At 42.0% G+C, this 288,358-nt stretch overlaps 2 protein-coding genes across 8 annotated transcripts; one reads left to right on the top strand and one right to left on the bottom strand.

Moving 5' to 3' along the window:
• Positions 1 to 83,186: 83,186 nt before the first annotated feature.
• ADGRA3 (adhesion G protein-coupled receptor A3) lies at positions 83,187 to 197,900 on the bottom strand. Of its 3 annotated transcripts, none has more exons than XM_084625430.1 (19): positions 197,347 to 197,900; positions 179,963 to 180,034; positions 161,029 to 161,100; positions 157,878 to 157,949; positions 156,798 to 156,869; positions 153,095 to 153,255; positions 151,145 to 151,358; positions 148,879 to 149,043; positions 131,414 to 131,615; positions 125,903 to 126,052; positions 123,178 to 123,339; positions 122,690 to 122,893; positions 119,294 to 119,507; positions 118,865 to 119,073; positions 101,574 to 101,698; positions 100,422 to 100,545; positions 97,974 to 98,119; positions 84,958 to 85,053; positions 83,187 to 84,778 (listed from the first exon to the last, which is right to left on the bottom strand). In XM_084625430.1, exons 1-19 carry the CDS (start codon positions 197,553 to 197,555, stop codon positions 83,536 to 83,538), a joined length of 3,912 nt encoding a protein of 1,303 aa, XP_084481556.1. In that variant the 5' UTR covers positions 197,556 to 197,900; the 3' UTR covers positions 83,187 to 83,535. The 3 variants fall into 3 exon arrangements, with proteins under 3 accessions (XP_084481556.1, XP_084481557.1, XP_084481558.1); XM_084625431.1 differs by lacking the exon at positions 197,347 to 197,900 and adding an exon at positions 190,771 to 190,806; XM_084625432.1 differs by lacking the exons at positions 179,963 to 180,034; positions 197,347 to 197,900 and adding an exon at positions 179,286 to 179,461.
• LOC311519159 (cytosolic beta-glucosidase-like) lies at positions 186,231 to 287,967 on the top strand. Of its 5 annotated transcripts, XM_084625434.1 has the most exons (7): positions 196,812 to 196,828; positions 233,865 to 233,919; positions 238,592 to 238,791; positions 246,545 to 246,772; positions 252,692 to 253,497; positions 254,176 to 254,299; positions 287,671 to 287,967. In XM_084625434.1, the coding sequence occupies exons 3-7, from the start codon at positions 238,674 to 238,676 to the stop codon at positions 287,880 to 287,882; spliced, it is 1,488 nt and encodes a 495-aa protein (XP_084481560.1). In that variant the 5' UTR covers positions 196,812 to 196,828; positions 233,865 to 233,919; positions 238,592 to 238,673; the 3' UTR covers positions 287,883 to 287,967. The 5 variants fall into 5 exon arrangements, with proteins under 5 accessions (XP_084481561.1, XP_084481559.1, XP_084481562.1 ...); XM_084625435.1 differs by lacking the exons at positions 196,812 to 196,828; positions 233,865 to 233,919 and adding an exon at positions 186,231 to 186,255; XM_084625433.1 differs by lacking the exon at positions 233,865 to 233,919 and having other exon boundaries at positions 196,766 to 196,828.
• Positions 287,968 to 288,358: the final 391 nt, after the last annotated feature.

The raw sequence follows: 288,358 nt of genomic DNA, 5'->3' as shown, positions 1-288,358 counted from the left end.
ACATATAGATTAACATAATTTGTTGAGGAAGAGTCAACATGGTTTTTGTAAAGGGAAATCATGCCTCGCTAATCTACTAGAATTCTTTGAGGGGGTCAACAAGCATGTGGATAAGGGGAATCAAGTGGATATAGTGTACTTAGATTTTCAGAAAGCCTTTGACAAGTTCCCTCACCAAAGGCTCTTAAGCAAAGCAAGCTGTCATGGGATAAGGGGAAAAGTCCTCTCATGGATCCGTACCTGGATAAAAGATGGGAAACAAAGGCTAGGAATAAACAGTCCATTGTCAGAATGGAGAGAGGTAAATAGTGGTGTCCCCCAGGGGTCTGTACTGGGACCAGTCCTATTCAACATATTCATAAATGATCTGGGAAAAGGGGTAACAACCTTCCTGTATACAGTACTATAAAATCCCTCCTGGCCAGAGGCACAATATCCTTTTACCTGTAAAGGGTTAAGAAGCTCAGGTAACCTGGCTGGCACCTGATCAAAAGGACCAATAAGCAGACAAGATACTTTCAAATCTAGGGGGGAGAGAAAAGCCTTTTGTCTGTTTGTTCTGTGTGCTTGCCGGGGAGAGATCAAGAAAGCAAGCAATCCAACTCCATTAGAATTAGTAAGTACTAGCAAGCAAATGCGTTAGTTTCCTTTTGTTTTGGCTTGTGATTTTCTCTGTGCTGAGAGGAGGGTGTATTCCTGGTTTTCTTTTTGTAACTTTAAAGTTTTTGCCCAGAGGGAAATCCTCTGCGTTTTACATCTGATTGCCCTGTGAAATTAGCTTCCCTTCTAATTTTACAGAGGAGCTTCTTTTACCTTTTTTCTTTCTGATAAAGTTCTGTTTCTTTTAAGAGCCTGACTGATTTCTCTATTGTCCTAAGACCCAGGGGTTTTGGGCTGTGATCACTTCGTAACCAATTAGGATATTATTCTCAAGCCTCCCCAGGAAAGGGGGTGTAAGGGCTTGGGTGGGATATTTTGGGGGAATAGGAACTCCAAGTGGTCCTTTCCCTGATTCTTTCTTTGTTAAATCACTTGGTGGTGGCAGCGTACCCTCCAAGGGCAAAGAGTTTGTGCTTTGGGGAAGTTTTACCCTAAGCTGGTAGAAATAAGCTTAGGGGGTCTTTCATGCGGTTCCCCACATCTGTACACTAGAATTCAGAGTGGGGAGGGAACCCTGACATGGTGGCAGAGTGGTGGGATCATTTTGAACCAGAGATCATTTTGAACCAGAAGCACAAACCTTAGGAATTTTTTTTTTTCATTTTAGCTGCTTGGGGAAAGCAGGAGCTGAGAACAGCAATTTCCTCCCCTTTTCTCTCTCTTTGCCTGGAGGCAGAGGTGTTAGGTTTTTTTTAACAAAGGTGTTAGCTACAGCCAGGAAATCCACAAGCAGGTTTTTTTTTCTTTTTAGCTCTTGGGTGAGCTAGGTAAGCAGAAGCTAGGATGGCAAAATGCAGTATCCAACAGAAACTAGAATTAGCTAAATTTGAAGCTGAAGAGAAACAAAAAACATGACAGACAGCCTTAAAACACTTAGAGTTGGAAGCAGAGGAGAGGAAAGAGGCAAAACGCTTGAAGGCAGAGGAGGAGAAGCACCGCTTGGAGGTGAAATGCTTGGAGACAGAGTTAATGCTGAAGCACTTAGATCTGGAAAAGGCTAAGCTGAATCTACCAGCTAACCCTACCAATCCTCCTCCGGATGCCGGTCTCCACTCAAGGAAATTTCCCACCTACAAGGCAGGTGATGATACTGAGGCCTTCCTATAAAATTTCAAAAGGGCCTGCTTTGGGTACAGCATCTCTGCAGACCAGTACATGGTAGAGCTGAGGTCGCAGCTCAGTGTACCCTTAGCAGAAGTGGCGGCTGAAATGCCTAAGGAACGCATGAACAGCTACTAACTCTTTAAAAACAAGGCCAGAATTAAAATGGGGCTAACACCCGAGCATGCCCGTCGGCAGTTCAGAGCCCTAAGGTGGAAACCAGACATGTCGTTTACCCGACACACCTACCACACAGTGAAAAATGGAATATCCTGGATATCAGGAGCAAGTGTTAAATCCCTGGAGCAGTTGCCCTTCCTAATGCAAATGGAGCAGTTCCTAGAGGGTGTTTCTGAGGAAATAGAAAGATATATCCTAGATGGAAAGCCCAAAACTGTAATCGAGGCAGGAGAGCTTGGAGCCAAATGTGTGGAGGTGGTGGAAAAGGAAAAACTGGAAGCAGTTGGAGCAAATATCAGAAGGGGCAACCCAAAATGAAACCCTATCACTGGGGACAACCCAAGGCCCCAACTACATTCCAAGAAAAACCCCAACCACGTTATCCCACCACACCCGTCTCCAGCAACCAACCTTGCCCCAGTGACCAGTCACTTGGGTGATGTTTTAAATGTAATGAGCTGGGGCATGTGAAGGCCAACTGCCCCAAGAACCCCAACAGACTGCAGTTCATTACACCAGAGTCACACCAAAGGTCCTCAGGCCCAGATGCCTCTCGGGTACCCTCAGATCGAAGGGAAACTGAGTGTGGGCAGGAAGACGGTTGCAGCATGGAGGGACACTGGAGCACAAGTGTCAGCTATCCACCAATCCTTAGTGGACCCCAAATTCATCAATCCAGAGGCCCAAGTGACAATTCAACCCCCCATGTCAAAATCTTTAAACTTGGCTACAGCCAAGTTGCCTGTCCAGTACAAGGGCTGGTCAGGAATGTGGACTTTTGCAGTCTATGATGATTATCCCATTCCCATGCTGTTGGGGGAAGACTTGGCCAACCATGTGAAGCTAGCCAAGAGGGTGGGAATGGTCACCCGCAGCCAGGCTAAGCAAGCTGTCACACCTAACTCTGTTCCTGAGACTTCAACAAGGGCCCAGTCAGTGTTACCAGAGACCCAGACTGAGGGGGTGGAACTGGACCCCATGCCAACGTCTGCGACAGCACTAGTGGATCCAGTCACGGAGACCCAGCCAGAGCCAGTCCCAGAAACAGAACCGGCGGAGCAACCAGTACCAGAACGATTGCCAGCACTGAGTCCAGCACTTGCAACCCCATCTACTGCTCCAACACCAGAGGGCACCACCGAGCCTGCACTGGCAGCAGCAGCCAATAACCCTACACAAGAGGCTCAGCCAGAGCCTGAAATACCACATAGTCCATTAGTGGAGAGCAGTTCACAGTCAGCGGAAACAGCCCCATCACCTACATTGCTTCCAGAGGGACCAAGCCCAAGTCCACGATTCAATGAGGAACTGATGTCTCCAGCATCAAGGGAATAGTTCCAGGCTAAGCAGAAAGCAGGTGAAAGCCTCCAGTCTCTTAGGGGGTCATTCATGCGGATCCCCACATCTGTACCCTAGAGTTCAGAGTGGGGGAGGGAACGCTGACATGGTGGCAGCGTACCCTCCAAGGGCAAAGAGTTTGTGCTTTGGAGAAGTTTTACCCTAAGCTGGTAGAAATAAGCTTAGGGGGTCTTTCGTGCGGGTTCCCACATCTGTACCCTAGAGTTCAGAGTGGGGAGAGAAACCCGACAAAGGGTAAACAGTGAGGTGGCAAAATTTGTAGATGATACAAAACTACTCAAGGTAGTTAAGTCTCAAGCAGCCTGAGCTACAAAAGGGATCTCACAAAACTGGGTGACTGGGCAACAAAATGGCAGATGAAATTCAATGTTGATAAATGCAAAGTAATGCACATTGGAAAACATAATCCCAACTGTACATATAAAATGATGGGTCTAAATTAGCTGTTACCACTCAAGAAAAAGATCTTGGAGTCATTGTGGATAGTTCTCTGAAAACATCCACTCAATGTGCAGCGGCAGTCAAAAAGGCGAATAGAATGTTGGGAATCATTAAGAAAGGGATAGATAATAAAAGAGAAAATATCATATTGCCTCTATATAAATCCATGGTACGCCCACATCTTGAATACTGCATGCAGATGTGGTCGCCCTATCTCAAAAAAGATATACTGGAATTGGAAAAGGTTCAGAAAAGGGCAACAAAAATGATTCGGGGTATGGAACAGCTTCCGTATGAGGAGAGATTAATAAGTTTGGGACTTCTGTGCTTGGAAAAGAGACAACTTAGGGGGAGGGGATATGATAGAAGTCTATAAAATCATGACTGATGTGGAGGAAGGGAATAAGGAAATGTTATTTATTTCTTCTCATCACACAAGAAGTAGGGGTCACCAAATGAAATTAATAGGCAGCAGGTTTAAAACAAAAGGAATTATTTCTTCTCAGAACTCACAGTCAACCTGTGGAACTCTTTGCCAGAGGGTGTTGTGAAGGCTAACATGATAACAGGGTTCAAAAAAGAACTAGATAAATTCATGGAGGATAGGTCCATCAATGTCTATTAGCCCGGATGGGCAGGGATGGTGTCCCTAGCCATTGTTTGCCAGAAGGATGATTAATTAATGATTACCTGTTCTGTTCATTCCCTCTGGGGCACCTGGCATTGGCCACTGTTGGAAGACAATCTACTGGGTTAGATGGACCTTTGGTCTCTCCCAGTATGGCTACCATTCTTATGTTCTTATGTTACCATAGCTGTTAATTTCCATTCTTTCCCATTTTTAAAATTGTAATCCTAACTGTAATCCATAACTGGATTTTACTATTTGGGTAAAATAAAACATTTTCAATTTATAAATAAAATATGATAGTTTTTATTTTTCTTTAATTTATTGATACTGTCCCAATCTTAATTCCATGATGGGGATTTTTTTTTAATCTAGAAATTTAGTTCTAATATTGTAAACACTCTGACTTTATATTAGGGGTCTCATTTATTCATTACACTGCGTTGCACTCTTGCACACAATAAAAAGTGTAGGTGTCTGACACTCTAGTGCATCAGACACAAAATGAGATTATGCTTCTAGATGTAAAACAATTACTTAAAATGATTGAGTTTGTCAGTGAATTATGTTTATGATACAGGTCCAAGACCATTGGCAGATTGCAGTTTGCTTTCTGATGCTTTACCAGTGAACTCTGGAAATTAGGTGAATACGGAAAGTGAAGAAGGAATATCAGTAAAGAAGAAACAATGGCTCAGATCACATCTGACTGTCCAAAGTTCTTGCTTATTGTTCATGTGAATGTACTTTGAGATCTAATCTATCTACAAAAATACCAAAGCAGCCCTAACTCTCAGCCAATCTGGAAACATTTCAGAGAGGAGACTCAGGGAAATGTGTAGATCAGAGTTAGGAAAATATTCGATCATGTTAATTCCTTAATTCCAATGGTAAGAGAGGAAGACTAGCACTTTCCAAAGTATAAATATTTGATTTTATTTAATATGGTGCAAGTATAAGGTTAAAAGATTAGACTCAAGCAGTTTTTTTTATCTGTGACATATAAAACTACAACTAGAATTGAGACTTAGCCTTTTTAATATCTAGCCTTTAAAATACACTTTTCCCTGAGTAAGACCAAAATTATAGGACCCTTTAAAAGAGAATCCTTAGAATGTAAACATAAATGATAGCTGTTGATATTGATAAATTGAAATGCGTTACCTAGGGAGGTGGTGGAATCTCCTTCCTTTGAGGTTTTTAAGGTCAGGTTTGACAAAGCCCTGGCTGGGATGATTTCATTGGGGACTGGTCCTGCTTTGAGCAGGGGGTTGGATTAGATGACCTCCTGAGGTCCCTTCCAACCCTGATATTCTATTAGTCCTTTTGGCCTCAGCATCACACTGGGAGCTCATATTCAGCTGATTGTTCACCATGACCCCCTCAAATCTTTTTCAGAGTCTCTGCTTTCTAGGATAGAATCCCTTATCATGTAAACATGGCCTACCTTCTTTGTTCATTTATATTTAGCCATACTAAAACACCTTTTGTTTACTTGCAACCAGCTTATCAAGCTATCCACAATCCTTTCTATAAGTGATCTGTCGTCTTTATTATTTATCACTCCCTCAATTTTTGTGTCATCTGCAAACTTTATCAGTGATTATTTTATGTTTCTTTCCAGGTCATTTATAAAAATGCTAAATAGCAGAGGGCCAAGAACTGATCCCTGAGGGCCCCTACCTACAAGAAACACACCCATTCAATGATTCCACATTTACAATTACATTTTAAGACCTAGCAGTAAGCTGGCTTTCAATCCATATAATATGTGTCATGTTAATTTTATGACTTTCTAGTTTTTTAATCAAAATGTTATGTGGTACTAGGTCAAAGGCTTTACAGAAGTCTAAGAATATTACACCAACACTATTATCTTTATCAACCAAACTTGTAATCTAATTTAAAAAAAATCAAGTGAGTTTGACAGAATCTATTTTCCCTAAACCTATGTTGAATTGCATTAATTGTATTATCCTCCTTTAGTTCTTTATTAATTGAGTCCCATATCAGCTGCTTCATTATCTTGCCTGGGATCAATGTCAGACTGACAGGCCTATGATTATCCAGATCATCCTGTTTACCCCTTTTAAAATATTTGCATAATATTAGCTTTCTTCCAGTCTTCTGGAACTTCCCTGGTTACTGAAAATCAACATTAATGGTACATTGAGCTCCTCTGTCAGCTCTTTTAAAACTCTTAGATGCAAGTTATCTTGGCCTGCTGGTTTAAAAATGTCTATCTTCAGTAGCTGCTATTTAACAGCCTCCTGAGCTACCAGTGGAGTGGAACAAGTGTCATTTAACAAGACTACATCATCTTTTTTCCCAAATACAAAAATACTATTATTTCTACCATTTCTACCTACTAAAAATGGTTACTAACCTTCTGTAACTGTAGTGCTTCGAGATGTGTTGTGCATGTCCATTTCACTCTAGGTGTGTGCGCGCCCCAAGAACAGTCACCAGAAATTTTTCCCTCAGTGGTACCCATTGGGGTAGCCCAAGTGCCCTTTCGTGCTGTGTGCTGATAGCACCAGTATAGAGCTCCCCAAAAGAAACCACTGAGGGGAAAATTTCCAGTGACTGTGCTTGGGGCATGCACAGATCTAGAGTGGAATGCAAATATGCTATCACTTGAATAAGAATGGACTGATATTGTTAGGATTATTATTGTTCCCAATATTCTTTAAAAACTACTTCTTATTGTCCTTAATTCTGCTGGCTATAGATTCCTCCTTGGGTCCCTTTGCTTCCCCTATCAATTTTCTACATTTCCTAGCTTCTGATTTCATTTCTATTCATTACTATCAAGTTCCCCTTTCTTCCATTTGTTATATACATTTTTTTTTCATTTTTATAGTTGCCTTCATTTTCCCTCTAACCCAGGTTAGTTTCTTAAACAATATGGCCTTCTTCCCTGATTGTGGCTTTTTCAGCATCTAGTAAAGTGTTCTTAAATCATTCCCTTTTATAATTTGCATTTTTCTGATTAAATTCTTCCTCTCAGCTTTCTTAGTTGTGGTCCTCTGGCTCCTGAGCTGGATAAAATGTGGCCTGCCCTGACAAAAGCATATATCAAATGTCTGTAATGGTAATACTGCTCCAAATACCCACAATCCCTGCCCCTAACAGAAATCATTTTCTTGGGATTGTTCCATAGAGGCTTTGGAAGGTCAAATATAAATCTTGTAAGATCTTAAACTGTGTGACACATTTAGTTCCGGGATGCTGACATTTCATCTTACCGAGGAAATTCCTTTTTAAAAAAACTCCTATCCTTACTACACCAGCTCTCAGATTTTTAGCATGAATTGCACTTGCCTGTGCTCCATTTTTGCCAAAACAGGTCGCTTGGGAAATGCTGACAGCATAGATTCCTGAAGCACTTGGAAGCAACCCCACCTTCTGCCTCTAGCAGTCATCAAAATAATTAGGAGGAGGTGGCCAGGAATATTGCTTTCTGTCCATCAGTATGGAAAACAAACCTCTTTAAAAGGTTGAGGATGTAGCACAGGAAGCTTAAAGAACATCTTGAATTTGGAAGCTTGGAACAGAAACAGACTCAAGCAAATGTGGAGTTGCAATAACAACTTCATAGCTAGGATTGTAGCAAGAGTTCTGTTGCAAATTTTTTTTTTTTAACCATCCCTTTCAAGTGTAATTTAAAGTTCAGAGCCAGTTTGGTTAATGTCCTTCCTTACCATTTGGAGCGAGGATTTAAGCTGCTGCTGCTGCTCCTCCACCATTCTGGGATGTCAATAGCAGCTTACCTGAGAGAGCCCATATCTTGTGAGGTGTCTTTGGGTACGTCCACATCGCAACTGAAAAACTGCAATGGGCCTGTGTCATCTGACTCGGGCTCCCGGGGCTCAGGCTAAGTGTCTGTTTAATTGTGGTGTAGACTTTGGGCTCCAAATAAATCAGTTTCTAAACAGATTTAATTTAATTGGGCTAAATCTTGAATGCTCTGTGAGTTCATATGCATGTCAGTGGAGACATGCTCCTAACCAGAGAAGGAAGACCAGTGATTGTCTCCTAGTGAGTCTTCCCCTCCCTAAACACATATAGGTGGTTGGGATGAGGGGCACAAAGGGCTTATTATGAGCTTTCCCCAAATAGTATTGCTCCAAGAGATTAACTGGAAGCCTCACAACAAGGGTAGCCATGTTTTTAATATTTTTGGACTCTCTTCCCCTTCTCAGTGTTGATGAGCCTTTCCTTAAATATAGTGGCCCTCAAGTCCAAGTGAAGTGCTAACATATTGAACCAAAAGCTTTAATCTCTATTAGAGGATCCATAGTAGCCATGCTGCTGAGGAATGTGCTAGATCAGCTCAATCCTTGATGTACCCCTTCCTCCAACCAGTGCTATCTGCTTGTGGTGCTCTGCCAGCTGCTCGAGTCCTCTCTCTTCCATCAATCTCACATGTGTAACAAATGACTAGAGTAGCTTTTAAGACATACATATTGTGTTGGCCTCATAGAAAAATAATTTCTTTACTGGAGTTTCCTTGTCGCCTAGGCAATAGTGAGAGATACTATGATAGAAGGATACATTATGATGCACCTACATATAAGTAGGCTTCTGAAGAATACACAGCTCAATAATAAAACTTACAGCCCAGCTAAACCTGGTAATGGACTGTAATTCTGCTTGGTTGCATTTTCTCTCTTTGTTGTAACACATATATACAAAGGTTTGGAATTCTTTCCATGTGTATGTCTAGAAAGTCCAGCACAAGGTGTGCTGCACGTGACTAGTTGAGTTTGGGATTGGTTCAGATAAGCATGAAGAATCAGTATGATAATTCAAAGTCTAGTCAAATATTTGTGTGTGTACAATTGTGCTGTAAATTTTGCAAGAACAGGTTGTCGGGTCAGCAGCAGATGTGAAGACACACTTATCCAAACATCTGAAGAGAAAGATTGGTTTGATTTTGGTACAAAGTTTGGTACAGTTTTAGGGCATAGGGAATTAAAGGGAATTATGTTTTACCTAAACCAGTTTCCCTAGTTACAAGCACCAGATATTGCCATCCCTGGAAGTATCAACCCTTGCTAAAACATGTTCCTATTACAGCAGGACCTGCTATAGGACTGTCTAACTGGGCACATCATACATGTTCCCAATCTAGAGGCTACTGCCAGTGCACCCTGGAATCTAGACCTTCCCCAGCTATACAAAAATATTCTTAAAGACATGCCTGCAGAATTAATACATTGAATGAAGAATGCCCAAGTGCATGGCATATTTTTAGCTCTTTGGGGTGGAGAATGTCTTTATGTATTTGTACAGTACCTAGCACAATGGGACATGCAGTAAATATTGGCAGCACTATCTGCCATGGCAAAGATTAATGTTAACATTTTATCGTTCACGTTCAATAATGCATTTCAAATAAAATTGTTATGTATGAGCCACTTGTCCTGTGGCACACATCTCCCAAAGCTATAGCATAATTGGTATAGTTCGTCAGGTTCATTGCTTACATCAAACGAATTGGCACAGTTCCCTCACTTCTTTCTGTCAAATACAAAATGTGTTCAAGAACTATATGACTGAGTGTAATTATATTAAGGGCAAAATATGCACTAAAATTATTTGTGAAGTCTTGGTAGTTTTGAAGGTAGTACAGCATCAGCAAAACTCTACTCCTGTATAAGATTTTACTGATGAAAGCATTCATCAGTAATTTTTTGGCTTTGATCAATGTTTAATTTTTATGACCTATCCTTTGACTGTCCTTGGTCGACTACAAGGACTCCTGGACTTGAGGGATCCCTCATGATCCTGTAGAAGGATCTCCACATGCCAACATTAAATTCACACGCACTCACACATACACACACACACAATTTTTTATGGTAAAGACAAATTTTGCTCCAAAAAGTTGTTGCTGGGAAGAGGAATACATGGAAAGTGATTATATTAACTGGTGGTGCTTCTATAGGCGTCAGCACAGCCAGAATCGGGACAGAGAATCAGAAGGGATGTCAGGTTTCTGCTGACCCAAATTTAAGTATCAATAGTGATGGAAAACAGCAGTCAAAGCGCGCAGCTTATGAGCCTGGGGAGAAGAGATCGGTGCTGAAACAAAAGGGAAGAGGCCCTGGGAGCAGTGGCGTAGCTAGGTGGAGCGAACAGGGGCAGCGGACATAAAAAAAGTTGCCACCTGCTTGTAGTCACCGGGCGACGCGCTGAAGGCCCCCGCCGCTGAGGACCCGGCGCAAGTGAAGGCCCCCGCCGCTGAAGACCCGGAGCGCCGGCGGGTGAGTAAAAATGAAAAAAGGTGACTATAAATTAAAAAGGCACCCCTTGTGGTGAGAGCGGGAGGGGCCGCTCCCCCCCTCCCCCGGCTACGCTACTGCCTGCGAGATATACGGCTCTCAGATACTATGACGTTTGTGAGAGACACCTAAGCAGGTAGATAGAGAAGAGAAAGTGTCATTCTGTTAGACCGGGGTGGGTAAACTACGGCCCAGGGGCCACATCTGGCCCTACAGACATTTTAATCCGGTCCTCGAGCTCCAGCCAGGAAGCATGGGGCTCCCGGAAGCGGCAGCATGTTCTTCACTCTGGTTCCTATGCGTAGGGGCAGCCAGGGGGCTCCGCACACTGCTCCTGCCCCAAGTGCTACCCCTACACCTCCCATTGGCCTGGAATCGCGGCCAGTGGGAACTGCTGGGTGGCGCCTGTGGATGGGGCAGCATGCCTCTGCATAGGAGCTGGAGGGGGACCTGCCACTGCTTCTAGGAGCTGCTTGAAGTAAGCGCTGCCTGAAGCCTTTGCACCCTGACCCCATCCTGCACCCCAACCTCCTGTCCCAGCTCTGATCACCCTCCGACCCTCCAAACCCGTCAGTCCCAGCCCGGAGCACCCTCCTGTACCCCCAGCCCCGCATCCCCAGCCCCATCCCAGAGCCCACACCCTCAGCCAGAGTCCTCACCCAGGCCCCTGCACCCCAACCCCCTGCCCCAGTCTAGAGCTCCTCCTGCATCATGATCTCCTCATTTCTGGCCCCACCCCAGAGCCCACCCTCCCAGCCGGAGCCCTCACCCCCTCTCATGCCCCAACTCCCAATTTCGTGAGCATTCATGACCTGCCATATAATTTCCATACCCAGATGTGGCCCTCTGGCCAAAAAGTTTGCCCACCCCTGTGCTAGACTGATGTTGTAACACACAATGATGACATTTACAATGTCATGCCTATGTTTTTCAGTTTTGGCTTGCCATGTGCAATGCTTTTTTTCCCCTCTATGAAGAAGAATAAAACATAATAAAAGGAAGATATTTTTAAATGCTTGAAGGACCATTCCAATCTGAACTTGCATATTTATTTTAATATTATGGCTTTATTGTTTCCATGTTCCAGCAAGAGCTGCACTACTGGGAAAGAGCTATCTGAATGGTTCAGGAACACCAGCTGATAGCCTTTCCTTTCTCTTGTGTACACAGAAAGGGAGTAGCAAGTGCACTGGAATATGGGAAAAGGAGGTGAGCTGGTTATGTGTTAAGAAAGAAGGGGTGAGACTTTGCATCTAAAAAACCTGGCTCATCAAAAGTGAATCTTTAGCATGGAACAAGTTGCAATGCCATGCACTAGACAGAGTAAGGGAAGGGGATTGAAGTACAAAGGAAGCACACTGCCCGGGCAATCATTATCAGGAGCCCTGTTTGACAAAGCAGAAAACAAGAGAACAGCTCCAAATCACTGTAATGTGCTAAATTAAAACCCAGGGTTCTCTGAACATAGAACCTCTCTCCGCTTTTTTTGAAGGGTTAGTGGTGGGCATGTTCAATAGTCAGATCTGAATGATGCAGCTCAAGTTCATCTCTGCAGTGAATTAATAAACCCAGCATTTAAAGTGTGATTTTATTTTGAACACTGGTTCTGAAAAATGGCATCATACGAGTCCCATAGTCATTGTGTCTCAGTGAATTCCAGATCAGAGTAAACTCTTAGGTCCCAGGTTGAGTCAACCTAGGACCTAAGAGTCAAGTTGTGGCCTTTTCTTCTCACTCACCATCAGGAATAAAGATTCCTCAGGCCAAATTCTGTCCTTGGTGATACCTAGACCTTTAGTTGGCGTGCATAGGTGTGGGTGAAACTTAGTAAACAATCGTGTTGATAATGCACAAGAAAACTCCAGTTCTCTTTCTCTTGGCCCTGGTGTACACTATAAGTTTAGGTCGGATTTAGCAGCATTAGATTGGTTTAGCCCTGCACCCATCCACACTATGAAGCCATTTTTTCTGACTTTAAGGGCTCTTAAAACCAGTTTCTGTACTCCTCCCCGACGAGTGGATTAGCACTGAAATCGACCTTGCTGGGTCAAATTTGGGGTAGTGTGGATGCATTGTGACTGCTCTGGACAGCACTCTCAACTCAGATGCACTGGCTAGACAGGAAAAGCCCCACAAACTTTTGAATTTCATTTCCTGTTTGGCCAGTGTGGTGAGCTCATCAACAGAGGTGACCATGAAGAGCTCTTCAGCACAGGTGACCATGGAGTCCCAGAATCACAAAAGAACTCCAGCATGGACCGAACGGGAGGTACTGGATCTGATCGCTCTATGGGGAGACAAATCTGTGCTATTAGAACTCATTCCAAAAGACGAAATGCCAAAATATTTGAAAAAAATCTCCAAGGGCATGAAGGACAGAGGCTATCACAGGGACCCGCAGCACTGCTGAGTGAAACTTAAGGAGCTTAGGCAAGCCTATCAAAAAACCCAAGATGCAAATGCCCACTCGGGGTCAGATCCCCAGATATACTGCTTCTATGATGAGCTGCATGCAATTCTAGGGGGTGCCCTTACCACTGCCCCACCCCTGTACGTGGACTCCTGCAAGGGGGGAGTCTCACACAACAAGGATGAGGATTTTGGGGATGAGGAAGATGAGGAGGGGGAGATTGAAGACAGCGCACACCAGGCAAGCGGAGAAACTGTTCTCCCCGACAGCCAGGAACTGTTTATCACCCTGGAGCCAATACCCTCCCAAACCGGGCTCCCAGACCTTGAAGGCGGAGAAGGCAACTCTGGTAAGTGTATCTTTGTAAATATAATACACTGTTTAAAAGTAAGCGTGTTTAATTATTAATTTGCCCTGAAGACTTGGGATGCATCCGCGGCCAGTACAGCTACTGGAAAAGTCTGTTAATGTGATGGGGATGGAACGAAAATCCTCCAGGGACATCTCAGTGAAGCTCTCCTGAATGTACTCCTAAAGCCTTTGCAAAAAGTTTCTGGGTAGGGCAGCCTTATTGCGTCCTCCATGGTAAGACACTTTACTACGGCAGGCCAGCAGCACGTAGTCTGGAATCATTGCATAACAAGGCATGGCAGCGTATGGTCCCAGTGTTTGCTGCCATTCAAGCAACATCCGTTCTTTATCTCTCTGTGCTATCCTCAGGAGAGTGATATAATTCATGGTCACCTGGTTGAAATAGGGAAATTTTATTAAGGGGACATTCAGAGGTGGCCGTTTCTGCTGGGCTGTTTGCCTGTGGCTGAACAGAAATCATCCCCGCTGTTAGTCACACAGTGGGGGGAGGGGTGAAGCGATCATCCCAGAGAATTGGGTGTGTGGTGGTGGGGGAGGGGGGTTAGTTGGGTTTGTGCTGAATGTTAACCTGAAAACCGCAGACCCTCCTTTTAAATGGCCAACCCATTTTGAAGGGCCAACCCAAAGGGTGCTTGGGATGTGAAATGAGGGTGCTGCTGTTTAACCTTCCTAACATGTCAGAATGGTTTCAAAGAAGCCAAAAGACTGTGGCTTACCATGTCTGCCTGCAAGCCAAATTCTGTTGCCCGCTGGTCCTGAGTGTGAGATCTCTCACAGCGTACCGGCAGGCCCTCGATATAAGAGGCAAAATGCATCCTTGTAAAGAAAGCACACGTGCTATGTAATGTTAACAGCCTGGTTCACCATGAAAGAGTCTACCCATTGTTCTCTACAATGTCTCTTTTTAAAGACTAATCTCCCTTTTTTCCCTCCCGCAGCTTCAAATGTTTCAACACTCCCCCTATCATCTCTGTCCCAGAGGCTATCAAAGATTAGAAGCTGAAAAAAACGCACTCGCGATGAAATGTTCTCTGAGCTCATGCAGGCCTCCCATGCTGAAAGAGCATTGAGGGAGACAATGTCAAAGTCCAGGAAAGCACAAAATGAGCGAGAGGAGAGGAGGGATGAGCGAGAGGAGAGGTGGCATCAGCGTGATGAGAGGAGGCAGGATGCAATGCTGAGTCTCCTGGAGGATCAAACTGATATGCTCCGGCATATGGTTGAGGTGCAGGAAAGGCAGCAGGAGCACAGACTGCAGCTGAAGCCCCCGTGTAACCAACCGCCCTCCTCCCCAAGTTCCATAGCCTCCTCACCCAGACGCCCAAGAACGTGGTGGGGGGACCTCCGGGCACCCAACCATTCCACCCAAGAGGACTGCCCAAGCAACAGAAAGCTGGCATTCAATCAATTTTGAAGTGCAGTGTGGCCTTGTCCTTCCATCCTCCCCTCCTCCCCACCCCAACTGGTGCGTCCCTCCTTCCCCACCCCTCCCGGGCTACCTTGACAGTTATCCCCCCATTTGTGTGACGAATTAATAAAGAATGCATGAATTTGAAACAACAGTGATTTTATTGCCTCTGCAAGCGGTGACCAAAGGGGGGAGGGGAGGGTGGTTGGCTTACAGGGAAGTAGAGTGAACCAAGGGGGCAGGTTTTCATCAAGAAACAAACAAAACTTTCACATGGTAGCCTGGCCAGTCATGAAACTGGTTTTCAAAGCTTCTCTGATGCGCACCGCGCCCTCCTGTGCTCTCCTAAACACCCTGGTGTCTGGCTGCGTGTAATCAGCAGCCAGGCAATTTGCCTCAACCTCCCACCCCACCATAAACATCTCCCCCTTACTCTCACAGATATTGTGGAGCACACAGCAAGCAGTAATAACAATGCAAATATTAGTTTTGCTGAAGTCTAACAGTCAGTAAACTGAGCCAGCGCGCTTTTAAATGTCCAAATGCACATTCTACCACCATTCTGCACTTGCTCAGCCTATAGTTGAACAACTCCTGACTACTGTCCAGGGTGCCTGTGTATGGCTTCATGAGCCATGGCATTAAGGGGTAGGCCGGGTCCCCAAGGATAACTATAGGCATTTCATCATCCCCAATCGTCTGGAAAGCAAGTCCCTTGCTGCAGCCGTTCCCATAGACCAGAGTTCCTAAAGATGCGAGTGTCATGCACCTTTCCCGGCCATCCCATGTTGATGTTGGTGAAATGTCCCTTGTGATCCACCAGTGCGTGCAGCACCATTGAAAAGTACCCCTTACAGTTTATGTACTGGCTGCCTTGGTGGTCTGGTCCCAAGATAGGGATATGCGTTCCGTCTGTCGCCCCACCACAGTTAGGGAATCCCATTGCAGCAAAGCCATCCACTATGACCTGCACATTTCCCAGAGTCACTATCCTTGATAGCAGCAGCTCAGTGATCACATTGACTATTTGCATCACAGCAGCCCCCACAGTAGATTTGCCCACTCCAAATTGATTCCTGACTGACCGGTAGCTGTCTGGCATTGCACGCGTCCACAGGGCTATTGCTACTCGCTTGTGAACTGTGAGGGCGTCTCTCATCTTGGTATTCTGGCGCTTCAGGGCAGGGAAAGCAAATCACAAAGTTCCATGGAAGTGCCCTTATGCATACGAAAGTTTCGCAGCCATTGGGAATCGTCCCAGACTTGCAACACTATGTGGTCCCACCAGTCTGTGCTTGTTTCCCGGGCCCAGAATTGGCATTCCATGGCATGAGCTTGCCCCATTGCCACCAGGATGTCCAAATTGCTGGGGCTCATGCTTTGAGAGAAGTCTGTGTCCATGTCCTCATCACTCTCCTCACCGCGCTGCCATCACCTACTCGCCTGCTTTTGTAGTTTCTGGTTCTGCATATACTGCACGATAATGTGCGTGGTGTTTAGAGCAGTCACAACTGCTGCGGTGATCTGAGCAGGCTCCATGCTTGCCGTGGTATGGCGTCTGCAGGAGAGCAGAGTGGCAGCGGAAGCGGCGGGTGGATGACGACGCTGACAGCAATATGACGCCCGCACAGAAAAAGGCGCAAAATGATTGTTGGCTGTTGTTTTCATGGAAGGAGGGAGGGGTAGACTGGCAGCAGATGGTGCTGCTGGCTGGGAGAGCCGCCTGAGGCAGAATGGCCCCCTCGAGGATTGAACTCACAACCCTAGGTTTAGCAGGCCAATGCTCAAACCACTGAGATATCCCTTTGCCAATATTCCAGGCAGGACTGAATCTCCATTAGACAAAACTTAAAGAAGAGAATGACCTGAGTCACTCCCATTTATGTGCAGGCACCCCGGACAGACTTTACTGAGGTCTGCCAGGAGCACCCATGTCTGCCCAGGTATCCCGACCGACCTGACCAAGGCCGGCCAAGAGCACCCAGGAGATGACAAGGATGGCTACTAGTTGTACTGCACTATCTGCTGCCACAAAGAAATGAGCTGCTGCTGTGTAGCAATGCAGTCCCACGTCTGCCAGTAGCCAGGAGATGTACAGTGACTGTGAGCTGAGTGGGCTCCATGCTTGCCATGGTATGGCGTCTGCACGGGTAACCCGTGAAAAAAGGCGCAAAACGATTGTCTGCCATTGCTTTTATGGAAGGAAGGAGGTAGGGAGGGAATGGGGGCCTGATGACATATACCCAGAACCACCCATGACAATGTTTTTTGCCTCATCCAGGCATTGGGATCTCAACCCTTAATTCCAACGGGCAGCAGAGACTGCAGGAACTGTGGGATAGCTACTCACAGTGCAATGCTTCAGAAGTCGATGCTAGCCTCGGTACTGTGCACACACTTAGCTGACTTAATGGTCTTAAGTGGGGACACACACAATCGCCTGTATAAAATCGCTTTCTAAAAATTCGACTTCTATAAATTCGACCTAATTTCGTAGTGTAGACATACCCTTTAGTTGTGTTGGTTCTTCAGGGCTATTTGGATTCAAAAAAGCAGTAAAAATATATTGACTCTGAATGCGCAAAGGGACCAGATCTGTTGGGTAACAAGGTGCTATTTTACCAAGACACTTTCACAGTAAAGCTGAATAGTAGGGGGTAGTATTTCTGAATAGTAAAGCCATCCAGAAAAGAGGGACTTTGCACTACCTAACAGGAATCCAGTGGAAGCTTTTCAGAATGGATTCTTTCTAGGGAACTTTAAGGGTGCTCAGGTGACACAGAATGACAAGAACGGGGAAACAGCGCTTGCATATTTATTTTACATGTAATTTGTTAGAATATTTGCTTTCCATTATAAAAGTAGCTGCTATATAGTTGGGAAAAAGATACCAGCTAGTAATAGGCTAGGAATTACCATATGGATATGTTATTTGTGTGGGAACATAGGTAAGTTAATCAGCTTTTAGATGTAGTTAGTAGCTAGTAGAGGATACGTAAGCAAACATGCTCTGCCAATTTATGGGAATTTGGAATCCGCTCCAGTAAAAATATTAGAAAGGTGAAATGCAAGAAGGGAGAAAACAGATATTAGAGAAAAAAAACCACTGGAACCATGAAGTTTGTGTAATTTCATGTGTTTTCTTCTTCTTCTTTTAAATTTAAGGTGCGCTAAATACTACTATAACTGATTTTGCTGTTGCTTTTGCTATCCCTGCCTATCTAGGTACTTTATTATTGTTATTATTACAGTAGTGCTTAGAGGCTCCAGTCAGATATTGGGGGCCCATTGTGCTAAGCACTATGTACATACACACACACAATTATGATGATTCGTGTCCCAAAATCCTTATAATCTATCTATTTATGACCCAACAGCTGGATACAGACAGACAGATAGAGGGAGCACAAGGTAACTGTGAGATGATTATAATCAATGTAATAAGCAGTGGTCACATCTTACCAGCTGCCTTGCCATTGGCATGCAGTGACAGCTTCTTGTTATATTAATTGTAACCTTATTTGTAGGGCCCCGTCACTATGATATCTGAGCATCTCCAAACAGTAATAAATTTATATTCACGACAGCCCTGGGAAGCCATTATATCTCCATTTTACATATTAGGATCTGAGGCACAGGTTATGGTCAGTGGAACTGGGGAGCAGGAGGGAGGGCTAGTGCCCCATCCAGAGACATATTGTGGGGCTGATCTATGTTTCATTGTTCATGTGCATTGTTCTTAAGCAAGTTGTTTGGCTCACTCATGCCAGGGTGGGTTCTGCAAGTGCTGGGGGTGAAGCTGGAGGTGAGAGTGGGACCTGGAGGGGCAAAAGCAGCCACCACAGCACCAAGGATTGTGCCAGGGAGCAGCTAGGAGAAGAGGTGATCAGGCCAGGGCTGGGAACAGCTAACCCCAGCAAGAGAGACATGAACCACCAGGACACACATTCCCTGCCTGGAGCCAGCTACCCCCCTGCTGCTGAGTCTTAGTAGCTTCCTCTCATTCCCCATTCACACCACCCATGCTGCTCCCCTTCCTATTCCACACATCCAAACTATACCCTACTCCCCAGCCCTTGCTCCCCATACAAAGCATCCTGACTTCCCCCTACTTTGTACAGTGCTTAGTACTTTTAGGTTTGAGTGTGTGTCTCTGTGCCCCATTCAAAGCCAGCTTCCACGACCCTTGTTCCAAAGACTATTGATGTCAGTGGAAAGGCTTCGTTAACCTTAAGTGGGCCTTGGATGAGGCCCCGAATGTCTTGCCTAAGGATAAAAATGGGAAATCTGTGGTAGTCCCACAAATTGAAACCAGATCTCCCAGATCCCAGTCTAATGTCTTAAACTACAAGACTTCCTTCCACTCTGGACAATGTAAACCCATTTCCACCAGAAATATAATTGACTTTCTGCCCCGGGACATATCATTAACAACATTATGAAAAAATTCTCACTTAATTAAAACCTACTTGTCACTTGAGTCCTGATTAATAAAGGTCAAAACCTTTTTAAGTCCCCTCCATCACTGTTACATGTCCTCATGGTGAATGAATTATTGAATGGATGTAGCTTGGTACACATATTTAATGCTGTACAAGTGATATTTGACTTTAAATTTGGGGAATATTTTTGAACTAAGATGTGGACTCTACATCAGCAGTTGGAGAAGTACAAAGGAACTCTGCAAGCTGCATATACCTAAAAGTAAGAAAAGCCCAAAATGGAGACAAGTGACCTGAAAAATGTTTATTAAATGTTTGCATGTAATTACTGAGTTATGTAATTCACTAGATGTCATGTCACTGCACATACATTTTTAAAACTCACCAGCCAAAGTGGGTAGCAGGTACTTAAAATTTCTCCACATCCTAGATTTTAGGCCACTGCATCCCCTCTCTTAATTTGCTTGAGTATGAGTTAAGTATGATTTGTTTTATATGAGGTCTAAATTACAGCCTCCTCTTACTAATGGCCTACTGTAAAGCATTGTGCTAGTTTACAAATTGCTATGTGCAATGACTCAATTCAGTGACAGTTCTGCCTGGGCTCCCTAGTTACTCTTCTGCATATTTCCCTTATTCATTTGTATCTGTTACTATTAGAAGTAGCTGTTACTATTTTGCATATGAATTTTAAGATAAACCAGAAGTTTAGCTGCACATTAGCAGAGGAAATGATAGAGATGGGCTATAAATTAGGGGGCTGTACACTTCCTTGCTTCTTTAGGCCAATCTTATTGCACATACCAAGGGCTCTGTGTGTAATGTACAAGCATGTACTGCAGCATTTAGTGGTATAAATAAGGAAAGAAACAGTGGGGAGGTTACATAGTTACTTGTTCATTGTTTGTGTGCTGTCAAGCTGTCTGGAGTGACTCACGAGCATGAGTGCCAACCTCAGGGCACACTGTCAAGAAGCAGGCCACAATCCCCAAATTGGCTGTGAGATCTATACTTAGATTTCACCAACCAAGTATCAAATGTGAACTCCCCAAGCACTATAATAGCCTTATCATGGAGTCACAGACTGTCCCTTGGGCACTCTGGTCTATCTTGGCACCAAGGCAAGCCTGCCTTTGTAATAGATAGTCCCTTACACCAAAAATCACAAAAATATTCAGGTTACTTCCAGTCCCAAAGGACCAGTCACTTACCCCAGGTCAATTGTACCTTATCTGTTACTAAAGACAATGCTTGTAGCCAATCCTATAATAAACTAACTACAGATTTATTAGCTAAGGAAAAGAAACAAGAGTTACTGACAAGGTTAAAGCAGGTAAACATACATACACAAATGAGTTACGGTCTTAGGTTTCAAAAAGTAGTGGAAGCTGCTGTAATGTGCAAGTTGTATATGACCTTTAGGGCTAACCCCAAACTGCAGCTTAGGTAACTGTTGCTTATGCTTAGAAATATTGCCCTCTCCAAATTCCAAGCAGTATAGTGATACAGTTTCTTCTGGTCAGGGATTTTTATTCTCTTCCCCCAGAGTTCAAACTGTGATGGGATGAGGGTTAGCGCAACTTCCTGTTCATGGGTGTGGGGGGAGCAAACAAAGTCTTTTGTCCACTGACATTCCCCAATGGTTTGTCTGGTGTCTATAGGCCTTCTTTTATTGGGCACGAGATGACACCTCTTGTGATAAACTAGCATTTCACATTTGGTAATGCTTTGCTCCTGACTGTGGAGTTTACAGTCTTAGCAAACATTTTTATAGTTACAGAGCAAACACTTAAATATTACCCTGTACCATGGGATATAGATATTATACATAAGATTAATACATGCAGCCTCCTACAAGCATTTCTAAAGTCTAAACACATCCTTATAATTCTAATTTTAACAATACTAACACACAGGTGAGCCAGATTGGTTTCCAGCTATGCACCTGTCAGGGTTCATTGAGGCCTAGGGACCTTGGCATGAGCTGGCACCTAGTCTGCCAGCAACACAAGTGCCCACTAACTTGCTAGAGCCAGGTGCGGTGACTCCATGTTAAGGCAAGAAACATCCAGACTCTGGCAGTTACTGAGCGTACTCAGTAGCTATTTTGACGCTATGTAGACACAAACCACTTCACCATCTGAAGGCTGAGCCAGCTGGAGCTCAGTGAGGAGAAAGCAATAAATAGGAGAAGCTGGAGACAGCTGGGGGGACCTCAGCACCTGAATCATGCAGGGATCATGTGAGGTCTGTGTCTCAAATGCTGTGCCAATCCCTTATCCGATTGGGAGCCAAAGGAGGAGACTGGAAGTTACTGCTGATTGTGAGAGTTTAAGACTTGTTGTTGAAGAGATGCGGAGAAGGTGGGAGAAGGCTGTAGAACTGCCAACCCATTCTAGCTGTAAGAAGCTCAAGGGACATTTTTATACACACACACTGCACACGCACACACACTTTGAATTACACACATTTCAAGATAGGCTGAGGAATGACCCCATGAAAAAATAAGAGGGAAGTTTATGTATGTGCATGTATACAAGCTTTATATGTCCTAAATATTTTGTAATAGCAATAAGTGTGGAAGTTTGAGTGAAAAACATCAGAGAGCTATTCAAACAGAATAGTTGTTTGAAAAATAGTCACAACCCGTTCAAATATCACTTGTGGATGGGTTGTACTTATTAAATGTTTTTTAAGAAATTGTGCGTCACTCTTTTTCTCTCAGAAGTGTAACTCTGTATAATGTTACATCTGTGTCCTGAAAACAGTGAGCTCTGGCCCGTGCTTCAGCAGAGGAGTAGGCTGAAGTGAAGGAAAGGGGAAGTAATCACACAGAATGTTCTATTAGCCACTTTCCTCTTACCCTTGCATCCCTAATGCCAGGGGCTCTGTGTGCCTCTCCATTTCCCTCTCTCACCATACCAGAGTCCTCCATTCTCTCACCTGCTGTGGGGGGGCCTCTGACCCCCATTACCACCCCTGGAAGGGGGTCTTTGTGTGCCTCCAGTCCTCCCATTCTTTATTTCTCTTTCAAGAGGTCAACATTCTAAACTCAGTTGGGAGATGGGGAGAGATGAGATGGGGTGTGTTATGCTGGAATGTGCTAATTTCTACCATCTAGCAGTTCTTGGATCTACCAAAGCTTTGGCTGTGCTAATCAGAGGACAGGGATACCATATGTCTCCCATTTCTCCCTTTTGGTTTTTGCAATTTACACCAAAAATCAGTAGGGTTCTGCCCGCTGATATCTAGAGCATTCCCTGACATTTCAGCAAGTTATTGCTTTACACCCAAACAGCACAAATGCCATTGAACTGACTAACAGCCTCACAAGCCCAGCAAACTGTGTCTCAACTAGGGGCTACAACTTCTCATCTTTCCTTGTGTTCCCGCTTAATAGCGGAACGTATTTTTTACAAGTCAGTGGGTCACAGGACAAAATTGCATCCACTGATGCAGATTTTGAAATAGACAAATATAATAATTGGCTAGTTGAATGCTGAAGAACAAGCTACAGAATGTGGCATGCAAGTGATTAATGGGACCCAGCATTTAGCTATGTCTGTGATGGGCACTGTAGAAGTACTTTAGATATCGCTAGACAGTAAGTGTGACACTTATTTCATAAGGACATGAAAGCAGTGAGCCATAGTGTGGTGAAATGTGGAGGCCACAGCTTTGAAAATCCCTTAAGCAATGGGAAACCACTCTCCAAACTACCCACTTCCAGGGTGGATTTTAACTGGGCACCAATGGCACAGGTTCTACAAGCCTAAGGATGGGTATGAGGGCAATGCTTCCTCTATGTCCTCAGGGGACCCTGGCTGTGTGACACTCCCCTGGGGTGCCCAGAATGGTAAGACACCGTGTTATCCCTGTGCCTCAGTGAGAGAGAGCTTTGCTTGGAGCTTCACTTGTGAGAGTCAGTTCCCTTCCACACCAGGTTGTCTGCCATGCCAGCCATCTCCTCGAGACTCTGCCAGTCTTAATCTTTCCTTGCAAGAAACATTCAGTGAATCCCAGTTCCTGAGTTTCCCAGAGACTGCCTCCACAGAGTATTTTAAAACATATTACCAGCACACATACATAACTCTTTAAACACAACATATACATACCTCACACAATGACATGCACGACCAGCATAGCCACACTTTTTATATAATACTTTACAAGAGTCTGACACAAGTGTGTTGGGTGATCTCTTTGCCTGATGGCATAAAGAGGCTCTTAGGGTCACAGGCTGGCAGGCAGAGTCCCAAACTGCACCCCCTCCTTCACGCTGGAGTAAGGAGAGAGGAGATGCTGGACGCCCTATGAGGCATGGAGACGTAGTCTCTCTGCATGCAGTGCTATGCTCCAAGGACCCAGCAGCCCACTGGGTTACAGGGACCTCACTTCAGCTTCTCTTTCATCCACCAAAGTTGCGACAGTGTAATGTAAAGCCCCTCCCCCCGACCTCAGTGATGCCAGATGGAAAGTAAAATAAAAAACCCTCTCAGCAGTTTCCCCAATGTCACCAGAACCAACATGGCAATTCACCAAACGTAATAGCAAACAGAGAGCAAAATAACTACTCACCATCAGCAAGAGCAAGCAGAAGCTACTCCTCCCTCTCCCCGCCCCTTGGCAGGTGAGAGCCAGACAGCTGGCCCCTTACGGCCCCACTGTCCAATGGCAGCAGGGGTGAGCAGGCCAAGCTCTGTTACTTGGCTGTCATGTCAGAGAGCCCACCCCACAATTAGAGGGAGGGAATGAGACAAACAGCACCCTCCCCCTACACACACGCTGCAGGGAGGGTGAGCCGGGGTGTGTGTGTTTAGTACTGCCCCAGCCACTCTCCCTTGGCATCCCCTCTGTTGGTGTCGGCACTGCCTCTGACCCAGCAAAAATACCCTGTGCTAGTGAAGCGAGCAATTGCTTTTGCCTAAGAAACTAATATGAGTGTCAGCTTGAGGCAGGCCTGTTGCTATGGCGAGGCATTAAAGGGTGCCCCTAGATCAGTCCCACAGCCTCCCCCATACCTAGCTGACAATGCTGAGGATTTAAAATGGAATCCTGCTGGTTTCCAGGCAACAGGGGCTGCTATGGCTATGTTCACAGCAACAGGTAGCAGCCTCCCCTCAGCCTCCGCCCATGACAGCTACCTGCTCCCCCTGCCTCACTGTAAAGCAGAGAAGTGACACAAGAGGATCACCCCCTCAGTTATGGAAGGGGCCTCCTAGCAATGAGAGGGAGACAGACCCAGATGGGCTGGGTGAGGTGGGGGACTCCGGAGGAAGCTGAGGTTCCAGATGAGCTGAAGGACTCTGAGTATGCTAGGTGTGTGCTGATGGGCAGCTGGACATAGACAGGGGCAGCTGGAGATAGGTGTGGATGGAGGGAGTAGTCTAGAGGTGTGGGGTGGAAGAGGGAGGAGACAGACCAAAGGACACAACCATTTTTTTCCCTTTTATTGGTTCTATGGGAATCTAGGTTCTAAAACATTACAAAAATAGGCCATCTGGTATAGCTGGTTGAGATTTACTATCTTAAGAGATGAGATTCTGTCAGACGTGGATAGGAGGTTGCTAATGGGAACCCAGCATCCCTTTGTAAGAGGAGGCGGCAGCATCTGCTTTGCTTTTATGTTGTTCTACAACATTGATTTTGGCTGTTTTTATGTTCTGTGTTTCCGTAGCCATCTGATGGGAACTACATGAAGGCGCATTTGGGCATATTTTTGCTCCAGCAGAACATCCTGGCAAGTTCTCCGACTGCAGGAGTGCAGATGAACGCCAGCTGGGCACTTACATTTTTTGGCATAAAACCTTTTGTTTTGAAATGATTTAAAATTTTCTAACAATGCACGTATCACAACACTTTCCTGGGAGGACTTAAGTGCCACCCCAAAATTTTTCACAGCCTTACCTTATTGCAGGGGTGGCCAACCTGAGCCTGAGAAGGAGCCAGAATTTGCCAATGAACATTGCCAAAGAGCCACAGTAATATGTCAGCAGCCCCCCTTCCACTATCCCCCTCCAGCCCCCAGTGCCTCACGCCCACCAGCAGCCCCGCCAATCAGCACCTTCCCCTCCCTCCCCACACCTCCCGCCCACTGCAATCAGCTGTTTTGCAGTGCGCAGGAGGCTCTGGTGGGATGGGGGACGAGCGAGTGCATGGCATGCTCAAGAGAAGGGGAAGGGACAGTGGAGTGGTGGCAGGACCTGGGGCAGAGCAGGGGTTGAGCAGTGAGCACCCCACAGCACACTGGAAAGTTAGCATCTGTAGCTCCAGCCTCGGAGTCAGCGCCTATGCAAGGAGCCGCATATTAACCTCTGAAGAGCTGCATGCTGCTCCAGAGCCACAGGTTGGCCACCCCTGCCTTATTGGCTTGGTTGGGTGCAAGCCTGGTTCAAGATACCTACATTAGCTCACCATAACTTGCTGTTTTATATATATTAATATAGATATTAATTATTCTCTGTTGTGATTGCACATGCTTGCCATCAGAGAAAGAGAGCTTGAAGATATTTTCCACTGTGTGTATCTGAATTTACAGGAGAGGATATACATGTTTCCTGCAGGTTATTCCAACAGTCAGTGTATGAGTCTGCAATTCGGTGTCTTTTAACAGTAATCAAGGTCTGGCTGCTGAAATGTCACTATGCAGCATATTACTAAAAAGATTCAGCGTTCTATTTTCTTTTAACTTTCCTCGCACATCACAATCACATCAGAATGCCTGCAATCTGTGCATGTGCTGTCACAGTGTGGAGATCTGATACATATGGGACTATTGTTTAAAACGAAAAACATCCTCTGCTAACATATCCAGTGACTAACTCGTTGGGATGCTACTAAAGGAACACTTAAATTAAGCTTCCTACCACTTCAACAACACTGCCATAAATTACGTATCAATTCACAGTTGCTGCTGTGACTTTTCTACAGCATGTTGGATCAGAAGCAAACATCATGCACATATTATATTTGGCAGCTGTTTGTGCCACCTTCTGATTGTTCAAGACTTAAATAAGGAAAAGGGTAATTTGGGCTTAGTCAAACCTTACAGAGAAGATCGGCAGATGCCTTTTGTTGCTCTCTACCTGTTCATCCTTTAAATGATATTAACGATCAGTGCAACCAAATTTAGCGATAACATAGGCTAGGTACAGTATACTGCATGCAGCTTTAAGACAAGTGAAGAATAAAATGAAATCCATGCGGAAACAGACTGACAGTGCAAAGACTATTAACTGTCCACTTTGACAGCTGTGGTAATCAAATAGGTGTTATTATGGGACAGTTCTTGTCTTGGAGGTATCTACACTTAGGTAGTCTAAAACAAACAATGTAAGGAAGGGGAATCAGGGGCTCAAATGGTTGGATTTTCCTCTGTAAATAAGTGAAAATAACCCCATAAATTATGGATTAAAAGCAGAATGTTTCCTTTGTAACAACAGAGCTAAAATAAAGAATTCTCTTTATTTTTGCAGCCTGGAGGTATTCAACTAATGTTCCCATCATTTCTTTTGCCATCCACTTTGATCTTTGATCTTTTGCCCACGCTCTCCTTGACTTCTTTTTGTTTCATTACAGTGGAGGCCCTTTTGACTTGTATTTGCATATCTATTTTGAGGTTTCCATTTGCAGATTTAATGGCCTTCTTAACCTGTTTTAACAAATCCACTAATGTCGCTTTTTCCTTTTGAAAAGCACTGGGGCAACTTATTTCATGTCTAGTTCTTTTAAATGCATCTGATCAGTTTATTTAGGTCTTCTTTGTATATACCGTATTAAACACTGCTTTTGAATATGTCACAGTTGTTTTTTAAAAGGATTTTTCATTTGCACTGTAATCTCTTTTGTTTCCATCATTTACTTTGTTGTAGAAACTGACTGATGTGAAAATAATAAATTACACTTTGATAAGCCATCAGTTGTGCTTTTATGAGTAAATCAATTTTAATTAAAATGAATGTATGGGGGCCTTGTGCCTCTCTCATTTTCTAGTATAAGCCCAGCAATTTTGTCAATAGTGAAGATTAGCTCTTTGAATGCAGCCCTTGTGTTGAGGATTATGATTATTAAATATGAACTATATTGCAGGAGTGCCCAAAGCCCCAGGTCAGGATCTGGGCCCTGTTGTGCTGGGTGATGTCCAAACATATTGAAAGACAACGTTCCTGTCTCAAAGAGCTTGCAATCTAAAAAAAGGCAAGACAAACAAGAATGGACAGATGACACCTAAGCCAGCAGGAAAAGTCTTTATAGTTACTTAAAAAAAATCTATTGCAAGGATTTCCCATTAGATGTGGTGTTTATATCACTCCTAGTTGTACTTGTTGCTCTGTAGCTCCATTCATATTTCTTGCAGTTACATGTAGGGTATGTTTTTCTAACACTGACCATAGGAATTGCCATACTGGATCAAACTAGTGGCCCTAGTCCAGTATCTTCTGTGACCAGATGCTTCAGAGAAAGTTACAAAACACCCCTAAGTGGATAATTATGGAATAACCTGCCCTTACGTATAAGTTTTTTCTTACTCCCTTAAGCATGAAGGTCTATGTACGTTTTTTGTTTAACCAGATTAATGTATCTGGCTGTTTTCATTATCTATTTAAATGAATGTGGAGAAGAAATGAACGTGGAGAAGAAAGGTGAGAGTGCGAGAAGAATGGCGGACATGTTTTGATCGGCGCAGTCTTAACGACAGCTGAAGACCGATTGATCCAGGTGACTTAAATATCTAATTCTTTTTTGACTCTTACTAAGCCTTGATATCTATCAGCAAAGAGTGCCTCAGGTTAATTATGGATTACATTAAAAAAAGATTTTCTTTTATCAGCTTTAAATTGTATGTCTCCTTGCTATTACTGGAGCACACAATTTGCCTTCTCCATACCATACATTATTTTGTATTCCTTTATCATGTCCTCTTTATTTAAGCTTTGCCTGTACAAAATTTTTCCTGTTGGGTCAATTTATAAAAACTACTTTTATCATTTCCAAAATAATTCTGACACTTACACATTGTTGTTATTATTTGTAAGAGAGAAAAGTAGAATTATTATTAATTAAACAGGGACTAAGCCAAATACATATTTAGATCAAATACAGTACAGAGTAAGGGCTTATTCCTGCAATATACAATCCACAGACAGACTCCCGCATGGAACCCTCTTGATTTCAGTTACAGGACTGAGGCCAAAGTAAATTGCAAAAGCATTAATAAAGGTCTGATATAGTGATTTATTCAGATAAGTCCCTAAGTACCTGATCCTATTCACATTGTCCTGTCTCGGATTTTGCCATTGACTCAATGGGAGGAGGATTAAGACCTATTTGATCTCACTATACATAAACTATTTCTAGCAAAGTCCCCTTCCTTCTCTCCAATCTATCTGTTCCCTAACTTTAAATAGTCAATCATATCCCAACTAAGACATGCATGTTTCTGCTTATCTCTGTTTTTCAGTTTTGCATTGTCATTTGTTAAATAAATTATGACACACTATTTACCTCAACCCAGAGCTTTGAGTCTTGTCTCTGGTTTCTTCTCTATCTAAGAACTTCATAAATAAGTTATTGTTCCAAAAAAGATGAATGGATGAGTGACGCTATAGTAGTTTGTCACCACTAGTGCCTCCTGAGATGTCAGCTGCTTCCCTTTTATCTTTTTATACATGGAGGTTACTTCAGCCAGATGATAATCAAACTTCCCTGTGAAACGTCTAGCTCTGAAGCCTGCTGCTGTAGTTCTGTCTCCTCATGCCCCACTTCTCTGCCTGAAGCTTTCCAGTCTCATGTTTGAGTAGTTCTCTCTTCAAATAGAGCCTACTACCACTGGGATGGTTGGATGCTACAACTTTGTCTACACTGACTTTTTCCTTGATAACTTCATATCCTTGCTACCACTGGTGGCAGACAAGGTGCCAAAAGCTAACTAGGTGCAAGTGGCTGGCAGCGTTTTAACCTCCATGTTGCCCAGACCTGGTCTGAGCAGGATTAAATGACCTAGTAGTTAAACACTTGCTGCAGGTCTACTCCACTGGCTCATCTCCACTGATGGTAGCATGGTGGGAAATTTTAGCGGTGTGGGGGGAGGTGAGAGGGGGGAATTAGACATCTTTTTATGAGCCAGAGGGGTGGCTGTAGCTCTGCCCTTTTGATTAGTTCCTATAACCAAAGCTGCTTTTTCAAAGGTTTCCTGCTCCTCCAAGATGATTCCCTCTTGTTTGATTTATAGTTCTCCCTTCATATGTAGCTCATCTAATTCATGTCTGATTTTAAAACTACTTCTTTGGGATACTTACTCTCAGCTGCTCTGCTTCCTCCTTCTTCATCCTTGACTTGGACTTCTTATTTGACTGGAGATTTGCTTGAGCCATCTTGACAACATGCCCTTGGAACTCTGGAAGTCTCTCAGTGTCTTCCCAAAAGCCAGTAGAGCAGAAAGAAGGAATCTGAGAGGTCATTCAGTAGATACAGGCGGAGTAGGCAATGTCATAAAGAAAGAGTCAGATAAACCAATAGCTCCCACTCAGCCAGATATACAAATCAAACAACATACAGGCCAGATCATGGTCTCTGATCTTCAATACGTAACAGCTAAAAAGAGTCAATGCTAGTTGCTCAAAAATATTGCCTCTTCTATACCAATGAGCTTAAAATATGACCTTCTTCTGCCCTTCCTCATTTGATCTTCTGGGGAAGTCAAAAAGATACAAAAAGAAGAGCCAACAAGAGTGTGCACGACAAAGCATCTCACATGATCTTTGATTGTTGTGACCTTTCCCATCCCTTGTCTAATTTATATCCAGGCTATGTTTAACTTACCATCTACCACAAATGATTTCCAGGGTTTCAAACAGGAGTGGGCCCTTAAGTTGAGAGCTTCTTGAGGGACATGTTTTCTAATTGTCTATAAAGTACCTAGGTAATTTAGATATAAATAGTGTAATAAATAAATAAACCCTGCTCCCGTCTCCTTCCCTTCCTCTCCCTCCACAACAGTAGTTCTGTCTCCTTCCCTGTCTTGCTCTCTCTCTTCTTCTTAACCTGCCTAGCTAGTGAAACCTTCCCTTTTTGCTGTGTACTAGAAGAGAAGCTCCATCCCTTGCAGTGGGACCTGCCTTTTCTCTAGGCCCAACCTACCTCTTACCCTATTGCTGCTCTAAGCTGTATCACAGATTCTCTTGGCTTCTGCTGTCTACATGCATACACCCTTCCTCTGTGCTGGTTTTTGGCCTGAGAGAAGGGCTAGGAGGAGACTGGTACTTGCTCCTCCCAAACCTCCCTCCGTCCTTGCAGCAGTCAAATATTAGTGTTGTGCTGTAGCGTGTTGGTGGCTGTCAGGCAGCACGCCTTTGATTTATGGGCAATCGCAGATGCTGTTAGGCATGCTAGTCACCTTTCACAGGCTAAATGGAAGAAACAATTAAGCACTTATGAAGTAAAGTAGCAGAAACAACTGAAGCCACCACCCGAGGCACTGGACCACATAGGAAGGTCTGAGCAAGAACTAACTCAGGGAGAATAAGGGGTTTCCCTGAGACGGATTGCAAATGCAGGGGCTAGAGCATGGAGTTGTGTGTGTGTCAGAGGCAGAAAGCCAAGAGAAAATCAGAGAATCAGCTAGTAACATAATCCAGAGAAAGAGCTCCTTGAGACACAGGACTGGCTGGAATGCAGACTGGGCTGTCCTACTGTGTTCCGGGAAATAGGGTTTTGTGTACGTTCTATGTAAATAAACAGAATTGGACCAAAGAAATACCTTATTTCATCATCAATTTCTCCTCTTAATGGAAACCACCAGCAAAGCCTCAAATATTGGCTAACTGCTCAGACCAAGGGGCAACATTATGTTCTTTTCCCCTGGACAATGATTACCTGCTAAGGAAAGTGACTAGGCTGTGAAGTATAAAATACCTTATGATTAACCTAGATTAATCAACCTGCTGATGTAGCTGATTCAGACTGAGTTAACATCAGAAACTGGACAGTAGCTATACAAAATTTCTGTGGCAAAGGTCATGTAATTTTGGAAAGTGCTGAGCACCCTCACCTCCCACTGTTGTCATTGCGAACTGAGGCCATTCTGCCCCTGTCCGGAGGTGCTCAGCAGCTCACAGGATCAATCTGAGCTCTGAAAGCAGAGCACTCACCTGAAAACCTAGGTACCCTGGTTGTACTGGTGACATTGATCTCTCTCTGTTCAGTCATTTAATAAAAGTGACATATTTAGGCCATGTCTACACTTCAGAGTTAAATCTACTTAAGTTACAGCGATGCTCATAAACTGCTCTAATTGCATCACTTGTGCATGTGTGCACAACGCTCCTTGTGTCAGCGCAGCGTGTCCACAGTTGGTCTCTAGTATTGACAGAGAGAGCAGGGCTCCGTGGGTAGCTATCCCACTGTGCAAATCACCACCTTCTCCCACTAGGAGTTCTGGGAATGGATCGCCTTGCATCATGGGGTGGGATCACCACCCCCTGATGCATTTTTCTTTTCCCCATAATTCCAAGGCCTTCCAACTGCATTTTGCATCATTTTTCAACTGCCCCTATAAACTTTGCACCTGCCATCTCTGCCTGAAAGCATGTATCCTGCACTGCTCACCAGTCTCGTGATACGTGTTATGAATACAACACAGCTGATCCTGAAGTATTTCATGAGCTGCAAATCCAAACAGAAATCCATGCTGCTGTGTACCATGGAAAGAATCATAGAATATCAGGGTTGGAAGGGACCTCAGGAGGTCATCTAGTCCAACCCCCTGCTCAAAGCAAGACCAATCCCCAATTTCTGCCCCAGATCCCTAAATGACCCCCTAAAGGATTGAACTCACAACCCTGGGTTTAGCAGGCCAATGCTCAAACCACTGAGCTATCCCTCCCGCCAAACAATTCAAGATTGATGTTGTCATTCATAGAGCAGCTGTACACGATAAACCATTGCTATTGATCTCAGGAATCAAGCACTGAGTGGTGGGATCAGATTGTGATGTAGGTATGGGATGATGAGCAGCAGTTGCAAGAACTTTCATATTCACAAAGCCCTCTTCCTTGATCTATGTGTAGAGCTTACCTCCGCCATACGGCACAAGGACATCAAAAATGAGAGCTTCCCTAATGGTGGAAAAGAAAGTGCAATCATTGTGTGGAAGCTGGCAACTCCAGACTGCTACCAGTCAGTCACAAATCAGTCTGGATTTAGGAAATGGTGATTGTGGTGATACAATTGTGCAGGGCCATTAATTGCCTCATGCTACAAAGGAAGGTGACACTGGGTAATGTGCGGGAAATAGTGGATGGCTTTGCAGCAATGGGATTCCCTAACTGCGGCGGGGCTATAGATGGCATTATATCCCAATTTTGACCCCAGACTATCTTGTGATGGAGTACATCAACAGAAAGGTCTACTTTCTCTATTATATTAAGGATCATCAGGGTCATTTTACTGACATCAACACAGGGAAGGTGCATGACACATGCATCTTCAGGAACACTGGCCTACATAGAAAGCTGCATGCAGGGACTTTCTTTCCAGACCAGAAGATTGCAACAGGGAATATGGAATGCCCATAGCAATCCTGGGAGACCCAGCCTACCCTTTACTCCCGTGGCTCATGAAGCTCTATGCCGGAAACCTTGATAGCAGCAAGGAGCACTTCAACAACAGGCTCAGCAGGTGCAGAACAATCATAGAATGTGCATTTGTCAGATTAAATGGTCTCTGGTGCTGCCTTTTTGGCAGGTCAGACCTCAATGAGGAAAATATTTCCATGGGCATAGCAGTCTGCTGTGCTCTGCATAATATATGTGAAGCCAAGTGGGGAAAAGTTTCCTGGAGTGGAGTGTTGAGACGGATTGCCTGGCTGTTGATTTTGAGCAGCCAGACACCAGGGCTATTAGAGGGACTCAACAGGGGGCTATTCGAATCAGGGAGGCTTTGAAGCAGCATTTTGACAATAAGCCCCAGTAATGGGTCTTTCTGTAATGAATTCAGCCAGGTATTGTTTACTTGCCACCTTGAATGATTCCTGTAACAATTCCTGCCTGACGTTAATTGTAGTTTGTGAATGTGGTGATTGCCACTGTATTAGAATTTCTATTGCAACCATCCTGTGTTGCACAAATAAAGAATCACTATCTTTGTAAGACTCAATTTTTATTAAACAGCAATACACAAATTAACATTTCTTATAAGGGACAGGACAGTGAACAGCACTCTCTGAAGCGAGGCTCTCACAGCTGCATGTAAGTCCAGCTGTCCTTATAGAAAGTGTCCCTAGGGGTGGAATGCCAGGGGTACTGCAACAGGCTGGGAATGTGAGAGGAATGTGTGTGGGGAGTTTGGGGAGGGCAAGGAATGCAGTTCTGCATGGGGTTCAGGGGAAATCGAGCACTTATGGCTGCAGCGCAATTGAGGACCTCAGCATCTCTGTTTGGTCCTTCATGCACTTAACTATCTGCTTCTGGCCCTGTCTTCTCTCCTGGCTATCCATTTGTAGTTTCTCATTTATTGTGTCTCTTCATATTCTGTGTTCACTATCAAACTGATCTGACAATAGCAGCAATTCCAGAAACATGTCATCCTTACTTCTCCCTCCACCTTCGCCTTCTTATCTGACAGAAGCGCTCCACTGATGTGTAGGAGCTGACCCTCAAGATCACAACTGCAGAAGCAAAACAAACAATACACAGAGTCAATGATGTGTGTGTACTCACAGTCTTGAATCATAAAAGTTACATACACCTCTTTCTCACTTCTCCCATGGGCAAGCATGCAGCACAGCCACTGTACGAAACATGGTGAGTTCGGTCTGGGGGGACAGGGGTGCAAGACAGGACAAAGGGTCTGGGTGGTTTCAGAAGAGGATCAGTACATGTGCCTGGGGACACTATACATGGATCAGTACATGTGCCTGGGGAATACTGGCGCCATTTTCCATAGGCGGGGCGGTTGAAGCTGAAATCACACGACTGAGGGTAAATGAAGATGCCAGGGTGCATCTCCTGCATGAGTGCGGCTTCAAATCAGGTCTATGTGCTGCTTGCCTGTGTGCTGCTTTGGTTCCTCTGGAAGTAATTGCCGATTGGCATGGAAAAGTTTTCTATAACAGGGGAAGAAACAAAGCAGCTTTTTCAAGGACCCTTCGGCAGAGGATTACAGAGTATCTGCAGGAAAGTTTCCTGGAGATCTCTATGGAGGATGCCCAGGAGAGCTCGGTGTATTAACAAACGTTTCTGCAGGGCTCCCACTGCATAGCTGCACAGGGGAATGCAAAGCAGATGCAAAGAGTATCTAGTGTTGTTAAGCTCAATGCCTTCTCCCAGGGGCACCATGTAACAAAATAAAGGACACCTCTTCCTCATGTATTATCACAGATAAATGAGTACTTGCCGGAGCTCTCCTCTCCTGCTTCAGGTATGCCAGACCTGGGTTTCTGGGACTGGCTACACCCCTCCAGAATCAAAAATAGCTCACCATGCCACCAGATGAGCCAGTTGCCTGTCTCACATCCTCCTCATCCACCACTTTGTCCTCAGGGTTGACTCCTCTGGCCTCTGCCTCCAGTCCCCCCGAGATATCCAGGAGATCTTGGTGGTAAGTGGGGTCGCCACCGAGGATGGCGCGCAGCTCCTTGCAGAAGCAACATATTTTCAGCACCGCACCAGAGTGATGGTTGGCTTCCCTTGCATTCTGATATGCCTGCCTCAGCTCCTTTCTCTTAGCTCAGCACTGCTGCATATCCCTTTCATGCCCCTTCTCATCCATGCCATAAGCAATCTGCTCATAGGAGTCAAAATTCCTATGGTTGGATCAGAGCTGCAACTGAACAGCCTCCTCTTCCTACAGACCCAACGGATCCAGCAATCCAGTGAACTCCATGCAGCAGCCCATTTGCTGCAAAAACCGGCATGGTCAGCTGTGACGTGAGCTGTCTATGCCAAGGAAACAGGAAGTGGAATTTCAAAAATTCCTAGGGCTTTAAAGGAGGAGGGGTGCATAGCTGTGTACCTGGCTGCAGGGTAGTGGAGTAGAAACTGCTTACCGGAGCGGTCACAATGGGCATTGTGGGACACCTCCTGGAGGACACTTAGGCAGCACTTAGCAGTGTCTATGCTGACTCTGTGTTGCTTCTCTAACTTTGTCACAAAAAGCTGTATGCCAGTCGTCGAGATGGTTTTATTATGTCAGTGTAGCAGGAGAGTTAAACAGGCAGGAGGAGCATAGTTATGTGTACACTTCGTCTAGATTCATAGATTATAAAGTGAGAAGGAACCAGTGTTAATCTGGTCCAGTGATGGGTAATCTGATTGTGGGCAGCGAGACATTTTGCTGATGTTGACCATACACAGGCACGGCCCTGTGCAGCTCCCGGTGGCCGCAGTTCGCTGTTCCTGGCCAGTGGGAGCTGTGGGAAGCGGTGGGCCACAGGGTTGCCCACCACTGATCTGGTCTGACTTTCTATGTAACATAAGCCATAGACCTTTCCCGAAATAATTCCTGTTTGAACTAGAGCATGTCATAAATATAAAGGGAAGGGTAAACCCCTTTAAAATCCCTCCTGGCCAGAGGAAAAATCCTCTCACCTGTAAAGGGTTAAGAAGCTAAAGGTAACCTTGCTGGCACCTGACCAAAATGACCAATGAGGAGACAAGATACTTTAAAAAGCTGGGAGGAGGGAGAGAAACAAAGGGTCTGTGTCTGTCTGTTTGCTGTTTTTGCCGGGGACAGAACAGGAATGGAGTCTTAGAACTTTTAGTAAGTAATCTAGCTAGGTACGTGTTAGATTATGATTTCTTTAAATGGCTGAGAAAAGAACTGTGCTGAATAGAATGACTATCCCTGTCCGTGTGTCTTTTTTGCAACTTAAGGTTTTGCCTAGAGGGATTCTCTATGTTTTGAATCTAATTACCCTGTAAGGTATCTACCATCCTGATTTTACAGAGGTGATTCCTTTACTTCTATTAAAAGTCTTCTTGTAAGAAAACTGAATGCTTTTTCATTGTTCTAAGATCAAGGGTTTGGGTCTGTGGTCACCTATGCAAATTGGTGAGGATTTTTACCAAACCTTTCCCAGGAAGTGAGGTGCAAGGGTTGGGAGGATTTTGGGGGGAAAGATGTGTCCAAACCACGTTTCCCAGTAAACCCAGTTAAAGTTTGGTGGTGGCAGTGGAAATACAGGGGCAAAGGATAAAATTAATTTGTACCTTGGGGAAGTTTTAACCTAACCTGGTGAAAACCTAACCTTAGGAGGTTTTCATGCAGGTCCCCACATCTGTACCCTAGAGTTCAGAGTGGGGAAGAAACCTTGACAGAGTATCTGTTTTAGTAAAAGTTGCCAGTGACTGAGAATCCACCATGACCCTTGGTAAAAGGTTCCAGTAATTAATAACCCTGACTGTTAAAAATTGTCTTATTTCCAGTCTGAGTTTTTCTAGTTTCAATTTCCAGCCCTTTGATTTTATTATACCTTTGTCTGCTACAGTGAATAGCCTATTATTAAATATTTGTTCTCCATGTAGCTACTTACAGACTGTGATAAAGTCACCCCTTAACCTTTTCTTTGTTAATCTAAATAGATTGAGCTTCTTAAGTCTCTCTCTATAATGCATGTTTTCCAATCCCCTAATTATTCTTGTGGCTCTTCTCTGAACTCTCTCCAATTTATCAACATTCTTCTTAAATTGTGGAAACCAGAACTGGACACAGTATCCCAGCAATGATAGAGATGTAAAATAACCTCTCTACTTCTACCTGATAACCCCGGTTTATGTATCCAAGGATTGCCACACTGTGACATCATGTTAAGCTGATTGAAAAAACTTGTGGATCATGATGGATTGAGTCACTGCTCTCCAGGATAGAATACCACATCCTGTTAAGTATGGCCTAAATTTTTGTTCCTGGATTCATACATTTACATTTAGCCATATTAAAATGCATCTCTTCCAGCTATAATATATTATACTAGTTCTTCCACTATAAAGTGCAGATATAGGAACAACCTAACTCTTATGCTTCATTTAATAACTAACAAATGCTAATGTTATACTATTCAATCACTTTCCCATTCAAACTTACTTTCCTATCCACAATCCCAAATATAATTTAGAATCCAAAAAGACAATTTATATACAACTTTTAATCTGCTTCCAGTTGATAAATATCTTTTGACTCTCTCCAGAGACTTACAAAAACTGCTGGGTGCTCTCTGTCAAGAACCAACAGGGCTGCCCCCCTTTGGCAATTTAATTCCATATCAACATCATTTCTGCAGAAAGTGGAAGTGCATACTGAACATGCTATACTAATAATCCTATGACACTTGCAGGCCAGGTGCCAGTCATGTACGGTCCCCATGTCTCAACTGGATGCTATGGCTGTTGATTAATCACAGTTAACTCACATGATTAACTCAAAAAAATTAATCGTGCTTTAAAAAATTAACTGCAATTAATCGCAGTTTTAATCGCATTGTTAAACAATAGAATACTAACTGAAATTTATTAAGTATCTTTGGATGTTTTTCTACATTTTCAAATATATTGATTTCAATTACAACACAGAATATAAAGTGTACACTGCTCAAGTTATATTATTTTTATTACAAATATTTGCACTGTAAAAATGATAAACAAGAAAAATAGTATTTTTCAGTTCACCTCATACAAGTACTGTAATGCAATCTTTTTATCGTGAAAATGCAACCTGCAAATGCAGATTTTTTTTGTTACATAATGCATTCAAAAACAAAACAATGTAATACTTTAGAGCCTACAAGTCCACTCAGTTCTAGTTCTTGTTCAGCAAATCGCTAAGACTAACAAGTTTGTTTACATTTACAGGAGATAATGCTGCCCACTTCTTATTTACGTCACCAAAAAATGAGAACAGGTGTTCACATGGGACTTTCGTAGCCAGCATTGCAAGAGGGATAAAGTGTGGAGCATGCTTTCAGAAGCCTTAAAAGAGCAACACTCCGATGCAGAAACTACAGAAGCAGAACCATCAAAAAAGAAAATCAACCTTCTGCTGGTGGCCTCTGACTCAGCTTGTGAAAATGAACGTGGTCTGCACTGCTTTGGATTGTTATCAAGCAGCAGCTGCAATCAGCATGGACTTCTGTCCTCTGGAATGGTGGTTGAAGCATGAAGTGACATAGGAATCTTTAGCTCATCTGACATGCAACTATCTTGCAATGCCGGCTGCAACAGTGCCATGTGAACACCTGTTCTCACTTTCAGGTGACATTGTGAACAAGAAGCAGGCAGCATCATCACATACGGTGACAGTCAGCTGAGCAGGCTCCATGCTTGCCGTGGTATGGCGTCTACACAGGTAACTCAGGAAAAAAGGCGCAAAATAATTGTCTGCCATTGCTTTCACAGAGGGAGGGAACGGGGGCCTGACAACATGTACCCAGAACCACCCGTGACAATGTTTTTTGCCCCATCAGGCATTGGAATCTCAACCCAGAATTCCAATGGGCGGAGGAGACTGTGGGAACTGTGGGATAGCTACCCACAGTACAACACTCCAGAAGTCGACACTAGCCTCAGTACTGTGGAAGCACTCCGCCGAGTTAATGCACTTAATGCACTTAGAGCATTTTGGGTGGGGACACATACTATCCACTACATAAAAACAATTTCTAAAAAAAGACTTCTATAAATTCAACCTAATTTCGTAGTGTAGACATACCCTAAGAAACCATTCAAAGTGAAGTAGCCTGTTAACACTGTTGCAGTCATAAGATAAAAAAGAGGTTAGCGGGTTACAGATTATTAAGCCATAAAACCAGTTTCTTTATTAAGACCATGATTTTTATTGTCTAATAAAGTTATGAATTTAAGCTCCCAGACTTATCTTTTGAAGGTGTTGTGTAGGTTTCCTTTGAGGATGAGAACTGAGAGGTCAGATATGGAGTGATCATTTTGTGAAAATGTTCACCCATGGGCGATATGGTATTTTTGTCTTTGATCATTTTTCTGTACGAGAGCCCGGTGATTATCTGGTTTCACCAACATAGTTATGGGGCATTTAAAGCACTGGATGAGGTTCTGATAGGCATGTGTAGGACCCAGGGATCTTGAAAGGTGTGTTGTCATGGGTATTGATCATCATAGCAGTGGAGAAGTGTCTGGAGGTTTTGTATTTGTTGTTCTGGCAGGGTCTGGTTCCACTTTGAGTTGGTGGCTCCTGGTCTGTGGATTGCTTCTGATGATGAGCTTGATGAGATTGGAGGGTTGTTTGAAGGCCAGAAGAGGGGTTTGGGAAAGATTTATTTCAGGTATGTTCCCCATTGAGTGTAGGTTGTAATTGATTGATGAGATTCCATATGGGTTCCAGTGTGGGATGATAGGTAACAGCTAGAAGTATGCATTTGGAGTGGGGGTTAGTTTCCATATTGAAGCAGGTTCTCTTGGGGTATTTGAGTGGCCCGGCTTCTATAGAAGGAAAAAACCCCTCCCACAGCAGACCCCTAGTTGTCACGTAACATCCCTCACTTTTCAACAATGATTACTCCATATCTGAACTGGTCTTAATAAGCCAAAAATATAATGCCTTGATTACAACAATGGGTAACCCACTAACCCCACTTTTTTTGTCCTATGACTACACTTCACTTTGAATGGTCTCTTATAATATATCTTAACTCCTTATGCTTAACAATCTGTTCCACCTTGAATTTAGCTGTGACACTCTGAGTATCTTTCCCAGACCCGAAGAAGAACTCTGTGTAGCTCAAAAGCTTGTTTCTTTCACCCACAGAAGTTGGTTCTATAAAAGATATTCCCTCACCCATGTTGTGGCTGTATATGTTTGGAATTCAAACAACATAACAAAGTATTCTTTCCTACTGGGTAACAATTAATGGGGTACTGGAATTACAGAGGTGTCTAATACAAATTTAATACTCTTCTCAAGAAAACATTAATATTTATAGGTCATTGTTTTAGCTCTCAGTTTCCCACATTTAGGCTGCATTCAATTCAAGATGTTCAGTTTATACCAATTGTTACATGTAATTGTCTTGTATATTCTTAACACTTTGGTTAGTCAATTGCTGTAATCATCTCTGTTTCAGAAGCAATAATAATGGATTTAATTTTAAATATGCTGTATTGAATATTCAGTATTTACCTCTGCAGCTTGGTAAAATAAAGTACTGTATTGGATATATTTGATTTGAGAATCTGAAAAACTGAGACTTACCTTGAATTTGACACTTAATGTTGTGATTTTCAATAAGGTAAAAATAAAAAAAAGTATAACTTGTGATGATAAAAAGATACTTGAGGGACAAAAATATATTTTTTAAAACTATATAAATAAACCGTATCTTTAGAAGTAAATATATTCATCCACCAAATATCCCACACTAACATAAGTCTTCATTTCTTTTATAGTCTTATACCAACTGAAAACGGCTTTGAGGCTTCTTTCCTCATAAGCCTAATGGAAATATACCATCACATGATGCTTTTATGAAAGGATATTAGCATAGGACCTCAATATTATGCCATGTGTTTAAGTGCCTACTTGAAGACTGTAGGTATCTATCTTCAGGCAACATTGATTTGAAATCTCTGCCTCTCTGCTTCTCTAGCTGTAAAAATGGAATAATCTCAAGGGGTGTTTTGACCATTTAGCCAAATATTTTTTCAACACACTGCAAATATTAGGTATTTTCGGAGTATAGCCTATGTATCATACTGAACTATCTAAGTAGACTATAAAAGTAGAACTAGTGTTGTTTTATATATTTGACTCAGTCATGCTCACCACAACAGCATCAGCCATTAACACAATTAGCTGGAACTCCCTAGTGATTTATATAGCAAGAACTTTTATGCTAGATGCCAAGACATTGTTTATATCACAGTTGTAATAATCAAACTTCGTTTTGTAATTACACACATCAAAATCATTTACAATATTTAGGTGAGGTTATTCAAAGATGCTTTAACTCTATTGCCACTGAAGTCGGAGGTAAAATTCCCAATAGCTTCAGTGAGAGCAAAGTTAGGCCACAGCTGAGCGCTTTTAAAATCCCCACCCTCTATATACAAGTATTAAGTTAATGGCATGCTGGGCAGCATTGTATTTTCATCAAATAATAAGAGTTTTAACCCAATTAACTCTGGAAACATTAATGTGATCTTAAACTCTCACTCACATTAGTAGTCCCAACAATGAAAAGGGAATTGTTTGTGTGAGTAAGGACTACGTGTGCATAAGGGTTCGTAGGATGAGGCCTCCGTGACAGCAATGTATGACATTTCACATCCTTTCTGATAGCTGCTCAGCAAAACCTGCAATTTGAATCTGTTTTTTCCCCAATTGAAATCATGATGGATTGGGAGCTGCTTTGTAATAATTTATGACTACTGTAGATTGGCCTAGTTAGTGGGATGTTTGCTGCATTAATATATTGGGTTAACTCAATAGCAGTCTTTGGAAAAGCAGGCAGGAAGGAAAAGAATGGCTCCAGATAAGCCACAAACAAACAATTAAGGATTGTTAAGAGACAATGGCAGCATTATTAGCTGTGATGATTTTGCCTCCTCTCCAGCCAACATACCAAAAAGGGACCACGAAGAGAGAAGAGCAAAATAATGCTGGGAGGACTAAGACAGATCCTTTCCCCAGAGAAGGGCAGTAGTTGTTCAGCGGAACCAGACACAGGCACCCAACTGGAGTGGCTGAAGAAGCTGGGCCTGTCTAGATCACCATCAGGGAATGGTAAGATAGAGGTGTGTAGATTGTTTGTTGTTTTAAAGTAATTTTTCTCTAAAGGCTTTGTTCCTGCTGTTAAATAATCAACACTTTTGTGTTTTAAGCGGGCTGTTTTGTCACAGAATCCCACTGGTCACAGATTCCCCAAAAGAACACAGGTGCCTGGATTCAGTCCGACCTGCAAGTTAAGAACAGCTGATACACAGGATACAGTAGCCCAGGGCTGGGTCCAAGGGTGTGAGAATAGCAGAATTCTACTCCAGGATCAGTAAAGGCACAGGGCTCTCAGAGAGAACAGAATGGGGGGAAAGGTACAGCTAGCCCAGTAGCCAATGACAGAAATTAAATATCTTATTTATTTTTCTATTTACACAGAGGTATTATCAGGGGTCAGTACAGAGGAAGGTCATTGCATAACTAATCATTAGAGATTTATTGTCTGTATTTGAACACACATGGTCTGACTGTGTGTACAAAATCTTTGTTCTGATCCCTGAAATCCCTAAATATAAAAGCATGAAACATTTCTATACAGATATAAAATTGAATGACTCTGGTATTAAGTTATCCAAACTTATAAGCTCATGTTTTACAATTCCTCACCTCCATTACAGCCAGTTTAGTTGGGTCCATAGAGTTGTATCCATGTAATAATCACCACATTGCAGGCATATTATTTTCATTCAAAAGTATTACACAGTCAACTCAATGTCGTCTCTGTCCAAGCCAAGGGCCCAATCCTCTGAGGTGTCCAGTGCCTCCTGGGAGTTATTGAGCACCACCAACTCAGAGTCTCTCTTCACTCCTACTCAGAAGTCTTCATGTTTCATTTTGTTTGACTCCATTCAAGCAGCCATTCTATATTCTGGACTCTCTCATGAGACTGATTGTATTCTATACACACTCTACTTTCAGTGATGGATGGACCATTCTCTACTATGGTGCCTTCAGTAAGCTGCTAGTCAGGGACACTGCTCCCTATGAAAAAAGAAAAGGAGGACTTGTGGCACCTTAGAGGCTAACAAATTTATCTGAGCATAAGCTTGAAGTGAGCTGTAGCTCATGAAAGCTTATACTCAAACAAATTTGTTACTCTAAGGTGCCACAAGTCCTCCTTTTCTTTTTGCAGACACAGCCTAACATGGCTGCTACTGTGAAACCTGCTCCCTATGATTGTCTGGTCTTTGGGGCTGGCAATAGCCCTATGTAAATAACTCCAACAGTATTCTGGAGTATTCTCCCAAAGTGGTGCCATAGGGTTATTCTAAGATGCAATGTTTTAGACCATTGCTATAGAATACTGCAATACTTTTTACATGGGGAATTAGCATTTTCTAGAATAGAGTCATCCACAATAGCTGCAACCACCAGAGTAGAGACTGGTCACATTGTTAAAATTCCCAGGAGGTCAGGAGTCTGCCAGTTGTTCTTTTGTTTGGCAGTAGCCTGAGCGAGGAGTTTTCTCTTTCCGCAACCCTTTTTCATGGCAAGTGGCGCTTTATGCAAATAGCCCCATGTATTTTCATGGAATCGCTGACATGAGTTAATACCACTCATTGTGATCATGGGTTGCAGAATCTGGTGCTAAAAAAGACTTCTGATTTGGTCTAGATAAAATGAGGTAAAACAGCAGCCACCAGAGTCAATAGATATTGAATCCTGCTGTATGAAAGGCTCGTTATCTTTTGGAACTGTAACTGGGTGGCCCTCACCTCTCACAAGTGCCCCCTTCACATCTGCATGTGACTGCATTTTTCTCTCTGCCTTTTCATGAGTCTTCAGCAACGTAGTCCTCCGGCCAAGTCGCACACAGTCTGTATGTGAAACAACAAATAGATAAACCCCTTTCGGGGTACAAGTCCAAAAGGGGACCTATCCCCTCAGTTGGTCAGCGTCTTCCTGCAGCCCTCCCCAGTCTCAGTCTTAAATGTTCCTGCAGCCCCTTTTGGGCTAGCCTTCAAATAGTCCGTCAATCTTCAAACAGTCCCAGCCATTGTGGTCAGGGTCCGTGCACCCAGAGCTCCCTCCCCAGAGACTCTTCACCCCCTGGGCCTTTCTGGGCCCAGTTCTCCAGCTGGGCCACTAAACAGTTCAGTTCCTATTGTGGGGGTGTATCACAGTTTAATATTCAGGCTACTTCCCACATGGCTAAGGGAGAGTCGGGGGTGGGGGGGAGAATCTGGGCCCACCCACTACTCCAGGTCCCAGTCCAGAGACCCTATGGATAACAGTCATCTGCCATCCCTTTAACTAAACTGCATCAATGCAACAATTCCCTGGACCACTTCCCCATGGCCCTAGCACATTCTTCACCCCTACCTCAGGGCCTTGTCCTGGTTGATTTCCAGCAGCCAGCCAGGAGCACCTTCTTGTCCCCCAGTCCCTGCCAGAAACTTCTTTGTCCGAGGTCCTGGAAGTCCTTCTTCCAGGCAGGAGCACCATATTCACTCCTCTGACTCCAGGCAGCAACTGCTCTCTGATCTGCACTGTAGCTCCTTTCACATGGGCCTGGTGGACCTGGATTGTCTGCTCCCTGCAGCCCTTCTCTGATCGGCTGTATCCCACACAGCCTCTCTAGGCCACTTGGAGGACTCATTTCTGGTGTTCTTTTCTGGAGTGGGGTGTGATAGGACCCTGAGTCCTCCAGCAGTGGGCCTCAAAGGGCCTGGTACACCCTGTCACAGGAACCCTAGTACAGGTCATATGAATGGGGTCAGGAAATAAAGTTTCTGTTTCTTGTTAGTATTCTTATGATTCATACCCTTAATAGATAGAGAGCGCTTCTGTGGTAGAATCCTGGACATTAACTTCTACTCTTTCTATCATACAATTATAGAAATGTAAGACAGCTCTGAAAGGCTATTGACTGACATATGCTAAAGATGACTACTTCACACAAAGAATTTCACTGCGTAGGAGTCTTGTGAAAAACTAATGAACAGAACAAGTACTCATTACCAACCTTTTTTAATATTTTCTGCATTTTCCCTGAAATTATCAAACAGATGGAGACTGCAGATTTATCTACTACTTAGTGGTTCATGACAGGTCTTTGAGATCAACTAAGTTGACTTCAGGAGAGGTGCGCAATAGAAAGCGATTTAGAAAGACACCAGATGGACAGGCTTCTAAATGATAAGAAACACATTCTAATACCGAGGTGCTCAGAGTCAAGGACATGAGGAAGTGACATCAGAAGACTTCCAAAAGAATTGCCTCCATTTTCACATCAGTGGGCATTGGGAGAGAGTGTGGGAGATGCCCACCTTAGATACTTCTCTGGCCCCTGTTACTGTAGTATCTGAGTGCCTCACAAGTTTTAATGTATTTATCCTCACAACACTCCGCAAGTAAAGAAGTTACAAATGGGGGGCTGAGGCACAGATTAAATGGCTCTCCCTTGTAAGTCTGAGATAGGGCAGGGAACTGAAACCTGGTCTCTCAAGTTCCAGGCTAGTGCCCTCACCACTTGACCATCCTTCTCTAGCCCTTCAGCTATATTAGAGCTAGGCAAAACTGTTGGGGTTTGGTTTCTTGGGGTTTGAGCAGACATTTTTCTAGTTTTCATTAGCATGTCCCATCCCCAGGGGTTTTATTGAAAGCAGAACTCACTGGAAAGTTCAATTTCACTTGATCTTGCATCAATACCTTGAAAAAACAAATTGGCCAGACCCTGAGCTGGATTGAATAGCATATTGTCAATGACTTCCATAAGGATGCAGAAACTGTTGAAATCAGTGGAGATGTGCCATTTTATACCAACCAAAGCTTAAACCCAACCTGTTTTGCAGGATTTCAACAAAAATAGTCATTTGTTCCAAATCCATGCCAGGCTTACTTGAAAAGGGTTGCAAACCTTTTCAACAAGCCTGGACTGAGTATTAACTGTGCAATGAAATAAAACCTCAAGAGTTTCTCATGGGTTTGAATTTCATTCTGAACATTTTGCACAGCTCTAATGTATCTCCCTTGATAATACATGTGGTTATTCTGGAATATGCTTTTAGTGTGGTCCGTAATGATTAGGCAACAAATACCATAAGTCTGTACTTGCTGAAAAGCAGTATATTACCCTTATAAATAAATAAATAAAGGTAAAAGCACTTCTCTGTGGACTTTTAAAGTGATTCAGAAGACTTACTGAAACTGACATCAACCACTATGTCCCTGTGGGACAATTCAAAGTCCTCTTGCATCTCCCTAGATTTTGTCTTGAGTGTTTTTCCAGTTTGTCCATTGAGAAAACTGACAACACTGTGCAATGCCAAGAGAATGCTGTCAAGCACATGTCTTGCTAAACACCAGCACAGAGCTCTTATTAGCTCTTAAACCCCTTAGGTTTGAATGATTACTTCAGAATCCCAGTGCTCACAGCAGGCGGCAGGAGAAGTAGATTGAATTCAAGCAGCAAGTGCCAACATATATGGACAATGCCATCTTTAGTGTTAAAACAAAATAAAACCAATTAGTCCATGTAGCCTAGACACATTTAGGCCAGATGAGTAGAGCTGAACGTGTACGTACTAACTAACTGTACGTTAGTTCATAGAGAAGACAAAGAAACCACAGACCACAGAAGAATGTTTTTTCTTCCATCCCTTTCCGTTAGCCACAATGGATCAGACAACTTATCTACAGAGGACAGAATCTTGCCTACACATTTCAGAGGAAGGTAAAGATCTTGGATGAGGTGGCCCGGCCCGCACCACTACCTGCAGCCTCCATTGGCCTGGAACGGTGAACCACGGCCAGTGGCAGCTGTGATCGGCCGAACCTGCAGTTGCTGCAGGTAAACAAATGGTCCCGGCCCACCAGCGGCTTTCGCTGGTGGGCTGCATGCCAAAGGTTGCCGATCCCTGATCTACTAGATTATAAATCTCCTTTGACTAAATTCTTTGGGGAACATCTTTTTTTAATCTATGTTTGTACAGCACCTAGCACATGTCCCCTGGTTCATGAGTGGGGCTTCTTGGTGCTATCAAAATTCAAATAAATAACTCTAATGTTAAGTGAACACACTGAAATGAAGCCATCTTAAGAGTGCGGCAAATCACGCATTTGAGGTTATAGGGTGAAGTGGCCACTCCTCTCGTTCTGCGCTCTTACAGAGCCAGTGTGAGTCATCCAGACAGGTCTCAACATTGCAAGTAAGGTTAGGCAACTTCATCCAAGACCATCCTGGGTGAGTGCCAAGATCATATTAAACATTATGATCCAGAATCACTATCTGTCCATGACCCAACCTTTAGCATCAAGACTCCTGCATGGTCTTCCACCTTTCCAATGACAATAGGTGTTGGAAAAAATAACAGAAATCCTGATCCCAGAATTGGTTCTCTACCGGACACCCAAATTCCCAAGTGGCAGTGATGCCCCATATCTTTAATCATCAAGTTGACAAGCAACTAGCGAAAAGCAACTATGCTGCCTAAGTCCACGGAAAGGGAGTTCGTAACTACAAAATTGGTGATAATGTGAGGTCCACTTTAACCAGTTTCATAAGGACCTACTGAAACAAATAAAGTGGAGGTCTCATTCATTTCAGTTGTCTGATCAATCGACATAACATTTACATTGGAATAAAAAAATGTCCAACTAAATGGCCAGGAGGCATAAACTCGTATTCCTAGGACTTAATATTGCCACAGACCTTGTAACAAACCCTATCACTGCCTGCTTTCTATTAAAATGGGAAAACTGCAGCAGTGGTTTTAATGAGAGTATCCATCATAAAATTTCTTTAAAAAATTCTTATGACGGCAATAAATCCTAGACTTGCCATTAAAAAGGAAAATAAATTTAAAATCCAAAACATGAATAACTAATAAATCTGAGGCAAACTATTGAGAATATTGAGTTAATATTGAGTGCCTTAATTCATCACTGTCTCCTGGTGTTGTGGTGGTTCAACTCGTTCAGCATCTCTCAGAGATGGAGGTTGGGGAATCACAGAAGCGGAGAATATTTTTCTCCTTCTTGTCCTTGTGCATAGTTTGGAGGTAAGCAAAATACAGCCCTATCAAAGAAAACTAATTAAGTTCCCACCCCTTATTATTGGTACTACTCTCACTCCTGCCTAACCAAAGGATTTACATTTTGTGAACTGTATGTGGAGCAAGACAGAGGCCTAGAAAGATTTTAATGTAACAAAGAATCTAATTTCAGATGGATTTTATTCCTTCTCTCACCAAGGCAGGGATTTGGGGATTTACAGTGGTTTGTTCAACAGACCCTGGTAGAGATTATAAGTAAGGATGCTATATAGAGCATTCATCTGGTGCAGACCAGTTGACTGGCAGGAGAACCAATTAACTAACACTGGAGAGAGTAGAGCTCAGCACTTCGCTGGACCTTCCACAAAGGTTACTCACATGTTATGCAAAGAATCAAAAATGTTATTTATGCAACAGTGCCACAAAGGACAAAAGAAACAAACTGTACTCGGAATTATTTGCACATTGGTCATAAAGCTCACAGCTGAATTGCTTGCAATGCATCACACATGAAAGAATTTTGCATTGCAGAAAGGGAAGTGTGTACTTTGCAATATTGCCTTGGAAGCTAACTTTTCATAGTGGACATTTGCTAAAAAAATTAAAATTGATCAAGAGAAAAGAAAGCAAATAAAAGAATGATGGCTAAAATAAAAATAAGAATGTAGGGTGGGACTTTCAAATGTGCCTACGTGAGTTAGGAACACAAGTTCCTTAGAAATCAATAGGACTCATGCTCCTAATTCACTTGGGCACTTATGAAAATCTCACCAGAAGAATTCCACTTTTCTTTACCAACTGCGGAGAAGTCTATCCACAAATGTAAATGCATTACAAAAACCATTTGATTTTACTTAGAACAAATGCTAAAAGAAAAGCAAAAACCCAACATGTTCAGGATGATGTCAAAAGCAAAAATGTGCCTAGTTATCTGGAATCAATTCAGCTTTCCATTGTTATATACAAAGAACAGAAATTTGAAACCCATTTCGGCTAATCACCATTGATGAAAAACAGTATTTGTTTTTAACGATGATATAGTAGCATCTGTGTGGCGGACACAGCTATGTATTTGTTTTTTGCATATCAGCTGAAGTGTCAGAACTGTGTATGCAGTGAACATTTGAGTTCATTTGTTCACATGCATTAGGCAAGTCTTACTTTGTCTTACATTTTCACTGCAGTGATATCACTCATGAAAGATATGTACATTGCAAAAATTGGCTGTTATGGTGCCATATTTACAGGTGGCTTTACTCAAAAATAGTTCCATCAAACTCAGTGGAATCACTAGACAGAATAAAACACCAGAATCTGGTCCATTGTACAGGAAGTATATGGAAGTGTAACCGTGCCTCAGTGGGTCACAACTGAGAATGCCAAATTCAGGACAAACTGCTGAGAAATAGGGCAGGTACACCCCAAAATTGGTGGTTAATCACCCCATAAGATATACCCAAACCAGCAACAAAAGCAAACTTCTGTTTTACCACACTGGCTAACAAGAAGTCAGAAAAGCAGTTTCCTTAGGTATTCCAGTCCTTGTATCACCATCAAAACACTGGACTTACAGATGAATGGCTCCTTAAAACCAGTTTAATCAAACAAAGGATTCTTCTGATCCAAAAGGATCAGCCACACACACAAATCAATATATCACTCATTGTAACTGCTGTTTAACCACCAAAACTCTTAATATCAAAATTCAAATTTTGAATAGCATGGGGATCTGATCCAAAGCTTAATTGACCTGGTTCTGTGGATCCTGCTGACTACGCCACTGTGACCAGGATCCCAGGAAGCCACGCTGAGGCTACTCATTTAAGGTAAACTGCAAAGAGTGAGGCAGGCAATCCTCAAAGCTGGTGGATACTTCAATACTTAGATTTACCAAGCCAACACAAAACAGCTTCTATAATACCTTACTGGTTACCCAGAAACCAACAACACAGTTCCCTTAAAGCAACCCCACCTTAGGCCTCTACCCAGACACCCAAGTCAAATATGATGAGGATTACTGAAAATCTTAATCATCATATAAGAAAGTTCTATAAATCCCAAAGGATTGGACACATTACTTAAGTTAATGAATATTTCATATCTTACCCAAATACACACTTACAGCCTATCCTCATTAACTAAACTAAAATATATTAAAAAAGAAGAGAGAGCGTATTGGTTAAAAGATCAATATACATACAGACATGAGTACAGTTCTGAGATCAGATTCATAGTGAATCATGGTGAGCTTTGTAGTTGCAAAGAGGTCTGTCAGAATTAGTCCATAGGTTATAGTCCAACATCCATATTCAGGGTGATCTAGATGGGACTGGAGATCTCAGTCTTATGACTTAAGCTTCCCCTACATGAAGCATCAAGCAGATCTGAGACAAAAGGATCAGGTCCCAAGAGTCTTTTATACAGTTTTCTAGCAGCCTCTTGACCATACGGTCCTTGGTGAACAATAGGCTTTTGATGTAACCTTCTGTTTCCCAAACATCACCAGTAATTAACTACATGGATTAACATAAGGCAGTGGTTCCCAAACTTTAACAGCCTGTGAACCCCTTTCACTAAATTGTGAAATCTTGTGAACCCCCTCCTAAAAATGAATATTTCCAGGGATTTAAGTTTACATTTCCTCCGCACTCTGCACGGCTCCTGCTGCTGGACCTCGTTGACCGCCCCAGTCTATGAGCTCCACTGAGCTCAGGCTGCAGGTCCCAGTGACCGCTGGGGCTCGGGCTGCCAGTCCCAACTGCCTGGCCCCCTCTTTCTGGGGTTCAGGCTGCCAGCCCCGCCGAAAGCGCTGGGGTTCGGGCTGCCAGCTCCCCCGCTGATGGGGGCAGGGCTCGGGCTGCCAGCCCCAACTGCCTGGCCCTGCTCTCCCTGGGGCTCGGGCTGTCTGCCCTACAACCGGGTCCCACCTGCTGCCTCCAATGCCCGGGGTCCTCTGGCCACTGTTAGTGAAATTTTTCTGGCAAACCCCCTGTAACATTTTGCGAACCCCAGTTTGGGAACCACTGACATAAGGTAATTTATCCATTAAACAGTTTATCACAAACTTTAGAGAGACATATAGACAATGACATTATGGCACCCGAGATTCATCTAAGTGTTTATATTACAGGAACTGTCTGTTTACATGGCTAACATCTAACAAGATATAAGTAAACACATACAATTAGTATCATCTCTAATTTTCTAACAATACAGGTTTGCATTTCAAAGTTCTAGCCTATCTAGCATGGAATGGCCCTAATTACCATTCACATATTTTTCTAACAGGTCTCTAAAGTTTGACTCTGGGTCATTTAGCCTGCAAGCCACTTAACCCTTTCTATTGACACCTTACTTGACACACTTTGTATAAGATTCATTGCCATTATATAACAATGCTACCATTGTTATATAATGGCAATGAATCTTATACAAAGTGTGCATGGTCATATTTTAATCAGATAATGTCACAAGAAGTTACAGAATCAGGAAGTCAGTAGAACCCAACTTGCTGTTGCTGCTCAGTGGGACCAGCACATTTAATTTCTGTACAGTCCACAAAAAAAAAATCATATTTATTTTAACATGGGTGACCAGAGGAAGAAGTTTGTCAAGGAATGCACTGTGGCAGCTTTGTTGTTCAGGCATTTTATTTTCCAGCATTTGGATCTTTTGCAAGAGTAGCTGGAAAGTTAGAATAAATATTTAAGTGACATATTTCCTTTTCAATATGCTGGATTCTGTGGTTGCACTGAGATAAGCATACACCTGTCCCTCACTTTGAAAACATGCTTTCAGAATGATTCATTAATATTACATTATTAATAAGGAGAGGTTACTTACCTTGTACAGTAACTGGAGTTATTTGAGCTGTTTGTCTCTGCGGATGTGCAACTGCAGGTGTGTGTGTGTGTGTGTGCACGTGCACGCCATGAGCCTTTGATCACAGGTTTTCAGTCATAGAGCCCATTCGGCTCATGTGTGCACTCCAGACTTCCTAGTGCTTCCACACTGAGGAGATATAGAGCTACACAGGCAAACCGTACTCAGTTCCTTCTCCATTGCAAACTTCTGCGAGATGAGACTCTGAAGCAGAGGGGAAGGAGGGCAGGTAGTTGAGCACCCATAGGGACATGCATCTTAAAGAACCCCAATTCCTGTATCAGGTAATTAACCTTTTCTTCGAGTGATGCCTCTATGGGTGCTCCACTTCAGGTGATTCCGGAGCAGCACTCCTTGAAGGAGACGGGAGTTTTGGAGCCAGATCTAAGGCTGATGAAAGAATTGTGGTGCCAACAGCAGCATCTGACATGGAAACCAGAGTATAGTGTTTGAAAAAAAGTAGGAATTGAAGTCCAAGCTGAAGCGCTGCAAAATTCTGTGGTTGGTACATTTTTAAAACAGAACCAAGGAAATACACTGAGCTCTTATAGAAATCCACTTTGAGTGTCTTTGGGTGGAAATTGTGGGACCCTTGGATGTGTCTGCAAACAAAACAGTCTGGGAAATTTCTAAGGGGGTTGGTTCTGTCCAGATAGAAGGATAGCATCTTTTTAACATCCAAAGTGTGGAGTGCAGCTTCCTCCCTGGTCTGGTGTGCTTTTGAGAAAAAGACTGGAAGGTGGATGATCTGGTTGATGTGGGAATTGGAGAATACTTTAGGTAGAAACCTGGAATGTGGCTGCAAAGATACTTTTTCCTAAAAGGAAAATGTAAAATAGGAGGGAGGGGAGAGATCTGTCATTAACACCTCTAGCTCTCTGATTCTTTGGGCAGAGATGATGTCCTCTAAAAAGACAACTTTCATAGACAAGTGTAGCAAAGAATACTTGCTAATGGCTCAACAGGAAGCTTCATTAAAAAATTGAGGATCAAGCTCAAATCCCACACAGAGATGGGCTCTCATCTGTGATAAAAGGTTAATCAACCCCTTACTGAATCTGGAAGTTGTGGAGTGGGCAAACACTCAGAATCCCTTCATCCAAGGGACTGATAACCGAGCCCTCCTCTCTCAAGCAGAATTTTTTGCACTTTCTGTTGATGATGGTGGCAAAAAGTTTCACTTCTGGAAAACCCCAAGCTAGTAAAATATGTTTGAGAACCAGACTGTCCAGTTCTCATAAAATCTTGGGAGAAGTTCCTGCTCAAATTGTCAGCTGTGGTGTTTTGAGCGCTTGGAAGGTAGGAAGCGGAGATGAGTATGTGTCTGTTCCGTAACATTATTGCTTCTGCACAAAGAGAAGGGCATCTTGCCTCCCTTGGCGATTTATATAAAACATGCAGGCTATGTTGTCTGTCATGACTGATGGATTGACCTCTGATTAAGGAAAGGAAGGGGATACAGGCATTCCCGACTGCTCTTAGTTCCAGGAGGTTAATGTGGAGAAGAAACACCTGAAAGGACGATTTGCTTTGAAGGGTGTCTGTCCCGAGGTGTGCTTCCCATCCCATGAAGGATGCATCTGAAGTTACTGCGATGGTAGGGAAAGGCTGAGTAAAGGCAAGCCTGCACAAACTTTGGATGGGCCCTTCCACCAACTGAGGGAACCCCAGCACCCGATGAGGACAGTTTGTTGAGACTGTTCGGACTGTAGACTATTCTGAGCCATCCATAAAAGCAATGAAGATGCAACCCAGTGTTGTGCCACAAAATTGCAAGATGTCATATGACCTAGCAGTTGGAAACAATTTCTTGCTGTCATTTGGGGACTTATTTGAATCTTGGAAATGAGGTTTGCCAGTGCCATAAACCTGTCTGCTGGAAGGTAAGCTCTGGACATTACTGCATCTAGAAAACCCCCTGTAAAGTCTATCTGCTAAATTGGAGTCAAAGTGGATTTTCAGAGTTGAGTTAGAGTCCTAACCTGTGGGACAGGGACATAGCTGTCTTTACTGCAGAGAGACCCTCTTACAGTGTGTACGGTAACACCCATTGTTTCACGTTCTCCCCACTGTATTTTCCACTGAATGCTTCTGATGAAGTGAGCTGTAGCTCTCGCAAGCTTATGCTCATATAAATTTGTTAGTCTCTAAGGTTCCACAAGTACTCCTTTTCTTTTTGCGGATACAGACTAACACGGCTGCTACTCTGAAACCTCTTATGAAGAGCTCTTGAGGAGTTAGTTGTTGAGGTAAGGGAAGACGATTACTCTCAATTGCCATAGGAGAGTAACCAGCACCACCAGGAGTTAAGAAAATACCCTGGGTACAGAGGATAGAGCAAAGGGGAGCACTTGATAAGAGACATGATCCTGGCTGACTGAGAAATAAAGGAACCTATTGGGAGAGGGGTGTGTTGTGACATGTAGGTATGCTCAAAACATGATGATAGCAATGGAAATAGAATGGGCTGCAGTGTGGACTGCATCTAGGGAGGCCTGCAATGAGGTCCTTGCTAGGAACTGACTCATCACTATGATTGCCTGAAATTGTGAAGTTCAAGAGGGAGATGTTTGATAAAATAATTAAATTGTATGTAATTGGTGTGATGATTCTTTGCCACCAGGACTCGATAATTTGCAATCCTAAATTGCAGCATCACGAAGGAGTAGCTATTATGACTAAAGAGTTTTTGGCCCCATCTTAAAGGGGTAGCTTTTGAATGGTGTTGTCTGCCACACTTACTGATGGCCTACACAGACAAAGAATTAGGTGCAGGGTTATAAATAAAAACTATTTTTTTTTGCTGGCGACTCCTTCACATGCATTACAGAGGCCAGAATCTGCTAAATTTAGTTGGTGTTCGTCATGCTTTGAGCAGGGGGTTGGACTAAATAACCTCCTGAGGTCTCTTCCAACCCTAATCTTCTATGATTCTATGAAATGGTCTTGGTGGGTTCATGAGAGCCTCGTACATTGGTAAGGTCACTCGACTGGATGTTGTGGGGAGAATGTTTAAAAGTTTATTCTGAGACTCTTCAACCTCCTCCCAGGGGATATGGAGTGAGTGTGCAATTAGTTTCATAAGCTCATGAAACTTTAAAATCAGTATAAGAAAGTAGGGGAGACATCACAGCCTAATTTGGAGAGGATGAGGAGAGATTAGTGGTGTCACCTCCTTACCAGCATTAGCCTCTTGCTCCTCAAAAGATTTCTCTTAGACTTAAGGTTATTAAGGAGGGAAAGATGGGGCAGAAGACTGTTTTCCACGATGTCCCCAAGTGAACACCTGGTAGTGCTAGAAAATTGTTGGTCGTAGGCAGCCCATGACTCCCAGTACGACCACTGAGGGGGACCATAAGAGGAAGTGGAGGGGGCATCCCAATACCATTCATACTAGGTCAGGTGAGAGGGAACTTGATATTGCTTCACCTTCAGAGCCTCTTTCTTGGTGTAGGTATCAGAAGACGTGTCTCTATGATAAGCTATCCCTGCACAGAAATCTGAGAGTCTGAAGGGGTGTCTTCAGCATAGTCTGAGGGAGGAGCAGACAGTTGAGGTGATGACAGTTGTCCGCCTCATCCTGAATGTACCAGAGAACTAGGGGCTGCCAGGAAAGGATAAGGTCTCTGTGACTGAGTGGATCCTGGTACCAAGAGTCTTTTGGTTCCAATTAATAAAGATGACTCTGGCTTGTCTGAGGCAAACTAGTCTCTAGAGAATCTAAATTCCTGGAGTACAGGGTGAATTTGTGCTGAAACTCTATGAGACTGTACAATGTTTGGCAGATGTACCAGGGATGCTGCTTGCTTTGGTAGTACCAGTCTAATAGTCTGTGACACCAGCTTAGGTACCAATGGTAGCTGTGACTAAAGCTCTGTAGATGGTGCCAACTTCTTAGTGGCAGAGTCTCTAGAATCTCTGCTAATGCAATCATGCTTTGATGGTACTGAGAACAACACTGGTATTGATGCATGCTTAATATCATGGGTCTTCAAAGAACCTGAAGACTTTGAGCATGAACTCCTGGTATTGGGAAGCATGGAGTCTCAGCAGTGTCCTTTCTGCTGTTTCCGAAACAGTTGGTTTCTGAGGTGACAGACTTTTTGGAATCAGGCTCTCTCTGAGGAGATCTGGTATGCCTCCCTTCTCTTAGAAGCCCTGTTGGTACCTTCTGTGTTTTTATACCACAAAGATCTTGTGGACGAGCAGGGTACGGAGGTCGACAGGGCATTATGTTCACTCAGAGGCCAATGTACCAGGGGGTGGATTATCTTGTGATTTTCATCTCCAAAGCTGCCAAACTATTTACAATTTACAGTGAGCTGGCGTACAAACTATACACAGGGACCAGTTTGTACATTAACATCTACCATGATTTCAGAATTATGCTTACCAAGGACTAAAGCGTCAGAAAATGTTGCTGAGTGTACATCAGAGCTTGCCACCACCCATCTCCCTGATTAGTTTGTCGCATACTATGGTCAACTTCAGACTTACTCCACAATGTGTGGCAATGCAAACTGATTCTTGAAAGTGTTCTCCGGAAATACCACAAAATATTCACAGACCATGAGTATGAGCAAACACACCTTGTTTTTCAATATCATGCAATGAGATCATCAGGGTGGGAGCATAAGGGATAAGACTGAGAAGCCTGATGGCTTTGGGAGCACAGTAAAAACACTGGAACAGCACTTTAGTTTAAAGATTAACTATGACTGGCATCAAGAGTACCCGACTATTGAGTCCATTCAGTCACTTTTCATATGCTTCTCGAGAATGCCGATAGTAGGTCTGAGTTACCCTAACTCATTTACCTTTCTGTTCAGTGATCAGGACACAGAATACAAACTCAGGACCAAACACTCCTCACCTTAATCAAGAAATGTGACTTTAATGAATCTAGCCATTAGAGAGTAAGACAAGCAAGATTAGGCCTTCTGTGTCAGTATATTTTCACATAATCTTTTGTCATTTACTTAGTTAGCATTCTATAACTCAGCTCTTCAACCATTCCCCAAATTCCTCATTCACTCTTGTAATGCTCCTAATTTAATAGCTTATAATGAGCTAATACAAATCTCCCTTTTAGAAGGGTTGACCAGGGAATACAAACATATTTCAGAGGGTCTATTCAGATTTCTAAGACACCTGCAATCTTTCCAATATCTTCTGCTTTCTGATTCAGAGAGATGTTTAGCTTTCTCCAGTTGCAGGCTTATGAGTTGTACAGCTGGGAACACTAGTCAGATGGAAAAATGGGAGGGGCAAAATTCCAGAGTGATTAAAAATGTGAAGACTGGCTTACATTGTATTCTTGTTGACTCATGTATTTTCATGTGTTTGGCTGAAGCATCATAAAGAAGGAGGCTCAAAACTTAGATGCATTAAAAACGAGAGTATCTATTATTCAGCTGTTACCTCAGTGCAGCTTTGCAAGAGACCCAGTGTGAAATCCTGGCCCCACTGAAGTCAATGAGAGTTTTATCATTGGCTATTAGGCTTGAGCTGGAGGCTGGTGGGAAAAAAAAATCAAAGTAACTGTCACGGTTCCTCCCCCACTCTGAACTCTAGGGTACAGATGTGGGGACCTGCATGAAAAACCTCCTAAGCTTATCTTTACCAGCTTAGGTCAAAACTTCCCCAAGGTACAAAATATTACCCCCGTTATCCTTGGACTGGCCGCTACCACCACCAAACTAATACTGGTTACTGGGGAAGAGCTGTTTGGACGCGTCCTTCCCCCCAAAATACTTCCCAAAACCTTGCACCCCACTTCCTGGACAAGGTTTGGTAAAAAGCCTCACCAATTTGCTTAGGTGACTACAGATCCAGACCCTTGGATCTTAAGAACACTGAACAATCCTCCCAACACTTGCACCCCCCCTTTCCTGGGAAATGTTGGATAAAAAGCCTCACCAATTTGCATAGGTGACCACAGACCCAAACCCTTGGATCTGAGAACAATGAAAAAGCATTCAGTGTTTTACAAGAAGACTTTTAATAAAAAATAGAAGTAAATAGAAATAAAGAAATCCCCCCTGTAAAATCAGGATGGTAGATATCTTACAGGGTAATTAGATTCAAAACCATAGAGAACCCCTCTAGGCAAAACCTTAAGTTACAAAAAAGATACACAGACAGAAATAGTTATTCTATTCAGCACAATTCTTTTCTCAGCCAATTAAAGAAATCATAATCTAACACATACCTAGCTAGATTACTTACTAAAAGTTCTAAGACTCCATTCCTGTTCTGTCCCTGGCCAAGACAACTACAGACAGACCCAGACCCTTTGTTTCTCTCCCTCTTCCCAGCTTTTGAAAGTATCTTGTCTCCTCATTGGTCATTTTGGTCAGGTGCCAGCGAGGTTACCTTTAGCTTCTTAACCCTTTACAGGTGAGAGGAGCTTTCCCCTGGCCAGGAGGGATTTCAAAGGGGTTTACCCTTCCCTTTATATTTATGACAGTAACTAAACAAAGTAAAAACAAACTTGGGAACAAGAGTATCCAATTATTTTATTGGAACAGGATTTATTTTTATCTGTTGTTTCCTCCTTATACTCTACACAGGCTGCAATAATTAGAAAAACAGTTGTTTCTTACTACAGTGTCCTTAACACAAAATGGAAAAGAACACATTTATAAACAGCCAGCAATGCGGTATCATCTCTCTCAAAATTGGCCTTTTGTTTTATTGTCTCCCAGCACCGTGTGACATAGCTTTACTGCAAATTGCAGCAGGGAAGATTGAAGTTAGACAGTAGGAAAAACTTCCTGTCAGGGTAGTTAAGCAATGGAACAAATTATCTAAGAAGGTTGTGAAATTGCTATCATTGGAGATTTTTAAGAACAGGTTAGGCAAACAGCTGTCAGGGTTGGTGTAGATAATATTTAGTCCTGCCTCAGTGCAGAAGACTGGTCTAGATGGCCTATTAAGGTCCTTTTTTCAGTCCTACATTGCTTTGATTCTAAGTCTGCTGATCCACCAGTACAAAGATCACACATAGAAGCTCAGGAGAGGTGGACAGATGACCACACTGGCATGGAGGGAACCATAGGTTCTGGAGCACCCACAGGGGAAAGTGATGGGTGCTGAGCACCCACTGGCAGTTCCCCTAATGTCTCCCCTCCACCCACCACTGGGAGGGAGAGGGAAGAAGCGAGGACAAAGCATTCTCAGGGGAGGGGTCGGAACTGGGCAGGACAAGGGTGGGGCCTCGGGGCAAGGGCTGAAGTGGGGACAGGGTCTGGGCCAGAGCTGGGGGTCGAGCACCCCCCAGCACATTGAAAAGTCGACACCTGTGGAGGGAACTCTCTAATATTGAGGGACAACTGGAATATATTGACCCACTCTTATAATTTGTCTTAGTAGTTATTTTGTTACAAAAAAAGCACTGAATTTAATGGAGAGTTCTGTTTAAAAACTAGTGACATAATATGGCTCATGAAGAATGGAAAGCCTGATTCTATTATCCTCAGCATTCTCCAGTAACTTACTTTATGCTTCCAAGGTAGTATGTAGAACCTTGTTTCCCCTGACTACTCTTAAGTTTCTCAAACCACTTTCCCTTTTTGGAGATCACAGATATTCTGCATAGGTCCATTTTTTTGTGCGCTTAGTTGGTATGGCAGCCAAACCCAATAGATGCCTGTGCACAGAATTGCTACATTTCTCTGCACACATGCCATTGGTGCATATGGCCCTAAAGGAAAAACAGAAGACCTGAGGTCGCATGGATCCTGGATTATGCTATGGCTCAAATCCACAAAAGTATTTAGGCTCCACCACAAAAATCAGTGTACTCTAGGAGCCTACATACCTTTGTTGATGTGGACCCATTTCTATATATATGCCATTATTATAAAAGCCGTATCAGTGATTTGGTTTTCATTCTTCTTGTTCACATTTCCTCAGATAATAAATTACACAGGCAGAATTGCTTTCTGATTCTTTTCCCCACCTTTACTGACTGAAGTCTCAAGAACTCTACACAAGCATCTCTCTTTAGTTCCTCTATGTTTGGAGCTGACAGGTGTTTTAACTGAGAAGCCTCTCTTGAACACCAACATCTAAAAAGACTTTTAGAACGTGTGTTGTGGCTTGCCATAGCAGTGCATGATGTATAACTATTTAACCTGAAAATTTTAATTGTGTATGGTATTGGAAAGAAACAGAGGGAGCTAGGAGGCAGGATTATTTTTATATTTCTTTCTTTTGGGTTTTATGTACAGTCTTTCACTACAATGTTATTATGTGTGGGTAAAAGTAACTTACAATACAAAATTATTAGGGCTGTCAAGTGATTTAAAAAATTAATCACAATTAATTGCACTTTAAACAATAACAAAATACCATTTATTTAAATATTTTTGGATGTTTTTCTACATTTTAAATATTGATTTCAATTACAACACAATACAAAGTGTACAGTGCTCACTTTATATTATTATTTATATTATTTTATTACAAATATTTGCACTGTAAAAAACAGAAATATTTTTCAATTCACGTCAAACAAATACTGTGGTGCAATCTCTTTATTGTGTGAAAGTGCAACTTACAAATGTAGATTTGTAAGCAAAAGATTCATATGTTCCATCATGCTTCAACCACCATTCCAGAGGACATGCAGCCATGCCAATGACGTGTTCTGCTCAATAATGATCCAAAACAGTGCGGACTAATATTCATTTTCATCAGCTGAGTCAGATGCCACCAGCAGAACGTTGATTTTCTTTTTCAGTGGTTCAGGTTCTGTAGTCTTCGCACCGGAGTGTTGCTCTTTTAGGACTTCTGAAAGCACGCGCCACACCTCGTCCCTCTCAGATTTTGGAAGGCACTTCAGATTCTTAAACCTGGGGTCGAGTGCTGTAGCTATCTTTAGAAATCTCACATTGGTACCTTCTTTGCATTTTGTCAAATCTGCAGTGAAAGTGTTCTTAAAACGAACAACATGTGCTGGGTCATCATCCAAGACTGCTATAACATGAAACATATGGCAGAATGCAGGTAAAACAGAGCAGGAGACATACAGTTCTCCCCCAAGAAGTTCAGTCACAAATTTAATTAATGCATATTTTTAACAAGCAACATCAGCATGGGAGCATGTCCTCTGGAATGGTGGCTGAAGCATGAAGGGGCATACAAATGTTTAGCATATCTGGCACGTAAATACCTTGCAATGCCAGCTACAAAAGTACCATGCAACTGCCTGTTCTCCCTTTCAGGTGACACTGTAAATAAGAAGAGGGCAGCATTATCTCCTGTAACTGTAAACAAACTTGTTGTCTTAGCTATTGATTGAATAAAAAGTAGGACTGAATGGACTTGTAGGCTCTTAAGTTTTACATTGTTTTTGTTTTTGAATGTAGTTATGCAATGAAAAAAATCTACATTTGTAAGTTGCACTTTCACAATGGAGAGATTGCACTACAGTACTAGTACTTTGGGGGTAGGACTGTGAACTATTCTGTTTGTACAGTGCCTAGCACAGTGGGGCCCTTGGTTTGGCCTTAGGCACTACCATAATAATCTGGACCCGCTGATTTAAAAATATCTCATTTACTGTTTAACATCCTCCAGAGATACTAGTAGGATGGAAAGAGATGTAGTCATATTATACGATAACATCTGCTTTTTCCCCAAATACAAAACAGAAATATTTACTGAACATTCTGCCTTTTCTGAATTATCATTGATAACTCTACCATTTCCATCTAGTAATGGACCAATATCATTGTCTGGATTTCTTTTGTGCCTAATATATTTTAAAAAATGCCTTGGTGTCCTTAACGCCACTGGCCATAGATTCCGCTTTGTATTCCTTTGCTTTCCCTATCAATTTTCTACAGGTCCTAACTTCTGATTTACATTTATTACTATCAACATCTCATTTTTTCCCTGTTATGTATTATTTTTATTTTTCATAGCTGCCTTTACTTCCCTCTAAACCAGTCATTTTTAAAATCATTTCCCCCCGCAATTATGGAATTGTGGCTTTTGGGGCATCTAATAATGCGTGCTGAAACAACGCACAAGCTATTCACATTTTTCTGATTAAATTCTTCCTCCCAACTGATTTGGCCCATAATTGGTTTCAGCATTCTGAAATTGGCCCTATTAAAACACCAAGTATATGTTACTGGTCTGGACTTTATTCTGCTTGCACATTATAAATGTGATCAAGTCATGATCGCTTGTACCTAAACTACCATTAATTTTTAGTTCTTGAGAAGGATGGACAACATGATCTAACAGTAAGATGAAATTGAAAAAATCCTATCTGTCAGTGAAGTTACCCTACCATTCCCTTGACACTGGAGTAGGCAGGCAAGGCTCAAGTTGACAGTTGTGAGAAAAAAATGAAAAATAGTGGAAATACATGGGACTTTTAGGGAGGCCTCTTAGACAACCCTTCAAATTTCTGATAAACTGATTATGATATCGCTCACCACTGTTTAGTAGGATTCCATTATCCTCACTCTAGGGAACAGCTGCTTCTATATCCATGCAATCTCTTGGCCTTTCAGAACAGTGTAAAATTGAGATACATTCATTTTGGTAATGTCTAACTACGAAAGTTATTTGACTTGTTCTGTCTTGATGAAGTGAAACATGCTGCACTAGGTGTTTGTTTCTTTCTTTGGCTTAATGAGTGCAGCTGAAGGAACAGATTCATATGTTAGAAAAGCCTGAAAAGCAGCATCTTGGGAAGCAAACAACTTGGATTTATGCTCTTAAGACAGGAAAGATACTTGACATATGTATTGACAACCTGAGCTACCAACTTGCTGAGTTAACAGCTGCTCTCTGTAAACTTTATGGGAAAAACAAAACAGAGGCCTCTCCAAGTTGAAGATAAGCCTGTATGACGACAGAGAGAAAAAAAAACCCATCAGCATTAGGATCATGTTAATTATGGTGTTCTAAGACTAGATTTTTGGGAACATTGATATGCCTTTGGATAGCTTCAGTTATTAATTGCTCTGATATTTCCAATGTGCATCTTTCTTCTTATTTCTCAGTGACAGCACTGAGGCTGCACTCTTCAGCTTCCAGATAAGAACTTCAAAACCAGGCCACTAAGGACTGAATTATCCCCAGCAAACTTTAACAATTAAAAACCAAGCATTGTCAAAATTTCTTTACAAGTCCGGATGTTCGGAGGGTACCAGAGGTCAAAGCAGCTGTATCTTTGTCATGTTAGCATCTTTCCTATCACTGAAGGACATTAGAATTTCTCCCTCTCCAGAATACAGCTAGGTTGTCCACGGCAGGATCTCACCAGGTTTCCCTTATATTTTTGATTGGGTTCAAAATCCTGCTGCCTGTTTGATGGAAACATAGTTCTTTACATCCATCCAATGATCATATAATTTACTGCTGGTGTTTCTTGTGCTTTCCTTATAGGAGAATTCTTTATGCAACAATATTACACCACAGGTAGATATTTTGTAATAAATACTAATCTAATGATCAAGAACTTCACATAGAGCTTTATTGGCAACCACAAAAAAGGCCACTGAAGCAGCATGAGTTCAATAGCTGTGATGGAGGGGACATTACAAAGGCAATAAAAGGCCGACGTGGGGGATGGAAAATAGCCTCTCCATCAAAGTTGTGGAAGCTTAGGCAGCTAATTCTGTGCAATTCCCCCACACCTCTTCAGCATGGTATGTTTCATTCATTAAAGTTCATGGCAATACAAGGAAGTGGTACACAATGCTGAAAGTCACTTGATGAAAACGATTTGCATAAAAGATCAGAAAATCTTAAGAACGACAAAATACTTTTCAAAATACACCAAGTTCACTTTATTCTTTTTCTAGTTAAATTAGAGGGCTGTTGATGAGTGACTGAAAACTACTGAACCACACAGTGTCAGAAATTCATTAGAAAACATATTCCAGCCACAGAGTTACCTGGTTTGCCCTGGTTTAGACTGCCAGATTTCTTTATCCAATCTGAAAGTAAGCATTTCCCTTCAAATTTCAAGCAGAGGATAGCTCAATTTAATGGATCTTTAGGTTAAAAAGAGCCAATTAGTCAAAGGTTGGACATATTTCGTCCCACATGCAATGTGTATCCAGCATTGTTCCCTGGTTAGCCAAAAGTCTATTTTCTGAAGGTTTTGAGTGTCTCAAACCATTCGGTTTAAAGAGAGCTCTACTGTATTATACATAGAGTCAGAACAAACACTTATATGGAGATTTTCAGAGGCAGTTCAGTATATAAAGATACAGATAGGTGCCTTGTGGGATGTTCAGAAGGTTAGGTATTATTTTTATCTTTAGATGCCTAAATACCTTTGAAAAATCTGTCTCTTAGTGACAAGATTTAGTAGTGTCTACAATGCCAAAATGTATAATATTCATATGTAAAGACTTATAAACTGATCAGTATTTTAAAATAAGTGTTAGCTAAAAATGATCATTTGATCTATATAAATGATTTAAATCCACAGAAAATGATAAGGTAGCTGTTTACTGTTTTCTATTTATTTATGTTTACCATTTTCTATTTATTTCACATTATGTTGAACCTTAGTGATCACTCAAGGCAAGAATAGATAACAAGCTTTTGGAAATAATGTAGGAAACTGAAAAGAGTCCTGCTGTGGACTCTTGAGTCTTAGGACCAGATTCCCAATTACACTAAGGCCCCTTTGTGCTGCTCTGGTAGTGTAAGGAGATCAGGTGTAAGGTACATTTACATCCACTTTCAGGCCCCCTTGTACCACCAAAGCAAAGTAAAGAAGCCTTAGTGTGAATGAGAATCAGGCCCTTACTGCAGAGGCAACAATGATTCAAGAAGTCTTTTTCAGTTCTAAGTGTTCATGTATATTACTTACACAAAAAGAAAAGGAGTACTTGTGGCACCTTAGAGACTAACCAATTTATTTGAGCATATGCTTTCATGAGTTACAGTGAGCTGTAGGTCACGAAAGCGTATGCTCAAATAAATTGGTTAGTCTCTAAGGCTGTAGCTCACGAAAGCTTATGCTCAAATAAATTGGTTAGTCTCTAAGGTGCCACAAGTCCCCCTGTTCTTTTTGCGGATACAGACTAACATGGCTGCTACTCTGAAACCTGTCATTACTTACACACACAGTCAAATTTTGAAACCTTTATTTGCATTTAGTAACCTACTATGCATAAAGTCCCATTGTCTTATAGTGTGAATAAGGCTATCAAAATCTGGCCCAAACTTATGGGTTTAAGTCTTGATTTTCTTTGCTGAATTTGTGAGTGATTTTGTCCATTTTCCGCTGACATCAAATATAGTGACTATAACACTCTCCCTTTCCCCAGTCAGACCTGGTCTCTTTGAAACTAGATAGATTTTTGCTTCCATATTGGGCAGAGATGATCTTTTAACTATTCAATTGTGTGAGCAGTACTTTCAATGCTGTTCTAGCCCATCAGTTACACATAAAATATGATTCTACTCTAAAACTTAGAAAAGTAGCACCTTCTAACCTGCGTGAATTAAAGCATATATATCATAATGGCTTGATCCTATTAATCATTATACATGCTCACAACATGCACTTGTGGTTTGAATTTCAGAGGAAACTGAGCATTCACCTTTCCTGTTTCAGTCAATAGAAACTGTGTATGTGCCTAGCATTTCTAAATGTTGTCATTAGTGACTAAAATAACAGTAGCTATTGTGTGCTGTATGCCAGACTTGGACACTGTGCTTGCCCAATACTCCTAAATGTTGCCAGGGCCCCCAAGTCCCTACACACAGAGGCCTCTGCCCCATCAACCATGTGGTCATCAAGGAGGAGCAAAGGCGGAGCAAAGGCAAGTCTCTGGATACTGCACCCCTCAGAGCCTTGGACTCTGATCTGAATGATGAACTGCTCATTTGTGACTGTTAGAAGGAAAGACACTGGAAAGGATGCCAGAGATAGCTATACAGACCCAGAATGATTGGGGAGGATGGTAGAAGGGGGATGTAGTTATGTAATACACACACAAATAATAATATTACAGAGACAAGTTGTAAAGCAATGGAGATTAGGCTAGAGCACTAAAGGTGCATCTGGTCTTGGGGGAGAAGAAAAAGAAAATTAACTAAGGGTTTTGAGCAATACGATGATTCTTATAAACAAAGATTAGGTAATGCTCTCGGGGGAAACAGGACAGGGTAAGCATGGACAAGGAAAAAAATGTGTATGCATACTCATGCATGATATATTGAGAAATGGGCAGAACACAGATAGGTAACTATTATCTATGTTTAGTGTATCCTTGGTCTTCCCTCCCTTATTTTGACTTTTGGATTGGAAACTTGGAGATAGGTCCTTTTTCCTTTTATGTAAAGAGCCTGGCACATTTTGAGATGCTGAAAAATAAAGAATGATTTGTGGACTAAGGACTTTTTACAGTAGGAACAAACTGGAGTGACATTTTGCAGTTCTCTGTCTGCTTCCTTCATATTACAGAGCTGATACAAATAGCTACCACATTAGCACTCACCTGGCAGGATGTATTGAAGTCATGGAACACATTTGTTCACTGACACATCCACCTGTAGCCATTTAAAACAATCAAATAAAACAACAAGTCTAGGAACATCTACCACAAAATGTTTTCTTTAGTTAAGCTAAGTTATATCAAGCTGGCCTAGAGGCCTTTGTACACAAGGTTTTAGGAAGACTTTTAGACTGTTCATTTTCACAGCTGTCTTTTTCCTGTATCTGCCTAATCAGTACAATATAACACTTCAAAGATATTCATCTACTATCTGCAAATTTCTCAGCAATGTGTCCTTACTTTAATGTCTTCATGGCTTGAGGCAAGTTCACCTTACAATTCACCTTGTAAAGATGTTTACAACTTTATTAGGAAGGGTTAGTCTTCAGCTGTGTTATTACTCTGAATAAACACTGCACTCAAGTGAGCAATTCTCTGTCTTGTTCTTGCAGTTGTTGGGCCACCGCCTCCTGTGTGCCTCTTTGGGAAGGACTTGGTGCTCCAGCCTCTCTGCCTCAGTTTCTCCAGTGGGGTTCCAGCCTGCTCTGATAGCTTATGACTCAACCCTCTGGCCAAGGCATAACAGAAGTTCAACCCCTGACCTTCTGTGGAAGAAGAATCCAAAGTTGCAACCCGAAGGCAAACACAAAATAAAGGTGTTTTTATTTCTGGGATTACTTCTCAGCTCCTCTGAGGTTATTTCAGTTTTTCATTCAAAAGGCAGACATTTTTCATGGGAATGTGTGCATGCACGCATGAGGGGGAATTTTCCAGATAATAGGATATTCAAATGATCTCCACATTTTAATTTGTTTACTTCTCTCCACATTCACCTCTGTTTTCTGCAACCTCCACGTTCAAACATAAAGCAAAGGCATATCTACGGCTCAGCAAATGAAAAAAACAATATCATAAAAGAACAACCTACAATGTTATTTGGGCACAAATCATGTGATGCCTGTAAAAAATGACAGACTGCTTTTTTATTTAGCGGACTCGTTCCTGCATTGGGACTCACACACATGGACCCCTGCAAATGTGAGGAACCCTATCAGCTTCAACTGGATTCTATAGGCGCACGGGGGTCAGCACTCGTGGATCCCAATATGGGATATGGGCCGAGTGGATTGCCCACTCTGCCCACTGATGCCCGTGTGAAAAGATGCTTCAAGGCAGAAGTGGCTTCAGGAAGTGACAGGGTCCTAAAACGAGAGCTGCTTACAAAATAAGTAAATAAATAAAAATTGAAAACTTCAGTAAAAACAGTAACTTCTACATCTAGACACTGTTTTTTTCTCCTGGTCTGTACCTCTGATTGTTAATTGTGGCTGCTTTCTCATTATCCCATTTTAGCAAGCAAAGTTAATCAACTCTTGAATAAAGTTTGACCAAACATTATCTACGGTTCCATCCTAATGGGATTCTGTCTCTCTCCATATGTCCCAAACAGCAGCTGAATAATTTTCTGTTTATTTTTATGTGCTGACTTGATCCTGCCGACTCTCAATATTCTGGTAGAATTTCACACACAACTTTTTCGTTTCTTCAGATAAAATAAATGTCTTTTTCAAAGCCTCATATTCCACTTTATAAAAGCCTTCCAGCTGCAAAAATGTTTTTGGTTTTATTCCCACACAGCATAAACTAGTGCATTCCTCAATTTCAGTATGATTTCTCACATGGACTTGGTGCCAGCCCGACTTTGTCAAATCATCAGAGCAATCTGGCCAACGTTTAGATAATCATCAACATCACCATCTTCCTTTTGTCTTTTTGTAAGTGTATGAAGCCAGCTGAAGGAGCCCGAGGGATTTAGAGTACTTTTATGACACCAGGCTGTGATTCCATGCTGTGTTTTTTTTAAATCCCAAATAAAAAATGGGCTATTGTCTTTAGCGTGGTAGCATGCATTAGCTCACTTTCAGTGATTTCTTTTCCTTCCATCACACATAGTCGTGGAAGCCCAGATGCCTGGGTCATTCAAAACATGACAAAAGCTCTAAAAATACATTAGAAACAATCTGAGACACCGGGTCTTTCTCTAATTTTTTATTTTATATTTCCTTACTAGTAAGCAAGAACATGGATAGTGTTCTCCATGACTCCAGATAGTAGTTTAGTAATAAATGTACCACTACAATACAGGTGGGATGAGACTCTCTCAGAAATGTTTTAGGGCCAGATTTTATGAATAATAATAAATATTTTTTCTGGGGTCTTATTTATTCATAGAAAATACAAATGAAGAACCTACTACATCTTTGCCAATACACCTCTTCCACAGGATGGGGGAGAGAGGAGTTATAGATGAAACACTAGTTATCTTTATATTTCTGTCATACATAGATGTTGACATGACTGCCTTCTGGTTAAAAATATCTCGATCCTGAAAGGTGCTGGGTACCTGCCACTTCCACTAAAGTGCCAAAGAAATAACTAATTGATAAATGTTAGCAATTATAAAGCAATTTTCATCCATACATCTCAAAACAAAGAGCAAAGGCAGAGATCATATAACAAGACTATGGCAGAGCTAGGAAGAGGAGCTAGGAAGTTTTGTCTCCTAGTTTGATCTCTGTCCTACCTACTTCCTCCCATGTGGCAAGTGAGCTTCTCAGGATCAGTCCTGAGATAGGACTAACTGGAAAACTGAAATTTTCTCTGTTCAGCTGATTTTTAATGATCCATGTGCAAATGGATTAGCGTCTAGATACCATGGTAACTGGCATTATACATATGGATGTACATTTTAAAGTATCTTAAAGCACAAGCAATTTTGCTTCTTAGTGTGTCTGCTATTATTTTAATGTGGCCACACACTGTATGGAGATACCAAGAACTACTCACCATTCATTTACAGCACTTGGTACCTCTGAGTTCATGAGAGCATTTTATAAAGGCAAAGAAAGAATTCCTTGTGGAGACCATGCAAATACATCAATTATAGCATGTGTGTTAAGTTAGTCCTCAGAAAGGACTAAAATAGCTGTCACATGACAAGAATTCACAGGCATATTAAGCAAAGCTATTGAGTTACTTGTCTAAAAAAAATAAACATTGAATCTGTTTTTTAAGTATTATTGTTTATATTAAGGTAGCACACAGAGGCCTCAAACAAAGTCAGGGCTCCATCTTACTAGGCACTGTATAAACACACAGTCCCTGCTCCAAAGAACTTACAATCTAAATAGGCAAGACGGCATGAGAGAAAGGAATATTAGCATGCCCATTTTATACATGGGGAACTGAACAAGAGAGATTAAGTGATTTGTCCAAAGCCACATAGGAGACGCAGTTACCTTTGCTTACCTTTGTTAATGTTACTTGTTTTAGCAATGAAATGTTAGCACTCTGTCAATCATCCTCAAGGTATCACCTCTCTTTGTATACAAAAAGCTCATATCAATATGTAACAAGGGTGTGGTTTTTTTATTACATGGTATTCTATAAATCATGCACTTGAAGTCCAACCTCCGGAGTATGGCTAGTCATTATGACTTTCTAGACATATTACTTCAGAATCACAGATTAAAAGCCAAATAAACATTAAATCAGGCTATGTGTCCAGTACTATCTCAAGAGGATTTTTTGAGGGAGAGCTATTCCTGCAGCCTTCAGTACAATGGGACTATGCATTTCACTTTAAATATATTTTGAAGACCTTTACGTATATTGGGTATGGTATTCTGAAGCAGTTCATTCAAAACGTCTTTGTTTTTGACCAACAGATATGTTAAAGTAAATATACTATAAAGTAGAAATATATTAGAGTATAAACAAAAACACTTATTTATCTGGGAATGAAGATAAAAATAATATAGATCAGCCAGATTTGTTTCCTAAACTAAACATGGTTTTATTGGGTAGTGTGTTTTATAGTAACAAACAAAGAATATATATTGGACCTAGTTTGCAACTCTGGATTTGTTTTAGCAAAAGAGATGTACATATAAAAAATAAAAGAACAAGTTAGTGCTTAATAAGATCTAAGATCTATTAATATGTATCTCAATACTAATCTATATATAACATTTTACAAATAAAGGGTCACCTTACTCAGTTTGAGTAGTACTTTATTCCACAAGTAGTTCCACTGAAATTTATGGGGCTATTTATGGAGTAAGGAATACCCAAAGTGAATACAGGTGCCCCAAAATAAAGATAATGCAGATCCAGGGCCAAGTTGGTAACACCAATGAAAATAGAAGCGTCCTTAAAATACCGCTAAAGAAGAGTAAACACAAATGTGTATCGTTTTTCATTTGGTTTGTGTGTGTATAATCTGAGAAGAACACGTAGTCAGAGCAAAGGATTAGGTAGGCCTGGAGGGTCTTTAGGTTCTAGTCCTAAGTGAAGCACTGAATCACTATGACACATTGTGCAATTGTCTTGGCACATAATTCCTTGGGTTCAGTAATACATGGAACTTCAAAAATTTCCATTACACATCCAGAAGTTCATCCACTGCAAAGCTTAGGCCTGGAAACTGGGTCAGAAATACTTCAAGGTTTCTGATACATCCTGGTTTGGGGCCATATGGAAAATACTGTCAAAGGTGCCTCTTGAGGCAATTCCTCTTATGGTTGGAACTACAAAGCACTGAGTAGGTCTGCTGGAAAAACAACAACTTTGTTTTGGGAAAACACTGAGATTATGACATTTGTTTTTATTCCAATGCAGAATGAAAATGAAACATTTTAACTTTTTTGTTTTACAAAAAGACATGAGAGCAAGACTTACACCACAACAGCCAGGAGGTTAGCACTTACTTGGCATAGTGGAGACCCAGGTTCAAGTTCTGCTCTACCTGATTCGGAGCACAGAGTAGAACCTGGGTCTCTCATGTCCCAGGTGTGTGTCCTAGTCAATGGACCATAGAATCAGTCTCTCTTGCTGGCACAGTTAATATTCAATTATTTATACAGAGTGAAACAGCACCAGCAAAAGAAACAGTGCAAGACTGACTCTATAGCCCAGTGGTTAAAGGTACATAATGTAAGAATGGCCATACTGGGTCAGACCAAAGGTTCATCTAGCCCAGTATCCTGTCTTCTGACAGTGGCCATGCCAGGTCCTCCAGAGGGAATGAACAGAACAGGTAATCATCAAGTGATCCATGCCTTGTTGCCCATTCCCAGCTTCTGGCAAAAAGAGGCTAGGGATACCATCCCTGCCCATCCTGTCTAGTAGCCATTGATGGACCTATCCTCCATGAATATACCTAGTTCTTTTTAGAACCCTGTTATAGTCAAGTACATGCCTGGGACTGTGGAAGTCTCAGGTTCAAGTCCCTACTGCAAATCAGGCAGAGAGAGGACCTGAATCTAGGTCTTCCACATCCTACATGGAAGATGTAAAATATTCTATGCACCTGGGAGGATGTATTTTGGGCTACAATCTATGTACATGTAACCACATAGTATTTATTGCTGCCACCCAGGGTTGTAGGATCATTTGATAGAAGCTAATATGTACTGCAGCACAGTTTCGTGAGAAGATAAATACCGCTTTTCAAGTTTTAACTCAGAACATCCTTCCTTGTGTGGCTGCCTGAAACTGAAATCTTATTTGAATTCATTTAGTAATAATCCCATGGCCTTGTAAAATGGTACTAACACTTCCCTATGTCTACTGGAAATACCTCGCCTGATGCACCCCAGGACCATGTTAGCCTTTTTTCACGGCCACATCACACTGACATAGACATCCTGTGATCAACCGATACACCCAGGTTTTTCTCCTGCTCTGTCACTTCCAACTGATACGTCCCAAGCTTATAGTAAAAATTCTTGTTAGTCCCTAAATGCATGACCTTGCACTTTGCACTATTAAATGTCATTCAGTTTCTATTATTCCAGTTTACAAGGTCATCCAGATCTTCTTGTATGATATTGCAGTTCTCCTCCATATTGGTAATACCTCCCAACTTTGTGTCATCTGCACATTTTATTAGCACACTCCCACTTTTTGTGCCAAGGTCAGTAATAAAAATGTTAAATAAGATTGGTCCCAGGACTGATCCCTGAGGAACTCCACTAGTAACTGTAGTAGAAAGAGAGCCTGAGACATAAGCCCTTGTATAAGAGGCCTGGTCTGAGGTAGGACCTGCTCACAGAACCTGGCAAGAACAGGGCTGATATTGCAGAAATACACATTCCTAAGAAGTGCTAGTTACAGAGTGCTCATGCAAACACATCCCGATATCAAGTGGTACCAGAACATCCAGATATCAAGGATGGTACAAAAATATTCCCCAAGGATAACAGGAACACACTGATCCCTCCTGAAAGATAAAGTCAGGATGACAGTACGTAATAGAGATGTTTTGATCGAACCAACACGTACAAGGAGATGGGTGATAACTAGCCACGTGAGGGGGTCAGTAATGACAGTAACTATGTCAGGGGGCAGTACTAACTTGTTTGTATTGGGGTATAAAGATGTATCTCAGAGGGAGTCTGTCAGGCCTAGGGAGGAACTGAAAGTCCTGCCAGTCACTGAGTTGATCCATTGTTATAGGCATACATGTATTAGTGGTCTGATAGAATCTGTGGGATACTAGTACTGTGCTTCATTGACAAGAAATCTGGCTGGGTGTCTTCGTCCCTTAATGGATCTTCGGTCATTGGGTAGCGTGCTTGAGGTCTGCCATGCCAGCTATCTGCGCTGGGCTGTGGCAGCACACAGAAGTAACACACACACGCAGCCAAACATCTATCAAAATCTAACCACAGTAACCTCCCTCCAGCCTGACAGATCATCTTTCAGTATGACCTGTTACAGTCTCCACTTTAATCAGTTCCTTTTCCACCTTTCATTACTCATATTATTCCTCATCTTCTCCAGTTTAACTAGTAATTTCTCATGCGGAACTGTATCAAATGCCTTAATGACATCCAGGTAGATTAGATCTACTGCATTTCTTTTGTCTAAAAAATATCAGTTATCTTCTCAGAGAAAGATGTTAGTAACTTAGTTAGTACCTCTTGAATACAACAATTGAAATATTTATAGAAAAATGTATAAATTACTTTCTATCATTTAGGCAGCTTACTTTTTGCAGTTCACCAAGCTCAGAACAGATCATTTAATTTTAGGAAACATCCTAACAGCCTTTTCTTATCTTAATCACCTGTTAATCACTCTGTTTATAAACAAAATTCTAATTTATTTGAGCATGAGCTTTCGACAGCTCACTTCATCAGATGAAGTGAGCTATAGCTCACGAAAGCTCATGCTCAAATAAATTGGTTAGTCTCTAAGGTGCCACAAGTACTCCTTTTCTTTTTGCGAATACAGACTAACACGGCTGTTACTCTGAAACAAAATTCTGACTCCCTGTCTCAGGGGCACAAGCTGGGAGCAATCTCCTGTCTCTGCTGCAAAACTCCTTATATTGCACACTAAGGCTGCCAAAATCCACCCAGGATTATAGTTATAGATACCATTGTATAGTGTTAGTATATATGTGCACATGTGGGTTAATAAAAATTGTGAAAGGGATTTATATATGTAAAACCTAATGAACATCTAAAAATTGCTGTCACCTACCTGTGACAGACTGGCCATCTGAAGCAGGAAGCATCCCTTAGTATAATTTCAAACTATAGGGCAATGTGGCTTGAGGTGCTCTTTAACTTGTTATAAGGGATTTGTATTCAGATTGTTGTGTCAAGAAATTGTTCAATAAAAGGTACCTTGTTTTGAAACACTGCTTGTGTCAATCATTTATCAGACGGCTGTATCTGTCCCCTATAAGTATTTCCTTAGCCACCCTGGACACCCACACTTAATGAGAACAGGTTGGTTATAACAAGTAAACAGGTTAGATATTCTGGGGGTACCCACATTATGTTTTTGGGGTAACATGAGGATGAAGGCACAGTCTTGCACGTGGATTCTCATATGTATAACTACCATATGACCTAGAAAGCTGAGTCAGACTCTCACCTATCTAAATAATGACTGTAGGACAGTCCTGTCAAACTGAATATCTGACCTCAAGCCTGCCACAATGGAGTAGTGACTGATAAACATATGAACTGAACTCTAAGTAGCTGCCCTACAAATTACAAAAACAAGGAGTCCCTCTAAGTCAAGCTACAGATGTTTCCTGAGCAGTTGTAGAATGCACCCTTATCTGAGACAGAAGGGGTAGTTTGATGCATAAGATACCCTAATACAGTCTGAAACCCACTTTTAGAATCTTTTTGAAGCCTGTCCCTAAGATTTACCACCAAAAGCCACAAAACCCCCAGAACAATAACATAACCGCAAAACCAAACCAAACCCCTAAACCAACAAAACCTGGGGTGATTTATGAAATGGCTTCATACTAGAAAGGTAAAAGGACATAGCTCTAAGAACAAGTGAATGAAGCTTAGCCTCCCTTGGAGAGTCATGAGGCTTGGGAAAAAATATAAAATTGATTTATGTCAAAATCCAAAACCACTTTCATTAAAAATTTTACGTGTGGTCCAAGAGTAACTGTCTTTGTGGACTAGTGCATGAGGGCTGTGCTATCAAGGTCTGAATATCACTCGCTCTACAATCCAAGGAAATGCTTTTTTAACAGAGAGGTGATTGAATAAGTATAACTTCATAGATTTAAAAGGAGGATTCACCAAAGAGAGAACTACCACATTCAAGTCCCAGGTAGGAAAGGGCTCCTTAGCCAATGGAAATGCATGAGTCAGTTTTCAGAAATCTAGATACAATGGGATGGGTGAGGGCATGGTCTTCAACTGACAATATGCAGATACTGTCTAGAACTGATTGAAAGTCCTGAGTGTTCAAAGGCAATAAATAGTCCAAGATAATTGGAACAGAAGATTCCAATGCCTTGAAGGTGCCTTTGAATGGGTCACAAAAAAATTGCTTCCGCTTGACTTTATATGTCAGTCTTGTACAAGCTGTTGTAATTTGAATGAAAACCTCTTGTCAACATAACTAACTAGCCACCTCATCAGTAGATGTAAATACATCAGGCCTGGATGCAATACTAGGCCTTGGTTCTGAGAAATGTCTGGAAGTAGAAGAGATGGTCAGGCTGATGTGTGCATGAGGCTGGAATGCAAAAATTGACATGTCCAGGCTGGTACCATCATCATCATCTGGGCCTCGTTCTGACATCTAAGAACTCGGGGAATTAGTGGAATGGGCAGGAGGGAAGCATATAGCAGATCCTTTCCCCACCAGATGAGAAAAACATCCGTAAGACAGTGTGGCCTCACTTCTCCTCTGAAGCAAACCATGGGACACAGTGTTCACATTGGCAGCGAACAGGTCCATGGTAGGGACCTCTTATTTTAGAAATATCTTATCTAGTCTGAGTTCTTCATGAGTGAAGCCCTTCCTGATAAGCTGATCTGCCAAGATATTCTAGGAACCCAGTAAGTGAAAGACTAGGAAGTTGATTTGATAAACGAAGCACCTGTCCTATAGATATATTGCTTCCTGACATAAAGGGAAAGATCTCTCTCCCTCGTCTGTGTATACAGTGCATTGTTGTAGTATTGGGAGGAAATGCCCAGGAGAGGGAGTAGAAACAACCTGGAGGTGTGACATGCAGCAGACTCTGCCTAGGACCACAGGCCCTGAATGTGAAGATTGTCTAAATGGACACCCTAGCTTGGTTTGGATTCATCAGCCACAAAACTTTTTAAATCATAGAATCACAGAATATTAGGGTTGGAAGAGACCTTAGGAGGTCATCTAGTCCAATCCCCTGCTCAAAGCAGGACCAACACCCACTAAACCATCCCAGCCAAGGCTCTGCGAAGCTGGGCCTTAAAAACCTCTAAGGATGGAGATTCCACCACCTCCCTACGTAAGCCATTCCAGAGCTTCAACACTCTCCTAGTGAATAGGGTGGCAAGTGAAACAATACCTTGGCAGATGTTTCAAGGGTGTGTACATCAAACCAGGGAAGTCAGTACTTTGAAAGGAACTTCTACAGGTAGGTCCATGCTGTGTAAACTGATCTCAACCATTCCTGAATAGGACAAAAACATGTAAGTACAGCCTGTCATGTTACCCAGCAAGCTGAGGCAGATTTTCCACAGAGGTTCTTCATTCTGAAAGATATCAAATGTGATGATTCACCATACAAAGCCTTCCTTGAGGAAGATACGCTCTTGTTGACCGAGAGTCCAACATCACTCCTATAAGCTCTATCAGTAAAGTAGAGGTGAGAGTGTATTTGTTGCAACTGATTCTGAGGCTTAGCCAGGAAAACTGCAGGAGAATTATGTGAACGTCTTTGAAGACCTGCTGTGATAAGTGACCTTGAATCAACCAATCGTGAATTTAAAGTTAAGTATATATGTGTAGTCCTTGTATCCTCAGGTTAGCTGTTACCACAAATAAGCATTTAGTAAATACTTGTGACGCCATGGACGCACCAAATGGTAGGACTGAGTTGGTAATGAAGGCATTGACAATAAAACATAGGTGCTTCCTGTAACCTGGATGGATTGACGCATGGTAGTAAGCATCCTGCAAGTAGAGAGCTATGAAACAATTCATGGTATCTAACAGACTTTTGCATAAACAACTAATTTCAGTTTCAATGCTCTTTATCTCATTTTGATTCTTTTCCTTTTGTAATGACAGGTTTCAGAGTAACAGCCGTGTTAGTCTGCTTTTGCAAAAAGAAAAGGAGTACTTGTGCCACAAGTACTCCTTTTCTTTTTCCTTTTGTGTGTTCCAATCAATACATTTCTAATACATTTAATACATCTAATACATTTCTTTGGCATTAATTTTATAGTGTTTGCCATGCTACTACATAGGTTAAGGTCTCTCTATACCAGCCCCAGACCTTGCTTAACACTGCTGAATATTGGACAATGACTAAGTTATGTTAATACCGTGAACCAATACATTCCATCTAAATCCATACAACAGTGGTACTGACAAAGACAATCTAGTGCACGATGATGATCCAGATTTCTCAGCAGAAAAAAGCTTCCTATCAAGATGCGGTCTGTGAGGCAGACAGTATCAAGGTCACTGGTAGTGATGTAATCACCAGTGGCCAAGGAGTAACCATGCGGTACTGTACTGGGGAATGTGACTCTGCAGCCTCTGAAGACTCTTCATGCTGGTCAGGTTTCAGAGGAACAGGCTTGGACAAGTCAGAAGAGTAGACTTCTTGTCCGGTACTGAGGACGGTGACCAATTCTGAGCCCCATCTGAAGGTCTCTGCTGCTTCCAACCTTGCACAATAAGCGTCAATTACTAACCCAAAGAGATCTGAAGTGAAGGCTTGGAACATTTCTCAGATGCATGTCTTGGTGTCAGAAGACCACAGAGCTCCCAGAGTAGCATCTCCTGTAGCTAGAGTACTGAAAGGAGATAGGCTTTGAGGCGGCAGCAGTAGATTGTTTTGGAGGAGTCAGAGATGCTTTTTCATTGATCTTGCCATTAAAAAAAAAACATTTTTCCAACAGATGTCACAAAGTTTTTACATGTACTTAGAAAAGAATACACACATTGAATATTTGACTGGGATGAGATTCCCCTAGACAAGAGATATTTAGTATGCCCCCTATTTACATGCATAGCTGTCTCACAGGCATGGCAGGTTTTAAAGTCTATCAGACTTGCACCTCAGAACCAAGCGAACCTTTTTTTGTTACTAAGTCTATATTCCTATTTCTATTTTTTCCCCAGTGGGCTTAAAAAGAAACTTAACTAAGAAATATTAGGAAAACTAACTCGAAAAACCCAAACCTCATCTAAGCATCTATGGGGATGCAGAAGTACATTGTGTAACTCCATCTCGCTGCCACAGACAGTAAGAAGGAACTGCTTGGCAACTGGGGCTGCTCTGCATTTTATACCCTTGTGGGAGGGAAGGAGTGCAAGGTCATTCAGGGTGCATGTGCGGGTCCAACAGATACAGAGGGGAGGAAGTTGGGTGTGTACACAAAGGAATTACTCCTGGGGAAATTCTGTGCCCCCATGGGGGTGCAGAATTCATACCTTCTGCAGACTTCTTGGCTCCCTCACAGAAAAATGGGGGAGCAAAGAAATCTGTGGGGAACACATGTCCCTTCCCCAGCAGCTCCGGCATGTCTGCTGGGAGCAGCGGGCAGCAGAGAGCAGATCACTGAGGGGGGCAGAAAGGACATTGGGCATAGGTGGAGAGATGTTAAGGGGGTGGGGCTGAATGCCTGCCTGTGTGCGAACAAGTGAGAAAGACTCACTTTGTCCCTCTCCCAGCATTGCTGTTGCTGCATCCCAGGCTTGGAGGCATAGGGGTGTGCGAAGCAGGCTCCCTCCCTGAGGCAGAGCAGAAATGTAACAACTGAGGCAGGCTGCTAATGCTCTCATTGTTACTTAATTGTTCCCATTCTTAGTCAATTAAGGTTCCTTTACCTTGCCAGAGAGGTGTAAAGGAGCCTTCTTGTAAATGACAGTAATGGAATCCTCAGCTAAGAAGGTCTATGTGCTTTCTCACTTTTTTTCCTGTGCCAGAGAGGCATAATGGGGTTAGATTATAGCTCAGGATCTATTTTACTTACCCATTAAAAAAATGCAGGACAATGATTAGCAAAACTGTATGACTTTCATGTGTGAAAGTCTGAGCCATTTAAAACATTCTACTTTACAGAACACCAAAATAAAAGTACTGTAATTTAAATGAAAATCCAGGATTATAACTGGAATGCAGGGTATTGGTTACCAAGTATTTGTAACTTAACTTTCACGTGTTTAGGAAATGCTGAACAGTTATTGTGATATTTTTTTCAGTATGGTAGTTTAAATAAATTACCAAAATAAGTGAAACTGGTAGGATTATATTGCATTATTTTGACAAATAAAACATGCAGAATTTTGGATTTTTTGGTGCAGAATTCCCCCAGGAGTAGGGAATGTTGTATGCAAAGGAATGTAGGGGGTGCAAAAAGCAGGAGAAAGCTGGAGTTTACACTCTTGCTGCCTTGCTCTGGTGAAACAAAGCAGCTGTAAATCCCGCTGAATTGACCATTATGCTTTGGATGGTGTGTGCTGCTCAGGAGTCGGGTGGCCATTACAGTATACCAGTGAATCTGGCTATAAAAAGTTAAAATAAAAATAAAACAAGGTTTATATTTCTAATAATTCAAAAATATTAAATATCACATAGTAACATTTTCTTTCCATTTCTTATTTAGTGTTCATGTATCCATTTTGCAATTTAAAAAACCCCCAAAACCTACAGGAATTCTCAGACAAAAACTACATTAAGAATGAGTTACGGCTGAAGTACACATCATAAAATACATTACAAAGATGTTATAATTATGGCCAAGTCAATTGTTATAACCCACACAATTCAGAGTTTAAATTACTTAAAAGAAATCTTAACACACTGAAGTTTGAGAATGCACAGTTAGGGAGCCCACATAATTTTAATGCTGCCTTGTAGTGATAGTGTAGTGGGGTAAAAAACAAAACAGACCAACCTAATCTGGGACCACAATCACTAAAATCATGGTTCAGAATTATAATAATGGGTTATCATCTGGGGTCACTACAGTGCAAAGTTAATATTGTTTGGAGGCACTAGCCATGCACTTCTATATGTAACAGGTTTAGAGTTCTTTTAAGATTAACTCCAACTCTGAATTTCCTGGGTTGAAAATTCTTACTTTTGGGATAATTTTAATATTTCCAAAATATATTTTACACTAAATTACTAACATATATTCTCAACTATAATTCCATCTTAATATTGATATTGTCTCAGGATATTAATGGAGATGCATATAGGATATTAATGGAGAAACATGTATAATACCTTAGACATTTCAGACCAATTAATTTGTCACTCCTCCAGATACAACTTTGAAATGTTAAAAATAAATAAATAAATAAATAAATACATACATACATCAAGGGATTCTGACAAGTTATGAATTGCAGTTCACCACTCAGGGAGCATATTTACATTGCAACTTGAAAGTAGTTATGACGCTATATGACTGAGGGCTTGTCTACACTACCAAGTTTTGTTGACAAAACTTCTGTCGACACCCAAAAGTCGACAAAACAAAAGTTGCCAAAGGGTGCTCACACTTGCTCCCTCTGTCAACAGATCATGTCCATATTGGGGACACCATTATCGACAGGGTGAGCAATGTACCGTGGGTATGTATCCCACAGTGCAATGTTGTGGGAAGGAAGAGCTGATCGCTGTGCATCTTGGGATTCTCTCTGAGTTCTCCCACAGCCCCTTCAGCTGCCGAGATCAGCATCATGAGGAGCTTTGGGAGCTCTCGGTGTTGAGGAATGGCAAAACAGCACAGCAGTCTGTCCCCCTCCCCGTGCAGCAGCCGTCTGCCTGCTGCTGTGTTCCTAGTGCCGGGCAGAACAGGAGCATTCCAATGATTTGCTCTTTGTTCCCCGAACGGAGCAGCACAGCTACTTCATGGAGCTTTGAAAGGGAAGGAGCGCATGCCTGCAGGGCAGCAGAGATCAAACCACTGAGCAGAGCAATCAGGGCAGGCATTGTGGGATACTGGCGGAAACCAGTTCTGTCGACAAAACAATCAGCAGTGTCTACACTGTACTGTTTACAACAGTAAAGTGAGGGGAAAAGACAGGGGTGGAAGTTTCTTTTCGCCAAAACTGGGCGTTTTTCGCGACAAAAGTCCCATTGTAGTGTATACGTTCATGCTGTTTTGTCACCAAAAGACAGTTTTTGGCGACAAAACTTGCCAGTGTAGACAAGCCCCAACTGTACCAAGCCCTTTGTTTTTCCCTGCTGGAGGCCCCACGGTCCTACTACACCCTGCCCCCGGAAAGGAGCTGTGAAGGTGGGTCCTCCAGGCCTGCCGAGAAAGGCTGCACTGAAGCAACCAAGCAGGCTTAGATAAAAGTAGATGCAAGGCCTTAGCAGGTCAGTTCCTGGATTGGACCAGAGGAGCAAGGAAGGGTGCTCCTCTCTGGCCAAAGGAGCTCAAGGGACAACCAAAGTTTAGTTGGGAGAGCAAGAACACAAGATCTTTAACCTTAAGGTAAGGGATTAAGATAAAGGGGGCAGGTGGGAAGAGGCCCAGTAACAAATGAATTCAAGTGAGTGGCTGCTATTTACAGGGTCCTGGGGTTGGAACACATAGTAGCAAGCGAGCCCGGGCTCCCACACTGGTCAAAGGTGAAGTAGTGTAAATCCCGAGAGGGGACAGGCTTGTTTGGAAGCCTGAGTGAAGGGTTGAATTTAAATGGTCCACAGCAGGACCAAAGACCCTAGTGAGGGCAGAGAGACTTCATTTATTGGCTTCTTTACTACCTCAGAAGGGGTTCTTTTGGACTTTGTGACTTGGCCGGAGTGCTGAAGACCCGCCAAGTGAGGCTGACAACAGTCAGGTGGCACCAGAAGCAGGAAGAGGCCTGCAGTACCACATGCAGCAGCAGAAGGTGCTCAAGAGGTGAGTGCTTTCCCCAATTATATGCTAGTACTGTACAACATCCAAAAAAATCTGCTAACGTATGAATACAAAAAGCTTTAGATACTGGATCAACAACCAACAAGTAATAAATCACAAATGACACTTTGCATATACAGCTACAAACTCTTCAAAGCAGCAAAAGAATAAGCTTCACAGACTGAAACATTATACTGTCTTCCAGTCCCCACAAACTACCAAAATATAGAATGATTGTTGAGATATAATCAATATAAACAGAGTGAAATACAGGAAACTAAATATATACCTATTAACACTATCTGGCCTCTCTTTCATATTCCACTTTGCACCATATTCTGAAAAATATGCAGTTTAACTTTTTAAAATTAACTGTGCATCATTGTGGTGATTCAAATATTTTTGAAATTGCTGCCCAGATGAGTATAATTGAATTAAAAATGTCATTTTCATCCAGCTGTCATTTCTCCCCACTTTGTTCTTAGTTCCTGTCAATTTGATGACACTATAAAGGCCATTTCATGGTTTACTAACTTTCATGTAAGTTAGTAATGTCAAATAAAGAAGAAGCAACTATTTTTTTACACAGCTGCTTCTTAATATTAAATTAAAATGCTCTGAAAGGAAACTAGTGACTGGAGATTTCAGTGACATCAACTAAACTGCAGGGGACTACCAGTCAACATTTGAGGGACAGGTGAACTCAAAGGCCCTGATTCTGCTCTCCCACTGGTATAAAAATCAAAATTGGAGCATCTAAGTGGTAACTGTTTACTGAGATATTGCTATCACTTTTTCACAAGATGACAATAGAATGTGTTTTCAACAGGAGATGCTGAGCTCTTTTGAAATCTAGCCGTGGGTGATGAGCACTCCTGGTTCAGATTATAGAAATGATAACATCTAGAATTACTACAATTTACAAATGAACATAATAGCTCGAGGAGATGGAAGGCCAATGAATTAGGGACTGTGCTATGTACAGATATCAGCTGGCCAATATCAGCTAGAAACATTAAGGAAACATATAATTATACATTTACTACATAATTCACTTTTACTACATGAAAACATGACAAATTTATATATCACTTACAAAAGTGAGCTTAGAATTTCAACAGAATTGTCTTTAAATCACAAATCTTTTATTTTTAAAAATTTCGTTTCTCTGTTTCATTCAAACTTCAGGATTAATGCAACCAGCTGCATTACATGTGAAATATCGGCACTTTTAGAAACTGGTTTTTTTTGTTTTGGTTTTTTTTAAGCAACTAAAAGCTGTGGTAAAATTCCCAGACATTAAAATTAAGTAGTAAATCCAAAAAGACACACTATATCTAGTAATCTTGACAAAACAAACTTGCACATTACATAATGCTTGCTGGGAAAATACTCTTTAATACACATTTTAATACACACTTGAAATGTGCTGTGGACACATCTGGGGGGCTATCTGTAAGAATTTCTTAAAAAGTTCTGGTCTGCATCTCAACACTGGACCTGATGCTTAAAAAAAAAAAATATTCACAAAAGAGAAAAAGTTTCTTTGTAAAAAACACCAAAGATACTCCCAAAATGTATAAAACACTTTGCACGGCAGATTCTCTTTTCTCCTCCTTGCATGAAGTACCAATTGTTTGTAAACAGTTTTTAAAAGCGTTAATAGCTTTAGGGAATGTGTGAATCACAGTTCACATGAATTTTTCTCATGAAGTAGTACAATATTGCTACACAGTAGTTTCATGTTTCCATAACCCAGTCCTAATATTGCCAGTGCTATCTGCAGTGAGCAAGGGTCCATCCTGTCCACTGCCTTTAAGTTGTCCATTCTGAATGGCTAAATTTAAGCCATATGATTTTTGCTGGCTTTCAAGTTCAACTACTATTGGTTTCCTCAGAACATCCTTTTTGTTGTTTGTAGCAATGGGTTTTTCACTATTTTTATTGCTTTTCGGAAGTGTACTGCAAGCATCACTGCTATCTTGTTGGGACTGGTTATATTGGCGTTCTCTGTATGCTAAATAGGCTCTTCGACTCCTTGAATGTCCTTCACTGTTGCTTTGTCGATTTTTAGATAAGCCATTTTGTACACTTCCTTCCACACTGGTGGGGACATCGTATGCATACTCCCTCAACACTGTAAGCCTACTTGTGCGATGTCCCTTACTTCTGTTTTTATGATGCCGGCTTTGGTGTCCATTTGTTCGAAACTGAATCTCTAATGGAGCCACATGCATTTTGATGTCATTGTCTACTGAATGCTCAGTCAGACTGTTATCAAGCTGAGGACCTGTGTTCAGTGGTAAAGAATTAGGATGGCATTGAGCTGCTGCAGCCTGTATGTTGGTTAGTTTACAACCTTGAGAAGAATTTTTTAGGCTTGATGCACTCTTATTAGTGCACGAAGATTCCGCACTGCTGTTGGTACACTTAGGAGTCTCTCCATTAGTCCCACTGGAATTGGAGGGCTGAACATTAACTTGCACTGAGTATGTGCTCCTTCCAGGACAGCAGGCTGTTATCCAAGCATGCCTGACATCTTCCCTATTAACACAATGATGCATCATAAGAAAGGCACTAAGGCTTAAACATGTGATCCCAAAAAAGCAACTAACAATCAAGTCCATGGGATAATACAGAGAAACTGCCAAGGCCCCGAAAATCCACAAAGCAACATACAAAAACAAAGCGAGGCTTGCTCCCAGAAGCTGAGCTTGAAAACTGTGCTCATTCTCCAAAGCTGATGTGGAAACCAGTGAGACTGACACTGAATCCTGATGATTCAGGTCCCCATGTTCACTGGTTGCTAAACGCTGCTGTTCCTCAGCTGGCTCTTTAAGTTCAAATTTGCGTTCAGGGTGTCGTTTCAATTGTATAAAGATGCTGAGAAAATACATGCAGTTTATGAAAACTATGAAGCTAGCTGGTCCATAAAAGGCTCCTAAGCTAGGTTCCCATGTCATCCAGCAACTGGAAAAAAACACAAAAAAAGATAGCACATCAAGACAGATGACCTCTCAGAACTCACAATATTTCAGTATCATTTTGAACTGTTGAAATAAGTCTTGGCTATGTGGCATATCTTCCAAAAAATGACAACCAAAAATCATAACAATTTATTACAAAGCTGTCAAATATCCAATACTCACTATGGTGCATTAGGCCTGCTGCCGTAGTTCCTGATGTTAGCTGCTGCCGTTATCCCACAAACTATGATAGGGATTCCTCCGCCAATAAGGTAGAATCTAAAAATAGGACAGTTATTAATGGTTCTTCCAGCAGTTTAAAGAGACTTTATTTAGCCACCATGAGCTAAAAAGAAAAGAAAAGGCTAATCATAGAATCATAGATTTTAAGGTCAGAAGGGACCATTATGACTGTCTAGTCTGACCTCCTGCACAATGCAAGCCACAGAATCTCACCCACCCACTCCTGTAACAAACCTCTAACCTATGTCTGAGCTATTTAAGTCCTCAAATTGTGGTTTAAAGACTTCAAGATCTACAGAATCTTCCAGCAAGTGACCCATGCCCCACACTGCAGAGAAAGGCAAAAAACCCACAGGGCCTCTGCCAATCTGCCTTGGAGGAAAATTCCTTCCCGACCCCAAATATGGCGATCAGCTAAACCCTGAGCATGTGGGCAAGACTCACCAGCCAGACACCCAGGAAAGAATTCTCTGTAGTAACTCAGATCCCACCCCATCTGACATCCCATCACAGGCCATTGGGCTTATCTACCGCTAATAGTCAAAGATCAATTAATTGCCAAAATTAGGCTATCCCATCATACCATCCCCTCCATAAACTTATCAAGCTTAGTCTTGAAGCTAGATATGTCTTTTATCCCACTGCTCCACTTGGAAGGCTGTTCCAGAACATCACTCCTCTTATGGTTAGAAACCTTCATCTAATTTCAAGTCTAAACTTCCTGATGGCCAGTTTATATCCGTTTGTTCTTGTGTCCACATAGGTACCGAGCTTAAATAATTCTTCTCCCTCCGTGGTATTTATCCATCTGATATTTATAGAGAGCAATCATATCTCCTCTCAGCCTTCTTTTGGTTAGGCTAAACAAGCCAAGCTCCTTGAGTCTCCTTTCATAAGACAGGTTTTCCATTCCTCGGATCATCCTAGTAGCCCTTCTCTGTACCTGTTCCAGTTTGAATTCATGTTTCTTAAACATGGGAGACCAGAACTACACACAATATTCCAGATGAGGTCTCACCAGTGCCTTGTATAATGGTACTGAACACCTCCTTATCTCTACTGGAAATACCTCGCCTGATACATCCCAAGACTGTGTTAGATTTTTTCACAGCCCTATCACATTGGTGGCTCCTAGTCATCCTGTGATCAACCAATACTCCGAGGTCCTTTGCCTCCTCTGTTACTTCCAAGTGATGCGTCCCCAATTTATAACAAAAATTCTTGTTATTTATCCCTAAATACATGACCTTGCACTTTTCACTATTAAATTTCATCCTATTGCTATTACTCCATTTTACAAGGTTATCCAGATCTTCCTGTATGATATCCCAGTCCTTCTCTGTATTGGCAATACCTCCCAGCTTTGTGTCATCCGCAAACTTTACTAGCATATTCCCGCTTTTTGTGCCAAGGTCAGTAATAAAAAGATTAAATAAGATTGGTCCCAAAACTGATTCCTGAGGAACTCCACTAGTAACCTCCTTCCAGCCTGACAGTTCACCTTTCAGTGTGACCCGTTGTAATCTCCCCTTTAACCAGTTCCTTATTCACCTTTCAATTTTCATATTGATCCCCATCTTTTCCAATTTAGCTAATAATTTCCCATGTGGAACTGTATCAAATGCCTTACTGAAATAGAGGTAAATTAGATTCATTGCATTTCCTTTGTCTAAAAAATCTGTTACTTTCTCAAAGAAGGAGACCAGGTTGGTTTGACATGATCTACCTTTTGTTAACCCATGTTGTATTTTGTCCCAATTACCATTGACCTCAATGTCCTTAACTACTTTCTCCTTCAAGATTTTTTCCAAGACCTTGCATACTACAGATGTCAAACTAACAGGCCTGTAGTTACTCGGATCACTTCTCCCCTCCCCCCTAACTTAAAAATAGGCACTATGTTAGCAATCCTCCAGGCATATGGTACAACCCCTGAGGTTACAGATTCATTAAAAATTTTTGCTAATGGGTTTGCAATTTCATGTGCCAGTTCCTTTAATATTCTTGGATGAAGATTATCTGGGCTCCCCCGAATTAGTCCCATTAAACTGTTCAAGTTTGGCTTCTACCTCGGATGTGGTAATATCTACCTCCACATCCTCATTCCCATTTGTCGTCCTACCATTATCCTTAAACTCCTCATTAGCCTCATTAAAGACTGAGGCAAAGTATTTCTTTAGATATTGACCATGCCTAGACTATCCTTAACCTCCACTCCATCCTCAGTGTATAGCGGTCCCACTTCTTCTTTCTTGTTTTCTTCTTATTTATATGGCTATAGAACCTTTTACTATTGGTTTTAATTCCCTTCGCAAGGTCCAACTCTACATGGCTTTTGGCCTTTCTCACTTTATCCCTACACGTTCTGACCTCAATAAGGTAGCTTTCCTTGCTAATCCCTCCCATCTTCCACTCCTTGTAGGCTTTCTGCTTTTTCTTAATCACCTCTCTAATATCCAGGTATCATCTACCTGAAAATCAGATACATTCCCAGGATTTTGGAAACTTTAGACGGTGCTTTACTGAGAAAAGTAAGGTCAGTCACAGGTAGCTAGCTGGCAGATTGGGGCTTTGGTGAAATCATTACCCTCAATCTCAAGGTTTCCCTCATGATATAACCTGCCTTCACCTGCTAACAATTGATGGCTTCTCCCTCAGACTGGGAAGAGAAAGGGTAAGTCATTTCAGTGAGTCAGGCCCAGGAGGAGTTGTCACAGAAGCCAGCAGCAGAGTGCAGAGAGACAAGGCAGTAAGCTATCAACCTGGTGAAGGTTGTTAATCTTTCATCCTTTTGCTTAGGTACTGTGTTAAGTTTGTTACTGGCAGATCACCCATATCGGACAAGGAAAGAGATATTATTGTATATGAATTCTCAAGCATTTGCAGTTTTGGAGAAGTCCTGTTCTTCAGAAAAGGAGGAAGATCTCAGACACAGCAGCAGCTTGTTTCACAAAACAAAATTTTGGTGAAAGTGTTCAGGGAGCTCTGGGGACAGCACGCATGTATGTGTGTGCAGGGGGGACTTGAAGGAGCTGGGAAGGAGTTGGAGGGGCTCAAAGAAACAGGATGGAACAGAGGATGGGGGGGAACTAGGGCAGCTGACAAGAGAACAGGCATAGACAAGGGGCTCATAGCCTATATTAACACTAACTCGTAAGCAACAAAGGGCAACTCTGTTGCTAAGTGTAATCCACTGGCTCCCTGTTTGAATTTGGCCCAAAGCAAAGTCCTGTTTCTACATTACTTGACCGTAAATGGGTTGGTGTTCCTTGTTATTTCAGTGACTGCCTCACCACCTGTAGCCCTCTAAGGCAGATGCATGACAAAAGGGGTCTTACTGACTGACTTGCTGGGGACAGAGCGTCCATAACAGTGGGTCATCGACTAGCTTGCCAGAGGACATCAGAACGAACCCAACACTGAGTATATTCAGCTCAAAAAGTGAGCTGAGTATATTCACCTCTTCCAACACACCCTAAAACACCACCATAGTAAGAGTCTCACAGGGACACAGAGTAAAAGGAAGGAGGAGTCATCAGAGGATAATAAAAAAAAAGATAGAAAGGAGAGGAGGAGGTGATAAAAGGGAAAAAGCGTGAAAATTCCTGAGCCAGGAGACCAATTAGATCAAATGAGGATATTCTGAGTGCTAAGTAAGTTGATAAACACAGCTTTTAGATATTATGGTACTAGAGGCTTCACAAACATTAGCTAATTGCTCCTCACAACGTTCCTGGTAGTTCGGTATTATTCCCAATTTATAGACAGGGAAACTGAAAAGACATTATGGCTAAAATTATCAAAATTAGCTCCTTAAGTTTGTTTTTCAGGATGTAAATTAGCAGAGTGATTTTCAAAGGTGCTGAATGCCTCCTCTGACTGAAGTCAACAGAAGTTTAGGGTGCTCAGCATTTCTAAAAATCAGGCCACTTATTTCGTTGCCTAAGTATGGATTTAAGTACCTAACTTCAGATATCCAAACACTAGTCTTTAAGTGATGAGGACTCTTGGTGGTATGGACAGAGAGGTTAAGTCACCTCATGTCATACTAAGCCAGCAGCAGCAGAGGAAGGATTATATTTGGGACTGACTCCCAATCCCATGCCACACTAGTTGCACCTTAAATATGTTTTAAAAAAAAATCAGAAAAGGCAGCATAGTTCCTAACCTGAAGAGCCTGCAATCTAAAACAGAAAGATGGAGTGATATGGAAAAGGAACAAACAAGAAGTAAGGTGGCCAGATGGTTATTGGTACATATAGTATCACATAAATGTAGGGCTGAAAGGAAACTCAAGAGGTCATCTAGTCCAGCCCCCCTGATCTGAGGCAGGACCAAGTAAATCTAGACCATCCCTGACAGGTGTTTGTCTTACCTGTTCTTAAAAACCTCCAATGATGGGGATTCCACAACCTCCTTTGGAAGCTTATTCCAGTGCTCAGCTATCCTTATAGTTAGAAAGTTTTCCCTAACAGCTAACCTAGAGCTCTCTTGCTGAAGATCAAACCGATTTACTTCTTGTCCTACCTTTGTGGACATGGAGAACAACTGACCACCGTCCTCTTTATAACAGCTTTTAACATGACCCACCACCCCCTCTTTTCTCAATATGTAACATGCCCCATCAGCTCTCGTGTTAATATACCTCAGAATATTAGCTTTTCTTCACAACTTCACCAATTGCTGACTCACATTCAAGTTGTGATCCACTACAACCCTGAGATCCTTTTCAGCAGTACTAATGCCTAGCCAGTTATTCTACATTTTGTATATGTGCATTTGATTTTTCCTTGTGCTATTCTGTTGCACTCATCTTTAGCAATTTGTTCATGTTTCCACTTTTTATAGCTTTGATTTTCAGGTAATTAAAGAATTCCTGATGGAGCCATATTGGCCTCTTACTATTCTTCCTATCTTTCCCTCACATCAGGATAGTTTGCTGTTGTATCTTTAATAATGTCTCTGAGAAACTACCACCTCTCCTTTTTCTCTTATATTTTCTTCTCATGGGATTTGACCTACCAGTTCTCTGAATCCATTTAAGTTGGCTTTTTTTGAATACCATTGTCATTTTGCTACTCTCACTCATTTCCTTCCTTTCCTAAGAATCATGAAGTCTATCATGATCAATCTATCTATTCATGATCACTTTTTGAGAGTCACTACCAATTCCTCCGTTAGTCTTGATAATGCAGTTTTAACCATGAGACCTTCTTTGCTTTCCATTGTGATAACCATAAAATATAAGCTCCACTTTCTGTTGGAGGAATAAATTTATTTTTAAACTCTTTTGCCATTCCTGTACTGAAGACTGACAATCTCCATAACAACTGTAATTGCACTTTTTCCGAAAAAAATTAGTAATATAATAATCTGTATGAAATTATTTGGTATTAGGGTGCATAACAGATAGAAATAAATGAAAGGTAAAGTAGTTTTTGAGATCCTGCAACAGATGAAGAGAGGGATGGAAACAAGCACAAACAGGAGGAAAAAATGGAAGACAGATACAGACAAGATGAAACAACAAATTCCTCCAAGCCTATGCTAGGGCTGTATCATACAGTCCAAGAGAACCTACCTTTCTATCAGCCTCCACAGAAGCTTTCAAATCGCACCCCAAGGAGTAAATTGAATGAATCCTGAAGGTATGTCTAAACTGGAGCTAGGTGAGAATTCCAGTTCAGGTAGACAGACATACCCACACTAGCTCTAATCAAACTAGCATGCACATATAGCAGTGGTTGCATGAGCAGTACGATGGACTGGCCATACAGCATATAATTCTATGTGAAACCCTAGGTACAACCTTGGACAGCTAGTCCCTCCTATCACTTGTGCCATCAATGTTACACTTTCCATTTTTAACTATAACAGGACCGCTTGGAAATAGTGACCATAATATAATAACATTCCTGTGGTGGGAAGAACACCTCAACAGCCCAACACCGTGGAATTTAATTTCAGAAAGGGGAACTATGCAAAAATGAGGAGGTTAGTTAAACAGAAATTAAAAGGTACAGTGACTAGAGTGAAATCCCTGCAAGCTACATGAACACTTTTCGAAGACACCATAATAGAGGCTCAACATAAATGTATACCCCAAATTAAAAAACACAGTAAAAGAAGTAAAAAAGAGCCACCGTGACTTAACAACCATGTAAAAGAAGCAGTAGAGATAAAAAAGTATCTTTTAAAAAGTGGAAGTCAAATCCTAGTGAGGTAAATAGAAAGGAGCATAAACACTGCCAAATTAAATGTAATAAGAAAAGGCAAAAAGGAGTTTGAAGAACAACTAGCCAAAAACTCAAAAGGTAATAACAACATGTTTTTTAGTACATCAGAAGCAGGAAGTCTGCTAAACAACCAGTGGGGCCCCTGGACGATCGAGATACAAAAGGAGCACTTAAAGACGAGAAATTAAATGAATTCTTTGCTTCAGTCTTCGCAGCTAAGGATGTTAGGGAGATTCCCAAACTTAAGCCATCTTTTGTAGGTGACAAATCTAAGGAATTGTCACAGATTGAAGTGTCACAAGAGGTGGTTTTGGAATTAATTGAGAAACTTAACAGTAACAAGTCACCGGGACCAGATGGCATTCACCCAAGAGTTCTGAAAGAACTCAAATGTGAAATTGTGGAACTATTAACTATGGTTTGTAACCTGTCCTTTAAATCAGCTACTGTACCCAATGACTGGAAGATAGCTAGTGTAACACCAATATTTAAGAAGGGCTCTAGAGGTGATCCTGGCAATTACAGACTGGTAAGTCTAACGTCAGTACCGGGTAAATTAGTTGAAACAATCGTAAAGAATAAAATTGTCAGACACATAGAAGAACATAAATTGTTGTGCAAAAGTCAACATGGTTTCTGTAAAGGGAGATCACGTCTTACTAATCTATTAGAGTTCTTTGAGGGGGTCAAACAGACATGTGGACAAGGGGGATCCAGAGGGAAGTTGGGATAAGAGGGAAGATCCTTTCATGGACTGAGAACTGGTTAAAAGACACAGAACAAAGGGTAGGAATAAATGGTAAATTTTCAGAATGGAGAGGGGTAACTAGTGGTTTTCCCCAAGGGTCAGTTCAAGGATCAATCCTATTCAACTTATTCATAAATGATCTGGAGAAAGGGGTAAACAGTGAGGTGGCAAAGTTTGCAGATGATACTAAACTGCTCAAGATAGTTAAGATCAAAGCAGACTGTGAAGAACTTCAAAAAGATCTCATAAAATTAAGTGATTGGGCAACAAAATGGCAAATGAAATTTAATGTAGATGAATGTAAAGTGATGCACACTGGAAAAAATAACCCCTACTATACATACAATATGATGGGGGCTAATTTAGCTACAACTAATCAGGAGAAAGATCTTGGAGTCATCGTGGATAGTTCTCTGAAGACGTCCACGCAATGTGTAGAGGCAGTCAAAAAAGCAAACGGGATGTTAGGAATCATTAAAAAAGGGACAGAAAATAAGATGGAGAATATCTTATTGCCCTTATGTAAATCCATGGTATGCCCACATCTCGAATACTGCACACAGATGTGGTCCCCTCATCTCAAAAAAGATATACTGGCATTGGAAAAGGTTCAGAAAAGGGCAACTAAAATGATTAGGGGTTTGGAACAGGTCCATATGAGGAGAGATTAAAGAGGCTAGGACTTTTCAGCTTGGAAAAGAGGAGACTAAGGGAGAATATGATAGAGGTATATAAAATCATGAGTGGTGTGGAGAAAGTGTATAAGGAAAAGTTATTTACTTGTTCCCATAATATAAGAATTAGGGGCCACCAAATTAAATTAATGGGCAGCAGGTTTAAAACAAATAAAAGGAAGTTCTTCTTCACTCAGTGCACAGTCAACCTGTGGAACTCCTTGCCTGAGGAGGTTGTGAAGGCTAAAACTACAACAGGGTTTAAAAGAGAACTAGATAAATTCATGGAGGGAAGTCCATTAATGGCTATTAGCCAGGACGGGTAAGGAATGCTGTCCCTAGATTCTGTTTGTCAGAGGGTGGAGATGGATGGCAGGAGAGAGATCACTTGATCATTATCTGTTAGGTTCACTCGCTCTGGGGCACCTGGCATTGGCCACTGTCGGTAGACAGGATACTGGGCTGGATGGAACTTTGGTCTGACTCAGTTTGGCCATTCTTATGTTAACAAGCTGGTTCAATCAGAGCTAGTACAGGTATGTCTATCTGAGCTGGAAATTACACTTTTCAGCTCCTGCATAGACATACGCTGACTCTCTACAGACTGCTTCAGAACCAATGGCTGCGAAAAACTATCATTGTACTCTGCTGATGGGAACACACATTTGGAAAGTCTTCCCAAGGAACCTATATCCAACCTGCCTGCACCCACCAACCAATAGACTGTCTCCCAAAGTTCAGTATATTCACTCATCAAGATGTTCTGGACATCCTAAAGAAATCGTGACCCAAGCCCTGTGAATCCAACTCTTGCTTTTCCTGGCTTCTGAAAGAGTCATGAACTGGTATCACTCCTAATCCAAGTAGCTAACAACTCATTCAGGGAAGGAATCTTCCTTCCTCCTTCAAACACGCAACAGTCTGACCAACACTGGAAAAAATCTACCCACCCTGGATACATTGACTCTAACCAACTAGCACCCTGTGTCAAATGACCTGTTCCTGAATAGTCTCAGAGAAGCTAGCCCAAGGCCAACCACAAGCTCATCTAACTGAAGTGAATATCCTAGATCTGATGCTATCTGGATTCAGGCCAGCGCATGGGATGGAAACAACTTTAGTGGCACTGATGGATGATCTCCTGCCAGTCCATTGTTTAGACTTGATCCTGAATTCTTCACTAACACTATGCTCTCACCCTAGCAGCACCCAAGATTAATGCTTTCTACCATCTCTGGTTGGCAAGGAGACTGTCTCATCCTCATGGATGGTGACCTGGACTCAGTTATGCATACCTTTGTCACCTCTTGGCTAGATCACAGTAACGCAGTAAACATGGGAATGAGCCTTCAGGCCTTAGGAAACACCAACTGATACAGAACTCTGAAGCACATCTCCCCAGCAACATAGGCTACCACGACTATATCAAACCTGCCCTCCACTTTCTACACTGGCTTTCCACAGAACGTCAAATCAAGTTCAGGATCTCAGTCCTTGTCTTCAAAGTGTTCAATGGTCTGGGCCAGGATATCTGGGCCAGGATATCTAAAACATCACCTAAAGCTCCAGAATGGAGACCATGGTTGACAATTTTGCTCCTCAGGTACAATCTAACTCTCCACAATTAGGGTAAAAGTTCGCCTGTGTGGGACACAAAACTTTCTCAGGGGCCAACCCGAGACCGTGGAATGAAATCCCCCAGGAATTAAGGACCACCACAAACCTTCACTTTCTGGTCTACATTCAACATGCATTTCTTTAGTCTTGCCTTCTCAAATACAGAATCATAGAAGATTAGGGTTGGAAGAGACCTCAGGAGGTCATCTAGTACACCCCCTGCTCAAAGCAGGACCAACCCCAACTAAATCATCCCAGCCAGGGCTTTGTCAAGCCAGGCCTTAAAAACCTCTAAGGATGGAGATTCCACCACCTCCCTAGGTAACCCATTCCTGTGCTTCACCACTCTCCTAGTGAAATAGTTTTTCCTAATATCCAACCTAGACCTCACCCACTGCAACTTGTGACCCTTGTTCCTTGTTCTGTCATCTGCCACCAGTGAGAACAGCCTAGCTTCATCCTCTTTGGAACCCCTCTTCATGTAGTTGATAGCTGCTATCAAATCCACCCTCAGTCTTCCCTTCTGCAGACTAAATAAGCCCAGTTCCCTCAGCCTCTCCTCATAAATCATGTGTCCTAATCATTTTCATTACCCTCTGCTGGACTCTCTCCAATTGGTCCACATCCTTTCTGTATGGGGGGCCCAAAACTGGATGCAATACTCCAGATGTCGCCTCACCAGTGCCAAATAGAGGGGGATAATCACTTCCCTCAATCTGCTGGCAATGCTCATACTAATGCAGCCCAATATGCTGTTAATCTTCTTGGCAACAAGGGCACACTGCTGACTCATATCCAGCTTCTCGTCCACTGTAATCCCCAGGTCCTTTTCTGCAGAACTGCTGCTTAGCCAGTTAGTCCCCAGCCTGTGGCAGTACATGGGATTTTTCCATCCTATGTGCAGGACTCTGCACTTGTCCCTGTTGAACCTCATCAGATTTATTTTGGCCTAATCCTCCAATTTGTCTAGGTCACTCTGGACCCTATCCCTACCCTCCAGCATATTTACCTCTCCCCCCATCTTAGTGTCATTCACAAACTTGCTGAGGGTGCAATCCATCCCATCATCCAGATCATTAATGAAGAAGATGTTGAACTAAACCTGCCCCAGGACTGACCCCTGGGGCACTTTGCTTGATACCCGCTGCCACCTAGACACTGAGCCATTGATCACTACCTGTTGAACCGGACAATCTAGCCAGCTTTCTAACCATCTTATGGTCCATTCATCTAATCCATACTACTTTAACTTGCTGGCAAGAATACTGTGGGAGACCGTATCAAAAGGTTTGCTAAAGTCAAGGTATATCACATCCACCACTTTCCCCATATCCACAGAGCCAATTATCTCATCATAGAAGGCAATCAGGTTGGTCAGGCATGACTTGCCCTTGGTGAATCCATGTTGACAGTTCCTGATCACCTTCGTCTCCTCCAAGTGCTTCAAAATGGATTCCTTGAGGACCTGCTCCATGATTTTTTCAGGGACTGAGGTGACCCTGGATTCTCCTCCTTCCCTTTTTTAAAGATGGGCACTATTATTTGCCTTTTTCCAATCGTCCGGGACATCCCCCGATCGCCACGAGTTTTCAAAGATAATGGCCAATGGCTCTGCAATCACATCAGCCAACTCCCTCAGCACAGTCGGATGCATTGCATCCGGCCCCATAGACTTGTGCATATCCAGCTTTTCTAAATAGTCCTTAACTTGTTCTTTCACCACTGAGGGCTGCTCACCTCCTCCCCATACTGTGCTGCTCAGTGCCTCATTCTGGGAGCTGACCTTGTCTGTGAAGACCGAGGCAAAAAAAGCATTGAGTACTTCAGCTTTTTCCACATCATCTGTCACTAGGTTGCCTCCCCCATTCAGTAAGGGTCCCACACTTTCCCTGACCACCTTCTTGTTGCTAATATACCTGTAGAAACCCTTCTTGTTACCCTTCACATCCCTTGCTAGCTGCAACTCCAATTGTGCTTTGGCCTTCCTGATTACACCCCTGCATGCTCAAGCAATATTTTTATAGTCCTCCCTAGTCATCTGTCCAAGTTTCCACTTCTTGTAAGCTTCTTTTTTGTGTTTAAGCTCACCGAAGAATTCTCTGTTAAGCCAAGCTGGGCACCTGCCATATTTACTATTCTTTCTGCACATCAAGATGGCTTGTTTCTGCTCCCTCAATAAGGCTTCTTTAAAATACAGCCAGCTCTTCTGGACTCCTTTCCCCCTCATATCAGCCTCCCAGGGAATCCTGCCCATCAATTCCCCGAGGGAGTCAAAGTCTGATTTTTTGAAGTCCAAGGGCCATATTCTGCTGTTCTCCTTTCTTCCTTTTGTCAGGATCCTGACCAGAACAATCTCATGGTCACTGCTGCCCAGGTTGCCACCCACTTCTACTCCCCCCACCAATTCCTCCCTGTTTGTGAGCAGAAGTGTGTGTGTATTTAAAAAGCTTCCAAAAAGAGATACTCTGCTGTATACACTTCTTTCCTTGGTGAGAGGATGAGTGAAGAAACATGACAGATGTTAGTCATGTTGCTTAATGATGTACTGGAAGGTGCTCACATACTATAATGATGAGCATAGTATAAGAACCTATTTAGAATAGTTTTATTTATTTATTTATTTAAAGAAAATTTGCTTAAAAGTTACTCAAGGAAAGCAAAACGAACACTTGCTAACTCTTGCATTAGTTATTTAGTAATTACCGCCTACTTTCTCTGATTAAATGGATAAACTAGGTATTTCTGCCCTCAACTGTTAAACATAATATAATTCGATTTTATCCAATGTTCTCAATAAGAAAAGCACTTTCATATTAGCTGCTGATTTATCAAATTTCTGAAACAAGTGTTCCATTTCCATTAAATGGAAACAAAGCCAATCAACTTCTGCCACCTTGTGGAGAATTCTGGGTTAGCAAGGTTTAATTAATATTGATATGACTTTAGCACAGCTCTGGAATAAAACCTTTTAATGCTGGATTAAAATAATAATTCTCAAGAAAAGACGACACTACAATTTACTTGAAGAAAAAATAATTATATTTCAGTAATTTTAGAAGACATGAAGAAAATCTTAACTGAAATGCATTCCTGTAATTTTCTTATTTACCAAGTACTAGTAGCATGTCTAACACATTTTTCCTCTCTAATCACAGAGAATTTGCTGAACAGTTTCGTCTTGAATTGAAGCAATTTTTTTTTGACGTTCCAGTGTTTAAAACACAGGACTAGGAGTCAGGAGATGTATGGTGAGATTTTCAAATTAAATGGGAACAGTGTGAGACCAAAGCTGAGCACGTTTGATAATTCCACCCCAAAATCCCAATCCAAAAATTCTGCTACTGCTATCACGTAGGATCTTGGGTAAATAATTTCATGACTTTGTGCCTCAGTTTCTTAATCTGTGAAACAGGAATACCACCCTCCTCTAATAAGAATGATCCTCTTTCTCAACTTCATGATTGTTTTGGGGCCTATATTAATAATTTGGAAACAGCTTTGAAAGCCTTGCAACAAAGGTATTGTATTGTAAGAGTGCCAAATATTATAGCACTGTGTTACTGGATTTTCCCATGATAGTATTTCCCACTTCATTCAAAGCACCCAAAATTATGTTTAGTTCAGAAATTCTAACTGAAAGACATACGATAAAGCAGACATTAAACAAAACGGTGCTCTCACCTGAGCATTGGTCTAGGTGGAGGAGGTGGCTCATCAGGATCTTGACACCTCTTCGCTTTTTTAGTAACTTGTTTGTAGATGTTACGAGATGTCACTCCCAGCCACAGTAGTGTGGCAAGAGTAGAATAATGCAGAATTATCCCAACCTTGAAAATAAAGGTTAAAAACACAAGCTTTACTAGTTCAGACAAAAGAATCTTTTTATAATTATTTATACAACACCTCATGCACCTGAATTTTTTTAAAAGTTCAGCTCTTCTACAGAATATTTTTGTTTTATTTTGGCTTAGTTTTAAATGACAAACCACCTAAAATGATGGTTTCTTACATGAATGGATTAGGCATTTAAAAATAAACTGAAAAACAGGTACAACATTCACAAATGTAATAACATTTGTTATAAACCAAATGTATTTATAACTTATGTAACACATACATTTTAAAAAATGTCAATATAATGTTACGGCTAGGCATTTAAATACAAAAAAGTGATGGAACAGCAAAAGTAAGGTTCTTATGGTAACTATCTTGTACACGCTGCATGTGGTGGGCCAGAAAGTGGTTGGCTAACAAAATAACCCACTGACTTTAATGTAAGGCAACCAGGAGCCACAGTACATATATTTGGATACAAATGTAACAGTCTTAGTCATTCAAATTAATAGATTCATGGAATTAGTATGAATTATTATTAGGAAAACAGTAGCTTAATTCAGACTTTTTGTGATTACATATGTAACGTTAAAGGTGCATTGACTGTTTACTTTTCTAAAATTAAATTTTCTTGGGTGGTGTTTAAGAAAAAGAAAAAACTGCCTGTGCCCACTGAAACTTTGAATTTCACACTTTTATTGAAATGAATGGAGTGAAGGGGAGCAGAGTTCACACATCACTTTAGTGACAGCAACAAAAAAGGTAGAAACGACACGTATTGTTTCCTGGAAGACGAGTGCGAGTGCGTGCATGCACCTATACTGCACCGTTTTTTTGTGTACATGTAGTTCCCCTAGCACAGTTATAAATAGCAGTGCAGACAGTGAGGCATGGCTTAGCTGTGTAAAGACACACATAGGATGTGGGTGTGAACCTGAGTATATACCCTACATGGCTCTCTACTTGTCTGGGATGTGCCTCCCCCTCCTCCAGTGCTCTTTTAAAAAAAAAAAAAAAAAAAAGAGTACTGTCACACTGCCTCCCTACTGCTGGAGCCTTTCCCTATCACAGGAAAAGACTCTGGAAGTAGGGAGGCAGTGGGAAAAGGCTTCAGCAGTTCCCTGCTGCTAGAGGCCTTCCCCTTCTAGAGAGAGAGAGAAATTCTAGCAGCAGCGCAAAGCTCCGGCAGTGGGACAGCAGCAGGAAAAGGCTGAGGATTTTTGTTATTGAACCTACGCTGCCCTTTTGAATGGTCAGCCTTATATACAGGAAATTAAAAGGAAAATGAATGTGTCGTGAAAAGTAAGTATTTTCTTTAGCCACTCCAGGAGTCACCCTAATATTCAGAGTGAGTTTTAAACTAGATGTAAGAAACAGAAATGATAAAAATTCAAGAAACATTTCACTGACATTGATACAAGATGGCACCTGCTATTACAGCTGAAACCCTGAAACTGGCTTAGACATGACTTTCTGAGCTCAAACATCAGTCTCAGCAGAGCTACAAACACTCAAACCCTATATAAAACAAACACTCTGAAATTACAGAAAATCACAGAACAGATGAAACTGGTGGCTTTTATTTATAAAAACCACTGGTCTTTGAAGTGGAAACAAATCCTAAAAAGGGAAGGAATGAGAAGTCACTTTCTCATTCTAAGTAGAATAATAGAACTGTAGGGCTGGAAGGAACCTGAAGAGATCATGTAGTAGGAAAAAGTAAATAGTCTACTACTTTTTTCCCCCATATGGCATACAAAACCATGCACAGTTCTTGAAACAACTGATTTTAGAATTGATAGCCTTTAGAAATAAAACCACTACATAAAGGAACTTGAGATACTACCTCCAAAACTCTAAAAAAACAAACATGTGTTCTCTTTCCCAACACCCAGTCCTATTAATCTTCCAGTTTTCAGACTGGCCCTAATTCTTTCCCTCATGAGTGGATGAAGATATATGAAACCTCTATCTGAAGCCAAGATTTACTGCTGTTTTGCAAATCATATAGAGGAGTGATGAAGCTGGTAACTTCTTTCCTCAAATAGAATCAGGTATGATTGTTAAAAAATCCATGCTCTGTTTACATACCAAATTTAAATAATTTCCATATAGTGTTGCTAAGCAAATTTTGGATTTGCCTTATCTTTCTCTGAAGAAATTAGGGTAAAATAATTGAGAGAATATTTGCTAAAATATGACCATAATTAAATATTTTAAAAATAGCCATGGGTCACGTATGTATATTTGATTACGATTTCTTACATTTCTAATCTTACTTCTGTGTTTACTTACGGCTTGGCAGATGCTGGTGCTTTTGGTCTGAGTTATACCTCCAATAAACATCACACATGTCAGGAAAATATGGAAGCTCACGTTAACTAACATATGCCAGCTTTTAACGCTGATCCTGATCACACTGTTAAATAAAAATATGTTAGTCTATATAACATATAATTACATGCTTCTCTTTCAGAAACACAGTTTTGGCTCCTAAGTACCTAATCCTTTTTGAACATGAGACTTAGGCATTGCTGTGCTCAGCGCTGCAATGCTTAAATACCTTTAAAAACTGGTCCTTAATTCTAAAGAGGGGTTTCTTACTTCATGTACAAGGAGGAAAGAAATGTAGCCATACATAGTATTAAGGCTTAGCTGTCAAATCCAATTCCATTTAATCATGGATATTTGCACCAACAATTTGTTTGCAGAAGCAAAATATTCTGATACAATTCTGTGATACAAAATGTGCCAGTCAAAAAGGAGTTCTGACTGAAGATTTTGGCTTTAGTATATAAAACACTATTTGTGATAGGGCATGTATGAGACTTTTCTGTAGGATTTCTAAACCTAAAGGATAATACGTGACAACATTCTGAAGTGTGTACGAGTCTGAAGCTGGCCTTTTAAAACTTAGATTTTGACAGGGCTCTGTACCATATATGCCTAAGCTAGTAATTCATTTATGTACATTTATGCTTCACAGAATTCAATTGTTTTTTATACTGATTATTTTTAAGCATTTTTTCAATTTTCTTCGATTTTCACGTTCACATTGGGGAAATTATGGTGGTTGTCAGACTATTATTCAGTGATAAGAGACGTTGAGATTGAATTAGTTAAAGCTTTATAACCATTAAAACAAATTATCAACAGTACATGTCAAAATATACAAAGTAAATATTTAAAGACAGCCTTAAATCAAATTCTGAACTTCTCAAGCAGTATTTTTCTTACTTTGCCTATATGTAAATTTGATCATCATTAATGGAAATATTTTTTGTTCATTTGCATGTGTACGATAAAACTGACATTTACTGGGGAAAAAAACCTGAATCCTTCCAAGCCTCTTTATATTAATGTTTCCTTGATTTCATCCAATAAATCTAAGTGTAAGTGTAACTTGGGATCTGCATTAGATAAATCTCCATTCTTTTTATTTCTTACCTATGGTGGTATATATAGCTGACTATGATCATCAAGAGGCACATTAGCAGAACTATAGAAGTAGCATAAATAACTGGATGCAAGAGAGCAGATGGTTGGGTATACAATTCACCTCCTGCCAAATCCTGACAGAAAAAAAAAAAAGAAGTGGCATTAGTCAGCTTTTTTCTCCCACTTTGATGATAGGCAAAATAAGGAACTGGGACTTTCATTTAAAAATCCAAAAAAACACACAGGGAATATATTTCAAGTCATACAGTAAACACATAGTCAAGTTTGCAAGTCACGGCAGTTCAGTGTGAATGAAATCATAAAAGCTTTAACACAACATTTTAACTTCATGTATTCAAGTTTAATTAAGTAAGCAATTTACAATGGAGCTATTAGGAATTTACCTACTTTATTGTTAAAATACATTCAACCAGGGCCGCCTCTAGGATTTTTGCCGCCCCAAGCAAAAATTTTTTTGGCTGCCCCAGCTTTTTTTTCCTGGCTCGCCCCACTCTGCGCCAACTCCACCCCTTTCCCAAATCCCCAGCCCTGCCTCCTCCCCTGGGCATGCCACATTTCCCCCCGGCATTGCTTCCTGCAGCTTCCCCCCTGCAACTCCCCGCCCTAGCTCACCTCCGCTCCGCCTGCTCCCCTGAACATGCTGTTGCTCCACTTCTCCCCCTCCCTCTCAGGCAAGGGAGAGGCAGCGCGTTCAGGGGAGCAGGCGGAGCAGAGGTGAGTGGGGGGGAGCGCAGGAAATAATGGGGGGGGGGGATAGAGGAACTGCTCCCCGCCCCAGCTCGCCTCCGCTCCACCACCGCCGCCTCCCCCGAGCGCTGCTGCTTGGCTTCTCCTCCCTCCCAGGCTTGCCGCGCAAAACGCGGCAAGCCTGGGACGGAGGGGGGAGAAGCAGAGCGGTGGCAGCGCGCTCAGGGGAACCGGTGGAGGCAGAGTGGAGGCGAGCTGGGGTGGCGGGGGCACATTTCTAGGGGTGGCATGCCCAGAGCCGGAATGCCGCCCCTAGAAATGTGCCGCCCCAAGCACCTGCTTGTTTTGCTGGTGCCTATAGCTGGCCCTTTATTCAACACACATAGTACTTATATCCGTTTGGTTAGCACAAGCAGTAAAAAAGTCATTTGAATTACAATTACATTTCTGTAACTGATATTAATACTATACATATATTTTTTGTAAAATGGCTATGATTACTAAAAACAACTCTTCAGGGTACAGATATGGAGACCTGAAATTGAAGTATGATAATATTCCAAAAACCCACTAAATTGTTGTATATATGTCCTTTTTTTAGTACTGATCGTGACAAAACGGCTAGATGAGTTTGTGTATGTATAATAATAAAAGTTACATTAAAAGGATGTTGAGATTGCACAGATAAGCATTCAAAACTTTTCAGGAACTGTTAGAATTAAAGTTGCTTATTGTGAGAAATAATGTATATGAGAATACAGATCTAGTATAAACTTAAAGGTAAACTACACTAAAGGGTAGTTGTGCACTTTTACCCAGTTAAGGCTCAATGGTCAGTTCCCCAATTCTCTTGTTGCTGTCAACAGCTGTCCAGACATATCTAAATTTATAATAAAGAAATGCTGAGGAATGCATGATGAAATGGTCGTTTCCGTTAGACAATTTTTTAATGGACCTTTTTGAGGCCTTCTTTGGGATGCTGTTACCATGTGTCACTGAACTGTTTACCTAGAGGACTGAACTAGGGCAACTCCCTCAAAGCTGGCTTCATGTTTTTCATTTTTGATATTTCGGGATTCACACAGCGTATGGTTGCAATATGGCTATTTTAAGGAAACTGCTGTCTTATGTGTGACATTCCCAAACTCACATTTGACCAAAACTTGCCACTTCGATGTGAAGGGACCATGTTTTAGGGCTTCAAGCGTATTTCACACCTGAGGCCCAGAGACCTCGTGGAAGGTACTGTATGGGGCAGCAAGCTAGAACCACAATGATATACAGCAGGGGTCTACAACCTTTCAGAAGTGGTGTGAAGAGTCTTCATTTATTCACTCTAATATAAGGTTTTGCATGCCAGTTATACAGTTTAACATTTTTAGAAGGTCTCTTTCTATAAGTCTATAATATATAACAAAACTATTGTTGTATGTAAAGTAAATAAGGTTTTAAAAAGCTTCATTTAAAATTAAATTAAAATCCAGCGCTCCCCGGACCAGTGGCCAGGACCCGGGCAGTGAGAGTGCCACTGAAAATCAGCTCACGTGCTGCCTTTGGCACGCATGCCATAGGTTTCCTACCCGATATACAGCAAGGTAAATGCAAAAGGACTTGTAGTCTTTCAGACCAGTAAGACACCTGATCAGAGACTGACATTCTTAGCTCCCTGGAAGTCAAAACCATGGCTATACCAGCCTGACCAATCTCCCAGTACCCAAAGACCCTGGAAACATGAAGTACCATGACAGCTACGTCATTGCCTGATCCCCTTGACTGCATTTACAACTCCTATGTCATATGACAGGTTTCAGAGTAGCAGCTGTGTTAGTCTATATCCACAAAAAGAACAGGAGTACTTGTGGCACCTTAGAGACTAACAAATTTATTTGAGCAAAGCTTTCATGGGCTACAACCCACTTCATCAGATGCACAGAATGGAACATATAGTACGAAAGATATACATACATACACAGAACACGAAAAAGGTGGAAGTTGCCAAACCAACTCTAAGAGGCTAATTAATTAAGATGAGCTATTATCAGCAGGAGAAAAAAAAACTTTTGTAGTGATAATCAAGATGGCCCATTTCAGACAGTCGACAAGAACGTGTGAGGATACTTAACATGGGGAAATGGATTTAATTTGTGTAATGACCCAGCCACTCCCAGTCTCTGTTCAAGCCCAAGTTAATGGTATCTAGTTTGCAAATTAACTCCAGTTCAGCAGTTTCTCGTTGGAGTCTGATTTTGATGCTTTTCTGTTGCAAAATTGCTACCTTTAAGTCTGTTACTGAGTGACCAGAGAAGTTGAAGTGTTCTCCGACTGGTTTTTGAATGTTATGATTCCTGATGTCAAATTTGTGTCCATTTATTCTTGTGTGTAGAGACTGTCCAGTTTGGCCAATGTACATGGCAGAGGGGCACTGCTGGCAAATGATGGCATGTATCACATTGGTAGATGTGTAGATGAATGAGCTCCTGATGGCATGGCTGATGTGATTAGGTGTCATAATGGTGTCACTTGAATAGATATGTGGACAGAGTTGGCATCGGACTTTGTTGCAATGATAGGTTCCTGGGTTAGTGTTTTTGGTGTGTGGTTGCTGGTGAGTATTTGCTTCAGGCTGGGGGGCTGTCTGTATGTGAGGACTGGTCTGTCTCCCAAGATCTGTGAGAGTACGGATCGTCCTTCAGGATAGGTTGTAGATCTCTGATGATACACTGGAGAGGTTTTAGTTGGGGTTTTAGGTGATGGCTAATGGTGTTCTGTTACTTTCTTTGTTGGGCCTGTCCTGTAGTAGGTGACTTCTGGGTACTCTTCTGGCTCTGTCAATCTGTTTTTTCATTTCAGCAGGTGCGTACTGTAGTTTTAAGAATGCTTGACAGAGATCTTGATGTCATATGAGTTTCACAGCCATGAGAGCTGAAGGGTTCTAACTCCTTTTTGTCTTTTTTTCCCTCTTTTTATTCTGTCGCTTTGTATTTATTAGTTGGGAGATGGCCCAGCCTTTTTATTATTTTAGGGTGCGAATGTGTGGCTGAGCGCACACATGTATTATTGCATGCAAAGATCTCATGAGGAAGCACCAGAAAGAACAGTCCCCAAATTTAAATAGCCCTAAAACGCTGTGTTGTAAAATCTTTGAATATAGCATTGCATGAAAATGGCCAGAGAAGGCAAGCTGTTCGCTATAATTTAAGTGAGCGCTGCTAAACATCCACTTTTCAGAGTATTTTGTTAAAAGTCTGTATTTGTGGGTTTTGTTTTTGTTTTTTTTGGGGTGGGGAAAATAGATTAGCCATTATAAATGAGAGAAAGCTACTTACCTTATGTAACTGGAGGTTCGAGATGTGTGGTCCCCTATCTGTATGCCAGTGTTGGTATGCATGTATGCCATGTGCCCAGAGCTGGAGAGTTCTGAGAGCAGTATCTGTTGGTCCGCACATGGGCCCTGGCTCACCTCATGCCACTGACTGAGGAGATAAAAGGCTGGGTGGACCAACCTCCTCTCCAGTTCCTTCTTTATCACAAATCAGAGAAGATCAAAAGCAGAGGGGAAGGAGAGTGGGTAGGGGAATACAGATAAGGACTCCACATCTCAAAGAGCCTCCAGTTACTATAAGGTAAGTAACTTTCTCTTCTTCTTTGAGTGCTGGTTCCTATGTCTACTATACTGTGGGTGACTGACAAGCAGTACTCAAAAAGGAGGAGGGTGAGAGATTGTAGATGGCAGAGCTGAATGAAGGACTGACATTCCAAAATATGCATTAGCCAAGGAGTGCTGTACCAAGGCATAGTGTCTCGCAAATGTGTGGATGGAAATCTCAAGCAGAGGCACCTGTGACTCTGGCAGACCAGGCGTCAGCTCATGTCAAGCCTTTTAGGCCTCAACTGAGCACTGACAAACTCATAGCTGGAAAACAGTCTATCTCAGCTCTGTGTTAGCACTGTTAAAATAGGTGTTAGATTTATAAGAATATGTTTAAACTTTATGAAATGCTTTAAGTTGCCGTGTGCATTAGTCTCACTTATGATAGCTGCACCCATGTTATAAGGTAGTATTTCAGTGTTTGCTCTGTAACTAAAAGTATTTGCTCTGAAACTGTAAATCAGGGGTTCTCAAACTGGGCATCGGGACCCCTCATGGGGTCACGAGGTGATTACATGGGGGGTCGCGAGCTGTCAGTCCCCACCCCAAACCCCGCTCTGCCTCCAGCATTCATAATAGTGTTAAATATATTAAAAAGTGTTTTTAATTTATAAGGGACGGTCGCCTCAGAGGCCTTCTATGTGAAAGGGATCACCAGTAAAAAAGTTTCAGAGCCACTGCTATAAACCATTTGTCAGGAGACAAGCACTACCAAATATGAAATACCAGTTTTACCACAGGAGGTGTTATCTCTTGCCCAACAAAGAAGACGCACAGAGAGACAAACCATTGTGGAATATCAGAGAACAAAAGACAGACTTTCTTGAGTACTTCCTGCCAAACCCATGAGGAGATGTGCATATTGACTCACCCATCAGCTTGAACTCAGGTGGAAGGGAATAAAAGGATGTCCCATGTTTGTCTTTCTTCCACAGGACAGAAGCGACTTTGTCTGTACAAAGTGCAAGCTAGTATCCATACTGGAAGAGAAGACCAAAGGTCTGGAGCAGCAGATATCGACCCTGCGTTGCATACGAGAATCTGAGGATTTTCTAGACAAAAGTCAGGATATGCTTCTACGGACACAAAGCTCTAAAGATTTAGAGCAGGTTGCACAGTGGATCCAAGAGGCCAGTGAAGAAGCTTGGCAACATGTGACCTCCAGAAGAAGAAGGGGGAATGTCCAGGTACCAGCAATGCAGACACAGGTAAGTAACCGTTTTAATGTTCTCTCCACAGGTACCATTGCGGAGAGTGGACCAGATGATACGTCTGGGGGGAGAAAGTGGAAGGAGACTCCGCTGGTTGGAAGGCAGGAGATGCGCTGTCCTGAGCTTGGGGGTTCCACGACCACCGCTCCCAAGAGAAGGAGGTGGATGGTGGTGGTCGGGGACTCTCTCCTCAGGGGGGCTGAGTCATCTATCTGCCGCCCTGACCGGGAAAACAGAGAAGTCGCTGCTTGCCAGGGGCTAAGATTCGCGATGTGACGGAGAGACTGCCGAGACTCATCAAGCCCTCGGATCGCTACCCCTTCCTGCTTCTCCACGTGGGCACCAACGATACTGCCAAGAATGACCTTGAGCGGATCACTGCGGACTACATGGCTCTGGGAAGAAGGATAAAGGAGTTTCAGGCGCAAGTGGTGTTCTCGTCCATCCTCCCCGTGGAAGGAAAAGGCCTGGGTAGGGACCGTTGAATCGTGGAAGTCAACGAATGGCTAGGCAGGTGGTGTCGGAGAGAAGGCTTTGGATTCTTTGACCATGGGATGGTGTTCCATGAAGGAGGAGTGCTAGGCAGAGACGGGCTCCACCTAACGAAGAGAGGGAAGAGCATCTTTGCGAGCAGGCTGGCTAACCTAGTGAGGAGGGCTTTAAACTAGGTTCACCGGGGGAAGGAGACCAAAGCCCTGAGGTAAGTACGCAAGCACAGGCAGGAACGTCTGTGAGGGTAGGGCTCCTGCCTCATACTGAGAATGAGGGGTGATCAGCAGGTTATCTCAAGTGCCTATATACAAATGCACAAAGCCTTGGAAACAAGCAGGGAGAACTGGAGGTCCTGGTGATGTCAAGGAATTATGACGTGATTGGAATAACAGAGACTTGGTGGGATAACTCACATGACTGGAGTACTGTCATGGATGGTTATAAACTGTTCAGGAAGGACAGGCAGGGCAGAAAAGATGGGGGAGTAGCACTGTATGTAAGGGAGCAGTATGACTGCTCAGAGCTTCGGTATGAAACTGCAGAAAAACCTGAGTGTCTCTGGATTAAGTTTAGAAGTGTGAGCAACAAGAGTGATGTAGTGGTGGGAGTCTGCTATAGACCACTGGACCAGGGGAATGAGGTGGATGAGGCTTTCTTCTGGCAACTCGCAGAAGCTACTAGATCGCACGCTCTGGTTCTCATGGGCGACTTTAATCATCCTGATATCTGCTGGGAGAGCACTACAGCGGTGCACAGACAATCCAGGAAGTTTTTGGAAAGCGTAGGGGACAATTTCCTGGTGCAAGTGCTGGAGGAGCCAACTAGGGGGGAGCTTTTCTTGACCTGCTGCTCACAAACCGGGAAGAATTAGTAGGGGAAGCAAAAGTGGATGGGAATCTGGGAGGCAGTGACCATGAGTTGGTCGAGTTCAGGATCCTGACACAGGGAAGAAAGGTAAGCAGCAGAATTCAGACCCTGGACTTCAGGAAAGCAGACTTCGACTCCCTCAGGGAACTGATGGGTTGGATACCCTGGGGGAATAACATGAGGGGGAAAGGAGTCCAGGAGAGCTGGCTGTATTTCAAGGAATCCCTATTGAGCTTACAGGGACAAACCACCCCGATGTGTCGAAAGAATAGTAAATATGGCAGGCGACCAGCTTGGCTTAACAGCGAAATCCTTGCTGATCTTAAACATAAAAAAGAAGCTTACTAGAAGTGGAATATTGGGCAAATGACCAGGGAAGAGTATAAAAATATTGCTTGGGCATGTAGGAATGAAATCAGGAGGACCAAATCACACCTGGAGCTGTAGCTAGCGAGAGATGTTAAGAGTAACAAGAAGGGTTTCTTCAGGTATGTTGGCAACAAGAAGAAAGCCAAGGAAAGTGTGGGCCCCTTACTGAATGAGGGAGGCAACCTAGTGACAGAGGATGTGGAAAAAGCTAACGTACTCAATGCTTTCTTTGCCTCTGTCTTCACGAACAAGGTCAGCTCCCAGACTGCTGCGCTGGGCAACACAGCATGGGGAGTAGGTGGCCAGCCCTCTGTGGAGAAAGAGGTGGTTAGGGAGTATTTAGAAAAGCTGGACGTGCATAAGTCCATGGGGCCGGATGCGTTGCATCTGAGAGTGCTAAAGGAATTGGCGGCTGTGATTGCAGAGCCATTGGCCATTATCTTTGAAAACTCGTGGCGAACGGGGGAAGTCCCGGATGACTGGAAAAAGACTAATGTAGTGCCAATCTTTAAAAAAGGGAAGAAGGAGGATCCTGGGAACTACAGGCCAGTCAGCCTCACCTCAGTCCTCAGAAAAATCATGGAGCAGGTCCTCAAGGAATCTATCCTGAAGCACTTACATGAAAGGAAAGTGATCAGGAACAGTCAGCATGGATTCACCAAGGGAAGGTCATGCCTGACTAATCTAATCACCTTCTATGATGAGATTACTGGTTCTGTGGATGAAGGGAAAGCAGTGGATGTATTGTTTCTTGACTTTAGCAAAGCTTTTGCACGGTCTCCCACAGTATTCTTGTCAGCAAGTTAAAGAAGTATGGGCTGGATGAATGCACTATAAGGTGGGTAGAAAGTTGGCTAGATCGTCGGGCTCAACGGGTAGTGATCAATGGCTCCATGTCTAGTTGGCAGCTGGTATCAAGTGGAGTGCCCCAAGGGTCGGTCCTGGGGCCAATTTTGTTCAATATCTTCATAAATGATCTGGAGGATGGTGTGGATTGCACTCTCAGCAAATTTGCAGATGATACTAAACTAGGAGGAGTGGTAGATATGGTGGCAGGTAGGGATAGGATACAGAGGGACCTAGACAAATTGGAGGATTGGGCCAAAAGAAATCTGATGAAGTTCAACAAGGAGAAGTGCAGGGTCCTGCACTTAGGACGGAAGAATCCAATGCACCGCTACAGACTAGGGACTGAATGGCTCGGCAGCAGTTCTGCGGAAAAGGACCTAGGGGAGACAGTGGACGAGAAGCTGGATATGAGTCAACAGTGTGCCCTTGTTGCCAAGAAGACCAGTGGCATTTTGGGATGTATAAGTAGGGGCATAGCCACCAGATCGAGGGACGTGATCATTCCCCTCTATTCGACATTGGTGAGGCCTCATCTGGAGTACTGTGTCCAGTTTTGGGCCCCACACTATAAGAAGGATGTGGATAAATTGGAGAGAGTCCAGCGAAGGGCAACAAGAATGATTAGGGGTCTGGAACACATGACTTATGAGGAGAGGCTGAGGGAACTGGGATTGTTTAGTCTACAGAAGAGAAGAATGAGGGGGGATTTGATAGCTGCTTTCAACTACCTGAGAGGTAGTTCCAAAGAGGATGGTTCTAGACTATTCTCAGTGGTAGAAGATGACAGGACAAGGAGTAATGGTCTCAAGTTGCAGTGGGGGAGGTTTAGGTTGGATATTAGGAAAAACTTTTTCACTAGGAGGGTGGTGAAACACTGGAATGTGTTACTTAGGGAGGTGGTAGAATCTCCTTCCTTAGAGGTTTTTAAGGTCAGGCTTGACAAAGCCCTGGCTGGGATGATTTAATTGGGGATTGGTCCTGCTTTGAGCAGGGGGTTGGACTAGATGACCTTCTGAGGTCCCTTCCAACCCTGATACTCTATGATTCTATGAAAAATCCCTGACAAGAAGAAACTATATCTTTATACTGTTTGGACTCTGAAGGGCAAGGATTACTAAGCCTAAACAAGAGATACCCCGTACTTGGCCTGGGTTAGCCCCGAAGGACATATACAGCTTGCTTATTATAGAAGTTGCTATTACCTTTTGAAATTTAAGACTGGGGGGTTTATGTTTATCTGATTTAAACTCGTAAACAATTCATTTCTTCTTCATAGTTAAGAAATCTTTAGTTAATTATAGGATTGTCTACAAGTGTTATCTTTGGTGTAAAATCTACAGTGCAATTGACCTGGGGTAAGTGACTGGTCTTTTGGGACTGAGATTGGGATTAATCTGAATATTATTGTGATTATTGGTGTAAAGGACCATCTATCACAAAGGCAAGCTTGCCTAGGTGACAAACAGACTTGAGTACCCAAGGGGACTGCCTGTGACTCCATGGTTAGCCTGTTATAGTGCCTGAGGAGTTTACACTTGATACTTGGTTGGTGAAATCTAAGTATAGAATTCACAACCAGTTTGGGGTTTATGCTCTGCTTCTTAACAATCTGGCCCAAGTTGGTACTCACGCTTGAGTCACTCCAGATAGCTTGACAGCACCTCTTGAAGCAATGCCATAGATGTTGCTGGCGTTTTTGAGGAATGAGCTCTTACCTCAGGAGGAGGGAGGGAAGATTAGACAGCTGATAGCAAAACAAAACAGTCCAAGGTCTATTTTGAGATTCTTTGAGAGGATATAGCCTGACCCCAGACCCTTTCCATTAAGGCAACAAATAGTCTAGAAGGCTTCCTAGCTAGTTTTGTTCTCTGCAGGTAAATGGTTCAGGCTCGCTAACGTTGAGAGAATGGAATGTCCTTTCTTCTGACGATGAGCGTGGTTTTAGTAAGTGGATAGACTGGTGCAGGTGAAATTCAAGACAAGTTTGGGGTGAATTTAGGATGTAAACATAATGAAACTTTGTCCTTATGGAATGTAGTGTAAGAAGGATCTGTCATCAGCTCTCCAAGCTGCCCAACCCTCCCGGCTGAGATGATGGCTACAAGGAATGCAACCTTCATGGATAGGAGAGACATGGAGTGAGAAGTTAATGGTTCAAAAGGAGGCGTACTGAGTACTTAGGTAATAAAGTTCAAGTCTCATTGAGGAGTAGGCTTTAAAAACAAACACGGAAAAGGTTCTGATTAGGCTTTTTCAGAATCTGCTAATCACTGTGTGCATGAAGATCAAGTAGCCCTGTGAAGGGGGATGGTATGCAGTGACTGCGGCCAAATGGACCTGTAAGGAGCTGATGGATGAATCTGCTGTCTTTAAGGAAAGAATACAGTATGAGAGAAATATCTGCAACTTCTGAAGGTATATGTCTTTGATGTGCTCAGATGGCTGGGAATCATTTTCTAGTAGAATTCTTCCTACTATTAGAAAGGATGATCTATATAGCTTCAGAAAACGGTTGTTCTAAGAAGAATGCCAATCCAAAACCAAGGCTTTGAGATGAAGTGGATGTGGGACGTAGGAATGCTTGACCTTGCTGGTCTCCTGAGTGAAGAGATTGGGAAATGTTTGAATAATGATCAGTGCCTGAGATGACAAGTGTAGGAGGTTCAGGAACCAAAACTGTATGGGTCAGTAAGGGGTAATGAGAATGACTTGTGCCCTGTCCTTCTGAATCTTGCACAGGAGTGGTCGTGGAGGGAAGGCACAGTTCAGATGATCTGACCTTGGAGGGAGTAAAGCAACACCCTGTGAGTGGTGACTTAGGGCTCCTCTGGAAAAGTATATGTTGCATTTCCTGTTTGTTTGGAAGGCAGACAGATCCCTGGTAGGAGTCCCACATAGAGCAAAAGCATTGTTCACCAGAGTCATGTAGCTCCCACTTGTAATCGACAGCAAAGTGTCTCCTGAGAGTCCACTATCACATTCTGGTTTCCTGGGAGGTAGACTGCCAACAGCATAATGGGATTACTAATGCACTAGTTCCACAATCTGCTTCTGCACACAGGGAGATGGATCTCGCTCCTGTTTGTTGATGTAAAAGACGGTTGTGATGTTGTCTAATGTTATGAGGGCATGGTGACTTTGAATGATCAGGAGACAGGCTTTGCAAGCCCTTCAAACTGCTCTCAGCTCTAGAACACTGATGTACTTCCTGGACTCTTGAGAAGTCCAGGTGCATTGTGGCTGTCCATGTGGGCTCCCCAACCTAAAATGGATACGTCAGTAATGGTCGGCCTGTCCAGTGCAGAGGCAAGGAAGGGAACACTGACACATACCTGGAAGGGATTTTTCCAACATAACAGGGACAATATTGCTTTGGTGCAAACAGTCACTATGGTGCTCATGAACTGTCAGTCTGCTGAATACACAGTTTGGTGCCACGCTTGTGGACAATGAAAGGTGGAGTCTTACAAATGGCATGACAAGTGCATGAAGCCATATGGCCTAGGAAAGAGAGACAGATATTGACAGGCACTCAGGAGTTGCTTATGATGTGGTCTATGATATCGCTCATAGCTTGAAACCTCTCCCTTGGCAGGTAAGCCCTTGGTGTGATTGAATTTAATGATGCCCCAATGAAGTCTAAAGTCTGCGGCGAGGAAAGATTTTTCAGCATTTACACTGACCCCCAAAAAAGAGAGGAGTTGCAGCAGTGTTGAAGTCAATGCATGGGCCTCCTGGAGTGACCTGGTGACAAGCAGCCAAATAGTCAAGGTAGAGGAAGACCATGAAACCACAGCATCTGATATCGGCTGCTACTACAGAGAAAACCTTGGTAAAGACTGTGGGGGCAGCAGCAATGCTGAAAGGGAGTACTCTGTATTGAAAGTGGAGCCCACCATGAACATGAGAAAGCATCTATGAGAGGGGTGAATGTCCATGTGAAAGTAGGCGTCCTTCATGAAGTGAGCTGTAAACCACATGTCCTTTTCCAGGGGATGGAATTATAGATGACAACATGGCCACACAAAACTTGAGTTTGCAAATAAAGCAATTGAGATGGCAGAGATCAAAAATGGCTCTCCAAATGCCCTTCTTTTTGGGTACTAGGAAGTATGTTGAGTAAAAAACACTCCCTTGATATTGAAGAGGAACCCACTCTATCACTACTCACTGTAAGAGAGATTCCACTTCTTGTTTGAGAATGTTCTCATGAGAATGGTCCCCAAGAGGAGGTGGGGAAGAGGGTTTTGGAGGGACGCAGGGATGTAAACTATTGTATAGCTGGAATGAATTATGTTCATCACCCATTTTTGTCCATTGTAATTGCACTCCAGATACTGAGAAAGTGTGCTAGACTAGTGATTCACAATCGGTGGTATGTGTACCCTTGGAGGTACATGGAGGTCTTCTAGGGAGTATATCAATTCATCTAGATATTTGCTTAGTTTTAGAACAGGTTACATTACAAAAAAAGCACTAGTGAAGTCAGTAAAAACTAAGATTTCACAGACAAAATGAGAAAGCAAGCAATTTTTCAGTAATAGTGTGCTGTGACACACTTGTATTTTTATATCTGATTCTGTAAGCAAGTAGTTTTTAAGTGAGGTGAAACTTGGGGGGGTAGGTAAGACAAATCTGACTTCTGAAAGGGGTACTGTAGTCTGGAAAGGTTGAGAACCACTGTGCTAGATGACCCCCAAAGGTTGAATGAGAGTCAGGAGGTGCTGGAATTAGTGGTTTGCAGCTCTCACGCTCCCATCAAAAGTAACGTTTAGCAGAGGACTGGAACTGGGACGAGGAACCCACTGTGGGAGGTGTATGGAAGAAGGTCTTTTGAACCCTCTGCCTCTTGCAGACCTCATAAGGTCTCTGATAGAAGAGCTGTTGAGCCACTGGTCTAGGCTTGTATGATTGCCAGTGGAATTTTCTCTTTGGAGCAGGTGTATATATTTCCAGGGAGCGAGGGTGGCCCTGGAATCCTTTAAAAATTGTGAAAAAAACTCCTCATCTGTCTTCTGATTAAATGGATGAGTTTCATTGAAGGGCAGGTCCTCAGTGGTGTTCTGAGACCTTACTGGGAAACCCCAAAGCATGGAGCCAAAACACTATACGCATTACAACAGCAGTAACCATAGCCCTGGAAGATAGACCCCCAAATGCTCAAATAAACTGGTTAGTCTCTAAGGTGCCACTAGTACTCCTTTTCTTTCTTCTCTTGTATGGCTCTTTGGCTTCTATTGCTTTATTTCCCATCCATTCTCTCACTTCTTCTGGCTGATTTTTTAGCTTCCGTTTTTGTCCGCATATACTTATTGCAGAATAGCTCTTTTGCTGCTGTCTCATTCTTACTGAATTCTCTTAATTCTTTCCTCTCTTCAACAAGCCTCCGTATATTTGGTTGGAGCCATTCTTTTCTTAGATCTTCTTACCTCTACTGTGATCCTGGTAGCATTCACAATTACTTCTTTGAAAAATTGTCACTGTTCTTCTATGACCATCCATGTTTTTAGCTATTCAGATCTATTGCTAAGCTGCAGCTTGAAATGTGTCTTCACTTCTGGATCCACTAACTTTCTCGTATCGTACATATCCTCTACCTCACACGGTGTTACCTTCTTTAGTTTTGATTGTTCCAATAAAAAGAACTCAGCCCTCGTGTACACCCTGGCACCCAACATTTATCTCCAGTGCATATTAATGGCAATATGATCAAGCTGTTTCTGGGTGAAGCCATAATTTGATCTCCATGTCAGTTTGCCTCTTTCCTCACATGGAAACAGTATATCCCCAATACAAAGACTGTTTAGGCTGCAGAGCTGAACAAAACATGGTCCATTGTCAATCTGCCCTGGGATGCCATGTCTGCCCATAATGCGCTCATATCCAATATTATTGCCGTCAACCTGTGCATTTAGCTCTCCCATGAGGTTAACAACATCATAAGTATTGATCTTGCCAAGGATGCTCTGCAAGTTTACATAGAAACAGCCTGATCCGTTCATCGGTATCATTTGTTGGTGCATAACACAACCTCTGACTTTTTGCATGGTTCATCAAAGCATGCAGTCAATATTCTAGAGTTACAGATTCCCATTCTTCAGTACTTTAGCAGCTTCCTTGATCTGTAATAAGGCTGTGCCTTCCTGGTGTGTCATCTTCTCTTCCAGATTATAAAACCACCATACCTTCCTCTGATAATTTGCCTCATCTAGTCCATCTCATCTCACTCAGTCCAAGTACACTTAGGCCAAAGATTTACATTTCTGTGATAATCTTTATCAGCCTCCCTGTGCTCCAAAGTATTCTAATATTCCAGAATCCAATTCTTGTCTTAAACTTAGCTGTAAAAATACCTCATTTCAGACTAAGAACTTCATTGCAACTTTGATTCTCCATCATTACAGCATAGGCAGGATTTACTGCTCGGCCAGTACTATCTTGTCTTAAGTCCAACAGACCGTGATTCTCGGCAGTTTTGTTTCTATTGGCAAATCTGTGACAGACTCTTCTTGTTTCTGGACACGTACAACTAGAATTAACTAGATGAAACTGAAGGGTACTTGTAACCGGCCAGTGGTTATGGGCTCCTCCCACTGCAAGCACTTCATAGCCCACAGAACTCACCAAGCCACATGAAGCTTCCTGTACTATTAGTTCAGATTAATGAATTGACTGAACATTTGTTCGACACATTACTTCTATAAAAATCATACTTATGCTCCAGCTCATTAAACAGCTAGAATTGGGTATGCACTATGTCTCTCCTCATAATTAGTGTAGATGTAGAGAAGATATAGTGTAATGTTCTGAAATACATACAGAGAGGTAGATTACAGGAGAAAATAGAAATAATATTTCCCTATACATCTCTAGCACAGTGATCTCACCACATCCCATAATCTTGCACGTAGAAATGCAAAGTACTGGGATTCAGATAACGGCACGAATATTACTTGCGTGTCTTACAGTCTTCACAACTAAAAAGTAGTTAAAAAACATTAATTGAAAAACAGAAAGTAAACTGTCTACAATTTCTAAAGGTTGTAAAATGGAGCAATTGTATCAAAAGGTTAAGTGAGATTCATGTCTGCTTGGGGAAGGTAATTGCTCAAATGGTGTGGCAGTTCTGAAAAACTATCGTAAGTTCTGATGCTTATCTAAATCAAAGCTTTTGATATTTGTCCAATGTTAAAGCCTTAAATAACGGCACTATAATAAACAATTAATTTAAGAGAAAAAAAACACATAATCACCCTTCCTATAAGGGAAAGTTAGAGCTGAAGGAGAAGTCTCTGAACAAGCAAGTTCATTATTGAGAAACACCACTTTCTTCCAGCTCCACTGTCAAAATACAAAATTACAACAAAGCTCACTGTAATTTTTCTTCATTAAGTTGTGTTCAGGCACTGAGGCTCAAATCCTTAAGTGTCATTTTCTAGCTTTGTCACCTTAAACCAAAATATTTTTTTCCTGTGGAAACTTAAATTTGTGTATGCAACTCATAGCAACAATGTTCCATGTAATCTTTACGTGCGAATACAGAAATCTAATAAGATTAATGATTTTGCAAACATATAGATTGTGTATCTCCTTAATTTTCTTTCCTCCAGGTGGCAGAATTATATTTAACTTCAAGTAAAATCCCTCCTTGAACATAAGCTGAACAAGCATAGATAACATATTTCAGGTTTTAAAAAGTCTATTACATTTTAGATGATTAAATGTAAAAAAGTAAGATAAAAGAATAGAGTATCCAATTCTAGGATTGTAATGATGAAAGTACCTTCAACTGTTCAAAAATAGCAACTTTTCATTTAAGAGATCTTCCATTTAAAAGGCTTCATACACTATGGCATCATGCCAAATCTTACAAAGTCTCCCCCTTTAAAAAAACTGCTTTTTGGTATTCTACCATTTAATCTTCTCTCTTTTATTAATTTTTTTTTAAGTTTAACAGTTTGTTCTGCTAAATAATAATAAAAAAGCCACCACATTTTTCATGCATTACTTATCCTAAATTATTCTTTTTCCTTCAAAACATGATTTGGAGAGAATGTTTGACTTATTTTTAAGACCATATGTAGCATCTCAAATGTAATAAATAGTGATAATATTACCTCTATGAAATTTAATTTTGCAAGTGTAACTTCTAAATGTTATTTATTATTAGTATTTCGTTTGTTAGAGGTCTGCTCTTATAACTCTGTGATAGGAACCATCAGGGCAGCACAAGAAAGCAGACAAGCAGAGTCCCTGTCACTTTACCTGTCAGAAACAAAATGTTTCTTTGCCTTTTCCCCAAAAGCCGATATCTTGGGAGACGTACATTTAGGAAGAATACCAACTGTTTGCTAAGTTAGGGAGAAGGGGTCCTCTGGGAACAAACAGTGACAAAAAGATAACCTATTATGGGGAAAGCACTTCCCTCAATTCACTATTTCATTCCTGCCACTGTATTTCAGAACTGGTGTAATTTTACTGAGCTCAATACATGGGAGACATTCAAATCAAAATACTTGTAGGAATGTCTTTAACAAATACTGTACTTTGACTTGTGTAGTAACTAAACACCATAATCTTTTTTCTTATATTCATATATTCATCCACTTTTCCAGGAAGTATGATCATGAATAGGCATTTTATACCAATATTCATTCAGTGGCTCTAAGCCAGGGTGTGGAAATGGACAAAAACCTCATATCCATAGACACTAAAACTAACCTGACAAGTTCTATTGTTGCCTAGAAGTTATTCCTATTATTTTCTCTGCTGCCTACTATTCTTCATTTGAGGCGGTCATTGTTAGACCTGGAATCTAAAGTTCGCAAAAGCAGACTGACAATTATTAGGTCATTAGAATAGATTTATATATCATAGTACCATACTGAAAGGTTTCATAAGAAAAACCTATTGTGTCTTTAAAATATTCTGCAGTAAAATTTACAGTGTTGCCAGTCTACCATTTTCAACCATACTTTATGCCAACATCTAAACCAATACAAACAAGTGAAAATTGTTCTGAAGTTGGTTTGTGTGAGGATACCCCCCACTCCCACAATATTTTATTATACTAAACGCAAAACATTTACCCTCTATATTTTTCCTGAACATTTTTTATTTCTGATTAAATTAAAAAACCTTAATAAATACCATACCATCAAGACTGCATAGTTACTGAGGGAGTAGCACTGAATGGTGGTAATGTTTTCATCTGAAGAGATAATGTGACATCCATCAGACTTCCATCCTCCCTGTCCATTGAGCAGATCGAAGTCCCATTGTGCCGCAACAGCATCCGCTCCATGAGCAATACGTCGCAGTGTCACGTTAATAGCAATGTGGTGATTGGCTAAGCTTAAACCATCTATTTGAAAAAAAAATATGGAATTGATTTTATATAAAAATGTTTAAATGTTTAATTTTCAAAACACACTGTAAATATTAATGCTGGATAATATCTGATTCTTAAAGGTGTGCTAATTGAAACATTAGTACACCTCTTGAATATAATGTCAAGGATCAGGTTTCTAAAGCTTTGGCATTCTTCTAAGGTCATACAAATGTAATAATAACCAAAAACAAACCTATCTTGGTGAGAATAACTGGTGTTACTACTGTACGTCGTTTCCCATCATCTGCCAGATTTGTTGAATTTCCTGTTGCTGGGAAAAGTTTTCCGTTGCGAAATGCAATAAGTTGAAGCTTGTAGATGGACTCATTTGTTGGCCTAATTTCTCTTTTCTGCTTTTGTGTAAAAAGGGAGGGTGGCAGCTGAATAGAAGCCTCTACAATAGTGTTCTATAAACAAACAGATTTTGAGAAGTATTAATCTCTGAACAAAAAAGGGATTTTTTGGTCTTATTTAGAAGCTCCTCCAGTTCATCAGTGTTGGGCTTTCTTCCTTTCAACAGGTTTCAGAGTAGCAGCCATGTTAGTCTGTATCCGTAAAAAGAAAAGGAGTACTTGTGGCACCTTAGAGACTAACTGTTAAGCTCTAAGGTGCCACAAGTACTCCTCTTCCTTTCAACAGTGTCTGAAGGAAACAAAGTTTATACAGAGCTCAGGACTGTAATGCTTCCAATAATCCACCAAAACATGCTTTAACTAAAAACCTTAAAACACCCTTTAACATGGAATTATTTGTTAATCATTGCCAGAAGCTGGGAACGAGCGATAGGGAATGGATCACTTGAGGATTACCTGTTCATTCCCTCTGGGGCACCTGGCTTTGGCCACTGTCGGAAGACAGGATACTGGGCTAGATGGACCTTTGGTCTGACCCAGAATGGCCGTTCTTACGTTCTTAAGATGGTGGGAGATTTAGTACATAGTTACCTTTCTGGTAGCCAGTAAAGCTCAAATTGTTAATAACAAGTTCCTACAGTCATAGTCTCTCTACATGGTGGGGTAGGTCTGTTCGACCCAGGCCCCCGCCTCCACTCTACTCCACTCCTGCCCCTTCCCCACCCAGTTCTGTCCCCTCCCCCAAGTACACCTTGTCCCTTCTCCTCTGCCCCCCCCCCGTGCCTCTTGCAAAGCTGAACCACGGCTGGTGGGAGGCACCGGGAGGGAGGTGGAGGAGTTGATCAGCAGGGCCACTGGTGGGCGAGGCACTGAGGGGAGGGGTCGGGAGCTTGGCTGCCAGTGTGTGCTAAGCACTCACTAATTTTTTTCTTTGGGTGCTCTGCCCTGGAGCACCCACAGAGTCAGTGCCTATGCCTAATGTTTTGGGAGATCTCTTGGGAGCTAGACATGACAGGCAAGGCCAAATGCCAGACATGCACACAGGCAGATGTAAAGGTAAATGCTGTAATTGTTTCATTTGGAGTGGTATTAGCAGTGCTTGAATTACATGAGGGACTTAAGGGGGCCAGGCCCCCCTTACTACTTTTAGGAGCTACCTCACTTCTGACTTATTCAAAGGCACCAGAGGGGCATGTTTTGGCCCCCTTACTTCTTCCCTGTATGGCCAGCAGCAGGGCCAGGAGCTTCAGAGAGAGCAGCAGCAACAAGTGCCAAAAACCTATGGTGGGGAGACACAGAGAGGGAAGGGTCTGCAAAGGGAGTAGAAAGCTGCTGGACCAATCAGCAGCCCTGGCACCACCACTGCAGGGGCAAGGGGTCCCATGACCAGAGGAAGCAGGTCTCACTGAGCATGCTTGGCATTTATTGGTGGATACCAGGCTCCAATGCCTGCGTTGAAGAAGCCCCTTCATCCCATCAGCAAGAGAGAGGTGCTGTCCGGTGCCCTAGCCAGCTGCTCAGCAGAGATTGGTTCATGCATGCCATGCCTGGTCCCGACCACTCCACTTCCAGAGATGGGCGGGGCAGGGGGGAGGACCTGGGGGACCTACAAGAGGGGAATGAGGACAGAGAACAGAACTGTCACGGCAGGAGGACCTGGGGGGATGAGGGGAGCAAAAATCCAGCCTTACCCCTTCCAGGAATTCCACACCGGGGAGAGGGCTCTGTGGGGTGAGGGAGAGTCAGAGTGGATGCAGGGCAAGATGGTGTGCAAGTGCAGAACTAGGGGAGGCAGGATGGTGTCAGGTGCAGCTGGAGGCAGGACTAGAGCAGGGAAGATGGGGTTGTTAGTTGAGTGCAGAAGACTGGGGGGAGGCAGGGGCAAAAGGCAGACAGGTGTAAGTGGTAGTGGGGCAGAAGAAGTGCTGTGATGGGTGCAACAGGGGGAGCTTGAGAGGGGGAAAAGGCAGGTGCAGAAGATGGTGGGGTAACAGGTAAAGGAAATCAGGGAGTTTAGGGCAGGGCAGGAGGGATAGGGAGGGAGAGTTAGGGGTCGGAGCAGAAGGCAGGATTTAATTGGTAAGGGAGGAGGAGGCAGTTGGGGTAGGGAAAGAGGCAGGGCAGAAATGGCGGTGGGAGGCTAGGGCAGAGGGGAGAAGACTCAGCTTGACAGAGCAGAGAATAGAATTGAAGCACAAGGGCCAGCCAGAGGATTACCTGGCACCATGCTCCATATTGCCTGCAGGACTGCTCATATTCATGAAGGGGTCTTCCTACTTTTTCCCCCCATAATTCAAGCACTGGGCATTATCTACAATTTTGTACACAAGTTATTGGTACAGTACACATCTGCAATGAAGCTCCAATATATGAAGCAATAATGGCAAATTGATAAGCTGCACTGGCATTTAATCACAAATGGATTTTCCATGGAGTCAGAGTTAAGTACTTCCCCCTATATACAGGCAAATGAATCTGTCAGACTTGTTTTCTAGTTTGTACTCCTTCACACTGTCAGTATTTATCTAGATATGTATATGTCCTCAATCACCATGAGACACACTTGTTTAGACATGTGTCGAAGTAAAAAATTTGAGTTAAGTCAACGTATCTTAAAGGTTACTTTTTTTTAACTTGAAAGTTAAGTGTAACATGCAGACAGCATACCAAAATAAATGTACTGAACATTAAAAAGAGGTCAGGAGGTAATTCACTTTCCATGCTGCTGAAATACTGTGTGTGTCTAAAGCCTTGTCTACACTTCACAGTTCTGTCGGCAAAAGAGACATGAGGCATTGCAAACCCTTCTCAAAGCACCTTGTGGCCAGCTGCACAGTGGGATAGTTACCCACAGTGCACTGCTCTCTGTGTTGATACAAGAGCTTTCAGTGTGGGTGCACTCTGCCGACACAAAGAACATAGTGTGGACATGCAACAGCATAACTTTTGTCAACAAAACTCTGTAGTGTAGATATAGCCTAAGAGTATGGTGTTGGTGTTGTTTTTTTTAATGTAGACACCGGTCCATTAAGAATTGTTTTGAGTAATTTAGCCAAAAGCAACACAAAACCAACTTCTTTATTCCTCTCATAGCTTCTCTACTCTTGTTCTTAAATAACTGTTCTGTATTACAATGCAGTAAGAATATTTTAACATTGGAAACTTAATTTAAGCCACTTTCCAACCAATTAATCTCTAAGTCTTATAAGCCAATACAGAAACAATGAGCATCAGACCTTTAGTGCCAAACTTGACAGTGTATTTGAAACATTGCACTTAAAGCTTAATTGCTTATCTAGGTTTCCATCTGGATCTCTTCTCCCATAGTCAGAAAGTCCTGTACGGTCTGATGCAGCCACTTTCTGAAATACAGTGCATGTCATCCCAGTGAAGCCAGTTGCCTTTATTACGTAAGCCTCCAGAGCAATATTTGGAGAGTACTGTGACAAGAAAAATCATATAGACAATAAATAACTTTATACCACATAAAAACAATCTTCAAAGGATTCTTCACATTAATTTTATACAAAGACCAGAAAAGCATTCTGTATAACTGTCAGATTAATTTGGTCGGAATAATTTTTTTTCCTTTTAGGAATCTCAAATATTCTAGACCTCGAAGCACAAATCAGACAATGTCAAAATCTATTAACTATGAAAAAAAATTCACTTTTCAAAATAAACCAGAAATGTTTACTTTAAATTAATGGAACTTTATGCTTACTGTTGAGTAAACTTGAGCTCCATTTGCTAGTCGATACATAGCAATTCTCTGTAAACATTGTACAATTCTAGTGCAAGCTTTGGCCTCTCTCTGTGACATCCACAAAACACGTTCATCAGCTAGCATAATGTTACTTGCAATGTCCACCATCACATCACCAAGCTAGTATGGGACAGAAATAAGAAAACACCATGTCAGCTTCGGTCATTCATCTTTTGGCACATCAATAAGAAGCATAAGATTATTTTCAAGCCAGAATTATTGGAAACCTAATACTACTGTCAGCATCTTAAAAAAAAACCAAGAAAACAGTTGTTCCCACATCAACCATTATTTGTCAGGTATGTTACTGGAGTAGCTTTTAAGAGTCAGATATTTACCTCACTGTAATATTACTGTTAAGACAATATATTTTGTTTTCCCCTTCTGTCAGTTAAATTTACTATACTCCAAAAGCAAAAGAGCATGAGACATTTAAGAGGGCTACCATCAACTTCAACGTTAATCTATTCAGTAGTTAAAAGTAGTTTTTGGTGGTACTTCTGATAACCAGACACTGTCAATTCTGGAAATTTAAGTTTTTCTTTTTTTCCCTCTTTTGCCACAACCTTCCTCTCTCCTCTACCCCCGACCCTGGAAATTTCCTAAGTTAGACCCCAAGCCTGCAAACATTTATGCACATTCTTAACTGTGAGCACTGACAACAGCTCTATGAAGTGAAGGACATCTGTAAGATTTTACAGGATCAGTGCCTCATACAGAGGAAAACGTGACACAGACTATATACGAATGCTGTCAGATGAACAAAACAAAAAAACCTGACCTCATTCAGTTACTGTAATCTGGGGTGTTACTTTTTAACAATAGCAGGTAAGAAGACAGCAGTGAGATTTTTAAGCTTTTCAAACAAGGAAGTCCATACCTGGAAGTGAAGATTTGCCACATCTTTTCCACTGCTCTGCTAGGGACTGATCCTGCAAGGTGCTGAGCACCCTCAACTGTCAGTGAAGTCAACAGAGAGAGAGCGGCACTCAATACTTTGCAGGATCAGGCCCTTATTTAATAAATATTTCTGAAATAAATCAAAACTAAGGCAAATGGATAAAATGCTTATTAATTTAATTATAAAACATACAACTTCTTATAAGTCTGTTGGTTAAACTGATAATTTATTGTAAAAGTCAACAAGAAATTCCTAAAATTATAGGAATCAAACTTAATTGATTCTCTCTGCATAAATCATGAACTTATTATCAAGTCACACTCGCCCACTCTTTCGTCAATGTCATCAAGAATTTTCTTAAAATGTTTCTAAGCCGTGATGACATCTTATAGTTTTTTTCATTTTCTAATGTGGAATAGTCTGACACAGAGCCCCCACTCCCCGAATGTTTGTTTTTTCTAGTGGACACCTGACACTGAGGAAGCTATTAAGGTTACAATTCATGTATTCTACATCTTTCAGACTATTCAAACTGCACAATGAAAAGCCACTTGAAAACATATTTAATATATTTACCAGCTCTAAATTTTAATTAATTCCAGGAAAGCAATGTGTAGTGATTAATTTAAAACTTTATTTTTATTTAGACTAAAGGAAGATTATTAAATGTATTGGCTATTCATGCTAGAGAATGGCCTATCACTTGCAACTTTCCAGCATACCAACAAATCAAACAGGTTTCACTAAATATGGTTAAAAAAACAAAAAGAACAATACATCATCTACAGAGAAACTGAGGAACTTCAGCTACTATTAAAAACACTATGAATGAATTTAACATTGACAGTTTTATCGCTTTTATTACCTTCAAGTAGTGGCAGAGTGACAACAGATTGACAAATCATTGCTGAGAAAACAATACCCTTATAATATATTAAATCACGCAGCAATCCATATTTTAGGTTAGGTACTAAAAACAATCATTTAATAAATTATTTTTTAAATTATTTCACAAACATATAGAAACATTAAATTTAGGACAAATTAACTGAGCTATGTATTTAAAAGGGAACTGTAATGTGAAAATCCTCCAAAGAGTTTATTGTGAATTTTTATACTACATTATTTGTTCGTGTTTGCATGGGGTGGGCATGTTTTTTTGGCCAAGTTCCAAATTATTGCACTATGATCTCCAACTTTCCAATATGCACTGAATAGTGAGATCAAAACCACTGTTCAGCAGTGAAAAGGAGTTTCTATCCACTCCCCCTCAACAATAAACACTCTCTAAGATATTATTTTAATGTCTTATATCCCATAAGATATAAGATGACTGAAAAACCTTAGAGATACACCTCAATATTGAATAAAGCCAGGCTATCATGGGGGAAAAAAGATAAGTCTTGTTTTATTCATTACTGAGAGGATCTCTGAGGTTTTCATTATTCAGCTTTTTATATAAAATCATTCTAATGAAAACCTGGGTGACCCACTCTATACTAAATAAAACCAGACGTACTGTACCTATCTCCCTGCTCCATTGCTGACCAGAGACATTACAGGTCCAGTGAATGCTGGAGGATCTCAGCATGAATACAAAGTCTTTGACCATGGGTCAGCAACTTCAGGAACCTACTAAACAAAGAAAAAAATGGAATAGAACCTGAAATTTGAGCTCCTCAACCTAAGGTTTAGAAGGTTTTATTATTTAAAACAGGTATTTTTAATAAGGCAAATATTTCATCCAGTTATCTTGAAAATGGTATCAAATATTAGAGGTACCTCTTTGTACTTTTCAGCAAATCTTCCAAATTTTTCTATCATTTCAGCCACAAAAATAACATCCATCTTATCAGAAAAATTTGCTGCTTCAACAGTGTAAGCCAAAAGCTGTCTTGCTGTTGCAACTGCATTAGTAAGGTTGAGTGGCATCTATATAAAGAACAAATATGAGCAACAAAAAAAGGAACATTTAAATCTAAATACAATTTAGGAGAATGCCTAAGTGTTTCAAATTTGAGACTATTGTAAAACAAAAACAAAACCTTAATTTTTTAAATAAAGTACAATTAATAAATTTCTCTTCCTTTGCACATCTATTTCCTGTGTATATAGATAAAATTGTTTTCCAAAATTCCTAGAGCATGAAAAGTATGTTTCATAGCTAGACAAGCTAAGAGAAAGCTACACACACCACAGCCACAATATCTATTGACATATTTAAAATAGAAAATGTACTTGAAATTAATGAGAGGCTCTCCCTAAAATATAAGAAAAGTTCAGTGTCCCACTCCTGCAACAAAAACCAGGCAGGCAGACTCCTGCATCCTCCCAGAGTCCTATGGACTTCCTGTGGCACTGCACAGGGTCTCACCTGCATGGTTCTCTTTGCAGCATCGGTGCCTGCACCAGTAGATTTGGAAGCATGGTTTTAGAAAACAATGATTGATATCCCTAGCGTATATTAGTTCAGCAGCCATAATGCATCATTAACAAAAATCAAGTTTCAGAGTTCAAATACGGCATATAATCTCTCTGCACTTTTCTTTTTTTAAACCAGCGAATTAATTTTTACATTAAAAGGTCACATTCATGATATGCAAGTCACAGTACAATGTATATCAATCTGTCTGGATTAAGCAATATTTCCGTAATTTTTTCTTAAGGTAATGAAGAATTCCCTTTAACACAAAATTAACCGTAGCAGTCACATCTAGACGTTCCATTTTATTCAGTGTTTCCTTCCATTTCGGATCCAGACCAATATTTAATTTAAACTACCAGGTATTAAAAAGATAATATACCTAGTCCCTAAATAAAGACAAAAACAGTCTAGCAAAACAAATCTTTGGGCCTGGATTTACCATGTCAGGGGGCCCCCCAACCAACTGATTTCTGTGGGTGGTGTTGGGAAAGGCCAAACCTGAGTTCCTGCAATGCCACTCAGATTTGGTTCGGCTGTCCCTCCATCATGATGGCAGGGGGTAAGGGAAGAATGATGACAGGGCCAAATTTGAGTGGTTTTGCAACCTGGCATTTTGGGTGGCCAAAATCAGGAGGAGCTGCCCTACCACGGGGTGGGAGTGGAGTGAAGATGCTGGTGAGTGGCCAGGATGTTGGGAGGCACTCGGGGCTGTGGTGAGTGGGATATATGTCAGGTCTCCTGGGATGTGTCTGGGGAATCTCAGCGTAAGTGGGAGCTGGTGGAGGATTGCTGGGATACATGTGGGATGAGAGGCATTTGTTTCTGAATAGTGAATGTCTGGAGAGAAGGTGCTTTGCTAAGTGGCCCCTCTTAATGCTGTGCAGGGTGGACAGCAGTTGCAGAAGAATTAGACTGGGGTCACAGTGATGCACAGGTGTGCCCCATTCTCCCCTCTGTCATGGTGGGGGCAGCCGGGCCAAGTTTGAGTGAAGGTGTGGGGAAGGCCCAATTTCCATAGTGCACAGGGCCCCAAAACTATTTAATCTAGCACTGAAAATTTTTGGGAGATCCAAATGTTTTCTGTGCAAAAAATTACTAAAGTTTTGCTGACCTACCTAAAATTTTGTTACACAGAAAAAGATGATAATTTTCAGATTACTTCTTCTAAAGGAATAATTAAATCACAGAGCTCAATATTAAGGTAACATTTTTGAACATTCCTTACAATTTTGACAGAGCAGAGAAATAATTATACATTTAAATATGGAAAAATTAGACCAGTAATCCTGCTTCTCTTAAAATATTCCTGACTGGATTTTCACCTTGGGTTTCAGTTTTCTAACATGAGACTCACAGAACTCTCCCTAACTATGAAAAAAATATTGCCCCCCAAAGAGCAGTAGCAGTAGGATGGAATATAAGTGAAGCTCCCTAATCAGACATGTTCCACCCACTTAATTTAGTTGCTGTCCTGGGAACTTCTAGTCAATTCCTTCTTGACCTATGTCTGCCAAAAAATAAAAGGGTCAACTTGTTAGGTCCATTATTTGTTTCTATAATGGTAGCTCCCTAAAGGCCCATCTACTAGAATTGGCGCCTCAGTATTCTAGACATTGTAAAAATACAGTCTGGGACAGTCTAAACCCTTACAGCTTACAATCTAAACAGGTAACACAAAGAGTGAGAGAAAGGAGCGTTATCATCCCCATGTTACAGATGGGGAACGAAGGCATACAGCTATTAAGTCATTTTTTCCAAAGTTATACACCGAAAGTCTGAGGTAGAACAAGAACTTGAACCCAGATGTCCTGAATTCCAGGTGGTGTTTTGGTGCTAGTTTTCTAATACCATGTCGTATTGGCAACACCATTGAATTATGGTTACTGATTCTGCACGTGTATCACATAGTAATATTTGTAGAAGATTATGGTTAAGGCTCTCTCCCCTTGCTGTTTGCTTTTAATGGTTAATGGAAATTTATTCAGAATTTTCAGGAAAGTGTTTCATTTATAAACACCTACATAAGAGACCCATGGCTGACTGCAACTCCCAGGTAAATTCAGTAATTTATTTGGATGAGGTTTCAATTATGAGTGATTCTGGGTTTGAGAAACATGCAAAGAAATGAACCTTGTAGGTTTATTTACTTGTTAAAAGTAAATGCACATTTAGACTTGAGAGGATCCAGTGCTATGTGTGTGTAATTCTTTCATCCAGCATTAATTTGCAAGTTGTTTCAAAATTAAAGTTTCTTCTATATTTTTAGGAAGGCTTTTCCTTCTTTTCTTTTTCACTTTTTGTTCATTTTCTTTAATGGAATATTTCTGGGACAAAGAATAAACAGGATTAAGTGAAATAAGATTTAAGGCTGACCACATCCTGGATCATTTTCATATTACTTAACGTTTAATTTCCAGTGGACTACTGAAACTTAAGTCTATACTTATGTCAGATTTCCAGCTTTTCCATCTGTAAATGTTCATAATTCACCAAAAGGAGCATTAGTCCATTTCAATATTCTATGCAGTGATGTTTTGAAATTCTTTGCAAGTATTAGGCATAATCTGTTACAACATTCTTACAAAACATTGGTGAGTGAGAGTGGGCATAAAGAGAACCATATTAGGCCCTGATTAGAGGTTGCAAATTCCTGATTGCTGTAGCTACTCACCACTGTTTTTCAAACCCAGAGCCCCAGTTTTTGGGTGAATGACTGTCATTTAACTAATGTGAGTGACACTTCACAAACATTTATGGTTCATCATGCAGAGCACCTACAATTACATTTACAATAGTGTTAGTTAACTCAAAGTAATTGTCAAATTAACTCAAATAGCAAAGAACAAAGCACTACAATCTAGACAGAGCCTGAAACGGTCTCAAAACACAAAAACTTTAGGGTAAAAAAATGTATGGTATATTTTTAAGTATGATTAATATCTCTATTTGTAAAGTGTATCTGCATTTGTAAATAAATATTAATGATTTACAGAATCAATAAACTGTGTCTATAACAAAGTGATGTTCCAAGAGTCTGTGTGATTAAATTGGAGACAAGAACAGCTCAGAATTCAGTAAGTCTGACCCAGTGCTATACTAGACAGCTAGAGTAACCTTTTACATTTTGGGGAGGGTGTTTGAGGTTGAGACGGGGTGGACTAGGCCCAGAGGCCTCAGGTTCCTTCAACACCCATCCCAGGAAAGGAGCAGTAGAGAGGTCCTCCAAGTGGGCGTGAGTGGCTGCAGGGGAGGCAGCCAATGAGAGAGGCTGCAGGGAGCAGCCAATCAGGACTCAGCAGGACCCTATAAAAGGAGGTGCAGGGCCAGCATGAGTTCAGTCTGCTGGTAGGGACTGGGGGAGTAAGAGGTGCTCCTTGGCTGGCTGCAGGGGCTGAAAGGGATGGACAGATCAGTTGCTGGCAGGGACCCGGGGAGCCCAAGAATAGCTCCTGGCTGGCTGTCGGGACTAGTTATTGGCAGGGACCGGGGGAGTGAGGAAGGAGCTTCTGGCTTGTTGCTGGGACTCAACTAAAATGGGCTATGGGAAGTGGGCCAGGGAAATGTAGAGCAGCCATTAGTAAAGGGACATAGTGCAAGGCTGCTACACTATGCAAGGGTCCCTGGGTTGGGATGCGACGCAGTGTGTGGGACCAGTTCCCCCACACCAGCCACTGGGAGGAAGTGGCTATGCCCTAAGGAAGAGAATTAGAACTTTGGCACCCCAGAGAAGGGGGCTGCACTGAGACTGACTCAGTGGGGAGCTGGTGGTCAGCGAACTGCGGGCTCAGCAAGAAGGCTAGGGTCACTGAGGTCTCTAGGAGAAGTAATGAGTCCCTAGGTAAGATGCCCTCAGGCTTCTGCTCAAGTCTCGAGTAGGAGCCTTGCACCCTACCCAGACCAAGCCAGGGTACTGTGACAGGCACTGTTGGACTAGTTAAAAACTGAACCCAGGGAGGGCTGCAGAGGAGGACACACCAACCAAGGGTACCAGGATAGGCCCTTTCGAACTGGGTAAAGACTGAGCCCAGGGAGGGCTGCAGGACATTGGGGACATTTTGGATTATGTACCCCGGAAGAAGTTTGTTTAATTTGGCATATGGACCCTCCATAACTCAGACGGAGGACTGAGTCACTGAAGACCTGCCTGAGGAGTGCAGCGGCCGACAGAGGGCAACTAGTGGAGGAAATTGAGGAAAAAACTGCAGCATGCACACACTTGATGACCAGGGGCGCCCGTGAGAGGTGAGTGCACCCCATTACAGAGGTTGTCAGAATTCTCCAATTCACTAAAATATCCGATGGCCTCTGAAAGGAAAGCTAAACCAAATTCTTGTGTAATCCCACAGGTTCCAGTGTTAGGTTCTGAGCTGTGAAATGCTAATAAAGAGACATGATCAGATAACAAATGGTGTATACATTGATCCAGTGAACACTAGATACTTTGTAACGAAGGCTAAGACTTTGTCATGCATATTTTTAATAAAAGTCATGGACCGGTCACGGGCAATAAAGAAAAATTCACGGAAGCTCATGACCTATCCGTGACTTTTTTACTAAAAATACGCATGACAAAATGGGGAGCTGCAGGCTCTGAGTTGGAGGGTCCCCCCACCACCGCTGCAGCTGGGACTGCAGGGCGGCCCCGCTGCAGCTGGGCGCTCAGGCTCCTGCAGTTCCCAGACACCAAGGGTGGTGGGGTCCTACAACTCCCAGGCGCCGGAGGCTCAAGTCACGGATTCTGTGACTTCTGTGACAAAGTCGTAGCTCTATTGCAGTGGAGAGGCAAATTTTCAATTTTATTTTCATTGAAGATCTTGATTTAAGTTATTTTAAAATAGTTTCACAAAAGATAGAGAAGTACAAATTACCTGATTAAACATATACAGGACTCGAGTAACATCATTTGCATATTGGCACCGAGAATAGTCCTCTTCTGCCCAGAATCCTCCTCTGTCACATCTGCGCCAAGCTCTTCTCTCATCCTGAGAGTTGCCAGGATATATCCCACTGCCAGCAGAGTAACGAGTACACAGTAGGTATGCAGTAATGCCTGCCAATGTTCTAGGCCACCTACAGAGTTGAAGGCAAAAGATTAAACAAATTTACATGACAAGTGTAAAAAATTGAGTAAATAAAAAGAATTAAACACTATGGCACCAAATAAAAGACACTTCAGAACAAAATATCTGCTAACTATTTAAAAGGCCACATTGGCGAGCCTTCAGTATTTTCAGGCAATTTGTATCTGGATTTATTAACAAAAATGAGTTCTAATGTCAGTATTCTATTGTTTCTATTCTTTCATCAGTCTGCACACTGGAGAGAAAGAAAAGTTATATAAAAACTCATTAGAAAAGATTGTAATTTTGTTCCAAATGGGAATTTACTCAATTTTTGTGGCAAGATTTCCAGATTAAGTGTTCTATAATTGGATGTTACATTCACTATGAGATACTCTGCAGCTTTTCTACTTGCTCTGCTCACATGTGTCAGTGTAACTTTCAGATTTACTCCATCTGTCTGCTGATTCTCAGCTGCAGATATCAACAGAAGACAGTTCAAAGTGAGCAGAAAGCAACTGGACCAGCATCATATATCTACAACACAATTTTGATATTCTCTTATCACACCAATTTCTGCTGTCATAGTGAATAGAAATTAATTTTCATGTGAGGACAACCGCTCCTCTACACTGACAAGGAAAAGGAAGAAAAAAGGTTTCCTTGGAAGGAAACTGATGTTCTACACCCATATTTGGTTTGTGACCATGCACCCCCCAAACAAAATTCTGTATCTCTAACCTTTACTTTCTTTTTTAAAGCATAAAACCAATCGGATAATACAGAAAATGAAATGGCAACATTTATTGAGCTAATTATTCATTCAGCATGTCAAAGGAGTCCAAATGATGTATTAAAACACACAGTTAAGCTGTCAGGCTAATTAACATATTTCCATCAATACTAACAATGGAAGATTTAAAAACCATGAAAAATATCTGGCATGTCAAATACTTCAAGGCATCAACCCAACTCATAAACTTAATTAAAACGTGGTCCCCTTCTTGAGAATGAGCAATTTAAGTTTCTCTTGCCACCTACACTTTTCTACCTACTAAGGCCTGGTCTACACTATGAGTTTGTCGGATTTAGCAGCATTAATTCCAAATTAACCCTGCACCCGTCCAAACAACTAAGCCATTTTTTTATACATAAAGGGCTCTTAAAACCAATTTCTGTACTCCTCCCCAGTGAGGGGATTAGCGCTGAAATCGACATTGCCGTTTCGAATTAGGGTTAGTGTGGACACAATTCGAAGGTATTGGCCTCCGGGAGCTATCCCACAGTGCACCATTGTGACTGCTCTGAACAGCACTCTGAACTCAGATGCACTGGCCAGGTGTACAGGAAAAGCCCTGGGAACTTTTGAATCTCATTTCCTGTTTGGCCAGGCGAGCTCATCAGCACAGGTGACCATGAAGAGCTCATCAGCACAGGTGACCATGCAGTCCCAGAATCGAAAAAGAGCTCCAGCATGGACCGAACGGGAGGTACTGGATCTGATCGCTGTATGGGGAGAGGAATCCATGCTATCAGAACTACGTTCCAAAAGACGAAATGCCAAAACATTTCAAAAAATCTCAGAGGCCATGAGGGACAGAGGCTACAATCAGGGACGCAATACAGTGCCGTGTGAAACTTAAGGAGCTCAGACAAGTGTACCAGAAAACCAAAGAATGAAATGGACGCTCCGGGACAGAGCCCCAGACATGCCGCTTCTATGCTGAGCTGCATGCAATTCTAAGGGGGCCCACCACCACTACCCCACCCCTGTCCGTGGACTCAGAGGATGGGATACTCTCCGCCATGGCTGAAGATTTTGCACATGGGGAAGTTGAGAAGGACGACGAGCTTGGGGAGAGCACACAGCACACCGTTTTCCCCAACAGCCAGGATCTTTTTATCACTCTTACTGAAATACCCTCCCAACCCAATGAAGCCGGAGAAGGGACCTCTGGTGAGTGTACCCTTTTAAATATAATACATGTTATAAAAGCAAGCGTCTTTTAATGATTAAGTAGCCCTGAGGACTTGGGATGCATTCGTGGCCAGTACTGCTACTGGAAAAATCTGTTAATGTGTCTGGGGATGGAGCGGAAATCTTCCAGGGACATCTCCATGAAGCTCTCCTGGAGGTACTCTAAAAGCCTTTACAGAAGGTTTCTGGGGAGAGCAGCCTTATTCCGTCCTCCATGGTAGGACACTTTACCACGCCATGCTAGTAGCAAGTAATCTGGTATCATTGCATGACAAAGACTGGCAGCATATGGTCCCGGTGTTTGCTGGCATTCAAGCAACATCTGTTCTTTATCTCTGTGTTATCCTTAGGAGAGTGATATTGTTCATGGTAACCGGGTTGAAATAGGGGAATTTCATTAAGGGGACATTCAGAGGTGACCGTTCCTACTGGGCTGTTTGCCTGTGGCTAAAAAGAAATCCTCCCCACAGTTAGCCACGCGGTGGGGGAGGGAGGGCCACTGGAGCTGAGCTGTTCGCGTTTGGCTAGCAGGGACCTTCCCTGATACCAGCTACGCGGTGGGGGGATGGGAAAAGTGATGATCCCAGAGAACTGGATGGGGGGAGGGCGTTAGTTTGGTTTCTGCTGCTGCACGTTAACAGGAAAACTGCAGCAGTAAATGGTCTCAACGGGCTTTGCTTGGTATGGGAAAGGAGGGGGCTGCTGTTATGAAGGTTGCAGAAGCTGGAAGACTATGGCTTACCATGGCCACCTGCAAGCCGAATTCTGTTGCCTGGCTCTGCGTGTGTGATCTAACACCAAAGCCGCAGGCACTCAATCTAAGATGCAAAATGTGAGCTTGTATCAAAATCTCATGTGCTATGTAATGTGAATAGTGTTGTTCACCATGAAAGAGTATAGCCATTGTTCTGTAAAATGTATCTTTTTAAATACTTCATTCCCTTTTTTTCCTCCAGCACCTGCAAATGTTTCAAGCCCCCCTCCTCCATCCCAGAGGTTCTCAGATAAGGTGGCGAAAAAAACACACGTGCAATGACATGTTCTCTGACCTCATGCAGTCGTCCAGCACTGACAGAGCTGTGTGGAGGGACACAATAGCAGAGTACAGGACGGTGGCCGATGAACGTGAGGAGAGGTGGCGGCAGGAAAATCAGAGGAGGCATGAGGAAATGCTGGGGATACTGCGGGATCAAACTGACATGCTCCGGCATCTGGTGGAGGTTCATGAACGGCAGCAGGATCACAGACTGCCGCTGCAGCCCCTGCTTAACCGCCCTCCCTCCTCCCCAAGTTCCACAGCCTCCCCACCCAGACGCCCAAGAATACGGGGTGGGAGACTCCGGGCACCCAACCACTCCACCCCAGTGGATAGCCCAAGCAACAGAAGGCTGTCATTCAACAAGTTTTAAAGTGGCCTTTTGCTTCCCTCCTCCCCTCCTCCCGCACCCCACCAGGGCTACCTTGTGAGTTATCTCCCTATTTTTATAATCAATTAATAAAGAATACATGTTTTTTAAATGATATTGACTTTATTTCCTTTGCAAGCAAGCTGTGATTGAAGGTGGGAGGGTGGGTGGCTTACAGGGAATTAGTCAATCAAGGGGGCGGGTTTTCATCAAGGAGAAACAAAACAGAAGTGTCACACAGTACCCTGGCCAGTCATGAAACTGGTTTTCAAAGCTTCTCTGATGTGCACTGCTTCCTGCTGTGCTCTTCTAACCGCCCCAGTGTCTGGCTGTGCGTATTCAGTGGCCAGGCAATTTGCATCAACCTCCCACCCTGCCATAAACATCTCCCCCTTACTCTCACAAAGATTGTGGAGCACACAACAAGCAGCAATAACAATGGGAATGTTGATTTCGCTGAGGTCTGACATCACAAACCTTTCCCGGCCATCCCATGTTGATGTTGGTGAAACGTCCCTTGTGATCCACCAGTGCTTGCAGAACCATTGAAAAGTACCTCTTGCGGTTTATGTACTGGCTGTCCTGGTGGTCTGGTCCCAAGATAGGGATATGGGTTCCGTCTATAGCCCCACCACAGTTAGGGAATCCCATTGCAGCAAAGCCATCTAGTATGACCTGCACATTTCCCAGAGTCACTACCTTCGATAGCAGCAGCTCAGCGATTGCGCTAGCTACTTGCATCACAGCAACCCCCACAGTAGATTTGCCCACTCCAAATTGATTTCCGACTGACCGGTAGCTGTCTGGCGTTGCAAGCTTCCACAGGGCTATTGTCACTCGCTTGTGAACTGTGAGGGCTGCTCTCATCTTGGTATTCATGCACTTCAGGGCAGGGGAAAGCAAGTCACAAAGTTCCATGAAAGTTCCCTTACGCATACGAAAGTTTTGGAGCCACTGGGAATTCATCCCAGACCTGCAACACTATGCAGTCCCACCAGTCTGTGCTTGTTTCCCGGGCCCAGAATCAGCATTCCATGGCATGAGCCTGCCCCATTAACACCATGATCTCCAAATTGCAGGGGAAAGCGGTTTTAGAGAAAAGTGTGTTCAGGGCCCCATCAACGTGCTGCTGTCGCCTCCTCGCCTGGTTTTTCAGGTGCTGGTTCTGCATACACTGCACAATAATGCGTGAGGTGTTTACAATGGTCATAACTGCTGGGCTGAGCTGAACGGGCTCCATGCTTGCTGTGCTATGGCATCTGCTCCTGCTGGGGCAATCCAGGGAAAAGGGGGCAAAATGATAGTTTGCCGTTGCTCTGGCAGAGGGAGGGGCGACTGACAACATGGCTTACGGGGTTGGCTTACAGGGAATTAAAATCAACAAAAGGGGTAGCTTTGCAAGAAACAAAATAGCCCCCTCAAGGACAGAACTCAAAACTGGGTTTAGCAGGCTGTTGATTTCACGAAGGGAGGGGGGCGAAAATGAATACAAAACAAATCTGGTCTATTTCTTATTTTGATCCACTTCCTCTATCTTTATACATCTTGCTGGCAGCAGACTGTGCAGTACGACCGGTAGCCAGCGTCATCACCTGAGTGCTCGGCAGAAGACGGTGCAGTATGACTGCTGGCCATCGTCTTCTGCTGGCTGCAGATTAAAAGACAGTGCACTGCCGGTAGGACTGAATCGCCATGAGACGAAACTTAAAAGGGAAATGACTTGGCTGAGTCACTCCCAGGTTTGCCCAGGCGCCCCTGACCTCATTGAGGTCGGTTAAAAGAGCACCCTGGACTACGTCGACGACGGCTACCAGTCATACTGCACTGTCTGCTGCCAAAAGGCAATAAACTGTTGCTGTGTAGCAATGCAGTACTGCGTCTGCCAGCACCCAGGAGACGTACAGTGACAGTGAGCTGAGCGGGCTCCATGCTTGCCGTGGTATGGCGTCTGCACAGGTAAGAAAAAAGGTGCAAAACGATTGTCTGCCCTTGCTTTCAGGGAGGGAGGGAAGGCGGGCCTGATAATATGTACCCAGAACCACTCATGACAATGTTTTAGCCCCATTAGGCACTGGGATTTCTGCCCAGAATTCAAATGGGTGGCAGAGACTGCAGGAACTCCGGAAGTCGACCGTTGCCTCGGTACTGTGGACACACTCCGCCAACTACATACACTTAGAGCATTTGTGTGGGGACACACACAATCGACTGTATAAAAACACTTTCTACAAAACCAACTTCTATAAATTCGACCTAATTTTGTAGTGTAGACAAGGCCTCAGCAATTAGAAATTAGCAGATTGATAAACAGGGAACATTTTGGTTTTCAAACAGTTTGAAACCCAGCCATTTTCCCCTAAAGCAGGTAAAAAAAATTTAGACCTGAACTTAATAGTTCAGTAAATGATTACATATTTAATTACAACTATATCTAGTTTAAAATCATCTCAAAATATGTCTAAATTTCAAAGGTACATTTCTGTGTCTGAAGAAGGGATAGAATGAACACATTAGAGGGGGTTCCACAAAAAGAAGAGGAGGTGGAATTTGAGGATCATTACAGCTGTAGTTTTCATTTTCACTGGTAACACAGAGTAACATTAGCTTCTGTCGCACATTGAAGGTCTTCTGTATCATCAAATTCCTACTTCTCTTCAAAGGTCACCTTCCAGGCTCTTCAGTGGTGGGTAAGAAGATTTAAGAGCTGAAAAGAAAGTGTCTACCCTCACACATTTTGAAGAAGATATAGCAGGTTTAGGTGGAAACCTGACTGGAGCAATCTATAAATGGATGGGGATTTGATAGTTGGTAGCTCAGGGCCACATTGGCCATAGTATCATAAAAGAATCCCAAAGCGAGTAAGTCGTCCAAAGGGGAAGACTGTATCAGTTTTCAGAGTACATCAAAATAGGAGAGGGAGCTCTTCAATTTCAGTGGCAGTCAGAGGTCTCAACATTATGTGGTAATGAAGTGTTTGTCATTTTATGGTGACATGATGCAGTGTGGGAAAGAGAACAAGACGATATTTGTATATTGGGGTCATTGCTACAGTAGCTGAGAGCCAATAGGGAGAAGAAAAGAAATTTATCTTAAAGAAATTCATGCCCCTAACAGCAGGCCTGTAACCAGCCACACAAATGTGTATCCATCAACATTCACACAGTGTGTGGAGCTGTTTAGAGTTGTTTATCATTCCACCTCCATTTCTATAAATGCCACCATTTAGACTTAATCAGGATGGAAAACATGTATTGATGTCAAAACAAATCACTTTAATGGTTCTCCAAGTGCAGGGTGAACTTCCCTACGGGGCAAGGAGGAACATTCAAGGGGGCGGGGAGGAAGTACCACACTTCCAGTCCCGCTCTGCCCCCCACCTAGCTCCGTCTCCAACCCCACTTTACCCTCATTCCCTCTCCGCCACCAGCCCAGCTCCACTCTGTCCCCTGCTCCAGCCCCATCCCCAGGTTCCGCCCCCAGCTCTGCCTTCAGCCCAAGCTCTGCTGCTAAGGAAGCCTTAGCTATGCAGTAATGGAGTGGGGATGGGGGGATGGACAGATTCTGCTACTGGTTAGACTGCAAAAAGTTGGAGCAACACTGCTTTAAAGAGATTGAGTAATGGGTAAATGATCTTTCCCAGCACAGTTTTAAAATCCTAGATGTACTTGCCCACATTCGGGAAAATGTTATGACATTCCAAAAAAGATATTTTATGCAAGAAGTGCATATTATTTCTCCTTTCCTTTTGTAGACGAGTGGAAGCCAACAAAGAGACAAACATCTTTCTTTAGGCAGGGCAGATTCCCATCTGGGACATCTGTACTTCTTCCATCAGGTGGACCTAATGGGCAAGGAGGCTAGGAACTCCAGGAGTTCCTTAGCCAAGCACTAAGATCCTCCTTATGCTCTCTATTTCAGAATCTACTGTCTAGTAAATCTGTATCAAACTAGGTAAGGAGAAGGGGGAACTCCTCTAAAACCTTTTAGCAGAGCAAACCTTTACTTGGAGTGTAACCCCAGAATTTGACAGTATTGCAGTCCAGCCATTTGTGTGCGTCCAGCCATTGCTATCTGAAAATCAAATACCACATAACTAGGAATAATCTTAGGTCCTGAAAGGCAAGGTTAAACAGCTGCATGTTTTCAGTTCTGCTAAACAGAATGGGAGGATGGGACATAGTTAACGGACCATAAGAATGGAAGGAATGTTTGGATAGTCAACCTTGGTTAAGTGCCCCTAACATATACATTTTATTGTTATGAATAGAAATGCTTGAATGATAAGAGATAATGAGTAGTATGCTGAAATTAGGAGAATTGGTGACCCACCAGAGGTTACTATGGTGACCCATTAGAAGTCACTATGAGTTGTGTGTTCTCCTAGCTATAAAAGATTAGGCAAAAGGATACGCTTTGGAGCTGTCTGAGGAAGCTTTTCTTTGGGCAAGGATCTGGCACCTAAACTCCCCAGCAGCTGAACGGAAGGAGGGCTCACGGAAGGGTGGTTGCTGATTACTCGAAGCCATCTCAGACTTTGGGTAAATATAAATGTCTGGAATGCTCTGAACCTACTGTGAAAGCATATATGTATGTGTGTGCTTGAGACTTAATAAAAAAGTAGTTTTAAATAAAAGCACTGGTTTGTACCAATCATTTTTCAGATGGAAGAGCTGTGTCCCCATTAATTTATTCCTGACATTGCCTTGAGAGAAACAGTTAAATTACCACTGCTTTTGGTTCTGAGAACCTTGGGTAACAGAAAAGTGGTCCAGTTGTGTGTGTGAACTGGAAGCCTCACAAGAGGGAGAACAGGATCTCCCAGCCATCTTAGATCTACACTTGCAGTTTGAGTTATATGAGAGCCAACAGACTGAGCTTGATTCTCTCGCTGATGAAACCAAGGCAGAACATGCAGGACCTCTGATCTGAACCTCTTTTGTGGAAAATGTGCTACTAGTCACGGAGGACTCGCCTGCAGCAAAGCCAGCAAGGCCATTAAGTGGAAATGAAGGTTTTAGTGCACCTTTAATTTTCTAGTGACCTTGAAGGCATATCTTTCTCTACTTATCCAATAGCTAATAAGCATATTTGAACAACCCACTGTTTTTAAAAAGATTCCAAAAAAATCATTTATTGCTAAAAAGAGATGACCATGTAAAGGTCGAAATTATGATTTTTAAAAAAATGAACTGTCACGAAATAGAATTTAAAATAGGAAAAGCAGATTCTGTTTTATGAGCTTGTGTCTTCTTTCCCCCAAAATGAAATTAAAATATTTACATATGTAAACTACAATCCTCACACAGAACCCAATGTAAACAACTCAAAATTTGTTTAATAATAATAAATTCTGATTTAATGATCTAACATTTAGGTACTTTTTAAAAAAGTTATATTTAGGTTACCATCTTATAAATCCAGTGGGTCAGTCAGTCTTCAGATTTATTATCTTTGGCAAGTAATAATTTTCAAACCAAGTTATCTTTTATATTCAAGATATATGAATGCTGTCAGCTTAAAACTATTTTAAACATAAACAGCTGAAGGATTTATTGAAACAAAAAAGCTAGTATATATTTTGATATACATATGATTTACATTTAATTGTCATGAGTAATAACTTAATTCAAGGTTTCAGAGTAGCAGCTGTATTAGTCTGTATCCGCAAAAAACTTCAAAAACAGACTCCAACAAGAGACTGCTGAATTGGAATTAATTTGAAAAGTGGATACAATTAACTTAGGCTTGAATAAAGACTGGGAGTGGATGGGTCATTACACAAAGTAAAACTATTTCCCCCACCCACACACACTGCTCCTTAGATGTTCTTGTCAACTGCTGGAAATGGCCTACCTTGATTATCACTACAAAAGGTTTCCCCTGCTCTCCTGCTCGTAATAGCTCACCTTATCTGATCACTCTCGTTACAGTGTGTATGGTAACACCCATTGTTTCATGTTCTCTATGTATATAACTCTCCCCACCGTATTTTCCACCGAATGCATCCGATGAAGTGAGCTGCAGCTCACGAAAGCTTATGCTCAAATAAATTTGTTAGTCTCTAAGGTGCCACAAGTACTCCTTAACTTAATTCAAGGTTATTTGAATAAGACATATTAAACAACATCCACTCATGTAAAAGTTGTATTTACGAAAACAATGTTGAACTGGTCTTTATAAATTTACACGTCAACCAAACTACCACTAAATGAACCAAATATAAATATTTCTCTACCCTATCCTGCATATGCTATTTTTTGACTGGGCAAGAGCTACATTTCAGGTCTACTACTTCAGTGTTGAAACAAATTCTAAGCAGAAACAACCAGCCACTTCCAACAGTACCCTATCCATCTAAACTAAAAACTATAAAAGTAAATTCACCTAGGAACATTTACAGCCATCTGCTCAAAATAATTTCCTCTTTGAGTCAAAGCCTGATTTCCATATAGTCTCAAAGGTAAAAAATTCCTCTTTATTATTACTGTTTCAGTACTACAAATGGAAGTCTGCTATAGTAAGCCCAGCTATAGTGAACCCCCTGATAGAAAGAGAATTTTCTGAAACCTTATTTCCTTCCAGTGAATTCCAGAGGGGCAAAATCCTATTACAGTGAACAATCACTGAGCAGCACAGGTTAATTTAATGGAGTACACTTTAAAATAAGCCTTTACCATCTGTTTCTACCTCTAATGGCAAATCAGAAAAGAAAAATTCACAATTGTATCATAAAAAAACCATAAGTGATTTAAATGACTGTGTATGTTTTTTAATGAACACAGCTTGCATCTGTTCAATTTTTTTCACCTTTCAGACTCAAGACAGGAAGTAAACTCCTATTCCCCAATACAATACATTTCCCCTAACAAATAGCAATCACTCTAAGAGGAAGATTTTTACTGTGTTCCTTTATTTTCACATTACACCATTATAATTGAATTAATCAGTAATTCCATTATGGAGCTTGACCATACAAAGTATCCTTTAGACCAATACTTATGTCTCAAACTGAATTTTAGCTCAGTGAAAGTACTTTTAGACATTATAAAAAATGCATTAGAAGTTTTGGTTTGAGAAATACAAATAAATCCCTTTCCCCTAGTCAAAACATAAGCTAGTTTAAAAAAAATCTTAAAATTGTCTGGTATGTAGTCTTTTATATGTATCTCTACTTTCTAATTTTTTTAAATTGACAAATACAACAAAAGAGTTTCCTATATGCTTACATGACTGTAGCTATTTTGGGAGTCAGTGTAAACCCTTAACTAGCAAACATTACAATGAAATAAACAGGCTTATTGACTGAGTCTTGCAGGACTTCAGCACAGAACAGGGAGGCAAAGTAAGATTGAGTGACTCAACTGAAGGGAGTAGTGTGGAAGAAGAGGGGCCAAGGAATATTAAAGTACAGTAACAGTCCCCTCCCCCAAATATAAAAGTTAAAAAAGCTCCCAGATCTTAAATTTCATTATGTATTTCATCAAGAAGGATGAAGACAAGGGAAAGAGGATGTCAGGCGAAAGTGAGCTAATGGCAGAGCAAAATGCAACAAAAAGGGTGTGATGCACCCAAACAATCCTGCAAAAAATGTGAGAAAGGAGAAGTTACTTACTTGTAACTTTGAGATGTGTGGTCCCTATCTGTATTCCAAAGAGGGTTATGAGAATGCACCTGGAGCATTTCAAAGTAATAGCGTCCCTCAGTCTGTGCATGAGCTCTTGCATTGCCTCATGGTTTTGCCCCAGGTGATAAAGGGTGGGGCAGATTGACATCATCTTCAGTTGCTTCTCCACCACAGATCTACCAGCAGAGGGGAAGGAGAGTGGGATTGGAATACAGATAGGGACCACACATCTTGAAGAACCTCCAGTTACAGGTAAGTAACCTCCCCTTCTCCTTTGAGTGATTGTCCCTTTTGTATTACACCAAGTGTGATTAACAAGCAGTATCCTAGTGGAATGCAGCAGTAGTTGATGCTCACGCTGTCGTGGAATGGGACCAATAACTGATAACTCAATAACTGAGAGAGCATAATGCACCCTAAAACCTGCTTTGAGATTCTCTGTGTGGGAGATGGCCTGCCCTTTAATTCTCTCTGCTATGGCAAGAAATATTCTAGGAGACTTCCAGAAAGGCTTTGTCCTTTGTAGGTAAAAGCCCAGAGTCCTATGGACATCAAGGGTATGAAGCCACCGTTACTCATTTGAGGCATGTGGTTTGGGAAAGAAGGTTGGCAAATGTATGGCTTGGTTGAGGTGGAAGTGGGAAACCACTTTTGGCAGAAGTTTGGGATGCAAGCGCAGTGAAACTTTGTCCTTATGAAACATGGTGAAAAGGGGGTTTGCTATCATGGCTCCTAGTTTGCCAATCCTTCTTGCAGAGGTGAAAGCAACCAGGAAAGCAACCTTCATGGGAAAAAAAGAGAGGGGGGCAGGAGGCCAGAGGTTCAAAGGGAGAGTTCATTAATGATGTAAGCACTAGGGTGAGGTCCCACTGAGAAGTGATAGGCTGAATGGGTGGATATTTACGTACAAGGCCTTTCCAGAATCGGGTAGTCAAAAGGTGGGTAAAAACTGAATGTCCCTCCACCAGAGGATGGAAAATGCTAAAAGCCACTGCATGAACCCTGATGCTGACAGCGAGTCCCAAGGCCTTCAGATACAGGAAATAGTTTAAGAGCATCAGGATGCGAACAGCTTTGAGGGCAAGACTGTTCTGTGAAATGCACCCATTTAGCTTGGTAGGATCATCTCGTGGAGTCCTTCCTGCTACTGAAGAGGACATCTTGTACTACCGATGAACATTCTCGTGCTAGCACAAGTGTCCATCCAAAAACCAAGCTGTCAGATAAAGTGTCCGTGGAGCTGTGTGTCTGAGTCTACCATTGTGTTGTGTGAGCAGTTCCAGAAATGTCGGGACTGGAAGATGTTTCGACATGCAGAGGAAACCAGAACTGGTGAGGCTAGAATGGAGTGATCAGGATAACCACTGCCCTCTCCTAGAGTTTGTGAAGCACGCCTGGTAAAAGTGGTAGGGGAGGGAAAGCATAGTTGATCCGGTCCAACCAATCAACAACAAGGGTGTCGCTCTGCAAGTGGGCATCGAGTCCTCCCCTTGAGCAGTACTGAATGCACTTGGTGTTGGTGTGAGATGCAAAGAGGTCCCTAACAGGAGCTTCCCACTGACCAAAAATGTCCACCATTACCATGCCGTACAATTCACATTCATGGTCAATTGCAAAGTTCCTGCGGAGATCAGCAGCAATCATGTTCTGGGTCCCTGGTAGGTAGGCCAGCCACCAACAAGAAGCTACTGTGGGCAATGCACCATTTCCAGAGGCACACTGCTTCCAAGCACAGCATGGGAACCTTGTGCCTTCTTGCTCATTTACATAGTAAATTGTAGCTGTCAGACATGACGAGAACATGATAAGAATGGATGGATGGTAAAATATATGGCATGCCTTGCATACCGCCCAAAGTTCCAGGATCTTGATATGCATCCTACCTTCTCCAGTGATCCAAGTTCTTTGTAGCATGTGTGATACAGCATGGCCAGAGGGCAGCAGGAGAGTGTTAGAAGGGACCCTTATTCCCTGTAGAGGGAAGAAAGTTTGCTATAGATTAATTAAAGCACCTGAAGCCAATTAGAGCACCTGATAAAACCCGCCTGCTTCAATCAGACAGGAGAAGGAGTTGAAGCAGAGAGCAGTCTGGAGGGAAGCAGAGGAGAGTTTGGAGAAGTGCTGCGGTGGGCTAAGACCAAGACCCTAGGTAAAGGGACACCTGGTTTGTGCAGAGGGAGGGCAGGAAGCCCCACAAGCTGAAGGGCAGGAGAGGGAAGTAGCCCAGGGGAAGGAACTGCGAGTTCAAGAGGTTTACCGCTATCCTTAGGGCCTCTGGGCTGGGACCCGGAGTAGAGGGCGGGCCCGAGTCCCTCCTTCTCCACTCCCCTCCTCTAGGACACTAGTGGGGCAGTTAATACCGTAGTTCAGGGGCGAGAAACGGTGTCCTGAACCCTCCCCAAGAAGAGAAAGCGCGAGACCCCTCAAAGTAGTGCCGGCAATTTGTCACACATGCAATCTCCCATGTGGGCTCCCCAGCTGTCGAGCAATGCATCTGTTACGATTGTCACACTCAATGAGGACTGGAGGAAGGGCTGACCGCATCAAACTTGGAGCGGGACTGTCCACCATCAGAGGAAGGAGAGGACTTCTGGTGGGATGGTGAGAACGGTGTCCATGGGTTGGTGGATGGGGGAGTAGACTGTCCTGCACCTCCTCCAATGGGATCTGAAGAGCATTAGTTATTCTCCTGAGCAGCTCCTGAAATTGACGGTAGTCATCTGGGGGAGAGGAGGGCATCGATGACACAGCTGCATCTGGGGACAACAAGGGGACTCTCTCCAGATCCACTGGTACTGTAGGAGCCGGGCTGACTGGTGTATTGTCCAGCCCTGGTTCTGGACGTCTGCTCGATGAAGGACGGGGCAGTGAGACAGTGGATTCCTTCCAGGTTGAGTGAGATGGTTCTGAAGGCGAATATTAGGGCCACAACTCCAATCTGGCCACCTGATTGATCCTGCAGTTGTTGCGGCAACACTCCCATCCCCAGACACGGGGGGCAAGGAGAGTTGGCGGGAAACTGCTGAAACAGCATCACAAAGTCCTTAATTCTATAAAAATGACTATGAACACTAAAATTACTACAAAATCAGTAAAATCCTAACTATGTACAAGAATAAAAATAGTTTTCCTAGAAAGTTTCGAAAGTGCGTCACCAACAATGAGAGAAAAGCAGAAACTCCGGCTCTGATCTTGCGGTGGTGAGAAGGAACTCAAGACGTGGTCAGTGTAACCCACCCTTTAGCACCTTGGGCGAAACCATGAGGCAATGCAAGGGTGCATGCGTGGAACATCAGACACTACTACTTTGAAAAGCTCCAGCTCTGGGTGCACGTGCATAAGCCTCAATGGAATATAATAGGGACCATCACTTGAAGGAGAACCTGAGAAGACCCTGTCATAAATATAAAGGGAAGGGTAAACCCCTTTGAAATCTCTCCTGGCCAGGGGAAAGTTCCTCTCACTTGTAAAGGGTTAAGAAGCTAAAGGTAACCTCGCTGGCACCTGACCAAAATGACCAATGAGGAGACAAGATACTTTCAAAAGCTGGGAGGAGGGAGAGAAACAAAGGGTCTGTGTGTCTGTCTATATGCTGTTTCTGCCGGGGATAGACCAGGAATGGAGTCTTAGAACTTTTAGTAAGTAATCCAGCTAGGTACGTGTTAGATTATGATTTCTTTAAATGGCTGAGAAAAGAATTGTGCTGAATAGAATAACTATTTCTGTCTGTGTATCTTTTCTGTAACTTAAGTTTTTGCCTAGAGGGATTCTCTATGTTTTGAATCTAATTACCCTGTAAGGTATCTACCATCCTGATTTTACAGAGGTGATTTCTTTACTTCTATTTACTTCTATTTCTATTAAAAGTCTTCTTGTAAGAAAACTGAAGGCTTTTTCATTGTTCTCAGATCCAAGGGTTTGGGTCTGTGGTCACCTATGCAAATTGGTGAGGCTTTTTATCCAACATTCCCCAGGAAAGGGGGGGTGCAAGTGTTGGGAGGATTGTTCATTGTTCTTAAGATCCAAGGGTCTGGGTCTGTAGTCACCTAGGCAAATTGGTGAGGCTTTTTACCAAACCTTGTCCAGGAAGTGGGGTGAAAGGTTTTGGGAAGTATTTTGGGGGGAAAAACGTTTCCAAACAGCTCTTCCCCAGTAACCAGTATTTGGTGGTGGTAGCGGCCAATCCAAGGACAAAGGGTGGAATATTTTGTACCTTGGGGAAGTTTTGACCTAAGCTGGTAAAGATAAGCTTAGGAGGTTTTTCATGCAGGTCCCCACATCTATACCCTAGCGTTCAGAGTGGGGAAGGAACCTTGACAGACCCTTTCTACAAGCTTACACAGGGGTAGTTCCAGCATCACCAGAGTGCAAGTGTATTATAGTAAGCCTTTCAACTACAAAATAATTTAATTTTAAAAAGGGAAGGTTGAGATTTAAAATCAATCCAAAAGATAGAAAGTCACAGATACATTAGACATCATGGGTGAAATCTGGTTCCACTGAAGTCATGGCAAAACTCCCACTGTCTTCAACAGAATCCAAGATTTCATCCCAAAATGGATTAATGAGGCTAACTAAAAGTATTTCCTCATGCTTATGTATTGGTGGTTTGATTTCTATTAGCGTTCACATCGCACTCTCCGTCAGTAGCCAGTCCCAAGCCGGGGAAGCTAATGATCCAACCAGCGGATCAAATTCGGTGATGAATCCTGGTGAAAAATGTAAGGTCTTTTAGATCAGAGGTTCTCTAACTGGGAGGTGTGCCCTCAGGGATGCTGAATATATTGGGTGGGGGGAGGGGGAAGGAAAAACAAAAAAAACCTTACTGTGCACATTTTACTCACAGCAACGAATAACCAGCAAAGCAGATTCCTCCAGGCATATCAGGTCCTCAGACGGCATGGTGCATTTGACTCTAGATGGCGCCAAGCATTTTGATGGATTTCTGTTAAGCTTGCATAGCATTATACAAAATCATTGCCATCTATACGTTAATCAGTTTGCTACAATGTGGTGTGCACATTTAATACAAGATAGAAGGGGATTGATAGCTGTCTCAAGCATTCAACCCAGTATGGAATTGCTCTCCTCCAAAAAGCACTATTACACTAGTAACAACAGAGTGATGCAAATAAGCAGTATCTCACTTAAAATTTACAGAACTGTATAACTGAATGGCTCTGTTTGAGTCAATGCTTTACTGTTTTTAATATTTAAGGATTGCACTGGCAGAGTGCAATATTTATTTTCTTTTCATCTGTATACATACTTGTGTGGTGGAAGCATAAATTAACACAGACACAAAGAAGGGGGACATGATCAAATAAGTTTGAGAACCACAGTTTTTGATTGCCTATAAAGAAGTTAGATACGAGCTACAAAGAGCTCCAACTTAGGGATGGGGGGTGGAATGATAGGAGAGGGGTTTACAAAAGAAAAATACTAGGAAGTACCTTTTAAGCCAGCACAAGTAAATGAATCATAAGAAAAATGGCTATAAATGTAAGAAAACTAGCACCAATAGAAGATACACATGCTAACAACATTTTGTTTCTCACTGGGAACTACTGCAGTAAGGTGCAAAAGAGAAGTTAGAAAAAGAATTACCTTACATATAGGGAATCTAATTGTGATAGCTGGCACCTCCAGAAGTAATGTGTTAGAGTGACCAGCAGCAAAAAGATCAGAAAAGGGAAAACAGGTGAAAAGATAAATGAAGAATAAAAACAAGATAGACTGCAATAACCAACACAATGGAAAACTAGAGCAGCCACGGGCAGTACAACCATTATAAAAAGGAGATGGCACTCATTACAATTATTGTACTATTTAAAAGGACGAGATATTTCATAGTACTGTTGTAGTGATTTCATATATGGGAGACAATGAAAAACTTGGAAGTAGAATACTAATATTGAAGAAAAACCCTGTATTAGCCCGTGTTCCAACTTTAAGTTACAAGCCACTTCAAAAACTCTGTTCATTAGAACAGCTATATTTACATATTTAGAATATCATACTTTACTGTCAATTTCTTTTCTAAAGGATTCATGCAATATGGGTTAAAAGGCACCAATATTTCACAATATCACTGCTTGCATTTCTTTCAGCCATATTCTAATTTACTATAATTAGAAATGTGAGAACTCATTACATCTTATGCAAGAGTACACACCAGTAAGGTGCCTTTCAGCATAACCTCCTAATTGAAAAGCAGAATTAAACAGACAACACTTCTTCATGAAACAAATTTGCTGTCACCAACCTGAAATCTCCTTTATTGTTGACAACCCTCTCTGGAAGGCAATACTGTGCAGAGCTCTCTAACACCACAATGTCTACAGTTCTTGTATTATTCCCACGTCTGGTTTGCACATGACAACCCCAGTTGCCGGTGGATCCAGCTTGAATATTTGAGATAGTCAAGATGCTATTAAGACAAAAAAAATTATTGAACTTCAGCAAAATGTATGAAAAGCATTTATTAAAAGATGAATAGTGCTCAGAAAGACCATAGAAGCAGCTCAGTAACATGTCCGTGAATGGCCTTACAAAAACTGGGAACCAACTATCCATGAGCCCAAGAACTAGTAATTAACTGTGGCAGAGATCTAGTAGGTCATGTAATCCATCACCCTACAAAAGCAGATCTGTTTGCTATAGTTACAGACAGGCAAAACCGATTTTTAAGTTAGTTGGAAGCCATTAAAAAATTCAAAATGAAAATTTTGGCTTGAGTCAATCTGCATAGAAAAATTGCAAAAACATTTTAGTGAGTTGAAAATATCTGTTTTGGGTCTAACAAATTGACTGAGGAGGCGGGGAGGTGGTAGTCTCATAAAAGATTGTTACTTACCTGTATAACTGTTGTTCCTCAAGATGGGGGTGCAGATGTGTTTTCCACTCAGATATGTGTTCACTCAGTGCACCAAAGCCAGAGAACTTTGCCTAATGTTACTTATGGGGTAGTGCTCACTATTTAAGAGCAGAGCTACCCTGCCCCCACACCCCCACCAGTTCCTTTGTACCGAATGTCAAGAATAGAGACTCTGATGCAGAAGATAGAAGGTGGGTCATGGAATACACATCTGCACTCACATCTTGAAGAAGAACAGTTACAATACAGTACGTAAGCATCTTTTCTTCTTCAAGGGTTTGCAGAAGTATATTCCACACAGGTGACTCACAAGCAGCACTCCTAAGAGCTGGGAATCAAAGTCTACTTAAAAATGACTGCAGGACCGCCTTCTCAAACTTTGCATCTGACCTAGACACAAGAGAAATTGCATAGTGACTGGTAAAAAGTACGGAGAGAGATCAGGTAGCAGCCCTGCAAATGTCCAAAACTGAAATATCACTGAGGAATGCTATCAACGTTGCTCAGGCCCTAATCCAATGTGCCCACAATCTCTGTGGAGGCATGATCTGAGCTACTCCATATGCTGATGTAACACAGGAAGTTTACTAGGAGTCCCTCTGAGACCTTTTCCACTCTGCTTATCCAGAACACTTCATCCAGTTCTCTGGGATCCAAAAAATAGAATTCAACTCCAGATTTTGTCACTCGGGTTCCTTTATTTAGCATACAGCAAAGCTATGCTTAGTTGATCAGACTCAAGTATATGGGGTGGGTTGTGGGCATACTAAACACCAAAAGTTACACAAAAAACCTCTTCCTTTATATACATCTACACATTATATTGCATCAGACATTTTGGGATTGGTTTGGTTACTTTGAAGGAACCAATTCCTGTGTAGCATGCCCTGTTCATACATTGTTCACGGTCAACCTACTATTTACCTCATTTCTACATTCCTAACTTATCTTGTCCATTGTTAATAAATGGTTCCATGGGTATTCTCTCAGCCCTTAAATAGCCAGGGGAAGGGGCTGGAGGCACAGAGCATGAGCCGTGCTCTGAGGGATACTCCTAGGCAGAGTTCTCTGGCTTTGATGCCCTGGGTATGCGCATATCTGAGTGGAATATACATCAGCAACTCAAAGAAAAAAAATTAAGCCCAGTGTTTAGGGCACTCACCTGAGTTGTTGGAGACCCAGGTACAATTCCCCCTGTCCCATGAGCGTAGAAGGGATTTCAAACTTGCATTTCCCTTACTACAGAAGAGAGTGCCATAGGCACTAGTATATGGGATTTCTGGTGTGGGTCTCAATCTCTCCTGTTGAAGCTGTTCCAATTTGTATAAATAATTAAATAGTCATTGGAGCAGAGACTTCAACTTCAGTGCCCTACTTCTTACAAGAGTGCCCTAACCACCAGGTTATATAGGATCATTCACACTCTCTCTGGCCCAATGATTATTCACTGTCATAATGACTATGAATTGCCATTATGTAATACTGTCTGACAGGGGTCATTTCTTCCAAACCCTCACTGTTGCAGTTTATATATTCACATCAATAAGAACTGAGAAGAGACTATTTGCCACCAACCACTTTACTAAGCAATATGAACCGGGGAGGGGGGGTTTCGACTACCACTCTACGCAGATGTTTTTCACAAGGAATTTACCTTGCAATCAACGAGCAATTATGAATTATGTTCTTTTCAACAAAAATACCCTGAGATTCATCAGTTTCAACAATCTTCCCATCCTGATACCACAACACTTGCATGTCTTGATCAATATATGAAGCCATGCATTGGAAGGGCAGACTGTCTCCTTCAAAGACAACCTGACGATGAGATGGAGTCATGTAGAAAGATGGTAATTCAAGAGGAGGTTCTAGAATCCAAGAGACCAAAAAAAAAAAAAATCAACAAAACTTCAAATTTAAAAATATAGTTAGATACTATGCTTTATAGATCCACTCTGAAAAAAACCCCTTAAATTTAATAATCATCAAAATAAGAATTTTTTTTTTCTTTGGAATATAGTTTGATATAATCAGATCTCTGTCTTAGCTGGCTTTTTTAAAAAAAAGAGCTGGGAAGGATTTAAATAAACTGTATTTCATAACGACTCACATCTTCAATTGACCTCCAATGGGCTAACTGTATCTTTCAAAAACTGTATTCAGTCAGTTTAATGAATTACAGAAGCTGTTTGCCAACCTAGTTCCAAAAAAAAAAAAGCAATACAAATAAAACAAATCTGTGCATTTATATATTTCTTTTACAAATATTAAGCAACCTTCAAAATTTCAAGTGATATATGTTAATATGTTTAAGATTTACAGATAGGTAAATTTAGGCAATTTTCTCGTGATCTCAGAGTGAACTACTCTTACAGCTACAAACAGAAACCCACACTCCCAGTCCCAAGCTGCATGAACTTTACAATCACCGATTGATATGAAAGTAGTATACTTTGTTTATACTGAGAGCTTAATATTCTTGATAACTCCCAGTTTTGACAACAGAATGAGAAGTAATCCTCATAATAGCACATTTGTACACAGTTCTCAACGTATCATTCAGAGAAGTTAGTCCTGAATTAGGATAGTGAACTGTACAAAAGCAGGTGGGATTTACCACAATTTTAATACTTAAAGAGAGCATAAAGAACATGACTTATGTAGCCCTCTAAAGACTCACAGAACCACTGGACCTATCTAGATTAGGAAAATAGGTAGTGTTGGAAAACATGCCACCTAAATGTGTCTTTTAAACTTGACTTTACATCTAGTGTAGACACAATCCAAAACCTTTAAAGTGTCTTAGCTGGTCAGCTTTGAGTGGGCCTGTATAGCTATGTTAGGAGAATGCAAGGGTCTTTTCTGAGCCTGATGGGCAATATTTCTAGGGGTTTCAGTGACCCATCCACTTGATTCTTCTTGTTCTTCCTCTTTAAGGATCATCTTGGGGAAGACCTTGGAATGCTAACAAACTCCTCAGTATTCTTTGAAAAAAACTGCTAAAGAAAGTTTCTCCTGAGTTTCACTCTCTGTGCATCTAGCTTTGAACCAGACAACTGGCCCAGCAAATCAACAGGTTCCTTCTGATTCTCTTCTCTTGGATTTTACTGTTTCATTTCACGACACCTCAAATTTCTTATTTGGGTCTTTTATGGATTGACTGGTCTCCAAGAAAGATAAGGAGGGAGGGAGGTGAATAGGACAATCTCTTTCTCCTTTTAACTATTAGGGCTTTAGACTTGGAGGGTTTTGCATAACTCAGATCTAAGCAGTCTGACAGAAAAACCTGAGAAATGAAGGACAAACCCACCAGTTCTCTATTTTTCATGTAAGAAGTCAAGTTTAACTGCTGTTTTTGAGAGGATTGCTCCTCCAAGGGTAAGATCAGGGGCCTAGACAACAACTCTCCCTCTGATACCAGAAGCAGCAAGGCAGTCTGAAGACTACTGTCAATCTGTGGACCAGCTTAGTAGAAGGAATCACTATAAACACTACATAGAAATACCAAATTGAAGGAAAGCAGAAAAAATAAAGGATTAGCTACTCACACTAAATAAACCCAGTATGCATTAATTATTAAGCGTCATTTATCTAGAATTCTTACCACATGTTAGAAGCTCCTGCTTAACTGATGTTACTAGTTGTGCTTGCAATGACTTGGGGTAAGCACATTTAGTTTCACGTACTGTTATATTTCTTTCCTTTAACCACTGATGCAGCCACAAAATGTTACAGTCACATAGAAGATAATCAGTCTGAAATTCTCTGTAACATGCAAAAGACAGATAATCACAATAATAAATGTAATATTCAGTTTTTTATGTTTACCCTCCTATTAGTTTTAGAATGCCTATCACAATTTACTACAAATTTCCTAGAGAATCACAGAAACGTAGAACTGGAAGGGACCTCACGTAGTCATCTAATCCCCTCCCCTTCATGCTGAGGCAGGATTAAATATGCCTAGACTATGAAAGTGAAAAAGTGTCAATAATAGCAAAAGTTAAGAATATTGCACTATACTGTACTGTGTGTTTAAAAAACAGTTTCTAGATTATTATTCAGCAGTGATTTAAACTAAAGTCATTTATATGTGCTGTAGTTCACCAAATGTGATGATTTCATGCCATGAATTGGATCCATGCCAATACTGCCTGCGCTCAAACTCTTAACTAGAAGAGTTTTCCTGCTTTTCTTCCTCCTGTGGTTCCAGTTCTGAAACTAAGGAGGACACTGAGCAGGATCTGGGTTTGTATTTCCTTCTCTTAAATCTGCTCCTCCCTAAAGAATTGGCATCAGGAGACTCTGAAGAGACAAGAGAAAGGACTCCTGTGCCTGCACACAAGTTTAGCCTTCTGGCATACCACAGCCTTTTTTAGGGTTGCGCTTTTTTTTTTTTTTTTCCCCTCCTATGAGGACCTGGGAAAAGGAAGGTGTCCAATGACCATGGAGACTAGTCCCTGTATGTCCTTCCCATTTTCCTTTTCTTGTTTGTCTGAATGAATGCCCATCAGATTCTGAGAGTGAATGGGACAATTCTGCTGGGAGAGCTCTGGGGATCTGCTAACTGATGGGCAGCAATCTTTCTTATGCCCAGAATTGAATGCTTTTCCTGCATCTCCTGAGAGGGAAGTTTTACTGAATCTACACAGAGGTGGCCAACCCTGGAGAAAAATTACTATGCCAGATCTGGGTCAGCCAAATCCTGAGATTTACCAGATCTCTTCTGACCTCAGTGCTCTATTGAGGCTGGCAGTAACTCAAAACCCTGCTGGAGGAATCACACTCCTGCCCTAGAAGGGCAAGGAATACTCTGGAGCTATCCTGAGGTCCTGTGCTTCTACTGGTCTGGGTCTAGATATGGCACTCCTGGCTTGAGAGAGGGACTCCATGAAGGACCCTGCCCGAGCTGGCTTCACTGAGATGTGCATGGCTCCTAACTCACAGAAGAGACAGTAATCCCCACACAGGCATTCCACAAGTGGGGTAGGGAAAACAACACGTCTGTGCTTTCCCCTTCTTCTTGCCCTTCTCCGTGCTGCACTCTGTGAAGGTGGGGGGGGGCAGATCAGGAGGGGGGGCACTGGTAGAAAAGAACTACACACTTACATCCCCAGGACCAGAAACAGCTACAGAATGCAAATTTATGTCCAAAATACTTATATATATATATATATATATATATATATATATATATATAAAATAAATTAATTATTTTGGCCATATATTTACATTCTGTAGCTGTGTTTCTGGTCATGGGGATGTAAGTGTGTAACACACACACACACACACACTCAAAAACAAAAGGTCTCACAGAAGGTCTGAAGCTATGAAGGCAATGAACAACTGTCAGATATAGCTGACCATGCCCTCCCCTATCAGGGACTGATGGGTTTGGTTCTGCCTAAGTAGTTGCACACTGCTTGAGCCAAAGCCAGAGCCAGGTTTAACGGATCTATGGACCTTGAAGACAAAAAAGAATTTGTAATAACTTCTTTGGCAGAAGGAGTACAGTAACTTTGGTGCTTACATGAGCAAATTCATGGGCACAATAACAGTTTATTTGAATAATACTATCTACTTGACTGAGGTTTATTTATTTATTTATTTAGTAGAGAAGCAAGAGTAAAAAAAATCTATAATGGTATAAGGTTAAGATACAGATTAAAAACAAGTTCTATGCAGTGGTCACTCAATGTGTTGCCTGTTTCTCTCATTACAGGCTATACTACACTCACTAATGCAACCGTGTGTGTTTTTTTCCCATTAAATGAAACCCCCAGTAACTTCGCTATGATTAAAATAGGCCTTTTCCACATCATTTCTGATTTTCATTGATTCATAAAATCCTCTCATTGTATGTATAATATAACACGTCCTGGTACAAAGACATCCAAATCCCCATTAAAAAGTCTGCTATAGTCAGGAAACAATAATTTATATATCTAAATATTGTCTAAAAAAAAGGGCCCCTCAGTCTGAACTGATTTGTTTTTCATCTTTGTTAAAAATCTCTACTTCATGTGTATTTTATTATTTCACAGCAACAGCGAACAGTGCCCAAAAGATTTATGCAAGCCAAGGCACAAACACTTAACACTGAAACAATATACATTCCTAACTGGGGAGTTCTGATACAAGCTTTTTGGTCTTTGTTAACAGGAATTCCTAAAGACACATTTTAAATACTAACATTGATATCCAGGATGTTGTAGCATGCTCATTAAGTTCTTAAACAGACTCATGCTCTTCAGGACAGGGACCATTTTTATTAGTACAGTGCTGAGAGTATTAGAGCTCAAGAAATAAACCACGAATAATAATCAGACTTGAGAGGAGGCATTATCTGCCTTGGAATAAGGAGAGAGTTCACTTTATGACCAGTGCCAGCAGCTAGAGAATCTGCAAGACTCCTGATATGGCAGCCCAACCTACATAGCTGTCATAGAATATACAAACTTTTAACAGTCAGGTTGTCATGAAGTAATTCATCCACTTTCTACATACACAGTATGACAATAAAGGAACTAAGGGCTGCTAAAGGAGCAAAGAGAAAAACAGAATGAGATTGAGACACGAATTTTTATATCCAACAGTCACACTTTTTGTTCTTGGAGAACTGTAAACTTTTGGAGAGTACCTTTCTTCATTTGCAAAAAGAACAGGAGTACCTGTGGCACCTTAAGGACTAACAAATTTAAATAATAAATAATAAATCTGTTAGTCTCTAAGGTGCCATAGGTACTCCTGTTCTTTTTGCGGATACAGACTAACACGGCTGCTACTCTGAAACCTTTCTTCGTTTGTAAAATAAGACAAAAAAAGGCCAAAACTTTATTTAATACAAAATAATAACTGGCATCTGTAGGGTGGGATTTTCAAAAGTTCTCAGTGATGGCCTAACTCTGATCCTACTGACTTCAAAACAGAGATGAGTTAGACAAAGATTGAGTACTTTTGAAAATTACATCCAGAGTACTTTTCATCTTCAAACTATGACTAACCCTTGTACCATTTTCTTGTGCAAAATTCTGCACCCATGTCAATCCAAGCCTACTCAGAAATATACTGTTATAATATGTTTAAAAAACAAAGCAAAATCTAAATTGCCAATGTCTAATTGGGATAGCATTGAATGTGTAGACCTGTCAGAATCAAAAATATTGTTTGCTTTAATTTAGTTTCTTTGCACTCAAAAAAATGTCTACTGAAGCTCACCATGTTTACCCTTTTAAACTGGTTTTTAAAATCGCTGAAAAACTTATCTAAGATCATACAAATTAAAACCAAAATTAATATATACTTACAAAGACTTTAGTGAGTTAAGATGATCAAGGGTTCCTTGTGTGAGTGCAGAAAACAAATTCCCTGAAAGATTTCTAGGACATAAAATGGCAATAATTAAATTGTTTTATACTTAAGCAATATATTTGACACTAAGTTATGTAATTAAACACAAATTTCCTCTTTCAAAATGTGTTTTTATTTTTTAAAAGTAACTTATGAAATACAGTCATCAAAAGAGGACATGGGAGCAGTCTTTAAAACATTAGACATCACAATGTAAGCCTGATGGCCCAGCTAGAGAACCCTAACACCAAAGATGTTTACATTCTTCTCTTTTATTTGAAAGTATTATGAGTTTGAGAATAAAACTATTCAACTCAAATATCTCATTTTTGTTTAAAATGACACTTATGTTGAAATATACACCAGAAAAAAAAGCATATTTAAATTTTAGTTCAAAGTTGGCAAATAATCAGTGTTACCAGAAAGGTAGTGCAAGAAAACAACCTGCTTAGATATACCATTTACCCAAAAAAAAAAAAAAAAAAAAAAAAAGGGGGGGGGGTCACATCATAGATTTTCTCTTATGTGGCTCATCTGGAAGTGCTGCAGAGACACCAAGCAACACATGGGGCAAAGGGAGTGTTCTGTGTCTGTGGAATACAACCTTTTTTGCCAACTAAAAAAACCCCAAACCTTCTGTGTGTCCAAAGGACATCTCATCAAGTTCTCTACAAGGAGGATAGTCACCTTGATGCTCTGGCATAAAGGACAAAAGTTAAAAGATAATGTAATGCTGAAATAGTCTTCTAGGGAAAATATGTATTACAGACAAGTACCCCTTTTTCTTCTTTCCTATATTTTCCAAGAATGCAAAACTAGGGGAGGCAACAGCAGACAGGGCACAGGACTGGTTCTATTCTTTATTCTCCCATTGACTAGCCGACTGTAGGCAACGCATGTAACCATTATGGCCTTGATCTAGTGAAGCATTTAAGCTTGTGCTCAACTTTAAGCATTAGTAGTCCCACTGAAATAAAAAAAAGGTTGAATTAAACTATAAATTCTCTCTCAAACATGTACAACAGAATTATACTTACAATCTAACAAGATTTATGAGTCCTCTAAATATATCTGCATTCAGGCAGCCTATTTTGTTGTTACTTAAATCTCTACAAGGAGAAAAAGCAAAACAAATATTAATTGCTTCATTTCATCATACAATATATATATATATATATATATATATATATATATACACACACACACACACACACACTACAAAAAAGGTACTTTAACTGGTTTACCTGAATAATGGGTCATGCTAAACATAGTCTTCATGAACAGAAAACAGAAGATGTTGGCCTATTCGACTACGTGCTGAACTCTTTCAAAATGCTTTTGTTACTTAGGCAAGGTCAGCACAGGAAAGGCTTGCTGTCATAACTATACCAGCATACACTCGTAGCATAGACACAGCTTATACCAATAAGAAGGTGCTTTTGCCAGTATAGTTTATACAAGATCCCAGAGCAAAATGTGTGACATTGTGAAAAGGAATTTTATGTGTAATAAAATTTTGTCCACACTTAGGTTTTTGCCAGTACAGAAATGTCAAAAATATCACACCCGTAACCAACACTATTATACCAGCAAGTTTCTAGTGTAGATTATTCAAATTGCAAAATGGCCCCACTAAAGAAAATTCAGCCCTCTAGGCCCAAATTTGCATTGGAATATTTGTACATGTAAATACTACTTAATGTAAGGAACACAGATTTGGTCCCTCAACTGCTTATTTTTTAAGTCTTCAAAAGATGATTACCCAATTTAATTTCCCTTTAGGCATAACAGATTTTTTTTTCCAATGACAGATAAACTGCTAGAATCCATGTCAGGACTTTCACCATCGAAAGTCATAGGAAGGCACATGCATTTTACAATCACTACAGTTTTGAGGAGTTCAAAAATTACTTACTATCAACCAGTTTCTTTCAAGATCCTCCAAATTTTATGGAGTTGGAAGAGGCCTTTTGGCTCTTAGCATGTTATCTATCTATCATAAGGTTTTATGCTGGCACCCATCACTGAAGTATCACAACAGCTTCCATATAAAATCAATTAGCAACATCAAGTCCCTAACGAACCTCATGGATCCTCTGGCTCTTCCCTGTTTTGGAGTATAAAAGGTTACGTTTTTGATTGGTTGATTGATTTGTTTGCATTTTTACATAGGAAGCAGGGCAGGCAGATGAGCTTTTAGTACTGTGGGTATTCTTTTTTAATTGGTGGAAACACTTTGCCAAAAAAGAAGGTTTTACATCATTTCCTAAAGATGATCTCTAGATTTGCCTGAACTCCTCTGGATATTCATTCCGTAGTCAGAGCCCCGCAAAAATGCTCTCTCTCTAGTTCTCAGGTGCTTCATTATGGTCTTTGCAATCCACACCTCCCCAGAGCGGCACAACCGTCTCAGTGGTTAATAGATTTAATATAGCTGTGGCTTGGTCCATTTGTTGTTTTGAAGATAGTACTGAGGTCTTAAACTGGCAACAGCTGATGGGCTTGATGAGTTCACAGCAGCCCAAACCATAGAGGTTTTCAATCAGCAGCAGCCCGTGCATTGTTTTCACATTATGCTTCAAATACAGTATCTCCCACTAATCCAATCTGGAGAAGAACACTGTGGGAAGGCGCTCATCACACAATGGAGGTAAAAATGGTATTTTTAGATGTTACATGAACATCCAAGCCTTATGAGGACTCAAACTGGACCCAGAGGCTTCACACCACTTCTAACAAGCTCTTCCAAACATTTCTCCCTTCCAGACAGCATTATTTCAGTCTTGCCTGAGCTGAATTTCAGCCAGCTGCTTTTCTTCCAGGACCTGATGTCTTCACGGTATTTGGACAACTCAGGCCTTGTCTACACTGGCACTTTACAGCACTGCAACTTTCTTGCTTAAGGGTGTGAAAAAACACCCCCCTGAGCGCAGCAAGTTTCAGCGCTGTAAAGCACCAGTGTGGACAGTGCACCAGCGCTGGGAGCCATGCTTAACTGGTTCCTTGTGGAGGTGGTTCTTCTGGAGTGCTGGGAGACCTCTCCCCCAGCGCTCTGCTGCAACTACACAAGCCACGTTAAAGCACTGCCACAGCAGCACTTTAACATTGTCAGTGTAGACTAGCCCTTAGTGGTGGTGGTTGCATTAATGGAGAACAAGACATACAACTGAATCATCAGCATACTGTTGATAGTTTTATAACTTTTCACAGCACTCCACGGGTGAGGACCTTTAGGGAAGAGGAGCAGTTACCAGTCACCATTCTCAGAGTTCTGTTAGAGACGAATGATTTGGAGCCATTGTAGTATTATGCTGTCTACTCCCACTATTGCACATGAGCAGGTTAGAGGTACCAAAGAAACGAGCTGTTAGATGAGCCAGTTAAGCATTTAATTTTTTTAAAATGCTTAAATTTTAAGCACATGCTTAAGTACTTTCCTGAGCTGAGATCTGACTGACTGATTTATATAGTGCCTATAACATGAGCTAATTAGGAGCTACTAAGATATTTCTAGAGCATTGGTCACCACAGTATATTAATACTAAACATCGCTAAAAATTCTATAACTTAAAAGCTGCCCCACAGATTTTTGAAAATCTTTCAGAGAAAGGAATAAAAACGGATGGTTCTCATGCTGGGATCTTGTTTTCCAAGTTTCAGCCTGGAGCAAGTTTTTATAGCCCAGACCGAAATCCAAGAAATATGTATAATAGGAGAGTTGGCACAACCTTAATAAAGTGGCATTAACAGCACTGTAACTTTCACTAAGATATTAATAACTAGGGACTTGGTATTCTTCTATGACCTTTTAAAGGAAGTCACTGTGAAGTAGTTCTCTGTACTTCAGAGGGTTATTCCTGATGACATCAAAGCTTTAGATGAATATGAAGCCACTTGTGGCTCAAGACATAATACACAGGAAGAATGATAGCGCAATTACTGACAGAAAATATCCAATAAATCTGGTTATGAAAGATTGGCAAGCCAAACGTAGCTCTCCAAAGCATGGTTCCACTCAGAAAAGCAGCTCTGAAAATGGCAACGAAGTTTCATGTGTGGTCTTTCAATGAATTCTACATTAAATGTGCTCAATTACAGGAGATGGTGATTGTGTTTGCTTTTAAACTGCCAACCCCTCAAACTTAATCTGAATCTGAAAAAAATCATAAAACTAAATAAGATACTTACAGTCTTTTTAGAGATGGAAGCCCCATAAAAGCACCTGGATCTATAATATTAATAAGATTGTTCTTTAGGTCCCTGTTAAAAAAATGTGTAAAAGAGAAAGGTCAAATATTAAAATTTATGGCAGAGAAACTGACTTTTTATATATAGAACTTAACACCTTTAAATTGCAAATGAGCCTCCTCCTGACTTGTCAGAAAGCACAGAATACATACTTATTTTTCTAACATTTTTCAAATTTTACTCATTATCTTTGATATTTTCCACAATAAGGGATATAAACATTTCTTATTTTCATTTAAATATGCTATCAACTGTATCTCTTACCATATTGTAAGGGTGGGAATCTGTCAAAGATGTAATATATTGCATCATGCTCATTAGACTACATTGAGCAGTATGTAATGTGATTTTTCTTTTCTGCTGAGTTTTACTGCTCTGTGTTGATGAACCGTTGAGCAAAGAAAGTGAGGCAACATCCTGTGCCCACCGAATTCAATGTTTAAGCTCCCACTGACTTCAATGGTGTAGGATCAGGGACTTGGATCAGCATACCAGCTGGAGGTAGGATGGCTGTAGACAATGGATCATGTGATTTGTCCTGATTTGGGGACAACTTATACCTTCAAGTCAGTGGCACTGCTATGGGTACCTGCATGGTCCCACAGTATGCCAACATTTTTATGGCTGACTTAGAACAATGCTTCCTCAGCTCTCATCCCCTAGCTCCCCTGCTCTACTTGCGCTACACTGATGACATCTTCATCATATGGACCCATGGAAAAGAAGCCCTTGAAGAATTCCACCATGATTTCAATTATTTCCATCCCACCATCAACCTCAGCCTGGACCAGTCCACACAAGAGATCCACTTCCTGGACACTACAGTGCAAATAAGTGATGGTCACATAAACACCACCCTAAACCGGAAACCTACTGACCGACATACTTACCGACATGCCTCCAGCTTCCATCCAGGACACATCACACGATCCATTGTCTACAGCCAAGCCCTAAGATACAACCGAATTTGCTCCAATCCCTCAGAGACAAACACGTACAAGATCTTTATCAAGCATTTTTAAAACTACAATACACCTGGGGAAGTGAGGAAACAGACTGACAGAGTGAGACAGGTACCCAGAAGTCACCTACTATAGGCCAGGCCCAACAAGGAAAATAACAGAACACCACTGGCCATCACGTACAGCCCCAGCTAAAACCTCTCCAGCACATCATTGACTATTTACAACCTATCCTGGAAAACAATCCCTCACTCTCACAGACCTTGGGAGGCAGGCCAGTCCTCGCTTGTAGACAGCCCGCCAACCTGAAGCAAATACTCAACAGCAACCACACACCATGCCACAGAAACACCAACCCAGGAACCAATCCCTGTAACAAACCCCGTTGCCTACTCTGTCTCCATATCTACTCTAGCGACACCATCAGAGGACCCAACCACATGAGACACATCATCCGGGACTCATTCACCTGCACATCTACTAATATGATATATGCCATGTGCCAGCAATGCCCCTCGGCCATGTACATTGGCCAAACCAGACAGTCTCTACGTAAAAGAATAAATGGACACAAATCAGACATCAGGAATGGTAACATACAAAAGCCAGTAGGAGAACACTTCAATCTCCCTGGACATTCTATAACAGACTTAAAAATAGATATACTTCAACAAAAAAAACTTCAGAAACAGACTTCAAAGAGAAACTGCAGAACTAAAATTCATTCGCCAGTTTAACACCATTAATTTGAGCTTGAATAAGGACTGAGAGTGGCTGGCTCACTACAAAAGCAACTTTCCCTCTCTTGGTATAGACACCTCAGCAGTTATTGGGCATGGACCACATCCAACCTGATTGAACTGTCAATACGGGTTCTCCACTTGTAAGGTCATTTCCTTCTCTTCATGTGCCAGCATATTTATGCCTGCATCTGTAATTTTCACTCCAGGTATCTGAAGAAGTGGGTTTTTTACCCACGAAAGCTTATGTCCAAATAAATCTGTTAGTCTTTTAGGTGCCACCGGACTCCACATTATTTTATGAACTCTAAGTTTGATTTGTACTTTTGGTTCTTATCTTGATACACGTTACAGCTTAATTTGAGACAGAGAAATAATCTGTCTGGCCAGTATTTATATAGTTTTAGAACAAACAACCATAGCAGATGAACTCTAAAAACATGTTCCCAACTCCTTATTCATTCAAACTCTTGGTTGCTTACCAATTTAATCTCAAACGTCTCTTATGTTATTTCTCTGGAGTAAAATTCTGGCAACACTGACATCAGTCGGAGTTCTCTCATTGACTCTGGGTGTGTGTGTGTGTGTGTCAGGATTTCATCCTTGAAGTCTAAATACATATCTGTATTTATTTTGATTAGTCATGGATTTGATGCATTTATTTCTAAATGTTTGCTCATCACATGAGGGCCACCAAACAGCTGCTGCAATCCAAAAAAATTATAAACCTGGGGAGAGGGGGAAATCTAAAATCCCCAGGTAAAGGTAAAGGTGGGGAGGGGGAGAATAGAAGTATCTCCTGAATCTACTACACTGGTGAATATTCTGCCACCAGATAAAGGTGCACATCACTCAAACAAGGGGATAAAGTCTCTACTGTCACACATGTATGCCTACATCAAGTGTAAATTTCACTCAAAGGATTTTCTGGTATTCGGAGGGGACCTTTTCAGGCAAGGAGAGCTTTGGTGCTGTGAATCTAAGGTCTCATGGAAGTGCTCCTTCTGATCTCACTTATTTGAACTATCTTTTCCAGTGCAATGACTTGGAGTCCATCTTCTCTCTGAACAATGGTGGGAAGAGACAATAACCCAGGTGTCTGGAGGGCTATACAGCCAGCTTCCCTCAAGGGTGCTGCTGACTTAGCTACTGATGCTATGGCAGATACGAGAAGACTACACACCCTCTTCCCATCACCCATATCTTGAGCATGGAGAACAGGAGACATTTATTCTTTGGATTATTTCTTATTTATTTGAAAACCACCTCTACATTGCTTTAGGTACATTCACAAATGCACAAAATACAAATAACTAAAACTGTAGATATGGACCATATTACCTTTTCTTCACTGTCCTGTATCCACATAAATTGAAACTCTCTCTCATGGAAAAACCTATGAAAACAAATCTTGGCAACATGCTCTGGCAGTCTATTAATCCAGGTTATTACAGACTATCGTGGGGGAAGTGAATTCCAGAATCAAGGACTCCAAAGATACTTCCTGCAGCCCTTTCTTGTTTAAGCCCGGGAAGTGAGGGTTACTCACCCTGTGCAGTAACTGAGGTTCTTTGAGATGTGTTCCCCTCTAGGTGCTCCACTTTAGGTGTGCTTGTGTCTGTGTCTAGGATTGAAGCTCTTCAGTAGCAGTGCCTGTTAAACCATACTTGCACTCCTCCCCATCTCGCCTTGCGAGCAGTGGGCATACAGCGCTTAGCAGTCCAACCGCCCGCACACAGTTTCTTCTCTACCGCCGAGTCCATGTTTGAACTCCTAAACACAGGGGAGGAGGGCTGGTAGTGGAACACCTACAGGGGGACACATCTTGAAGAACTTCAATTACTACACAGGGTAAATAACCTTCCCTTCTTCTAGTAGTCTCCCTGTGGGTGCTCCAATTTAGGTGACTGTAGAGCAGTGCCCTTAGTTAGTAGGCTGGGGCTTCGGAGTTGGATTTGTTGAAGAGGATAGGACAGTCTGTCCTAGTACAGTATCTGATGCCAAGTCCTGGGTGATGCGTAATGATGTATGAATGTGTCCGTTGACATCCAGGTAGCTGCTTTACAAATGTCCATAACTGGCACACTTTTCAGGAAGGCTATCTAAGTGGAAAGCAATTGAGTAGAATGAGTTTGAGCTCCTAGCAGTGGTTGTAGGTTATGTTGCCCATAGCAAAGACGAATGCATTCTGAAATCCATATTGAGAGCATTTGCTTAGATATGGCAGATCCTCTTGATCCTTCTGTAAAAGACAGGCATAATCATGATGATTTTCTGAACAGTTTAGTTCTGTCGAGATAAAAGGCAAGCTCCCTTCTAACATCTAAGATGTGCAATGTGGCTTCTTGCTTTTTTCCCCATGTGGTTTGGGGAAGAAGGATTGAAGGTGACTATGTTAGTTCAGATAAAACAATGACAATACTTTGGGTCACCACTTTGGGTGTGATCATAACATGACCTTATTCTGGAAGAAAACTGTGTACGGGGGTACGCCATGAGAGCCGTATTTCCCCTACCAATCGAGCATATGTGATGGCTATGAGAAAGGGTGTCTTCATGGATACGTGTATGTAGTAACAGGTTGCCATGGATTCAAACGGGGAGCTGGTGAAGCAGTATAAGACTAGGATGAGATCCCAATGTGGGATGGGATCTCAGACTTCTGGGCATAGGTTTTGAAGGCCCTTGAGGAATCTCTGTATCATCAAATGGGTAAATACCAAATGATCATCAGTCTTATGATTAAATGCTATAATGGCAGCAAGATGTACTCTAATGGAGCTTGTGGATAGTCCTGACTTTTTGAGCTCTAGGATGTAATCCAGTATGAGCGGTAAAAGAGAGCTCAGCGCTGAGACATGTTTGTTGTCACACCAACCCTGGAACCTTTTCCATTTGTGATGGTAAATCTAACACATGGTGAAGTATCTGCTATTTAAAAGGATCTCCTTTACCTCTGCAGAACAGGTCACCTCATGAGCCTAGAACCATGCCTTCAGACAGAGACGCTCCAGATTCGGATGGTGAATTCGGTGTGCATTCTAAGAGAGGAGGCGTGGAGCCAGTTGAAGGGTTATCAGTGGACAAACCACCATGCTCAATAGGTAAGGATACCACATTTTCGGGGCCATGTTGAGGCTATTAGGATTACTCTGGCTCCTTCTACCTTACCTTGTCTAGCACCTTGAATAGTAAGGGAAAAGGTGGAAAAGCATAGAGGAGAGGTGCATTCCATTTGATAAGGAAGGCATCTCCCAGAGATTGGTGACCCAAGCTCATAGAGGGCATTTGGTGTTTTCTGGTATGGCGAATAGATCTATGTTCAGGAATTCCCACCGGCTGAAGATTGCTAGTAGGGTTGTTGTATCTATCTTCCATTCATTATCTTGTGAGAATTTCCTGCTTAAAAAGAGTCCATTGGTGTGTTTTGGTGACCCGGTATGCATGTGGCCAAGATACTGATGCCATGCTGGATGCACCAGTTCCACAATTTTTAGCACTTCAGTGCACAGGGATTGACACTTCTCTCCCTCGTCTGTTGATATCCTTATGTTTTTGTTCTTGAGTATTGGTAGAAGCGTAGGCATGCATTGTGAACTGCATGTTGACTCTGATGGGGACTGCTTGCCCTGTACCGTGTGGTTCTGTAGGTGTGCTCCCCAGCTAAGTAGGGAGTGTCGGCTGTCTGTATCAGGGATGGTGATAGCTGCAGGAACAGTGCAGACATCGTGGGGTTTTCTCCATCAGTCTAACAAGTCCCTGACTTTCAGTGGTATCGACTGAGATTTGTTGAGGCTGTGTCTGTGTGGCACAAACTGTTTGGTGCCAGTCCTGGAGGCAGCATATATGTAATCTGGCATGTTTTACCATGAATGCAGCCCACCATATGACGGACCAACTGTAAACAAATTCTGACTAAGACCTGTGGACTGATTCGAATGCGGGTAATTAGACTATCGTGGCAAATCTGTGGGTTGGTAGGAAGCCTTTGGTCTCTAATGCTCCGATAAATTCCAGTTGTTGTACCATTGTCTATGTTGATTTTAGCGTGTTTATTTTGAGGCCTAATTTTGAAAAGAGGTCCATCATCTTTCATATGGCTATAAGTGCATCGGCTCGAGAAGGAGCTTTGATCAGACAATCGTCTAGCTTTGGGTGCTGTGGAAAGGGTAATACCTTGTAAAGATAATGCTCCAACCCCAAGACAAATCTGAGGCATCTCCCATGAGAAGAGTGTATGGTAATGTGGAAATACGCATCTTGGAGATCGAGGGCAGAGAACCAGCCCCCGCTATTCCAGTGCTGGGATTATTGTTGATAACATGACCATCTTGAACCGTTATAGTTTCACAAACTTGTTGAGGTTTCTCAAATCTAGGATCAGCCTCTAACCACTGTTTTTCTTGTGGATTATGAAGCAGTTGGAATAAAATCCTTTCCCTCTATGTTGGAATGGGACTGGTTCTACAGCACCCAATTGTAGGAGGTGATTTATTTCACCTCGCAGAAGGTGCTCATGAGAAGGATCCTTGAAGAGGGACGGGAGAGGGTGTGGGTAGCTGGGAGGGAGAGAAATGGAATCAAGTACCTCATTGCTGGTGATTCCCAGTACCTACTTGCTGGAGGTGATCTTCCATCACATTAGGTGGAATGGGATCAAATGGTTGCCAAACTGAAGAAGTATTTTTGATGATTGCACCACATGGTCCAGGGGAGGCATCTCGAGGCTTCAACCACATTCTCAAAACATGTTTTGAGGTAGGTGGGTGGGGCACAGACAACTGTGTTGAGGTCTGTCTACGCATGGGAGGAGGCCTCTGTTGTTCACATTGCATTGCATTTTGTAGTGTCATTATGGAAGGAAAGATGGAGGTAGAGATCTCAGGATAGGTTGGTACCTACCCCGTCTTCTCTTCAGTGTTGGTGTATAGAAGCTGAGTGATGTAATGTCCCTCCTGAATCCTTTAATGAATGGAGGGATTCATCAGTTTGCTCAGGAAACAGTTTGGAGCCTTCAAATGGAAGCTCTTCCAGGTGAGCTGGACTTCTTTCAGAAATCCTAAGAGGTGTAGCCAGGAAGCCAGTCTCAAAAACAAATCGTATCAAACCAACCTGATAGCTTTCTTTGACAGGGTAAAAAGCTTTGTGGATGGGGGAAGCGGTTGACGTAGTATATCTGCACTTTGGTAAAGCTTTTGATACTGTCTCGCATGACCTTCTCATAAACAAACTAGGGAAATGCAACCTAGATGGAGCTACTATAAGGTGGGTGCAAAACTGGTTGGAAAACAGTTCCCGGAGAGTAGTTATCAGTGGTTCACAGTCATGCTGGCAGGGCATGAAGAGTGGAGTCTCGCAGGGATTAGTTCTGGATCCGGTTAGGTTCAATATCTTCATCAATAATTTAGATAATGGCATATAGAGAGTACACTTATAAAGTTTGCGGGCGATACCAAACTGGGAGGGGTTGCAAGTGCTTTGGAGGCTAGGATTAAAATTAAAAATGATCTGGACAAGCTGGAGAAATGGTCTGAAGTAAACAGGATGAAATTCAATAAGGACAAGTGCAAAGTACTCCATTTAGGAAGGAACAATCAGTTGCACACATACAAAATGGGAAATGACTGCCTAGGAAGGAGTACTGCGGAAAAGAATCTGGGGATGATAGTGGACCATAAACTAAATATGAGTTAACAGTGTAACACTGTTGCAAAAAAAGCAAACATCATCCTGGGATGTATTAGCAGGAGCGTTGTAAGCAAGACAGGAGAAGTAATTCTTCTACTCTACTCTGCATTATTAGGCCTCAACTGGAGTTCTGGGCACCACATTTCAGGAACGATGTGGACAAATTGGAGAAAGTCCAGAGAAGAGCAACAAAAATTATTAAAGATCTAGAAAACATGACCCATGAGGGAAGACTGAAAAAATTGTTTAGTCTGGAAAAGAGAAGACTGAGAGGGGACATAATAACAGTTTTCAAGTACACAGAGGAGGGAGAAAAATTGTTGTTCTTAACCTCTGAGGATAGGACAAGAAACAATGATCTTAAATTGCAGCAAGGGAGGTAAAACCACTCTCCTTACAATGAGTATGATCGCTTTAGATAAGCTATTACCAGCAGGAGAGTGGGGTGGGGGGAGAGAAAACCTTTTGTAGTGGTAAACACCCATTTTTTCATGCTTTGTGTGTATAAAAAAAATCTTCTACACTTTCCACAGTATGCATCCGATGAAGTGAGCTGTAGCTCACGAAAGCTTATGCTCAAATAAATTGGTTAGTCTCTAAGGTAACAGAAACACTAACACTACTAAAGGCATTAGAGACTTTTCTATAAAGGGCTGTGCTATAAATTCTGTCCCGGACTAAGGGCTGTTGAGAAGGAACAGAGGGCAGTTGGACTTCACAGCGCTCTATAGCTGCCACTCACAGTGCAAAATAGGGAGGAGTGCATATGCAGCCCAACAGGCACTACTACTATAGATCTCCAATCCTAAATGCAGGGACGCAAGCACACCTAAAGTGGAGTGCCCATAGGGATACTACTTGAAAAATAACTGCTAGTTCAAGAACCTCACCAGATCTCAACTGCCACAGAACCATATGAAAAGAGAGAGGTAGATGTTTAGAGTTTTATCACTTAAAACTTATCCATACACGATGGTGGCAGGGAACAAGAACTTAAGTTTAAAAATTCTGGAAGCCAGTGGATATGGGACTTGGGGTTGGAAGAGAAAATGAGCTGGTTTTACTTATAAATAACCATAAATAATGTGCCAAACTTAAAACTATCTTCTCAAAGAAAGTGCCAAAAGCCCTTAAAAATAAACATAACACTTGCCAGACCCTTCACAGAAGCTAGACAAAACATTCACGCTTAGACTCAGGAAAGCATTTAAGCATTTCCTCAAGTATCCACTTAAGAACAAGCTTAACTTTAAATATTTGCTTAAATGTGATTGACTTAGAGACTAAAAATACCTACAATTACTAGAGCTTAAATAATTTAAAAAACTACTTCACTTATTTTTCATATTTATGCTACTTGGTTTTGCATTACACACAGTTTAGGCAACAGACTAGTCTAACTTTAGTTTATACTCAGCTTTACTTTGTGATTCTGATGCAATTACAATGCTAAAATGTTTAGACTGCAAACACTGCGGAGGAATGCTTAAATCCCCCTGAAAAATCAGAACACCTTCAGATTTTTAAATTCATGCATATTGACTAGAATTCTGTTGATTAGGTATATACTTAAAAAAAGCAAAACCTTAACTTTGGATTTAACTACATGAGTGTCTTAAAATAAACAATTTAAAACCTCTTCTGCATCAACATAGCAGTTAATTATGTCTCACTAAAAAAAATTACTCATAAATTAGCTGTCAGTACTAAGTTAATTTTGTGCTCTTGAAAAGTGAGAAATACAGAAGTTATCTTTGGCAGCTCTTCAGCATTCTTGAAAGATACTGAATGTACCCACAGTTGGTGAAACTGTCACTGCCTCCAGGTTCAAGAGCAGGTTCTAAATAAAGATATAACAGTGGCGAGCAAATGGAGAAACCACATTAGAACCATTCTCAGGATAAAGAGCCTTGTCGGAAGGTGTTGCTTTTTTCACCATTAGCCATTCTGTTGATACATGCATTTACAATCTTAGCAACAACAAACAAGGCAACTTATCACCACTTTATAAATATTTCTCTTGAACAAAGTTCAGCCAGCATGATGAAGTTATCTTTATATAAACTGTTTACTAATCTAAGTACATTTTGAAATAAATCCAAACACTCCTGTAGCAATCTATTAAAAACAGTTCATATGATAAAGCAATATTGCCAGTACCTCAGCTTTGGTCCATCAACTTATCTGGTCTCCCTGTCACAAGAGGGAGATTGTTTTTGGCTCACAGACCTTCTCTTAGCGGTCTTGTGGGAGTGGCTCATCTCTCTGAGCTCACCTCCCTAAGACGTAAAAAGTTGCAGTGAGAGTTCCCACCATGATTCTGGAGGTTGAAGGGCCGACTGCATGGGCAGGAGTTTGACCCTTAACTCTCTGTCTTTCCTGGACCTGGGCTTCAATTGTTGGCGTAAGCCACATTTGTAGAATGTGCTTTTCCCCCAGCACCGAATGCACTGCGAGTATCTGTCAGTTGCTGGGTTAGATTCCTTGCAATTGAGGCACTTTTTGAACACTGGGGAGCCAGGCATGCCCTTGAGCAAAGGGGTTGTCGTCCCCCCACCCTCCAAGGTTGGCGGGAGGAAAATACTTTCTTTTTCGGTTTTAGTTGCTTTTCTTTTTTAAGGCACTGCCAAATAAAATGTAAACAAAGTAACAAAAGAAAAAGGCTTAAGGGGAAGCTAAAATTAGCAAATCTAAAGGGAGTTAATGATCCGTGAACGGATATCTTTCGCTCAGTCTCTAGCCAGGGGCGGTTGAGAAGGAACTGAGGAGGATTGCCTGCACACACTGGCAGCTCCTCCTGGCAGGTGAGGAGCAGCGCATGCAAGGGTGGGATGGACTGCTACCAGAGTTCTCACATCTGCAGTGCAGGGGCGCAGACACACCTACAATATAGCATCCATAGGGTCAATACTCAAAGAAGAAACAATGTTATAAAGGAAAAAGCATTTAAAATGTAACCTACAAAGAACTGATAGACATCCATTGGAATTATGTCTGTTGTGAATGGACTTGAGATAGGAAATGACAATCACACTAGAAACTGAATCATACAGTGATGTGAAGTGCTGATATTAGTCAGGGAACCTGGTGCAGATGAAGTGCTGTGGAAGTTGGTCCACCACCAACTTAAAGCTATGTCTACACTAGAGAACTTACAGTGGCACAGCTGTATTGATGCAGCTGTGCTGCTGTGAGACGTTTTATGTAGCCACTCTATGCTGATGGGAGAGAACTCTTCCGTTGACATAGCACTGTGCACACTGCCAGTTATGTGGGCAAAAGTCATGTCACTCAGGGACGTGATTTTTTCACTCCTCCAAGCAATATAAGTTTTGCTGACATGAGTGGTAGCATAAACATGGTCAAAGAAACCTTGTCCAGGAATGGAAAATTTGAGGGAAGACTTTACTTAGCAAGACTGGCAGTATCTAACAGCAGTTCCTTGAATACAAACTATTGCATGCTTGAAGGAAATAGAGTGGTTGTCTCGTGCGAGGCTAAAGCTGGGGGTCAAATAAAAAGAAATGACTTTACAGTGGTCAGCCTTCAGTTTTTCCTAAGATACAGATACAGTAACCTCAGTATTTCTAGCATACACTACAATTAATGGACAAAAAAATTTTAGAATTTTGCAAAACAAAGTCATTTAGTTATTTAAAAACAGTGACTGAAGCCATCACTGACTCTAGTGACCTTGTCAGCAGAAAAGAGCAGAACAGGAGGAGAAGTCTTTGAAGCAGACAGCACCTGGGCAAACAGCCAGGTACGATTAGTCAGCTCGCAACCCTGGACAGCTCTGCAGAGAGAGATTTAGCAATGCTAAAGTCAAAATGGCTCCCTTGGCCTTTCACAATACCACTGTATAGTCTTTCTTGAACTCCTTGTACCTGAAGCAATCAAGTGTGACTTAGGTCACTTGCTTTCCGGTCTCCTACTCCTTACCCCTATACTTCATCTGACAAAATTCATTAGTGAATCAAGTTATTCCATGGGTGAGATTGCAATCAAAGTATCTTGAAAAATCTAATCCAAGAAACAACAAGAATATCGAAAGGTAGGTTCAGACTGAATCACATAGAACACTTCTGTGGATATGCACTTCAGAGAAACCATGATAAAGGAAGAGAAAAGCCTCTTTCAGTCACAGTATATGATTTCAAGAAGTTATTTTATGGTCAAAACTATTCCAGTTCAGAGCATGTTGTCTGCCAGCACACTCCAGGCTAGTCTCTGTTTATGGTTCATCTATTGCAGGCCATCTACATATTAAAGTGGCCTATAAGTATATTGGAAACAGAGAGGTTATTTAGGAGTCACCATATCAACAACAGACAAATACAGCAGAACCCCGTTTATTTGACTCTCCATTAACACGGAAAGCCAGATAACCAGACAACCACCGCACAAAGGTCCAGAAGTGGGAGATCTCTTTGGTGGCCACAAGATGGTGCTGCAGCATTGTACTTTCCCATTCTCCAGTTTATCCAGATTTTTGATGATCTGATCTGGCCCCAGTCCCAGTTAGATCAAATAAACAGGGTTCTGATATATTAACTATTAACCCATTGATATACTGCATTCTCCCTGAAACAGGTCAAACTCAAGAGTCAAATAATCTGAGGGTATGTCTACACTGCACACTCCTTATGACATTGTGTAGAGTACATACATTATGTGCCTCCCTAGCACAGGTATAAACCTTACAGAAACAATTGATGCACCAGGAAATGCACACATGACAGAATACTTACAAGAAGTAGCAGTAAAAGCTATAATAAGCTGTGAAAAAATCCAAATGTCTAGTACACAGCTTGGTCACAGACAATGCTGCAAATTTATCTAAGATGAGAAGAAATTGAGAAGAGAGTGAAGAGAATCCCAAGGTAACAACATACGGTTGCAGTGCTCATTTGATGCACCTCCTAGCCAAAGACTTCAGTGTTCCAGAAATAAAGGCTAATATTGAAATTGCAAAATACTTCCTGTAACGACAAATTTGCAGCAGCTGCTCTGAAAAAAGTGGGAGGAACCAAGCTAACTCTCCCACATGAGTGTGATGGACCTCAGTAGTGGACTGTTTTGAGCACTATATCAAGGACTGGCCTAATCTGATGACAGTTTGCGAACAAAATTGTGAAAAAATAGATGGCACTGTCACAGCCAAAGTTCTCAACATTGGGCTTAAGAGAAATGTTGAACACATGCTGACTAGCCTGAAGCCTATCTGTAGCCTTCAACAAAATGCAGGGAAATAACTATTTTATTGCGGATGCTCTTGAAATTTGGAAGGAACTCAGTGAGCTCCTAAAAAGAGAAATATGCAGTGACGGAGTTAAATTACAAGCATTAAAAAAACAAATGGGACAAGCACTAAGCTCATTTTCTTGCAAATATTCTCAATACTCGGTACCAGGGTCAAACCTTAACTGCTGAAGAAGAGGAGTTGGCTATGACATGGACATTCAGCAATCATGCCTCCATAATGCCAACTATAATAAACTCCAGAGCTAAGGGTGAACCATTCAAGAAATATATGTTTACTGATGATGATTTAAAGAAAGTCACACCAGTGAACTTGTGGAAGTCACTTAAGCACTTAATTAAGCACCCGTATGTTGTTACCTTGGGATTCTCTTCACTCTCTTCTCAATTTCTTCTCATCTTAGATAAATTTGCAGCATTGTCTGTGACTCAAATAAATTTGTTAGTCTCTAAGGTGCCACAAGTCCTCCTTTTCTTTTTGTGAGCTGAACCAGAGTTAGCATGGCTGGAATTTTTTTTTCTTTTGAAAGATTTCTCTAGCTTACACAAGGCTCTAGGCAACTCCATAGAATATTTTTGATAAACTACGCTTCCCACAATTCTTGGTTTCTGGGCATGCTTACTCATATCTCATCAACTAGCAAGCTATAAAGAATGTTAAACACATGTGCTTGCTGTGAGCGATACCACAAGTTTAATCTTCCATCTGCTCACTCACTAATATTTTCATTGTCTGTATTTTTAAAGTTTGGAGGATGAACTGGATATTTTAAAGTTGACTTGAAACTAAAATAACTTTGATGCTAGGATAAGGAGGTGAGACCGGCTACTTTCCTAATCAGTCAGCACAGCTTAGAGATCCATACACTTCCAACATTTCTTCCATTGCTCTTCATCATAAAATGTTCAGCCAACCCGGAACATCCACCAACTACACTTTCTGTGTTGAATTCATCATCAGCATCATCCATAAAAGAAAAAGGAAACACTGTCCTGAAACAGGAGCTGAAGTGCTTCCTCTTAACCGGTAGGTGACACAGCAACATCTAGATCAGTGGTGGGCAACCTGGGGCCCGTCAGGGTAATCCACTGGCGGGCCACGAGACAGTTCGTTTACATTGACCATCCACAGGAACGGCTGGCCACAGTTCCCAGCGGCCGCAGTTCGCCGTTCCCAGTCAATGGGAGCTGTGGGAAGTGGTGGTCAGCACGTTCATGTGGCCCGTGCCGCTTCCCACAGCTCCTGTTGGCTGGGAATGGCAAACCGTGGCCACTGGGAGCTGCAGGCAGCTGTGCCTGAGTACGGTCAATCTAAACAAACTGTCTTGTGGCCTGCCAGTGGATTACCCTGGTGGGCTGCAGGTTGCCCACCACTGATCTAGAAGGAAGAAAGGCAATGGGAATCGGAGAAGAGGGGACCCAAAGGACAGCGGGAGGAGGAAGAAAGAGGACAACCACTTTGGGTGCTACATCCTGATTTTCTTTCCATGAAGTTGACATATATGGAATTTGTAAGGCAATGAACACTCACAAAGTACATGCTGCTACTAAACCTATAGGGGAGAGGAAAATTTCAAGCTGAAGAGAAGCGTACACTCCCCTTCAAAAAGAACTTGATTTCTCCTCCCCTTTTATGTTCTGAAGTGCCCAAAAAAGTACATTCACACATTATTCTTAGCCTGCCCTTAGCCACACTTGCCTTTTTGCCCTTTCAGATGAGGACTGCCAGCAAGTGGAACGGTAAGGCAATCACATCACTGTAATCTAAGGTTACGTCTTCAGCACAAAATTATTTCAAAATTATTCTATTCGAATTTTCGGAAGTGATTTTATACATTCTGTCTTCTGTGTCCCCACTAAAACGTGTGAATTCGGTGGAATGCGTCCACAGTACCGAGGCTAGCATCAAATTTCAGAGCGGCACACCGTGGGTAGCTATCCCACAGTTCCCACAGTCCCCGCCGCCCATTGGAATTCTGGGTTAAGTTCCCAGTGTATGACGGGGCAAAAACATTCTTGTGGGTGTTTCTAGGTGTCTCTCGTCAGTCGCTCCTCCCTTCGTGAAAGCTACGGTAGACAATCATTTCACACCTTTTTGGTGTGCAGGTGCCATACTGATTTCAGCAGACTGTGCACCGCTGCTCTCCTGCTACTATGAATCCACCTCACATTTCCTCTCGTCTTCCTATGTAATCTCTAGTATCTACTCCTTCTCTTCCTCATCGAACGCTTCCGCTGTCAACTCTGCTCAGCCATCGTGAACCGAGCAGCACAGCTTCCGCCGCCAACTCTGTCTCCTGCTCTTGCCGCGCTACCGAGCTTCTCCGTGTTGTCCATCCTAGGCTCCTGCCTCCGTGAAAGCTACAGAAGACAACCATTTCCCACCTTTTTTCGGCTATCGTAAACCAAACAGTACCGCTGCCACTCTACTCTCCTACGTTTCACGCCCCTTTTCCAGGATTACCCGTGCAGGCGCCATAGCCATGGAGCCCTCTCAGATCTCCGCTGCAGTTTTGACCGTTGTAAATACCTTGTGCATTATCCAGCCATATGTGCAGTACCTGCAAAACCGGACGAGGAAGCGACGACAGCGCGATTACTATACGGATGAGGACATGGGCACAGACGTTCCTAGAAGTACGGCAAGTGGTGATTGCGAGATCATGGTGGTGTTGGGCCAGGTTCATGCTGTGGAATGCCGATTCTGGGCCCGGGAAACAAGCACAGACTTGGGACCGCATAGTGTTGCAGGTATGGGACGATTCCCAGTGGCTGCAAAACTTTCGTATGCGTAGAGCCACTTTCATGGAAGTTTGTGACTTGCTTTCCCCTACCCTGAAGTGCAAAGACACCAAAATGAGAGCAGCCCTCACAGTTGAGAAGTGAGTGGCCATAGCCCTGTGGAAGCTTGCAACGCCCAACAGCTACCAGTCAGTCAGGAATCAGTTTGGAGTGGGCAAATCTACTATGGGGGCAGCTGTACTACACGCAGCCAACACAATCATTGACCAGCTGCTATCAAGGGTAGTGACTTTGGGAAATGTGCAGATCATTGTGGATGGCTTTAATGCGCTGGGGTGTCCTAACTGCGGCAGGGCGATAGACGAACGCACATCCCTATCTTGGTCCTGGAACACAGGGGCGGCCAGTACATAAACCGCAAGGGGTACTTTTCCATGGTGCTGCAAGCACTGGTGTATCACAAGGGACATTTCACCAACATGGGAAAAGTGCATGATGCTCGCATCTTCAGGAACTCTGGTCTGTTTGAACAGCTGCAGGAAGGGACTTACTTCCCAGATCAGAAAATTACTGTTGGGGATGTTGAAATGCCTATAGTTATACTCAGGGACCAAGCCTACCCCTTAATGCCATGGCTCATGAAGCCATACACAGGCACCCTGGACAGTAGTCAGGAGTTGTTCAACTATAGGCTGAGCAAGTGCAAAATGGTGGTAGAATGTGCATTTTGGACATTTAAAAGCACACTGGCGCAGTTTACTGACTGTTAGACCTCAGCGAAACTAATATTTGCATTGTTATTACTGCTTGCTGTGTGCTCCACAATATCTGGGAGAGTAAGGGGGAGACATTTATGATGGGGTGGGAGGTTGAGGCAACTCGCCTGGTGGCCAGTTTCGCACAGCCAGACAACAGGGAGATTAGGAGAGCACAGCAGGGTGCGCTGCACATCAGAGAAGCTTTGAAAGCCAGTTTCATGACTGGCCAGGGTATGGTGTGACAGTTGTGTTTGTTTCTCTTAAAGTTACCCACCCCCGATACATATGAAAGGAAATAAAGTCAAAATTGTTTAAAATACATTCTTTGTTTGTTGCACGAAACATTGAGAAAAATCAGAAGCTAGACGGGGGGCATTGGGTTAGAGGAGGAGGTTATTGGGTATTGGGGTGGAGGAGGAGGGAAGGACAAGTCCAGAAACCAAACCAAACCAAAATTTCGGATATGCCAGCTGCTTGTGCAATCCTCTGGGGTTGACTGTGTGGGTCCCCGTAGCCTCCCCACCCCTCCATGTTCTTGGGCATCTGGGTGAGGAGGCTATGGAACTTGGGGAGGAGGGAGGGCAGTTATACAAGGGCTTCAGCGGCAGTCTGTGGTCTTGCTGCCTTTCCCGCATTATGTCCACCATAGAGCAGAGCATGTGAGTTTGCTCCCCATGAGCTTGACCATAGCATCCTGCCTGCTCTTATCGTGCACACATCCCTCCTCTCTTCGTATTCATGTAACGCTTTATGCGACTCTGCAATTGTTGGCCTCCACGCATTCAGCTGGGCCCTGTCAGTGCGGGAGGACTGCATGAGCTTGACAAACATGTCATCCTGAGTTCGTTTTTTCCGCCTTCTAATCTGGACCAACCTCTGGGATGGAGTAGATAGGGGCCGCGTTGAAACATTTGCACCTGGGGGAGAAGAAAAAGTGAGGGTAGTATATTAAAAGATACATGTTAGAGAATAAAGGGGACACTGTTTCTCAGTGAAACAGGCAATTCATAGTACACAGCCCATGTTCTTTCTGTACAAGGTCACATTTTGCCTTTTACTGGAGTGCCTGCCACTTTGGTGTGAGTAAGCGATCACATGCGGCTGGGCAACAGAATTCAGCTTGCAGACAGCCATAGTAAGCCCTAGGGGCATGCGGGGTTCTGCTTCTTCCGCATTCATTTCAATGCTTTCAAACTGCTGGGCCTCCTTTCCCATAGCAAGCAATGCCTGGTGGGTTTGCCATATAAAAGGAGGCCCTGTGGGCTCTCTGGGATGATCACTTCACACAACACCCTCCCCCTACCCCGCGTGGCTCCAATGAGGCTCTGAGCAGGGATGAACCCTTTAAACCAAACGTGAACACCCCAGCGCGGCTGGATTACCGCCCCTCCCCGCACCGCGTGGCTCCCATCAAGCTCTCACTCACCAGAAATGCCTTCTCCGGGGTCATGGTCCGGCAGCATGCCATGCGAGTGGGGGGAAGCTATTGGCTCCAGCGTTAAGAATAGTTCTTGGCTAGGGGGGAAAACGGATTCCCCACTTGCCACCTGTGCACTGTCCTCCTCCTCTTCTTCGTCCTCCAAAAACTCATCCTCCTAGCCCCGTGCTACTCCCCCTTGCAGGTGTCCACGGACAGTGGTGGGGTAACTCGTGGCGTCACCCCCCATAATTGCATGCAGCTCACGGCAGAATCGGCATGTACGAGGCTGTGACCCAGAGTGCCCATTCGCCTCCCCGGATTTTTGGTACGCTTGCCTGAGCTGCTTAATTTTTGTACGACACTGCTCCGTGTCCCTGGAGTAGCCTCTTTTCATCATTGCCCTGGAGACTTCAGTGTACGTATTTGCGTGGTTTTTTTGGAACGTAGTTCTGCCATAACAGATTCGTCTCCCCAACATGCGATGAGATCCAGTACCTCCCATTCGGACCATGCTGAAGCTCGTCTGCGAATCTGGGACTGCATGGTCGCCTGTGATGGTGGACTGTGCTGATGGTGACCAAACAGGAAATGAAATTCAAAAGTTCCCAGGGCTTTTACTGCCTACCTGGCTAGTGCATTGGGGTTGACAGTGTTGTCCAGAGAGGTCACAAGGGAGCATTCTGGGATAGCTCCCGGAGGCCAATAACGTTGAATTCCATCCACAGTACTTGTAACCCGGAACTGCGATCTCGATCTTAGCGCTACTGCACTTGCCGAGGTGGAGTACAGAAATCGGATTAAAGAGCCCTTTAAATCGAAAAAACTGGTTTGGTTGTGTGGACAGAATCAGTTTGTATTTCGAAGTAACTCGGCTACTTCCGTGTACTGTAGACCAGGCCTAAATAATTTCCCAGAGAGTTTGTCCCAGCACCACTCAGAATGAAATTATAGCTAGTAGTCAGTCTCTATAAAGTGCATGCTGTGGTACTGTAGAGATCATTTTTTGTACTTTCTTATTGTTCCCCCTCCCCCAACTAAATCTCAGAAAATGGCTTTTGCAAAACTCCCTCTGTAGTAACTGTTACTGTAGTTTAACCTTCATAGAGAAAAAGACTATTAAGTACATTGATCGCTCAGTTATCAAATAATTCTTATGCTGAAGCAGACATGGCTACATACTTCCCACTACAGAAGATCCTATTTAAAGGAGATATATTGTTTTGTACATTTATTTGATACTTAAAATATGAAAACAAAAGATTTAGTGGTGAATAATAATTATTTTCTTAAATAAGTACTTACAATCTTTCAAGAAAACTTAATCCAGAAAAGGAACCATTCTTCAACTCTGATATTTTATTGTTGCTCAGAATCCTGCATACAGAATCAAAAACAAAAGATGTCAGAAGAACAAACCTAACGACATTTGCTGAATTTTATTCTTTGTTCTAAGTACTATGAAAATAATTATTTCTTTTAAAAAGATTGTCTTTTCATCAAGATACAGAAAGAAAAACTTATTGTATAATACCTTTACAGCAAGTATGAAATATATTATAACAGTACCCATAAGCCCCAAGAAACAGGGGGCTCCCCCAGTGCTAGGTACTCTGACGTGAAGCACTTACAAGTTGAGAAGAGTGAAATATGAAGTATTGGGGAAGAGCACACTATCAAAGATCGTAAACATGGACATGTTAAGCCCTTCTGATAGTAGGCTGTATGATTAAGAATTTATAAAATATGTCTTCCTGTGAACGGCTATGAAATGGGGGGAGCATTTGCTCAACAAATATATGATTAATAGTAAGACACTTCAGTGTCTATGGTCTCTGATGAGACTAAAGTGTTTCTTGTGGATGGATAAGGTTGTTACAGAGCTTAGTTTGTCTGGGTATCACTATAGGACAGAGATACGGTCATTTGAGTATTGCTAAGACAGAAAATTCCAATCTTAACGCACACCCGCAAACTGGTGTCAGAACTATATAGTAAACTTTACTGGGTTATTTCCATTTTTAAAAGAGAAATGTAATGTATGTTCCTTGGGCTAGTACCTCGCAACCTTAATTGTTAGCTAACTACATTTTTCATGTGGCTATATAAATGCAGTCAGGGCTTAGATATCACGTTAATAAGTGTTTATACATATACACACAACCCATACACAACTGACAAAAATAAAGGAGGGTGGACGACTGGTCCCACCATTGCCGACTATTACTCGTACACCAAAACAGAGATTTGCTAGATGGTTACATTTCTACTCCATCCCCCACCCATGTTATAGGACAATAAGATGTTAGACAATGAACTCTTGTGCTTACTTTTCAGAAGGAAATTTAGACTAATATTTTTACATTTGTTCAATATCTGAAATTGGACAAGTGTTTTATTACCCTATGGGGAAAACACATTTTACATATTCTACGTAAAGCATTCCCTTCAATTCAAGAATCTCTTTCCTCAAAAGGAATAATAAACAAGCTCTCTGTCTGAATTATTTTCCGCAGGAGTTTTAGTGTTTAAAGCCAGGGATAGGCAACCTATGGCACGTGTGCCGAAGGCGGCACGATAGCTGATTTTCAGTGGCAATTGATAGCCTGCTGGGTGGCTGCTGCACAGGGAATTTACGGGAGCGGGGAGCTGATAGGGGGGCTGCCGGTCCACCCTGGTTCCAAGCCCCCACCAGCTAGCTGCAACAGGCTGCTCTTCCTGCCAGCAGTGGACAAAGCAGGCGGCTGCCAAACGGCATTATAAGGGATCATTGCACAACTTTAAACGAGCATGTTCCTAATTGATCAGCAATGTAACCACGAAACAATATTAACCAGGACGACTTTAAGTGAGGAGTTACCGTACTGCAGCGGGGGAGGAATAGCTCAGTGGTTTGAGCATTGGCCTGCTAAACGCAGGGTTGTAAATTCAATCCTTGAGGGGGCCATTTAGGGATCTGGGGCAAAAATTGGGGATTGTGGTCCTGCTTTGAGCAGGGGGTTGGACTAGATGACCTCCTGAGGTCCCTTCCAACCCTGATATTCTATTCTATGATTACACCCAGTAGGGAAAGCCATTGAAACTAACATTGGGAAGGACGGTTAAGGAAGTGCCTTTTAAAGTACATTACTGCATGCACCTGCAAAGATTTTATTTTATGAAGGTATTTTAGACTGAGAATAAAAAGGGCACTTTTCTATATCTGTATTAACAATTTTATTTTATATTAAATATATACAGATCTGATATGCTATATAATGTTTTCAATATAGATTTAGAAATATCTTAACAAGTAATAATTTACAGCATGCCTATATGGGTAGAAACACATCTTGCTTGTCAGTGTGAAAGGCCACTCATAGTATTAGCTATCGAACTACAAGTGTTAGGAAGTCATTTTAACTTAATATGTAGTTCTGCAACAAAATTCTTGTTTTTCCAAATAAATGGTTTTCAAAACAGTTCTTGCAGTTCTTGAGTATTTGTAATTTATGAGAATCACGATTATGCCTGATATGTATATTTTCTTTTCCTAGTTTAATTTTAAACATGTTTATCTTTAACCTACAATATTTACTTTCAAAAGTTAAGTTATTTCCACAAATTTTGACATAAAGCAAGCTTAAATAATGTTAGTAAATATTTCTGCCAGGCCAAACTGGAAGTCTCACCAATACAGAGATTGAAAAATCCACTCAACCACAGCAAGCGGATGAGTGCCATCTCATCCTTCAAAAGAATCTAAGCTTTAGTTAAATAATTTCTACCTCTTGTGGTTGCAAAGCTAACTTTCCAAAGGTGAACAGAATGTAAAGTAATGCAGGTCTATCTTCCAAAGTCTGCAGAGCTTCAACAGTACTTCTCAGAACTATCCCAACTGAAGCAGAGTGAAAACTGACCAGTCTTATCCAGTTTCACTGCTGCTCTTTAGAACACTGGGCTTGTAGCAAAACTGGAAAAAAAAAAATCAGATCAGTTTCACTTTGATGTTGGTTGGAACAGATCTGACTGACACTGGAGGCAAGATCTGGACCTATTCACTGAGAAGGGGATCCAAAAATGCAGGCTCGGGGCGGAGTAAAGTAGCATAAAACTTCTACTGCAGCAGCTAGAAAGCTGAAACAGAGAGTGACCGAAGTGCTCCCAATCACACTGCAACAACCAAGATGACTGAAAGGTAGAATAGCAGAAAACCCCATGCCTTGCAGTTTGGCAGGGTGAAGCAGAGTGAAGAAATGTTATCAGTCCAATAGCTGGGAGAGAGGATTTGAGGTGCAGAAGCAAAGAGAGATGCACCTAACACCAATTGGCTTTTGCATATCAAACAGCAAATGTGTATATGACTCTAGGGACATGGAAGGGTAAGAAAACTACCACTTGAGCATGTTTTTTATCCAGATCTTTGAGATTAAATTTTGGTGCTGCCAGAAGCAAGGTTCAAGCCCACTTCGGGATTTTAACTGTACAATAGCACAGAAAGATCCAAGCCTACCTAAACTACAAAAAATAAACAAGAGAATTTGTTTTACGGGAGAACAAAATCTTCTGGCCTCGTTTTTCTGTGACTGAGCAAGTTGGAAATACTAGTATGGATATTTGACCAACATGCTATTATGAACACAGGACACTCAAGCAAAGTGAGCAAGTTATTGCAGAGCAGATTAACGTCTTGACGTTTAGTTTTCAAAGTTCCTAGCTGGGAAACCAGCTGAAATGAAGCTGAGGAGGAAAACTTTACATTGGAATTGGCTACCACCTATGACTGTTAGGTGAGAAAAAAGCAAGGAATGTTCTGATGCTCCGTATCAACGTTGCCAAATTATGGGGAAAAAATTAACATGCATGAGTGTGGTTTTATCAAAGTGGAGCATAGAATGCAACTCATGTTTTGAGCTCCCATGTATAAATAGTCTTATCTGAAAACACAATATAAAAATAATTCCCCATAAGAAATAATTGCCACTTACCTATATGTCAGACTAAAATAATCACACATGCAGAGGTTGTTTTTCCTAAAACCTGTATGCTAAAGCAAGGCTCTGAAACTGGTATTTTCAGAAAGTCAGTAGACATATGAAGAACAAAGCCAAAGGTAGGTGCTCTATTCTTATTGAAAGTCGATACATAATACACTGACTTTCACGGACTGTAGGGCACCTACTTAAAAAACTTCCCCCTTGACCTCATATTCATCTTATATGTTTGAAATAGATAGTAAGCTCCTTAAGGCAGAGACCTTGTCTTTGTTTTCTGTAAGAACTGTCACAGATACTGATGGCATGCTATAACAACATTATAAAAAAAAATCAGTCCATCTAACAAATACTTACAACAACTTCAGAAAACTATTGAATTTGGACCTTAAATTTAGTAAGTCCTCAAAATGCCATGTATGAAGCAGTATTACGTTTACAAGAGGTTCCAATGTACATACTGAGAGCCTTTCATTGCATTTACAAAAGTGGTGGCCCAGGGTTTCATCTTGCCTATCCAAAAATATTCAGAGCAAGTACCCTCTGGTACTCTAATTCTGTCGTGACTAGAATGTGCACAAATCAGGACGATGAAGGGTTTGGGAGTGGAAAATTCATCAACTTTAATCAGATGAGTTAATAGCCAACACAGCTGGAAGACAGACAAGCACCAACAAAAAAAGCCAACCAAACACAGGTTTTTAATCAAAAGTAAACAAATGGAAAAATATTCAAGTCAAGACTAGCAAAAACAAAAAAAACATTATGATTTGGCTCAGTGGTGAAAAAACCATTTGTACATCATTTGTAACTTTTTATCATCTCAAACCTTAGTGAATGAATTTGTCTCTCTTCCAGAGAGACGAGCCACTCAACATAGAGCAGAAGACACCATGAAACTACTTACTAGAGTTTGAATTAAACTAAATAAAAATTACAAATCCTTTTGTTTGCTGACATTACCTATGAAACAAGAGCCCAAATGTAGAAGCACCTGAATACCTGTTACAGGATAAGTGTCTCTCTGGAGTGTGACGAATGAATTACAATCAATCTGATTTAGTATTTTCTCTGCACGGTCTGTTAGTTGCTCAGCCATAAAGGTTTTAGTACAATCAAAAAGCTAAGGCATTTCATCAGACCTAAAAATGTAATCTTAAAAAATGCAGTTTACAACTTGGTATTAATATATTCAGTCCATACATTATTTGAAGCATTTAGAGATGTGGCATAAGATGACAGAATACCATAAAGACTTCAGCTCAAAGTAAACGGAAGTTATATTTGCTTTTAGAATTCAGAACTATAAATGCACAATAAAATGTATCATTTGGACAACTATTTGTGATCAATAATTCTGCTAAATTATTAACTTAAAATATTAATGTTTTTAGAATAAAAGTAATGTTTAAAATATGCTAACTCACAAAATTATTTTTAGAAATATTATTGGTAAAGTGGGCATCAGCTCTCTTTATGTACCAAATCTCATTTTTCCTTCTTTTAAGCACAGTTCTATTCTAAAAAGTGACTATAAAAATCAACATTTTGTATTGTATGTGGATGTCAAGGATTTCCATAACACATTTACTCAGTTTACAAAAAAAACAAAAAACAAGCACCAGGATTGCAAACTCAGCCAGGCTTTGTTCTTTCTTTTTAATGTGCCTTGTCACTAATAATAAAGTATCTGCCCACATTTATAACTGGGTAACTCCACTGGGCCTGCAATTACAACTTGGATAACAATAAATTTTCAATAGAATTAGCAAGAACAGAATCCAACTCATTCTCCCATCCTTGTGCTGACTTGGTAGTACTAGCAAGAGTAGAAGAGGCCGTTTCCACAATGCAATATAAAAGTGGTACAACTATCATTTTTTTCATGACAAAGCAATAAAAATTAAACTATTTTTCGCTTTAGGAAACTACAATAAAATGTCTGGCACCAGAAAAAAAAAGTTATTCATACTGTACAACTAATCTTAGCCATACAAGTATGTTTTAAATAATTAATATAATTAATAATATAATTAAATAATTAAGTATCAAAAATAGGAATTTAAAGTTAAATTTCAACTCTGCTAATATAACTCTTATAGTACAAGTGAGATACACAAGTATCTTAAAAGCCTACATAAAAATAAACACCTCAATACTGCTGCAAAAAGTTTCTGAATACGTTCGTTTAAAAAACATGCAAATAATTGAGGTTATTGGGCTCAATAATGAATGATCCACTAAAACAACTCAAGCCAGGAAGGTATACTCTGGGGGCTAGGAAGTCTGCTACCAGCAAAAAAAAAAAAATCAGAGTAAAGTCACTATTTGATCTGTACAACCAAGAAAAATGTTTTCTGCTGAAAACAGTAAACATACAAAAAGACAAATACTCTTTCTAAAGCTTATTTTGGAAAAGTTGTGATTTACACAAGGATATAAACCCAATATTTTCAGACTCCTAGCATTTTGTCTTGTAATGAATTACTGTCAAAGGCAAAAAAGAGTAAATTAGTTACTGTGCAGAACATGTATAGTACTTGGTTAACCGTGGACCTTTTTTCATATGAAAGAAAACCACCACAAGAGCTGTTATTACTGAATCTTTGCAACAACTCTCCAAAGGTAGGCGGTATTTTTTTCCTATCTTTTTTACAAATGGGGAAAATGAGAAGTGGCCTTTTCTATACTGGAAGTTTACAGCAGATAAACTGAATTGATTTTGAAATCCATCTAGTCAAAAAAAGTCCAAACTCTTCATGTACACAAATTTAAGCAGCCCAAAACCCTGCTGATACTGATTTAGCTTGAATTAAACAAAATCAATAATACATACAAAAAAACTACCTTAAAAGAACATCATTCATGTTGCAAAGTAAAGTATTCAGAAGTTAAGAAATACCAGAATCAAGGTTTTCTGTGCAACTTTAAATTAGATCCCCTTGTGTACATGCATTATGATAATCTTTAATTACATGATCACATCTTTTTCCACAGGCCGCCTGATTTAGTCAGTGTACAGGATTGACACTTAATGAGCAACTATTCAATATTTTGTTTTCTCCTCGCTGTTCAGTATGTGTCCCCATGCCTTATTTACTACACACTATTCAAACCACTCTCTGAAGAATGAATTAATTTACTATATGATCTCAAAAGCCCACAAGGAAAGTACAGACATACTACCAATGTGTGAACTTAGAACAGTGGAGATACGCGAGCTAATTTATTTTTTTGTTTTTGTTACCCCTTAAAACTAGAGCTTGGAGTTCAGGAGACTATTACATCAAACTATTTAGTCAGACGACCAAAGTACAATATGAAAAAGCCTTTTCTGTGTTTAATATTATTAAATCACCTCATAACAAACTAAGAGTCTGATCCTGTAAATCCTCACTCATCCAGGTAGAACCCTTGACTTCAGTGGAACTAAATTAAATCCTGATTAAGGAATATTGAAGTGTGTAAAGGTTTGCAGGATCTTAATGTTTGCATACCTTAATCAGTAAAACATAGTGTTATGCTCATTTTAAGTTTAAAGTTATATATTTATTTCTTCAGTTGTTTATGAAACAAAATTCCTGTGCCAAAAACAGACCACTGGTCTACCTAGTTCAGTATCTTGTCTTCGGCAATGACCCTATCCCCATTTTTTCAGAAAAATGCAAAAAACCACCCTGTTTGCTGTTAAATACCATTTTATGGGTAGGGTAGAAAATGCTCCTCTCTGATGCCAGTTGCCTAAAATCCTATTTATGCCTTGAAGTAGTAGTACTGATATGCACTGTAACTTTTTAATCCACACCTAGTTTCGCTGCTTCCTTCATGTAAGTACCTAATACATTAAAAAAACAACAACAGTAAAGTTCTTTTTCATTGTTTGCAATACTCTTTAAATGTTAAACTACTGGAAAAAGATTAACTCAGGTCATGTCTTCACTTGGGAAACAAGCAAAAAAAAAAAAGTGTTCTTTTTTTAGCACCGGATAACTAACGTGCATTAGCTATCCCTCTGTAAAGTCCTATCAGAGACAAGCACTGTAGTTTTTATGGAAATTAGCTAGGTGAAGTCAACCACAGGTGGGGATATAGCATCAACCTTACCTAACTAGCTCACAGTAAAATCTACAGGTGGTCTGATACCATTAGGATTTTACAATGGGATAGCTAATATACTTCAGTCATCCTGTGGTAAAAATAGCACACACACACAGCCCCTACCCCTACCTTTTTTGGCGCAGTGAAAACAAAACAGCAGATTTGATCTAGCCCATCTGATGCATTTGAGTGGCCCATGTGACAAATTTAGATCTTACAGAATCTAAGCTTTCATTATATTAAAAAAGTCTAGCCCCTGTGACTGCAAAGATAACCTTTCAAATGTGAACAAAGGGCAGACAGCCTGAAAAGAGAGGTGTGAACTTCTCTGTCCTTTATTAGTGGGGCATGAAATCTAGTTACACTTTTAAAATGTTGGCTTTAACTATTTAATTGCTTATTTTAGTGTATGGAATGGCGGCGTACTACAAATTGGGAATTACTATAGGGAAGCAATTACACAGCGAGAACAGACAGTACAATGAAAGAGAAGCAAAGCTTTGTTATTTAACAAAGCACAGAAATTCAAGTAGCAACAAGTACAAGTATTTGAAACAATTACATACAAAATAAAATCATAACACGCATTCTAGATCTTATACTTAATTAACAAAATACTCTCTTGTCTTCTAGAGTATCACCCAAAATCCTTGCAGCACTTTACAGCCAGGTTGCCTGTGATCTTCATTTCATGAGACAAACATACTGTCAGTTTGCCTCCTTGGTGAAGGATCCCACGTGTTTCTTTGCACCCCAGCATATACCATAACAATCCTTTGTCTCTATTCATAGAGGAGGACATCTCCCTTCCCCCGTCTGTTTCCTCTCGTGCAGATTTCATTCCGCTCCTACCTCCCTATACAAATATGGAGACATTTTGGGGCATATGATACACAGTACACAAATTACCAGACAGGGAGATAAGCATCTGTTACATCCTGAGTGAAAGAAATATTTCCAAGGTATGTCATCTCCCGGTGACCTGTCTTAACTCCAAGACCTCAAGAACCTAATTTTCAGTATAGGGATATAGTGCTCAAAACAGTCCACTACGGAGTTCCATTGCACTCATGTGGGAGAGTTAGCTTGGTTCCTCACACTTTTTTCAGAGCAGCTGCTGCAAAGTGGCTGCTACGGAAGTCAACTGTGTGTGTTTAGTGGCTGTGTAGACATATCCATAGACACTAAAGCTCAGGGTTCCCTGACACAGGTCAGTTGATGCAAGTCCCACTAACCCTAGGCTTACATTGCTCTGTAATCACAGCGATAGAGAACAAACCAGCCTACTACTGCTACAAGTTATTAGCTCAAGCAGTCAAGCACCATACTGTGGATTTAAAGGTTCCAACTGTGCTAATGATGAGATGGAATTTATTTTTTCCTATCTTAATAAAAGTTCAGGAAGTTGCATAAAAAAATCCTTCACTGAAAGAATGTTAAGGGTGCAAAGTCAAGCATGGGGAACCTTAATTCTGGTATTTCTTAACTTTTGAGTACTAGTGGACTTTACAAGTGTAATGTTCTTGTTCTTTTAATGTAGCCCTCTGTTTATATTTACATGCAAACAATATAAATAAATTTAATTTAAATTTTCACTAAAAACAGATTGAAATGGCTACATTTTACAGACATACAAAGACTTCAGTTCTAATTTACGTGCAAGTCAACAACATTACCTATAGTGCAACAAGTCTTCATAATACAGAAAACTGAAAAAAAAATCAAAGACATTTAACTGCCCTTTGGAAATTGACGAGGTACCATGTATAAATTCATACACAATTTTGCCAACCCGCATCAAATACATCAAGTTTATAAATAAAGGATTGGAGGCAGGTGGGAGAGGGTTGACAAATGTGAACTACATTCATTCAAGCCCCTGGGCATCTCAAAGGAGTTTACCTATTTCAGAAGAGATCTTAATATTCTCCTGAACAATTCATCTGTTCCAAGGAGTAAGTTCAGTCATGTAATTCAAGTTCCAGTGCTGACATGAGGTAAAAGAACCCCACAGCTCATAGTCTAACAGCTATGAATTTACTTCAGTGCTGATGAAGAGAAATTCTGTCAGCAGATACGTATTTTTACAATATGCATGGGACTTAAAACTGCAAATTTTATTTAAAGCCTGTTTTCAATATGACCCTAACATTACTGATTATCATCTTTTGTACCAAAACTAAGGCCCAACCATGAAATCAGCTCAGTGAACCATCAGTGCCTCAATTTGTATCATACCTTGACTGTGTAAACAATTCCATCTCAAGTCTATACAATTTGTCTTTTTGTTTTTTAATAGAAGCGGTCTCTCTGGTATATCTAGATCAGTGTTTTTCAAACCGTGGGTAGCGGCATGTAAGGCACTGGGTTGCCTTCCTCCGGTCAGCACTGCCAACCGGGACATTAAAAGTCCCGTCGGCGGTGCTGCCCAGCTAAGATAGGCTAGTGCCTACTTTTTCTGACACCGTGCTGCGCCCTGGAAGCGGCCAGCAGCGGGTCCAGCTTCTAGGCAGGGGGCCAAGTGGCTCCGCGCACTGCCCCCGCCCTGAGCACCGGCTCCACACCCCCATTGGCCAGAAACTATTGAATTGGAGCTGGGGGGGGAGGGGGAGGCGCCTGTGGGCAAGAGTCATGCAAAGCCGCTTGCGCACCTCCGCCTAGGAGCCGGATCTGTTGCTGGCCGCTTCCAGGGCGCAGCGTGATCTGCAGTACCAGGACAGGCGGGAAGCCTGCCTCTGCACCCTGGCTGCACCGCTGACTGGAAGCCGCCGGAGGTAAGTCCGTGCCCCAACCCGCAGGCCCCAATCCCGTGCGCCAGCCCAGAGCCTCCCCAAACCTGGAACCCCTTCCTGTACCCCAAACCCCTTATCCCTGGCCCCACCCCAGAGCCTGCACCCCCAGCCCAGAGCCCTGACCACCTCCTGCACTCCACCCCTTGCCCCAGCCCTGAGCCCCCTCCCACAACCTGAACCCCTCATTTCCAGCCCCACCCTGCAGCCCTCACCCCAACCCTCTGCCCGCCTGCCCTCCAAACCCCTCAACCTCAGCTCCGTTGGGTCGCAGGAATCAACAATTTTCTTCAACTGGGTCCCCGGAAAAAGAAGTTTGAAAACCACTGATCTAGATTACAATTTGTGTAATTTGAGTTAACCGGTAACCAACTGAAGTTAACCAGCACCTTTGTAAATGCTAATCCAGACACTCAACTCAAGTTACAATAAGGCCATAAACTAGTCTAGACATACCCTTTCTTCTCTCCTGGACTTTTTCTGTTTCAGATTATCTTTTTAAGGGGGAAGTGCAAAATTGAAAAAAAGAGAAAACGGGTTTGTTTTACAGGACATCAGTTTAAAACATCTAGCCAGGCAGTTAGAAAGAACAGGAGTACTTGTGGCACCTTAGAGGCTAACAAATTTATTAGAGCATAAGCCTTCATGGGCTACAGCCCACTTCGTCGGATGCACAGAATGGAACATATAGTAAGAAGTTACATATATACATACAGAGAAGTTGGAAGTTGCCATACAAACTGTGAGAGGCTAATTAGTTAAAATGAGCTATTATCAGCAGGGGAAAAAAACTTAGTTGTCTTTCTAGACTCCAACTAAAAAATTAAACTCAAATTAATATTCCTGAAACATTATGAAGAACGACTGTACAATTGTTTATTACCCTTTGGAATTGTCACAGGAGAAAGAATGGATGTCAGCGCCCCTGATTAGTTGAATGAATTTGCCAACCCTGCCAACATCTGCAACAGCTACTACCAAACTAAGGAGAAGGAAGAAATATGAAAGAGCCTGATCAATAGCCATAAATGGACTTCATCCTTCATTCTCCCCTCCATTTTTTGCCTGCCTTGTACCCAAGTCAACTATAGTAAATGGTTTCAAGAGAAATGTTTATTAATTGAATTGTGACAAGTTACACACTATGGGCTGCACTGAAGTCAATGGAAGTTTTGCCATTAACTTCAATGAGGTCAGGGTTTCATTCAGTGCTTTTGATCTCCCTTAGTGAGTCCTTCCCCATCCCTGAGAAAAACAAAAAACAAAACAGCAACTTAGCATTACCGTAAAAAGAGTTTAGAGTAAAATAAAAGCTACTATGCAGCTTTTTTCATCTAGTTAAAATGAAGCCCATCTACATCAGAGTGACCAATTTTCAATCATTTATCTCTCTGGCAATCCCCTAATCCAGGGGTTTTCAACCTTTTTCTTTTTGAGCCCCCCCACAACATGTTATAAAAATTCCCCGGCCCACCTGTGCCACAACAACTGTTTTTCTCCATATTCAGTAGATTAAAAGCCAGGGTTGGCATTCGGGGATAGCAAGCAGGGCAAGGGCTTGGGGCCTGACACCACAGGTGGCTCTGCTAAGTTAAATTGCTCAGGCTTTGATTTCAACCCTGAGTGGCTGGGCTTGGGCTTCAGCTTTCTTCCCGGGGCCCAAGTGAGTCTAACAGCCGCCCCTGCTCTCTGGTTTGTTTTGGCAGACCCCCTGAAACCTGCTTGCGGGTCCCCAGGGGGCTCTACACCTGCCCTTAAGCCCCCAGGCCAGTTTTTGTGGTTTTAAAACCCTTTAATTTTTTTTAAAAAATCCTTCGTCCTCTCTTGTCATGTGAAAGACCAACACAAACAGCAAGGAAAAGCAATTGACTATACAGAGAAAACGGTGAAACTACTAAAAAAACACAAAGAGTTCTCAAATGCACAAAGCACAGAAACTGAAAAGAAAGAACGAAATAAAACTTCTCTAATCTGTTAGTGATCTTACTTCTCTTCAAAACAAGTATAAAATTTCAAAGGTAACTATTATTTTTAAATGTACTGTTTCCCCCTTTAAGTTAATCTTGAAAACAGCAAGGAAGAGGTTATTTACTCTAATTTACCATTGCTTTTTATGACAAAGTTAAATTATACAACACCTGCAAACACACTTTCACAGGTTTTGCTGAGTTGACATGCTTCTTATTCTAAGCCCATTTGGACGTGATGCCTTAGTCCTGTTGCATGATAACTGAAGATAAGAATTATAAACCCAGTAAATTCTGAACATATGTAAGAGAGCGGGAAACAAATAAAACAAAAACAGCTGATCTTATGGTTCTTACCCAACCCATAACAAAGAAAAATATATGGGGTGCACTCCACCTTTTCTCTTATTTTTGGCCTTTATGTTTCTACAAAGAAAGATTTTTTTTCTGCTGTATTTTATTTTGAAGATATCAGGAATGTCAAGTTATATTTTCTGGTTTTGCTGTAGAACTTGAAGATTTTTAAGGATGTGGTATATAATGAATCGTATAGAGAAGGTAGAATTACTATAAATATTTGATCTTTCTCATAACAGGAGTAAGGGAAAATTCAGTGAAACTGAAAAGCAGCAAGTTTAACACACGGTTAGCCTGTGGAATGCCATACATCATGGAGGCAAAGAGCTTACCATGATTCAAAGAAGGATTGGCTATACAGATAAGAACAGAGACAGAATAGCAAAGATTTAAAAAAAACAAGCAAAATTAATAAATCAAGGGTCTGGAAGAGATAAATCCACATGCTTCAAGACATAAACCAGCTCCTAACTAGTGGGGTTGGGAAGAAACTTTCTTTGTGGGTAGGTCACTCCATAACTCTCTACTTGAGTACTTTCCTCTGATAGTGGCTAAAACAGAATACTGAACTAGATGGACCACTGATCGAGACCATTCTGGCAAATTCTATGTTCTTAAAATATTGCTTCCTCTCTCACTGGCTTGGTGCATCTGATGTCATAATCCTACTAGGTTCCCTGTCATAATCCTGCTTTTCCTGGAAGACTTGACAGACTAGACTTGAATTTCTAATAAAAAAATGTAAAGGCCTTTTTGGGTCTTATATTAAACATGCTTAGGCTTGGAAGTGTTAGATTTTATCAGTAAACGTTGGTGAACACCAGTTTCATCATATGCACCCAATCTGATGAAAAATATTCCATCAATAATAAAAATTTACAGATAGGCAAAGTAAAAAAAGGTTCCTTGAAAACTTATTTGATGTGGTCATTAACACTCCCATAATTTCCTGCTACTGTGAAAATTTAAATTGATACAAATAAAAGTATATTTTAAACATTTATATTATCCATCAAAATAATAAAAAAATAAAAACTGATTTCTGACAAGCCTATACGTAATAAAGAAGTGAAAAAGGACACAAACCTTCCTCCTCCCTTTTGTAAGTCTCTCATAAGTAGAATTAAAGTTTACAGAATAATACAACAAAGTTTCTCTTTCATCTAGATTCCTGTTGGATTTTTTCAGTACAAAGAATCAATGAGCAGTTTTGTCCCAAATCACAAGGAGGAACCTTCCATTAAGTTTTCTCCTATCAATCCAGACGATGAACTATTAAGTGATATGTTAGCTTTAAAATATGCTACTTGCCAGCAAAATATGTTCAAATCCTAAGCAATTACTAATCCAACCTGATAACGATGCAGGTGAGAGTTCTATGGCACAATTTCCAGCATCCATGGTGCTTAACAATGTACTTCAGAAGCCTTCAGTACCTTTATTATCTATAACGTTCTTCATGTACACTATTGGTAAACTCAATAAAGGAACAGACCTCTCAAAAAATATGGGGGGTCATAAATGACAACACAAGGTTCTAAATCTTTCAAAAAGTATATTCCATAACAGAATATGGTGGCAACTGTCTTATAGAAAATGTGTTGAATTCAAAAACAAGTCACAGATTTTTAAATATTTATCTTTTCCAGCTTCAGAGCACTGTTATACATTAGTCCTCACAACATATTTGTGTAGTAGATATTATCTTAATTTTAGAAATAGACAAGCTATGGAAAGCCAAGTTTTTTCCTTACACTGTATCTATTTAAAGATATGTGATAAAAATGCAATCTACAAAGACTAGCGTATACATGAAATAGAGGGAAAATATGATCAGAGAGAAAAAGCAACTTTCAACAGGAATTATAAACCTCAATCCAACTAAAAACAAAAGTAATTTACAAAGTTTTCTATTTACATACATTGACTAATGAAGAAATTCTGCATGACAAAATAAATCAAGTAATTCTTCTCAACTGTATGTGTGTGTACGTAGTGTCTGTCAGTTCCACGATGACATTATCATGCTCTCTTCTTTTTCTGTCTTCTGAACTACTTAAGGCCCTAAAACTGTGATAGTAGTAAACCATACTTGAAAATGTACCTGACATCTACTTGCCAGAGGTAGATATGAAAGAAAGAAATATGTTCACCCTCAAGACCTGGAGTAGCACCTTGGCGAGAAGCCCAACCCCTTCTCAATGCAAGCAGATGGATCTGAGGATCTCTGCCATGGTGCTGTATCTGGATCCTGCTTCGGAACTATTTTTCACATCTGTCTCTGGTTAGTAGGTGCTAGATGAACGTGTAGCTCCAGTAGCCTCTAGCTGCTGAAAAGGAGAAGGACTGTTTTGTTTCTTCTCTCCCTCCCACCCCAGAGCTTCTTAGTGGTTTCCAATACTTTACACCTCCCCATCCTCCCATTTTGTTTGTTTGTTTCCTTCCTTCCCCCTTTTCCCATAGTTGTAGTTCATGCCTCTGCTGCTGATAGCTTTCCAGAAGCAGTAACACTGTAACATTGACAGCATACTTAAAAATATCACTGCTGTCCATGTCCTTCTGAATAACAGAGGTGAAACTGACCAGATTCCTGTTAGTTTCATGCTGCTACTACTGGGCAAAGCTATGAGTGTTGGTACTTAAGTGGTCTGTCTGCACTCAGAGGAAAATATATCATTACATTCATTTTTTTAAATTAAAAGTTAAATTCTGCAGAAACTGATGGCTTAGGACTCCATGTTTGCTAGGAAAGATTTCCACTTGCTATCAGAGAGTGGATTTTTCAAAGTTCTAGCAGAAGATATAACTATATCAATTTCCAACTATATTTTCATGGACTTCTTGATATCACATCCATTTTGAGCTCACTCACATAATGCAACATGATGCTTGCATCCCTTTTGCTACAGTAAATCTGACTTGCCTTGGAATGAGAACATTTCCCTATTCTCCAAGGGCTATACTTCAAACCCAAGAACCATCTACGCCCTAATGCTACAGACACTTATAAATGTGAGTTGTCCACCTGACTTCAGTGGGACTAGTTCACATGCATAGAGCATATGTAAGTATATGCTGGGCCTTACATTCTAATAATTCCAAAACCATGTTATTCTATCCAAGCTACAACAGCTGCGGATTCATTGCTTCCAGACAACAGTATCTGGTGTAGATGGATTTTATACAATATCAAACTAAGACTTCAAGAAAATCAGAATGATAAAAATGGTTCTCTCTTTTTTTTTTTTTAAACTGGCTTAATATTAGGCCATTCATTTTCATTTAATTTCTACTATTAAAAAATGTAAGCATATAGTGCCATCTACTTGTTAAACTTCTAGCAGACTTGTTTATATTTAGGATAAATCTGAAGTTGTGGGCCTTCAAGTTTTGATTTTGTTTTTTGTTCAAAGTTGAATAAAATACTTAGCACTCAGTGCTTTTTCCTCCAACAATCTCAAATATAATAACTGACATTTTTAGGCTATGCTTTTTCTTTGGCTGTAAGTCTCGGTTAAATTAAAAAATCAAGCCAAGTATGAAAAGAAAACACACTAATAGTATTAAACATGTTTTCTTTAGCATGCACACTACAACTTAAAAAAAATGTTCAATGACTCGATACTAGCAGTAATCTTTAAACTAACACCTAAATCAAATATCATATTCTTGTTCTAGAAAAAAAGACAAAACAAAGGATTTTTTTTCCAGACATTAAACTCTAGCACTGAAAACAGTAGGAAGTCTTTTCCACACATCTTCCACCACAGAAACAAGTTCTCAACTAGAACTACCGGAATGGGGATTAATAAGTACCCAAGTGTGGGTTCACCCTTTTTCCAGGAAGTCTTCCCAGCATATTTGTCTAGTTAGTAGCTGGCTCTTTAAATTTGTGAGGGCGGGACACCCAACTGCAGCCCAGCCCCTAAGTGCTAGTTCACATCCAGTTGCTCTAGTCTAGACTGTCTCCACACTCCCTCCTAGCTGGTGAGTAACCTTAGCCTCTGTTTTCCTTTTGATTTATTCCTGAGATGATGATACATCCCGAGAGAGATGCTCTACTCTTGTAAAATGCACAACCTACATTAGCTCGAGGTTTCTCTTTTCCTTAAGAGCCACCACCAGCGCCAGGAAACTAAACATAGAGCATAAATATTAGAAATAAAACTAGATAATAAAGAGCCTGGAGGGATCCCAAAACAAAAGGTGCTCCTCTGCACCACCTCCCAAGTGGGCGTGTTTTCCTGGCCGCAGTCACCATCAGCTACATGCTCGGTGGGGCTGGGGGCAATGGCTGGGCAGGAGTAGACTCGCCTTTGGTCGCTTCTCCCCGCACACGTTGCGCTAAGGCCGATGGCAGGCGCTTAACGCGGTACTTGGCAGGGCAGCCCCCTGTCCCAGCGCAGCCCTGCAGACGGGGGCGGGCCCGCGTCCCGCAGGCAAAAACTGCCTGGAGCGGGGTGCGCCTACCCGGAGGGACCCGTCCCGTCCCCCCCGGTACTTACAGGGTGACCGTCCTGTTGGGCAGCGCGTCGGGCGGCAGGACTCGGGCGAGCTCCAGGCTGCTGCAGACCACCTTCCCCTCGGCCGGGGACCTGCCGGGGCTCCTGGGGCGGCCGTCCTGTTTGCATCCCGGGGGCAGCGAGGCGCCGCCGCCGAGCAAGAGCAGCGCGGGCAGCAGCCAGGACGAGGGGCAGCGGCCCGGGCGCGGCATGGCGGGGAGCGCAGCGCCCGTTCGGGGGGACTCCGAAGGCGCCGCGGGAGGAGGAGGAGCCTCCGGGCCGGGAGTCGCTGTTCCCCGTGGCCTAGAGCAGCCGTGAGCGCCCCGGGGGCGGGGCCGGCGGCGGCGTTTGTGTTGCTAGCGCCGCCGCCATGTGGTGCTGGAAGGCGGCGGGCTGGAGCCGCGGCCGCCGCTTCTCCCCTCGCTTTACGGGGCGTCGAGTAGCTCCCACCGCGCCTGCTCCAGGCCCCGAGCCGGGAATGACAGCGCCGCCCTCAGCCGACGCCGCGGCAGCCCAACGGTCCAGCAGCGCTGTTCCTCGGGGGGGTCTCGCGCTCGCGGCCAACGCGCAGGCGCCTGGTAGTTGCTGCGCAGGCGCGCTTGCTCGTCGGAAGCCCCGAGCGCTCCTTGCGTTGGGGCTGCAGCGCTGGCGGGGTGGCCAGGGTAGGGGCTGTGGGGTCGCTGGCAGCTGGGGGCGCCCGCGTTGCCCCGGCGGATCTGTAGTTCGGAGCGGCACCCAGGGCATCGTGCCTACGCCTTCCTGGTATATGCTGCCTCCCTGTCCTTGCTGACCAGCGCAGCTCCTCAGGGCCCTCTGCGGGGGAGCGCTATTGCCCCAGAGCAGAGGGCGCGGGACCTGCCGGAGCTCAACTGCGCGCAGTGTGGGGCAGAGTTAAGGGGGGGAAATCGCAAGGTTGTGACTCCCAATCCTGTGTTCCAACTCAAAAACTTTCCTTCCTCCCCAGGCCTGGCATCACCCCCTGCATTTGTCAATTCCTTACTGCTTTAGATTAAGATGAACTGTCTCTGGGGTCCTAAAGTAACCTTGAACAATTAAACCCTTCCACGTGCTCAGGGCAGTGAGAGAGAATCAGCTCACTTCTCTTTTCAGGGGGATTGCAGAGATTGGTTTTCATTCTCAGCCCTATCTATGCTTCCAGCAGTGCAGCTGCACCATTGTTTGTACAAGCGCTATCCCTGTGGGCCTAGGTTCTCCACCTCCCTGAGAGGTGGTAAGTATGTCAATGGGAGAAACCTTCCTGTCAACATAGCACAGTGTACATCCGCAGTGTACACCTGCATTACTCTGGGCAGGTCTACACTTAAAATGCTACAACGGTGAAGCTCTACCGATTGGACGCTTCAGTGAAGACACTACTACACTGACAGGGAGAGTAGTTAAACCACCTCTGTGAGAAGCCATAGCTTTGTTAGCTGGAGAAGCCCTCTCATCAACATAGCACTGTCTACACCTGGGTTAAGATCAGTATAACTATGTCTCTCAGGTGTGTGGATTTTTCACATCTCTGAACAACGTGGTTATACCCATGTAAGTTTATGGTGTAGACCTGGCTTCAGGGGTCCATACCCCAGATCAATGAAGTTATACCAACATATTATTTGTAGTGTAGACCAGTGTGGTGTATGTCATTCTGTTGGTTTCTCTTTGCTCCAGACCTTCCATCTGCTCAGCTTGATTTGTGTCACTGGGCCATTGTCAGGGTTCCCTCCCCACTCTGAACTCTGGGGCACAGATGTGGGGACCCACGTGAAAGACCCCCTAAGCTTATTTCTACCAGTTTAGGTTAAAACTTCCCCAAGGCACAAATCCTTTTCTTGTTCTTGGACGGTATTGCTGCCTCCACCAAGTGATTTAGACCAGAATTCAGGAAAAGGGCCACTTGGAGTCCCAATTTCCCCAAAATATTCCCCCAAGCTCCTTCATCCCCTTTCCTGGGGAGGCTTGAGAATAATATCCTAACCAATTGGTACAACGTGAGCACAGACCAAACCCCTGGGTTTTTAGGACACTGAAAATCAATTAGGTTCTTAAAAGAAGAACTTTATTTTTTTAAAAAAGTAAAAGAATCACACCTGCAATATCAGGATGGAAGGTAACTTTACAGGGTAAATAAAAAGATTTAAAACACAGGATTCCCCTCTAGGCTCAGCTTCAAAGTGAAAAAAACAGGAATAAAACTCCCTCTTAGCATAGAGAAAATTCACAAGCTAAACCAAAAGATCATTGAACACATTTCCTTGCCTTTACTTACAATTTCTGTAATTTTAGATGTATCTTTTCAGGAGATCGTTTGCCTGCTTGGTCTCTCTGTCCAGAGAGAGAACAACCAAAGAGAGCACAAACAAAACCTCTCCCCCACAGATTTGAAAGTATCTTCTTTCCTTATTGGTCCTTTTGGTCAGGTGCCAACCAAGTTATCTGAATTTCTTCACCCCTTGTAGGTAAAGTGATTCTGTACCTCTGGCGAGGAAGGATTTTATGTTACTGCATACATAAAGGTGGTTACCCTTCCCTTTATATTTATGACAGCCATATTGTGCAATCAAATTTTAAGCAGGTCCCCTCACTGAAATCACTAATGAGTCCTACTGATGGTGTGATCAGGACCTGTTCTTCCTCTTACCTACTCTTTCAGCTGCTTCCTTTTTTTACCACACTGCCTTTCCACACTTCCATCACTTCCTCTCGTGCTGGTACTGATCTTCCATCCTCTCTTGTTGAAGGGGCATCATCCACAACACTGTGCTCGTTGTTTGAATGGCAGGAGAGACAAATTTCAGAGTAACAGCTGTGTTAGTCTGTATTCGCAAAAAGAAAAGGAGTACTTGTGGCACCTTAGAGACTAACCAATTTATTTGAGCATGAGCTTTCGTGAGCTACAGCTCACTTCATCGGATGCATACCGTGGAGAGACAAAGTGTATTATCTATGTTAGGTACTTATGTAGTCTCTATCACCATAGTAACTGGTTACCTCAGAAGCCTCAATGTATTTATGCTCACAACATCCTTGTGAAGCACTATTGTCCCTAATCTACAGATAGGGGAATTGAGGCACAGAGAGTCAATATTGCTAACCCCAGGCATTAAAAAAAACTTGATCCAAAAGAATCAGCGGGCTTTCAAAAAATGCATTTTTGTTTCTTGTTATGTCTTCTGGCTTCTGGGCCTTTTGGGTGTACTCAGGTTATGTTTTAAAATTTTTCTATGCAACCAGGAGAACTAGAAATGTACTTTCATTCTAAATGAAAATTGAGATTTTCACCTAATCACTTTCCTTCAGCAGCTGGTACTTTAAGAAAAACATCAACTACCAGGGCACTTTTAAAAAAATGATGAGAGTTGGCAACACTTATTTGTGCACCCCCCCCCCACCCAAGTGTGGCAGGTGTTTACATAACAAATGCAAAGATATCGTCCATAACCAAGAGGTCTTACGGAGCAGCTGCTATTCTTAAGAGTGCTGGATGCGGCTGGAGAGTTCAAAATCTCCTGTTGCACACAGCAATGCAGAGCTGTGAATGCTGACAAGAACAAAAAGAGCTGCAGGCTCTGGTTTGTGTTCTATTGGGTGGATGTAAAGTTAAAGTAAAATAAAACAAAAGATTCTTTAATAAAAGCTTTCTTTGAATTAATAAAGAAACAGAGTTTGCAGACTAATTTTAGATATGACTCAGTGTATGAGAGTAACAAACAGTAGATGTGGATTCGGGCAAGGTAGGATAAATAAGATTATAATTATTCAGTTATGGTATGTACCCAGTGTACACATATATGTAAGCACACTATTACATTCCCCCTCAGTTAACAGTACTGTATCTTACTGTTAAAAGTGGAACCTATCAGATATTTTGTATTACTCTTAACTTCTCTTTCTACTCTTCTTATTTGTTCTATACTCTTTCTTTGAATGTTCTTATTCATGCAAATGGGTTCAACTACTGTCCCTTGCAAATTTACCTTTTCAGTCCCCTCTGGGATACTAGTTTAGGAAAGCACTTAAGCACATGTTTAAGTCCCATGGAAGTTAATGTTACTTAAGTACTTACTTAAAATTAAGAATATGCTTAAGTGCTTTCCTGAACCATAGTGTGTATAGGTATGTCTGAGAGTAAACTTAATATGGCCCAAACTGAACTCCTTATTTTTCCTTCCACATAATCCCCACTTCCCTCATTCTTTGTCACTGTTAGCAAATCACCATTATCCTTGTCACTCAGGCCTCTATCCTAATGAGTCATCTATGACTCCTAGTCTCTCTAGGTTGCAGACCGTTGTATCTAGTTTGTCCTTTTTTCACTCTTATTTTAAATGGCTATTGGCAATTTTTCTTAATTATTTTTGCACCATTCTTTCAACTCTTCTAAATATTAAATTCTTGTCTCCAAGATATCAAGAAGGCAGCAAGACCCTATTTGAAATAAATAGTTTCAGTGTTTAAACAAAAGAGAGGTCTGGCAACGCTTCACATCCTTCATATGTCCTCACCATAGAGAGAGAGAAACAAATGCTCACTTATCATCACTGGTGATTTCTGTCTGTTTTGCATTCTCACTGATTCTTTACTTTGCTGACTCCTCTCCTTTTCTTTCATCAGCTCAGGGTCTCACATCCCTGCACATTTTTCCTGAGCTTCTATCCCCTTCTCCTTAATGATTGTTCTCTGCTTCTCTCCTCAAGGGAGTCCCTGTGCTGTCACTACCCTCAATTTTTCTCCTTTTTACTCTTGACTGCCATAGAATCTTCCATCTACAGCATTCCACCCCCTCTGTTAATGGAACATCACCCACTATGTTTCTGCTTACTACAGCAGTTGCTGTTAAAAAGTAAGCATATAGCAATAGCTAAAACTCAGCAATACTATAGCTATTTGTTATTAGTTCAGGGAAATAACTGTCAACTGGTGGCACATCCTAACCTTTTAATGGCAATCACTATGTCTGAATAGGAGTGGAGAGGAAAAAGTCACTTAGATATAGCAACCAAAGCCCTGAAGCTTCTTCTTACGTTAGTATAGGGTTGCAGCACTCCACCCCCAACTCTGTAGATGGTCCAACCTAAGGAAAAGATTCAAACTCTGCAACTGCTTTTTTCCAAATGCAGGCTCCTTTCAGCAGTGGACATCTCAAATCCTCCAGCTGTCCCTAAGACCCAGAGAGACAAGATTGGGCGAGGGATAGCTCAGTGGTTTGAGCATTGGCCTCCTAAACCCAGGGTTATGAGTTCAATTCTTGAGGGGGCCATTTAGGGATCTGGGGCAAAAATTGGGGATTGGTCCTGCTTTGAGCAGGGGGTTGGATTAGATGACCTCCTGAGGTCCCTTCCAACCCTGATATTCTATGAGTATCTTTTATTATTGAACCAATTTCTCTTGATGAAAAAGACAAGTTTTTGAGCTGCAGAGAGCTCTTCTTCGTGTTCAACAGAAGTTAGTAGTCCAATAAAAGTTATTACCTCAACCACTTATCTCTATAATATCCTAGAACCAACACAGCTGCCAACCTTAGACCTAGAGCCATTTTCCCTGGTCCCACATTTGTCCCACTCAAGAGGCAAAGAGCTCCTGGAATGCCAACTGCATCACTAGATGAAGTATTGCTTTAAAACTGTCAGTTGTAAATCCACATTAAATATTGTAGACAAAATGTTTCAGCTAATTTCTGGTTCTTTATCAACCTGTATCTGTAACTGTGTCAAAATACAGGTTGATAAAACAAGTGTTATGCAGAACAGTTCTGCAGAACTGAGGCTATTGTGCATGGACATATCCTTATCCTGCAAAATGGATTCTCAGTGGTTAGGGATTCAGTTTTGTAAAACATTGTGAGTTTTCTTAAGGAAAACATTTTGGAAATCTTTTGAAGGAAAGTGATGATGTCAGTCACACACTTAGAATTCTCAGGTTTTGGTTATTATCAATAAAAACTCACTGAAGCAAGAATTAGAAATAGAAATTTTATAAAATGAAAATTGAAAATCTCCCAAAGCACAATTCTTATGGAAGAGCTGGGTTCTGAAGATTTCCATGTTTGCCAGATGTCCATCAGCATGAGTATGGGGCTACAGCAGAAAAAGCCGTGTGAATCTAGAAGATTCATATACATGCAGAGAGTCCATCCTCCCAGTGGGGATTCTAGATCAAAATTTTAGCTGGGACACTGCAATTTGCCTTAGTTTGCATGAGCTCATTATTTATGACACTTTTAAAAGTTCCCCTCTGTAAAGAATCCCCTCATCCACTGGCTGCCAAAACTGTGATAGCTTCTTCTAGCATGGGGGACAGGCTGGGTTGGACCCATCATCTGAGGGTGAGATGCACCAGCAGGGAGGGATAAGGTAAGGAGCAGGCTGGCAGTGGCACCTGAGGGGGGGTGATATGGGGGCTCTCTCAAGCATTGAAGCTTCTAGGAGAGGTTGGGAGAAGGGGTTCATGGGCCAAGGGCATCAGGCTACTGGTGGTGGGGGGGCACCTGAGAGAGGAAGAGAAGGATCAGGCCAGTGGGGCAGGTGGTGGCATGGCACTATGTCTCCCCCCTCTTCCCCACCCACACACTTTAGATATGGTCTGCAGCCCAATAAAATGTCAGTTCACAAAAATGAAATTTTTTCACCTAAAAGATCCCAAAACTCTAATTTACCAAATGCATGTCTACACATTCAGATGGACTCCACCCTAGATCCCTGCCAAATAGATGGGCTTTGGAATATGACCTAAATGTCATCAAAATCAGGTTATTTCAGACTAATCGCTCCCAATCTGCCAAAGATGTCCTCCTGCTGCTTTTGAAACCTGTCCTGGAATTTGCTTAAAACAGTCCGGGGCAGTGCAGTTGCTGCCCAAATTGACCGTTAATCTTAAAGAATTATTCCATTATCTTAACAGTTGTGAATGGGGTATAGAACTGGGCTGAAGATAAACTTACTTTAATTATATATTTTCATGTTTCTGAGTGGTGGGTTGAGTACTCAGGTGCTCCAATACTAGAATTTAGTGGTTGCTGGGACAAAGGATCTTCCACAAAAGGAGGTCACGTGGACCTTAAAGATACCTATGAATGCCCGGATTGTGCATCCCAAAGATTGCAGGCTGCATACCTCTCATATCCTTCATTTAGAGGGACATCATTTATTTTACTCCCAAAGTTAACTATGTTTGACAATTTTGAAATCCTCCCACTTTTATTATTTAAAATTATTGACCTCAAAAATAAAGAATCATGAAACTGAGGGTTTAGAAAGTCTTATTTACACTAAAGGAATACTTTCACATTCATAATTTTGACTCATTTTGGGTCTTTTCCTCTCATTGCATTCCATATTTGAGAGTTGGCAAGCTGAGAAACATGCAAGGCTATGGAGGAGGAGGCTGGAGAGCTGAGCCTGAAGAAAATGGTTGAATTACATATATAAAAGTTGACTACACTGAGAGAATCCAGTTATTTATCCTAAAAGTCATAATTAGCCTACAACAAACCATAAAAATGATAAAAATAAGAGAATCCTACCCTATCTCTGCCTTAGTTTTAAAATAAATTTATTTAGAAAGATAGATATTCAAAAATACTATCATTTGAAATTTTACCAGAATTGCATAAACTGTTATCTCTACAAAATGCAGAATAATACATCAACATGAAAAGAGCTGGAGATGTCCTTTATAGAATCTTACATTTACATTCACTCAGCTAAAATATGATGTAATATGCATTATTATAAAGTGTTTTACATATTACAACTGTCATTTTGAGGTGTTTTGGAAACAATTGTTCCATTTAACAGTAAAAGCAGTACATGGTCTGTACACTTATCACACATCTGCTCAAATAAATTTGTTAGTCTCTAAGGTGCCACAAGTACTCCTTTTCTTTTTGGGGATACAGACTAATACGGCTGTTACTCTGAAACTTATCAAACACTGTTTGTAAACTGATAAACAGTTGATGAAAGTGGAAACAAAGTATTTATTCGTTCTACCCAAAGTTACCTTTAGCTAAATACTTTAGACACTAATGCAAGCAATAGCCACAATATGTACAACTGTTTTAAAAAAAGAAAAAGTGTAATTGAAGAAAACAAAGGCTAACTACTTTATTATTAACACATCAATGCTTATAATTGAAAAGAAAGGAAGGAAATGGTATTCATAGATGGTGGTGATTAGATTTTGTGGGATGAGAATTTGCATTGTTATGTGTAAAGTTCATTTGAAAGAAGAGGTGTCTAATACTTAACAATTCAATTGGTTCAGAAGTTAACTTTCTCAACGTTCTTCTTTGAAGAATGCTTCTCATTCCCTAATCCTGTCACCTTAAATTTTACAGGTTTTCAGAGTAGCAGCCATGTTAGTCTGTATCCGCAAAAAGAAAAGGAGGACTTGTGGCACCTTAGAGACTAACAAATTTATTTGAGCATAAGCTTTCATGAGCTACATCCAAATGCATCCTATGAAGTGAGCTGTAGCTCACGAAAGCTTATGCTCAAATAAATTTGTTAGTCTCTACGGTGCCACAAGTCCTCTTTTAGATTTTACAGACCATTACCTCTAGAAAAGTCCAAATTTTACTGCTGAATAATGACCCCCCAAACTAGAGATTTCTTTTTTTTCCCATTCTCTCTGGCTCAAACAGAAAATTCTGAATGAACAGATATTTTGGTTTAGATTTTTCATGTATTCGTTAAAGAATGTGAAAATGGAACATTTGGCTAGCAATGGCAAGAGGCAACTTACACCCAGAGTGTAGGCGGACAACAGCTATGCCCAGACACATGCTATTGGAGCTCATCCTCAAGAGTAGGCAGAGAGAGAAAGCTGAGAAGAAAAACCCTGTGCTCTGACAGTAGGCAGAGAACGGCAGGCACAGTAACTGCCAACAGGCCTTGGGCAGGGGGAAGTAGACAAGTAGACAAGATGAGGGATTTATAAGGACATCAGATGTGGGGAGAAGAAGACAAACACTTGGAGAAAGGGAGGAACAGGGGGAGAGAGACTGAGGGATAAGAAAAATGGAGTTAAACACAGCAATAGAAATGCATAATGTTTATTTATCAGGTAAATGTTTATTAGGTAAATTTCACTTGCCATAAAGGAGAGTTGAAGAGAGAATTTTGTCGTAAACTAGTGAAAATCAGTTGTCTGTCAACAACTTGGCCAGTCCTTATTTTAGTCCATTTTAAGTGCTTATTTTAGTGTGGATATTTCCTATCTGGATGGGATCTGAACTGTGGCAAAAACTGGTGAATTTCACAATGTATGTCTGTCATTTCTGGACTCTTGTAGGACAGTGGTTGCCAAACCATGGTCAATCCCCACTACTGTCATCTGTTGACCATTAATAGTCTACCAAGAATTGGCTGGTCACATGGTGCTGGCTTTGTTCCCTTATTATAACTGCTAACCTGCATTAACAGATGCAAAAAATACACTGAATACTTCCCTAATTATTTTCCATGCAGTGTTATTGATTTTCCAATGGGAGGTTGTCTGTTCATGAATATGAGGGGAGGTAGTCCAGGAGACTGGCTCTGTAAGCTATGGTCCACACTATGGCAAAAATGTAAGCTTTGTTCTAAAAACTTCTGGAAAGGAAGAGCTTATGCCAGCTTCATAATAGACAGCATTTAAATTGGCATTACAAGTCTGTCTCTCTCAAAAAAACCAAAAAACCCAACTAAAATAGCACATTTTAAAATCAGAATTATCAACATTGTGTCTTCTGCACTGTGGAAGATTATTCTAACTGATATAAAGTCATTTTTGTTGGAACTTCTACATGCGTGCTGTGCAGTAGCCAATGAGACCTTTTTGCAATATTGGGCTCCTAGATAATTCACTTTTCCTCTTTTTCCAAGAAAGTAGGATTATAGGACACTGGCATGCATGATAAACACGTGTTCTACTTTTTGTCTTTTGTTCCCAGAAACCCCTTTCAATTAAAAGTCCAAAGTATTTAATTTGGACTTCATAAAACAGTTATTGCATATTAAATAAATAAAAACTACACATTAAAGGATATTTGCAGAGTATTAAAAACTGTACAATAGGTCCATATCAATTTCACAGTTACAAATCTATTACATAGTTTTTAGTCCTTGGTGAATGTTTAATAATCAGTATTCAAATAACATAGATTAACTGTCCTATTAAATCTAAATTAATTGTGGTTTTGGGAGCATTAATTTAAAAGGTTACCTATTTTCCCTGCAGATCTGATCTTTCTGTATCACATTTTTTCATTAAAATTAGTATTAAAGACTTTGTGTAAATTTGTTTCATGTTTCATTTAGAATATAGTTACCAGGCACTCTGAATACCTGTGAAATCACATTCTCCCAAGCTTCACTGCTAATAGAGATATTAAGATTCTCTCCTATTGTCTTCTAGTGTAATTAGCATTACCTGGTGGTAATAAAGACTTCACACATTTGTTTAAAAAAAGGTAATCCCTGTTGATTCAGGAACTGACATTCAGCAGTTCATCAGGACCAGTGAGTGAAGATCTACCTCTGGGGTATGCACATTTTGAATTTACGAAATGGCTAATTTGCAGCAAAAGATCAAAAATTGGTAATGTGGTGAATATATTAATTTTAGTTTTGCTGAAAGAATTAGCATCACCACAAAACAGCTCTACCAGTTACTGTATCCCTTGCAGTTCTTTGCCTAATAAGCAGCATTTGAAACTCTAGGATAATGCTGATTACATTATTTTGACTCAATTACACTTGCTAAAGACCACACATTAATGTCAGTGATGACTGTCACAGCAGTTCTTTTGAACTGTGAAGCGAGTTGTTTCTTTTGCGGCAAGAAGCAAGATTCATAGAGTTTAAGACTTGAGGTGACTGTTACATCTAGTCTGACCTCAAGCATAACACAGGCCATTACATTTCATCCAGTTACCCTTGTATTGAGTCCAATAACTTGTTGGACTAACTAAAGCATGGATATCTTCCAGAAAGACACCCAGACTTGATTTGAAGACATCAACTGGTGGAGAATCCTCCACCTTCTTTGGTAATTTGTTCTAATAGTCAAGCATCCTCACTGTTAAATTGTGTCTACATTGAATTTGTCTGGCTTCAGCTTCCAGCCATTGGTTCTTGCTATGCTTTTCTCCACTAAATTAAAGATCTCCTCACACCTTCTTGTCTAAATGGGCCATCTTGATTATCACTACAAAAGTTTTTTTCTCCTGCTGATAATAGCTCATCTTAACTAATTAGCCTCTCACAGTTTGTATGGCAACTTCCAACTTATCTGTATGTGTATATATATATATATATATATATCTTCTTACTATATGTTCCATTCTATGCATCCAATGAAGTGGACTGTAGCCCACGAAAGCTTATGCTCTAATACATTTCAGAGTAGCAGCTGTGTTAGTCTGTATTCACAAAAAGAAAAGGAGTACTTGTGGCACCTTAGAGACTAACAAATTTATACATTTGTTAGTCTCTAAGGTGCCACAAGTACTCCTGTTCTTTTTGCGGATACAGACTAACACGGCTGCTACTCTGAAACCTTACTATCCAGTATTTTCTGTGTGTGAATGTACTTACACACTATAGCAAACTCATCTCTCAATCTTTGGACGTGACTACACTTGGAGCTGATGGTATTATTCATGCTAGAGCTTATTGAGCTAGCATGCTAAAAACAGAGTGTAGCCATGGCAGAGTGACCTGCAGGATGGGCTAACTGCTTTGAGTATCCAAGACCCTAGGCATGTACTTGAGGAAGCTAGTTCATACCACAGTTCCTGCTGCTACAGCTACACTCTATTTGTAGCACATTAACTTGATGAGAGCTAGTGCGAGTCAGTCTCCTCAAGCTAGAAATCATCCCCCCAACCCACAGCTCCGAGGACAGATATACCTTTTTTAATAAGCTACACAGATTGAGCTCTTTTGGTCTCTTACTGAAAGGCACTTTCTCCAGCCCTTGAATCATTTTTGTGGCTCTTTTTGTGGTCTCGCCAAGCTTTCAGTATCCTTTAAAAATATGGTAACTAGAAGTGGATGCAGTATTTCAATATCAGTATCACAAATCAGCCACCTACAGAGGTAAAATTATCTCCCTGCTCCTACTTGCTATTTCCCTGCTTATACAACAAAGGATCATATTAGCCCTTTTTGTCAAAGCATTGTACTGGGAGTTGATGTTGACTTGCTTGCTCTACTATGACCCTGAATCCTTTTCAGGATCACTGCTTTCCAGGATATAGTTCCCCTCTCAGAGGTGAAAGTAAGCTGGTCCAGTCTGGTCCAGTGTACCGGCAAGAGCCAATATGCCGTGCTGGACCGGAGCAGCTTCCCCAGTCTGGTGCTTTAAAGAGCCCTGAGCTCTCTGCAGTGGCTGGAGCCCCAGGCCCTTTAAAGCGCCCCCTGAGCCCCACTGCCGTAGCTCCGGGGTAGCGGCGATAGGGCTCCGGCAGTGATTTAAAGGGTCTGGAGCTCCGCTGAGCCCTGGGGCTCCCAGCTGCCTCTGCAGCTGGTAGCTCTGGGGGTGATTTAAAGGCCCAAGAGCTCCCAGCCACAGCCGGAGCCCCGGATTTAAAAGGCCCAGGTATTTAAAGGCCCCACCTCTTCCGGTTGAGGCCACACCTCTTCTGGTCGAGGCCATGTCCCCCTGCTCAGGACTCCGGAGTACCAGTAGGTCCTTTAAGTTACTTTCACCCCTGCCCATTCTGTAAGTATGGCCAGCATTGCTTGTTCCTAAACGTATAACTTTGCATTTGTTTGTAGTAAAAATGCATTTTGTTTGACTGAGTCCAGTATAAAAAGAGCTGGGTAATAACACAAGACTTGCTTTTGCTCTTTATTAAAAGAACAATGTACAGAAATGTCTCAGTTACAGCTAGCATTAAACCATGTGCATACAGACTGCCTTCCTGGTGCCTCATCCAAACTCTTCCCTCCTGTAATTTATGTTCCTCTCTCTAAATGCCGTGTAGATTGCTACACAAGTGATCCTGATCACTTTGTATGACTGCTTTGTCTTCACCATTTTTTACCATTCCACTAATTTTTGTGTCATCTGCAAATTTTGTCACAGCAATTTCATATATTCTTCCAGATCATTGATGAAAATGTTGAATTGTGTTGGGCAGGGGCCAAGTGCCAATCCCTGCAAAATCCTACAAGAAACATCCCATACAGTGATAGTTCCCCGTTGATTTCTACTATTTGAGATCTGTCAGTCAGCCAGTTCTTAATCCGTTTAACTTGTACTCTATTGATACTCTATAATGCTAATTTTTTAATCAGAATGTCTTGAGGTTCTAAATTAAATGCCTTGTAAAAGTCTAAGTATATTTCCTTTTCACAATTGCCTTTATCAACCAAAATTGTAATCTCAAACAATGAATTCAGGTTTACTTGACAAGATGTATAAATCCATAAATCCATGTTAATTGGTATTAATTATATTCCTATCCTTTAATTCTTGATAAACTGAATTCTATATCAGATTTTCCATTATTTTGTCGAGGATTGATGTCAGTCCACCTAGTTTATATTAGTTACTTGAGTCATCCCGTTTGCCCTTCCTGATTGTTGGCATAACATTGGCGTTCTTCCAGTCTTCTAGAATTTCCTCATTATGCTAAGATTTATTAAAAATTAACATCAGCAGGCCAGATATCCCCTTTTAAGACACTTGGTCCTCCTGATTTAAAAATGTTTATTCCTAGTAGATGATGTCTAACATCCTTCTTATTTACTAATGGTTTGGAAAGTACGCCACATCCTCGTGTGATAGAAGTACATCATCCTGCTTCTTTCCAAGTCCAAAACAGAAATATTTATTGAACACGTCTGCCTTTTCTGCATCATTAGTAATTTTACCATCTCCATCTAGTAATGGACCTATATTGCTAGAATTTCTTTTGTTGCTAACATACTTTAAAAAATCTCCTTCTTATAGTCCTTAGCCCTGCTAGCCATGGATTTTTCCCTGGTAAGTTTAGTTTCCCTTATCAGTTTTCTGCACTTCATAAATTTATGTTGGGTGTAAAGCCCCAAATTCTTTTAGAACTTTATATCAATTACTGGAATGGAGATGACCTGGTATAGTGTTGGAGTCAGTCCTTCTGAAGAACGATTTGGATCCATTTCTGTGAGGTAGTAAAGTTGGTAAGAGTTGAGAGCACTCTACACCGGGCAGGATCAGCCCTAAAGTACTCTCTAAACTAGAAAAATAGGCAGTGTTCAATGTTAGCTAGCATATTTTAATTGCTTAAACCGTAGGGTCAACCTCAGACTTGCAGAAGATGTTAAACCTTATCTACACTAATGTTTTAAAACCTGTTAGTTAAAATATGCTAGCTAACACTTGTTAAACACTAACTATTTTTGTAGTCTAGACAAATTCTAAGTCATCTTTTCTTCTGTTGCTCATCTGATGCTAGTTACTACATCCTCTCTGGCTCCATTCCTCACTATAGTGTTTGTAATTTTTATTGCTGCTCTTCACCCCCCAAGCCACAGTGTGATCTAAGGTGTTTTTAATGCAGCTCTTTCCCTTCCTTCCTCTACTTCCCCACCCCATCTTCACTCCTTTCTCCATTAAAATTAACTGTCGATCAAAATCCGATTTTGCTAGCAGAATACTATTACTAGCATTTACTGCTATTAAAAATCTAACTGCACTGCTTTGCCTTTGACAGCCAAGGGGAAATTGGAATTATGTACCCATTTAAAAGTAGAGGAAAAATGCGGGAGGTAGAGGGAGAGAGACAAATTATAGGCCACTAAATTTAACTTCAATACCTGATAAATTACTAAAACAATTAGCAAAGCAGCTGCAATCAGTGTGTAAACAGCTAGAAGAAAATACAGCAATAAATAAATTGTTAACATGTTTGTAAAAAACACAAATCAAGTGAAACCAAAGTAATTGGTTTCTTTGATGCAATAATGAGCTTAGTGTGTAAAGTAAAAGTAGTAGACGTAGACTATCCTGACATTAGTAAAACACTAATATTGGTTCCACATGACATTCTCAGAAGGAAACTAAATAAATGTGGATTAGATGGAACCATTGTAAAATGAATACACAGGTAAAATAAATCAAACCTTGAGAATGATTATGAATTGTTCAGCTGCTAGTTCAGAGGAGGTCAAAAGCATTTTAGATGATCAAACACCATACAAAACTCAATTTAGTCCAGGAGTAATTTTTACAGCATTTAATATAAGAAACACCTAAATAAAGAAACTCAGCAGACCAGCAAAAATTGACAGCCATATTGGCTCTAAGCCATCACTAGAGTTTTTGCTACTCTACTGCATTTCTTTATTTAGGTATTTGATTTATTTAATGTTATAAAACATAACCTAAAATAAGCTTTGATTAGTATATGATAATCTAAAATGTCTTTCAACTGCTGACTTTGATTTTTATTTATTTGCATCCACTTATATAAAAAAATAATTTTGCTTGAGTTAAGGTTCGTGACTTTTTGTTGTGACTAGGTAGGGACCAGGTGTCTCATGGAATCAGATTCATTGGGATCAATTGTTATATTTTCATTGATAGGTTAGCAGAAGGAATATTATTTATTTGTATTACTATAGCACTTAGTCATGAACCCAGGACTCCATTGTGCTAGGAGCTATAAAATCACAGAACACAATTACTTTCCCTGCCCCAAAGAGCTTAATTGCATGACAAGAGATAATAGATGAGTACAGACAGATGGGGAAGTACAAGTAAACAATGAGACAATATGGGTCAGCATTCTCAGCAATGATCTCAGTGTACCAGCCGCCTAACTATTGTCAAGTTTTTTTGTAGACATCATGGAAAAGGGGAGTTTTGAGTAGGATAGTGAATTAATTTTGCAAATGTTTACAAGGAGCTCCTCTCATGTGTGAGGGGTAGAATTGGAGAAAGTACCAAGGTGGAGAAAAGAACACTAGTCCAATCTGAGGATTATAAGAAAATATTATAAAGATTAGAATTAAATATTGTATGGGGAGCATAAAGATTGGAGAAAAAAGTTTAAATCCATAGGAGAGTGAATGAACAAATGTGACTAACAAAGTGGCTTACATAAGAGTAATCAAATACCGTCCATGCTAAACATTTGCAGGCACAGGAGCTAATAATATAATTAGGCTTGAAAGGATTTGATTTTTTATCAGTCAATGTCAGTAAAAGTGGATTTCATTGTACACACACAAACAGTAGGAAAAAAAATTCCATCAATAATAAAAATGTACCGATAGGCAAAATAGGAAAAACGTTGCTTGAGAAATATTAGGGGTTGATTTAATTACATTTATTGTGTATATTTTGATGTGCGATGTTGACAATTTGTTTCCTGGTTATAAAGCTTTAACTTATTGGGTGTCAGCTCCAAAGTTTGTCTCTCTCACCAACAGAAGTTGGTCCAATAAAATATATTACCTCCCCCACCTTGTGTCTCAGAGGGAAGAATGACACCCACTATACTGCTAACAGTATTTCCTGCAGTATTCTGGGATTCCCCTACAGATTTTCTGTCCAGTTACTGACCTTGCCTAATTTTTCTTAGCTTGAGGTGATTTGGTTACAGGCAACTTTTTAAGCTTCATGCTTGAAGGCTTAAGCCAATGTCCAACTATTGGCTTTTAGGATGAGACCTAAAGTAGGGGCAGATTATCCAAGATCTGCATACTACAGTGTTCTTATCTTTCCTCTGAGCATCTGCTACTGGCCGCTGTCAGAGACAGAATACTGGACTAGATGGATGTTGAGTCTGATCCAGTCTGGTAATTCCCATATTCGTAACTGATCACAAGTGTTCATTACAATAAAAATTAGTGGGGAAAATCTTAAAGATCTTTAAGGTCTGATTTGCTTGGATGATTTTCTAAAGTGTTATCCTGACTTTGCAAAGCTCCCCACAAAGTTCCCAGCAGCCGTCCAAAAATCCACACTATTAAAAAGACAATTGGGAAGCACTACTAAGTGTTGACCATATGCCTGGCATTGTGCAAGGCACAAATGTAAAGAAAGTGCCCGCTTCAAGGTGCTCACAATCTTTTTTTTTTTAAAAAAGCTCAATTCAACCGAAACTGCCTCCATTTCCCACGTAACCACCTTCGTCTGAGCCAGGATATTTTAGTCAAATTTTTTTTGGCTGTCATCACTCAGACAGCCATTTAGTTTTAACATTTGGAGCATCACATTTGTCTGAAAACGTATCTATGTTTAATCTACCACAGATTGAATTCATGTTGTTCTATACAGTTGAACTACCAAATCCTTTGTGGCATGGGAGCTGCGTAACTGAGATAAAAATCCTTTGTGTTATCCTACCAATTGATATAACCTGGGACACTTGAGGTGACAGTGCTTAGGCTATGTATACACTATAGCTTAGGTCAGTATGGTCTCTGAGCAACATAAATTACACCGACCTAACCGCAGTGTGGACAGTGCTCTGTCAGCAGGAGAGCTTCTCCAGCCAACATAGCTACCACTGTTCACTGTGGCTGGAGTAATTAAAAGCTCTGTTCTGTTGCCTTAGAGCATCTGCACTAACAGCAGCTGTGCCATTGTAAACTCTGTAGTGTACACATAGGCCTAGATCTATGTTTGGCTAGGGACAGAAGTTTCCCAGTGAAAGACTCTTATTTCTGGCATTTTCTCCCCCAGTTGTCTGACACAGCCAATATAACTTGACCTTCAGAGCATGCTGTAAGGCCCTTCAGCTTCCCAGGCTTTCTCTGGTGGGGTGGATTAGTATTTCAGGGAATAACTTTGGCATCATAAACCAAGTCCGCTGTTAATGACACTATTGTTACTAATGATACTATTGTTTATTTATTAACCTCACCTACTTTATATAACGTACCTCTTGAACACAAATGTGAAAAACGGAATGCTTATTTTAGTTTCTTGAGAAGATGCAAGGCTGAAGAACTCCTTGCTTCTCTAAATGCAAATACTATTAAAATCACGTTTTCAGCAATTAAAGAGCATTAGGTAGAGTCTCAGTTAAGATATATTTACCTCTAAAAATGTATTCATCACTCTCTTCAAAAGTAAAGCCCTAGAGCAAAATGCATGTAGTTGCCAGCAGCTTTAGTTAAAGCTAAAATTAGCCATGCTGATTACATGGATTTTGCATAACCTTAACCATTAATCCTTCATATTGGTCTTTTGCTTTGAAAAATCTTGAAGCACCAATAACCTAAAGGTGGCTTACTGAGTCACTTTTTAATGCTATTTAGTTAAGATTTAAACCTTTATATAGTAGTTAATATTGACACCTTCTTTTAACAACAGCCAACCACTTCTTACATGTGCTTGACTGACAAAACAGACCTATTAATTTCAAGAAAAGACTAGCAGCACATGCAGAGCAGATAACTTTAATTTAAAGAGTAAAAAGCATACTAATGAGAAGAAATTAGAGGCCACAATAATGTATTCTTCCATTTTTGCCATTCTCAATGTACAGCATTCCCTTAAAACTTGCAAATAATATTTCCTTTCATGCTAAGTTTTCATTTGTTTTCATTTGGTGAATATAGTCCTTATTTTCTAATGGCTAGATTGTCTCTTTATCTGTCTTGGCCCAGCAGGGGAGTAAACCCCATCTACAGACTTTCCTGGAACTGGAACTTGAGGCTAGGTCTGTTGTGGAGCATAGCTTCTGCTATCCAGGTACTCCCCAAGAGCAAGCAGGCAGTGGGGAGGATGTTGAGCTTTAGATCTCCCTCCATCTTCCAGCCAGACATCAGAGGGGAATTAAGTCACTCCCATTAAGGCCTGCAGTCACTTTATCTCATCCTAAGCCAGAGCAGGAGAGGAATTGTACCTCTGAAGGACATCAGAGGGAACAATCATCAGAGGGGTAACCGTGTTAGTCTGGATCTGTAAAAGCGGCAAAGAGTCCTGTGGCACCTTATAGACTAACAGACATATTGGAGCATAAGCTTTCGTGGTTGAATACCCACTTCGTCAGATGCCTCTTGGGGTGGTGCAACTTGCGCATCTGCTCCTTGCTCAAGCTATGCCTAATAGAACAGTCTAGCTCTGTCTGAGCTCCACAGCTCTCTTGGTAAGGGAGCATTATCAGTAATGGCATCGCATGTCAACGAACAGCTGCACATGTCAAGGAACAACTGTCACAGACAGCCTCACTTGGGAGTTTCCATATTCCTGATAGTTATTTTTTCATCCTTGGAATAACTGCAAGCGAGGCTGCGAGACTAACTGATTCTTCTTCTCCTTAGACACCTTTAGAAAATGTCTAAAAGTGAGGTATTGCAGTGCGGTAATGATTATAGATCCCAAGTTGGCTTTGCCAGTCAGGCAACTTGAAGAAGTCAATTAGCAAGCAAATTATTAATTAATTGAGCACTTGATATTCTTAGTTTTTTATATCAATTAGGTTTTTCTCCTCCATGTTCAAGCATTACTTCATTAATTTTTTAAAATATCACTTAATCAGCAATGAACTCAAATCAGCTGACAGTTGCATTTTGTTTATATATTTAATTAATCAATACAACCAGATGAAAACCTCCAGCATCATTTATCATGTTATGTTTTGCTGAGTAACTGGCCAGTAAAATTGTTTTCTTGGAAACTAATGATTCAGTGGTTCAAGGGTCAATTCAATAAGAAACTGAAGTTAGCTGAAATAGAGGATTTTCTAACTTTTTTCCCTCTTCTTTTCAGTGTGTGGCCTTGTGGATGATTCATGGTCATATCACTGGCCATCATAATACTTTTCCTTTTTCATCAATGTCAGTCCACTCCTTCATAGATCACCTTTATCCTGGTAATTTTTCTGCTTAGTGGATCTACCAACAATGATAGTACAGCTGGCCTGCACAGTGACCTCTAAAATTAAGGATACCTAAATATTTCCATCCCATCCTTTTTCAATTGCTTATAACTGTATCAGACTTTCAGCTTCTAAGGAGCATGCTCCAATGGATAGGGCACTAGACTTGGACTCGGCAAATCAGGGTTTTGCTCCCAAGGTCAGCTGCTGATCTTCTGTGTGACCTCTGACAAATCACTTCACCTTTGTGTGGGGAATCTGTCCCTCTGTGCTATGCCCATTTGGAGGGTGGGCAGGGCTTCTGTTAGTATAGCTCCAATGAAGGGACTGTGTTGGGCAGTAGCTGATACTGAGGCACAGAGCCTGTGTGTGGATGGTTCAGCTTCCATTGGATCCTGGAGATGCAAGCTGATCTTGGGGAATCTGAGGGCAACACTCCCTGCTTGTTGCAGTGTTTTCTTCTCCTCTGGTCCCCTCCTGCGCTTTTCTACAGGACAACTTAATCTGGACCCTCATTCTTATTGAATGCAAAACACATAATAACCTAAGATACCATTAATATGCTGTTACATGTTTAAAAAAATTCTGTATTAAGGGGGAAATAAACAAATGGCTAGAAAATTAATGGCCATAAAGTATTCAATGAAAATATCAAGATCTTGCCAGAAACAAAGGAAGTTGGAATAACATTAACCAGACCTTCTCATGAAATGTATTCCCAACCTGCTTGACTGTACTGATATTCATAACTTTCCTAGGAGAACAATAGTTTTGTTTTATTTAAATTCTCTCCTTATATAGACATTTACGAAGGTATGCTGAATGCAGTAATCCAGCAATATAACAATCACAGGCTTTATAAGCAATATCACATGATGGAGCATGCTGAAAGACACACGCATCTTCAGTCTGTTCTAGGCATTACGCCATGACTGAGTGCTGTAACTACTAGAGAAACATAGATCTCTTAGAGTGTGCACACACATCCTGAAGCCTTCAAAAAAACCTTTTGAAATAATCTGCATTATATGAAGCTGCCTTGAATAGTTAGTAGACTATGTCCTGAGAATGTGTGTTAAAAAAAAAGTTTAGGAAAACATGTATGCCAGCTATACTGGCAGTATAACCATGCTAAATCAAACCATTTCAAAAATTATTTTTTAAAACATCAGCTTCAGTTGTGCAGAGGGGAACAAGTTAATAAAATTCAGGTGTTTTAACATGCTCGGACTCTGCTTCACTCAATGCTTCATTTTGCTCTTACATGGGGCCTGAGTCAATTTCCATTAAAAAAACAATGGAAAAGCTACTGTTGACTTCACTGAGGGGGGTTTGGTCAGATTCCTATTCCATCCTTATTCCAGACTGGAACATGTTCATTATATTTGCATGAAGTTTATTATTAAGGAAGCTGATGCCCTTTCTGGAAATGTGACAGTTATATAGAAGAATAGGAACCATATGTGCTTAAAAAAGAGATTAGCAAATACAGGAAGAGGTGGTTTAAAAGAGCAACATGACTGTAGTTTTCTTATATACATGATAGAAAATTTTGATGAGATTCAGTGCAGATAGTAAAGATTCTTCAGGGCCAGATAAAGAAGCATTTACACAAGAGGTCATCACAGATCTGACTGCCCTGATGGTATTCTTCAGTCCACATATTCAAAGAATGAAGTTTTCTTGAACAACTTCTTTAGTGTAATAGACATAAACATGTTTTTCTGTTGCCATGTTGGCAGGGGTGGAAGTGGGCCATTACGGGCCAGTATGGCGTACTGGATAGAAGCCGGTACTGGCCTGTATGCAGCCAACGTTAAAGTGCTTTAACATCGCTGCCCCTTTTCCCCCCACATCGGCAGCCCTGCTACTAGGGACCCTACTGGCAGGTCTGCTGACAGGGTGGGGTGGAGGGGGACTAAAGGGGCAGTGACGTTAAAGCGCTGCCGCGGTAAAGGACCCACCTTAAAGCATTTTTATTTGGGGTGGGGAGGGGGCAAGTTTCAGCTAAAATGTTCAGCCATTTCTGAAAGCAAGGATAGGGAAAAAATACAGTTGTTTTGTCCATGTTAAAATCAAAGTGCTACAAACATTTTGCTGAGGAGCTTTAGTGCCTCCATGATTATGAGCAGAGACTTAAATTTGGTCCCTGGCCACCCTGATATCAGAAGTATCTTTTGCCATCCCTGTGAAAATTCACCCAAATTTGGTGAAAATATAACCCTTTGAAAAATCGCAGTTGACACATGTTCAGTTAATGCTAGAGTTTAGCAGCTAAATTCTCCAAAGATCCGGTCTGCACTGAGCATGCTCCATCCCTTCACAGCTGCTATGTGTCAACTGGATTGTTCATGAACTATCTCCATAGAGAGATTGCTCCATCTCCAAATGCAGGGGGTAAGCAGGACTTTTCCTGTGACTACCCCTCTTGCTGGTGCTCAATCAGCATGTAGGGGAAGGAGGAAGCAGCCTGAGTGGAAGTGGGAAGTGTGGGGCTGGGACAGGGAAGAGATGTAAGATAGGGGCACCAGGAGCAGGAGCTTTGGAGAGAGAGAGAGAGCTTAGGGCCTGGAGCTAGGAAGGTGGTGTGAAGGATAGGAGTAGAGGCAGGAAAAAAAGAATGGGAGCCAGGGGGACTGTTTGTCTTTGTTTAGACTGCTCACAGGATTGGGCTCCATACAGCGGTAGTTTTATTGACAAGGTTTTCAAATACACACTCTGCTCTCAACAACCCAGCCTAGCTCAACACATACACATGCATGCTTGTGCAAGCAGACCCAGTATACAAGAGTCCCTTCCTGTGCCTCTTGAAGGGACAATTCACCAGTTAGCTAACAGTGCATGAATACATTAATTTCCCGTATCAACAAAAGAAGTTGGGGATGCCATTATTAATGCTCCTGCTTAATAATGGTATTAGGATGGGTCATAGTTCTCCCACTCTTTGGTTTTAAATCTTCTCATATGTCTGGAGTGAGTGTTGCTTCCTGTATTTGTAGGCACAGCCATAGTGCTATCTGGTAATTGTGCTTGCATTGGTTGTAAGTACGTCGTCTCTTCTCTGTGCCTGGTGGGGCAGTTCTAAGGGCTTGTCTGTATTGCAGTTAGTATTCTTTTCACCTGCCATTTCAGCATCAGGGGCTGTGTTTTCTCATCAGGTGTGGTTGCACCAATAGGAACACACCACAGGGTCTGCGATTTCTCCTGAACCGACTGTCCATTCTTGGTTTGTATTACGTCTGACCTGGGTTGTTCCACCGATTCAATTACTGTGGCGGTGTCACTGACCCCTTGAACTTTGCCCGTTATGCAGGTAGGGTTTTGTCATGCTCCTCTCTGGCACTGCCATAGACCAGAATGTCATCAATGATTATTTCAACCCCTTTCTGACCCTCTAGTGTTTTATGCACCTTTTCCTGGAATATCTTTTACGTAGATGATATACCAAAGGGCATTATTTTGAAGCTCCATCTTCTGAATGGAGTGCTGAAAGTAGGTAACTTGCTACTCTCTTCATCCAGTCTGATCTGCCAGTATCCGGACTGAACATCTAGTACACTTCATACAATGGATGTGGAAAGCTTGTGAGTGATGTCACCTAGGGCAGGTAATGCTTTCTTGCGGTCTTAAGGGTCTATGCATATCTGGATCACACGACTCCAGTGTTTTTCCTTTCTTCTGCAATCATCGAGATAACCCATTCTGGTGGTCTGTCCACCTTTTCAGTTATACCTGATTGTTTCATATGCTGGAGTTCCTTATCCACTTTGGGCCTCATTGTTAACGGCAGTCGTCATGATGTGTATACTACCGGCTCTGCATTTGTTGACAGCTTGATTTTGCGATATCCCAGTAGACATCCCATGCCTTCAAACAAAGCAGGAAATCTTTTCTTAATTTCCTCTGCTGTGAAAGCTCCTTTTATGGATTCTACTACCCTGAGGATTTTTATTGAGTTTATTGATTTGAAAGCTGTCAGTCCCAGCACTGGTTTTGCTGGTGTGTTTATGACACAGAAATTTAGATTTTAGACTATTTTCCTTATACCTGCATTTAACATTGCCTTTCCCCAGAATATGGAGTGGATGCTCTGTATATCCTGATAGTCTTGATGACACAGGATATTAGTGTCCTGGTATGGACTAGATTTTTCTGATATTCTATATCAGGGATGCAGTTTACTTGTGTCCCGGTGTCAATTTTCAAATGTAATAGGTATTTTTTCTGGATCCATTAAGATAGTTACACATGCTTCATCAGTGTCCTCTTCCTTATTCTGTATTGGAGCCAAAAATAACGTTGTCTTTGTTATGAAACTTATCTCCATGGAGCTGTTCTTCAATTGCATGAATTGTGTGCCCCATGTTTTTCGGTTGGCCTGACCAGCATGCTCATGCAAAATGATTTGCTTTGTGGCACTTCATGTATGTTTTTTCCTACTTTTGGATATTCCTCTTGCTTTGCATGCTGCAGTCCATATCGTTTGTGAAGCTGCTGTGCTGTGCTTTTGCTACATGCTTCTCTTTTCATGCTGTGTGAGACTGGACTATCATGATCAGTGGAAGTGTTGTCAGAGCATAGGCTCCGACTGTGTGGTGCTCCAGGGCTGGAGCACACCTGGGGAAAACATAGTGGGTGCTCAGCACCCAGCAGCTATTGATCAACTATTCGGTGGCCTCCACCGATCAGCTGTTCAGCGGTGGGAGGAGGCGTTTGGGGGAGAGGATGGAGCATGGGCAGGAAGAGGCAGAGCGAGGGCAGGGCACTGGTGGGAGAGGGCAGAGGAGGGGTGGAGCATTCACCCAGAAAAATGAAAGTTGGCACCTGTGAGTCAGAGGGCCCATGTTCCCTTGAAGGACTGTTATTGATGAGAACACAGGGAACACGGGGAGTTAGGCTGGAAGCTATGCAGCCACATGGACAGAGCAATGTACAGGGTTTAATAGAGTCCCACTTGTTCAGCTTAACTGCATTCAGCTTCACTCTTTGCTACCAAAACATGGTAGCAGCAGCCGAGCTGTGTATTCTCTGCAGTGCAGTCGCTGGCAGCGTGAGCCATAGAACTCGGTCTGAAGCCCCCCGGAGCTCTGGATTTTGCAGACACAAACCTAGCCTGATGGACCAGGTGAGAGGAGTTTGAGCTGTACATGGACCTGGCTATTCAGGAGGACAATAGCAGGAAAGCAAAACCTTTAACCTTATTGGGGAACAAAACAGAGAGAGCTGCACCACCGTGAAGCTCACCACTGCCTGAAACCTCACAGCAGTCCTAGGAGTGGGTAAATGAGAAGTAGCCCATGCTTGGACAACATTGCAGGGAATGTGGCATGTTCAACCATTTTAGTCGTGCGTGCAAGAGGAGAAGTAGATCTCAGAAAGATTCAGTCAGACTTATACAAGAGGGAAATGGCACATCAGATAGTGATGACCACATTACGACTCCTCTTGGGTCAGAGAATCTAAGAGATAATTACAGAGCGTAGAGACAGAGAACCATCAGGAGGCCAACCCCATAGGGAGAGAGGAGATTCCACAGAGAGATGGTTTCCTGGAGTCAGAGACAGGGGACAGGGAGACAGAGATACGACATTCACAATGTGGTTACCTGTTGAGGAGACCAAACTATCTCAAAGACTACGTAACCTAATCAGCTGAGTTTGTGGTAAAGACGTGATTCCAACATAGCTATGTGCTAGCAATAGGGCTATCACCTTTGAAATGCAAAAAACCTGCCCCCTCACCCCCGCACAAGGCAAGCCCGTTGCATTCTCACCTCCAACCACAAGGCAACTCCACAACCCATCACTTATCTAGAGAGATAAAACAAACAGACATTTGTTATCAATGATGTTATCAGCACATTTTACCAGCCAATCTTTAGTCTGTTTCATTTAGCCAATTGTCATTGAATGTGCAGTTTCTGATGCGAGCTTTTTGGGCGGGGTGGGTGTAGTAGGATCACTTGCACCATCGCCCTGATCTTCCATTATTAAATATGCCTCACACGTCTACTCACTCTTGTGTGACTCAGATCCTCTCTCTCACATGCACACACTTGGGTATTGATGGGCAGACAGCTCATCGGCCAGGGATCTTAACTGTGGTTTGGGGTGGCAGGGAGGGATCAATAAGGCCTCCTTGCTCCTCCAGGCCTTTAGTAAATTGATGTGCTATGTACATGTCTCGTGGCACCGGCCTGGTAGCTGGACCTCATAATTGACTGGCCCGATCCGCTGCGTGACTTCAAAGGGGCCCTGCCACTTAGCCAAGGGTTTGGATTCTGTTGAGGGCAGCAGGATTAGGACCCGGTCTCCATGTTCAAAGCTCTGTAGCCTGGCTCCCTTGTTATACTGTTGTGCCTGTATCTGCTGCGCCTGCCTCCCGTTGTCTCTGGCGAAGGTCTCTAGCATCTGAAGCCTCTTTCATAGCTATAGCACATGCTGGATAGCCACCTTCGCCTGTGTCTCTTGTCCTTCCCAGCCTTCCTTCAGAAGTTTCGAGGATGCCATGGGGTTCTCTTCCATGCAGGAATTCGAAGGGGGAGAACCCCGTTGACGCTTGGGGTACCTCCCATATGGCAAACAATGAGGTTGGGAGAGCATATCCCAATGCACAGGTCCTCTTCCACAAATTTGCATAGCAGGTTCTTCAAGGTCTTGTTAAAACATTCCACCAATCCACCTGTCTGGGGATGGTATAGGGAAGTTCTGAGGGCTCATATAGCTAAGAGATGGCAGAGGTCAGCCATCAAGCGGGAGGCCACATTTGTCCCCTGGTCCATTAAGATTTCACAGGGTCTCCCCACCCGGATGAAGACCTTGTTGAATTTGGCGGCTATCTCGGGGCAGTGGCAGTCTGTATTGAGACTGCTTCTGGGTACCTGGTCGCATAATCCACAATCACGAGGATATACTGGTGGCTGCAGGCACTCTTTTTTAGTGGCCCAACAAGTCAGTCCTATTTGCTCAAAGGGGACCCCAACCATGGGGAGGAGGATGAGGGATGCTTTTGGCACTTCTTTCGGGCCCGTGTGTTGGCACTCTGGGTATGAGGCACAAATAATTCTTCAGCTCCTGGTGGATACCCGGCCAGAAGAACTGCAGCGCCACCTTTTGGAGGGTCTTTTCTCTTCTGAGGTGCCCTGCCCAGGACACCAAATGAGCAAGGTATAAAAGGCCCTGGCGCAACTTCCAAGGAACCAGCAGCTGACAGAGTAATTCTCTAGTCTGTGCCTCTTCCACCAGCTGATAGAGGCAGTCTTGCCATATTTCAAACATTGGGCCTTGGGGAAATGTCCTCTCCCTCCCCTTGATATCTAGTGGTGGCCTGCTCTCAGGCATGACTAAGCGTAGGGTCCTCTCTTTGTTTCTGGATAAAGTCACCATTGCGTTTGAGCTCCAGCTGCGCATCATTGATGGAGGAATCCATTTGGGTAGGCGAGGGAACCGGAGTCTCAGCAGACTCCGAGGGCCTTCCCCCCAGGTCATCATCCCAGTCCCTCCTGAGTAGCCCCTTTTTTGTTGGCCCTTTGCCCTCTCCTATTGGAGGGTACTGAGCAGACTCTTGCAGTAGTTCTAGGAACCACTGCCCCTAGTTCCGCCCCAGAATCACTGGATAGGCCAGCCTGGGTGTCACACTGACCGAGAGGTCTGCACTTCAGTGTTATATCCAGGCAGTAGGATAAGAATGTAGGTCTCCATGGACCCATTGTACATGGATGGGGGTTGCATCTGGCTCGAGAGCTGGTACCAAGTCGCCTCAGACGAGAGTTTTGGCTACAGCCAGAGTCAATCAGCACTGTCGTAGGAATTCCTTCAAAGAGCACCAGGACCCTGAGCTTCCCTGGACCCCTCTTCCGAGCCTGGGGACAGGCTACCCAGACCTGCCTGTAACTGCAGTCCCTATAGAGGCAACCTTGTCAAAAATGCCCCTCTTGAACACATTCATAACAGAGGCCTCCAGGCGGCAAGTCTGTTCTGGTCAGGTCAGCTCTGTTGTAGTTCTCCCAGTGGGGCCTGGTGGGGTTTCCCCCTGTGTTCTTCAGGATTGCGGAGTCGGGGTTCCATCGTTTTAGCCTCCAAATAATCCTACATCAGTCCCACCATTTCTGTAAGCATCATGGGGCAGTGTCTATGCACCCACTCCTTACCCCTGGCCAGGAGGAATTGGATGAACTGGTCCAGAATTGCCGCTTCCACCACTTGAGTGCCAAACTGCTTGTCAGGCTCCAGCCATTGCCAAGCATAGTCCTGGAGATGTTGAGCCACCGCTTGTGATCTAGCCGCTAAAAGGGACCCTTCATGAAGAAAGTGTTGGCAGCACATCTCGGGGCTGATATCGATCTGGTCTAGTATGGCCACCTTCACTTTCATAGTCCAGGGCATCCTGGTGGTCAAGGTAGTGGTAAGCCACCCGGGCTGGCCTCATTAAGTAAGGGGCTAAGAGGGTGGGCCAGTGTCCTGCGGGCTATCGCGCAGTGGTGGCCACCCTCTCAAAAGTCATGAGAAAGGCCTCGGGATTGTCCCCGGGCCCCATCGTCGAGAGCTGTAGTGGGAGGCCCAGTGGTAGAGATCCTGGGTCAGGGTCTGCTAAAGGGGTGACTAAAGGCCTGCCTGGCCATAGTAACACCACCATTTGTTGGACCAGCCTTTCCTGTTGGGCTTGATGCTGGATGACCAACTCCCGCATCATCTGCTGTTGTTGGCTAGTAACCTGCTGCAACAGCTACAAGTGTTGCTGTTGTTGCTGTCCTGCTTGTTGCTGGCGTTCCAGAAGCCATTTCAAGACCTTGTCTGATTTCATGCTGGCGTCCACTAATTTCTGGTCGCTAAAGCACTATGGTAGTGGAGTGAGGATGAGACCGAGGATGATCAGGAAATGATCCCGAAGATTTTGGACGTTCACCCAGTAGTAGTGTTCTCACATCTTCATGGCAGTGCCTCTTTCTGGGTGTTTGTCGGTTACTAGTCAAGAGCAAGTCAAAAGGGTGGCTGCAGCATCTATTACTAGGTGTAGTCACCAGCACAAATTGCAAAAATAGCAATTGAGGGAGAGAGAGAGAGAGAAAGAGAGAGAGAGAGAGAGAAATGGATGCAAAGAAAAGCCCAGTTTAATTATAAACTCCACTTTTCATTCCATTATATGTTTATAAATGTCTTTAGTACTTTATCAGAAGAGGAGAAATGTGTATGATTTCATCTTTACTATGCAACCATTCAATTTTCTCTGAACTGAACTAAAACATGAGGAAAGATCTAAAGAGCTGAAATTGAATGAGATATTGTATTCATCCAAGTGACTTTTTTGTTAAGTAGACAACCTCTGTGATGATAAAAAGGTCAGTGCTACACCATTATACATACCATATCCTTTCATCTTTTTTCATTTATGTGTTTAAATCAAGCAAGAGACAGCCATGTCAAAGACTGGATGTATTGAATTTTTTTCTTTTGATTCTATTTGTTTAGCTTCAGGGTCAGGTATGTGTTTTGTGATATTTCCAGAACACCATCATCATCCCCAGACATCACTGCATGTCTGTAGTTGCGCTTGGAACAACAACAAAAATATATAGCATAAGTTATTTGAAAAATAACCTGTATTTACTGGATTCCAAATAGGTATTTAGATTACTTTGTCAAATTAAAGTACCGCTGTGCTACTTATCTCACATTCCAGGTGCTTGCGATAGTGTTTGCTAATATTTTGCAGGATAAAAATGAAGAGTACAATAAACAAGTATTTCTTGCAAAAGCAAAAAAAAAATATTTACAATATAATGGCATAGCACAAATCTTTGGAAAAGTAATATCAACTACTCTCTCTCACAGAGTGTTGCTGCTTAATAGTTGGTAGCATCATCTTGCTGGTATATGGAAGTGAATTTTATGTAAATACAGTAAATAAATCTACTTATATAATGGGAATGCTTAAATCTGACTGGTTTTTCAAGTATGTTCTCTGAAGTGATAGTCAACGGCATGAGTCATTGTCAGTGTAATTAGAAATGACATTTATATGGGAAAAGAAAACAAAAGATACAGGTTCACTGCTATGAAAGCAAGTGTCACTGTTTATATCTACTTCTGAAAACAAATGTAGTGACTTTGCCATAAATGTAAAAAATGCTGGGCTCATGCTTATGGGTTATAGTCAGAGTTGGCTCATTGCTGAATCAATCATAGCAGGTTCCTTTGACTAATATAGCTAAATATGTATGACTTGCAATTGAAAAATATATATGTGAAAGCATAGAAATGAAATTATTGAAAATAGAAGGGAAGATCAGTTTTGTCCTAGGCTGCTAAACTTTGGCGAGGGAAGCTAACATTTCAATAGTGCTCATTGCATATTGAATAATAGTTTGGGGAATAATTTTATATTAATTTAACATTTATTTTGCTTTTACATTGCAGCAGTTCCCAGGTAGCTGAGATTGGGGTGCCATTCTGTTAGGTCAGGAGTCGGCAACCTTCGGCACGCAGCCCATCAGGGTAATCTGCTGACGGGCCATGAGACATTTTGTTTACGTTGACCGTCTGCAGGCACGGCCCCCCACAGCTCCCAGTGGCTGTGGTTTGCCATTCCCAGCCAATGGGAGCTGCAGGAAGTGGCCGCCAGCGCATCCCTGCCGCCCGTGCCTCTTCCTGCAGCTCCCATTGGCTGGGAACAGTGAACCGCGGCCACTGCGAGCTCCTGGGGACCGTGCCTGCAAACGGTCAACGTAAAATAAAATGTCTCGTGGCCCGCCAGTGGATTACGCTGCTGGGCTGTGTGCCGAAGGTTGCCAACCCCTGTGCTAGGTCCTGTAAGACAGTTCCTGGTTTGAAGAGTTTACAATGTAAAAAGATAAGGCAGACAAAGACTGGGAGGAGGAACAGAGGCACAGAGTTCATACAGCAAGTCAGTGGCAGAGCTGGGAAAGGAGCCTAGATTTCCTGAGTCTCAGTCCAGTGTCCCATTCACTAGAGCATATTACCTTCTCATTCAAGTGATCTGCTTAAATCAATATCTGTATACTCTAAATCTACCAAGGGAATGTGAGAGCACTACATAGACTAAAACAGAACAAGGTTTCATAGGAGGAAAAAACTCGCCCCAAACACAAGCTACTACTTACCTGTCAACAGAAGGGAAGCTACCCTTTCAGAATGACCAGCATGTTAAATAGTGACAGATACTAACTCACATTCCAACAAGTATGTATGTTGTCAAAGTAAAACACTTCAGCCTTTTTCTCAGTCACCAGACCTAAATATTTTTAAAATGTTTTTATCATAAAACACAAACAAAGCATCCTACATATTATACGTTTGACATGTAGGATCAAATTTTCAATAAAGCCCAAACCTGGCCTCCAGTTCTGTGCAGATATTTGAGCCTATGCTCAGAAGTGATGGACTCTATCACTTGCATGGATAGGAGACAGCTTTCTGAACTGTAAATGTGATGGTGCTCAAAAATGAGAATGCAAATTACAAATCATAAACAATTTGTATGTGTGGTATGCCTGCATATCAATGGAGGTCAGGTTTTGAAAATTTGGACCGTATGTCAAATACATAGACATTTTTGATGTTTAATTTCTCATTCTTTCCAAGCAAAGAATTAATATCACAACCTACGTGATAAACCAAAATCACTGACCTTGATTTTCAAAAGTGCTAAGCACCCAACAGATCCTGACTGGTGAAAATCCTAGGAGAGGAAAGAATGAGCTACGGGTGCTTTTAGGCACTGTCCAGTGTTAATTGTAAAAACATACTATTTTCACATCTTTTTTCCTCTTCCAAAAAGGAAAGAGGATTCAATCAAATCCACTTAAGGCTTTTAGGTTTCTTTGTACACTTACACATGGAAATATGCTGGGTGTAACAGGTTTCTAACAAAAAGAACGAGGAGTACTTGTGGCACCATAGAGACTAACAAATTTATTTGGGCATAAGCTTTCATGGGCTAAAACCCACTTCATCAGATGCATGCAGTGGAAAATACAATAGGAGGAGAGATATATATACACACAGAGAACATGAAAAAATTGGGGTTGCCATACCAACTCTAATGAGACTAATCAACTAAGGTGGGCTATTATTGGCAGGAGAAAAAAAACTTTTGTAATGATAATCAGGATGGCCCATTTCAAACAGTTGACAAGAAGGTGTGAGTAACAGTAGGGGAAAAATTAGCATGGGGAAATAGTTTTTAGTTTGTGTCAATATTCATCCACTCCCAGTCTTTATTCAAGCCTAAGTTAATTGTGTCCAGTTTGCAAATTAATTCCAGTTCTGCAGTTTCTCGTTGGAGTCTGGTTTTGAAGTTTTTTTGTTGAAGAATTGCCACTTTTAGGTCTGTAATCGAGTGTCCAAGGAGGTTGAAGTGTTCTCCGACTGGTTTTTGAATATTATAATTCTTGACGTCTGATTTGTGTCCATTTATTCTTTTGAGTAGAGACTGTCCGGTTTGGCCAATGTACATGGCAGAGGGGCATTGGTGGCACATGATGGTATATATCACACTGTAGAAGTGCAGGTGAACGAGCCCCTGGTGGTGTGACTGATTTGATTAGGTCCTATGATGGTGTCCCTTGAATAGATATATGGACAGAGTTGGCAACGGGCTTTGTTGCAAGGATAGGTTCCTGGGTTAGTGTTTTTGTTGTGCTCTATGGTGTGTGGTTGCTGGTGAGTATTTGCTTCAGGTCGGGGGGCTTGCTGTAAGCGAGGACTGGTCTGTCTCCCAAGATCTGTGAGAGTGAGGGATCATCCTTCAGGGTAGGTTGTAGATCCTTGATGATGCGCTGGAGAGGTTTTAGTTGGGGGCTGAAGGTGAAGGCTCGTGGTATTCTGTTACTTTCTTTGTTGGGCCTGTCCTGTAGTAGGTGACTTCTGGGTACTCTTCTGGCTCTGTCAATCCGTTTCTTCACTTCAGGAGGTGGATATTGTAGTTTTAAGAATGCTTGATAGAGATCTTGTAGGTGTTTGTCTCTGTCTGAGGGATTGGAGCAAGTGCGGTTGTATCGTAGAGCTTGGCTGTAGACAATGGATTGTGTGATGTGGTCTGGATGAAAGCTGGAGGCATGTAGGTAAGTATAGCAGTCAGTAGGTTTCCGGTATAGGGTGGTGTTTATGTGACCATCCCTTATTAGCACCGTAGTGTCCAGGAAGTGGATCTCTAGTGTGGACTGGTCCAGGCTGAGGTTGATGGTGGGATGGAAATTGTTGAAATCATGGTGGAATTCCTCAAGGGCTTCTTTTCCATGGGTCCAGATGATGAAGATGTCATCAATGTAGCGCAAGTAGAGTAGGGGCATTAGGGGATGAGAGCTGAGGAAGCGTTGTTCTAAGTGAGCCATAAAAATGTTGGCATACTGTGGGGCCATGCGCGTACCCATAGCAGTGCCACTGACTTGAAGGTATACATTGTCCCCAAATGTGAAATTGTTATGGGTAAGGAGAAAGTCACAAAGTTCAGCCACCAGGTTTGTAGCTGGTTACTGCAGCACACATGATTAAACACAGCAAATATTTTCCTTTAAAAGTCATATCAAGCTAGTTTGCCCATGCACTTCTACCAACTGCTTGTGAATGCTTGGAAAATCTAGGCAGCTATCTCATCCAGCCTTAGCAAATAGGTGTTGGTCCAGAGAACAGTGTTTTTTTGTTTTTGTTGGTTTTTTTTTTTTCAAAAGAGGACCCTTCCCCTGGCCATTAAGTATTCTGGGTTGTTTTGCATTGATTCTCAAATGCATCAGCTGTGCTGTACATTGTTGACACTTTTAACATGACAATTTATTGTTGTTTTTGTGCTTGATCACTTAGAAGGCGAAAAATCCAGAAATGCTAGAAAACAGGACAATCTGAAGCGGTATATAAAAAAAGCATGGGTCTCCACATGCAAGGCTTTGTGTTTGATCTATGCATATGCAAGAGTCTGGACCAAAACCCAGTCCGACCTACTAGTGGAATATTATTGTGGCAGTAGCAACGACCAGCTTTTGAATGGCCAGTTCCATTTTAAACTTCATACAGAGGAAGGTAGCCCAAACATTAATGGCACAGGACCACTCATTTGGCAGTATCAGTCCAAGAACTACAATGGCTTGTGAAGGCTCACTACTAACATGGAATACCACTTTGTGGCTCCTACATTTAGCATTTGAAAGTCCATGCTAGAACATAAGTACAGTTTGTCTAGTGGTACTGAAAATTGTACTGCACGTTGTGATCATGGGTGCTGACTCTATGAGTGTTCCGGGGCTGCAGCACCCGGGGGAAAAAAGGGTGAGTGCTGTGCACCCACCGGCAGCCCCTCCTATCAACTCCCCCTAGCCCCCTAGTGCATCCTGCCTGCCTGCGGGCCCACCTGATCAGCGCCTCCCCCTTCCTCCCAGTGCCTCCCGGCCGCCACAATCAGCTGTTTCATGGCATGCAGGAGGCTCTGGGGTATAAGGGGGAAGGAGTGAGGGCGTGGCACACTCAGGGAAGGGAGCAGAATGGAGCAGGAACATGTGGGACAGGAATGGAGTGGGGTTGGGAAGAGGCAGGGCAGGGGGGAAGAGGCGGGTGAGGGTGGGGCTTTGGGGGAAGGGGTGGAATGGGGGCAGGATCGGAATGGGGGCAGGGTCCTGGGGCAGAGCCGGAGATCGAGCACGCCCCAGCACATTGGAAAGTCGGCGCCTGTGGTTGTCATTACCATTAGGAAAACCTTCAGCTTTCCCTATCACCCCACCACCTTCATGATCCTCTCCTTCATGGGCAGGTGGTCTTGCAGCTATGTCTCCCAGCTTTCTGAAGTACTTTCTGCCAGCTAAACATGCTTCACTCTTTTAACTTTTCTTCATAAACAGATTCCTCCAGCTGCATAACAATTTATTGCTGTTCTCTGGATATCCTCCTGGTAGTCTGTTTTTCTGGTTATAAACTGCCCAGAGCTAAATTCAGTATTCCACATGCGGTGGCTCAGAGCTGCATTAAGATGGGCATGTGACATGACTCTGATTAGTCAGCCTAAAGTTTCATTGACCTTTTTGCTGCCATATTGGATTGCAAAGTCGTGTCTAATTTCTCAATATTTTTATCTCTACGTCTCTTTTAGCATTATTGCTCTCCAGATTTCTACCTCTCTAAATATTTTTCAGTTTTTTTACTCAGATATCATTTTGCCATTTTCCAAGTTGAATCTCATTGTTACATTCCGTCCATGTTTCTAATCTAACTCTGCCCCTTTGTATTTTCTCCATCTTCAGTTGTGTGCTCAGCTCCTCCCATTTTAATATATCTGCAGATTTCATTAATGTACCATTTACTCCCTCTTCTAGCTCATTATTGAAGTTATTAAACAGGATTAGAAGTAATTCCAATCTGCATACTGTACTGAACAACTCCCCTCAAAGTTATTGTTTATTATTACTCTTCACTGCAGTCCACATGACTTATCTTCAAACCAATTTGAATTAAGTTTTGAGAACAGGATTTTCAAACACTATTGTGACACTGATGCCAGCTTTTGCCCAGGCTGCAGATGTTAGCTAAGAACTAACAAACTCATAGCTGAAGACCAGACCAGCTCATCTGTATTTTAATTTTGCTTAAAGTAGGTATTAGTCATATAAGAATGTATTTAGTGCTTAGACTCTAGGAAGTGCTTGTAAATTGCTGCATGCATTAAACTCACTTGTAATGTCAGTATTTCATGCAATAAAAAATATATAAGTTTTGCTTTATAACTTTGAAAATGTTTGCTCTGAACTTGTGACCCCAGGCACTGGAATTGTCCCCCTACCCATTCACAAGGATTATCAAAATCAAAAGGGGCCATCAAGGAACATCGCAATACAAAGGATTGATTAATGGCCCTATCACACGTTGTAAATGTTACATGCAAGGAAGCTCATCCTGTGAATTTAAAAGCTTAATGAAGGAAATAAAACAAAGACACAGGAAAACTTTCTATCTCTCTTTGCTGTTTTGAACTCTGATAGGACTAGAGACTCTAAACTGAGGCAGGTTTCAGAGTAGCAGCCGTGTTAGTCTGTATTCGCAAAAAGAAAAGGAGGACTTGTGGCACCTTAGAGACTAACCAATTTATTAGAGCATAAGCTTTCGTGAGCTACAGCTGTAGCTCACGAAAGCTTATGCTCAAATAAATTGGTTAGTCTCTAAGGTGCCACAAGTCCTCCTTTTCTTTAAACTGAGGCAGAGATCCCCAGGAGTTAAGCCTGGGTCTGCCCTGAAAGACAACTTTGAATTGACCGATCATTACAACTCTAAAACAAAACAAAACAAAACAGGAGTACGTGTGGCGCCTTAGAGACTAACAAATGTATTAGAGCATAAGCTTTCGTGGGCTACAGCTCACTTCATTGGATGCATTGAATGGAACATATAGTAAGACGATTATATATATACACATACAGAGAAGGTGGAATTTGCCATACAAACTGTAAAAGGCTAATTAATTAAGATGAGCTATTATCAGCAGGAGAAAAAAAACTTTTGTAGTGATAATCAAGATGGCCCATTTAGACAGTTGACAAGAAAGTGTGAGGATACTTAACATGTGGAAATAGATTCAATATGTGTAATGACCCAGCCACTCTGTCACTCTTAGGATTTAGGTAATAACTTATTTGTGTGTATATGTTTGCTTGCTTTAACCTGTAAATAACTTTTTCTTTTTACTAGTTAATACACCTTTCAATGGTTTATTACAGAATTGGCTACAGGTGTTATCTTTGGTGTAAGATCAAGGGTACCGATTTATCTGGGGTAAGTGACTAGTGTCTTGGGACTGGAAACAACCTGAATATTGTGTGATTTTTGGTGTAAGTGACCATTTATCACTAAGTCCAGTTTGTCTGGATAGCAAGATAGACTGGGGAGCCTAAGGGGACTGTCTGAGACTCCATGGTAAGACAAAAAGAAAAGGAGTACTTGTGGCACCTTAGAGACTAACCAATTTATTTGAGCATAAGCTTTCGTGAGCTACAGCTCACTTCATCGGATGCATACTGTGGAAAGTACAGAAGATCTTTTATACACACAAAGCATGAAAAAATGGGTGTTTACCACTACAAAAGGTTTTCTCTCCCCCCACCCCACTCTCCTGCTGGTAATAGCTTATCTAAAGTGATCATTGTAAGGAGCGTGACCCATTTTTTCATGCTTTGTGTGTATAAAAGATCTTCTATACTTTCCACAGTATGCATCCGATGAAGTGAGCTGCAGCTCACAAAAGCTTATGCTCAAATAAATTGCTTAGTCTCTAAGGTGCCACAAGTACTCCTTTTCTTTTTGCGAATACAGACTAACACGGCTGTTACTCTGAAACATGGTAAGACAGGTATAATGATCCAGAAGTGCACATCTGTTACTGGTCTGATGAAATCTAATTATAGAACACATCACCAGTTTGGGGTGTCTGTCCTGTTTTTGACAGTCTGCCCTGAGGCTGGCACTCGCAGTCGTGGGCCTCTACAGACTGTGTGACAACTATATCAAAAGATTTACTAAAATTCGGATACATGACAGTTTAGTTCCTGCTTGCCATTCATTAATTTATGCAAAAAACAATTGTTTGTCTGGAAGTCCTGAAGATATTTAGTACCTTTATTTTCTCAATACCTGTTCCATTGTTTTACCTGGGATAGTAATTCAACTTGAATGGCAAGGCAGCTTGAATGATGCAACTTGAATGATGAAGGCAGCAGAGTTTTGCTTTGGTATTTTGTCTGTATGGTTGGGCTGAACTGGTTATTATAACCAAAGATGTATCCTTAAAATGAACTATCCCTGATTGGATCTGCCTTTTCTAATCCCAGATTATTGTTGTTTAAAAAAATTAATTCTCATCATGACACAATTCGACAGACACTTCAGTATGGTGGTATGGAAATGCAAGTTTCTTCTCCTCAACTCTCCAGTCCAAAGACAGAACAGACCTAGAGTTGCTTATGAAGCAAAACTGTATTACTGAAACTGCTAAATATGGACATTCACAGATCCCAAGCCACTTGAATGAAGACTCGACCTATGCCAAAGGGAGGACTTCTCCCATTGGTGTAGGTACTCCACCTCCCTGACAGGCGGGAGCTATGTTGACAGGAGAAGCCCTCCTGCTGACATAGCACTATGTACACTGGGATTTAGGTCCGTATAACTCAGAGGTGGGGAAACTACGGCCCATGGGCCGCTTCCGGCTCATGGGGCCATCCTGCCCAGCTCCTGAGCTCCTGGCCTGGGAGGCTGTCCCCCCTCCCCTGCAGCCACACTGCCGCGCAGCGCAATATTCTGGACAGCGGGGCTGCAGAGCCTGACCTGACCCGCTGCTCTGTGCTGCGCTGCACGGCATGGCTGCCTGTCCTGGTGCAGCCACACCGCCAGCCACCGGTGCTCCAGGCAGCGTGGTAAGGGGGCAGGGTGTGGGGGAGGAGGGGTTGGATAGAGGACAGGGGAGTTCAGGGGGTGGTCAGGGGCGTGGATAGGGGTCAGGGTGGTCAGAGGGTGGGGAATGGGGGTTGAATGGGGGAAGGGCTTCTGGGGGGGCTGTCACGAAGGAGAGGAGGGGTTGGATGGGGCGGCGGGGGGGCAGTCAGGGCACAGGGAGCAGGGAGGGTGGATGGGGTAGGAGTCCCGGGGGGGGCCTCAGAGGGCAAGAAGCGGGGGGGGGGGTGAGATAGGGGGCCAGGGCTGGGCCATGCCTGGCTGTTTGGGGAGGCACAGCCTCCCCTAACCAGCCCTCCATACAATTTCAGAAACCAGATGCGGCTCTCAGGGCAAAAAGTTTGCCTGCCCCTGGTATAACTGCATTGCTAAGGGCTGTATATTTTCCACACCCCTGAGCAAAGTAGTTATACGGACATAAATTGCAAGTGTAGGCCAAGCCCTAGTGAGATACATACTTACTTGATTGGGTTGGTGACTAGCCCTTGAACCAATTGCTTTCAGGCCTAGTTGACTCAGTAAAAAAAATCCCTATCTGGGTACATCAAAGTAAGGAGAAGCTCAGTCTTGTTCTGGGAAAGCCTGGTTCAAGTCCAAGCTGTGGTCTGTGCCGCTGCAGGTTTAAAAACAAAAATGAGTCTGATCTGGAACCAATGTGAATTCGGATCTGGATTTGAATAATTAAATTCAGCTCTGGATTTGTATGAAGCTGCAGACAAAACACTGGAATATTAGATTTCACATTGGATTGGGTTTGCTAGAGTGGGGAAAGAAAAAGCTGGGAGTGAGGCTGGAACAGTTTGCTACTAAATAGCACGGGGGCAAGAAGAGACTGTCTCCAAGCCCTGCATCTTTCTGTCTCTGCCTACTTTTCTGACCTAGTCGGTTATCTCATCACCCCACACCCGCTCTGATTGAATAATGATGGCAGCTTTAATCCACTTCTACCACAACTGTGTCCAGGCCCCTTTTCACCTAGGATATTCTCCTTGAACTGGTTCCCCATATCTCTGCCCTCTATGGGTTCAGATCCTTCCTTAAGACCCACCTCTTTCACAACACCTACAAGAGTCAATAGTGATTCTTTCTTAAATAACCTATTTTGTATGTTTTACAGAGCTGCACATTCTTACTCCAGTGACAACTGTCTGCCACTCCCATTGTTTAGTTCCCCACATATTATGTCACATATGAAATTGAACTGTGTGTACTACTGAGCAGGGACTTTGTGCAATTTACAATCTTTGTGAAGCACCTAGTGTAATGTTGACTGTTGTAAAATTATACACAGTTATTCTGATTCATGCACACCCATTAATCAAGATTTAGTATGTCCCAGGGTGAGTTTCATAGTTAACACATAATGCTCACCTTCTTGGATATTGCAAGGTGCTATTTGGTATTAACCGCTGTGAACTTAAATTAACACTTTAACAATTTTATTGGTACATTTCTAAGAAGGCTGCTTCCATGGGAAGAGTTGCTAATACATCACATCATGCTCCCCCCCCCCATTTATAAAAAATGTGTAAAGGAGAATGGATGTTTGACACTACCATACATCAGCACATGCTTTTGGAACATGTTTGTATGAACTGCCTCATTCCCCTTTAGTTCCTCCATGATTTGAGGACTTCAGTAGCTCAGACATAGGTGAGAGTTTTATTGCAGGAGTGGGTGGGTGAGATTTGGTGGCCTGCATTGTGTAGGTCAGACTAGATGATCATAATGGTCCCTTCTGACCTTAATATCTATGAAGGGATATTACCTCTAAGGAGTGAGCAAAACTTTGAGAGATGTTTGAGGAAATGCACTCCTGTTGTGATGCACTCCTGTTATTTTATATTGCATCAGCACAGTCTGGCTCTATAATGTGCACCTTTGGAATTAATTCAACTGTTCTACAACTTTAAACTGACCTTTTTTCTGATAAAAGTTGCTTGTTTCATTAAAAAAAAGACAACAAAAAACTAGCTTTGGTAAGAGATTGTACATAACTGCATAAATGATTTTCAGGCAATGTCAATTTTTTATCTGACTTACAAGGCCATATAAATTATTATTAATGTGCATGATGCATTGCAGTGGTAGGTGTGTTTGTAACAGATCCCCACCTGGAAAGGTTTATAAATCAAAGGGTACAAGCAAAGGCAAATAATACAACACAAGACAGAAATACAAAGAGTTGGGTGTCATGGCTAGCATCTGAATTTCTCAGGAGGTGTATGTAGCCCATTGGTCCAATAAATGGGGATACTGACCTTAGCATAAATCAATATGTGTTTACTGTAATCCAGAGAGGGAAAACAGCTCTTGCAGTGTCTGAAAAAGAAGTTGCAATAGTGCCATCTAGCGTGCCATGTTTGAAGTTTCACACACAAATCAGTTAGCTAGGGCCTTTATAGTTTTGAGTGTCTGTTTACAAAGGGCCTCCCTCCTCAGACTCTCCTTGACCAGGTGCAGTGAATACCTAACCATAGATAAGTAGAGGAAACATGCAGCAGTCACAAGCTTGAATGTTACAATCCCACACACTGGGGGCAACGGCCCTTACTATGTGCTGTAATGTGACCAAACCAGACCAGATCTGGGCCATGTACGGAGTGGGGATGGGGGGGGGGACGACTCAGTGCCAGAAAAAGAGTGGGGTCCAGGTTTGAGTGATTTACAGGAAAGTGGGAGAGGCTTCTGTCTGGGTGGCTCATTACCTTATTCAGAGTAAGTAGCTCTAGGTATGGGTAGTCTGGCAGCTTACATGGGCAGGGAAGGACCGAGGCCTGATCTGGACAGCCCAGTACCTTGCACAGGAAGGAGCTACTTGTACACCAGGCCCTTGGAGCTTGCTGCACTGCTGCCCCTCCCCTTTCCGTGTGCGTGGGAGGCTGAGCTAAGCCTCTGTGTTCAGATCATGAGACATGTAAGATATGGTTGCAACAATTTGTCCTTCAGAGAGTGAAGCTGCTCAGGGTTTATTTTCCTGTGTTTGTGTTTGATACAGAATCTGCTTATCGCAAGTGGAAGAGCAGTCCATCCAGGAGGCACGGTGTCAGCCCCACAGGAGGCCCAGATCCACCAGCCACATGGCTTCAGCTACTACTGCCTCCTTTGCTCCCGCCCCTCGTGGCTGGCACCCAGAAGACATTTCTTTCCCCAGTGGATTTGCTTGGGGTGCTGCTACAGCAGCTTATCAAGTTGAAGGTATCAGATTTCCATATGCCAAAGGAAGGGAGGAGGGCGTTAAATAGTTTTGAAGCAAAGATGGGACCCAAGTCATGAAGTCTGGATCCAAAAGTCTCCAATATTGAGAGGACAGGTGGAGGGGATGGGATTCCATGTTCCGTTTTGGCCCATTGCATAGTTTTTAACTCTTGTGCAGCTCCATGTGACATTTCCCACTTAACTGCTCCTTGCCCTGAACAGCTGGGGTGGGAAAACCTATCCCCAAATCCCAGAAACAAGACCAGATGGCAGGTGGGGAAGGTAAGTATGCATCCTTCCTCCTAGTGATCAAGGTGGGAAAAGGAAGCAGGAGCAGGTTACATTCCCACTAGGCCTTCACTCTCGCCTTTCTGTTGGGGTAGACATGAGCAGATTGCTTAGCTTGCAAGGGCCTCCTCATGCCCAAAGAAGTGAGAACAGGTGTTCATGTAAGTTACAATCATAATTAATTCCCTAGAAGCAGGTGTTGGTGGGAGAGGCACAAGGAAGAACCCATCTCCTGGAAGTATGAAGGACAGCAGACTGGGAGGTCCGTGCTAGGCTTTTGGGATCCCTTTCCACAGTGGGCAGGATTTTCCTGTGCTCAGAAGAAGCCCGGCCTACATTTTCTTGGACTTCCATGATAGGGAAACTCACCCACTGGTGCCGAACTTCTTCTGCGACCTGCCTTTAGAAAGCAGAGCTCAGCCATCTTCCGTTTGTGAGCATTCCTTCACATAAACATCCATAGTACCTGTTCAGAGGACTGAAGGACAGTGATCCTCTCTGGTGAATCCCCATGAACAGATGGAGGGTAGCTCACTGACCATTCCAGAGATTGTGAGAGGGGATGGGATAAGGCTCCCAGACCTCCCACATGTGTGTGGGGGTAGCTAGGGCTTGAGAGACCAGAAGGGTAGGGACACCAGACCCAAAGCAGTTGTTGGCTTATGGATGAGGGGGCAATGTAAAGTGGAAGCAAGTATTTGTGGGCTGGCACTGTGGGGAAGTTGGGGGCACATGGAATCAGGTGTTAGTGAGAATGATGTGGACAGAGGAGGCTAGGGGAGCAGGTTTGGAGTATATGAGGTGGGTGTTGGAGGCTGTGGGGTTTGGAGGGAGACAGGATCCCTGTAGGAGAGGTAGGTGGAAGGAGACAGTAGAAAGCAGGTTGATGAGAAGATGGCAACACTTCAGGGATTTGGAGGAGCCTCAAGCAAGTGGTCTGACTGGAGCAACTGGAAGAAAGGTCGCAGGGGAACCCTTGAAGACCAGAGAGTGATAATCAAAGCTTGGAGTAATGGAGGGAACGAGATTGGGGCACTATGACCTCTTTACTCTCTAAAACCGAAGAAATACAATATCAGGTGTAAAACGCCATCTTTGGGGCCTAATTCTAAATCCTTTTCATATCCCTCAAAAGGGGCAAGTCTCAAACCACAGAGGGGGAAACAGCATAAATTCAGCTTTACCTGCAGGTTTGAGGTGGTGGGAAACTCGGGGAAGCCCAGCCTGCTGTCTCTTTCTTACCCATTTTCTCCTGCTGAGGACAGCTTCCATGGGCCCTGGGGAAGAGTGGAAACTACTCCTCTATTCCCCAAGCTGAAATTCACATGGAAGCTTAGTATTATATCACATCCTGCCTTCTGAGTGGCTAGATGAGTATATGGAGCAGCACTAGGTCTGCTGATTCCCTGGGTGGCAACTGGTGCCATGCATGGCATCAGAAACACTTGGTGAATCATGAGCATCAGAGGCACACACACACCGCAGAATTTGCCACCCATGAAGGGCCCCATTGACAGGACATTGCTAATTCCTGATTGGTCTGGACATACTTTAATCTTGAAAAGATACAAGAAAGTTGTTGATCAACTAGGTGGAACTCCAGCTAGATGCTGCTACAGAGCCTGCTTCCTTATGCTGGTCCTGATCCCTGACCCCAGCATTTATCTCCTGACTCTGTTACCAAGTTTATGATTTGGCTTTGCCTTCTGCTTCTTACTCCTGGGTACTTGACTGTAGATTGACAAATGACTCTGATTCCTGATGTGTGGCCCTGTCTTTATCCACTAGACTGGCTTCTTCTTCTTCTAGCATTTGCAGTGCTTGCTGAGCCACCTGGCAGAGGCTTCATCTGCAGAATGAAGGGCCCTAAAGCCACCATGATGTGACAGGTTGGACCCCTTGGGAAGCCACCTGATGTACTGAGATACCACTGAGTCTACCTCTTCTGCCAGCATGGGCCCCCTTTAACTTGTCTTGCTGAGCTAGACTCTTAAAACTCCTCTAACACACACACAGGCAGGGCCACACCCAGCTGAAGATCAGCTCTGGGAAGACTCAGCTTAAGGACTTGCTCCAGCACTCAGATATCCACCTCCCTTGGAGTGCAGACCCAAAGATATATTATGAAATTCGCCCCTTCCCTCAATGTGGAGGGAGGTGTACACACTTCTTGCCCCCCCAGTTAGAAATTACAGAAACTGGGTTTAATAATAAACGAAACAAATGTTACTAACTATAAAAGGCAGAGTTTAAGTGGTAAAAGGGGTAACAAACAGAACAAAGCAGATTACTAAGCAAATGAAATCAAACATGCAAACTAAGCTAATTTCACTAAAGAAATTGGTTATAAATAGTATTTCTCACCCTAGATATTGTTGCAGGCAGTTTGCAAAGTTTCTGTGGTTCAGAGTTCCAGTTATATTCCGTTTCAGACTGGATCCCTGTCTCATCTGGCACCCCTCCTTGCCTTCCCCTTTGCAGTCTTTCTTCTTGGGCAGACAGACCATGGAGAGGAGGAGTCCTGTTTGCCTTCCTCTCCACCCTGAAATAGGATTTACATAAGGCGGGAATCCTTTGTTTCCCGAACTTGACCCCCCCTTCCCCTAGAGTGGAAAGTTACAAGAAGTCCCAGATAACGTTTTAGTATCAGGTGACAAGACCACCTGACTCTGTAGGGCCCATGTAGCCATTCTTCATAGGCTGACCCACATGTTCACAGGAAGACTAAGCTCTTTTACAGTCCATTGTCCTTGTTGATGGGCCATGCAGCTTGTCTGGCTTTTCCATTTTTGTACCTGAAGTGTTAGCAGTGGGCATCACCCACAGTAGCATATTGAAATACAGATACATAGTCTATATTCCTAACTTCAGATACAGAAATAATACAGGCATACAAATTGGATAATCTCATCCAGTAAAATTATAATCTTTCCAATGATCTCTCACAGGAGCCATCTTGCATGAAGTATATCTGTTATGTCATATTCACATCATAGGCATATTTTCATAAAGAATATGGAATGACACGTCACACATGAAATTTAGTCAGTTCACGCTCATCAACAACATGCTCCATAGACTAATGAAGGCCACACTGACAAAGTGGGTCATTGCACATACCCCAGGTGTAGATGTTGGCTGCGAATATTCCTTCATCAGTTCAGAACCTGTCCTGTGGCAGGTCAAATCCCAGTTGTCGAATGGTCAGATCAGCACCAAGGAAACCATTCCAAACTTCTTCAGCTGACCACTCACTGCGCCATAGGGTTGCTGTTGACAGATTCTGATCTGGCAGTTGAGACAACAATGGACACCTCAACTTAAGTTGGCCTCTGCGGTGACTAAAAATGTCTGTGTACAGTTGGAGCCCTGGGTTGGCACGTAGCTTCTCCACCAGTCTGGCTATAGACTCTCTGTGATGAATGTGTGGAGGGGCTATATTGCTCAGAACTGGTAGCCATGGAATACAAGTGGGGTGCACGGTGCCTGTGATGGTATGCATGGTCGAGTTCAATTTGACATTAACCAATTTAGTGTGAGGCCAACAACACCACACAGTATTCTGCTGAGAAATAGCACAGTGCCAGAGCCGATGTGTGAAGTGTCTGTGTGCCTGTGTCCCATGTCAAACTGGTTAATTTGCTGATTCGATTATTCTCAGTCCTGATTTTGGCAGCAGTATTTTTTAGATGGTCATGAAAAGTCAAAGTGCAGTCCAATGTGACACCAAGGTAGACAGGTTTTGCCCCATGTTTCAGTTGTTTGCCCTTAAGAAAGATGTCTAACTTACCATTAGTGCTTGCATTGTGGAGTTGGAAGATGCTCAAAACTGTCATGGTCGTACTTGGTTGGAGGCACCAACTGCTCCAGTAGGCTGCCATCTTGGCTAAGTCGGTGTTCAAGATGTTCTCCAATTTGGTGAAGGAGAATGACTGTGTCGCACAGCAGATGTGATCTGCAAAGATAAACTCATATGACTGAGTCAGTGGCAGGTCATTTGTGTACAGACTGAAAAGGGTGGGTTCAAGCACAAAGCATCGGGGTAAACCACTGGATTATCTTCTCCATGCATTTGTTCTGTCTCCCATATGTACCGGCAAATGACTGTCATGAAGTAGAAGTTCAACAATGTCCACCACCCATTCTGGAAGAACTCTTAATAGTTTTACCAGAAGTCCAGTGTGACATACTGTATCGTAGACCGCTGTCAGGCCCAAGAAAACAGCTCCTGTCTTCAAGTTCTGTTGAAACCCATTTTCTGTATATGTAGCGAGGCCCAGGATTTGGTCCATATGCTTTGACTCTTCTGGAAGCCAGCTTGGTTGAAGCTGAGAGTTATCTCCACCTCTGGAGACATACGCTGGAGGACAAGCTGCTCCAGGACTTTAAAGATGACAGATAGCAGAAAGATTGGTTGGTAGCTTGCCGCATTGTGTGGGTCCTTTTCGGGTTTTAGAAAAGTGATCACTTTGGACATCCTCCAGATCCAGGCTGGCTGCCCATGACCCAGTCTTGACAATGAGCAACTTTAATGTTCCCAGGGTTTTATTAAAAAAAATTTTTTTTAAATCTATAATGTGAAAATATTCAGCTAGACACTATTGGAAATACCCTATCCCCACAAAACTGAGGAGGTCCATAGAGGTTAACTCACTCTTCAAAGCCTAGGAGCTATACAGCTTTTACCTGACAAGGCAGTGTGACTGAGTCGAGAGTTGTGGAGCCCAACTCAACTGTTGCACATATCACAAGTTGCACAGTGAATGAGGCAAGGTCTCAGAGTGTACTTTATTTTTCACTATCAGCTATGTATTTATGCACAGTTCAGCCTACTTCACTCAATATATTTCAAAGTGCTAAAAAAAATCACACCAATTGTACTCTGCATGCTCAAAGTGCAGCTTTCAAAGCTGCATGACTCAGTCAAATCAAAATCAATTTTCACCAGAACACTCCAAGGTACTTCTCCTTACTGAGGGCCATTTCTATGCTAAATTTCAACTCTGTACTAGAGCTCTTTAAAAAAAGAGAAAGAGAAAAATTGCAAGAATTTTTAGTAATGGTAAAAACATATTTTCTTCACTCACTCTGTATGAGCAAGCTGAGCTATATTAAGCAAATATTCACCTTTGGCTGGAGACCAAGTCTAGAAAACTTCAACCCAAAAGGTGAGGGTTCTGGAAAGGTACAACTGAGTGCAAAGAGATTAGTTTGGAAAGGCAAATAAAACCTTAAAAATAGTGGGCACTGCTATTCCTGCTGTAACTTAATTTTTAAAGGAGAACTACTCCAATGCATTCCATTTTAATAATTGTAAAGACTGAGGTATGTGCATTGAAATATAAATGGTCTATAATCATTATTTTAAATATCTGAGGGCATATAAATATAGTCTAGAGTGATTTGGCCAATCAGCTGTGTGTACAATAGCTGAAATGTATGACCAGATCCTGACCTTTGCTCTTCTTCAGTCCTGAAGCTGGTCTGGAGGCCAGTTTAGCTCCAATGTATCTTATAGCGGCCTCAAACAGCTACTTTGCATCAGCCACTCTGGGGTGCTAACACTGGCTGAGAACCACCAAGGTGCTTCTGTCCTATCCCATTCAATCCCTGGCACTCTCCCCACTTGCTGAGTAGACTGGATAAAGAAGGTGGAAGAGTTTGTGCCAGTTGGGAATTCCTACATGCCTGGGGAATTCTTAGCTGCCCAAGAAGAGCACTGCAAAGGGGCCATGTTATGACCCAGAACTGGGCATCTTGTGTCTAATTTTGGGCAAACAGAATCTGCCTTTTAAATACTCTAAAACCCTTAGATAATACAAAATAATTATTCTTTACTTTACTTTGAGTGTTTTCCTGGGAGAATAATTTGAATCTTTACTTAACATGCAACTACTAAAGTCAAATACTACCCGTGGAAAACTTTCAGCACTGTATATATCTGAGAATACTGCAGCACTGTGTTGTGGGAAAACTTGAACCTTAAGGGACACTCAGAGTTGTTAGATCTAAAAATGGACCTAGTTTGAAGGCTGTCCCAAAGAAGAGCTCAATTTACTGAATAACCTTAGGTAGCTGTACTGGTGCTTGTGTACTGTTACAAAATTCTGTAAAGAATATGAAATATGACAATGATCTTTCAGAAACTAGGCTATCGAAATATTACAGATTCTAGTAACGCTTTAAATTAAGTGTCTGCAATATGCTTAACCTTGCATTAAACTTAAATTTAACAAGACAGATGTGCATTAAGTACTGAATATACTTTAGGGAGCAATCTCACATTGGCAGGGGATGGACTGGATGACCTCCTAATAGGGCTCTTCCATCTCTAATTTCTATGATACTAATTGATTATTAAAACACTTTTACTGAGGATTGATATGTAGCTATTATATAGGTATTAATCTTACAGCCAACTGATATTTAATTTATACATGATTTTAACCTACAATGTCATTTTAGTTTTTAGACAGTAACCCAGGAAACATGCATTAACTGGAGCTTTGAAAAATTTTGCTTGTAAAGGAAACTGGAGAATTTTGGCATATTCTGAGTTTTGTGATTTAACTGTACTTTTCAGGGATGGGGATTTCTAGGGCTTTTCACATTAAACATTTGCACATATTACAACATGGTTTTGCAAAGACTGCAATGATTGTCATAAAGAAATCTGCATTTACTCAGTTTATACACTGTGGTATCTCAGATCTCAATACTAAATACTAAATACTCAGGGCCAAATACTGAATTTTTAATGGTGATTTCTCTACCTCAGTTTTCAAAAACACTACACAATATCCCAGCATAATCAGAATGCAGAAAATGGTGCAGAGATTGTGACCGTGTAGTGTAAAATTTAATTTAGTGGAAATCTTTGCAGTTTTTCCATGAACGTTTGTCTAAGCAAAAGGCAGAAGTTTCACAGAGCTTTGTTATTAATTCATATTATACATGCCTAGGGCCATGGCTCATAATGGCATTCCTTTCTTCTTAACAGACTGTCAGGACTTTCAAAGGACATCCAGAAAGCCATAAGTGCCTATTTGTTGGATGTATTTTTCATATCCTAAAGGCTTTCTTTGATATGGACAGACCCTTTACGTTCATGGGTGGAAGTTGCATTAGCAAATACTTTTTGTTAATATCTCAGAAGATTCACAAGCATCTGATCTTTGGCTAACAATAATATGCAGTGTGTCAGAACCTCTGTACGTGCTGTTTGAAACAGATTTTTCAAATAGTGAGCAGTGACAAAACCATGAATAAACGCAGAACTTAACACAAATGTTCTATAGCTTGAAAAAAAACTATTCATTTTAAGTGAAAGAACTAGAGAAAGCCCGGTTTGATTTACTTACAAGGTACTGAGATTCTTGTGTCCACTTTATGTGATAAATATTTACATTCAACATATGTCTTTTGATGTCAAAAGTCTAACGATTCAGTTTTGTTTTTTAATCAGGAGGCTGGAATGCAGATGGAAAGGGCCCTAATGTTTGGGACACATTCACCCATCAGGGAGGAGATCGAGTTTTCAAGAACCAGACTGGTGATGTAGCTTGTGGCAGCTACACTCTGTGGGAGGAAGATTTGAAATGTATCAAACAGCTTGGATTGACTCATTATCGCTTTTCTCTTTCCTGGTCACGTCTGTTACCTGATGGGACGACAGGTTTCATCAACCAGAAAGGCAATTGTTTCTTAAAAATAGAAGGTTGCAGCTTTAATTCAAGGTTATTGCTGCAGTCTGGCATAATTAATCCAGTATGCTATTCTGCAGTGTAGCTTTGAAATTGCAAGTTTTTTTCAGAGTAATTATGGGATGATTTTTTATAGGTTTGCAACAACTTCCTAATTAATACTCTAGATCCCCTTGGATATCATGATCTTTTGGGATGGGATGAGTATTATGTTCCCTACCAGGTATTTTTTGCCTGTTCTAAATTTTTTAAAAAGTGATGATAAATTGTTCTATTTCGTGGGATTGTGCAAAGTTACAATGAACCTCTGCAGAACTTGCGAAGCAAATAAGAGGAAAGCATATAAACAAATCAATCAATCCATCCCATATTTGACAGTATTGGCAAATGCATGTGGATAGTGTATCAGCATAATCTACTGACATTCTGAATTGCACACTGAATAGCATACATTGTCTAAGTGGGACAGACTTTTCTGCAGGTACTCAAGCAATATACTCCTTGGCTGGTCAATGAGAGGGGATCTCACAGTTCATTTTTATTATTTGTTTTCCACTAGTGGCTTTAGGTTCATTCCAGACTGGGTAGGCATTGTGCTAGGTGCTGTACAAACACGAGGGGAAAAAAAAGAGACTACAAAGAGCTCCAAGGAGACTATATAGTGTAAGATGGCAAGACAGGAATAGGGTGGGAGAAAAGAGCTGCAATGTATGCAAAGAATTGACGGTTGGCAAATATGTTGGTTCCACATTTGTTCTTTTTCACTTCAGAGAGAATTGGCAAGAGGAAAGGGTCTTGGCTGAGCTAATAAGCAAAGGAAGGGAAAGGCAATATTGAGTGCAGAGGAAAGGAAAACAGGGTGAGGAGGATTGGAGGAGAATGTGAAGACTAGGGGGAGTGAAACTGCATCAGGAACAGAGTAAGAGGAGGGGTCGGAACAAACAGCCATCAGCAGAAGGAAAATGTCCCTAACAAAACAAAAAGGAAATAGAATTGGATGGTAGCTGTGTCTGAAGAGTTCCTCACCCTTTCCTTGTTGCTACCTGGACTACTCCTTCTGGGGAGATGTCAATCTTTGAGCTCTTGGGCAGTCTTCACCCTGGGTGTTCTTTCCTCCCCCCCCATTCAAGAAAGGGAAGGGCTGGAAAGAGAATGAGGGGGAAGATTTATTAGCAAATTCCCCACTCCAGGGCTGTGCAGATCCATACACACAGAACCAATAAGGTTGTGCTAAGAGTGTTCAGGTTTCAGAATTTGGGTTGCCCGTGCAGACCTCTATTCACCTCCTGCATTCTGCAGATCACAGCTTCTGCCATAAGGAGATGGTGGATATGCAGGAGCCATGAGAGTGGGTTGATCCATAGACAGCAGACCATCCAGCCATATCCTTCTGAACAGCATGGGTGCAGGAGTGACTCCAGCCTTCCGAGGAGAGACCATATCTTTGAGGTGTTCTAATAAGGACCAATTTGGCAGCAGGAGGTGGGGAGGAAAATGCACTTCATGTCACCAGCTGAATGGGAAAGGGATGGGAAGATTCCATCCCACCATCACCAGAATTTCTAAGCATTAAGGCTATGCCCCGGGGCAGGATTTGCCCTTTAGTTTGGATGCTTTTTGTGGCAAATGAAAATTAAATTTGGCTGAGTATCCTTAGTTTTATTTCTGAGGAACACAATTTCTTTCAGGTAGCACCACAGGTGCTATTCATATGCCACAGAGCTGCCTATTGAACAGGCTTTGTTATTTAGAAGAGAGGGTAGGAAATAGTGAACAGCCATAGAGTTGGTAAGAAAAAAAGCTAACAACATTTTGACCAAACTCAACTAAATATCATTTTTGAAAATGTTCACTTGATCCCTCTTTTAAACAGCTGCCTGGTTAATTTTATGAATTTTACATTTAGCGAAAGGGCATTGGAAGGGCGTTTCATTAGGCAGGAGCTCACTTGTCCTGTGCAGTGATCTGTTGAAGCAATTGTAGCTGCATATCATGGAAAGGCCACTGTCTTCTGTATAAACATTTCTACAAAGAATTAAGAAGAATTAGAAACCTTAAAGCAATGTCCTTTCAAATAAAAACCATTCACGTGAACTGATTCACTACCAATTTCACACCTAAAACACTGGACATTTGGAAAAAGCTTTAACATTTGTTTTCCAGGTGTAAGGGGGTTTTCTTCTAAAGTAGCAATGTTGTAGGGGTTTTACTCCTATAAAATGTCAAGTTTAAAGCTACTGTGAGTTAATTTTTTGTTTTTTATGTAGTGGCTAGTTGTTGTTTTGTTTTCAATTCTCTATGCCCTGTGTGCCCCAAGGAGGATTGTGTATTAGCTGCAGAATGGCAGATTGCAGTGAGGAGGGAGCCAGAACTTGCAGACAGCATGTGTGATTTATTGGACCCAGCACATAATTCTCTTCTCTGCCTGACTTCAACTTTAGGGTAGGACCAGGAGAGAGGGAGGCAGAAAAGAAGAGAGAAATGGGTCCTGTATCCCTGGCAGAATGAGTACCACCCTCAACCTCAGAATCACATGGCAATCCACACTGACTCACTCTGACTCTCCTCCAGGCCTTACCCTATCCCTTTCCCATCCAGCTGTGATATGAAGTGCATTTTCCTCTCCACCTCCTGCTGCCAATTGGGCCTTACTAGAACACCCCAGCGAGATGGTCTCCCCTCAGAACACAGACACACACATTGCCAGAACTCTATATGCTGCCCTTCTTTGCTCTTTTAACTGATCCATAGGGGTACCAACGTAAAAATGGCGTCATCCCAGTTTTAGCATTATCAGGTCACCAGACGATGCTGATGATTTCCAGTGATATAGCTTCATTTCTCTTTCCAGATCACACAAGATTATAAGCCTTTTTCAATAATTAATTGAAATCTGGAAAATGGATATTTGATCGCTTTTAAATTTCCCAAATTCTACTGAGTAATCTGTAACATTACACTGGCCACCTCTCATCAGTGTTGTCAAGGTTCCTTCCGCACTCTGAACTCTAGGGTACAGATGTGGGGACCTGCATGAAAACCTCCTAAGCTTATTTTTACCAGCTTAGGTTAAACTTCCCCAAGGTACAAGCTATTTTACCTTTTGCCCTTGGACTTTATCGCTGCCACCACCAAACGTCTAACAGATATATAACCGGGAAAGAGCCCGTTTGGAAACGTCTTTCCCCCAAAAATCCTTCCAAACCCTATACCCCCTTTCCTGGGGAAGGTTTGATAAAAATCCTCACCAATTTGCATAGGTGAACACAGACCCAAACCCTTGGATCTTAAGAACAATGAAAAAGCAATCAGATTCTTAAAAGAAGAATTTTAATAGAAGAAAAAGTAAAAGGATCACCTCTGTATCCTAGCTTCTTAACCCTTTACAGGTGAAAGGGCTTTTCCTCTGGCCAGGAGGGATTTTAAAGGTGTTTACCCTTCCTTTTATATTTATGACAAGTGTCTAGGGAGTTTTCCTGCCCATGTTAAAAAAGAGGATGCTGAACCAGCAAAGGGCCCTTCTGTTTTGCCAGCTAAGGGCTAGATGGAGAAAACTCTTACTGCCACCAGAAAGAGTTACCCACATGAATAGCCACGTTGAAGGCATGGGAGCCCCTGTCCACCAAGGGGAGTAAAGGATTCACAATCTGGCCCTAATTGATTGTAAATTTGAACTTTGAAATTAAATTTTTCAAGAATTAAAAGGAACATTTTGATGAATTCTGCCCCCAGACAGACACATGCATCTCCCCATATTCTTGTGGGGTTGCAGTTAGAGAGGAAACTGCCAGGCGTATTGTAAACAAGCCCATCAAATCTTGCTGTGATAGCGGATGTGTAGGCACTGGTCTGCTTGCAAGAAGATGCACACTAAGTCTGAGGTTCTCAGTTTGTTGCTGCATCAGATGTTGGATTAAAAAACAGTATGAGTAGAATCCTTGAGAAAAGACCAACCATATGGTACAACTGTGAAAGCAAGCTAATTTTAAGGCCTAACATTGACAATTACAATGTAGACCAGGGCATCTGTGTCTGCATTTTTTTAATGTTAGCACACACTGAATCCAAAAACCAGTGCAAAGAATTAGTTAGCATAGGACTAACACATTCACTCACTAATACAGGTGGCTTGTTTGTGATTCATTAACATATTTTGTTACTATATTCAAAAACAAAACTCTATGAAGTCTCCAAATCATATACTCAGCTAATATATGCAACCTTATTGTTGTCTGCTCCTTTCTTCCATGTGTTCAAGTCTTCAAACTGTCAAGTCTTGTCCCAGGGCGTAAGTCCCATTTTCAAAAGAGATTTAGGAGCTTCTGTCTTAATGACTCACAAGTGCATAAATCACTTTTGAAAATGGGGCCTGGGTTCCTAAGTCACTAAGGCAATTTTCAAAAGTGAATCCAAGTCTCTGAGGCAAGCTCTACCTTTTGTCTGTATGGCACCTGCATAAAGCACCCTCTGTCCTGTCTGGACCCTTTGAATTTAACTGTACTATAAATAATAATTCAAAGTTAATATTATTAGTAGGAATGCAATTGGAAAAATCCAAAGTCAGATGGTTTTCGTGAAGGAGCAAGCTAACTGTTAGCCCACGTCTGAAAAAGTAACACCATATTTTACATATGATGCAAGACCCATCATTCTAAGGAGGCTTGAAAAAAATCTGTTTCCTTTTATTTATTTATATTTAAACAAAACTAAAAAAAATGCCCATACAAAAGCACCAAGTGCCCAGGCAGCAACTTTAATTTACAATGACCACCCAGCTGCATAAAAATAATCATACAGGAGACATGTTAACTTAGCCAGCTGATAAAGCCCAGTAACTGAATATCCCCATTCGCCCTCCAGGAATATCCTCTCAAGCTTTGCCCCCCAAAGCCTATCAAATAAATGGCTTTTGTTGCTTTCCCAGGTGATTGAGTTCAGGCTATTTCAGACCAAAGTGGTGGGGGAAAGTTTCAGAGTGCCAGGATCCTCATGGCGAATGACCAACTGTCTGTCCCCTCTGTTTTATAACCAGAGGGATCTAGCTTGACTGCCTCTGCTGTCTGCAACTGTGGCAATGCCACAAGGAGGGAGTTAGTCTCTCAGGTGGGCTTGTCCCAAGACACTTAAGTATTGTAGCTCAAGACCAACACCATCTAGAGACCAATAGCAACCAATGAAGAGCCCCAAATGTCAGATAGACCTGACAAGATGCCCAAGCTGGAGAGGGAACTGCCGCATGCTGCCCCAGCTTCAGCCTCCAGATACTTCTACATTGTAGAATTCATTGCAATTGGTTAATCTGCAGTTGAGAAAGTCAGGGATAGCAACAGCAAGGCCCACATCCAAAAGGAAATGGCTCACCCTACTGACCAGGTGCAAATCAAAAGAGGCCAACCGGTTACAACGTGCCTTGATCTTGGTGAATATTGCACTCTTTGCTTTAGTGTCTGTGTAGTTCTCCAGGAGAAAAATCCCTCCATTAGACCTAGCTTTGGTATTGATCAAACTATACAATGAGGGTACAGTTTTCAAAAGAGCTCAGCTCCTACATTTAGGGCCAGATTCTTGAGAGCTTAGCTCCCATTTGGCCACTACATGAAGAGACCAAATTTTCAAAAGTGTTAAGTATCCAGCAACTCCCACTGTTCTCAGTGGAAGCTCCTGTGCACTGATTACTTCTGAAAATGCGGTCCCTTTTGGTGCCTAAATAGCAGCTGCTGGGTGAAGACAACTTCTGAAAATCTTTCCCTCCTGGTTTAAAATAGATTTAGCATACACCTGTGAGATGATACGCAATACTGAGGAGACAGAGAAAAATAACGCTGTGGTAATATTATTTGTAAGTGAGGTTTCTGCATTTTTAAGGTAATAAAATATGAAGCCAACCTTTTTTCTTTTATCTTTTTCAGGAGTTGATTACTATGACAAGATCATTGATGACCTGTTGGCAAATAGCATTGTGCCCATGGTGACATTATATCACTTTGATTTACCTCAACATTTAGAAGATCAAGGTGGCTGGAGCTCTGATGCAATCACTGAGGTCTTTGACAGCTATGCACAGTTTTGCTTCAGAGCATTTGGAGACCGAGTGAAACTGTGGGTCACTATTAATGAGCCTTATGTTGTTGCTAAAGATGGCTATGAAAAAGGCATTGTGGCTCCAGGAATAATGGAACCTGGTATTGGAGCGTATCGGACAGCTCATAACATGATAAAGGCTCATGCTAAAGCCTGGCACAGTTATGATTTGTTATTTAGAGAAAAGCAACATGGGCTTGTGTCTATAGCTCTAAACTCAGATTGGGCAGAACCTTTAGATCCAACTTGTCTTGCAGATCAAGAAGCTACCAAAAGGTATATGGCTTTTTGCTTAGACTGGTTTGCTGAACCCATATTTATTAGTGGTGACTATCCGGCCATCATGAAATCCCAGATCTCTGTAATGAGTACAAAGCAAGGCTACCTATCATCAAGGCTTCCAGAATTTACCGAGGAAGAAAAGATGACGATCAAGGGAACTGCTGACTTTTTTTCCCTAAATTATTATACTACTCGCAAAGTAAAGCGCCAAAAAAATACACAGAGTGAACCAAGTGTTTCTGGGGACAGAGAAGCTGAACAAATAATGGACCATTCCTGGCCTTCTGCTGCTGGCAGCTCATGGCTGGCTGTAGTTCCCTGGGGTTTACGTAGGCTTCTGAAATATATCAAGGTATGGTGTGACACTCACTTGATCATCCAGATTTTTAGTTAGCTAACCACCACTGAGGAAAAGGATTTGTGCAGTGCAATATGGGTGACTCAGTTATTGGGAGGCACCCACATGCTGTAGCAAAAGGCACGGTGCAAGAGTGTAAACAAGTTGACTTGGGATTCTTTGTTTCATTTTTGCATCATAACTACTGAGAAAGGTGAAGACTTGGCAGTTTTTTTGTTGCTATTACTTGACAACTCATACTGAGCAGGAGTTACAATTTGAAATGATATGTGAGTGTTCGATCATCTGTTGAACTTCACAAATGATCTTTTGGATACTAGCAGTCAGGTTTTCCTGGCATGCAAACCATTGCTGACAGTGGGACATGCTGTGACTGCTAGTACCAAAGGGTTAAGGAGCGGTGACAAGACGCAGATGCTATGCAGGAAAGATATTTTTGTATTCTTATTAAAATAAGTCATTTCACTATCTTCATGGATGTTTGCAGAGTTTTGCTTTTCCACTGTTAGTCATGAAAGGTCAGCACATGGAAAATTACAAGTTAATAGGGTCAGTGCAATTTGATGAAAACGAGTTAGGGGTTGTAGCTTAGAGAAGATAGAAGCGAATGCATGTGATTTTACGGGTTTTCTTACATCTGTTCTGAATAAAACTTCTGCTCTCTTGTTCTAGGATACATATAATAATCCTATAATTTACATCACTGAGAATGGGTTTTCCCAGAGTGACCCTGCTCCACTTGATGACACTCAGCGCTGGAAGTATTTCAGGCTGACATTACAAGAAATTTTAAAAGGTACATTTTTAAATGATGAAAGATCAATTGTGCAAACTTAATATAATTTTCTTGTGTGCCTATTTGCATTCAGCAATGGCCATTGATTCCTGAAGCTAAAACTTGTGTAAATCAGAGTAAAGTAATGTGATTAGAAAAAAATGTTTGGCAGAAAGGAAGGAAGAATATTTAGCAGAAAGGTAGATTTAATCCTACTTCATAATCTTGGAATGGAATCAAATGGAAATGTTCAGCACTGGGTATTTTGGAATTGTACTCTTTTGCTATCTTCATAAAGCAAAAATGGTAGATTTTCTATTTTTTTATGGCCTGCCTGGTTTTTTTTTTTTTTTTTTAAAAAAAGCACTTTCAAAACTGCACATTTTAGGGCCAGCTTTGCTCAATATCCATAGCATCCACAACTGGCGGCCAGATCTTTAAAGCTGCTCAGCAGCCAGCAGCTCTCATTGCAAAGAATGGGAATTGCTACACGCTGGATACTTTTGAAAATCTGGCCCTTCGATCTAATATATATTCTTTGTTCTAGAATATGATCCTGTTGCATATAGCTTAAGGAAGACTGCATGCAATTAGCTCCATGCAGTGTTTGGAATGTTCACACAGTGAAATTCACTCCAGTGCAGAGCTAATGCATCATATCAGTTCCACTTCAGCCCTTAGGAAGGGATTTTCAAAAGTGCTCAATATTGGCATAGCTCTGCTGGTATAGAAGTCAATGGATGCTTCACCACTGGCTTCGATAGGAGCAGAATTAGGCCTATGGTGAGGTCTTTTGAAAAATCACACCTCTACCTTCCTTGAGCAGGCTCTATGCACCAGGGTGACTTATAGGGAGTAGAGCTTCCCAAGATATATCAAGTTAGAATTGCATTTGAAAATGCTAAATTCCTTCACATGACTGCTCTTCTCCCAGCATGTTTGTCATAAGTGATCATAAGCATGAACAAAATATTATTTAATGTTAGTAATTTTGCAGCAGTTCCTTCCTCTTCATTTTACTTGCCTTTTGTCTTGCCATTTTTACAGTCTCTTCCTTGAACCAGCTCTCAGTGAAACATTAACTTAAGAAATTATACTATTATTCTCCTCCCCACTCCAAATCCCAATTTGGTGTGACCACCTTGACTCAGCAGGACAGGGCTTGGCTTCTGCTGAGACTTCTGGAGAGGTTGTAAAGAGTTACACCTTAATAACACTTAGGTCTCTTACACTGTAAGCTGTTTGGGATAGGGATGGTATTTCACTGTGGGCCCAATCCAGCAAAGCACTTCGGCCCAGATCCCCAAATGTAGAGCGCCTTACTCCCATTGAGATCAGTGGAAGTTAGACACCTAACTACGTTGAAGATTTGGGTCTAAGCACGTGTGTAGTCCAACTGAAATGAATGGGACTACTCTTAAGAGCATAAGAACAGCCATACTAGGTCAGACCAAAGGTCCATCTAGCCCAGTATCCTGTCTTCCGACAGTGGCCAATGCCAAGGGCCCCAGAGGGAATCAACAAAACAGGTAATCATCAAGTGATCCATCCCCTGTTGCCCACTCCTAGCTTCTGGCAAACAGAGGCTAGGGACACCATCCCTGCCCATCCTGGTTAATAGCTATTGATGAACCTATCCTGCATGATTTTATCTAGTTTTTTTTTTGAACCCTGCTGTAGTTTTGGTATAGTGGGGTGGTTACCTGCTCTGGCCCTGACAGGGCTGAGGCCAGCCCGGGGAGAGGGCTTAGGGCCCAGCTGGATTAAGGGAGCTGCCGCAGCTGTGGCCAGCTTAATCAGGCCCAGCTGGCCCCTATAAGAGGCTATGATCCAGGACCCCAGTCACTCCTCCCTCTACCTGTAGAGGGAGAAGGGCGCGGCACGGCACCTAGATTGGGGACAGGGCTGGGGAAGGGCCAGAGGAGCTGGGAGTTCCTCCCTGGAAAGCCTTAGGCTACAGGCTGAATAGGTGTAGGGTTGCAGAGGGGCAGCCCACAGGTAGGCGGAGGCAGCAGGTCCAAAACCCCCTTGCCGGTGATGAGTGGCGTATACACTGCAGTCTGCCCCTGATATAAGGAGCTAAGTGGGGACTGGCAGTAGCCCAAACTGAGGTGAGGTGGGGTTAAGGTTCCCCTGGGTGAGGAGACCTAGAACCTGAGAGTGTGGGGGTTCTGCCAGGGGGGCAGCACCCCAAGGAAAGGGGCACTGGGTCCTGGGAGGGACACAGGAGGGCTGGTAGTAAGGTGGATCACCGGCCTGCAGAGGGTGCTCTGGGGCTGGATGAGCTAATTCCCAATGACTACCAGCAGGAGGTGCCACTGGGGTGAGTCCAAACCTTTACACTTGGCCTTCACAACATCCTCTGGCAAGGAGTTCCACATGTTGACTGTGTGTTGTGTGGAAAAAATACTTCCTTTTGTTTGTTTTAAACCTGCTGCCTATTCATTTCATTTGGTGATCCCTAGTTCTTGTGTTATGAGAAGGAGTAAACACCACTTTATTTACTGTCTCCCACCAGTCATGATTTTATAGACCTCTAGCATATCCCCCCTTAGTTGTCTCTTTTCCAAACTGAAAAGTCCCAGTCTTATTATTCTCTCCTCATTTGGCAGCCATTGCATATCCCTAATAATTTTTGTTGCCCTTTTCTGAACCTTTTCCAATTCAAATATATCTTTTTTGAGATGGGGTGACCACATCTGCATGCAGTATTCAAGATGTGGGCATACCATGGATTTATATAGAGGCAATATGATATTTATCTTATTACCTATCCCTTTCTTAATGATTCCCAACATTCTGTTCACTTTTTTGACTACCGCTGCACATTGAGTGGATTTTTCCAGAGAACTATCCACAATGACTCCAAGATCTTTCTTGAGTGGTAACAGCTAATTTAGACCCCATCATTTTATATGTATAGTTGGGATTATGTTTTCCAGTGTGCATTACTTTGCATTCATCAACATTGAATTTCATCTGCCATTTTGTTGCCCAATCACCCAGTTTTGAGAGATCCTTTTGTAGCTCTTTGCAGTCTGCCTGCAACTTAATTATCTTGAGTAGTTTTGCATTATCTGCAAATTTTGCCACCTCACTGTTTACCCCTTTTTGCAGATCATTTATGAATGTTAAATAGGACTGGTCCCAGAACAGACCCTTGGGGGACACCACTATTTACCTCTCTCCATTCTGAAAACTGACCATTTATTCCTAGCCTTTGTTTCCTATCATTTAACCAGTTACCAATCCATGAGAGCACCTTCCCTCTTATCCCATGACTGCTTATTTTGCTTAAGAGCCTTTGGTGAGGGACCTTGTCAAAGGCTTTCTAAAAATCTACTTACACTAAATCCACTGGATCCCCCTTGGTCCACATGCTTGTTGACCCCCTCAAAGAATTCTAGTAAATTGGTTAGGCATTATTTCCCTTTTAGAAAAACCATGTTGGCTATTCCCCAACAAATTATGTTCATCTATGTGTCTGACAATTTTGTTCTTTACTATAGTTTCAACCAGTTTGGCTGGTACTCAAGTCAGGCTTACCGGCCTGCAAACGCTGGGGTCAACGTTTATAAAAATTGGTGTCACATTAGCTATCCTCCAGTCATTTGATACAGAAGCTGATTTAAATGATAGGTTACTGACTATAGTTAGTCCTGCAATTTCACATTTGAGTTCCTTCAGAACTCTTGGGCGAATACTATCGGGTCTTGGTGACTTATTACTGTTTCGTTTATCAATTTGTTCCAAAACCTCCTCTAACGACTCCTCAGATTTGGCTCAGGTTTGGGAACCTCCCTCACATCCTCAACCATGAAGACTGATGCAAATAATTCATTTAGTTTCTCTGCAATGACCTTATCATCCTTGAGGGCTCCTTTAGCATCTCCATCATCCAGTGGCCCCACTGGTTTAGCAGGCTTCCTGCTTCTGTTGTGTTTTTTTAAAAAAAATCCTATTACTTTTTGAGTCTTTGGCTAGCTGTACTTCAAAAAAAGTTTTTCCTCCTGATTATATTTTTACACTTCATTTGCCAGAGTTTGTTCCTTTCTATTTTCCTCAGTAGGATTTAAATTCCACTTTTTAAAAGATGCCTTTTTGCCTCTCACTGCTTCTTTTACTTTAGCCACAGTGGCTTTTTTATTTTCTTACTATATTTTTTTAATTTGGGGTATACATTTAAGTTGACCCTCTATTTTGGTGTCTTTTAAAAGTTTCTATGCAACTTGCAGGGATTTTACTTTTGGTGCTGTACCTTTTAATTTCTGTTTAACTAACCTCATTTTTGTGTAGTTCCCCTTTCTGAAATTAAATGCTACAGTGCTGGGCTGCTTTGGTGTTTTCCCCGCCACAGGGATGTTAAATTTAATTATACTGTGGTGACTATTACCAAGCAGTGCAGCTATATTCACCTCATGAACCTGATGCAGTGATCCACTTAGGACTAAATCAAAAATTGCCTCTCCTCTTGTGGGTTCCAGGACTAGCTGCTCCAAGAAGTAGTCATCTAAGGAGTCAAGAAACTTTATCTCTGCATCCCGTCCTGAGGTGATATGTACCCACTCAATATGGGGATAGTTGAAAATCCCTCATTATTATTTGTTGATTTTTTTATTTTAATAGCCTCTCTAATCTCCCGGAGCATTTCACAGTCACTATCACCATCCTGGTCAGGTGGCCGGTAATATATCCCCACTGCTATATGATTATTAAATCATGGAATTACTATCTATAGTACTATCCACAGAGATTCTATGGTTTGCTTCATTTACGATTTTTACTTCATTTGATTCTACACTTTCTTTCACATATAGTGCCACTCCCCCACCAGCATGACCTGTTTTGTCCTTCAGATATATTTTGTATCCTGGTGTTACTGTGTCCCATTGATTATTCTCATTCCACCAGGTTTATGTGATGCCTATTATATCAATATTCTCATTTAATATGAGGCACTGTAGTTCACCCATCTTATTATTTAGACTTCTAGCATTGGTATATAAGCACTTTAAAAACTTGTCACTTTTTAGCTGTCTCCCATTACATGATGTAATTGAATAAGACTTTTTTCATTTCACTGTTTATCCGATCCTACCTGTATTTTATCTTCCATACTCTCCTCCTTACTAGGATATAGAGACTTTCCATGAGTAGATCCTTCCCTAAGGGATGTCTCTGTCCAAACCACATGCTCCTCCGCACCTGTCGGCTTTCCCCCAGCCCTTAGTTTAAAAACTGCTCTACAACCTTTTTAATGTTAAGTGCCAGCTATCTGGTTCCATTTTGGTTTAGGTGGAGCCCATCCTTCCTGTATAGGCTCCCCTTTCCCCAAAGAGACCCTGCAGTTCTGCCTGCCTAACTGGCCCTGCATGTGGAACTGGAAGCATTTCAGAGAATGCCACCATGGAGGTCCTGAACTTCAATCTCTTACCTAGCAGCCTAAATTTGGCCTCTGGGACCTCTCTCCTATCCTTCCCTATGTCATTGGTACCTGCATGTACCACAACCACTGGCTCCTCCCCAGCACTACACATGAACCTATCTAGATGTCTCAAGAGATCCGCAACCTTCGCACAAGGCAGGCAAGTCACCATGCGGTTCTCCCGGTCATTGCAAACCCAGCTACCTGTCTCTTCCTAAAAACTGGTGTTCCCTACCCTGGAGAGGTCTCCTCAGTGTAAGAGGATACCACATCATCATCTGGAAGGAGGGTCCCAACTATGGGATCATTTCCCTTTGCTCCAGTTGGATGTTTTCTTTCTCTGAGGCTTTCATCCTCCCCAACAGCACAGAGGCTGTCAGACTGGGGGTGGGACCATACTACTACGTCCCAGAAAGTCTCATCTCTGTACCTCTCTGGCTCCCTTAGCTCCTCCACCTGAGTCAGCCTGGTCTCTAAAGCTTGTATACAGTCTCTGAGGGCCAGGAGCTCCTTGCACCGAATGCACAGATGTTGCTGGACTTCTGCCTGCATTCTCTTTTTACTCCTGCAGCTAATTCCTTTGCTGTTTTGTTTTTATCAGAGGGTGGTTTTTGGCTTAAGTTTAAAGAAGTTTAAGGAATGTTAAGTGTATCTAGCCTTCAACTCCCTCGCAAAACTCCCCTGCTAGCTGCTCCTGTTTGCTAGCTCTTCTGGTCGCTTAGGAGTGGGCTTTTTAAAGCCTGGTCTTCCTGAGTAGCCCCACCTCCTGGTTAAGGGTTGATGGGTGCTTAAGGATTAAAGCCTTATTAAGAAGCTGTCAGCTCTCGGCCTTCCCTAGCAGACTGCTAGGCTCAGCACACTGTCCCCCAAACAGACCAAACGGTATATTTCAGTCCAGCAGTAAGCACACCACAACAAACACCCAAACTTACCCCAAGGGTCACATAACTGCTCCTCCTTCACCATGAGAAGTCCCTCACAAAACTCCACTCTTAGCTGCTCCTGTTCACTAGCTCCTCCTATATGCTTAAAGTTATTGTGGTGGGGTTTTGTAGCCAAGGGCAGTGATACTGCCTAGTGGTGATACTCCAGGCTATGTCACCCAGTAGCAAGAGTCAGTGGCCACCTTGCCTAGTGGCTAGCATCAGTAGCAGTCTTGTCCAAAGGTAAGAGTCTGTGGCCATTTTGCCTAGTGTCTAGAATCAGTGGCAAGATCACTCCACAACGAAAGTCTGACCACCTTATCTAGCAGCAGGATCAGTGGCAAAGTCACCAAAAGGCAAAAGTCTGTGGGTGCCTTGCCTAGCACCGAGAGTCAGTGGTAATGTCACCCCACAGTGACAGTCTGTGGCTGCGTTGCCACTGATCCTAGCCAGTAGGCAGTCCCCCAATGGTCAGAGTCTGTGACTGGGGTTGTGGAACCCAGGCCCACCCTGCTCCACTGGGTTCCAAACCAGGGCCCTTCAAAATAATGGTTCCAATACATGGCCTAGGGGCAGATGCCCTTACGCCGGTTCCCTGGGTCACTTCCTACCCCTGCTTCTGTTCCTCCATCTGTGCCACACCTCTGTCTTCGTGTCCCCCTTGGAGTCCTCTTGGGTCATTCTCCAGAGTGTCTTCCCCTTTTGGCAGTGGCTTGTCATCCTTGGCCGTTGCAGTTGAAAGGCCTGCGGTGGTTTGACTATGTGGTGCAGTCCCAGCCAGTTGGAGCCCTGGCAGCTTCTCTACAGGAGACTGCAGCACCCAACTCTTCTCCTGCTTGATCCATCCAGACTGAGCTGAGTTGCTCCCTTTTGAATTCTCCGTCCACAGGGAGCATGCCCTGCAGGAACAAGGTGGTGTGGCTTCCTGCATCTAGAGCAACTCCTTAAGCCTCACCTCACCAGTGTGGGGTTGGTATACCCATCACAGTTTATGCATATGTGTAAGGGCTGTGCTAAATCAATGCCTGTTTGTGCAGTGCCAAGCATGATGTATCCCATTTTGTTTGAGGCCTCTGTATAGTACAACAATATAAATGTTAAATTCAATAGAGCCCCTATTTTATAAATTAATTGGATTGAGGAGTTCATAAAATTGAAAAGTTCATACAACTGAACATCTTGGAATTACACTAGCGAGATTGCATTTGCCAAATGGTGCACTGCATTGCTCCTTGTCCTTCAAACCACTGCAAGGTGATGTCCAATGCACTGAAGGCATTGGAATGTGAAGGGATGTTGATTTGTTCTCCAACATCACTTTTGTTATGTGATTTAAAAAAAAAAATTCCCATCAGGAAGAAATTGATTTAAATGGGAATTAGGCACCTAAGTACTCTGCAAATCTCACTAGGCACCTATCTGCTTCTCTAGACCCAACATATGTTTTAAAGTCTGTCCCTTAGAAGCCTAAGTCTCATTCAAAGTCAGTGGGATTTAGGGTCATCAGTGCCTAAGTCACTTTTGAAAATGAGACTGAGGCTATTAAGTCAGAGGTATTTTTGAAAACTTTACCCAGATAGACTAAAGAGTAGACAACAAAAGGACTGATATGCTCAAAGTCCAACATTTAGGTGCCATTGAGATCCTAAAAATGTCTACTTAACTGCCACCTAACTCAGACATCTAAAAATCCTAAGGTGCCTAAAAGTCAGCTGGTAAAGTCTCTTGGGACTTATGAATCTGCCAGTGAGCATGTGCACAGCTGACTCAGGCACCCCTGCGCCTAGACCCATACCCAAGCCTCAATAGGTATGACTGATTAGATCTTCCCCCCCCCGCCCAACTTCTGAGGTGCCACCTGATGTACTGGAGTTTCACTAAAAGAAAAGGAGTACTTGTGGCACCTTAGAGACTAACCAATTTATTTGAGCATGAGCTTTCGTGAGCTACAGCTCACTTCATCGGATGCATGCCGTGGAAACTGCAGCAGACTTTATTTATTCACAGAGAATATGAAAAAATACCTCCTCCCACCCCACTGTCCTGCTGGTAATCTGTGTCCCTTCTGCTCCATCAGCCTGGATTCCCTCTCCCTGTTTTGCTGAATTAGGCTCTCCAGCCTCTCGCAGCACAAACGCAGGTAGGGCCACACCCAGCTGCAGAGAGACTGAAGTCAGCTCTGTGTGAGAGGATTCACCCAGCACTCATGTGCACAGCCCATTTGGGAAATAAACCCCAAATAATACTATCTTGCACTGTATAGAAAGATCTGCACAATGCAAGCTCATAAAAACACCTCGCTGTACTCCTGCAGCACTGACAACGCCGCCCCACTTTTGACTGGTGTTAATTCTCTACAGATTTCAAGGCTTTCCAGAATCAATCCATCTTGGCATTCAGCCATCAAATCAGTGAGTGAGTGTGCCTCAGTTTCCCCTTCCACACAACCGATCATGTTTACTCTGGCCTCCCTGCTGTGATAGTCTTTGAGCTGGTTCACGTGTACCAGTTGGGAAACAGTATCATCATGGGGCTTTTTAACCTGATGTGTCCTCATTGGCCACTTCTACCATCTCAAAGGGCCCCTCCCAAGAGTTTTGCATTTTGAACATTTTTGCGGGGCTGAGTACCGTCACCATCACCTATGTCAAAATCTTGCATTTACAAGATTTTATCATACCATGCCTTTTGTTTGGCCTGACTGTCTTGGAGTTTTGTTTTGGACAATTTCCATCATGTCCTTTAACTCCTTTCTAAACCTCTGAACATACTCAGTTACTAGTTCTTCCCTCACCTCATGGCACCCTTTCCATGAGTCTTTAATGAGATCAAGGGGTCCCCTTACTTTTCTCCCATATAAAAAGTCAAATGGAGAAAACCTTTGACTCTTGGGGTACCTCCCTGTAAGCATACAGTAGAAAGGGCAATAATTTGTCCCAACTTTGGCCCCTTTTCTTGGTGTACATTCCCAGCATGGATTTCAGGGTCCCATTAAACTTTCCACCCACCCATTGGCCCAGGGATGATAGGGGGAAGTCTTAAGTTATTTCATGCCACACACCTTCCATAGCTCATTGAACAACTGTGACATAAAGTTTGTCTCCCAATCGGACAAAATCTTCTTTGGGAAACCCACTCAGATGGAGATAGTGAGCAGGGCTCTTGCCTCTGTCTCAGTTGCTGTATTGGACAAAGTGGCTGCCTCAGGGTACCACTAAGATATATTTGTTATCCCTCCGAGTGGGTCATGGCATTGGACCCACAATGTTCATTGCCACCCTCAGGAATGCCTCCTGTATGACATTTAAGTGACACTGAGAAGCTTTCTGGGGTCCTACAGGTTTTTTCCTCTTGACACACCACACAAGACCTGCAATAATCTCTCGCATCATTCTGTATTCCTGGCCAGTAGAAATTCCTCCTTAGCCTGTAATAAGTTCTCTGTACCCCCAAGTGACCAGCAAAGGGACCATTGTGCGTTACCAGCATTAATTCCCCCCGGAGCTGGCTGGATACAACCAACTACTTACAAGGTTGCCTGGGGCCTCTGTTTCTTCCCACAGGAGCCTCTCTATACAGTTTCCCATCCTCTTCCAAAAAAAAACAAAAAAAAAAACCTTCCCCTACTCCCTTCCTAGAGTTCCCTCTAGGATACACTTCCTTATGCCCTGTAGGGAGGGGTCTGCCTTTCGCTTAGCTGCATATTCCTGACATCTAATACTTGGGATAAAATCCTCAGCCACTGACCACATCTCTCCTGCTCCTAGCCTTGGGGACCTGTTGCTTTCAGTTGGGCAGAGGCCTGACTCCACCTCTCCCACACCTGAAAGCACGCTGCCACCTTTCACTGCAGTGCCAATGGAACCCTCACCAACCTCCTCTGTGGATTCTCAGGTTCCAACACCCTTCCCCAGACTCCTCTCTGAGAAACACACCTCCATGCTCTCTAGAGCAGGACCTATCACCGGTTCAGCTGCATCAGACCTGCAGCTACCAACTGGAACAGCCCTCTCACTGGCAGGCAATACACTCTCCTCCCCATTTGGGGACCCTACACAACACTCCTCCATGCTGGAAGTTACTACACCAACAGTCCTGGCCTTGTGGAAAAAATAATTTCCTACCAACATGTCCACCGGGATGTCCTCTAGCATCCCCACAAATAAATTGCCTTCCCACTCCACACAAACCTTTGCTAGTGGTGTGGGGAACCTTTCCTGCCCCACCCCCTTAATGCTGGTCATTTGTCCAGGTAAAATACTAGCCTCTGGACCACACTTGGTCGAACCAGAAAAAGCTATGCCAGTATCTCTCTACCCCATGCCCTCAGTCCTGACAACCTTAGTGTGTTCCTTGTCCGGTTCACCAGGGCCTGTGTTCACCAAGCAGGTATGATAAGTTGTGGGATTACTCTCTGGTGCCTTGGGGCTGAGGACAGCCAAGCCAACAAGGGAGGCTTATTCTCCTTCAATTTGGGGCAGTTATATTTCAGCTGCTCTGTAGAATTACAGTGGAAGCACTTTCTAGAGTCACCTGGTTTTTAAGGGTGGTTTGGGAGGTAGGATTCTGGGAGGGTGAATGCCCCACCCCCTGACCACTCTCCCTCTTCCCAGGGATAAAGCAGTGACCTTGCTTCCCATTAAACTTAAACCCCTCTGCCTCTGACTTATTAGTAATAGGTGCTATTTTACATAATAACTAGACATATTCAGGAACTGTTCCTGAGCAACCGAATCACACATTCCTTCAAAGCTTGAAATACCTTTCCCCCTGACCCACTTATCCAGTAAATCTCTCATTTGGTTCACATAAACCATATTACTTAATCCAGCACCTCTCAAGGCTTCTAATTTTTACTCTATACATTTCAGGTGTAATCTGAAACTGTTTCAAAACCAATTCCTTAATTTACCATAAGTGGAACCATCACCCATTGGCATCTTACTGAATATGTCCAGAGCTCTCCCAGTCAACTTTGCAACCAAAGTGGTCATCTTCTGATCCTCAGGAATCACATGGAGCATACACAGCCTCTCAAAGGTGATTGAAATATTTAGCAATGTCACCAGACTCATTGTATGCTGGACACAACTGCTTCCACTTGTGGATTATTGGAGAAGTGGAGCCCCTTGGTGGGGGAGGGGGGTTCGGTCTCTTCCACTCCATTAGGGCCAGTTCATGCTTCTGAGCTTCCCTTTCCTAATCAGCTTCTAGCAGTCTCAGTTCCATGGCTCTCTGATGGGCTGCTTTTTTGCTCATCAATTTCCATCTGTTTTAATTCCACCTGTCTGTGGTATTATTTCTTCCTCTCCTCTGCCTGGAACTCTGCAGAGTTCCAGCTTTGCAACCGTTTCACTATTTTCACTCATCTTGCTGCTTTTCTACCTCTACTTCCTTGACTCTAAATAAGCAAACAGAAAATAACAAACCGGTAACTGCTTTGTCTGTTCTCCAGCCAACACACTTGAAACTCAGTTAAAATCACCACCAGTGTCTCACAACAATAAGCTTGCACATTACCCTGCTTGACTACGCCACTGTGATAGGTTAGACCCTCCTCCCCATTCTGAGATGCCACCTGATGTACTGGGGTTTCACTGAGCCCCTCCTGCTCCACCAGCCTGGATTCCCTCTCCCTGTTTTGCTGAATTAGGCTCTCCAGCCTCTTGCAGCACACACACAGGTAGGGCCACGCCCAGCTGCAGACGCAGACTGAAGTCTGTGAGAGATTCACCCAGCACTCACATGGGGAAATAAACCCAAAATAATACTATCTTGCATTGTACACAGCACAGGCTCATAAAAATTTGCCCTCTCCCTCAATGTGAAGAGAGAGATGCACAACTTCTTTGCCCCAATTTAGAAATTGCACAAACTGGGTTTAATAATAAACAAAACAAAAAAGGCAGATTTTAAGTGATTATAAGGGATAACAAACAAACAAACCATATTACTGAACAAATAAAACAAAACACGCATACTAAATTCAAGATCTCAAAGAGACTGGTTTCAAGAAGTAATTTCTCACCCTAAATGTTGTTTTAGGCAAGTTGCAGAGTTTCTGTAGCTTAGAGTTCCAATTATTTCTTCTTACAGACTGGACCTCTGTCTCAGTCTGAACTCATACCTGCCTTTCCCCTCAGGTTAGTTCCTTTGTCTCTTCAGGTATTTTCAGCACTTTTTTCTTGGGTAGGCAATGAAGGAGAGTCTAGATTAACCCCCTCCCCAGCCTTAAAAAGGATTTACCTAAGGCAGGAAACCTTTGTTTGATCCCCATCCCCTACAGAGGAAAAGTACCAACAGTGTCCTAGGTGGTATTTTGTATCAGGTGATCTTATCACCTGACCTTGCAGTGTCAAAGCAACTATGAAACCAGGTTTATTTGCCATGACCACAGGAAGGAAGCCAGGCAGATGGGAGATCCACATCTTCAAGGACACATTGTCTTTTTCTAATGACCTATTAAGTCTGATTGCTTACTGTCTGGTGGGCGTTTCCCCAAGTACACACACAGTTGTAATTGTTACATAGTCAATATTCCTAACTTCAGGTACAGAAATGATACATGCATACAAATTGGATAATTACATTAATCAAACCATAACCTTTCCAATGATATCTTACATGAGCCTTCTTGCATAAAGTATATCTTAGTTATGCCATATTCATATCATAACCATAATTCTATGAAGAATATGGGGTGTAAGTCACAGTGGGATCCTCAAACTGGGCGTTCCCCTGCCTATCTCACCTGTGTGGCCCATCCATCCAAATCAGAGGATGTATAAACTGAGGAGGAGATGGCGCTGCTTGCTACCCCCCTTTATAACCTTAAGCCCAATGGTGGGAGTAACCACACAAGATGTAGGATAGCTGGGTTCAATTGCTCCTTCTGCCTGAGATGGAAAGAGATTGGCCCACCTGCCTGGAGAGTGTGCTAACCACTGGCATATAAACTACTCAGTTAGGGGTTGCTTTCAGTCTCAACTGTTGCATAAATAATTAGTCACTGGATCAGAGTGAAAGAGAATGATATGCTATCCCAATTGTCAGGGCACTCAGTGGGGCAGTGGACAGACTCATTATTCCAGTTCTCCTGTACCAGTGTATGAAGGCAGATGAAGCCATTCAGAGTAGCAAACAAGGGAATTTGGATCTGGAAGGAGTGAGTGAGAGAAAGGAGAGATTCAGAAGTGGCTATAGAGACAAATTATTATATATTTGGAAAAATCAATGTTTTGAACCAATTGGTTGGTTGTTTGATAAATTGCTACCTAGATTTCATACTAGTTACTTTATGTGATGTTTTCGTGATATCCTATTTCACTGCTTGCTTTAATGAGACGTATTGTCATTCCAAAGGTCTCAAGATGATGTAAATGCAAGTGTACATAGAGAATATTACAATGTCAAAATGAAGCAAAGTCATTGCATTTCTATATATATGCTGTTATAGTGTCAAGATAAAATGAAAAGAAACCACATTGATCAATAAAGCAAAGTATCAGAAGTGATTGGATAAAATGCAAACAATGCATTATCTCTTATGAAGTTTTATTAATATTAAATGAAAATAACTGTAATATGGTGTTATGGCTGAGAATTTGAACTCCCAAATGTCAAGGCATGTAAAGCCATGATTTCCACAATATTTGTAACTCAGCCACACTGCATGTATCTGTTTATATCTATGCCTTAATATATAGATACAGTATTACCTACTTCATAATTTCTGTAGGAGTCATGCCTTTACATATTTTGGTTGCTCTGTTCAAATTCTCAACCATAATGTTACTTTAGTTTATTTGCAGTGAAGTTGCTCCTTGTTGAAAGATTTTCCACAATTTTATATAATAATAAATAGCAATCTTAATTTGTAGATTTCAAAGTACTTTACAGAGCCAGGTAAGTATTTCAATCTCAGTTTTCGCAAAAAGAAAAGGAGGACTTGTGGCACCTTAGAGACTAACCAATTTATTAGAGCATAAGCTTTCGTGAGCTACAGCTCACTTCCTCAGATGCATATCGTGGAAACTGCTGCAGTTTCCACGATATGCATCTGAGGAAGTGAGCTGTAGCTCACGAAAGCTTATGCTCTAATAAATTGGTTAGTCTCTAAGGTGCCACAAGTCCTCCTTTTCTTTTTGCGAATACAGACTAACACGGCTGTTACTCTGAAATCTCAGTTTTGTAACTGAAGAAACACAGGCAGTGAAAGTGCAAAGTAACTTTCCGTAGGTCAAGGAGCAGATCAGTGGTAGAACTGGAAACAAAACTTTGGTTTCCTGATTCTGATCTAGTGCCCTAACCACTGACCTATATGGTGTGTGTGTGTATATATATATATATAAAACTGAGATATAGATATTTATACACGCAACATGCATTTTAAAATAAACACTTGTTTGTTTCAGAGTGTGGAGGTCCAGATATACACACTGTATAAGAATGTCTTCATCTTACTGTATTAAGAACAGTATGAAAAATCACATACTGCACCTGCATAATAGTTGAAAATTAAATATAATTTTTTTTTATTTAAACATGTCAAAAGCACTTATCCTCTGTGAAGCAAGGTGGATGTTTAAACAGAATATTTTGGGGAGTTATTAGGTCTCTTTGACTAGAATAATTTGCCTATGGAAGGGTAGAAGAATCCCCATTTCTGAGTCTTTGAAAATAAACCTGGCAAAGGTATTAGAATATATATTGTAGGGTGCAATTCATCACAGGTGAGGGGATAAACAAGATATTATAAATCTTATCTTGAAGTTTGTATGATTATATAATTCTGTGCACAGAAAAATTTGAGTTGGAAAAATACCTTTTTTTACTCCTTCATGCTGGGATAATCAAAAACTAGACAAATGGAGTTTTGCAAAGAATATCTTTGGGAAGAAGAAATAAAAATAAAAGAGTTTCCATCTAAAGGGTAATTAAATTTTTCATATCTATAAATGCTTGAAAAGAAGGCTTACTTCTGCATACAATTTCCCTACAACAGTGTTACAATTAAATATGGTTTCTACTGATTATCCCCTGCTGGGAGGAATTTTTTGTTGTTGCACTACTTTATTTTGTAAAAGTGAAGCCTTTAAAGATCATTTTTACGGTAATTTTATAGTCTACTCACAGTTTATGTATCCCTGGCTGTTAGTCAGCACATACACACAATGTGAAATTGGTTGGGAGCACCACAGAACCACTGAATACTCTTTTAAAGAAAAAAATTGGGTGGAAAAAATTATGGGAGAGAAATAAAATAAAGCTGGGGCAGAAGAGCTTAATAACTGGCATGAGAGGCATTTTCTGGTGTAGTGCTCAAGAGGTTAATGTGACATGTAAATTATGCTGCTGTATGTTACTCTAGGTCACATCCAGAAAAAAGAAGGAACTGAGATGGCTGTTAAAAGCAAGAATCAGGGTCAAACGTTCATCTTACAATCTTTAATGGAAAGAATGCATGGAAATTTCCCCATCCAGTTGGTATTTGTTTCAGTCATTAGAAATAAGCCTCTAACTCTGGCATGTGATGTAGATGGCACACTTTGGACTGCCTTCCCAATGCCAACAGTTCTGCATAATGAAAAACCTGAAAATTAAATAAGTTTGTAAATCATAAATCTCTCCCTTCAATAAAGCATTATTTGCACTGCTACAGTTCTAGGTCTTGCCAGGTTTATTGGGGTTTGGGTGACGTTAGGCACTAAATAATTCAATCAAGGAACAAAGTTTAGAAATTAGTGGTTAGAGGTGTTTTGGGGGTGCTTTTATTAAGCAACAACAAAAAAGTCTTCAATTAAAAAAAGAAGGGGGTCAATTATAGTCCTTATAAGGCTTAATTGTTTGAATTCTTTAAAAATATAATCAAAGGATCAAGATATAGAAGTGTAATAACATACAGTACTTTGTATACTCAATTTATTACTAAGAAACTTCACAAGGGATGTTATGAAAAGCTTAAATATATGCAGAGAGAGTCTACACTTATAGAGAAGTAAATTTTACCTATTCTATATGAGGAATCCCAGTAAATAGCAGGGCTGCTTGAAAAAAAGTAGAGCCAGTACCACCTAAATGGACTAATACAGCCAAATTAATAAGAATCCTTGTGGTATAGCAGCTGATGCTTCCAAGCGGCCTTCAAGGTTATCCCCATGCACAGTATATTGCAGAAACCAGTCTAAAGATTACCATGGAATGAATAACTATAGAAAAGTCCAGAGCCAGAGATCTATCCCAAGTGTCTTATTTATGTACAGAAAAGGGGGAAAGTGCTTTTGGCTTCTGATGCCACTTGAGACTTTAGTAGCAGGAATTCAGAAGCACTTACATGCTGTAGCCCTCTTCTGATTGCAATGTTGTACTGTACAGCCCTATGTATCTTGGGTCATGAGTTTCAGAATGACTGCCTTTTTCAGATGTACTGCCCCAGCAGTTTAGCACTGAAGTAAACCGTCCCCAGATTCTACATTCTGCCTTTGTCTCAACTTCTGTGGGTTTTGGAGGAGGCCCCTTGACTCTGAATTGTTTGCCTATCTGGTTCACAGAGCCAGAGTTTGGTCTTAGGGCATGGTACAAAGCCAATCTATTTCCTTGGACTTTTGCCAAGGGGTGAGAGGATTGGGTTAAATACTGCATCTGCATCCTGAGGCTTTTAAGATTGGGTTTATTTTATAAAACAATATAAAATAAGCTTATAAAATCCACCCTTCATTTTTATCCCTTTGGCTACAATGGAACCTTTCAGACTTCTTTTTGCTTATATTTTTTTGCCTGGTACTGTCAACCAACCTGGCCAAGACTGGTGATTTGGCAAGTTCCACAAGCTAGGCCACACTTACCAGCAGGCCCATCCTGGTTTCCCTCATCAACTTTAATTGTCCATGTTTTACAGTGTGGTGATATTGAGGAGAGTCCAGATGGGCAAACAGGGGACCCCTTGGACAACCAGGAAGGGTCACAATCTAGATAAACTCTAAGGCTGTTTGGGTGCAATATTACAATTATATCTCATCCACTCCACCCTCCCCTTACAATTTTTGCAAATGTCCCCAACCAGGCAGGCTTCCTCATAGGGTCCTGACCTGAGACTGCCTCTGTCTACCCCCATTTACAAGTGTTGGCTACTGTGACCACTCGCACATTATGAAAGCGTAATATTGAGAGATAGCATTGAAGCACCCATTGGAATTCTAGGCCCTGCTTCTCCAGAATAACAGTAGCACACGGTCTCACCTCCCTTCCCCTCTGACACCCATTATAATGTATGCAGTCAGTGATAGGTTTTTAAATGATGTAAACACATATTGCCTTGAGATTATAACAGCTTTATTTTTTAGCACTGACATTTTAAAAGGGATTATCACATTCCACAAACTTTTAAAACTAGAACCCTAATATTATAAGACCCAAGATTAAGGCTTTGATCATTTTCCTTGGGAAACTATTCCACACTAATACGTATCACTGCAAGAAAGGTATCCTGTTATTCAGTGTAATTTTCCCTTTCCTTTATTTCATCCTATTATTCTTACTTCTACTCCAGTGTACCACACTAAATAATGTCTCTCCCTCTTTTGTGTTTACACCCTTCAACTATTTGCAGACTGTTTCCTCTCCTTCAGCCTTAGTCATCACTTCACTAAGCTGTACATATTTGTCTCTTTTAAGCTTTCCTCATAAGTCATTCTTACCAGCCCAGATCATTTTTGTTGTTCTCTGAGCTCCATCCAATTTCTCAATGTCTTTCTGGAAATATCATGCCCAGAACAGAAGACAATGTTTGCATCAGAGCTGCATAGAGAGTGACTGTTGCCTCATTGCTCTGACAGGTGATGTATTTGTTTATGCAGTCTGATTTTGCAAGCTTATATCTAATTTATTGTTCACTATTAAATTCAACATTGTAAATTTAAATGCAGAACCTTTAATGCCTACCCAACCCACCCCTCCTCCGTATATTGTGCTAAACATCCTCTCATGTCCTCTTGCACATAAGGACAAGCCACACTTCTCATTCACACCCATTAGCATACCAGCCTTAACTCTGCCCTCCTTCTCTTGTCCACGCTACACATGGGCAGAAGAACCCCACTCGTTCTAAATAACAGCTTGATACATATATGGCCAGCACCTCCCTCTGTGTGTGGACAATAGAGCCTCACAACAGTAGTCTTCCAGTGTAAGCAGGAGAACCACCTAGATTTTCCATACAGGCCACAAACCTACTTGCTCTGGCCTGGAGACCCTACCCCTGCTCACACTCCTGATAGTGAATCAATCCTGAGCCTCGTAGACTTTAAGGTCAGAAGGGACCATTATGTTCATCTAGTCTGACCTCCTGCACAACGCAGGCCACAGAATCTCACCCACCCACTCCTGCCTATGTCTCTCACCTATGTCTGAGCTATTGAAGTCCTCAAATCATGGTTTAAAGACTTCAAGGGTACATCAGGGTAGGATGGGAGGAGATTTATATTGTTTTCCAAAATATCTTTGTCATGCCTATATGCAACAAGTAGTGAAGTTAGGTATGGCAATGAGGTAGAGGAGTAGAAGCAATGAGTTTCTCTTGAGTGTATATAAAGGGTGAATTGGATTACGTGAAGAAGCATATAGTTGTCAGTGAAACTTTTAATTGACCATTACATGACTGTGAGAATTGCACCATGTCAACTTAACTTTGTGTTAACACAATTTTTTCTTTTCTGTGGGAATTTATATGAAGATAAAAAAAAAATCAAACTGTGATCAAAGACAGAAATATGTCTGCAGGTCTTCACAAGCATTCACTTCCCTTCAAACTCTGTGTCTATCACCAGAGCTCACTTGTGCTTTTCATTTATTCTGCATCTTCGCCTTCTCTCAATTCTTATGGGTGTATAATATACATTATATATACTGTACAAGAACTGTAAACTGGAGATGGCAGTCTTCTGCTACATCCATTCCATATTCAGTTTTAGTCGTGGAAAGTCCACTTTAATTCTTTCAGCCCTAATCTACTGATTTTAAATCAGCTAAGCATGTGTACCTGTGAAGGTTGTAGTTGGAAAGAAAGCTTAAAATGATATGAAAAATGTCTTTACTTAAACAAAAAGCTTTTCCAGAACCTTAGTTTTATTAATAAACATGATGTTTATAAATTACTGTGTATATATATAAAGAACCCATCTAGCATAACATCAGTTCTATATGCAACGAAGGTTTCAACAACAAAGGCAAGTCTTGTTCTAATGCCAGAGAGACATCCCTCTTAGTCAGGGATAGATAGGAGATATGAATATGCTGCATGGTTGCTGTTTTTTCAGAAGTCTTAGCCCTACTCCAGAGGTGACCTCTCTTTCCCTCCTGCGGTGAGAAGTAGTTGACTCTGAGTACTGAACAGAGATTGCTAGTCTTGCAGAATTCTACTAATTGTGAGAGATTTTGCAGGAGCAGACTCCAAACACCCCAACTGGGCTGTATGAAGTCTGTTGGAGTAAAAGCCCTATTAACAAGTATAGCTGTTTTGTTCAACTAGTAATTTGTTTAACAGGTTTCCACTGCAACTGCTAAATGATTTCACTTTAAAGGATGCTGTGAAAGTTAATTAAAAACATTCATTAGGGTTTTAATAATTCCTTAGAGGCTTGCAACTCAAATCTGTTTTCATACCAAAAATGATTTTCCTCTTGCCTTCCTGCACTCCCTGGCTTATGGGATGTTATTGTAGGGTAACTAATGAGTGCTTCTGGAGTGCTAGCAAAGTTTTCGCCCCTTCCTTTTAGAAATAGTGCTTTAATATATTTGATTGGCAGTGGAGGAAATAATTGTTCTAAAATCAAATTGATGCATGTAAAATAGATCTGTTATAAGGGGACAAAAAGATAATGTCAAGTTCTGAGTGTTATTTGTGACAGTGTCCCGTTTTCATATTACAGTGGGAAAAGATGTATGCCCTTAACCATTCAGTATAACCATTGAGATGTTATTTTCTCTACTTTTATCTTTTCAGAAATGCAAAGGAGGTATTCCATATTGTGCTTTTGCTAAATTTATCTGAAAATCTAGACACAGGGAATGTAGTAAAATGAGAAACTGGGTGTCACTGAAACCTTTTCCCCAAAAGAACCCAATCATTTATCTACTCAGTTCAGACATATTTTATTAGCATGTTGTTTGCGTAATGTTGGTAGCATTGCAGGATTTTTTAAGTAATTGGGGGAGTTCTTTCCTCAGTTACACCAGTACAACTCTCTTGTCTCCTCTGGAATTGTAAAGTGTAGTGGGTTGGCAGTCATACCTCCCAGTCCCACAGGCTCAGATGGATGCCACTCCACCGCATCCTGCACAGTGGTCAAAAGTCAATTAGCAAATCACCAATCTATAGCCCTGGCCCTTTGGGCGGGGTCTAGCAACGATCAGTCTTTAGCCTAGTCTCCTGGCTAGGATGGACAGCACATACAGTCCGTTGCTCTGGCCCTCTGGGCAGGGCGGAGCAAGGAGCAGGATTTAGCCTGGCCTCCAGGCTAGGGCAGATAACAAATGCAGTCAGGCTCAGCCCTCTGGGCAGGGCAGCACAATAGCAGTCTTTAGACCAGCTCCCTGGCTAGACAGACAGCAGACAAACACAGGCTGTTTGGCCTATGGTGGGTAGGCTGCCACCTCAGGGGTGGGGTTGGCAGCAGGGAGTAAAGGGACTTGGGCTCACCCTACTCCATCTTGTCCCAGCCCAGGGCCCTAACAGTGGTGGAAGGTTCTGCTACTGAATTAGCAGGGATCCCACTGAAACATGCTGACTCGTGCTCTGCCAGCAAAACTAAAGTCTGGTTTCCTTGGACTACTTCCTACCACAGTCCACAGATAGGGCTTCGTAGTTCAAGGGTCCTCTGTCTCCTTGGCGTACTCGGCAACTGGCAGTCCCGGCAGCTTCTCAGGGAACTCACTGGACAGCAGTCATGGCAGCTGCTCCATGGGTAGGGGTTGTTGCAACTCGGTCCCTGCTCCGGGGGCCAGCAGCAAGGCTGGGGGGGTCTGTTTTTTCCCCTGGTTCTCGCCCCACTGAGTTGGAGATGTCACCTCTTATATTTCCTGTTCCACCTCTCTGCTTCCGGTGCGTGGGGTGGACCCTGCCTGGCTCTGGTGTACCCGAGGTAGGTGGTTTCTTGCCACCCAATCCAGTACTTCTTCAGGTTTGCAATCAGCCTAGCAGCTCGCAGGTCCCAAAGAGCGGCTGCCACTTCTTTCAGATGGTCTTCTCAGTGGTGGCTGTACACCACTACATCATCTAAATAGGCCACAGCTATGGGGCTTCAGAAGGCAGTCCATCAGCTGCTGGAACATCATGGGGGGCTCCATGAAGGTTGAAAGGCATCTGGGTGAATTAATATACCACAGTTGGGGTGGCAAACACATTCTTCTCTGTGGAGCAAGGGGAATCTGCCAGTAGCCCTTTGTGAGATCAAGAGTCGCGATGTACTGGGCCTCACCAAGCCAGTTGAGTTCATTGATTCAGGGCATTGGGTAGGCATCGAACTTTGAGATCAAATTCACCCTCTGGAAGTCAATGCAGAATCAGAGGGTCCCACTGGGCTTCGGGACCAGCATGATGGGACTGTGCCACTCGCTCAAACCTCTAAATGACCCCTAGCTATACCATTGCCTAGACCTCCTTCTCCACAATCTCCTGCATCCATCATAGGAGAGGTTGCATGGTTTCCCGGACCACCTCTCCTGGGCTTGCCAGGACAGTGTGTTGGATGAGGGTAGTTTGGCCTGGTATGGCAGTAAAGGTCTTGGGAAAGGCCTTTCACAGATTCCAGGCTTGTTTTTGCTGCTCCATTGTGAGGGCGTCCCCCTAATTGTGGTTCTTCAGGATCAGTTGTCTCGGGGACTTGCGGACCCAGATCCAGTTTGGGGTCGGGGGGGGAGGGGGAGAAATGAAGTAATCAGCAGCCTTTCTCGCTCGCACCATGACTTCAGGAGGTTCACCTGATAGATCTGTCTTTTTTCTGTCAGTCCAGTTGTCTAACCTCATATGTAATTGGGCCCATTTGGTGAATTACTTCATAGGGGCCTTGCCAGCAGGCCAGGAGTTTTGACTCCTCCAAGGGAAGCAGGAGGAGTACGCGGTTGCCAGGCTCGAAGGTGCAAATCCGGGCTCCCTGGTTGTAGGTCTGCTTTTGTGCTGCCTGGGCAGCTCACAGATTCTCCTGTGCCAGATCCCCAGCTCAGTTCAGGCACCCCTCTAATTGGAGGACATTCTGTAAGAGCTCCTGGACCGGTGACAGGGTGTGTTCCCAGGCTTCCCTCATTAGGTCTAACAGCCCTCAGGGTTGGCAACCATACAGCAGATCAAAGGGAGAGAACTTCATGGAGGACTGGGGCACCTCCCTAATGGCCAACAGTATGGGCAGGGATCAGCTGGTCCCACTGGCAGAGCTCCTGTGGGGGAAACATAAGGAGCATCTCCTTTGGAGTCCTGTTGAAGCATTCGACCAGCCCATCTGTCTATGGGGGCCATCACTCCTCCAGGGCTGTGGCTGGGCAGGGGGCCAGCGACAAGGCAGAGGCACCCAACTCCTTCCCTGGTTCTCTCGCTCAACAGAGGTAGAGGCTCCGTCTCTTAGACTTCCTGTTCTGCCTCTCTGCATGCAGCATGAGAGAATCATAGAATCATAGAATATCAGGGTTGGAAGGGACCCCAGAAGGTCATCTAGTCCAACCCCCTGCTCGAAGCAGGACCAATTCCCAGTTAAATCATCCCAGCCAGGGCTTTGTCAAGCCTGACCTTAAAAACTTCTAAGGAAGGAGATTCTACCACCTCCCTAGGTAACGCATTCCAGTGTTTCACCACCCTTTTAGTGAAAAAGTTTTTCCTAATATCCAATCTAAACCTCCCCCACTGCAACTTGAGACCATTACTCCTCGTTCTGTCATCTGCTACCATTGAGAACAGTTTAGAGCCATCCTCTTTGGAACCCCCTTTCAGGTAATTGAAAGCAGCTATCAAATCCCCCCTCATTCTTCTCTTCTGCAGACTAAACAATCCCAGCTCCCTCAGCCTCTCCTCATAACTCATGTGTTCTAGACGCCTAATCATTTTTGTTGCCCTTTGCTGGACTATCTCCAATTTATCCACATCCTTCTTGTAGTGTGGGGCCCAAAACTGGACACAGTACTCCAGATGAGGCCTCACCAATGTCGAATAGAGGGGAAGGATCACGTCCCTAGATCTGCTCGCTATGCCCCTACTTATACATCCCAAAATGCCATTGGCCTTCTTGGCAACAAGGGCACACTGCTGACTCATATCCAGCTTCTCATCCACTGTCACCCCAGTCTGTAGTCTGTAGCGGTGCATTGGATTCTTCCGTCCTAAGTGCAGGACCCTGCACTTATCCTTATTGAACCTCATCAGATTTCTTTTGGCCCAATCCTCCAATTTGTCTAGGTCCTTCTGTATCCTATCCCTCCCCTCCAGCGTATCTACCACTCCTCCCGGTTTAGTATCATGCGCAAATTTGCTGAGAGTGCAATCTACACCATCCTCCAGATCATTTATGAAGATATTGAACAAAACCGGCCCCAGGACCGACCCCTGGGGCACTCCACTTGACACCGGCTGCCAACTAGACATGGAGCCATTGATCACTACCCGTTGAGCCCGACAATCTAGCCAACTTTCTACCCACCTTATAGTGCATTCATCCAGCCCATACTTCCTTAACTTGCTGACAAGAATACTGTGGGAGACCGTGTCAAAAGCTTTGCTAAAGTCAAGAAACAATACATCCACTGCTTTCCCTTCATCCACAGAACCAGTAATCTCATCATAAAAGGCGATTAGATTAGTCAGGCATGACCTTCCCTTGATGAATCCATGCTGGCTGTTCCTGATCATTTTCCTCTCATGCAAGTACTTCAGGATTGATTCTTTGAGGACCTGCTCCATGATTTTTCCGGGGACTGAGGTGAGGCTGACTGGCCTGTAGTTCCCAGGATCCTCCTTCTTACCCTTTTTAAAGATTGGCACTACATTAGCCTTTTTGCAGTCATCCGGGACTTCCCCCGTTCGCCACGAGTTTTCAAAGATAATGGCCAATGGCTCTGCAATCACAGCCGCCAATTCCTTCAGCACTCTCGGATGCAACTCGTCCGGCCCCATGGACTTGTGCACATCCAGCTTTTCTAAATAGTCCCTAACCACCTCTATCTCCACAGAGGGCTGGCCATCTCTTCCCCATGTTGTGATGCCCAGCGCAGCAGTCTGGGAGCTGACCTTGTTCGTGAAGACAGAGGCAAAAAAAGCATTGCGTACATTAGCTTTTTCCACATCCTCTGTCACTAGGTTGCCTCCCTCATTCAGTAAGGGGCCCACACTTTCCTTGGCTTTCTTCTTGTTGCCAACATACCTGAAGAAACCCTTCTTGTTACTCTTGACATCTCTTGCTAACTGCAGCTCCAGGTGCGATTTGGCCCTCCTGATATCATTCCTACATGCCTGAGCAATATTTTTATACTCTTCCCTGGTCATATGTCCAACCTTCCACTTCTTGTAAGCTTCTTTTTTATGTTTAAGATCCGCTAGGATTTCACCATTAAGCCAAGCTGGTCGCCTGCCATATTTACTATTCTTTCAACTCATCGGGATGGTTTGTCCCTGTAACCTCAACAGGGATTCCTTGAAATACAGCCAGCTCTCCTGGACTCCTTTCCCCTTCATGTTAGTCCCCCAGGGGATCCTGGCCATCCGTTCCCTGAGGGAGTCGAAGTCTGCTTTTCTGAAGTCCAGGGTCCGTATCCTGCTGCTTACCTTTCTTCCCTGCGTCAGGATCCTGAACTCAACCAACTCATGGTCACTGCCTCCCAGATTCCCATCCACTTTTGCTTCCCCCACTAATAAGAGGGTGGGCCAGGCCTGGGTCCGCCTAAAGGGGGCAGAAAGTGATCCCTCCCTCAGGCTCAGAGGCAGGCCACACGGCCTCACTACACACAGGTATAATGGGGGCAGAACTTGGCTCTTTAACTTTTTTCAGACTGGGTTCACTGATTTTGAAGCCACTTGAATGATAACATTAGGAAAAAGTTGTGGCCTGCAGATCTCTGACATGACACGTGAAAATCTCCTTCCTTAGAAGTTTTTAAGGTCAGGCTTGACAAAGCCCTGGCTGCGATTATTTAATTGGGGATTGGTCCTGCTTTGAGCAGGGTGTTGGACTAGATGACCTCCTGAGGTCCCTTCCAACCCTGATATTCTATGATTCTATGATTCTATGAAAATCTGGCCCCATTGAAGTAATGGGTATTTTGCCATTACCTTCAGTATGACCAGAACTTAACTCCAGGTGAATATAAAATCTTTTCAATAGTTATGCTATATTTTCCATGTGTGCCTCACAAATGGAAATAAATATCTTTTGACTCTCAGTAAGTGTCCAGCATTTTGAACTTTCCTACATACTTGCCTCTGGCGGTATTTATTGTTTCCTTCAAGGGGCAGACAAACCTATTTCAAATGCTTAGATGTTCGTTAGCGTTACAATCATCATTCTATTGGGGCTATTTTTGCCTGTGACGCCCTTTTGCTGGCAAGCCAGATTTAACTTTCAACCAATGTTTCCTGAATGTAAATTTCTTCTTGAATCTTTTCTCTGTACTTTTTAGTTCACTTTATTGAATGCATAAGTGTCAGCCATGATTACTGCTGATCTAACTCTATTGTTCAAGTTAAAAGTTTTCCCAGGCATAGATTGGCTTAATTTTATAACTCTGGCCAGGTATGTTGAGATATAATCACGTACATGAGCATTAAATTAATGTTTCTCATTCTCTTGCTTAACAAACATCTATTTAAATCAATATATATCATTTGCCTGTACACTTGATTTCTACTTTTCCATTGCTGCATGACTGAATTATTTTTCTGGCCAGTGAGAGAGATTTTGTATACAATAATGTTCTAGTCCCCAAAGTTTTGAAGGAGAAACATATTTCATAGTTTCCACTTTGCATTCTACAAGGAATTTTATTTTCCAAACAAGTTCTGATTGCAGATTAAAGAATACTGCAAACCTGAAAGTATTCTCATTGGTTTATGCATGTGCAACTTCTCCAATTAAATCTTCAATGCAGAAGGATCCTGATTAGGCATCATGTAGTGTTGTTCAGGTGTTAGTAATAGCACCTTAAAAAGCTGTGAGTAGCTGTGAAGGCACTCTAAATTAGGGCTACCTTAAGTTGCTGTATATAAAAAAAAGGCATTAAAAATCCATCAAATGTCACAGAAAGCACACATCCAAACTTGTCCTTTTTGGGAGCATTTCAGCAGCCAGCCTATTCCCTTTCCTTTCCCCCACCAGTTAACCATCAGTACTGGAGGTATATTTCTGCTCGTCGTCTCTGACATTGAATGTTGCCTAGTTGGAGCTTGAGGTCACAGTCCTTACAGCAAATGTAGTGGGGGAAGCAAAAGTGGATGGGAATCTGGGAGGCAGTGACCATGAGTTGGTTGAGTTCAGGATCCTGACACAGGGAAGAAAGGTAAGCAGCAGGATACGGACCCTGGACTTCAGGAAAGCAGACTTCGACTCCCTCAGGGAACAGATGGGTAGGATCCCCTGGGGGACTAACATGAAGGGGAAAGGAGTCCAGGAGAGCTGGCTGTATTTCAAGGAATCCCTGTTGAAGTTACAGGGACAAACCATCCCGATGTGTCGAAAGAATAGTAAATATGGCAGGCGACCAGCTTGGCTTAACGGTGAAATCCTAGCGGATCTTAAACATAAAAAAGAAGCTTACAAGAAGTGGAAGGTTGGACATATGACTAGGGAAGAGTATAAAAATATTGCTCGGGCATGTAGGAATGAAATCAGGAGGGCCAAATCGCACCCGGAGCTGCAGCTAGCAAGAGATGTCAAGAGTAACAAGAAGGGTTTCTTCAGGTATGTTGGCAACAAGAAGAAAGCCAAGGAAAGTGTGGGCCCCTTACTGAATGAGGGAGGCAACCTAGTGACAGAGGATGTGGAAAAAGCTAATGTACGCAATGCTTTTTTTGCCTCTGTCTTCACGAACAAGGTCAGCTCCCAGACTGCTGCGCTGGGCATCACAACATGGGGAATAGATGGCCAGCCGTCTGTGGAGAAAGAGGTGGTTAGGGACTATTTAGAAAAGCTGGATGTGCACAAGTCCATGGGGCTGGACGAGTTGCATCCAAGAGTGCTAAAGGAATTGGCGGCTGTGATTGCAGAGCCATTGGCCATTATCTTTGAAAACTCGTGGCGAACGGGGGAAGTCCCGGATGACTGCAAAAAGGCTAATGTAGTGCCAATCTTTAAAAAAGGGTAAGAAGGAGGATCCTGGGAACTACAGGCCAGTCAGCCTCACCTCAGTCCCCGGAAAAATCATGGAGTAGGTCCTCAAAGAATCAATCCTGAAGCACTTACATGAGAGGAAAGTGATCAGGAACAGTCAGCATGGATCACCAAGGGAAGGTCATGCCTGACTAATCTAATCACCTTCTATGATGAGATTACTGGTTCTGTGGATGAAGGGAAAGCAGTGGATGTATTGTTTCTTGACTTTAGCAAAGCTTTTGACACGGTCTCCCACAGTATTCTTGTCAGCAAGTTAAAGTAGTATGGGCTGGATGAATGCACTATAAGGTGGGTAGAAAGTTGGCTAGATTGTCGGGCTCAGCGGGTAGTGATCAGTGGCTCCATGTCTAGTTGGCAGCCGGTGTCAAGTGGAGTGCCCCAGGGGTCGGTCCTGGGGCCAGTTTTGTTCAATATCTTCATAAATGATCTGGAGGATGGTGTGGATTGCACTCTCAGCAAATTTGCGGATGATACTAAACTGGGAGGAGTGGTAGATACGCTGGAGGGGAGGGATAGGATACAGAGGGACCTAGACAAATTGGAGGATTGGGCCAAAAGAAATCTGATGAGGTTCAATAAGGATAAGTGCAGGGTCCTGCACTTAGGACAGAAGAACCCAATGCACAGCTACAGACTAGGGACCGTATGGCTAGGCAGCAGTTCTGCGGAAAAGGACCTAGGGGTGACAGTGGACAAGAAGCTGGATATGAGTCAGCAGTGTGCCCTTGTTGCCAAGAAGGCCAATGGCATTTTGGGATGTATAAGTAGGGGCATAGCGAGCAGATCGAGGGACGTGATCGTCCCCCTCTATTCGACATTGGTGAGGCCTCATCTGGAGTACCGTGTCCAGTTTTGGGCCCCACACTACAAGAAGGATGTGGATAAATTGGAGAGAGTCCAGCGAAGGGCAACAAAAATGATTAGGGGTCTGGAACACATGACTTATGAGGAGAGGCTGAGGGAACTGGGATTGTTTAGTCTGCAGAAGAGAAGAATGAAGGGGGATTTGATAGCTGCTTTCAACTACCTGAAAGGGGGTTCCAGAGAGGATTGTTCTAGACTATTCTCAGTGGTAGAAGAGGACAGGACAAGGAGTAATGGTCTCAAGTTGCAGTGGGGGAGGTTTAGATTGGATATTAGGAAAAACTTTTTCACTAGGAGGGTGGTGAAACACTGGAATGTGTTACCTAGGGAGGTGGTAGAATCTCCTTCCTTAGAAGTTTTTAAGGTCAGGCTTGACAAAGCCCTGGCTGGGATGATTTAATTGGGGATTGGTCCTGCTTTGAGCAGGGGGTTGGACTAAGATGACCTCCTGAGGTCACTTCCAACCCTGATATTCTATGATTCTAAGTGACTGAATGAATTTCTTGCCAGTCATCGGTTCTGGGTGTTCGCTATTCTGGCAGCACATGAGAATGCCTGGAGCACTTTCACTGATTGCCAGTTAAGCCCCTAAACTGATAAAAGCTGGAGAATTCAAATAAACAGGTTTATTGCATTGCATCCAATGTTGTCCCCTACTCTTTCTCTTATTAATATTCTGAGTAGTTCATTGAAACTGGCTGCTTCCATACTCACAGATCTTTTGCTTGTCTTTCTGCAGACATTAGATGCTATAAAGTTGTCAGTCTCAGAATAACACTTTAAAAATGCTATTCTTCAGGTATTCCCTGGTACTTCTCATTAACCCCGTTGATTGATGCTTATGTGTTTAACTTCACTGTACCGCCTGTAACAGGAGGCAGAGGAAAATGTAAAATGTTTGTCAATAATGGCATTTGAAATCTACTTTGAACAACCAACCGCAGATTTTAAGTGCTTCAATTCTGTGGGACACGGAGAGTTGGTGTATTAGGGAACTGGTAAATTGATATGGGCCCAGATCCACAAATATCATGGCTACATCAGTTTATATTAAGAAGTCTTTCTTTGTAATCATAGGTTTCAGAGTAACAGCCGTGTTAGTCTGTATTCGCAAAAAGAAAAGGAGTACTTGTGGCACCTTAGAGACTAACCAATTTATTTGAGCATAAGCTTTCGTGAGCTCACAAGTACTCCTTTTCTTTTTGTAATCATAAGGGCTGAAAGCCTTATTTCTTAAATAATCGGTTTCATTCTGCAGAATCTGAATCTGTTTTGGAGAACTAGCTAAAGACATCAAGTGAACTGGAACTAGCCTGCAGACTGGGAGTTTGACATCCAGGTTAAGATTGTTAGTGATGTCATTCTTACAGGAGAAGAATCAGTGATTAGCACAGAATGCAGCATGCAAAAAGAAATCCTATAGCACATTCACGAAGACACGAACTAAGCAAAACCAAAGCCCAATAAATCCTTTACTAGCCTGGTATGAACACACACATTTCTGATATTGTTTTGAAGTATTAATTGTGTCAAATGTATTATCACATTGGCTCAAAGAATAGTTATATACTGAACAAGTACAACCACATTATTTTTTCAGATATGGTCCCCAAAAGACCTTAGCAAAATATATAAACAAAACTCACAGACTTGATGGGAGCCGATGGAGGGATTTGAGGAATGTGGTTTATTATATAGTTGGAGCAGAAACAATGGTTAGATTGAAAAAGGAGTGGAGGATGAAGGAGATTGAAGAGAGGAGTTTACAGTGGTTCAGGTGAGAGGGAGAGAACTAAGAGGTGAAGCAAAGTTTAAGCAGTGGGGAGGGAGAGGAAGGGAAAGAGGCTAGAAGTGTTGTAGAGAAAGAAGTGATAAGATTTGGTGAGACCCTGGAAGTGAAGAGAAAAGCATGAGGAGAAGGCAAATTACCCCAAGGTTGCAAGCTTCAGTTATTTGGAGAGTAGTTGTCAATAATAGGTAAAGCTGGAAGCAGAGACTACATAATCATTTTTAGCCATATAACATTGCAGGAAGTGGTGGGAAGTCCAGGAGAAGATATCACAGAGACATGTGATATAAGCCTGGACAAATGTCAGGGGTGGAGAAGTAAATTTAAGAGTCATTAGCCTGTGGAGATAAGAGAGACTGTGGGAACAGACAAGGGCACCCAAGGGATGACTGTAGAGAGGAATGATGACAGAGCATGGGAAATTCCAGCAGAGACAGGAAGGGAAGGAGAGGATCCATTAATAGTAATACGGAAGGAATTGTCAGCTAGGTAAAGAAGCAAGTAGTCAGTGTCGCAGAAATCCAAAGATGAGAGGCTCTTGTGGAGAGGTAGGTGGCTTATGGTGTCAAAGGTAGCAGAGCTATCAAGGAAAAATGAGTACAGAGAAGTGACCCTACAAGGAATAGACAGTTAATGTGAAAAATGACAAGACAAATTAGATACTTGGCAGTACACCTAAAGGATCTCCTTCAGCTATTGTGGCCACCCACATTGGCAGAGTAATTAGCACAACTTCCAGTTATGGTGATTAATGGTATAATGGGGGCAGAGAGATCTATGTCTATTTATATCGTGCCTGACATCATAATATCTAGACAGCACAGCAAAGATTAAAAGAGGCAGTTGCTATCCAGTTGTGGTCTGTTCTCTCCTAACGTGCTTAGATGAGTCCAGTGTAAAAAGATATCCAAGGTGAGCAAAAGCTTGTCAGCCCTGTCAAAACTGGAAAAGGCCTTTGTAAAGAGACGTGTCTTGTCCTGTGCTCTAAAGGTGGCGAGAGACAAATTAATCATAATTGTTAGACGTATGAGGTATTTGTATTTTGAAACTGCAGCGAAAATACCCTTTATTGAACTTTGGGAGGAACTATCATTTACCAAAAAAACCGAAGTCTTTTATGGTCTGTGCAGTATAGAGAGAGTGCACAGTTTAACTAGGAATGTTGGGAAATCGTGCTCAAGGCTTAGAAATAATGAGCTCCTAATGTGTTTTCTAATCAAAGTATCGGCATGAAATTCACTATTTGGAGAATGTCCTATTATCAAGGCAGCAGTGTATCAAAAGTTCACCATAGATATTATTTTTGTCTCTCATCTTTTTATTTGACGTGTCTTCTTCTCCCCCTCCCTTTTAATAGTTTTAAGTCAAAAGCACTAGAAACACAAGAAGAGTGGTGCTTATCCCATTTGTTCCAGCTTCCTTGGACCAACAGCCATCCCTGTCAGTCTGAGTTATCTTTGTGTGCAATGCTGTTTTGAGCAGAGATTTCATACACAAGTTCCCCCCCCACTCCCCATCCAAGGTTTAGGTACCTCATAAATCAAATTGACAAGTCACGTGATGATGTTTCGTTCCCTAATTTGTCTACTGGATGCAGAAAGACATGTACAGTAGGTTCCTCAGTGGTTTATTTCCTAACAATAGCACAGCATTGTGTAGTTCAGAGACTATGTCCGACTCCTTTTGGACTGTACCTAAGCAATTCTATACCTAAATATTTTTCTGTGACAAGAAGCAGAGGCATGTTCCCACCATTGCTTCTGAATATTCATGGCTGCTGTGGAACTAGTGGCAATTTAAAAGAGAACTTTTTCCTGTCCTTCCCTTTGCTTTACAGGAGAAACAGCATTTATTGTTGATACACTGATTTTCTGTTACATTTTGTTCAAAAATTATGCAAATGTATAATTAGTGACACACACAATTATGGTTCCTGGAATACAGAAGAAAGAAGCAGATTAGCTTTGTTTTATCTTCCCAGTTAAACCAATCAAAGGAATCCAGGTTTTCGTAAACTTAATTTTTGCTCTTTTTGATTTATCCAAGTTATATGTGCATTATCAATTTTCATGCAATTGCACTTCATATTTTATTCAAGGAAACCACCAGCTAGTCAGACAAATTATCACTTGATTATTTTTTCAACCTTTTTCTCTCTCGTATGTCCCTGCATCATGTACAACTGCAGCAGAGGTCAGTCAAACAATAAATGGTAACATTAGCTTTAGTTCAGGAAATATGTATGTTGCATATGGAAGAATTTGGGATTTAAAATATTGTTTCAAAAGTAAATGTTGCACATTATTTTCCTCCTATTGTATGTTATGTGATCACGTCTGTGTGCAAGTGGGCAACTGTACTCGACATGGCACATATACTGTATGGAATTAGAGAACACTTTTAAACCCAGTCTCTAAATCAATGAGTCACTTCTGAGGGGTTGGAGGTCTTAGCTCTGAAAAGAGGAAAGAGCATGGCGTATGTTCTAGGTTTCAGGATTTTGTTTTATAAGGAATTGTTTGAAGAATATTTTTCACTTTCTTAGCCTTTCTATTTTAAGAAATTAAGACCTTTTAAATAGTGAAGGTCTACACTAGGTATTGTCTTGTATTCACCTTTGAGCTAGCTTGGTAGAATGCAGCCAAAGAAGCTCCTATTGTCTTGTTAATAGAGAGTTCCACGTAAAGTCAACTATCCTTTTTGTAGTTTAGTGAGTTGTAGTGGCTATGAAGGTGTGAGACTGACAGCACTGTATAGGACCAAACACTGAACAGTAAAACACTGTCATATCCAGCTCTGCTAATGCTTCTCTTTACCTTACTGCCTGGATGCTCCAGAAAAGTAAAAGCAGACCAGTTCTCTGAGCTACTACCCTGGCAAAGAATATATCTTTTCATGGACTGTCAGTATTGATATTTACATTGTTTTTGCCATAGCAGGTACTGTTAAAAGTGGAATATAAAAAAAATCAGTTAATCACAAGCTATATATGTGCTACATTTGTAAGGTTACATTTGTTGTGTTAATTTCAGCCATCTCTCTTGATGATGTCCACCTTAAAGGATATTTTGTGTGGTCCCTCCTTGACAACTTTGAATGGACTTGTGGATACAGCTGTCGATTTGGACTTTTCCATGTTGACTTTGAAAACCCAGCTCTCCCTCGTGTTCCTTACCAATCAGCAATAGAATATGCCAAAGTTATCTCCAACAATGGACTAACAAAATCAACTGAAGAGCTGTGATGATCTGCCTTTTGGTTTCTAAAAGCTGTCTCCTTCCTAAGAAACCATATGTGGTAAAATAAAAAATATATATTTTAGAAAATGATGACTAGTCTGTGTTTTTATATAATAATTAAACTGACAGGTTCAGTTAGGAATACATGATTTTCCTTGTTGTGTAAGGAGGGAGGAAGTAAAATAACTGGCAAGTTACTTTGTAGTGGATTTGGCAACTGTGATTTCAACTGTATGTTTAAAGGAACACTGTCAACTTGAAATCTAATTATTTTAAATGTGAGCTACTACTAGTTTCAACTGCCTGTGACTTTCCTGCCAGCTCTTGTAATTTTACAGCCACCGTCTCCTGTGTTCATATTCTTTTTTTTCTCCTGAGGCTGCATGAAAGCCCCAAACAAGCAGAAGAAAAGGATTATAGTGAAAACGATTATACAGAAAGTGTTGACAAATGAAGAAAGCAAATCAACACAAATATAGGA

This window comes from Lepidochelys olivacea (genome assembly GCF_965140295.1).
Source record: "Lepidochelys olivacea isolate rLepOli2 genome assembly, chromosome: 4".
NCBI lineage: Eukaryota > Metazoa > Chordata > Testudines > Cheloniidae > Lepidochelys > Lepidochelys olivacea.
Note: the sequence above shows the minus strand (reverse complement) of the source record. Positions and strands in the feature narration are given on the sequence as shown.

Excerpts from the sequence above, each read along its gene's own strand:
- LOC311519159 (XM_084625435.1), top strand. The coding sequence starts at position 238,674 with ATGGCTTCAGCTACTACTGCCTCCTTTGCTCCCGCCCCTCGTGGCTGG. Across the intron at positions 253,498-254,175 it reads GGCTTCTGAAATATATCAAG|GATACATATAATAATCCTAT; the intron begins GTATGGTGTGAC and ends CTCTTGTTCTAG. Across the intron at positions 254,300-287,670 it reads ATTACAAGAAATTTTAAAAG|CCATCTCTCTTGATGATGTC; the intron begins GTACATTTTTAA and ends TGTTAATTTCAG.
- ADGRA3 (XM_084625430.1), bottom strand. The coding sequence starts at position 197,555 with ATGCCGCGCCCGGGCCGCTGCCCCTCGTCCTGGCTGCTGCCCGCGCTG. Across the intron at positions 180,035-197,346 it reads CCCAACAGGACGGTCACCCT|GATTCTGAGCAACAATAAAA; the intron begins GTAAGTACCGGG and ends TTCTGTATGCAG. Across the intron at positions 119,074-119,293 it reads AGTTATTCTCACCAAGATAG|ATGGTTTAAGCTTAGCCAAT; the intron begins GTTTGTTTTTGG and ends TTTTTCAAATAG.